We start from the raw sequence: 274435 nt of genomic DNA on the forward strand, positions 1-274435 counted from the left end.
ACTCAGTGGATTTGTAACTGGCTGACTGACCGAACCCAAAGGGTTCTCATCAATGGTTCCTCTTCATCCTGGAGAAGAGTGACTAGTGGGGTGCCACAGGGTTCTGTCTTGGGCCCGGTCTTATTCAACATCTTTATCAACGACTTGGATGATGGACTCAAGGGCATCCTGATCAAATTTGCAGATGACACCAAACTGGGAGGGGTGGCTAACACCCCAGAGGACAGGATCACACTTCAAAACGACCTTGACAAATTAGAGAACTGGGCAAAAACAAACAAGATGAACTTTAACAGGGAGAAATGTAAAGTATTGCACTTGGGCAAAAAAAATGAGAGGCACAAATACAAGATGGGTGACACCTGGCTTGAGAGCAGTACATGTGAAAAGGATCTAGGAGTCTTGGTTGACCACAAACTTGACATGAGCCAACAGTGTGACGCGGCAGCTAAAAAAGCCAATGAAATTCTGGGCTGCATCAATAGGAGTATAGCATCTAGATCAAGGGAAGTAATAGTGCCACTGTATTCTGCTCTGGTCAGACCTCACCTGGAGTACTGTGTCCAGTTCTGGGCACCACAGTTCAAGAAGGACACTGACAAACTGGAACGTGTCCAGAGGAGGGCAACCAAAATGGTCAAAGGCCTGGAAACGATGCCTTATGAGGAACGGCTAAGGGAGCTGGGCATGTTTAGCCTGGAGAAGAGGAGGTTAAGGGGTGATATGATAGCCATGTTCAAATATATAAAAGGATGTCACATAGAGGAGGGAGAAAGGTTGTTTTCTGCTGCTCCAGAGAAGCGGACACGGAGCAATGGATCCAAACTACAAGAAAGAAGATTCCACCTAAACATTAGGAAGAACTTCCTGACAGTAAGAGCTGTTTGACAGTGGAATTTGCTGCCAAGGAGTGTGGTGGAGTCTCCTACTTTGGAGGTCTTTAAGCAGAGGCTTGACAACCATATGTCAGGAGTGCTCTGATGGTGTTTCCTGCTTGGCAGGGGGTTGGACTCGATGGCCCTTGTGGTCTCTTCGAACTCTATGATTCTATGATTCTATGAAGTGGGGCCTGACCTGTGACTGCAAACTGTGGAGATCAGCTCTTGAAGGAGTCAGCGTGCCGAGGCAGCGAGGGAGAAGCCAGGGTGATTGTCATGTGACAGTGTTTTTGGTGTGGCTCGATGCAGCACCTCAGGTACTGGCTGGAGATGCTGGCCATAAAAAACATCCCCATTCAAAATAGAAGCAAATAATTTGTCTCATCTGTGGTGAAAGGGACAGTTCCTGAAACCAGAGCTGCTGTGTATACAGAAATTTTTTAACAACCAAATTATTAATCAATATATTCATTTACATGCCCCCTTTTTATCCCGTCCCCTCCCTCCCCCCAGGACATCCCTCAGCTCTTTCCGGTTTCTTTGCACATATTATCCTCTGCATATTGTACACTTGTACGTATCATTGCCTTATTTATCATATATTCAACAAATAAATTTGTGGATATTTATTCAAAACCTGCCAAGGAGTCCAAATCATTTTGTTGTCTTTTTAAATAATTTGTGAAAAGTTCCCAGTCTTCCTTGAAGTCACGATTGTCACACAATCTATATGTCAGCTTGGCCAGTTCCGCATAGCTCATCAGTTTTTCTTGCCACTGTTCTTTCGTTGGAATTTCCTCGTTCTTCCATCTTTGTGCTAACAAGACTCTTGCCGCTGTTGTAGCATACATAAATAAGGTTTTTATTTTTCTTGGCAGGTCTTGTCCCACAATCCCTAACAAAAATGCTTCTGGGTTTTTTTACAAATGTTATTTTGAACATTTTTTTCAATTCATTTTATATCATTTCCCCAAATTTTTTAACTTCTCTACATTCCCACCACATATGATAGAAAGTATCTTCTTTTTCTTTACATTTCCAACATATGTTTGACCCAGTTTTATACATTTTTGCTATTTGTACTGGTGTGATATACCATCTATACATCATTTTTGTATAGTTTTCTTTCAGCAGGGAACAGTCAGCAAATTTCAGATCTACTTTCCACAGCTTTTTCCAGTCCTCAGACTATATTGTGTCCTATATCTTGTGCGATGGTTCATGTGTTTTAATCCAAGGGCAAGTGCCAGGGTATGTGCCTTGTCTGAGGACACATTTAGAGAATGTTTTGCTAGTGGAAAATTTCCAGTATTGTCTGCTAAGTGTAGCATGCTTGACAAAAGATAATTACATTGTAATCTTTTCTAGCACAACTTGCTGGATTGAGAAGGATGGCATGGTATGTGCACAAGGTTATCGTGAGAACAACTTGTATATCATGCAGGATACAGCTGAGGTCAGTTCCACTTTAAAAATGCAAGTATCTGCTCAAACAATACTAGCCAATAGGCCTCTCCACGACAGCTGCACCCATCTCCTACATCAGAGAATGGGGCATTCAAACTTTAGAAGTTTAGCAAAAAATGCCACAGCTTGGCACTGATTTTAATTTTTTAATTTTTTTCTGGGGTTGCAGCACTCATCTCGCTTTACAGGCTGTGGGAGCCAGTGTTTGTCCGCAGACAGTTTTTCCGGGTCATGTGGCAGAGTCTAGGGGCAGAGGAGTTAATGGTTTACTGTGACTCAGACTATGGAAATAATGTATAGACAAGAAGGTCCCCTACTGGAATAGTAGTACAATTTGGATGGTCTCTGGTGGGTTGTGTGATGGGACGATGAGCTGTGTGTGCATAAAATCCAAGTCCCTCAGAGTTTGGTCAAGTTTGCAAACCTCTGGACTTCCGGGGGCGGCGCGAAACTGTAATGGCGGTCCTCTTCGAGCTCTGAAGAGGGGCTCCGCGGAAAAGGGTCGTTCGCTGCGGCATAGCGACGACCCATCAAGATAAACCACGGGTAGAGTGAGCCCGTGGCCGTGGGACTCGGCGGGCACCAGAAGCTGCTCCGAAAACACAGAAGGGACCCCGTAAGGAGACCCGGAGTGAAGGAGGGGTAGCGGTGCTGTGAGTTCATCGCTCTTTCCGCGGAAGTGAAGCCGCGCGGCCGTTGCAGATGAGCGCTGATCCTTCTTCCTAAAACCAACATCAAACTGCAAGTAACATACCCGTGAGTAAAGGGTTTAAAATTGGCAAAGAATTTGTTAAATTTGGCTGAAAACGGGAGACGAGAAAAGGGAAGTCCGTCTTCCGACATTGCTGACAAGATCAAAGCAAAGCTTTAAAAAGCGGAAAGCGCTTGAAACGGGACTGTGGGAAGTTTTAACTCTCTCGTGCTATTAAACCTGCTCTTTTTCCTGCTGAATTGAAGGTGGAAAGGGACATTGATTAAAAGAAGGGGTGACGGGGACTTCTCTCCTACCTCCTTTTTTCTTTGGGTCGTATTTTTAAAGAGCCAGATCGTCGGGCTGCCGGTGAGGGAGACTGTGTCAAACTGCGGAAACAGTTGCAAAAACTTTGTAAGCGTAACTGATACATTTGAGCAGAAAAGACTGGACGTGATACTGTTGCAAGCACCTCTTGTGAAACTTTGCTGAACTTTAAAAGGTGCTTTGGGGAATTTTGAGTCTTTGAAGGGACTGTTGGATTATCGAATTTACTGAGTTGAAATAATTTGGAACTTTAATGGCGGACTACTTCCTTCTTTGTCTTTGAAACCTGGTGGCACTCCCCCTACAGGGCTTTCGGATTATAAAATCCTGGGAATTGACTTTTGTTTTGAATTCCACTTCACTGGTTGTTTATAACTGAATTTGTCTCTCCCATGGAACAATAGACAATCTGACCTTGAACACTGACAGATGTGTAATGAGTGGTGCAGGGAGAACAAGAGCATCTAAAGCTAAGGAATCTAAAGAGGCCAAGGAAAAAGAAAAGGAAAGAAAACCAGCACAATTTGTACAAACAACACTGACCCAAGGACGCCGATCGTCGGTTCCAGCTGTACTGGTGACTCAAAGGGAACAAGGGGAAATAACTGAGAAGGCCACTGAGGAAGATATGGCAGCAGGTGGGTCAGATACACTATTAAAACAAATATTGGAGCAATTATCAAGTTTAAACCAGAAGGTGGACGACCAGTCTCTGAAGATAGATAAAGCGACTTCCTCGATTCAAAAATTGACTGATCAAGTTTCCCAGCACACGCAAGCTATAGAGAATTTGCAAGGAGCAACAGCGGAAAATCGGGAATTAGCTGGAGAAGCAATCCAGAAAGTGGGAGCTTTACAAAAAGAAGTTGAAGAAATAAAGGGAGAAGTTAAGCCCCTGCACAAACAGGTGGGTGAACAACAAGTTTATCTGTCAATGGTGGAACTGAAAAATCGCGAGAGTAACATCAAATTGAGAGGCATCCCGGAACTTGAACAAGGAGACTTGATTGGATACTTGACACAGGAATTCTCGAAGTTCTGGGGTTTAAAGGAAGATACAGACTTCAAGATTGTCTCGGCATATAGACTGGGAAGATTGGTAAGGAAAGACAGATCCAGAGACTGTTTGATAATTTTAAGATCAAAGGAAGAGAGAGACAAGATCCTAGGTCTTCACTTCAAAAAAGCAATTGAAATACAAGACAAAAGGGTGGAAATTTATAGAGATATTCCAAGACAGTTGCTGGACCTCAGAGCCACTTATACAGAACTAGCAAAATTGCTGAGACACAACGCAATTCCCTATAGGTGGGAGTTCCCACAAGGATTATCCTTCACTTACAAAGAAAGGAAGGTTAAAATTAGAACACCTGAAGATAACCAAAAGTTCCTTCACGACCACGGAGAAGATCTCCAAAAAGGAGTGGATTGGCTTCCAGTCTTACCAGCACCAATACTGCCTGGAAGCGGGCCAACGCCTGCACCCTCGGGATCTGAGCAAAAGGAAGACACCTCATCCTAAGAACATCTTAATTAGAACAGGATGTCTCTGCAGCTACTTAGTTGGAACATAAATGGCGGGAATTCTCCGGAAAAAAGAAGGAGGATATTTCATATCCTAAAAAAAGAACAATTGGATGTAATATGCCTTCAAGAAACACATGTGTCTAGGCTCCATAGGAAAGTATTAATCAATAAAAGACTTGGCCAAGAATTTATCTCATCAGACAAAGTTAAAAAAAGAGGCGTTGTAATTTATGCAAAGGAGAACCTGTCACCAAAATTTCTATTCAAAGACGATCATGGAAGAATTCTCGCAATTGAAATACAAATACAAGGGGAAAAGATTTTGATATTAGGAGTTTATGCGCCAAATGATGGAAAATCAGAATTTTATAAGAAGCTGCATGAGACAATGATGGACTATTTGGACTATTCTAACATTATTGTGATGGGAGACATGAATGGGGTGGTGTCTACAAATATGGACAAATCCCAAAATCAAAACTTAACAACAGACGGCAGACTCCCTAAAACCTTTTTTGAAATGACAGACAATATGGACTTGATTGATATTTGGAGGACAAGGAACCCCTTGGGTAAAGAAGGAACCTTCTTCTCTGAGGCCCACTTGTCATGGACACGAATTGACCAAATTTGGATATCTAGAGGGCTGGCCCCGAAAACAAGAAAAGTGGAAATCTGCCCAAAAACCTGCTCCGACCATAATGCCTTAAAAATGGAATTGAGACTTTTCCCAACTGGATCCTTCAGATGGAGAATGAATGACACCTTGCTAAGAGATCAAGAGATTGTTAAGAAGGCCCAAAAAACGCTAAAGGACTACTTTGAAATAAATTTGAACACCACGGTGGAGAAAAGAACAATCTGGGATGCAAGTAAAGCTGTAATGAGAGGGTTTCTGATACAACAGAATACAATAAAGAGAAAATTTTGGAATGGAAAAAAGGAAAAAATTTTAGAGAAAATAAGTGAAGGAGAGAAAAAGTTGAGAACTAAACCGAAGTCAAAAGAGGTGCTAAGAGAGATCAAATTCCATCAAGCACAATATTCGAAACTGATCAATCAAGAGATTGAGTGGAAAATTAAACAAATGAAGCAGAGATCGTTTGAATCAGCAAATAAATGTGGAAAGTTGCTAGCTTGGCAGTTGAAAAAAAGACAAAAGTTAAATACGGTTACAAACTTGGAGATTCAAGGAAAAATAGTTCAGAAACCAGAAGAAATAAGAAAGTGCTTCCACAGATACTTCAAAGAGCTTTACGCACAGGGGCCTCAGAAAGAACTGGAAATAGATCAATTTTTGAGGATAAATGGACTACCTAAAATAAGCCAAGATAAAAGATCAATTCTTAACAGCAAAATAACTCAACAGGAAATTGAAGGTGCCATCCAGAACATGCAGCTGGGCAAATCTCCAGGCCCGGATGGACTTACCTCCAAATATTATAAGACTTTGAAGGACTTCTTGATACAACCGTTGTTGGAGGTTTGTAACCAGATCATGGAGGGGAGAAAGGCACCGGAAACGTGGAAAGAAGCATTCATCACATTGATTCCCAAGTCAGAAAGGGAAAAGACTCAGCTTAAGAACTACCGTCCCATCTCACTCCTGAATGTGGATTACAAAATATTTGCAGACATTTTAGCAAATAGACTTAAAAATGTACTAAATGAAGTAATTCACAAGGACCAAGCAGGCTTTCTCCCTGGTAGACATATGTCTGACAACACCAGGAACATTATTGATATATTGGAGTTGTTGCGAATTAGAAACACAAGGGCTGCTTTAATTTTTATTGATGCGGAGAAAGCATTTGACAACATTTCTTGGATGTTTATGAAGAAAAACTTGAAAGGGATGGGAGTGGGACGGGGGTTTGAAAATGGATTAGAAGCAATCTATTCAGAACAAAAAGCTAAACTGATAGTGAACAATGTGGTATCGGAGGAACTTCAAATTGAAAAAGGGACACGACAGGGGTGCCCTTTATCCCCTCTGTTATTTATCTCAGTTCTGGAGGTATTGCTGAATATGATCAGGGAGGACCAGTTGGTGCAGGGTATAGTGGTCGGAGCGAAACAATACAAACTGAAAGCTTTTGCAGATGACCTAGTCATTACAGTACAGGAGCCAGAATCTAGCACAAAAAGAGTTCTTGAACTTATTTTGGAGTTTGGTCGGGTGGCGGGATTCAAGCTAAACAAACAAAAAACTAAGGTTTTGGCCAAAAATTTGACGCCTACAGAGATAGAGGGGTACCAGAAAGAGACAGAGCTAAGTGTGGTTAAAAAAGTGAAATACCTGGGGGTATCTTTGTCCACCAAAAACTTAAATCTATTCAAAGATAATTATGAAAAATGTTGGTCGGAGATTAAAAAAGACTTGGATATTTGGTCAAGATTGAAACTTACCTTGTCAGGCCGAATCGCAGCTATAAAGATGTGTGTTTTGCCAAAAATGTTATTTTTATTTCAAACCCTCCAGGTCGTGGACAGAATGGAATGTTTTGGAAAATGGCAGAAGGATATCTCTAAGTTTGTCTGGCAGGGCAAAAAGCCCCGAATTAAATTCAAAATACTAACTGACTCAAAAGAAAGAGGGGGGTTTGCCCTGCCGGATTTAAGGTTGTACTATGAGGCTGCAGCCTTCTGCTGGCTGAAGGATTGGTTTCTGTTGGAAAACACCGATGTCCTAGATCTGGAAGGGTTTGACAATGTTTATGGTTGGCATGCATACTTGTGGTATGACAAGGCGAAGGTTCATAAATTGTTTAAAAACCATATTGTCAGAAAATCAATTTTTGCCGTCTGGATGAAGTATAAGGACTTATTAGAAAGCAAGACCCCGAGGTGGTTATCACCAGTGGAAGCCAAGATTTCTAAAAAAAGGCCCAATATGGAGGCCTACTGGCCAAAATATTGGGAATTGATTGAAAGAGTTGGAGATAATTGGAAGCTCCAAAGCCAGGACAAACTAAAAAACAAGGTGCGAGATTGGTTACATTACGCTCAAATTCAAGAGGTATTTAAAATGGATAAAAAAGTGGGTTTCCAGTTGGAGAAATCGAAACTGGAGACGGAGTTACTAGAACCAAAGACTAAGGTACTTTCGAGGATGTATGACTTGCTGCTTAAATGGAACACACAGGATGAGACAGTTAAATCTGCTATGATAAAATGGGCACAGGATGTAGGACACAACATTATGTCTGAGGACTGGGAAAGGTTATGGAACACCGGTATGAAATTCACGGCATGTAGTGCCTTGAAAGAGAACATTATGAAAATGGTATACCGGTGGTACATGACCCCAGTCAAGTTGGCTAAAATATATCATCTTTCTGATAATAAGTGTTGGAAATGCAAGGAGGCAGAAGGGACATTCTTTCACCTCTGGTGGACCTGCCCGAAAGTAAAGGCCTTTTGGGAAATGATACATAATGAGCTGAAAAAGGTATTCAGATATACCTTTTCTAAGAAACCAGAGGCCTTTCTTCTGGGCATGGTGGACCGGAAGGTGCCAAAGAAGGACAGAACCTTGTTTATGTATGCAACCACAGCAGCTAGGATTCTTATCGCAAAGTTCTGGAAGACACCAGATTTACCCACATTGGAGGACTGGCAGACGCAGCTGATGGACTACATGGAGTTGGCAGAAATGACTGGCAGAATTCGAGATCTGAGCGAAGAAACAATGGAGGAGGACTGGAAAAAATTTAAGGACTATTTGCAAAAATATTATAAGTTGTTTGAATGTTAAGATTGCGCACGATTAAGAAACGTTATGCTTCTGCAATTTATTTTAAGTAAATGATAAAGTAAGTATTGATGGAAAAAAACGAGACAAATTAGAAACAAAATATTATGTTTATTAAGAGTGTTAAAACTAAATTACAAATTTTCGAAATTGGTAACATAATAAATTTAAAGGTATAATAAGATGGGAAACAAGATAACAAATTGCTGAACTGGCTAGAATAATGAATGCAATGCTGAGAGGATGCGAGGAGGTCCAAAAATGAGCTGTCGAAGGACGTTTTGAAAGTTTCTTAACTTTTTCTTCTTTTTCTTTACTTTTCTTCATATATAGAAAAAAAAATGTTTCTTGCATGTTGCTGTGTAAACAAATCTGTTAACCTATGGAAAGAAACGCAATAAAAAATTTAAAAAAAAAAAAAAGTTTGCAAACCTCTGTCTGTAACAGAGCCCCTTAAACATGGCTCCGTCAGTCGCTAGCAGATTCCGACAGTGGTTGCTTTCGGAATCGCTTCCAACATAAAAGCTCCTTAACGGAAACACGTCTTCTGGACTCTCTGCATGACAGTTTCCGGCGAGGAGTGGGTCTCCCTACAGGAGGTCCTGAAACCTCCCCACTGTTTTCACTGGAAGTGTCTCTGAGCCATCCCTCCTGCTCACTTTCCCTCAACTCACCTCCTCTCCCCCTACTGGTTCCCTCTTCAGCTGATGAGTCTCTCCCAACCTGTGTGAGCCCTTTCACCTCCCTTCCTTCCGATGGCAGTTCCCTGACATCCACCTCCCCTCCAGGGCACCCTTCACCCCCTCCTGCCCCCTCCTCTATGGGCGGTGAGGAGGCAAAACCCCGGAAGGAACTTCCTTCATCTTCCGATGTCTCGAACACTTCTCTCCACCTGTTGCGGTTCCTGGTCTCGAAGTACTCCTCCTCCTCAGAGTCCATCTCCCCTTCCCCTTCCGAGTCCGGGAATCATTCCAACTCCTCCTCCTCCTCATCGGTGGTCCCAAAGTATTCCCTCTGGAACCTCTCCACCAGCTGAGGTTTCCTTGGGAACCTTTGATGGAACGTTTCTATCAATACCTCGTCATTGATATCTTCTGCCCTTACCCAAGTGTTTTCTGACTCCGGTTCTCCTTCCCACGCTACCAAATACTCCACCTGATCCCCCTTCCACCTGGCGTCGAGGATTTCTGCCACATGGCTGCTGCATTCCCTTTCTTCTATGACCGGTCCCCGAGTGGACCTCCCTTCTCGTCCCCCCCTATACGGTGACAGTAACGACCTGTGAAATACTGGGTGCAGTTTCTGTTCAGTTTCTGTTAATTGGTTCTCGTGGGAAACTTGCAGATTCTAGCTTCACCAATTAACTCAAGCTGGTGTCAATTTACTCTTGGCAGAAAGCCCAGGTCTGCTTGACCTAGAAACTACTCACTCTGATTGGTTAACGAGCAGCACTCAACTCTGTTATCTAGGGATTGCTAGCACAGTTTGATGTGAGGTGTGTTAGGAGTTAGAAGTGCTGTGTATGGTTTTGAGAGAGAGAAAGATAGGATTTATTTGCTTTTATTTGTATGCAGAAAACTCTGCTGGTTTTATTTTTCCTTTTAATAAATCCTGTAAATAGTTATTCTGAGTCTAGCTGACTAGTCATTACTGCCGCAACTAGCTTCTTCGCTGTGCAGGAAAACTCTGCTACGTTTGGGCTAAAGCCAGTAGGGCTATGCCTGACACTTCAAAGTTCCATGAGGTTATGGGCATTGTGCTGCCAGCCTGAGTTGCGGTGGTGTCAGCATCAACGGCGTTGGTTCCAGTAGTTCCAGAAGTTGTTGTTCTCTGGCTGGTTCCTGACCGTGGTGAGCTGGTGACGCAGCGGACACAAGGACAACAGCTGCAGCGTGTGAGTGCTGGGTGCTGTGGTTCCTGTTTTCTCTCTCGGTGGTCGTGAGTAGCTGGTTCCGGGTTCCAGGGACATCGCTCTCAAGATGGCCTCACAACCAGGTCAGATGGCTTTTGAGCGTCTGAATGACTCCAATTACTTGCTGTGGTCGGAACGCATGCAGGCAGTGCTGCAGAGGGATCGTCTCTGGCAAGTGGTGAGTAAGTTTCCTACGAAGCCTGATGATGAAGACCTCGATAAAGACCAAAGAGCAAGGGCCACAATTGTCTTGGGGCTGGAAGATTCCCAGTTGCCGTATGTGAGGGGAATCAAGACAGCTAGAGGTGTGTGGCAAGCACTTAAAGAACTCCATGTGCGTGAGACAGCGGTTTCCAAGCTGTTCATTCGCAAGGCATTGTACAAGGCAATGTTACAGCCTGGGGTTACAATGCAGGAACACCTACACAGTTTACAGTTAAAGTTTGCTGCGCTACAGGAAAGAGACTGTGCGTTAGACCAGCAGGAGAAGGTGGCTATTATTTTGAGTTCTCTCCCGGAAAGCTGGGATAATTTAGTTTTGTCTCTAGAAGGCATGCAGGAGCATGATTTATCAGTCAGTTACGTTACTGGGCGTTTGATTGAAGAATGGCAGAAGAGGCAAGAAAGGTCGTTGGCTGCAGAGGCTTCTACAGGCGGGCGGTTTGGAAGGAGTTCTCATGCCGTGCCAGAGGTGAAGCAAGAGCAGCGTACTGGTGAGGAGTCAGCGTTTGCTGTTAGGCGTTGTTTCCGATGTGGGTCTTCAGCGCATCTAAAACGACAATGTCCGGAGTTGGTCAAGTCTCAGTTGCCGGTGCAGGAGCAGAGACGAGATCAGCAGCAGCAGCAGCGTAAAAAGAAATTCTTCAAACAAAAACAGTCGGCTCAGCTGGTGACCGGCGAGGTCAAGATTGCTGATGAGAAACAAGCGGTCTGGGTGGTCGATTCGGGAGCGTCTCGCCACATCGTGAATTCAGATGAATTATTTGTTTCCAAAAACTCAGCACAGCGCAGCCAGGTGGCTCTAGCAGACGGAAGTACTTCCGAAGTGATTTCGGGGGGTGCAGTTTTTGTTCCTTGTCTGCGTGAATGCCTGCAAAATGTACTTTGTGTGCCTTCATTAAGGAGCAATCTAATGTCTGTAGATTGTTTGCTGAAAGCTGGGTTTAAAGTGTATTTTGAAGGAGACAGTTGCATTATTAAGAAGGCTGGTGAGATTTTAGGCACTGCTAAGTCAGAGGGAGGCTTGTTTTGGCTTAAAGCAGGATCTCAAGTTGCAGCAGTAGTCAGTAAATCTCAGCCTGCAGTGAATAACAAAGCTATACATGACAACTGTGTGCACTTATTGCATAGGAAAATGGGGCATGCTTGCTGGAAAAGTGTACTAAAAATGTCTGAATTGGCTGATGGGGGTAATTTAAAGAGTTGTAACAAGTACCTTGATTGTAATGTCTGTAAAAAGGTTAAAACCCACAGAGTCTCTTACCCCAGAAACGACAGAGTTAGTGAGGCACCGCTACAGCTGGTTCACATGGACGTAATTGGTCCATTTGCTGTAAGCAGGGGTGGATCGCGTTTTTCACTAACAATTGTGGATGACGCCACGCGTTATTCTTGGGTTTTTCCCATGAAGAATAAGGGTGACGTGTTCACTAAGTTTAAAGGCTGGGTGGCATCTGTGGAAAGATTTCTGTCCATTAAACTCAAAAGGATACAGACGGACAGAGGTGGCGAATTTATGTCAAATGCCTTTAAAGATTGGTTACAAAAGCGTGGCATTGGGCATAGAAAAACGAACGCTTTTTCCCCAGAGGAGAATGGCGTTGCAGAGCGAAAAAATAGGTCTTTACAAGATATGATGTTTGCCATGCTTGATGATGCTGATTTGCCCATGTCTTATTGGGGGGAGAGCATGCTCACCGCATGTTATCTCCAAAATAGGCTCTTTCATCAAACAATAGGTACAACCCCATACTTTAAATTGTTTCAGAAAAAACCTAAAATTGACCATTTGCATGTGTTTGGATCAAAAGCCTGGGTATTAATTCCGAAACAAATGAGGAAAAAGGGAGATCCTAAGACCAAACAGCTAGTGTTTGTGGGTTACCAGGAGCTGGGAAAAGGTTTCCGCTTTGCTGAAGGAACAAATGGCATTGTGATCTCCAGGAATGCCAGTTTTTGTGAACATAGTGGCTGGGAGAGACTACATGCCAATACTGAGGTTTGGTTTGAACCTTCCCAGGAGCTTCATGACTCTAAAGGTAGACACAGGGAGTCAGAGTCTGAGGGGGAGGAAAGTTCAGATAAGAGCTCTCAAGAAAGTGGAATTAGCCAGAGACCAGTTGCTAAGCAACAAAAGAGAGGTCATAGTTCTGAGGAGGAAAGTGGGTCAGAAGAAAAATTTTCTCCCAGAAGATCTAAAAGACAAAACAAAGGAGTGCCTCCGGTGCGTTTTTCTCCTGATACTGCAAATGTGTTTAGTGTAATTGCAGAGCCCAAGAGTTTTCAGGAGGTGTTAAAGTTACCAAAAGAGGAGGCAGAGCGCTGGAAACAGGCAATGGAGGAAGAGATGTCCTCTCTGAATGAGCACAAGGTCTTTACACCAGTAGCAGCGCCTGAGGGGGCAAAGATTGTAGGCTGCAGGTGGGTGTACAAAAGACTTAGGCCCGGTTAGGACATATCTAGGGTTGGAAGTGTGCTGGGCCCAAGATGGCAGCTGCCTAATTAGTCAGCAGAACAAAGTTAAACAACTACTGACTACATACAGGATGCAGGATTGCAAAGGGGCAGCGGTGCCTATGGATCCAGGTTTCATAAAAACACTTCATATAGATGAGAGTCCTGAATTTGAACATCCTGATGTATATCACTCTGTAATTGGAAGTTTATTGTATATAGCACAGTGGTCCAGACCTGATATTAGCTATGCAGTAGGCATATTAAGTAGATTGGTCTCAAAACCCACACTAAATGCCTGGAAAGGGGTAAAACAAGTTCTGAGGTATCTCAAGCAGACAATTGGCTATATGTTACAATTAAATTCTTCAGAGGATGAAATGTTGAGTTGCTACTGTGATAGTGATTGGGGAAATTTGCCGGATAGAAAATCTGTCACAGGACTAGTCATAATGGTCGGTGGAGCTTTAATCAGCTGGCGGTCACGCAAGCAAGACGTTGTAAGTGTGTCATCAACGGAATCAGAGTATGCCGCATTGAGTGAATTGTGCAACGAGGTGATTTATTTCAAGCATTTGTTAGCAGATTTAAATGTAAATTGTGGAGAACCAGTACAAGTTTACATTGATAATCAAGCTTGTATAACCTTAAGTAAAACAGAGGGTTTCAAATCGCGTTCCAAACATATCTCTGTAAAATACCAAAATGTACGTTGCTGTGTACAAGACAATGTAATCACCTGTACTTATGTATCAAGTGAAGAAAATGTAGCAGATGTATTAACTAAACCATTGGCAAAGATAAAGAACAAGCGAATGTGCAAGGGTTTAGGTTTGCTGGAAAAATAATCTCCTACATAGGTGTATTTGGAGTTAATTGTTCAGCAGAATCTGTGAGGGGGTGTTCAGTTTCTGTTAATTGGTTCTCGTGGGAAACTTGCAGATTCTAGCTTCACCAATTAACTCAAGCTGGTGTCAATTTACTCTTGGCAGAAAGCCCAGGTCTGCTTGACCTAGAAACTACTCACTCTGATTGGTTAACGAGCAGCACTCAACTCTGTTATCTAGGGATTGCTAGCACAGTTTGATGTGAGGTGTGTTAGGAGTTAGAAGTGCTGTGTATGGTTTTGAGAGAGAGAAAGATAGGATTTATTTGCTTTTATTTGTATGCAGAAAACTCTGCTGGTTTTATTTTTCCTTTTAATAAATCCTGTAAATAGTTATTCTGAGTCTAGCTGACTAGTCATTACTGCCGCAACTAGCTTCTTCGCTGTGCAGGAAAACTCTGCTACGTTTGGGCTAAAGCCAGTAGGGCTATGCCTGACACTTCAAAGTTCCATGAGTTTCATGTGGTTGGGTAACCGGAGCCTGAAAGCCACTGGGTTGACTTGTTGAATGACCTCAAAGGGACCCAATCTCCTGGGTCTTAATTTCTTACAACCTCCTTTGAACGGCAACCCTTGGGTTGACAGCCACACCCGATCTCCCACCCTTATGGTTTCACCTTCCCTTCGGTTCTTGTCTGCCTGCCTCTTGTATTCTTCCTTCGCCCTTTCTAAGTTGAGTTGGAGCTGACGATGGATTGCTTCCATTTCTTCTACAAAATGCTCAGCTGCCGGGACGCTCCATCTCTCCCCTCCTCCCCCTGGGAATGCCCTGGGATGACACCCATAATTGGCCAAGAAGGGGCTCATCCCTGTGGACACATTCTCTGCATTGTTGTAGGCAAATTCCGCCAGCGCCAACTTTTCTACCCAGTCATTCTCTCTGTCATTGACATAACACCTCAGGTATTGCTGGAGGACACCGTTTGCTCTTTCCGCCTGCCCGTTGGTTTCAGGGTGCCAGGCAGTCGAAAAGTTGACCTCCACCTGCAGTAAGCTCATGAGCTTCCTCCAGAACCTGGAAGTAAATTGTTTTCCTCTGTCTGAGACCACCCTCAATGGCACCCCGTGCAACCTAAAAATGTGTTCTACAAATAACTTCGCTGTCTCTTCCGCCGTGACTGCATGCGAGCAGGCTACAAAGTGGCACATCTTTGTTAGTAGGTCTACCACCACCATGATGGGTGTTTTCCCCTTGGACTTCGGCAGATCGGTCATAAAATCTATCAACACTGCCTCCCAAGGTCGTTCTGGGGTTGGTAAGGGTTCTAATAGCCCCGCCGGCGCCCGCCTCTCCCCTTTGGCTCGCTGGCATTGCTCACACCCTCTTACATACTCCCGTACATCTTCCCTCACCTTAGGCCACCAAAATTCCCTGGTGACCAACCACATGGTTTTGTGTTGTCCAAAATGCCCCGCCGTGGGGCTGTCGTGCAACTGCTTGAGTACCCTCCCCCTTAAGTCTCCTTCGGGGATATACAGTGCCCCTTTGTAATACAAAGCTCCATTTCTTTCCTCGAAACCCCCTGGTTTCGAGGAAAGAAACGTGTCCAGAGGAGGGCAACCAAAATGGTCAAAGGCCTGGAAACGATGCCTTATGAGGAACGGCTAAGGGAGCTGGGCATGTTTAGCCTGGAGAAGAGGAGGTTAAGGGGTGATATGATAGCCATGTTCAAATATATAAAAGGATGTCACATAGAGGAGGGAGAAAGGTTGTTTTCTGCTGCTCCAGAGAAGCGGACACGGAGCAATGGATCCAAACTACAAGAAAGAAGATTCCACCTAAACATTAGGAAGAACTTCCTGACAGTAAGAGCTGTTTGACAGTGGAATTTGCTGCCAAGGAGTGTGGTGGAGTCTCCTACTTTGGAGGTCTTTAAGCAGAGGCTTGACAACCATATGTCAGGAGTGCTCTGATGGTGTTTCCTGCTTGGCAGGGGGTTGGACTCGATGGCCCTTGTGGTCTCTTCCAACTCTATGATTCTATGATTCTATGATTCTATGGTTCCTCTCCCTCACCCCTAAGACCTCTGAGCTTATTCTGGGCGTATTCATCGTTCTCTGTTTCCTCTACCAGTTCTCTTTGCCCCACCAATGCCGCCCCACACACCCAGCGGTCCTCTGGGATGACATGTCTCTCTTCGGGTGCCCCCTCCCTTTCCAAATATTCAGGTTTGCGTGAGAGAGCGTCCGCCCTAACATTTTCTGGACCTGGCACGTAACAAATTTCAAAGTGGAATTTGGAGAACTCCTGGGCCCATCTCACTTGCCGTTGGTTGAGCACTCGTGCCGTTCTCCAATACTCTAAGTTCTTGTGGTCCGTGCACACTTGCACCTTATGTTGTGCCCCAATTAATAAATGCCTCCATCTCCTGAATGCTTCATGAATGGCTAGTAGTTCTCGGTCATACACCGTGTAGTTCCTCTCAGATTTGTTCAGCTTTCGCGAAAGAAAGGCACACGGTCTCCACTCCGACTTCTCCTTCCCAGGCTGCAGAAGCACCGCCCCCACAGCCCGGTCTGATGCGTCCGTTTCCACTCACATCGGTTTTTGTAAATCCACATGTAGGAGCTGTTCTTCCAAAGTGAACGCCCTTTTCAGTTCCTCAAAAGCTCGCTCCACCTCCGCCGTCCAAACGAATTTCCTCTTACTGCTGAGACAGTCCGTAATGGGAGCCGTCAAGTGGGCAAAATTTCTGATGAACTTCCGATAGAAGTTTCCAAATCCAAGGAATCTTTGCACATCCTTCCTTGTTTTCGGTGTTTTCCATTCCAGTACCGCTTGGACCTTGCCAGGATCCATGGCCAATCCCTTGTCCGACAAGCGGTACCCCAGGAATTCCACCTCCTTGGCATGAAACTGACACTTCTGTAGCTTCACCCACAGCTGATTGGCTTGCAGTCTGCCCAACACGTCCCTGACGTCTTTTACATGCTGCTCCTCATTCTCTGAATATACTAACACGTCATCTAAGAAGGCCACACAATTCTTGTAAAGCAAAGGCCCCGGGACGTGGTTCATAAACGATTGAAAACACGCGGAGCCTGCTTGTAGGCCGAAGGGCATAACTAAATATTCAAATGCCCCCAAAGGGGTGAACATGGTGGTTTTCCATTCATCCCCCTTCCTTATTCGTATCAGGTTGTACGCCCCCCTCAGGTCCAGTTTAGTAAAAATCTTTCCCTTCCTGACCCTTGTCAAAATGTCATCAATTCTGGGCATCGGGAAAGTCACTGGTTCTGACACTGCATTTAAGGCCCTGAAGTCCACTACAAGTCTAGGTTTGTCCGTGGTTTTTTTGTCCACAAAGAACACTGGGCTGCCCCCCACCGCCCTGGACTCTCTGATGAACCCTCTCTTCAGGTTCTTGTCAATGAACTCCCTTAGCTCCTGCATCTCTCTGTCTGACATGGCGTACAGCTTGCTTACAGGGAGCTGTGCCCCAGGGAGTAAGTTGATTTGACAGTCAAAGGGTCTATGTGGGGGTAGTTTGTCTGCTTCCCTTTCGCTGAAGACGTTGCTCAGGTCGGCGTATTGTCGGGGCACCTTCCCCTTCTCCGTTACTTCCGTCCCTGCTAGAGTGGCTCTGGCCCCTCCTTGAGCCTCCCGCTCTTTGCAGTGTTCTAGACAATGCACTGACCCAAAGGAGACCACTCTCTGATGCCAGCCCACTAGCGGATCATGTAACGCTAGCCAGCTCATCCCCAGAATAATGGGAGCTCCTCCCAAGGTGGCCACATTAAACGCTATTAGCTCAGTGTGTCTTGCTACCCTCATTATCATTGGGACGGTCTGCTGGCTGACTTCTCCTCCCAGCAGCTCCCTTCCATCGATCGTGGTCACCTGCAAAAGGTTACTTAAAGGGATTGTCTGTATCTGGTGCTCAGCAGCAAACTCCTTACTCATGAAATTGCAGGAGCTGCCTGAGTCCAATAGCGCCTTTATCTTTAGTGGGTGTCCGTTAGGCAGCTCTAGTAACACCTCTATCACTAGGGCGGGCTTAGGTGGTTCTGGCGTGGGCACTTTCACTGCTCTTTGGCCTGGCTGCTGTGCCCCGACGGTGGCAGCCAGGCGTTGGCTTTTACTTGCTCCGGTACCTTTTCCTCCCTCTCCCCAACAGCTCCCGCCATTCCTTGCCATTCCTTTCTTTGGGGGCAGACTCTGGCAAAATGACCTGGCTGTTGGCAGAGATAACATTTCTTGGCGCCCTTCCCCTCCTTCTTCTGCTCTTCACTGGGCTTTGAAACTGCGTGCGCGCGCAGGATGAACTTTCCCGGGCGCCCAGGGCGGAGTCTATGGACCAGCTGACCAAATCAGCGCTGACCATTAGGAGCGCGCCAAGAGGCGAGAGCCTTGGAGAGGCGGGAAGGGAAGGGGGAACGTTCCCCCTTCCCTTCCCTTCCCGCCTCTCCAAGGCTCTCGCCTCTTGGCACGCTCCTATGGTCAGCGCTGATTTGGTCAGCTGGTCCATAGACTCCGCCCTGGGTGCCCGGGAAAGTTCATCCTTTACCGCCGAAGAAAGCCCTTCTTCAAAGAGCATTTGAATGGGTGCCGCCGATAGATCCCACCCCAATTTATGGATCAACATGGTAAACTCAGTCCAGTACTCACGAACAGATCGGCTCCCCTGTTTGCACGCCATTAACTGTCTGCGTACCACTCCCTGCTCAATATCGCTGGCAAACATAAGATCCATGGCACGAAAAAACTTCCTCGTGTCCTTCAGGATGTCATTATTCGTTGCCATCAGGGGCCTCACCCAGTCTTTCGCCCCCTTTTCGAGATGCCCAATCACAAAAGCCACCCGCGATTCCTCGCCGGGAAAGTCATCAAACTGCAGATTAAGGGCATAGTGCATCTCGGTCCTAAAGGCATGATAGTCCTTGGGCTCCCCCCCAAACTTCTGCACCAATCCTGGCAACTTTCTGGCGAGCGGGGTGGTTTTCCCCTTCTCTGCATCTTGAGCCCTCCTCTCCTCGAGCCTCGCCGTCTGCAGCGCTAGCTGGACCTCCAACACCCGGTACCTTTCTTCCAGGCTTGGACCCGCTCCAGCTCCTGCTTCTCCGGTTCCGGCTGGATTGCTCATGATGCCTTCTCCTGCACAAGCTGCTCACGGAGACTGTCGGAATGCTGTGATGGGACGATGAGCTGCGTGTGCGTAAAATCCAAGTCCCTCAGAGTTTGGTCAAGTTTGCAAACCTCTGTCTGTAACAGAGCCCCTTAAACATGGCTACGTCAGTCGCTAGCAGATTCCGACAGTGGTTGCTTTCGGAATCGCTTCCAACATAAAAGCTCCTTAACGGAAACACGTCTTCTGGACTCTCTGCGTGACAGTTTCCGGCGAGGAGTGGGTGTCCCTACAGGAGGTCCTGAAACCTCCCCACTGTTTTCGCTGGAAGTGTCTCTGAGCCATCCCTCCTGCTCACTTTCCCTCAACTCACCTCCTCTCCCCCTACTGGTTCCCTCTTCAGCTGATGAGTCTCTCCCAACCTGTGTGAGCCCTTTCACCTCCCTTCCTTCCGATGGCAGTTCCCTGACAGGTTGGAAATCCCGAAAACAGGGGTTGGTATCTGCATCTACATCCAAGGCAGAATATGCTGCTCTGCCTGAATTGAGCAATGAGCTTCCCTATTTTGTGCAGATTCTTACTAATATGAATGTAGAAGCCAAGCTACCTGTGACAGTTTATGAGGACAATCAGGCCTGTATATCCATGGCAGAGTCTGAACAATTTAAGTCTAGGACAAAACATGTGGACATAAAATATAGACATGTTAGGGACAAGTGGCACAAGGATTAATGAAACTTGTCAAGCCAGAACATTGCTGACATAATGACAAAACCCATCAGCTTCAAAAGACACAAAGAAATAGTTGAAAAGTTGGGATTAGTGAAGCTAACTGTATAAACACTTTGCACATGCTCTGGTACAAGTTTTTTCCTAAACAGAATTAAGAAGGGGTGTTAGGTTCCTTTAATTGCTATTAAGGAAAATCTCTTGCACCTGCTTCTCTTCTCTTGCACCTGCAGGTCTTGTGATTACTGTTCAAAGGTCACTGACCTGGCAACTGTGTTCATTCTTGGGTCTATTAAGAGGGGCTGTACACTGCCGCTTTGCATTGCTGCAAGGAAGCTCTGCCAGTTTGATACTGAACTCTGGGCTGTATGTATGCTGTGAGTTGTGCTTCCTTTGCATTTGAAGCCTGCACCTTCTGCTAGGGATCTAGGGGAAGCCTGCATATAGTGTGTGAAATGAAACTGCCTTAATACTTTGGACCTGTCAGTAAAGGACTGAACTGACTGAAAAGTTGGACTCTGACTGAATTTCTTCCAGCTCAAAACTGCACGGTCACGAACCTACACGCTTGGAGGGCTGCACATGTTTGGCACATGCCATATGCCAGCACTGGGATGGTACCCAGTGGCTCCCCCTCCCAAACTCCATGCGTTCTTCTGCATAGGCTCAGTTCAGAAGGGACAGAAGACCCTGATCTGCAAGGGATGGCCATCCACACAAGGTCAGCACGCGGTCAGGGCGTAGGTGGTCTGTTTAAATTTTTATGCCATTGGCCAACCAACACTAATTAGACCCGGGAACAATTATTCTCAAATACATCAAGTGGGAGTCAATTCTGGATGTGCTTAATTCGAAGCCAGTACACAATTGCCCAAACAGCTGGAGATGAGTTCACTGGTCATTTTATTAATTTTCAGGACGGCAATATGAACGAGGAGTTAACATGATGAGGTTCAGATTCAGATCGAGTGTGAGTGCTTCATTATTTTCAGTATTGTTAGGGTGTGCCTCCAAGTAGACTGCCTCTTGGGAACGAAATTCATGCACGAAGACTTCCTTCACCTTTGTATTCTCCTCACTGCAATTTACCTCCAGCAGGGGCTCTTGGGGCTGACAGTAGACCCTGAGGATCAGTTCGTGCGGAGCCCTGGGCAGGGTGATGGTTCCCTCCAAAGAGAACAGGTAGAGGCCATCACAGTGGATTGGGATGGAGCGGTTTAGAACATTTATTTCCATTGTGCCATCCCTCTTTTTAATACCAATCGCTTTCTTATAGGCAATGGAGTCATCTGAAATGCAAGAAAACACAGGAAAAGCCACAAATGTGTTAGTCCCTAACCTACTAGTTTCTCTTACGAGAAAAGAAAATTGGAGGTGGATTGTAAAAGCAAGAGAACAGAAAATCTATAAAAGAAGGTAAAGAAGCAAGGGTCTTTGCCGAAGCTTTTGCATGAAATAGGGCTTGTCCCTAAGCATACTGGGTGGGGCTGGCTCAAGACATTTGGGCATCTGAAGCCAACCACAAAATGGTACCTCTCACCCACTTTCGATAGGTGGCGGGGGGGTGTCTGTTTCCAAGGTGCTCAATCTCACTGTCCCTTAAGACCCTTGTTCTGCTGGTGGCTGTACAAAGCACAAGGATCTGGCAACACAACAGAGAAAGCGAACTTCTAGGAGCTGCCCTCATTGAAAGGACAAAACTAGAATCATTGAAAGGAGTTGAACTCGCTCTCATCTTCAAAAAAGTATGCAAGTTCCCGACTCTGCGCCTAATCTGTTTCTCATCTCTTTGGGGCCACAGGTCTTAACCAACAAGCATTTTCCCTACTGGTTGTTACCTGCCGTTGCTGTTTGCATTTCCAGACTCCTCAATTTTACACACAAACTCTGTCAGCACTTGAAATTTCAGATCTGTCAAGAAAATGGTTGCCTTGATGGACTTCCGGGGAGGTGCCTCCGGATAATGGGGGAATTCCTCTGATCGGGAGGAATTTGCCCCGTGGGAATTGGGTCTGGCCGCCACGGCGAAGGCGGAGACGTGCAAAAAATCACAGACGGGAGAGGCCTGTAAGTGTGGGATTCGGCGGGCACCTTTTGCGCCTCCCCTACTCGCGGGGAAACCCGGTTTCAGGGATCCGGAGCGAAGTGGGGTGAGCGGCGCGGTGCTTCGAAAAGTCTGCTTCTTCCACGGAGCGAAGCCGCATAGCTGTTGCCGGAGAGCACTGACTTTTTCCTGTGGACAATTTGACTTCAAAGAACTATCCTTGAGTAGAGCAGAAGAGGGAGAATTGGATTTTAAAAGTTTAATTTGGCATCGAAATGGGGGAGGTTCAACACAGGAAGTCCGCCTTCCCCATTTGTAAATAGACAGAAGCAATAAGACTGCAAGCTAAAGTCTTGGAAAGCCTTCTGTAAAAGACTAAATTTCCATCGGAAAAGAGCACACACACCCCCTTGGTGGCAGGAGAAGGGGGGGAGTTGAGGACAGGGTATACCTGCAAGAGAGAGCGACGAGAGTAAAAATACTGCCGCTCTGACCCTGGAAACGGGCTGCTAGCAGGACCGACGTTTTGGAATGTTCATTGACAGCGCTTAGAACGTTCTTTGACAGCTAGCAAAATAAGAGAAATACACTGTTTCTATCGTCTCTGGCTGTTACTAAAAAGGAGTAAAAGTAACTGAAAAATTGAAACTAACTTTGGACTTGTGTTTGAAAGAGGATACTAATTGACTATTACAAATAGAAACTGTTTCCCCCTAGTGGAAGTCTTTAAAATTGGTTGCTTTATAAGAGCTGGGCTAGGGGAATTTCCAGTCACAAGATAAGAAACCGTGAGACTTTGGGACTGACCATGAATTTGCTAAGTGTTATTGCAAATGAAAAGGGAACAACAGAACAGCCAGCAGCTGGGGGAACATTGAGACTTGGCAGCAACCCAGGAGAGCTTCAACATCAGGCCCCTCTGCCTCTTCTGCGGCTGCTGTTTCTGCATCAGTACATTTAAAATCCAAAGGAATGTCAACAGAAGAGGCTCTAGCAGTTGCATTAAGTAAGATAAATGATTCACTGGAACAGCTTAATAAGAAAGTGGATACTGCAACTAATAAAATTGTTTTAAATACAGAAAGTATAAATAACTTGGGACAAAAGGTGAACACCAATACAGAATCCATTCATAAACTGATACAGGAATCCACTTTGACACGGCAGACTGCGGAGGAAGCTAGGGAGAAGGCAGCTGCAGCTGATTGTAAAGTAACTCAATTGGAGAAAGAGGTAGTTCCAACCCTACAGAGGCAACTTGACGAACACAAGGTGACGCTTGCTATGATTGAACTTAAAGAAAAACAGACAAATTTGAGGATTAGAGCCATTGGAGAAGGAAAGCTTGATAGATTTTCTTACACAGGAATTTGCTGATTTTTGGGAATTGGACTTGGGTCAAGAAGAGTTTAGAATTGTGAGGGCATTTAGACTTGGAAGAGGAGGGAAGAAAGAGAAGAATAGAATAAGAGACTGTTTGATTTCCCTCCGGACCAAAGAAGAGAGAGACAAAATTTTGGGTTGGCACTACCAGAAGAATCTAGAAATACATCAGTCAAGAGTGGAAATTTTTGAAGACGTTCCAAAATACCTTTTGGATCTTAGATCCAACTACGGAGATATTGTTGCTCTGCTGAGAAGGAATAAAATCATCTTTAGGTGGGAGTTCCCCCAAGGCCTATCTTTCAGCTTCAAAGGAAGGAAAATAAAAATAAGATCAGTAGAAGATAAAGTAAAGTTTTTGATTAAATACGAGGAAGATCTGCAGAAGGGAATTGGAAAAGAGCCAACAGCATTGGATAGAAGATCACCAGATAGAGGACCAGAGCAAAGAGCATCGGACAGAAGATCACCAAACAGGGGAACATTGGATATATCGACATTATCCTTTGGATTGGACCTCCCAGTGAACATGCCATCATCACTACCAACAGAAGAGGAGCAAGCATTGGGTGCAGTTGGGGGGGGGGTACCAGAGTAACTACATGATGGCACTGCAGGTCCTGAGCTGGAATGTGAATGGACTGAACTCCCCTGAAAAAAGGCGGAGAGTATTTCATTTATTGAAAAAAGAGCATTTGGACTTGATTTGCTTACAAGAAACACATGTGATAAGGCTACATAGGAAGATATTGAGCAATAAAAGATTAGGCCAAGAATTTATTTCATCGGATAAAGTTAAAAAAAGAGGAGTGGTCCTTTATGCAAAGGAGAGCCTATCACCAAAATTCATATTTAAAGATGATCAAGGAAGATTTGTTGCAATTGAAATTCAATTAGAAGGAGAGAAATTTCTGATTGTAGGTATTTATGCACCAAATGAAGGAAAATCGGAGTTCTTTAAGAAGCTACATGAGACTTTGATGGACTATATGGACTACAATATGATTTTGATGGGAGATATGAATGGAGTGGTGTCCACAAATATGGACAAGGCACAGAGACAGGTAGTCACCAAAGATGGTAGACTACCAAAAACCTTTTTTGACATGACTGAAAGTATGGACTTAGTTGACATTTGGAGAATGAAGAACCCTCTGGGAAGAGAGGGAACTTTTTTCTCTGAGGCTAAAATGACTTGGACAAGAATCGATCAAATTTGGGTAACCAGGGGACTGGTCCTGAAGATCTGCAAAACGGAGATTTGCCCTAAAACTTGCTCTGACCATAATGCTGTGAAGATGGAAATGAAATTGACGTCAATTGGCTCCTTTAGATGGAGGATGAATGATACTCTGTTTAGGAATGAAGAGGTGACTAAGAAGGCCCAAAAAACTCTAAGAGATTATTTTGAGATAAATATGAATACTACAGTGGAAAAAAGAGTAATTTGGGATGCAAGCAAAGCGGTTATGAGAGGATTCCTAATACAACAGAACACAATTAAGAAGAGAATTCAGAATGAAAAAAAGGATAAAATCCTGGGGAAAATAAAGGAAGGAGAGAAAAAACTGAGAGCAAAACCAAAGTCACAGGAGATCCTGAAAGAGATAAAGCTATACCAAACACAATATATGAAGCTGATGAATCAGGAAATAGAATGGAAAATCAAACAGATGAGGCAAAAGACATTTGAATCGGCAAATAAGTGTGGAAAATTGTTGGCCTGGCAGATGAAAAAAAGACAAAAACTCAATATTATTACAAACTTGGAAGTGGAAGGAAAGAATATACAGAACCCAGTGGAGATCAGGAAGTGTTTTCAGAGATACTTCAAACAACTTTATACACAGGAGAAGCAAAAAGAAATGGATATTGATCGATTTTTAAAAATGAATGGACTACGTAAAATCTCTCAGGAAAAACAGCTAATGTTGAATTATAAGATAACGGATCAGGAGGTGGAAGGGGCCATCCAAAACATGCAATTAGGCAAATCTCCAGGACCAGATGGTTTGACTTCAAGATATTACAGATCTTTGAAAGAATGGTTAATACAACCATTGAAGGAAGTCTGCAATGAAATATTGGAAGGAAGACAGGCACCAGAGTCGTGGAAGGAAGCTTACATTACACTTATACCTAAAACAGAGACTGAAAAGACACAGCTCAAGAACTACCGCCCTCTATCGCTGCTTAATGTGGATTACAATTTTTTTGCAGATACTTTGGCTAAAAGATTAAAAAAGGTGTTAGCAGAAGAAATTCATACAGACCAAGCGGGCTTTCTCCCAGGCAGACATTTGTCTGACAATACGAGGAATATAATTAATATTCTAGAAAAACTACAAGTGAATATTAATACTAAGGCAGTCTTGATATTTGTGGATGCAGAGAAAGCCTTTGACAATATTTCTTGGAGTTTTATGAAGAAGAACCTACAGGGGATGGGGGTTGGACAAGGTTTTGAAAATGGTATAGGTGCAATTTATTCAGAACAAAAGGCAAAATTAATTGTGAATAATGTGATGACAGAAGAGTTTAAGATTGAAAAAGGGACACGTCAAGGTTGCCCAATTTCTCCATTGCTTTTTATATCGGTCCTCGAGGTTTTGCTAAATATGATTAGAAAGGACCAAGAGGTTAAAGGTATACAGGTGGGAGCTAAACAGTATAAACTGAAAGCATTTGCTGATGATTTAGTATTGACTTTACAGGAGCCAGAACCTAGTACTAAAAGGGTATTGGAACTGATTCAAGAATTTGGACAGGTTGCAGGTTTTAAGTTGAATAAGATGAAAACCAAGGTTCTAGAGAAAAATTTAACTATGAATGAGAGAGAGAAGTTTCAGGAGGAGACAGGACTAACATTGGTTTAAAAAGTGAAATACTTAGGGGTTAACATGACTGCTAAAAATGTGAACTTATTCAAGGATAATTATGAAAAATGTTGGACTGAAGTGAAAAAGGATTTAGAAGTATGGACAAATTTGAAGTTATCATTGTTAGGCCGAATTGCTGTGATAAAAATGAATGTGCTGCCAAGGATGTTATTTTTGTTCCAAACATTGCAAATTTTGGATAAGATGGATTGTTTCAAGAAGTGGCAGAAGGATATTTCTAGATTTGTTTGGCAGGGCAAGAAGCCTCGAATAAAATTTAAGATATTAACGGATGCTAAAGAAAGAGGTGGATTTGCCCTGCCAAACCTTAAACTTTATTATGAATCAGCTGCTTTTTGCTGGCTGAGAGAATGGCTGATTCTTGAAAATACTGAAGTGTTGGATTTAGAAGGTTTTAACAATGTATTTGGTTGGCATGCATATTTGTGGTATGATAAGGTAAAAGCACATAAAGCATTTAAAAATCATATTGTTAGAAAAGCATTGTTTAATGTTTGGATAAGATATAAGGATTTGTTAGAAAAAAAACCCCAAGATGGTTGTCACCAATAGAAGCGAAGGCACAGAAAAAACTCAATATGGAGGCCAAATGGCCGAAATATTGGGAAATTCTGGAACAAGATGGAGAGAGAATAAAATTGCAGAGCTTTGAAAAATTGAAAAACAAAGTGTGAGATTGGCTCCATTACTATCAAATAATGGAGGCATACAAATTGGACAAAAAAGTTGGTTTCCAGGTGGAAAAATCAAAATTGGAAACAGAATTGTTAGATCCAAAAACTAAGAATTTGTCAAGAATGTATAACTTGCTGTTGAAATGGAACACTCAGGATGAAACGGTGAAATCAGAAACCCAGGATTAAATGGGTACAAGATGTTGGACATAACATAATGATGGCTGACTGGGAACAGTTATGGACCACAGGTATGAAATTTACGGCATGTAATGCCTTAAGAGAAAATTTAATGAAAATGATTTATAGGTGGTACATGACACCAGTTAAGCTTGGAAAAATCTGCCATTTGCCCGATAATAAATGTTGGAAATGTAATGAGACTGAAGGTACATTCCTTCACCTTTGGTGGACGTGCCCAAGGATTAAGGCATTCTGGGAGATGATTTATAATGAAATGAAAAAGGTATTTAAATATACCTTCCTGAAGAAACCAGAGGCCTTTCTCCTGGGCATGGTCGGCCAATTGGTGTCAAAGAAGGATAGAACTTTCTTTATGTATGCAACAACAGCAGCAAGAATACTCATCGCGAAATATTGGAAGACACAAGATTTACCCACCAGGGAAGAATGGCAGATGAAGTTGATGGACTACATGGAATTGGTGGAAATGACTGGCAGAATCCGAGACCAGGGAGAAGTGTTGGTGGAAGAAGACTGGAAAAAGTTTAAAGACTATTTACAGAAATACTGTAAAATTAATGAATGTTAGAAAAATGTTGGAATGAAGTTATATGGCTTTAGTAGAAATGTTATAAGGAATTAAGTATAAATAGATTATTAGAGCATTAAAGGGAAAAAATAAGGTTAGAATGTGTTAAGACAATTATAGGATAGAAAACAGAGGAAGATGGAAAGGAATTGCTGAAACAATTAATAGAAGTGGAATACAAAAAGGAAGGTGTGAAGAGGTCGTGGAAATTAGTGAAAGAAAGATAAGATATTGAAATTGGACTGTCTTTTAAATGGTTTTTGTTTTGTTTTGTTAGTTGTGTGTTAGTGTTTTGCAGTGTTGTTGTTTTTTTAGTATTGTATGGTATTGTTGTATGTTTCTTTTTTTTCTTCTTTTTTTTGGTTTTTTGTAGTGTTGTGTTCAATTTGTTGGAAAACTAATAAATATTATTATAAAAAAAAGGAAATGGTTGCCTCACTTAGGCCTCTGGGTAAAAACTGGCCAGTGTGGTGTAGTGGTTAAGACCGGTAGTCTCGCAATCTGGGGAACCGGGTTCGCATCTCCGCTCCTCCACCTGCAGCTGCTGGGTGACCTTGGGCCAGTCACACTTCTTTGAAGTCTCTCAGCCCCACTCATCTCACAGAGTGTTTGTTGTGGGGGAGGAAGGGAAAAGGAGAATGTGAGCCACTTTGAGACTTCTTAGGATAGTGATAAAGTGGGATATCAAATCCAAACTCTTCTGTCAGAAGTTACCATATGTCTCAGCTCCAATCCCAGCTGGCATTTCCCTCCTGCCTCCTCCAACCTGTCCCCTGACCTCTTTCTCCATGCTTGTCGTTTTCTCAGGGTGATCTAAAGGGGACAGGAGTCATTTCTCCGCTCTGCCCCATTTTGGAAGGATTCTAAAGTTCCTCGGCTGTGCTGGAATCTCACACAAGGCCGGGCTCAGGGCAGCCTAAGAAAGCAGGCCTACCTTTGTGGATAAAACACAGTCTGCTAACATTCAAAATTTGAGAGCTTGGCTCTTCAAGCCCTAACCCCAGATTCTTGAGTCACAGGCAACTTCAGGGAGCTCAGCTGCCCCTTCCCTGCACTTAGCCCCCCTTCCTTGAATCCTTGAGTTTCTCTCTGTCCCACCATTTTCCAAATCTTGCTGTTCTTTCTACCTTTCTGTCCTAAACACAGCATTTGCATTCCATTTCTCCCTGTTGCTCCGGAGCCTCCACTGCGCCTGCTGAACCCCTTGCACACACACACCCAATCCTGATAGAACAACAGTAATTGTAAACAGTAAACAGTAATTTTTCACTTCCATCTATCTCTACCTCTGACTTAGAAACAAGAGAGTTTAAGCTGTTGGTCCAGGCAGATTATTATTTTTGAACTACCTGCACCAAATATATTCAAACTAACCATTTTTGTTCTCTGTAGCCTTTTTGTGTGTTTGTTACCCACCATTTGCTTAAATGCTTTTTATTCTTCTGTATCTTTTGGAAACACTTTGTATACATCTTTTGCTGCTACAATTCTGTCTAAATCTGGGGGCTGACATTTGCATATCTTTTTTGTGCTTTGTAACTTTGCAGTGGCAGCTGAAGGGCAAAGTCTCCTCTCACGCCCACTTCCAGCTGGTGCAGCCGTCCTGCCCTGGAACCCAAACAGGCGCCCAGCTAGGCATGGAGAAATCCATCTGTTTGGCTTCACCTCAGTTTCTCATCTTATGTTCAGTTCTCCACATTTCTGCATCAGTTTGTATTATTTTTTAAAGTCCTCATGAAAGTTCATCAGCATTCAAATGCACGTTTCTTCTAGGCTGCACATGGCTGTATGCAGTTTTGCCCAATGCACATTTTTTGCAAGCCATTTCCCTTGACATAATATATTTTATATTTCCTAAATGTGCATTTTTAATTCACACATTCATCTAATATACAATTTTTTGTACATATTATTTGGTCAGAGAGCCAGTTTAGAAGACAGTGGTACCTTGGGTTAAGAACTTAATTTGTTCTGGAGGGCTGTTCTTAACCTGAAACTGTTCTTAACCTGAAGCACCACTTTAGCTAGTGGGGCCTCCTGCTGCCACTGTGCCGCCACCGCACAATTTCTGTTCTCATCCTGAAGCAAAATTCTTAACCCAAGGTAATATTTCTGGGTTAGTGGCGTCTGTAACCTGAAGCGTATGTAACCCAAGGTACCACTGTATCTGTTTTTTGGTCCACATATTGTTGGAGAAAGTGCAAATTTGGTAGGCTTGTGTTAAATGTCTTACTGATCTCCCCCCCCCCCCCCGTGCACCCTTGGCTCCACCCAGAACACCTGCCGTTAGCTGAACCAAAAGCTTTCCACCTCCTGAAGGCTGCCAAGCGCAGCTTCAGCGTGACCTTCATTCTACCTCTTATCTCTGCCCTGCTCAGGTATCAGGCTGTTTGCAGTAAAAGGGAATAGAGAAGAAACCAGTAGGAATTATTCTCCAACTGTTTCAACCTAAATTCATTCTCCTGCCTCTTTCACTGGAGCAAGGTGGGAGGGAAGGAACAGGCAAACCCGAGGAGGAGAGGGTGAAGATGGTTCTTCTCTTTCTGGTAAAGCCCATCTAGATCATTTTCCTGCCTGGATGTTCACTAGAGGGGCAAATGCAGAGCCCGGGAGAGAGTGTTCTTCCCCTCATGCAGCCTGGTCAGAGAATATTCATTGCTGCTTCAGTTCCCTCTGGGCAAACTGGGTTGGAGGGAAGTCAAGATTGGAAGCATCAACTGGTCATGGGGGAGGAGAGAACAGTGCAACCCACCTCAAGCCTTTGGAATAGGGCGAAGGAGAAGGAGAAGGAGAAGGAGAACTCACACTTGATGTAGATCCATTGTGCCTGTGGGTCTGGACTCTGAAACACAACAAAACATGAGGTTATGAAAGGTGCCTACAAGCTCCAGATGGAAATGCAGACATGATGGGACACCAGGGAACCAACATTATGGGGCCTTTTGCATGGGAAGTTTTAAGAGGTCTCAACTGCAGTCCTTTAGTACAACTATTTCCCGCAAGCTACAGAACTCCAGAGCACTGCCTGTGCAGATCCACTGCAGGTGCAACTCCTAGGGGCTAAGGTCCCTTCACCCCCCCAAAAAAAAACTATGTGAGGATGCTGGGGCCCCCTAAAGTTGATGAACGTTGCCATTCAAATGGTGTGCATGCACTGCAGTGCATGTGAGCAGGGTGGAGCTTATCTGTCCCCCCCCCCTGTAATATTTTATCCAAGTTGGCACCCCGATTCACTGCCCCCCCCCATGAGAGATGCTGGGAACATTGGCCTCTTCAGAGGCAGTGCACAGCACTGGGAGAGTGGAGTGCTACTAGAGAGTAAAACCTCTGTGGGCTGCAAGGTATCTACTTCTGTGTGTTTGTGTTCAGAGGCAGAACGGGGAAAGCTGAGCTCTTAGTAAACACCAGAGGGGTGGCCGCAGGATAGTTAATATTTTGCAGGCTTGGGGATTAGAGCAGTTGGTGGCATCTCATGCATAGCACCCCCCCCCCAGCACAAGCCTGTACAGTAACTTCACTTTGAAGACATCACATATACAGTAGCTCCAAAATAGCCATGTTGCTATCCAGTATTATTTCCTGCCTTTGTTTTAGTTATATAACTGGATTCACATGCCCATAACATAGACTGCGGTATTATTAAAATTTTCTCTCTCCCTGTGTGTGTGTATGTATGTGTATCTAATAGATATCTGCCATGTGTCTGATGAAATGAGTTTTAGACTGAAACAGTTTATACTACAATAGGTCTGTTAGGGTTGTGTCTAAGGAACTCATATTTGGAGTAGAACCATTGAAATCACTTGACTAGTCATTTAGTTGAGTAGAATCTATTGGAGCTGTATCTTACTGGCAGCACACGACAGAACCATGAGACAGGTGTAAAATATACTCAAGCAAGAGTTTTATTTACAACCTAACAAACACAAAGCATGTGGGTGTTCTCTTTTGCAGGCAAATTCAAACTGCAACTTCTCCTCCTTTTGTAATCAGCCTAGAAAACCACACCCAGAACTCACAGAAACAGTTCTTAAAGTTACAATCATCTTTCCTGTTTCTTTGCAGAATGACTCCTAACAGAATCCTTACAGCACAATCCTAACCATGTCTACTCAGAACTGAATCCTTTTGAATTCAGCGGGGCTTCCTCCCAAGTAAGGAGGGTTAGGATTTTAGTCCTTAAGTTAAAGTTAAAGGTAAAGGTAAAGGTAAAGGGACCCCTGACCATTAGGTCCAGTCGTGGCCGACTCTGGGGTTGCGGCGCTCATCTCGCTTTATTGGCTGAGGGAGCCGGCGTACAGCTTCCGGGTCATGTGGCCAGCATGACTAAGCCGCTTCTGGCAAACCAGAGCAGTGCACGGAAACGCTGCTTACCTTCCTGCCAGAGCGGTACCTACTTGCACTTCAACGTGCTTTCGAACTGCTAGGTTGGCAGCAGCTGGGACCGAGCAACAGGAGCTCACCCCGTCGCGGGGATTCGAACCACCGACCTTCTAATCGACAAGTCCTAGGCTCTGTGGTTTAAACCACAGCGCCACCCGCATCCCTTAAGTGAGCATAAGGCTATTATTTAGACTGCAGCAGACTGGCACAGTCCCCCAAGTACAGTTTTCCAACTGTACTTCCAAGCATAAAGAGCAGCAACATCTTCCCTGGTTCTTTCTGTTAGAAGACACCTTATTTTTTCTTTCTTTTTTTGCTTATTTTTGTAATATGTTGAAACTTTAATAAATATCTTTAAAAACACACACAAAGATGATTACAATTTCACAGCTTAAAAAAAAGAGCAAAGGACCAGGGTTTTCCCCTAAACAGCCCCCAAACGGCCAGTGCACTTTGGCATCTGCCTAGAGAGCTCTTGACATTTGTAAATGGGCCTCTTACTAGGGAAGAGGTGGGAGCAAGCGCTGGTCTCCCTTAGTCTGTAGGTGGTGCATGCAGCTGCTTGAGAGTTCTTGTGATCGTGATGCCTGGGGGTTTGGTTACCACTCTGTGTCCTCCTGCTCAACCTCATATGGTGGTGGCAGATGCTCTTTGTGTTCTGCAAGCAACCAAACATACAGGTAGGTTGGAATATTGTGGAAGTATCTAGAGGCAGAGAAAACCAGCCTTTATTTTGAATCCAAATGAAGGCAGAATTATGTTGGGAGGAAGGATTTTAGGCATCATTTTCAAGCTTGCTTTCATTTGCAGGGTCCTGGTTTCAGATGTCATACACAGTGGGACTAATTAGGCTTAGTATATGTACAGAAAGCAAACCAACTATGGATGGTGGTTACAGTATTCAAAAGGCAAAGCAGACACCTTCACAGCAACCTTGCAACCTTCTCAAGGACATTCCCACTTGGTATAGCTAGCATGCAACAACAGAGTGTCTCCAATCCCCGTTTCATCTTTTCTTCTTAGAACTATTGATAAATCCATGATGCCGGTTTGTTTGCTCATTCCAACGATCTATATACTGTTTGCCACAATAATCTCTAAACCATGCACAGTAAGCTTACAAAAAACATCCACCAGACATACAATGTTTTATCTTGAATTTTCATTCACTGGATACTCAAATGAAAAAGAATTTTAATAGATGGACAAGAATGAGAACTCGGTTATCAACTTTAAGACAGATTGTTGAGTTGCAAATGAAAATTATTCCAACCTGTTTGTACTTATTTCAGGTTCTCCCTATCCCCCTTCCTCTGATCACTGTGGCAAAAGCCAATAAAAGATTTGTTTTTCCAAGGTCCTTGAAGTTGTATTATAGAAAATATGGGCCTGAGAGGCCTGGCCACGGGTGGCTGCACTTTCATCAGGTAACATGTCTTCTGTTGGATCCCCACACCTGAGCACAGGCTACTAGAACTAGACCTCTTACGAAAACTGAGGTTCTGTTCCTTGGTATGGGGTGTGGTAAAGGTTTGGTTGCAGCTTTGTGTAAGGAACTAATAAGCGACACACAGGTTTGATATTGGGCATCAACGTTGTTTAGGAGGGAGATAGAGGAGAGAATATAGGTGATATAGATAGAGGAGAGAATATAGGTGATGATGGAATATGGCATGATTGATCAGTCAGTGAAACCAATCTTGACCCATACAAGAGAAACCATGCTTTAATTGTATCATGGGTGGTACAAGACCCCAATGCAAACTATGGGCTATATCTGCCTCATATAACCAACATGCTTAGCTCTAGTTAATGCGTGGAGGGGTTAAGGCCATAGCGTAAGCTTAGCTAGGTCACACACCCTCACCTTGGGAAGAAGGGTTACCAAAGCCTTTGTTCTTTTTCCTTTCCTTCATGTGAACCAACTAGTAAGGATGTCTAAGCTGGATGCTCCAAGCATAGACCATGTGGCTTTAGCAACATTTTTCTAAATGTTTAGAAACATTTTTTAAATGTTTAAATGTTGCTGCTGTACAGAAAAGCACATGCATTTGACCTTTGAAGAGTTTGCAAGTAAACCATTTTTACTTGCTATGCTAAGGGGATGTGGGCAACTTTGGAAGAAAACTAGGAGGAGGGATTTTAAAAGTCTAACAGCCTATATTTCCATGCTCTACTTCAATGCATATTTTGTGATTTTAAATCTCTGCTAGGGCTCTCTTGCCAGAGTACCAGGCACCCAGATATTCTCTTTTTATACCTATTATTTTCCTTGCCAACCAGCACAAATGTTACAGATAGCATCTAACATGCTCCCCAACTGCTGGTGAGGCTGCTGGGGGAGCATACTTCCAAGTCTGGTGGGAGTACCTGCAGGTCCATACATTTTGGTCTCTGGTTTTTAATGAAATTGCAGCAATTAACAGTGCATGTTCCCTGGGATACTCAAGAGTATGCAGCACCAGCACTGTTTTTTTCAAATGTTTACTGTAACAACTTCATGGTGAGTTCGGGCACCTTTTTTAAAAAAAAAGCACTGGCAATTCCTAAGGAGTTGATTCAATTCTCCCCTCTGCCTGCCTCCACTGGAGAGGCAGGGAGGGGCTGTAGTTTCCAGGTTCCAGCGAGACCTTGTGGAGCTTTTGTGAGATCTCGCCGGAAGCCACAGCCACACAACCCTGGCAAGTGACCCTTGGGCAGCAGCGCTGGGGAGTGCGGGGGCACCTTCCCATTTCACCTCAGGTGCCAAAATGGGCCACCCCTGCATGCGGGGCCACATACAGTAACTGGCTGAAGACCTCTGTCCTTAAAAGTATATTGAAGCCAAGTTCTTAAGGGTCTTGTAAAATAATACAAGACCCTTGAACTTGACCCACAAGCATTTGGGCAGCACGGGCAAGCTTCCAGGGACTTAGCTGCTGTCTGTCTGTCTGTCTGTCTCCACCACCCGTCCAGCCTCCACATTCTGCGCCAGTGGGAGCTTCCAGATCAGGCACAAAGGCAGCCCCACATCAAGGGGATGGAGCAATTCCTCTGAGAGGAAAGGCTGGAGGCATCTGGGACTTTTTAGTTTAGAGAAAAGGCAAGTAAGAGGCGACAAGACAGAAGTTTATAAAATTAAACACGGTAAGGAGAGTGGATAGAGAAAAGCTTTTCTTCCTCTCATACACATCCAGGGAAGCTGAATGTTGGACTATTTTGGACTCTGCTGGTCGTGTGCTCATGTCCCAGGAGGATATGGGTCACATCAACGTGACGGGAGACCGGAGTGATGAATCTCGGGCGACGCTGCATTGGGGGAAGGCACAAGGCCTCAGGGTTATCTCCCAACAGGTTCCCCATCTAATTAGAACTCCAGAATGTTGGTTTGGCGAGTTTATTCCTGATGAGTTTACTCTAAAAAGCACTTTTGGTTAAGGAACTTTCTTAGCACATCAAAAGGCTAGTATTCATGAATTAGCAACAAAGTTTCCCACAATAAATCTAGAGCAGTGGTTCCCAATCTTTTTGGGCCATTCCCCACCTAAGCTTCTCTAAAAACCTGACACCCCCCCCCCGGTGACATATAATTTTTATTATTCAAAACCCCCTACTCACGTGGAGGAAGCCTAAAAGGCCATTAACTTGGTCTAACTCATTCTTGAATTGCCAACATTTTAAATAAAATTTAAATAACCACATGCTTAGTTTAAAACTAAATATTAAGGCATGATTTTACCTGTTTGATAAAAGCAAAATATAGTACAGTTTACTGGTTCCAAATGGACAGCTGTATTCCTCTACCAGAGGAGTTTATCATAGGAGGGAACTAATTAGGCAGTAGTTCAACCCTACTTCTGTTGACAAAACCCACACACTAGAATTAAAAAGAACAAAAACTGCAAAACTAAGACAGATGATCTTATTTCTTGGACCAGCCCATCATCTTGCATCAGATTGTCACCTTTCTCTTGTGGACCTTTATTTTCTTCCATGTATGGTTGCAGGTCTATCCATCAGGGTAGATCAGATATATTTTCCTCTCCAATCTGACCATTACATCAATTACAGGTTGATGAAGAAGTAGTGAAACGTTTGAGTGGATACAGTGTTAAACACTAGGCTGATTTAGAATGTGTCTCAATATGTATAAAATTTTTAGCTACATTTTAAAAAATTAAGTCACAGTTTGAAAGGTTGCTATTCCAAGACCAATTAAAATGGCTGAAATGAAACTTCCTGAGCCAAACACAGACAGGACTACTCTTAAATAACTTCACTGAGAGGAAAATAATTAGTGTGGTGTAATGCTGCTGTGACAGCAGAAACCACTATTGTAAATTCATTGTACTAGCATTTTGTGAAAAATTTTCCCCAGCACAGAAATAGTATCCTAAGCACATTTCAACTGGCATGGAGTTCACAAACAGGGCAAACTGGACTCTCAAAGGATGTCAACATGCTAAGGTCCAACTGCCCCCTCATTGCAACTGTCTTTATTTTAGTATTTCCTGTTCTCCACAAACACTAATAAATAACAGTGATAAAGCCCCCTTTGCCCCAGCCTCTGTGTTCAGAACTAGAAATTGGTTGTCCCCCCCCCCAAGGTGCTTAGCAGTCCCTGGATGATCAGGACTATCACTTATTCGGGTCTCACTCCCACCCGTCTCCACCTCTCTTCACTTTTATTCCCTGTGGTCTTCTAATCTGTGTGTGGCAAACCCAGCCCCACTTCCACAGGCAAGTACCGTATTTTTCGCCCCATAGGATGCACTTTTTCCCCTCCAAAAATGAAGGGGAAATGTGTGTGCGTCCTATGGGGCGAATGCAGGCTTTCGCTGAAGCCTGGAGAGCGAGAGGCATCGGTGCGCACCGACCCCTCTCGCTCTCCAGGCTTCAGGAAGCTATCCGCAAGCCTTGCAAGCCCGGCGGGAGTTCCCGCAGGCTCACAAGGCTTGCAGGCAGTAGCCTGCAACCCCGGCGAGTGTCCGCAAGCCTCGCGCGCCCGGCAGGAGGTCCCGCCGAGCACACGAGGCTTGGGGCGGCAGCCTGTCGCCCGAAGCACGGGGAGCCCTCCGGAGGGTGCCCCATGCTTCAGGCGGGTGTGCGCAAGGCTTGGGGCGGCAACCGCGGCGGGGGGGGGGAATAATTTTTTTTTTATTCATTTCCCCCCCAGGAAAAACGAGGTGCGTCCTATGGGCCGGTGCGCCCTATAGGATGAAAAATACGGTACATTTCCAAATCTGGACCTCCCTTGTTGAATCTGGCCAAAATAAAAATGTGAGGTTTACTTGTGTTATTTTCCAGTGTTGGTATTTATCACTAAATTTTGGGAATGAGGGTGGCATTGCACTTTTTATTTAATGAACTTGGTAAGGTTTTTAAAAATAATTTACTGGCAAATTGCAGGGGATTGGACTAGAAGACCCATGGGGTCCCTGCCAACTCTACAATTCTATGGTTCTATTTTTTTATATATATTTATTAACTTTTCAAGGTTTATACAAAAAAAGACAAAAAACAAAAATACAAAAATTAAAAACACATATAATTTCATTCACTTATTTTCTTTTAACTTATTTCTCGGACCTCCTCATACCTCCCCTTTTTGTATTCCAATTCAAATTATTCATTCAGCAAATCCTCACCCTTAATTTTCACTTACCTTTACACCTTTTTTTCTTCTCCCCCCCCCCAATTATCTTGATCATTACAGCTGATAACCCCTTATTCAGTCCAACATCAATCTAACATTCACTAATTTTATAATATTTCCCAAGATAGTCTTTAAATTTCTTCCAATCTTCTTCCGCCGTCTCTCTTCCCTGGTTTCGGATTCTGCTAGTCATTTCTGCCAGTCCCATGTAGTCTATCACCTTCATCTGCCATTCTTCCAAGGTGGGTAGATCTTGTGTCTTCCAGTACTTTGCAATAAGTATTCTTGCTGCCGTTGTTGCGTACATAAAAAATGTTCTGTCTTTCTTTGGCACCAATTGGCCGACCATGCCCAGGAGAAAGGCCTCTGGTTTCTTCAGGAAGGTATATTTAAATACCTTTTTCAGTTCATTATATATCATTTCCCAGGAAGCCTTAATCTTTGGGCACGTCCACCAAAGGTGAAAGAATGTACCTTCCGTTTCTTTACATTTCCAACGTTTGTTATCGGGCAAATGATAGATTTTTGCAAGCTTGACTGGGGTCATGTACCACCTATATATCATTTTCACATAAATTTCATACAACTGTTCCCAGTCAGTGAACATAATATTATGTCCAACATCTTGTGCCCATTTAATCATAGCAGATTTTACCGTTTCATCCTGAGTATTCCATTTCAACAACAAGTTATACATTCTTGACAAATTCTTAGTTTTGGGTTCTAACAGTTCTGTTTCTAATTTTGACTTTTCCACCTGGAAGCCAATTTTCTTATCCAATTTATAAGCCTCCATTATCTGATAATAATGAAGCCAATCTCTCACTTGGTTTTTTAATTTCTCAAAACTCTGTAATTTCAATTTGTCTCCTTCTTGTTTACAATTCTATGGTTCTAAGACTTATTGACTTATTTTCCAATTGTTTCAGTGTGCCTTGATAAAGCCTAGCATTTTCTCACAAAATATAAACATGGGAATGGAATTTTAAAATTGTCCTTAAGATTGCCAAGCCTTGAGATTATCAGCCAATTTCAAAAATAAGTGGTATGAGATTTTTTACATTTACTAGTTACAAATTCTGAGATTTACCAACAAATGATGAAAACTAGGACAAAGTTTATCATTAGCCAAAGGCACTTGGCGATTTTTGAGGTATACTAATAACTGTTGAACACCAAGTGGAAATGATCATTACGTGCTCCTAGTATTTAAAACCACCCGTTTCTAACAACAGTTGATGTGAGAAATGGCTATAATATTTCTCTCTTAAGGAAGCAAAGCAATAAACCTGTCCTACATTGTTGGAGAATCTTGTGATTAAGGAGGGAAACAGTGTGGCTAAATCTTTGAGTCAGAGGAAGAGCTCAAATAACCTGCCATTTACATTGTAACTTCTGCAAAGATAGATTTGCACAAACCCTAACTCCACAGAAGCCCACAGCTTTTTGTATGTGTTCCTTAGCATACATGCAGATGAACAGACCAAGGGACCATTTTAATAGCAGGCTTTCCAATACCAATCATGTGGTTTTAAAAGAGCCCTATTATATGAAAGCAACCCTATTATATGAAAAGTGTGTGCCTTTTTCTGATTCAGGAGAGCCTAAACATAAACAGAACTGTGGACTTCAGGATGGGAAAGCCTCGTCTGTGTGAATCTGTCAGGAGAGTCATACCTGTAAGGTTCTTTTGCAGACTTACCCTAAGGTAGCACAAGCCAATGCAGATCAGGCAGGCAAGCAAGACCACCAGCTGTACAGCCATGGTCCCAAGCTGCATCCAGATTTGTCTGCTTCTTTTCCTGTCCTCCTCACACTTCTCAGCAGGTGCTTCTTCCAGTTTTCTGGCCTCCATCTCCACTTGTTCCTCCATGTGCAAAGCACAAAGGAAGAAAATCAACACTGAAGCCAGAGAGCTGTGAATTCCCAGGGACAGCTATTAAACAGCATTAAGAGATCATTTTAAGCCTTATATGCAAACAGAGGCGGGGAACTTCTTTATGACTAATATGAAATTTCCCTTGAATCTCACTCTCTCTCCTTCTGTGGGTGATTGTGGTGGTTGATATTTAAGATATCCCAATTCATTTTTAATAGACATTTAAGCTGATCCCCAGAGATTTATAGATCTCTGTTTTCCTGGCTGTGCCTCCCAAACGTGGAGCAAATATGTTGCTCAAAGGCCTGTCTGACCCCCTTTCTGAGTGTCTGGGTCAGAAGACGCACAAGGCAAATGTCACTCAGTGAACACAGTGCAACACAGTAAGCTAGAAATAGATGGGTTACAAATAAAATAAATAAAAGCAAAGTTTAGCTGGCATAGCTCAGTTGGTCTTAATCTCAGGGTTGTGAATTTGAGCCCATTAGGCAAAAGATCCCTACACTGCAGGGGGTTGGACTAGATGACCCTCATGGTCCTTTCCAACTCTACTATTCTATGCTTCTAAATAAAAGATGCTAGGCCAGCCCCTGGTATTAACCGGGTCTCTTTAGTACTGCCTCTTACTCCTGAAACCACACCCTTTATCTTTGGCTTCTCCCTTTCCTCCTCTAATCATGTATGCTCCCTCTAACCTTTACCCCTTAAATTCAAACAAGTTCTATAGCTGTGTACACACCATACACTTACAGTGTATACCCCCCAAAAGAATGGGAATTGTAGTTTGCTAACAGTGCTGGGAACTGTAGCTCTGTGGGGTATAAACTACAATTCCCATATTCTCATGGGAGCATAAACCTCCAGCAAGGCCAAATTCTTCAAGTAGAGGAGGTTATTTTTCATTTTTAAATGCCTTCAACAGTTTGAATTTTTTTTCAGTCAGAACAAGGTACCATTTTCATGTGGTTGTTTTATTTTAAAAAGTAATCTGTCCTAGTCCCATGAACACAGGGCAAATAACATAACATTGTTGTTGTTTAGTCGTGTCTGACTCTTCGTGACCCCATGGACCAGAGCACGCCGGGCCCTCCTGTCTTCTACTGCCTCCCGCAGTTTGGTCAAACTCATGCTGGTAGCTTCGAGAACACTGTCCCACCATCTCGTCCTCTGTCGTCCCCTTCTCCTTGTGCCCTCAATATTTCCCAACATCAGGGTCTTTTCCAGGAGGTCTTCTCTTCTCAGGAGGTGGCAAAAGTCTTGGAGCCTCAGCTTCTGGATCTGTCCTTCCAGTGAGCACTCAGGGCTGATTTCCTTCACAATGGAGAGGTTTGATCTTCTTGCCGTCCATGGGACTCTCAAGAGTCTCCTCCAGCACCATAATTCAAAAGCATCAATTCTTCGGCAATCAGCCTTCTTTATGGTCCAGCAAGCCACTCCAGTATCCCTCATGGTAAAAACAACAGGCATATAAAACATAACATTACCTTTGATATAATCTAATAAGCAAGAAAGCATTTTGCTCACTTCTGAAGTCAAATGAAAAGTTCTTATTTCTAGGAGAGTTCCCAAGATGCCCCCTTGTGGCTCAGATCTTTTTATTGACGGGTAGAGCTTCAAGCCTGCCTTTTGCAGAAGGACTGTGCAATTAAAGCGGGTGAAAGTACTTGGCCATCATGGCACATCAAATCCTTTTTAATGGCCCTTTTGTGGTTGGGAAAGGGCAGGAAAATGCACTGCAAAGTATAGGGCAAGCAAATGATTAACAAGAAGATATATAAACACTGGGCAAGCAAATCAGGATAAATGCTCATTTTTGTATATCATCCCTACAAAAAACCCCTGAAACACTCAATAAAAACTAGACACGGTCTAACTTCTGTATAAGTTTTATGCAAGCAAATCAGGATGAAAGCTCATTAAATGAGGGGTAATGAGGGGACTGTTTATACAACAGAGTTCATTTAAAGGGAAATTGAAAGAAAAAAAGAAACAAGAGATTTTAGATGAAATTATGGAAAAGGAGAAACAATTGTCAAAAAAAGCAAATAAAGAGCTAAGCAGGCAACTAGAATATTACAAACCCAATGATAGTTAATGATAGTTAATGAAAAAATAAGCTAAAAGATAAAAAGAATGAAACAGAAGTACTTTGAACATGCCAATAAATCAGGAAAACTGCTAGCGTGGCAATTGAACAGAGAAACTCCATAAATAAAATTAATATAAATAGAAAGACTACTGACAAGATGAAGGAAATAAGAGCAGCATTTGTAAAATATTTCTTAGAACTGTATAAAGAAAGGGAAAAAACCTGTAAAATAGATGCTGAAAAAGCCTTTCACAATGTGTCTTGGGAGTTCATGGAAAAAATTGCTTGAAGAAATTAATTTTGGACCTAAATTTTTAAATCAAAGCTACAAACATGAGTCTGACCAAACTGCGGGAGGCAGTGGAAGACAGGAGTGCCTGGCGTGCTCTGGTCCATGGGGTCACCAAGAGTCGGAAGAAGAAGAAGAAGAGTTTGGATTTGATATCCCGCCTTTCACTCCCTTTAAGGAGTCTCAAAGCGGCTAACATTCTCCTTTCCCTTCCTCCCCCACAACAAACACTCTGTGAGGTGAGTGGGGCTGAGAGACTTCAGAGAAGTGTGACTGGCCCAAGGTCACCCAGCAGCTGCATGTGGAGGAGCGGAGACGCGAACCCCGTTACCCAGATTACGAGACTACCGCTCTTAACCACTACACCACACTGGCTCTCGGACACGACTAAACGACTAAACAACAACAACAAAATTTTTAAAAGGAATACAAGCAATATATTCATAACAAAATGCCAAGTTAATTGTAAATCAGGTGATAATGGATGAATGTAAGATACAAAAAGGAACTAAACAAGGATGTCTGCTATCACCGCTGTTGTTTATTCTGGTCCTGGAAGTACTTGCAAGAAATATAAGAGCAGATAAGGAGATCATAGGGTAAAAACTGGGAAAAGTGAATTTAAATTGAAAGCATATGCTGATGATTTAGTAATTACGGTGGAGGATCCAAAAAAATCTAATCCTAGAGTGATAGAAAAGATTCAAGAATTTGAGGAAGTGGCAGGATTTAAATTAAACAGAAATAAAACTAAGCTATTAGTAAAAAAATTGAAGAAAAGAAAAAAGAGTTGATACAAAGTATTGAGATGGAAGTTCATAAAAAAATAAAATACTTACTGTCAGAGCTGCTTGAAGACCCTAGCTCACAGAGGATCACGCTAGCCAGCGATCATTAAGTAAAAGTCTTTATTGAATTGCAGTTTCCATTCTCACGCTGCTGCGCGCAACTCTACGTCTAGTAGCTAGATCGGCGAAGCTCCGTCTGAGTCTCCGCCCCTTGTGCACCAACTTAATATCCTAGCCCTGCTCCACCTTTTCCGCCTGACTGTCCTCCTCTGGGTCCCTCTACCCCCCGGGGTTTCTTCCTTCCTGGATTCTTCTGACGCTGACCCAGACCCTCCTGCCTCCTTGCGCCGGGCTTTAGGACCTGGTTCCCTTTCCGGGCTGCTTACTGCGCCGCCTTCCTCTGCATTTGAACTTGGCGCGCGCGCCCAACCTTCCACTTTCCTCTTAACCGTTTCTTCGCTCCCCGATGGAGGTGTGGCCACTCCTGACTCATGCCCTCCCTCCTGTGGTGAGCTGCCAGCGCTTGCCCCCTGGCTCCCTTCTTCTTCCCTGCTCCCTGGCGGTGACGCTGGTCCCGATTTCCAACTGCTCCCCCCTGAGTCCCCTCTGGCTCTATCTTCCTGGGGTGCCCCCCTAGACTCCCCCCTTGCCCTGGCCACTGGTGCTCCTTTCTGTGAATCCTCTGATTCACTGGAAAGACTAGGAGATCTCGGGTCGTCGTCATCACTCATCTTTTCTTCTGCCTCCTCCCCTTCGCTCTCTGTTTCCTCCCTTGGCCTTGCCTCTGCTCCTAAACCCCTGACACTTACAGATATGGTTAACAGCAAAAAATATAAATATCTACAAAGACAATTATGAAAAAGTGTGGTCTGAGATAAAAAGGAATTTAGAAATATGGAGCAGAATGAACCTTTCCCTACTAGGAAAAATAACAGTGATAAAAATGAATGTATTGCCAGAAATGTTCTTTCTGTTCCAGACAGTCCCAGTAATGGTGAAAGATGATTGACTCAAAAAATGGCAGAAGGATATTTCAAAGTTTGTTGGGGGGGGGAGGCAAAAGGCCAAGGATTAAACATAAGATACAGATATAAAAGAAAGAGGTGGGTTTGCCCTCCCAGACCTCAAATTGTATTACGAGGCCGCATGTTTGGTATGGATTAGGGACTGGATAAAACTGGAAAAGGAAGAAGCATTAGATTTGGAAGGTCATAACAGATTTGGATGGCATGCATACTTATGGTATGGGAAAGGGAAAGGGAAAATCCACAAAGGATTCTACAATCATATAATTAGGAGATCACTAATGAGGGTGTGGGAGAGATATAAAGACTTAGTAGAACAAAAAACACCCTGGTGGTTATCGCCAATTGAAGCTTTGTTACTCAAACCGCTTGGCAAAAAAGGGAATTGGCTACATATAGAGAATTGCTGAAGGATCAAGAAGGGAAATGGAAGCTAAAAGATTACGAGGAAATTAAAGACCATTTTCAGAGTTGGTTACACTGCAGACAACTACATGAGATGTACAAGGAAGATAATAAGAAAGGGTTTATGTAATGTGTATGGGTTGCTCGTGCGTAAGTTGCCGCCTCTCCAAGCTTTGTTGCCTTGCTAAACCTTTCAGTCTGGAGAGCCCTTCACTTCGTGGCTGCCTCAGTCGCTAGCAGAATCCGTCAGTGGGCGTTTCTTAAATCTTTTCCAACATAAAAGTTGTTTGACACCCAGTCTCCTCCTACTCTCTCTGCGCGGAAGTCTTCTGCGCAGGGTGGGCGTGGGTAGCGGAGGACCCGTGCTCTCCCCGCTGGTGTCCGGTGAAGAGTCCTGGAGCCCTCTCGCCGATTCCCCCATCAGCCCCTCTATATCCCTGGTGTTGCGCTGATTTGCTTCCCCATCTGCGGAGCTGCCTCTCTCCCTGCTGGGCCCTTCTCCAGCATCATTTGAGAGCCTTCCCTCCGCCTCTAGCTCCGATGTCAGTTCCCTGACAGTTTAGTTATACAACTTCTAGATTTCAAAAGAAGAAGGGAAGCTGCTGAAGAAAGCATATAGTATTTTGCTAGAATGGGAAACAAAAGATGAGGAGGTCAAACCGGTTATGATCAATGGGCACAGGATATAGGACATAATATACAATTTGAGGACTGGGAAAAACTGTGGAAAGTAAAGTTGAAATTTAGATTGTTCTCTCGAAAGAAAATTATATGAAAATGATATATAGATGGTATACTACACCAGTACAGATCACAAAAATGTATAAAACCAGGTCAAATATATGTTGGAAATGTAAAGAAAAAGATGGGACTTTTTATCATATGTGATGGGAATGTAGAGAAATCAATTTTTTTTTGGGAAATGATATACAATGTATTGGAAAAAATGTTTAAAATGACATTTGTAAAAAAAACCAGAAGCATTTTTGTTAGGGATTGTAGGACAAGAGCTGCCAAGAATTTTTTTAAAAAAACTTATTTATGTATGCTACAACAGCAGCAAGTCTTGTTAGCACAAAGATGGAAGAACAAGGAAATCCCAATGAAAGAACAGTGGCAAAAAAACTGATAAACTATGCAGAACTGGGACAAGGACAACTGTGGCTTTAAGGAAGAATGGGAACTTTTTACAAATTACAGTGGTACCTCTGGATGCGAACGGGATCCGTTCTGGAGCCTCGTTCACATCCTGAAGCGAACGCAATCCACGCCTGCGCATTTTGATTTGCCGCTTCCGCGCATGACGTCATTTTGAGCGTCTGCGCATGTGTGAGCGGTGAAACCTGGGAGTAATGCGCTCCATTACTTACGGGTCGCTGCGGAGCACAACCCGAAAATACTTAACCTGAAGCTACTTCAACCTGAGGTATGACTATCTAAAAAGACAACAAAATGAAATGGACTCCTTGGCAAGTTTTGAATAAACATACACAAATTTATTAGTTGATAACATGTTAGATAGATAATGTAAGGATATGTAAAATTTTATAACACAGAGAGAATAATATGTGCTGAGAAATCAGAGAGGAGCTGAGGGAAGTCTTTGGTGGGGGAGGAGAGGGAGGGATGGGAGGGAGGGGGAAAGGGGGGAATAATGTATGCGATTATATGGCTTGATAATTGGTTATGTTGAAATTGATAATAAAAATATTTTTTAAAAAAGAAAGCTCATTAAATGGATCATTTGAAGGAGCCCTAAGCTGAGAGGTGCTCATTTCTGACATAGGATTGCAATTTGGAAAGTATCTGCATGGAAATTTCCTTTCCCCCAGAAGGTATTTTGGACAGGCCCTTTAGAAATAACTAGGCTTCCAGCAATTTAAGTACAGTGGTACCTTAGGTTAAGAACTTGATTTGCTGGAGGTCCGTTCTTAACCTGAAACTGTTCTTAACCTGAAGCACCACTTTAGCTAATGGGGCCTCCTGCTGCCTCCGTGCCGCCAGAGCCCAATTTCTTTTCTCATCCTGAAGCAAAGTTCTTAACCCGAGGTACTATTTCTGGGTTAGCGGAGTCTGTAACCTGAAGCGTCTGTAACCTGAAGCGTATGTAACCTGAGGTACCACTGTAGAACACAGCATTGCAGGACCTCCTAGTATGACCACCACAGGACCTAGCACAAGCTAGAAAGAGTAGGGCCGCAGTATTTGTGCAGCCACAGCCCCCTTGGACCCCTGGCCAGGGAGGGAGGAACAACTGGGCAGCAGTTCTTCAAGCCTCGGGTCCAGGGAGGGCCTCTCCCCAGGCCGAAGCCAGGAAGGAGGCCAAGGGTCTAGGAGACACCTGCAGGGCGAGTCTTTCAAGAGAGGCTGCAGTAAGTGAAACGGATCCTGCACCACAGGGCCGCCCCTCGCTCCTGGCGGGGGGAGGGAGGGAGAACCCCCCCCCCGCTCTACTTCTGCCATGTCTGCCTCGTCCAGACCGGAGAGCGGGTCCTGGCCGGGGGGCGCCCCAGGAATCTGCCCCCCCCCCCTTCTGAGACTGAGCGGGAGCACCGAGGGCTCAGGCGAGGGCAGCCCGGGGGGGGGCGCTGCTTCCGCGCCGCCGAGGCTCCTCGGCTGCTGCCTGGCTCGTCGGGCGGCCTCCGGCCCCTTGAGCGCGCGCGCGGGGCTGCTTCCTCCCGGCTTCCCCGCCGCCCGGAGCGCGGGAGGAGGACGCGGCGCGGGGCTTTTGCGCAGGGGCCGCGCGTGCGCGACTCGCCTCCCCGCCTCCGACCAACTTCGCTTCCCAGAGTTCTTCGCGGCAGGGCCGGGCGCCGGGGCGCGGCGACGCTCCCAGCATGCCTTTCGCGCCGGCTGGCGGGGCGATGTCTGGCCCGGGCGCGGAGGCGGCGACGGCGGCGGCGGGGCTGGCGAAGGCGGGGGCCGGAGCGCCTCGCCCCCGGAGGAAGCTCCTCACGGCGGAAGAGGCAGAACTGTTCGAGCTGGCGCAGGCGGCGGGGAGCGGCCTCGACCCGGAAGTGTTCAAGTGAGCGGGGGGGGGGCGGGGCGGTGTAACGTGACGCGCCTTTGTAATCCGCCCCGCGACCCTCGCGCGAAAGGCGGCACACAAAAGCCGGAGGGGGAATCAAAGGCTCCGCATTGCTAAGCCAGGCTATGATTACTGTAATCGCCACTTGTTCTTTACTCCCTGCCTTTTGCCCTGATGGGACTCCAGGCAGATTGCAGATAAATAAGGACAGGTGAAAAGCTGGAGGGGTGTGTGTAAACCCATTATTAAATAAAACAAGCATTCATAAGGACTGCGTGCTGCTTGCGGCCTGCTGCCCAGGAAGACTCCCTGAGTGAGTGCCTGAGGGCCCTGCTTTTGCCACTTACCATCTGGCTTGGGGCAGGGCCTGGGGCCTCATAAGGACTGCCTGCTGCTTGCGGCCTGCTGCCCAGGAAGACTCCCTGAGTGAGTGCTTGTGGGCCCTGCTTTTGCCACTTACCATCTGGCCTGGGGCGGGGCCTGAAGCCTCACAAGGACTGCGTGCTGCTTGCGGCCTGCTGCCCAGGAAGACTCCCTGAGTGAGTGCTTGTGGGCCCTGCTTTTGCCACTTACCATCTGGCTTGGGGCAGGGCCTGGGGCCTCACAAGGACTGCGTGCTGCTTGCGGCCTGCTGCCCAGGAAGACTCCCTGAGTGAGTGCTTGTGGGCCCTGCTTTTGCCACTTACCATCTGGCCTGGGGCGGGGCCTGAAGCCTCACAAGGACTGCGTGCTGCTTGCTGCCTGCTGCCCAGGAGGAGTCCCCTGAGTGAGTGCCTGAGGGCCCTGCTCCTCCCTGCCACTTACCACCTGGCCCGGGGCGGGGCCTGACAGGCCTCACTAGGACAGTTGTTACTGCCGGAGAGGCACAGAGTGTTTTTAAAATGTTTTTAAAAATTTTCTTTGGATTTTTTGTATGTGGGGGGTGGGGGTGGGATGGATGTTTGGTTGGGCTTGGGGAATTATTATTTTTTTTATTTTGATGTTTTTGTAATTTTTACATTTTTTTTGTTTGTATTGTTTTATTGGTTTTGTTTGTTTGTTTAAGGTGTTATTTTGTTTTTAGGGGGAGGGTTCAGGGCTGCCGGGGAGTGGGCCCCAGCCCACAAAATGGCTGGGGCATGTTCCACAGGGGGGGATGCACTGGGACAACCGATCTCAGTGATCACGGGTAGGAGGAGGAGTTACGCTAAGACCAGACCATGTCATTACAGAGGAGGCAGGTTTAGTCGTTGTCTGAGGACTATCCCTGCCTCCGGGTCTGGTCCTGTCCGGATGGATACTAGAATCAGCAAGGGATACCCACGTGACCTGAAGGTGCTGCTGTGCAATGCCAGGTCAATGATTCGTAAGACCACTGCCATCCATGACTTGATCATGGATGGAGGATTTGACCTGGCATGTGTAACAGAGACTTGGTTGGATGAAGCAGATGGGCCTGTCCTTGCCGCTGCTTGTCCACCAGGTTTCTCTTACGCACAGCAACCCAGGTCACGTGGGCGGGGAGGGGGGGTTGCAGTGATTTTTAGGAAGTCATTAGTTTGCACCGGGCGTCCTATTGGGAAGACCCAGTTTTCTGAGTGCATGTTCTGGAAGTTGGGCAATAGGGGCAGTACAGGATTCCTTTTGGTGTACCGACCTCCCCGCTGCACCAAGGATTCCCTGCCCGAGCTGCTTCAGGTCGTGGCGGATGTTCTCCTGGAGACACCCAGCCTGGTCGTCCTAGGGGATTTTAACATCCATGCCGACACGACCTTACAAGGGGCCGCTCGGGACTTCGTGGAAAGCATGGCCTCCATGGGGCTGTCCCTGAATAAGTCTGGCCCAACCCATAGCCGTGGACATGCCTTGGACCTGGTGTTTACCTCTATGGATGTTGGTGATCTGACACTAAGTAAAAGCGAAATGAAAGAAGTGCCATGGTCAGATCACTTCCTGGTGCAACTGGACTTCTCTGCGACCCATCCCCTCTGCAGGGAGGTGGGACCAATTCGGATGGTCCGCCCCCGCCACTTAATGGATCCAAATGGTTTCCAGAGAGTGGTAGGGGATGCTTTATCCCATGTTGATGGCCTTTCAGCCGATTCCCTGGTGGCCCGCTGGAATGTGGAGTTAACCAGGGCTATTGACTGTTTGGCTCCGAAGCGCCCTCTCCGATTGCATGGAGCCCGGACAGCCCCGTGGTTTTCCACGGATCTGAGGGCAATGAAACAATCGTTGAGACGGCTAGAGCGCCGGTGGCGGATAACTCATTCCGAATCTGACCGGACACAGGTTAGAGCTCAACGTCGAGCCTACCAAGTGGCGATAGCGACGGCGAAGAAGAATTTCTTCACCGCCTCTATTGCATCTGCAGAAAACAGCAGCAGGAGACTTTTTCAGGTGGTTCACAATTTAGCGGAACCACCTGCAACATCGGGGCCCAGTACGGGCCACATGTTCTCCTGCAATGATTTTGCAAAGTTTTTTGCAGATAAAATCGCCCAGATTCGGGAAGAAGTAGACTCCACCGTGGGAGCAGGGCCGGGGCGGGAGAGTGCTAGAGTTCTGTCTAGTCAAGTTGAGTGGGATCAATTTCAACCTGTTACCTCCGAGGATGTGGACAGGCTGCTTGGACGAGTGAAACCAACCACCTGTCTCCTGGATCCTTGCCCATCCTGGCTTATAAAAGCTAGCCGGGAAGGACTGGGCGATGGGCTTCGTGGGGTGGTGAATGCTTCCCTCCGTGAGGGAGCCTTCCCAGACCCGCTGAAAGAGGCGGTTATTAAACCGCTTCTTAAAAAACCATCTTTAGATGCGGCCACGATGGCCAACTATCGCCCAGTCTCAAATCTTCCATTCCTGGGCAAGGTGATTGAGCGAGTGGTTGCTGAACAACTCCAGGCACGCCTGGAAGAAGCGGACCATTTGGATCCCTTCCAGTCGGGATTCAGGCCTCATCATGGGACTGAAACTGCCTTGGTCGCACTGGTTGATGATCTCCGGCGGGCTAGGGACAAAGGTGAGAGCTGTTTCCTAGTTCTGCTGGATCTCTCAGCGGCGTTTGATACCATCGACCATAGCATCCTTCTGGACCGTCTTGAGGGGCTGGGAGCTGGGGGCACTGTTATACAGTGGTTCCGCTCCTTCCTCCTGGGCCGTGTTCAGAAAGTGGTGGTGGGGGATGAGTGTTCAGACCCTTGGGCCCTCACTTGTGGGGTGCCTCAGGGTTCTGTCCTCTCCCCCATGCTTTTTAACATCTATATGAAGCCGCTGGGAGAGATCATCAGGAGGTTTGGGCTGGGTGTTCATCAGTATGCGGATGACACCCAGCTCTACCTCTCTTTTAAATCAGAACCAGTGAAGGCGGTGAAGGTCCTGTGTGAGTGTCTGGAGGCGGTTGGAGGATGGATGGCGGCTAACAGATTGAGGTTGAATCCTGACAAGACAGAAGTACTGTTTTTGGGGGACAGGAGGCGGGCAGGTGTGGAGGATTCCCTGGTCCTGAATGGGGTAACTGTGCCCCTGAAGGACCAGGTGCGCAGCCTGGGAGTCATTTTGGACTCACAGCTGTCCATGGAGGCACAGGTCAAATCTGTGTCCAGGGCAGCTGTTTACCAACTCCATCTGGTACGTAGGCTGAGACCCTATCTGCCTGCGGACTGTCTCGCCAGAGTGGTGCATGCTCTGGTTATCTCCCGCTTGGACTACTGCAATGCGCTCTACGTGGGGCTACCTTTGAAGGTGACGCGGAAACTACAACTAATCCAGAATGCGGCAGCTAGACTGGTGACTGGGAGCGGCCGCCGAGACCATATAACACCGGTCTTGAAAGACCTGCATTGGCTCCCAGTACGTTTCCGAGCACAATTCAAAGTGTTGGTGCTGACCTTTAAAGCCCTAAATGGCCTCGGTCCAGTATACCTGAAGGAGCGTCTCCACCCCCATCAGTCTGCCCGGACGCTGAGGTCCAGCGCCGAGGGCCTTCTGGCGGTTCCCTCACTGCGAGAAGCAAAGCTACAGGGAACCAGGCAGAGGGCCTTCTCGGTAGTGGCGCCCTCCCTGTGGAACGCCCTTCCAGCAGATGTCAAAGCGATAAACAACTACCTGACATTCAGGAGACATCTTAAGGCAGCCCTGTTCAGGGAAGTTTTTAACGTGTGATATTTTATTGTATTTTGGGTTTTTATGGAAGCCGCCCAGAGTGGCTGGGGAGGCCCAGCCAGATGGGCGGGGTATAAATAATAAATTATTATTATTATTATTATTATTCATGGAATAACACCCACCCACATGTCAGGAGCTCGTCCTACACTCGAGTAGGACCCTGGCAGAGGCGCATGCCCGACTGGCATGTTCTCTCCCTCCTGGTCTTTCATTCGGGAGTGTCAAAAGCTTTCTTCTGCCCGAACATCACAGCAACCGATGCCAACAGACACAGGCACAGTTAGGGGTCCACAGAGTGTTCGCAGTTTGCATAACAGACCTCAGCAACACAGCATTTTGGCTAATCTACTTTATTTACATATAAACACACACAGAGCACTGCAACATGGCTCCCTCTCTAGCATCAGACAGCAAAGAGAAAAAGGACAAAGGTCAATAGTCCCACTTCACGGAACACAGGAACACAAACATCCTGTCTCCGTCACTTCCCACTGTGTGGAGTCAAAACATACACTCTCATGTGAAGGACAACAATCCCATGACAGCAATCATGGAGCAGGAATTCTAACACCACCCACAGAAGATCTCTTGAAACCGCACAGACAGTCATAGCAAGGACAGAACAGCACCAGCTTCACGAAAAGCAACCAGTTCCCTGTGGGAGCAAGGAAGCCTTCGCCTGCCAGCTGTTCGGAGGCCCCTGTCCCTTGATGGTGACTCCCTCCAATGCCACTACATAACATTGCAGAGGAAGTGAAATAGTGCCACTTGGCACTCCTCTTAAGTGCTCCCACAACCACAGGAGTCAGAGGCACTACATGTGACATGTTTGAATTCCACCCGCCCCCCCCAACTATATTATGTAGCAGGAAAGAGTATCTTATGGGGCCAGGGAGCCCAGAGTAGTCTATAAGTGGCATCTGCTCTAAGCTACCACTCTTAGAGGAATCAGCATTAGCTGGCAGCAGAGAGGTACTCCTGCCTGTGTTACTCAGAGCTCCCAGGACCTTCGTTTTTTACCTCTTATGCTCAAAGTTTTTCTGTAAGCCACTCCCTCCGTCAGTCTCAGTTGCAGTATGAATGATAGTTCCCGGCAGGGCTGTGGAACTGGATTCAGGCAGCCATAGGATCATAGAATTGTAGAGTTGGAAGGGACACTCAGGATCATCTAGTCCAACCCCCTGCAAAGCAGGAATACGCATTTGTCCCGTATGGGGATCAAACATTGGTGTTCTCGGCACCATGCTCTAACCAACTGAGCTATCTCCCCCTGCCCCATGTAAACATCTCTCTGGCTTTTAGAAGGCATTTGAAGGCAGCCCTGTACAGGGAAGTTTTGAATGTTTGAGTTTTTTTGTGTTTTAATATTTTGCTGGAAGCCACCCAGAGTGGATGGGCCAATCCAGATGGGCAGCATATAACAACAACAATAAAAATAAAAGTGGGTAGGGCTGCCCACCTGACAGCCAATGGACATAACGGAGTCGGGTGGTGCGTTTTTGCCCATGCATGCAAAGGCATAGCCAACAAAATGCGGACAACCAGCTGATTGTCAAGCTTAGTGCTCAGTACTTTCCAAGACCCAACAATCAGCTGGTTGTGTGGGGTTTCAAAGCTACAGCATTACCTGCCTCACACCTGGCATCATATATGGCATCTGGTGTAGGGCGGGTGGACATGGCTTAAAGGTCATCTTAGGCCCACAGACCAGAAAGCTCACGCACCTTGTGGGGATAAATGGTATGTTGTAAGCCACATTGTCTCCAGTCCAGTCCACAATATGGGGATAATACCTATGCACTGAATTTGAATTTGCAGGACATTTTTTTGTAACTGTTTCAAGACTAATTGACTGTAGGATAGCTCAGTCGGTAGAGCATGTGACTCTTAATCTTAGGGTTGTGGGTTGGAGCTGCACGTTGGACGGCAAAATACTCCTGCATTGCGGGGGGTTGTACTAGATGACCCTCGTGATCCTTTCCAATTCTACAATTCTATGATTCTATGACACTTTCACATAAAACAGGGCCTAAGTTAAAGAGAATGTGAACTGCAGTCTGCGTTTTTGGGGAAAAAACCAAAAAACAACAACCCAGCAACAAGAAACAAATCAGGAAATCTAATTTCCAGACAATGAATTGTTAGTATAGTACTTTTAATGTCTACCTATGTTCCCTTCTAGGATTCTGCTGGACCTTTTGCGCATGAATGTGGCACCTTTGGCTGTTTTCCAGATGCTGCGCTCCATGTGTGCTGGGCAGAGGCTTGTCAGTGCTGAGGCTGCTCCTGAGCCAGCGCGAGGTTAGTGGTGCCCCACCCCTTAAGGAAAGAGGTGCTTGTTAAAGGCTGCTGCTCATCAGGGCTTAATTTGTGCCAGGGAAACTAGTAGCAACGATAAGAGTATCTTTAAGCATCTGAGTACCTCTCCTACATTTTGATTATTTTCCACAGTCAGTTCTCAATTTGAAGAAGATGTTAAGCTGCTAGGATGGGCCTATAGTATCATTTTCTTTCCATATCTTAATAGCTTTCAAGTTGCAAACAGAGAATTGTATAAATCACACAAATCTGACTGAAGTTATACATCTTTGAAAGTATAAAGCCATTTTAAAAACTACTTTCTTTGCTATGCAGTTGAAATTAGAATTTGTGAAATGTCCATTTACTGACCTCTGATATTTTCTATATCACTCAAGCCTGATCCTCTTTTGCACACAATCCATTAAAACCAAAGATTTAAAAAAATAAGTGCCACTCTCTGCATGAATTTATTTTACTGATTTTTAACATCCACTTTCTAAGCTGTAGATAACATCCTGTTCCTGGGACTATAGGAAACCCTCTTGTTATGAGTCAGCCATTTGTTTAGCTTAGTGTTGTCAACACTGACCGGCAGCTGTTCTCCTGGGTTTCACGTGTGTCTTTTCCCCTGGAGATGTCAGGGAAAGCTCTGCCGCTGAGCTATTGCTGAGTCAGCAAGTTTTCAATAAAATGCAACTGTACATTCTTGTGTTGCGTTCAGTCTAATCCTAACTAGGCTTCTTGGGAAGTAAATTCTTTTGAGTTTCAATTACACTTGTCAAAGTGCATTGAGCTTTGCAGTCCCAATATGATATACATTCCAGATCACCCTTTATGTCTGTTTCTCAGGCAGCATTTGAAAGATCAGTAAATATTAACAATATTAGAGCAGATACAATTTTGTTCACCTTGTTTACTGTTCTTCTACAGTTCAGGAATGAACATTTTGCCTGTCATAGTTCAGAATTATTGCTTCTAATTAGCATATCTATGTTGACCAGAAGCAGTAGTTCTTTGGTGGCCTTATTTTATGTCATAGCACCGTCTGTTCTTAGCCAAGGCCCCTTCACAGCAATTCTGACCATGTTTGTGCTTAGCACTGGATATAATCTGGTTTCTGGGTTACAGTCTCATTCAAGAGAAGGGCAAAAACAAGGCTTTATAAAGCGGGAGGCAGAGGACCAGGGAGATGAGGCCTAAGTACTAGAAGGCAGCACAGAAAAGGTGAGTTTGCGGTAGAAACTGTGAAGACTATGGGGAAGCTGTTCAGCCACTAGGAAGACATGGCAGTTGAGATGAAGGCACACGTGTGAGAAGGAAAGAAAGTGGGTCAACAGGAGACAAGCTTGCAGGAGGTGGGGAGCTGAGCACAACAGGCTGCCCTCTGGTTTCTTTCAGGGCCCTTCTCGGTTGCATGTTGGTGAGCATTCATTCATGCATTCACATACCTAATGATCTGTTAATTCTTCTGGTCCGTACTGGAGTCTGCAGCGCTAGACCACTTAACTGGATGGCTTCCTACTGATCAAAGGCCGAGGTCCCACATACAACCCCCTGGATTTATTCTGCTTTTGGGCATTGCTTGTTAATTTCTCCCATCTCTGATATTGTATCTACCACCCTGAGCTGTGCTAAAAGTTGCCCAGATCTTGCCTTCCTGTTCACCTACTCCCCACTTTCATTGTAGCACTCTTGTCACGTCAGGACTATAGATCTTGCTTTTTAAGGCTGAGAGGGGGCATTGAAATAAGCAAAGAGCCCTCATTCCCCCCCCCCCATCTTTCTGATTGAGGAGAAGAGTGCTGCTGTGTGGAGAGGAGCAACTGCTGCAGCCTGACATTTGTGGCTCCTCTGAATTAAGCATCAAATTACATAGTGCACACAAAATAGTCCTCTTTTTTTGTTTTGTTATTGGAAAAGCAGCTTTTGGAAGGCAAAGCTTGGAACAGAGAAGTGGCTGCTGACTTCACTTTCTTTCCAACAACACCAGAACTGGCGTATGAATATAAACAACAATTTTACTAGAATAAGTATATAACCTCATAAATCAACTAGACAATGAGCAAACTAAAGTGCAGTGTGCATAACCAAGCCTGGAGCTACTCATAAACATAGAATGTACCAGTGTCTCTGTCATTGCTGTACTGGTTACGTATGCAATAAGTATGTCAACATAGCTGGAACAAATAGTCGTTGGAAGCACAAAGCCACAAACGTAGGAGTGGTTGCTAAAAAGCATTCTTCAAGTAGTCGTTACCTGGAAGCGCAAAGTCAAATGATCAATTGAAGCCAAATGGATGAGACCTGTTCTCCGGATATTATCCAGGTTTTGCAGCAAACTTCATCAGTCCATAATGCTAAATAATATGGAATAATACAGAATGGCATTCCAGTTACAGTAAATGAACGACCACAAAATACACACAATACCCATCTCATGTTGTATCTTAATCGCTCAACACATTTCACTCAAGAAAAAAGGTACTCACAGGCACAGCAAATGTAGAAACTGGTGATACCAAACATTTAAATACATTACAGGTGCTTGGAATCAATAATCACATTCATACATGGTTAAAGGTACAGTAACACTTCCCTGTTATTGCTAAACAAAGAAAGACACAAAAATAGATTTATATATAACAACCAGGGTCAAATTCAGTATTCAAACCTTTTGGAAACAAGGTTCCTAGTTGAAATATTAATTTGTACTCTTTTTGTATCAAGGCTCTTCATACACCAACAGATCTAAAAGGTAGTTTTTTTAAAGTCCACAGGATGAAAAAACTCAGGTCATTTTCAGTATGGGCCTCTTGCTGGAAATGCTGGGCTAACGGGGCGTGTAGGCAAGCATTGCATATTTTGGACCTTTGCTCATAAGTTCCAGTCCTGATTGCACAGGACCTACATAAAGAAGCCCGCAAGCACAACAGATACAGTACACACAATTTTTTGTAGAACAATTTGTAAACTGTTGCAAGACAATCTTTCGCCCATTTATTGTGTTGGTAAATGATTTCACGGGCAAAGCAAATCTTCAACATGTGCAATGACTGCATCTATAATGCCCTTTTCAGCGTAGTGTGTGGGTCGTCATTATGGTATTCAAGTAGATCAGTGTGGGAAAGAATGTCCCTAAAGCGATCTAGTACGCCTTTTGCCTAAAATGGGCACATTTTCACAGCCTGGAATATGGGGAATGATGTGCCAATGTCTCGTAACCACTCTTTCAATAGAAGAAGATAAATAGTTGTACTCTATAGAACCAAAAATCCTGTCCTGATTGTTTTTGGGTTTCGGTACCAACAATTCCTGCCTAGAAGTTCTTTTAGCCCTCTCAAAGGCCATTTGAATTATTTCCTCCAGATAGCCTCTATCTCTTAATGAAGAGGAAAGGTGTCAGGGAACTGCCATCGGAAGGAAGGGAGGTGAAAGGGCTCACACAGGTTGGGAGAGACTCAGCAGCTGAAGAGGGAACCAGTAGGGGGAGAGGAGGTGAGCTGGAGGGATGGCTCAGAGACACCTCCAGCGAAAACAGTGGGGAGGTTTCAGGACCTCCTGTAGGGACACCCACTCCTCGCCGGAAACTGTCACGCAGAGAGTCCAGAAGACGTGTTTCCGTTAAGGAGCTTTTATGTTGGAAACGATTCCGAAAGCAACCACTGTCGGAATCTGCTAGCGACTGACGGAGCCATGTTTAAGGGGCTCCGTTACAGACAGAGGTTTGCAAACTTGACCAAACTCTGAGGGACTTGGATTTTACGCACAAGCAGCTCATCGTCCCATCACAAAAGGGATGCAGCATTTTTTTTAAAAAAAATCAGTATCAAGGGAAGAACTTTTAAGTCTAATATTTTTTTAAAAAAAATAATATTTATTAGTAGTTTTCAGAATTATAAGGAGAAAAAACATTTAAAAACAACACTATAATAGACAAAGAAAAAAAAGGAAAAAACACAAAAACCAATACAACAATACAACAAAAAGATAAAAAGAAAACAACACAAATCCCAGATTACATATCTAAAACTTCCATTTGCTTGTTTCATTGACTTCCTCACACCTCCCTTTTTGTATTCTAGTTTAATTAGTTATTTCAGCAAATTCTTTCCATCTTTCTCAATTTTTGTTAAAAAATTTATCCTAACCTAATTTAATCTAATAATTAACTCAACCAATCCTTTCCATCTTTCCCCATATTCTATCATTCACATTACCTTAATTAATTTAACCTTATCTTACCCTAAAACACCTTAAAGCTTGAATCTTAGTTATCAAATATACATTACTCCTGATATCATTTCTGCTAAAGTCATATAGGTTCATTCCAACATTTTCCCTAACATTCATTAATTTTTAGCCAATTCCCCAAATAGAAAATTTTCTTTATAAATTTTCTTCCAATCTTCATCCAACGTCCCTTCTTCCTGGTCTCGGATCGTGTCAGTTCTTACTGTCCATTCCATCTAGTCCATCAACCTGGAAGCCTTATGTCTGAGGCCCTTAAGTCTCTTCCATGTCCCTTCTGCAATTCTTCTTCTTGTTGTTTATACTTGCCCTTTTCCTTGTCTTTTGTTGGTCTCTTTCTTAGTTTCTTTCCTTTCTCATTGAGGGGTAGGCCTCTGGGGGATTCCAAGCCAAAATTGTCTCCATCTCCCTTCATCAAACCCGCCCATTCCCCACAGTCCCACTCCCCACAATCCTCAATATAGTCCAAAAAGTATTTAAAAGCATATTCCACGGTCTCTCCAGCGTTGGGAACCTCCTCAACTCCAGACGCCCCCTGGCCCACTCCAACTTCAATCTTCAATGACAACGGCTCATACTCCTGTAGGGCCTCGGGACTATCCATTTGTATTATTTGGGGTGCAACCGCATCCTCCTCCATTATCTTCTGCACTTGCCCAGTCAGTACAGATTCATGAGTTGGTCCCTGGATAATTTCTGTATCAATATTCCCTATTTGCCCACAGTTATTAACTGCAACAGTCAAATCCATTTTCTCATTCATCAAGTCCATCTTCTCATGCATCTGTTCCAGCAGGGCACTTGTCTTGCATAAGGCAAGCACCCATTCTTCTTTCCAACTCATCTTTAGTCAAGGTCAGAAAAGCCTGTTCCCACGGTCTTAATCTCACATCTGTTGAGCCCTCAAATGTACTGCAGCAACAATTTGACAAGCTCCCTCTAGAGGAGGCAATTTCTATTTGTATCCATTTTTTTTTAGGCAAGTCCAACAAAGGAAAATTACTTTCATTTTTCAGATATTTTTCAGATATTTTGTTTCTTTAAAATGCAAAAGGCAACATTGGAATCAGCTTGTTTCTCTTCTTTAGCTATCTGTCAAAATATTCCATTGACAGTCAATGAACCTCTCCAACAATTTCTGTCTCTGACACCCCGTTCCCAGGTTAGAGACGGTGGAAACTTGTCCTTCTTCACTCCTCTCCTGCTAGGGTTGAACAAAGTTCCCCCCTTTTCTCCTGCTTCCAAGGGGGTTTCAGTAATTCTAAATGAAGGAAATTTAGACTTTTTTGACAGCTTTCCAGGCTTTAGCTTACAAAGTTTTTGCTTTAGTCTATATACAAAAAGTGGAAGGCAGACTTCCTGTTTTGAACCTTCCCGCTTCGTTACCAAATTAAGAAATTTCTTGATCCAATTTTCCATTTCTACTCACAGGTACTTGTTTTAAATCCAATTGTCCACAGGAAAAAGTCAGCGCTCTCCGGCAATGGCTGTGCGGCTTCACTCCGTGAAAGTAGAAGTCAGTTTGCAGCACCGCGCTTCTCACCCCACTTTGCTCTGGAGCCCCTAAATGGGATTCCCTGCGAGTAGGGGGGCGCTCCTGGTGCCCTGCCGAACCCCACGTTCCCAGGCTTCCTCCGCCTGGGATTTCTAGCGGGTCCCCACCTTCGCCGCGGCGGGAAGACCCAGTTTCTACGGAGCCCGTTCCTCCGAACGGTGGAACTCTGCCATTCACCGATGGCGCTGACCCGGAAGTCCTTCTTTTAAGTCTAATAAATTGGCTGAGCGGGAGACTATTTTTTAATTGGACTGGATGGTTAGAATGATAATGAAGTAAATAATTCCTATCAGTAGGTTTGCAAAAAATAGCAAGGAGAGACAAGAAGGCGTTCTTAAACAAGCAATGCAAAGAAATAGAGGAAAACAACAGAATGGGAAGAACCAGAGATCTTTTCAAGAAAATTGGAGATATGAAAGGAACACTTTGTACAAAGATTACCATAATAAAGGACAAAAGTGGAAAGGACCTAACAGAAGCAGAAGAAGAGGTGGCAAGAATACACAGAGGAATTATACCAGAAGGATATCATAGAATCATAGAGTTGGAATAGACCACAAGGGCCATCGAGTCCAACCCCCTGCCAAGCAGGAAACACCATCAGAGCACTCCTGACATATGGTTGTCAAGCCTCTGCTTAAAGACCTCCAAAGGAGGAGACTCCACCACACTCCTTGGCAGCAAATTCCACTGTCAAACAGCTCTTACTGTCAGGAAGTTCTTCCTAATGTTTAGGTGGAATCTTCTTTCTTGTAGTTTGGATCCATTGCTCCGTGTCCGCTTCTCTGGAGCAGCAGAAAACAACCTTTCTCCCTCCTCTATGTGACATCCTTTTATATATTTGAACATGGCTATCATATCACCCCTTAACCTCCTCTTCTCCAGGCTAAACATGCCCAGCTCCCTTAGCCGTTCCTCATAAGGCATCGTTTCCAGGCCTTTGACCATTTTGGTTGCCCTCCTCTGGACACGTTCCAGTTTGTCAGTGTCCTTCTTGAATTGTGGTGCCCAGAACTGGACACAGTACTCCAGGTGAGGTCTGACCAGAGCAGAATACAGTGGCACTATTACTTCCCTTGATCTAGATGCTATACTCCTATTGATGCAGCCCAGAATTGCATTGGCTTTTTTAGCTGCCGCGTCACACTGTTGGCTCATGTCAAGTTTGTGGTCAACCAAGACTCCTAGATCCTTTTCACATGTACTGCTCTCAAGCCAGGTGTCACCCATCTTGTATTTGTGCCTCTCATTTTTTTTGCCCAAGTGCAATACTTTACATTTCTCCCTGTTAAAATTCATCTTGTTTGTTTTTGCCCAGTTCTCTAATCTGTCAAGGTCGTTTTGAAGTGTGATCCTGTCCTCTGGGGTGTTAGCCACCCCTCCCAGTTTGGTGTCATCTGCAAATTTGATCAGGATGCCCTTGAGTCCATCATCCAAGTCGTTGATAAAGATGTTGAATAAGACCGGGCCCAAGACAGAACCCTGTGGAACCCCACTAGTCACTCTTCTCCAGGATGAAGAGGAACCATTGATGAGACCCTTTGGGTTCGGTCAGTCAGCCAGTTACAAATCCACTGAGTGGTAGCATAGTCAAGACCGCATTTTACCAGCTTCTTTACAAGAATATCATGGGGCACCTTGTCAAATGCCTTGCTGAAATCAAGGTAGGCTACATCCACTGCGTTCCCTTCATCAACCAGGCTTGTAATTCTGTCAAAAAACAAGATCAGGTTAGTCTGACATGACTTATTTTTCAGAAATCCATGCTGACTATTGGTGATCACAGCATTCCTTTCTAGGTGTTCACAGACTGTTTTCTTAATGATCTCCAGAATCTTCCCTGGTATTGATGTCAGACTGACTGGGCGGTAATTATTTGGGTCCTCTCTTTTCCCCTTTTTGAAAATAGGGACAACATTTGCCGTCCTCCAGTCTGCCGGGACTTCACCTGTTCTCCAGGAATTCTCAAAGATGACTGCCAGTAGTTCTGAGATCACATCTGCCAGTTCTTTTAATACTCTTGGATGCAGTTCATCTGGCCCTGGAGACTTGAATACATCTAAACTAGCCAAGTATTCTTGTACTATCTCCTTAGTTATTCTGGGCTGTGTTTCCTTTGCTGAATCATTTGCTCCAAATTCTTCAGGTCGGGCATTGTTTTCTTTATCGGAGAAGACTGAGGCAAAGAAGGCATTGAGGAGTTCAGCCCTTTCTGTGTCCCCTGTTTGCATTTCACCATCTTCTCCTCGGAGAAATTTGCTAATACCATACAAATTTCCTTATCAACAATCTCTATCATGTGTACATTGTTCCAAGCACCTGTAATATATTTAAATGCATACAAATTTCCTTATCAACAATCTCTATCATGTGTACATTGTTCCAAGCACCTGTAATGTATTTAAATGTTTGGTATCACCAGTTTCTACATTTGCTGTGCCTGTGAGTACTGTATGTTCTGGTGTATAAGACAACTTTTGAACCCCGGAAAATCTTCTCCAAAGTCAGGGGTCGTCTTATACGCCGGATATGGTGGTGGCAGGTGGTGGCAGCGGCAGCTAGCTTGGAACGGCGACGGGCAGAAGGATGGCAAGAGCTGCCCCCCACCCCCATCCCTGGCCGCCTCCCGAAGCAGCAGCAACCGCAGCAGCCTCCCCTTCCCACGGCAAGGTGGTGCGCGGCTTCAGCCGGGGCTCCAAGGAGCTGAGCATCCCCACAACTGCCAGAACTACCAGCCGGTGAGCGCATCCCGTCGCTTTGCTGGACGGCCGATCGGGGCTCACTCGCTTCACCTCGGGCTGCTGCTGCTGCGACGACAGAGGCAGCGGAGGGGTGCATGCTCTGCCCCGGCGGCGCTTGGCGGGCTTTAGGTTTGGGGGGGCTGCCTCTAGTTTGCTGCAGGCGGGGGTAGTCTTATACGGCGAGTATATCCCAAACTCTATATTTTAACAGGATTCCAAGCTCCTGTAATGTATTTAAATGTTTGGTATCACCAGTTTCTACATTCTATAGTTTCTACATTTGCTGTGCCTGTGAGTACCTTTTGTCTTGAATGAACCGTGTTGAGTGATTAAAATACAACATGAGATGGGTACAGTGGTACCTCGGGTTACGTACTTAATTTGTTCTGGAGGTCCATTCTTAACCTGAAACTGTTCTTAACCTGAAGCACCACTTTACCTAATGGGGCTTCCCGCTGCTGCCGCACCATCGGAGCACAATTTCTGTTCTCAGCCTGAAGCAACCTGAACCCGAGATAATATTTCTGGGTTAGCGGAGTCTGTAACCTAAAGTGTATGTAACCTGAAGCATGCGTAACCCGGGGTACCACTGTATTGCATGTATTTTGTGGGCATTCGTTTATTGTAACTGGAATGCCATTCTGTATTCTATATTATTTAGCATTATGGACTGATGAAGCTTGCTGCAAAACCTGGATAATATCCGGAGAACAGGTCTCATCCATTTGGCTTCAGATGATCATTTGGCTTTGTGCTTCCAGCTAACGATTACTTGAAGAACGCTTTTTAGGAACCGCTCCTACGTTTCATTTTTAATTAACTTCCACACAGTTTCATTGTACGGCTCTGGTTCTAATATTAAAAGAAAATTCTTTCTATCCATTTTCTCCACAACATGCATAATTTTTATAAACTTTTATCATGCTTTCCCACCCCAATAATTTCCTTTCTTTTCTAAACCAAAAAGTTCCAAGTACATTAGTTTTCCCAGTGGGAATCATGTTCCGACTCCCTTGGCCATGGTGGTGGTCCTCTTCTGCATCTTTCCCAGCTTCACGGTATCCTTTTGAGATGGGTCAACCAGGAATGTATTCTCAGCTACGACCACACAATTGATTATGGAAGGCATTACAGACTCAAACTGGTACCCAGATGAAACAGTCTAGCAAGCTGAAGGCTTCATATTACATGTATAGGGTAGGAAGGCAGAGGCCCAAATTGGCACCCATGTTTTCACCATATACGTTACGATCACCAGACAAGCATTTTGGGCTGCTTTCAAGGAGGGGCGGTGGACACATTAAATAAATAAATAAATAAATAAATAACCCCAAGCCTGGAATTTGTCTTTTTCACAGCAGTTGCATCAACATCTTCTTTGAGAGGTGCAGCACGGCCTCCCAATTTCTTTCCTGGTTAATCACTACCAGTTCAGGCCTCATCAGTGTACAGAAGTTGAAATTATTTTCTCCCACTTACTCCTATTGAACTGCTGTACACCTGACTCAAATTACTTAAATACTTTCAATCAGTCATTTACTGTATTTGGCTAAAAGCCATTACAAATCCAGTTACAAAACCAGCAAATCCAATAAAACCTATTAAAAAGCTCCAAAAATAAGCAATAATTTACAATAAATCGAATACAGATTAGCTGGGAAGATGGTGGCACAGCGGGGATCTATATAAAGAGGCTCGGCGTTGCTCCTGCAAAAAGGTTTTATCTGCTATTTTTAAATGTTTTTTAAAAACACTCTAACTTTTTAAGCTTCTCAACTTGCAATTTGGATGCCTTTCTGGGTTTCGGCACCCTATTTTAATTGTTTGAACTGTTTATTTTATCTTCTTACCGTCCCCTGGTCTGGAGGAAATTTCTTTCTCAGGAGCCTTTTCATTATTACCTCCCCTTACCTGCTTGCTCACAGATTAGCTTTCTGCTTCATTGGGTTATTTGCTTGGCATCATTAAATACTATCATAAATTATCTATATGATTGTATTATGACTGCATTATATGCTACCAGTCACTCCAGATCCTTGCGGACTCTGCAGCTTATATCCTGCATCTATCCTCTTTCCTGTTCTTTGACCAGTTACTGATTCATATGAGGAGAACTTTTGCCACTATGGTGGGGGGATATTTGTGAGTTCAAAGTACCGTATTTTTCGCCCTATAGGACGCACTTTCCCCCCTCCAAAAATGAAGGGGAAATGTGTGTGCGTCCTATGGGGCGAATGCAGGCTTTCGCTGAAGCCTGGAGAGCGAGAGGGGTCGGTGCGCACCGACCCCTCTCGCTTTCCAGGCTTCGCACAGCTCTCCGCAAGGCGCGGGAGCCCGGCGCTGGGCTCCCGCGGCTTGCAGAGAGTTGCCTGCTCTGGAGGCTGGGGTCGGGGGAAGCTCGGGCTTCCCCAGCCCCACGCCTGGGGAAAAAATCCCCCCCTTTATTTCCCCCCAAAAAAACTAGGTGCGCCTATAGGGCGAAAAATACGGTATATAATATCTTCCTCTATTAACATGCTTGTTAACACTCAGAGGATTGCTGATGCAGTACTTGCCTTTGCAAAAGTCATGCTAACACTTCTTGAACAAAGCTTGTGCTTCTTTCTTTAGTAATGTCTCCACGAATATAGGTGGATCAAGCATTAGATGAAATAGCTCATAATTTGCTGCCTCCATCTCCCAGATGTTTTATTGCTCACTTCCCAATCCTTTGGGAGCAAGGCCTCTTTTTCACATTGGGTATTTTTGACATGAAATCACTAGTTTCAGATTTTAGTTCCTAAGTTTATGGTATCTGGTCCCATGTTGTTCCACACTTTTTCAGCAATGTTGGATAGGAATATATGACCTGCTATTTTATGTGATCATAAAAGACCTTCAGTATTTTTTTCTGGTAATGTTGTGACAATACATGTTGATGAAGGTCTTTTATGATCACATAAAATAGCAGGTCATTTATTCCTATCCAACATTGCTGAATGGTTTTACACAGAGGTAGAACTGGTGTGAAGCATCAGGCGTTAACATCTGTCAGCCACTCTTGCTCAGGGGAAGGACAGCCAATTGGGCACCTTCCAGATGATGTGGACTACAACTCCCATCAGCCCCAGCCAGCATGATCAGGGGTGATGGGAGCGACTCCAGAACAACTGGAGTGTTTCACACTGGCTTCTTTGCGAGCAGCATAAAACAAGTTGAAGCAAGTCGTTGAATAATAATGACATCGTGATTATTATATTATAATTCTTTAAAGAGATCTTATGTGTCAGTTTTACCACACTACATTGAGTTAGAACAAAGGCAGTATAAGTTCATTCTCCAGAAACACAAAATCCTAACCACACGTAAGTGAGTTATCTTGTGCAGTGGTTGGGATGAACATATTTAGGTGATTTAGGACTGTTGAGAGAAGGAAATGATTTTGAGACTGAGGAAAGTGGGAGAAACACGAATGCCTCTTGTGTGGAATCTCTTCTCACCCTGTTGCACAAAGGAATCCCCCCAAGCTGTGCCTGCCCCTCATTCTGCATTGTGGGTCAGTGGGGTCACGGCCACAATGAAGGTTGCTACAACAGAACCAGGTTCCTTCTTACCTTGCCCTGTGAGCCTTGTTTTCTCTTCTCTCCATGCATGTGCCTCTTTGTAAATAGAATGGAGCAAAATTGATCCAATGCATTGCTTATGCTTCTGTCATTTAGTATCTTATCAGGAACATTTCACAGAAATCCATATGCATATTTACAAAATCAAGATCCTTTGGTGCATCACATAATGGCTTAGAATTGCAAGAAGACAACTGAAGAGATTGAAATAGAGGTGATATAGCCCCTGTTTCCTCCTAAATCCTTCAACCTGGCTAAAAGATCATAATACAAGTATCTATGCAGAATTATTCCACTAATTGTGAATTGTATAGGGGGAGTAAAAATAGCCATGATTACATAACCCTGTGTAACAAAGCATTCAAGTCATACACCTTTGAACATTTGTTGGGATATTTGAGCATTTACAAGTTTGTTTCTGTGTCTATCGCCATGTGGTGTTTCTAATTTGTTTCTGTGTCTCTCTTTGAATTAGAGCCCCCATTTGTCTCTGCCAAGACCAGTAAAATCCCTGCACCACTTTCACTTTCCTCTGCCCTTCGACCTCCGAGAATAAGAGTTTCTAAGGCTGTGGTCTACAGTCCTGCTGCAGCTCGCTCACCTCTCTCTCAAGGTCCCCCTGGCTCTTTCCAGTTTTCTTGCTGCCTGTTCTCTCCTTTTGCAGGTTGTGTGTGTTCGTTACCTACTGGGTTTTAATTCAGCCTTCTGTGACCAAAAGAGAATCCCCTTCAAAAAGTTATTCTCTTTTTTCCAGATCCTAAACACATTTACTTGATAGTAAGTACTATTGATTTCAGCAGAACCTGTTTCCAAGTAAATGTGGTTAGTACTTTAACTTATACAAAATTAACACTGTGTAGTGTTCATTGCAGTTTTAACGAGATGGCATTTGGGGGGAGGAAACATAGGAAGCTTTTAATACTACTACCACTTTATTAAGAGAATGTGGAAGACGGTATATTTTCTTTTGGGCGTATCCTAAATGCACCTTCTTGGCAGGAGAGGGGACTTACATTTCTGGTGATTTCTGAGGGGGCTGCATGTCAAGACCAAAAAGGCAGAGTGGGTTGCGTCCACAGAGGAAGGCCTTCCCGTGACATGCCGAGATTTAGCTATTTTGGATTGTGCCACCCATGTGCCTTTTGCTACTTGGGATCACGATAGCCTGGTCCAGACACACCTGAACATTGCAATGCGTGCAGAGGCCCCTTTGTCAAATGCATTAGCCTGTCATGTGCTGCCATGTGCTCTGGAAAGCTCTGGCTGAGTTACTTTTCTGAGATGCTCTGGCTGAGCTTGGAGTGTTTGTACAGCTTCCTTTTCTGTTCATCCTAAGATACAGCGTTGGAATCTTCAGCTTTCGGAATTCAGACTTCTGGGCTAAAATGTTCTGTCCATTCTTTTTGATACCTGAATTCAGTGTTCTTGAAAACATTGGGCAAATCCTTCAAGAGCAGTTTTGTATGCGTGTGGCAATATAAAGTTGAGTGTTGTGTGTGTGCCATTGCATATACACAGGAGAGAGACTCCTTCCTCTGCCCTGTCCCTCTTTGTCCCTTCCTTGCTGCCCAGCAGTTTTATCTGCAGCTGGCACTGGCTGCTCTTTGCCCTTCAGTGCTCTGTGTGCACCAGGAAGCATGAGGCTCTCAGGCTGGAATTGCAGAAGGAAGCTGCAGACACTTAGGAGCAGTAATGCCCTCTGGGGAAGTCGAGGGATCCACCCTGCAGCTGAATTGGTAAAGGCCATTGGTAAGCCACCTGCCCCATCAGGATTAATCATGTTTGAGGTAGAAAGGGTTTACCTCTCTGTACAAATGAAAAGCCTCCTGCAGCTTCCACTTCACCCTCTGGGGGAAAGTATCTGGCAATTCTCTGTGTGTGCAGGAGAGCCTAGTGAGAAACTGGATTCCCTGAATGGCTGACTGGTTCCTATGGTTGAGGGTCATGTAGAGAGACTGGGTTCTGGAGGAGGAGGAAGGCTTGGAGAGGAATAGAAACAGATTTCCATATAGACAGTAACATCGGAGGAGGATTGATTCCTGCTTTAAGATTTTGATTGGAGTTCTTGGTATATAACATAAAGGATGGACTTTAACAAATTTCTCAAATAGCACAAGGGTTTGGATAGATACATTCACAATAAAAATTCCAAGTCTACATAATGATGGACTCTTATGAAAGGGGAAAATACAGTGGTACCTCTGGTTACGAGCTTAATTTGTTCTGGAGGTCCGTTCTTAACCTGAGGTACTACTTTAGCTAATGGGGCCTCCCGCTGCCACCGCTCCACCGCCGCGTGATTTCTGTTCTCATCCTGAGGTAAACCCTAACCTGAGGTACTACTTCCGGGTTGGTGGAGTCTGTAACCCGAAGTACCACCGTACTGGGCAAAAAAATTCTTGTATTGCAGGGGGTTGGACTAGATGACCCTCGTGGTCACATTCAGCTCCACAGTTCTGTGAAGTGACAAAGAAATGTATAGCTTTCCTTGGGAGATGGCGCCAGAGATGATCAACTTCCCCCCCCACCCTTTTCCTCCAGCCCTGCAAACCAGAGTCCCAGGGAATCCTAAGGCTCGGGATTTGCTTTTACCTTGTTCTCTCCACTTTGTGGTGATGGTGACACAATGTGCTATTATATGCATTGTTATATTAGTGTTACATTATATTATATTAGCGTAGCAGTAACTTCTGTGGATGCTGTTTGGAAATACAGCAAGGCAGCAACTTACATGCATGATTTAACTTGTGCACATTCAGCTTTATGTGCTTGGCAAAAAATAAAAATAAAAAATGGGGGCAGAAAGGGGGCTGGCATATGGGGAGAAAAGTCTTTGGCACTCCCACCTGCCATTGCATCCAGTCTGCTTTGGCTATATGTGATTTTGGCATTATCCCCTGCAACTTACCCCCGCGTAAGTTGCAGGCTTACAGTATTACTTTTTTAGATAGGCCTGAATATGTCTTCATTCAGTATTATAGTGCCAAGTGCATAGAATACCATCTTTTAATAGTTGCTAGATCTTAATTTGGGAATCTGAAATATACCCTTCTGAAGCATTGTGATAAATTATTATGTACTAGAAGAACTATGTTTTCACCCTGAAATGCCACATAGTTGCTCACTTTGATGCAAATGGTAAGGGGGAAAAAGGCCTTGTCATAAAATTGGACCCAGTGAGGAGAAGCTGGGACATCTAGACAAAAGGTGTCCTTGAATCTCAGCCCCACCAGTCAGTTGGGAGGGATGCGAGTTGCTGAAGTGTTTGAGGAAGTGCAAGCTTTTCTGCTTTTAACGGAAATTCAATGTGTGTTGCGCAGTTGTTGCTTTCAATAGTCCTGCTATTTTGGAGGAGGCCCAGGATTCCTAAATGCAGAGCAGTTCTCTCTTATGCCAAGAATCGAAGATGATGTCAGCAGGGAGAATATTTTTTTTTGTATGGTGAGGAAAGAGGGAGGAATACACAGAGAGAAGCTCTGCTGGCTTTAGGTCCCTTGCCAGTTGCAGGGAGTATTGACAGTCAGAGGCAATGGATGGTGGACTTGGTTATGCTACCTGGATAGTTATTGTTTGTAAAAGTAAAGTTTAGGATAAGAATTCTGAATAAGTGTTGATGGATGAAGCAAGCCTTTGCTGATGTTGAGCTGAGCTCCTCTTTCAGTCTGGCTTAGTGTGCTGCTTTCCTTAAATATTTGGTCAGACTGTAGCTCACAACTACTATTCAGATGGTATTTAACACTAGTAAGACAAAGTGAGAGATCAGTGCTAGCATTTTCAAGCCTCTAGAGTAAACATATTTCACATTCTGCAACCTTTCCACAAATACTGGAACTCTAATGGCAGAAATAATACTATTGACAGTATTGTTGGTCATGATTTACCAAAAGATCCTTTAGTAATAATATTTGGTTACCTTAAATAATACTATTGGCAGTATTGTTGGTCATGATTTACCAAAAGATCCTTTAGTAATAATATTTGGTTACCTTAAATGAGCAGCACCCAGTGAGAATTTCATAATGACCACAGTTTGTATGACCACTTGCCCATAATTGGGTGGGGAAACTGATCCACCTTCTTAGGTACTAAGAACATGTTATCTGGCATATAGGACCAAATTAATAAATACAATGGTACCTCGCAAGACGAATGCCTCGCAAGACGAAAAACGCGCAAGACGAAAGAGTTTTCCGTTTTTTGAGTCGTTCCGCAAGACGAATTTCCCTATGGGCTTGCTTCGCAAGACGAAACGTCTTGTGAGTTCTTGCGAGTTTGTTTCTTTGTTTTCTTAAAGCCACTAAGCCGTTAATAGCCGCTAATAGCCGCTAAGCCGCTAATAGCCGTGCTTCGCAAGACGAAAAAACCGCAAGACGAAGAGACTCGTGGAACGGATTAATTTCGTCTTGCGAGGCACCACTGTATATGGGTCAAAGAAGGCTGACATCACAAGTCCACAAAGAAATTGGCTTTTAAAATTTCTTATTCAAACAACAAAGTTCTTGATGCCATAATCCTGTAGGATGATATCCGACATTGGTAATACTCAGAATAGTCCATTGATTTCATTGGGTCTACTCTATGACTGATATTGAATATTACCCACATACTTTACTAGGTGAAGTATAGTTTTGTTCATGATCCTCAGTAAGACAGAGTGAAAGACAAGAGACAATTACTCATATTATGTTAAGTAGTAAGAGTGATATCTATGGACTGCTATGTTAACTACTGATCTGACAGCTTGTGTTTATTTACATGTGTTAACTTGCTTTTTAATGTTTGACTTGCTATTTAAATTTAAATAATAAAAGCAAAAAGGAGCAAACTTAAGAGTATATCGTGTTATAGATAAACTTTGGGCAAATTTTATGTATTTGAGCAATGCTAGCAATTGATAGTTGGTCACAATACAGCTCTGCAGTTAGCATCCCGTTGTTTTCCTGCAGGGAGAACCAGAACCAGCTCTGCAGCAACTGGGAACCAAGCTCTGCTAGATCCCAGCAACCGTGAAGGCTCTGTTCAGCGAGTCCCTCGGCAGCCAAGTGGCAGCAGGCTGCAGAAGGCTGGATGTCCCGTGAAGAGTACATAAATGCTTGGAAGATTGGTGGTTCCAGTATTATGGCGAAATTATGGCAATGTAGTGAATGCACCTAGTCAAGATGGATTTGTAATGTTCCAAAACGTCACATATAGCTCCTATCAAGAAAACAAGTATGAGATGAAGGTTGGTTTCATCACGGTTGGGCTGGTTTTCAAATTCCAAATGTGGTCATAGCTGATGATATAGGATATACTGTTGCAACTCCCTGTTACAGGTGTGTGTCCTTCCTTCATAAAGACATTGTTGGTGCATCTCTCTCTCATTTATTTGTTTTCCTTTTGGGGAATTTAGCAATTAAAGAAAAGCACACCAACTTTTTATAGTATGGAACTGAATCCTCTTACTGTTTACTGAATCCCACTATGCTGCCATTGTTGTTGCATGCCAAAATCTCTTCTAAGTAGTTATAAATGATAAAATCCATAAATAATTAAAATGCACAATGAAACAATTCCAGCAAAGCATCCATAATTAAAATAGACAATGAAACAAGACAGTTAAAAAGCAGAGCAATTAAAACAGTTAAACAAAACAGATCAGGAAGGTCAAGCTCAGGGGAATGCTTGCCTCAGCAGGTTTTGTCTTCAGGAGCCAGCAGAATGGAGCTGCTGATCTTGTAGGTGAGCCCAGAGGGCATTCCACAACCCTGGTGCCAGCGGGGAAAAGCTGTCCTCTGCATCACGGAAAGCTGATAAGCATCAGGCTGTGGCAAAACTAAATAAACTTTAAAAAAAATACTTACAATTTTACAAGGTAGTCCAAGGGCTCTTCTCCCCACCCTGTCCCTTTCCTTTCTAAGCAGCTTCAAAGCTGCAAAGGAGAAGATGAAGAGCAGTCCTTAGATCAGTTGGACAGAAGAGCACATTCCAGAGCATTCCATTTTCTGAGCCACACATTGCTTTGGGAGCTATGGGGAGCTTGGGTTCTTCCTGGAGCAAATCCTCCATGTCCCTCTTAGCCAGAAATGGCCTTGTAGAGGAGGGGCTGTTACATGGGTGGCAGCAGCAGTCAAAAGGGAAGGGGGGTTAGCTGCTTTCCTTCCCCCAAGGGGCCAAGTGGGAGTGAGTTGATGATACAAACACTTAAATGGATATATTAATACCAGAGGCTTAAATCCTTTTTGCTAAAATAAGAAAAAGATGACTGGCATATTATTAAGAGCTGTATATAAATTACCACCACAAATTCTCTTAGAATGTACAGCTTGCTTTTTAGCAACTCTTGAATTTATCAAAGCATGTACATCTTAAGCTGTATATCTTAAATATTGTTACATCCCCCTCTCTAGCCCATGAAACATGAGGTATTTGCTTGGTTTAGAGGTTGCGCTGGGGAAGAGCAGGCCTCTTGCAACTTTGAACAGCTGTGCAGCATGGAGAAATTCAACAGGCTGAGCCTTTTCTAGTATGGAAATACAATTATGGCTAACAGCTCATCTGCTGACACTCTCTCTGCCATAGTTCTTATTACTTGTGGGTGGCTCCTGACTTTCACACCCCAGTAAGTCAGTGGCCCTATAGTCTTTCTAAAGGAGCCCAGGGCAACATAGAAAAAGCTTTCCCACTTCTCTTATACTTGCCAAAGCAAAGTCGACCAGATGGGGGTAGGAATCTGGCCATGGTTTTCTCCACTATGGTGAGATATATTTTATTATTCATTTGCATCTACAATGGTACCTTGGAAGTCGAACGGAATCTGTTCCGGAAGTCCGTTCGACTTCCAAAACATTCGGAAACCAAAGCACAGCTTCTGGTTGGCTGCAGGAGCTTCCTGCGCTCAGTCAGAAGCTGCAGAAGTCGCGTTGGACATTCGGGTTTCAAGGAATGTTTGCAAACTCACTTCCAGTGAGTTTCCAGTGAGTGTTCGGGAGCCAAAATGTTCGACTCACAAGGCATTCGGGATCCAGGGTACGAATGTATACTTATAAATAGGCATATAAATATTTATGCAAATAAGTGAAAGCTTATAATATTTGGGACTTTTAAGTTTGGGGCAGACATGATACAGATTTATAGAATTATTCATGGAAGGGAGAAAGTGGGTCAAGGGAAGAGTTGCTCCCTCTTGCATAATACTTGGCAGGGAGTGTGTGTCATCAAATGAACCTGAGAGGTGGGAGATTCAGGAGAGACCAAAGGAGGCACTTCTTCACACGGGATGGGATGGGACAGCTGGCAATGTGTAGAAGGACATCAGCCAAACTCATAAGGTAATGGGTGGCTACCAGTCACGATGGCCACAGTATTGGAGCTCGGGTGCCTCTGAAGGCTAGTTGCTGGGCAACCAGAGGGAGCCCATCTTGAACTCTTGTCCAGTTTCCAGCCTTCGCAGGGTGTCTGGATGGGCCACTGTGGGAGACGGGATGCCGGGCGAGATTAACTTTGGATCTGCTCCAGGAAGGCTTCTCGTAGAGTCCTCCTGGGACTGAGTCTAAAGTCCCTGCCAGGAGAGCCAAATCAGAAGGATCTGAAAGCAGCTGCTCTCTTGAGCAAGATCAGCCTGCGACTCTGCCCTGAGAAAGGCAGCCGACCCATCCTGCAGGGGTGGCGTGTGGCCACCTGACCTCTGCCCTGCAGTGTTTCCTCACCCTTCTTGCTCTGATTGGCAGCCAGCGGGTGAGAGCCCTCGTCCTGATCCTTAGCAACTTCCTCTCGTTTCTGATCCCTCAGACTCACATGCTACTTGGCAGTTTCAACAGAATTTATCTGCTGCCTTGACCTCTCACCTGCATTCCTGTGTGGCCTTTGCCCTGAATTGCCAGGGCCTCCTCTGAAGCAGAGCAGCTCCTTGTTCTCCTCCTCCCCCCCCCAAGCTGGGCCGCTGCTTTGAAATCTGCATTCAACTGGACCCTGTTCCTCAAGTGTGTGTTAAAAGAAAACAGAGCCACCTCAGGGTGCCATCCTTGCGCCACCTCCTTTCTTGGTGCCTTCATCCTCTCAATGAAACCATCCATGGACAACCCAGTGTCCTGCTGCTTTTGAACTCCTAGACACAGGACTTGCTGGTGGAGTTGGACTTGGGTGTCTTTGGAGCCTGCGGCCGGGGGGGGGAACTTATGCCTCCCCAGCTTCCGCCCTCTCTGCCCTCTGGCCGTGCTGCTTGAGGCTCCTGGGAGCTAGAGTCCAGCCACATCCCAAGGCGCAGCTGTGCAGAGTAGCCTCTTCTGCCCCCTCCCTTGGTTTGAGGGGCTCTGGGCCCTAGCCAAGCCAGCAGCCTTTTAGCCGTCCACAGGCAACCATTGTCAGAGGGCGCCTATATTTTTAAAGCTAGAGACAACAGTTGAATGAAAAGCATTTTTATTTTGCAAACATAGGCATGGCTGAAACCCCAGCATAAGCACTGCTATTGCAGAAACAGATAAAAGAAAGGACTCCATGCAGCACATAGTTAAACGATGGAACACGTTCCCACAGGAGGCAGTGATGATCCCCAGCCACAATGGCTTTAGAAGAGGATGGGGCGCCGTCTTGGAGGAGCAGGAGAGGGCTGTCAATGTCTGTCGATGGCTAGCAGTCACAGCTAGCAGCCAGGCTTCTGAATCCCAGTTGCTGGAAACCTTTGGTTGATTAATCAACCTTTGGCCTTTTAAACTGGTGGGGGGTGGGGCTATTGTTTTTATTTTATTATTTATTATTTTATAATAATAATAAATTTTATTATTTTATTATTTATTATTTTATTTATTTTCATGGTTCTCTATTGAAAACTGCCCTGGGACCCTCGGATGAAGGGCAGTATAGTAATTTAAGAAATAAAAGCCACGGGTGGGAAAGAGCTCTTGCTTGCGGGATTCCTATGTGCATTGGTTCAGCCACGGTGAGAACGAGTGGGCCATTGGCCTGATCTCTCTGCCAGGCTTTTCTTCGGTTCTTGCACTATGTGAGGGGCTAGCAGAGGAGACTTTTGTGAACCCTTTCCTCCCTGGCATTTTCTTGATCTAAATACCTCCGTCTTAGTGCTATTTGCCTAGCTGGCGAAAACACCGTATAGAAAGTGAGCATTTTGTCTCTTGCAGAGGGTGGAGAGGGAGAGGAAGAAGCAGAAGGGCTCTTCCTTGGGATGGGAACCCCTGAGGGTAGCAAGGCTCAGGGCTTAGAGATGACTGGTGTCTTCAAAGTAAGGAATCCCCAGGACTAATGCTGCAAAAAAGGTGTTCAAGCCTGTTAGATCCGTCAGTGTGCTATGACCTTTAGTTGGGAAATAGTGAAGTACATCCCACTGGCTTCTTTGATAAGGGTGGGGAGGGACTTAGTTGGGCTTTGCTGTGGGGGCTCAGGGAATCGCTTTAAAAGCCAGTGGGGTTTGCGAGGAATTCACTCCCCAGCTTAGCTTGACTCTCCAGCCAGCCTGTGAAAATGTTCCGGCTTTTCAGCAATGCAAAGCGCTGCTGGCCGATGAAACAGACATTGCAAAGGCCCCCTGGGCGAGTCCATTTGCCAGCAATGGTGCAGCAAAACAGGTAAGGAGGCAGGAGGGGGAAGGGGGCAGCCTTGACAGCCTCAGCCTGTGTAAACAGGACATTTCGCACAAGTTTTGAAATATATAAATGATCTGCCTAGAAGGCTTTGACAAAATGATGATGCTCTAAGGAATGCAGGAGTTAACAAAGGGCAGCAGGTTTACATTTTCTCTAGACTCACCTGCATCCTACTTGAAAATGGAAAACAGGCCATTATTGAAAAGTCTTTTTCCGTACAACAACCACACCAGTTTTTTGTGTGTTTTTTTAATGTCACACCTTCCAAAACAATTACCACCAGTTCCTTTCCAACTTTTGGGAGAGTATTTGTGGATTTTCATACCTGGAGGCTGCCAGTACAAAGGAACCAATAGCTCAAGGGGTGCCTCATGAAAGCACTCATGAAAATCTTTCTACATGACAAAAAGAGGAATATTGATATCTGGCTGCATTTCCCACATTTTAGCTGCACCAATAGCCTGTATCCAGCAAACATTTTCACAGAAGTGTTTTGCAGGCAGAATCCACAAGTAGGAGACAAAGTTCCTACTGCTCCTGCTCAGAGATCCTGACTGCAGAATCCATAGATGGACTTGGGCTTCCGTCACAACATTGTGATCCTGTATTCCTTCCTGCACACAAATCCCTTAAGGGAGAAAACGTTCTGCATCCAAACTGACCTTAGACCAGGCACTGAGTGATGGGGGAAAGTGGATTGACAAAGTGGAGCCACTAGCAGAGGAACTGGAGAACATGTTTGCTTTTTTGTTTGACTGATCATTAAATTTATTATGCCCCCCTTTTCTTTATAAAATAAACTCAAATTAGCTACCAAAAAAGTTCAAAAAATTAATAAAACACATTAAAACCTGGACAAATTTCTTAGATCAGTTTCCTATGATAAAACCAAGAGCAGGATAAACCAATATGGCACAAAAACAGGGGGGTGGATCTTTCAAAAAATGAATTGAGAGTGCGTTTTGTTAAAGGGCAAGAATACAAATCTAGTTTGAAAAAATACATTTGCCCTTTGGACCTGAACTCGAGCTGTGTCCAGAAATGTTGACCTTGCATCAGCTTAATCAAAGACCTTTCAATTAAACATTAACCTCCTGATAAGAGTCAGTGTGCAGGGTGAGATTATAACGCAGGAATCTTAGGGTCAGGATATGGGATGGTAAGGAGGTCCATGAGGAGGCAAAGGAACCACGAATGTTGTATCAGACGGCACCCGGGTCCAAGTTGCAGCAGAGGTGACAATGTTAAGGGGCATCACAGCTCAAAGCCATTCCTCAAAGTGGGGGTGGGGCAGAAGGTCACATCTCATTTTTTAAATCTTAAAATATTTCTGGGGGGAAACCCAGTAGTTTATAAAGTAAAAACAACAGCAATAAAAACTGCACAATGCACTCGTCACAGAAAGAAGAAGGAAAGCCAGTGTGGTGCAGTGGTTAGATCGTTGGACTAGGGCCTGGGAGATCAGGGTTCAAATCCCAACCACTGGGCGACCTTAGGCCAGTCACTCTCAACCCGCCACCTCACAAGGTGGTTGTGCTAATAAAATGGGCGGGGGAAGAACCATCCGCATCACCTTGAGCTCCTTGGAGGAAAGTGGGATGCACATAATAAAAACAATAGCAGCAACAACAAAGCAGGAAATAATACAGAAGCAAAAAACAGAGACGCTGCTTCTCAGAACTTCTCAAAGGTTTTTACCTGCCTTTGGAAAGACAGAGAATCCTACAAGAGCCTTTCTCAGAAGAACGGTACAATAAAACATAAAAATAGAAATGCAGGAAGTTTTGAAGAATGATGAACACATTTAACCAAAATGTTTTGAGCTGGTGTCTAAATTTCACAGCAGAAAGAGTTCCAGAGCTGGCTGGCCAGGGAGAAGGCCTTCTGATACGTCACCTAGGAGCAGGATGTTAGAGGCTCTCCCTAGCATTGGTTTTCAGAGGGTGTGGCAGGGGAGGAGGGCAAGGGTGACCAGAAGATTGAAGAACAATCCATTTTGGGAATGATCCACATTCTTATGTAGCTGCATTGTTTGATGCTTTCTGGCTGCCCCATGATCATATGATAAAATAGTTGTGTTCTGTGTTATAAATCAAGCACTGCTAGGAGTTGTTTCTTTTTGTTTTCCAATGCTTTTCTTTCTTATCAATTAAAAAAAATGGTGTGGCATGAGCAAATTTTTATTCTGAAAGTGTGGCCCAGAGAAAAAAGTTTGAGAAGCACTGCTCACTAGGATGCAATTGTAAGCAGAGCTGGGGAGGGAGCTCAGTCGGAAGGAGATGCACTGTTCGGGGCCCAGGGCTTAAATCCGACCCCTGGCCAAGTATCCCTTTTGAACCTCTGTGGAGAGGTCAGTGCAGCTGCTTTGTGGTGATCCACCATGGAGACAGTTCTGAGGAAAGCAACGCCATGGGGAAATCTGTTTGGTTACATGCATCTTGTCTGAGCAGCCAGAGATCCTCTTCCTTTGTAGACTGTAAGGAAACTCTCCTCTCTGCTTGCCTTGCAGTTTCTCCAAAGGCTCTGTGCACCACCAGGCAAATCCCTCCTCCTCCTCCTCCTCCTGGCCCAGTGATGTGGGCATCCTTGCTCTGGAGGTGTACTTCCCTTCCCAGTATGTGGATCAGGTTGAGCTGGAGAAGTATGATGGGGTGGAGGCTGGAAAATACACTGTGGGCCTGGGGCAGAAGCAGATGGGCTTCTGTGCGGCCCATGAGGACATCAACTCCTTGTGCCTGACAGTCGTGCAGCGTCTGGTAGAGCGAAGCCGCCTGCCCTGGGAGTCCATCGGCCGACTAGAGGTTGGCACAGAGACCATCATTGACAAATCCAAAGCTGTCAAGACAGTTCTGATGCAGCTCTTTGAAGATTCAGGAAACACAGATGTTGAAGGCATCGACACCACCAATGCCTGCTATGGAGGAACAGCCTCCCTCTTCAACGCAGCTGACTGGATTGAGTCCAGCTCCTGGGATGGTAAGTGATGGTGGTCTCAGTGGCACCCCCTCAGACTCCCACCTGGAAGGTGTCCTCTCCAAAAACAAGCATCCAGGCACGTCCACAGGGCCGACTTGGCCCAGTCATATATCCTTCCATGCCTGCCTACACCCCATCTCTAAGGCATGGATGGGGTCAGCCGGTCTCAGAATAACAGGTGGTGTAACTTGAAGCCTCGGGGCCACAAACACTTGCCTGAGGTCTCACACCAGGAGACAGTTTGGAAATGTTTAGGAGGCTGGACTGTGTGGGAATCACCCTCAAATTTCCCTCCTTTGGAATTTTCAGAAGTTGCTGTGAGTAAAACATTTTGTGACATTTCTTGGCTCCACTCAGCAAATGATACTTCCTATTCCTGGAGCTTTTTGTAGAGAAGGCATGCTGCTTAAGTGACTCTCCCAGGCAGGTTTTGTCCCATTTTTTGCTATCGGGTAGCATTTTGCAGTATTATACTTCTGCCATCAGGAGACATTGGGGCTGCCCATTCTCCTCACGTTAAAGAAAGCTTGTGGCGGTTCACTTTTGTGCTCCTGGAGGAGAAGGAATTTGGTGGGTGCCATGTAGACTCTATAGATTCTCTTGCGGCACCACAGTTCCCAGAGTCTCTCTGAGGGACACAAGGAGCGAAGCGGACCAGGGGAGAGCTAGCCGGGGGGGGGGGGAGAGAAAAAGAGCTAGAGAATGTACAGCCAGGATGGGGGGCTTCCAGCCCATCAGGCTAATTAGTCCACCATTTGGCCTGCAAGGCTATTTTGGCCAAGCCACGCCCACCCTACACCTGATGACAGGTATGCCCTCCCATCAGGTGGCCCACCTGCTAGATCCTCACCCCTGTATTATGGGAGTAAAGAGGTTAAAACTGCTCCCTGTCTAAAAAAAAAATATTTGCTAGACAAACCTCAAGGAGACACAAGGCCATTGTTTCTAGCAGTACAGAAGAATCTAGTTGCTAAGTTCTGTCACAAGCATACGGGAAAGGAACAAAGCAAGAAGTGTTTGCCTCTGAATGCCAACTGTGCAGAGATGCAGCCCTTCTCTTCCATATTGCAGAGTCTTCCCAGAGACAGCTGAGTGAGAGTTGCAGATTGTTCAAGCCGAGTGGTTCGTTCTCACATAGGAGTCATCTTCTAACAAAGATACATCTCCTGACCAGAGATTTGGAAGGAAAACCATTTAAAGAGAGCTAGAGAGCCAAGAGAGCCAGGCAATTATCTGGATAAACTTTGCAAGCATATAGTAGGATTATTATTATGGTTTCTGCAAAGAGAAGTCCTGCCTTTCAGGTTGTAAGGAAAGAATTATACTTTGAGAGTGTATGTATCTACAATAAGTTAGCTTAATCATAGTTACAATGGACCAAATTTTCTCAGCCCTTGCAGATATGGGAGGAGATGTGTCCTCGCGCTCCCATGCTCAGCTTTTGACGAAGTTTCTCCTGAAAGGTTTCTGAGTAAACTTAGAGGAAATGGAACAGGTCCCTTTATGGACTGATAACTGATTTAATGCAGCAGAGTTGGGCAATGTTAACACAATAGAGATCCTTAGACAGGATGTGAACTGATAGGGACCATGGTGAGAAGCTCAGTTTTCCATAGCGATGGAAAAGACCAGTTTTAGGGATTTTATTAGAAAATAAAGCAGCCACTGCTGTAAACCTATGATCAAAGGAGGCTCCTTTGTTGGGTCAAGTGAGGCAGGCCCCCACCCAAGAAAGACCTCCAAGGCCATAGTCTGGTCTCCCTTCCTTAGTCATACATTTCCACTGATTGAGGCTCTTCCTGCATGATTCTGCCCATCTGCCGGTCCATTGACTGGCAGAAGATGCAGGAAGGCAAAAGGACAGGCAAAAGTGAAGACACAAGGCATCGTGAAGATGTGGAACGGGCTGCCATCTGTGCCTTCAGCCCTCTTTACTGTGCATTTATGATCATGTGTTTATTAAAATTTATATACCGCTTGGTAGTAAAAGCAAACCAACCTCAAAGTAGTTTACAAAAAGGAAACAGCAATGTTCTCATATTGTTTATGCTTGAGGTGGTCTTGGGGCAGTTATACGCAATCCTACTCCTGATACTGTTTGCACCTGCAAAATATTTGTTGGGTGGTCTTCCTGCTTTGTCTCCAACTGGTACAAGTCCCATAATGATGAAGCCCTCAAACTTTTCATGCCACAAATGTTCTAGGCTTTGTTTGTTTCTTTTGTCTGTCCTTTGTGGCTCTGTTGTGCCAGAGTGCCCCCTCCAGGTGGCAATGAGGCAGCAATGTTTTGGGAAGCATCCCAGAGCGACAAATAAAGCAGAACGATGGGTGGTCCAGTATAAATCCACCACAAATTCACTGTCATCGCTGACATGTTGTTGGAGACCCTGGGAGGGAGAGGGCTGCTCCCTGGTTTCCCACAGGTATCGGGGCGGCCCCTGTGAGAAGAGGAGGCTGGGCAAGGTGGCCAGAGGTGGATCTCGGGGGATGCAACCAGTTTGGTCCCACTGGGCACGGAACCTCAGCTTTGCGGGGGATGCTGCAACTATGGCTTAGAGGAATAGAGCATGAGAGGCAGGCACTGAAGTTTAGGAGAGCCCAACGTCCGCCACTGCAGCAGGTCTTTCTTATGTTCAGAGGTGCCTCTGAATGCCAGATTCTGGGGACAAGCAAGAGGGGAAGTCCATTGTCTTTGTGCTCCACTCAGAAGATGCTTGGAAGCCTCTGGCTGTTGAGAAGACAGCTGTGCTTTCCTCAAGTCCAGAACAATTCTTTTCTGGGGGTTGTTCCATGCCTAACAGGCCTAAGGAGAGAGATGGTGGGTTCACCATTTCATCATTGCTACTTGCAAAACTCTTATACCTAGAAACCTGTGTGTTTTTGGCTTAGCAGAAAACAAGAATACCTGTTTTGCTGTGCATTTTATTGGAAAAACAGTTAAAGCATTTTGGGAGAGTATGAGTAGGTTAATAAGGACTGAAGGCTCTCCTTTTTCATATCGTACCTTTGCTTTGTAGTATCAGGCATGGTCTCTGCCAGCCATTTATTTTTTCAGTCCTCAGGGCCAAACTAGATGTGTGAGATCTTTACATGGAATTGCCTATGAACAGTGTGTGTGTGCTTGTTATTTCAGTTGTAAGGTGCTGCCATTCTTTTGCTTCTTTTTAAGTACTTCTCTTCACTCACTATTGTCATAGTTATACTGTAAGCTGGTGGGGGGAGGGATTTGTCTTTCCCCCCTGGTCTGACTGTGTGAAGTGCCAGACAGACAGACAGACAGACAGACAGACAGAGATTCAGAAGTAGCTGTTATTATATTGCAGCTCACACCTGCAAGTGAAACACTGATACGTTTTTATGATGACCCAGACCAGGAAGAGCTTTTCCTGCCTTCCTCGTCATCAGCCCTGACACTTTGGTGATGCTCTTCCCATGCCAGGACGCTATGCCTTGGTGGTTTGTGGTGATATTGCTGTTTATGCCACCGGGAATGCGCGGCCAACTGGTGGTGCTGGAGCCGTAGCTATGCTGGTTGGACCAGATGCTCCCCTGGCCTTAGAGAGAGGTGAGTACCCAAACGCGGCCATGTCTAAAAAGCTTGCTTTGCATAGCGAGGGATTTTATCCATAAACCGACCAGCCATCCATTAGATTTTTCTGCATTGGCTGAAGCGGGTGCTATGGTCACAGTTGAAACCATGCCATTAAAATAAAAATAAAAAGGGAGGACGGGATGGGGGGGGAGCATGCAACATCCCCCCTCCTGCTGCAAGAGGGCAGACTGGGTGGCTGACACATTCACACTGCCTGTGTCCCAACAGGCCCACTGGACGTGGGCATAGCCAGAGGGGTGCAAGGGGGGCAGCTGCCGCCCCAACCAAGAAAATAAATAAAAATGCTTAACTAACTGACCAATTGCATCACAGATAACTGGGTTCTTCCCTCCTAACATAAAGCCTGCCCCCTCGAAGAAAATTCTGACTACATCCATGCAGCACAGAACAAGTGGGACATGACGTCTGATCTGTGGATTTGCTTGAGTGCAAATGTAGAAGAGAACCAGGGCAGTCAAAGATGAACTTCTGCCAGGCTTCATAAGCCCCTCTATGCAAACAGATTAAGCCTGCATGAATGAGTCCATTGTGGTGTGCTGGGCTGGAGATTCATGGAGCTCTTGCTGGTGGGAAAGCAGCACATCTCTGCCAAAATAGTCAAATGCATCCTCTCTCACACAGTTTTCAGGAATTCATATGGAAAGCTGCAAATGCGGGGGGGGGGCTGCTCCTCCTTTTCTGCACCCAGAGGGGCAGGCAAGCTTTTCAGGGAGGAGAATAGGCCCTTATGCCTAGTAGCTCTTAGAGTAGCTGCCAGAGATTCGGAGCTCCCTGAGTTAAAAAAGAAAAGAGAGGGAGAGAGCTAGCCAGGTTCTTTTATTTTGGACATAGGCATCAGTGTCTGGGCAACACTAGTGTTGGCTCAGGGTGGAATTTTGCTTTAGCATCTTTTGCCCCCCCCCCCCCAGTAGATTCTCTCTCTCCTTTTGCACCTTTGCTCCTAGACAAGGTGATGCCACTGAAATGGAACCTGGGAGAAAGATGCATAGCTTGGAAGCATAAACCAAGCGTGTCAAGCAGAAAATGCACCAGTCAGACTAAGAAAAAGTTATTAGGGGTATCTGTGGGTTTTACCTCAAGTGCAATGGTTAATAACTGGAGGATTATTCCCTTTGTTGCCATTGCTAATACTGGGATGTCATAGAATAGTTGAGTTGGAAGGTACACCCAAGGGTCATCTAGTCCAACCCCCTGCAATGCAGGAATCTCACCATGTGGTCTCCCATCCAATCTGGAGCCAGGCCAGACCCTGCTTAGCTTTCAAATGTGCTAGCAGAATTACTGCTGCACCACGCAAGCTCACCTGTGACTTTTTCCTGCCAAGGTCTTCGTGGGACCCACATGGAACATGTCTATGACTTCTATAAGCCAGACTTGGCTTCAGAGTATCCTGTGGTGGATGGGCAGCTCTCCATCCAGTGCTACTTTCGAGCCTTGGATCGGTGCTATGCCACATATCGCAAGAAGATCGAGAGCCAGTGGCAGAAAGGTCAGTGTGGCTGGGAGAACGGTCAGCCGTGCCTTCCTTCCTGGCTGTGGGCACACAAGGGCATGAATGTGCACATGGACCACGCCAATCTCAATTGTCCATGCGTGCTTCTTCGCACGTTCATTTGCACCCGACTGCTTTTGGTTGAACCTTGTCCAGAAGGGCTTTGCTGGCTGGGGAGGAGCTGCTCTGCTTAGGTTGCTGTTGCTTACCGGAAGCGGGAGGGGGCCAGGTGGCAAGGAGGTCAGTGTGCCTCAAATGCACTGGTAAAGCCCTCACGCTGGTCCTGCCAGGGTGCTTGCACCATGCCAACCTCCCAGCCTCCCTCTCAGTGAGCCAGCAGCCAGGGTGCTGAGGGAGAAACCCCGCCCCACCTGGTGGGGGGGCCCTTTTGGCTCCATCTTTCCTATCTACACAAGTGGGAAGCTCTGTTCACATTGAGGTTGGGTGTCCCCCACCCTCCCTGAGCTCCAGAAACCTAAGGTCCGTTGTGAGTTTTCCAATACACATGAACATGCACAAAAGAGTGGATTGGGGGGAGAGCTGTGTGTCACACCTAGTGTTCCCCCACAGCCACTGAGGAGTACTTTGCCCACAGAAGTAGGGGGTGAGGGAAAAGGTGGTTGTGGCCCCCAGGAAAACATCCCCTCCCTTTAAAAAAAACAACCCCAAAGCAAAAGGTCCCCAGAACATCCAGAAATGCTTCTTTACCTCCACAGTTGGGTAATTTGCAATTTGATTATGGTGATAATTTATTAAATGTGTATTCTGCCCTTCATCCAAAGATGAATAATCTCAGGGTGGTTAACATAACCCCACCACCACCACCAATTTTACCCCCCACCCACCACATTATCAGCAGATCAGGAGAATCCTAACTGAAGTTGGGGGTGGGAATGTGTGGGTTGGCACTGGGAGGATCATGTGAACACTATGAAAAGCAGGCACCTGTGCTAGCTATTTTTTTTTGGGGGGGGGTAACATCTTGCATGCTAGGGCTGAGCAGGTGGTGTGTCTCCACTGCACGTCTCGTTTCCTGGGTGCAGTTGCGGGGGGGGGGGGCTCCATCTCTCTGATGCTTTCTTCTACCCCCGAGGCAGCTGGGATCTCCAAGCAGTGCACCCTCGAAGACTTCCAGTTCATGATCTTCCACACACCTTTCTGCAAGCTGGTGCAGAAGTCTCTGGCGCGGGTGTTGCTGAACGACTTCCTGGCCTCCCGCAACCCTGATGTCGAGTGTGGGGTCTACAAGGGGCTGAAGGACTTCAGGTCAGTGGAGTGTAGCTTCCTTTATTAGTGGCTTTGTTTGTGACGCGGGTGGCGCTGTGGTCTAAACCACAGAGCCTAGGACTTGCCGATCAAAAGGTCGGCGGTTCAAATTCCAGTGATGGGGTGAGCTCCCGTTGCTCGGTCCCTGCTCCTGCCAACCTAGCAGTTCGAAAGCACGTCAAAGTGCAAGTAGATAAATAGGTACTGCTCCGGTAGGAAGGTAAATGACATTTCCGTGCACTGCTCTGGTTCGCCAGAAGCGGCTTAGTCATGCTGGCCACATGACCCAGAAAAACTGTGTCGGCTCCCTTGGCCAGTAAAGCAAGATGAGCGCCGCAACCCCAGATTCGTTCGCGACTGGACTTAACTGTCAGGGGTCCTTTAACTTTACCTTTTTTAAAGACATCACCCAAGAACTGGAGAAGATAGTGGGACAGGGGGCAAGCTTGTTCTTAGAAGTTCTTCAGGACAGGGATGGGCAGAAGATGGATCTAGATCTAGATCCTTGCATGATCTACAGTGGACTAGCTCCAATGTAAAAATGAAAGCCCCTCTTCCCATTAAAATGATTAGGCTTTCTTATCTGAAGTAATTCAGATGTACAGGACTTGCGTATGCAGGTTGTCCTAGGATCCAGCTCATGCCGCATGGTAGATCAATGGCTCTGTCCTCTGAGAGAGGGTGTGGTGTCTGGATCTGGTCTCCCCTGCCCCCCCTCCCTCCGTCTTTTGCACCTGCCTCTGGTTGGCTGACCTTGCACTTCCAGGAAAACAAAGGAGACCTTGCAAGTCATCTGCTCACACCTGCCTTGGGACTTAGACGGGGCTGGCATTCTTTTCTTCTAGAGATGATAACCCTTAGCTCTCATCCCTGACTTGAAATTCACCTGAAGTTCCTTTATCTCCATTAGCTTCTATTCACCCATTGTCAAACTCACCTGCCGGCTGCTGAGGCAGAGTCTTGTCTTTTGCTGATCTTCCCATGCGAAGCCACCCATTGGCCAGCAGCAAAGCCTTCAGTGCACCTATTACATCCTCAACTTCCTTCATATTTGCCAATAGAAAAAAAATTATATTCTTTGGGAAAGCTTATTTATCTGTTTTATTTGTTTAGATATTTATAAATTACTTTTCTCAAAGATTGAAAACGGATCAAAAAGCAAAACCCAGTATTAATAATTAATCCTGTAAAACTAACAATTAACCTGAGCAAACCTCTGAAGCAACTGAAAGTCAAGTGATTTTTTAAAAATGCTTTATGTCTTTTATGCAGTGGGGTCTTTCTCAGCAAAGTACTTTGAGCCTGATCGGAGCGGGGGGAGCAAGAAAGGCTTCCGCCTCCAGCAAGGCTAGGAGGACAACTCCAGAAAATGTTTATTTCTCTGCCAGCTTTGAATTTAACTGAACTTGCCACCTCTACCTCTATGGAGAAAGTTTTAGGCTCTTTTAAAATGTTAATTTATTAAAATGTGCTTATGGAAATTAAGCCAAGCAGAGAAAGTTCAGTGCACCCCCATGCCTCTGTGTATGAGAGCACATTCCCTGGCCTCACTCCCCCCCCCCCCCCCGGGGCCAGGACTGACTGCCCACCTTCCCTTTTAGCAACGTGAAGTTGGAAGAAACCTACTCCAGCAAGGAGGTGGACAGAGCTTTCCAGGAGGCCAGCCAGGAGTTGTTCCGCCAGAAGACACAGCCCTCTCTCTTCCTCTCTGCTCGCAATGGAAACATGTACACTCCCTCAGTGTACGGCTGCCTCGCATCTCTCCTGGCCCAGTAAGTCACCCCTGCTCTTTCCTTCCACGCCTCCCCTGCTCTTTCCAATAATGGATTCTTCCCACTCCAAATCCAGGGCAGGTGAAGAGGACACAGAAATGGCAAAAAAATCGTGTTTCATAAGGCTTGGTCAGAAAGCAAGGGCTGCAAACACACCATGCATTTAAAGACTCTTTGGGAGCTGTATTTCATGCCTTGTAAAGTACAATTCCCAGGATTCTTGGTATGGGTGAAGCCATGATTCTCTGATGATTAAAAATCCTCTTAGTCAAGGTGATTAATTCTGCTAAATAAGGGCTGAAGTTGTGGCCCCCATTCCCTTGCAGCCCTACTTTTATATTCACATACCCATGAAAACATTTCCTGTTTCTGCTCATTATATTTTGGGGGTTTTGCATAGTACCGCATTTGTTGGTTTTAACCTGTGACAGTTGCTAGCTGCCTTTTGAGCTTTCAAGCAGAAGGTGGCATTTTAAAACTTTAAACCTGGGGTGGCTCATCAGCAGCTGGATCTGGCCTCCCAGCCTCTCTCCAGCTCGTCCCCTTCGCCAGCCTTGCTCTGGGCTGCTTTTGGCCTGGCAGGGAGAGGAGGCTGTGGCTGTGTAGACATCTCTGACATTAGCGCCAAGGAGCAACGGAAGTTGCTGACCCCCTGCCACCGGCTGGACATCTTGCCCGTCTGCTGTACACTGCAGCACAACCTTCCAAAACATGTTTCCGTCACGTCCTCTGTCACACTACCCCTGCCATTCCCCACAAACCAGGATGAGCCAGGGAGGTTGCCTCAAGGCAGCCTGTTTATTTGAACATTCATCCTGATTCGTTTGCAGGGTTATACAATGTTGCACTTCCCTGTGCATTTCTCATCACTTGCCTTATCACAAATAGGCCAGTTTGGGTGTGGGTGGGTGTGGAATGGGCTTGTTGTGGAAGAACACAAAATCAGCTTGAATTGTGGCAGCTGAATTTGAAAGTATGTGATTGCACCTCACCCCAAAACTGCAACCATCTGGAAAAATCTTTGCAAGGTAATGATTTTTGCAGGGGCGTCAATGTTTGCCCTTGCCTGGTGTGATTTCTGGGGAAGAAAGGAAACTTTCCCTTTCTTTTCCTTTCTGACATTTCTGGTCTCAATCCCGGCAGGTTCTCTGCCCAGCAGCTGGCTGGCTCTAGAATTGGGGTCTTCTCCTATGGCTCAGGACTGGCAGCCAGCATGTTCTCCCTGAAGGTGACCCAGAATTCTGCTCCAGGTGAGTCCCTTCTTGATGTAGAGCTCCCTTTCCTCTTCTCAAACTTTTTGAACTCCTAGAGGATCCTGAGTTTGTGCTGCCTGCAAAAGTTACTTGCGCTCTACATTGCTGGGGCCCTGGAGGAAGGAAAATGCTGGTGTCCAGTGCTCCTTTGAACCCTGGAGAAGGGAAAATATAAAAGGAACCAGGACCCCAGAACAGTCTCGTGTCTGCATTGGTGGGTCCTGCTGGGGTCCTGGGGTTTGCCCTATGGTGCCCAGTGCTGACGCTGCATGGGGCCATTCCTCTTACACCCAGAAGCTCTTCTTGCAGCCTCCCAAATGCACATTTCACAGTTTTTTGGCTCATTTCAGCACAGTAACTAACCAGGCCAGTTAATTCATCGTTTGCCCCCAAATCATTGCCTTGTTGGGGAAATGTTACTGCACCCATGACATCTGGGGTTGCTGGGGTCCCTGGAAGCAGCAGGATTTCTCATGGGAAACTGTGTGCCCTCTCTCTTCCAGGCTCTCCTCTGGAAAAACTGGTATCCAGTCTTTCAGATCTGGAGACTCGGTTGGACTCCCGGAAATGTGTTCCCCCAGAGAAGTTTTCTGAGATCATGAAACTCAGAGAGGACACTCATCACTTGGGTGAGCATGTGAGCAGCTTTAGCTGTGCACCTGGGTGCAATAAGCTTTACCTTAGGACCTGGAAAGACATTGTCACAAGGTAAACTGGCTTTGGCAGGAAAGATCTGAAGGGAGAATGCTAAACTCCAGTTGCTTGCTTAGTAATGTCTCCTGCAAAAACCACTTGAGCTCTGCATTTCTGGTGAGAGCATTTTCAATGATGTTCATTAAGTTATGTTTCTTTATGGGGAGTGGGAAATATAAAATCAGGTTCAGCTCTTGGAAATGCAGCCCCAAGGCACCCTCTGGAGCAAAAGGACTTTCTTCTTTCTGTGGAGTTTCTAAAGGCACTTCAGCACAGCACACAGATTTGCCATTGCTCTGGGGAATAAATGGGTCTCTCTCTAGGAGGCTTGAAAGGGAGCAATAGTTTTCTAAAGTAGCCTTCCCCAACATCTTATCTCCTGAAGACCTAAGCCACCTCCGATCACCAAGTGCACACGGTAGAAGGAAGAGCCAGTGTTCACAGCCTGTCTTGTGGGTGACACCCCCCCCATCATATTGTCCTGCTCCCTCCCTCTGCCTTCCTACCCCCCCTTCTTGCTTTGTCCTTCTGCAGTGGGCCACACCCCACATGGGTCCAAGGATGACCTCTTCCCAGGAACCTGGTACATAGAGCAAGTGGATGACAAGAACCGCAGGAAGTATGTCCGGAGACCAGTCTAGGGGAGAGCAGAACGGCCAGGAGCAGGGATTTTCCTGGTAAGCCAAAATCCTGGGCTCTAAAAGCAGTCCCTGAAGGGAAGCCGCTTGATGTGGGCTGAGTTGTCATGTGGGAAAGTCCAGAGAAGGCAGCTCAGCTTTTGGCGAGGGAAGCAAATGGCCTTCTGGCCGCAGAGTCTTTCCTTCAGATTAGCCTTCGCCAACCCATCTCCACCTAGGACTTCTCTCAGGGCTGAGAAAGCACAGGCAGAAATATCAAGAAGCAGCTTGGCCAGCTCTTGCTCAAATTGTTTGGCACTTCCGCTTTTATAGTCCTGCTCCCTCCCTGACACATAGCAGCTTCCATGAACCAGCAGACTCACGGAAACTGAACAATATGGTTGTGTGAGAAAAAGAGAAAGGGAAAAGAAGTTTCAAGATGTTTTCTGGCAGAAGTGGGAGGGAAATGTTGCAGCACAAGAAAGGCTAAGAGGTTTTCCCCAAACCTTTCACCATTTCCCAGAGCCCCGTTTTGAGCTGCGCTGAAAATGTGTTATTTAAGGTTTTACACCAACATGCTTCATGAGATGAAGAGGGGCCTGGTGGTCTCAGGCTCCATGCACCTTCTTGGTCTCTTCTGTGACTCAGAATACCACACTGGGCATAGCTAATGTCTTCCAAGGCAAGTAGCCAAAGTAGGTGGCAGGTACTTTATGACCTGGTTGTCCCCTTAGTGGACCTGAAAGGGGACTTCAGCAGCCCCCCTTTCCCATCTGGAAGAGCCAGCTAGTTTGACCAGACCTCCCTTCTCTTTGCCCCTACAGTCTCAGCCTTACGGAAGGAGGCCAGGCGAATGGTTCCACCATCCGAAAGAATAGCAAGTCGACCTATGCCTGCACTTCTCAAGATGACTGCTCTGGCGGGGGGGGGCGGGGGGGCAGCGTCCCTCTTGCACAGCACTGTGTCCTCTCCATGCTTGCTAAGGGAGAAGGGCCTCCCCTCTGCCTCTGCTCTCCCCCCCCCCCAACTTCCTGCTCTGCCTTCACTGCTGAGCTCCGGGTTCCCTTTGCTTGGAGCCATCTGCTTCTCCCTGTTGGCACTTTTTTGGACAATAGGCCTTGTTAGTGTAAGAAAGATTTGTTGAAGTATATAAAATATTTTAACACAGAAGGCGAGGGATATTTTTATTTGGGAAAGGGGCTGGTTTTTGTGACTTCCATCAAAAGAGATCCTGGCACATGCAGAAATCTTACATCTATGGTAATTTCTTTGTAGTCTCAAAGGCAGTTTTCACTTCATCCTGTTCTAAATAAGATTTGACTTTTTGCACTCTTCTGGAGCATTTGCAGAGGCTGATGAAGAATAATTCCCAACTTTGGAAACGTGATTGGATAGCTCAGTTGGTTAGTGTGTGGTGCTGACGGCGCCAAGGTTGCAGGTTTGATCCCCGTCTGGGACAGCTGCCTATTCCTGCCTTGCAGGGGGTTGGACTGGATGACCCTCAGAGTCGCTTCCAACTCTATGATTCTATGATAAATCCCTGTGATAAAAAATATGCCAGCCACAGGAGGTAGCTCTTCTGCAGCCTGCCTCAGTGCTCTGCTTTCCTTTGGACCCCCTCAGCGAGGCCGAAAGAGGGGTCTTCTCACCTGGGTAGTCCACACACATTGCCCAGGCCTGTGCTCTGGAGAAGTCACTTCAGGGCTGCTAATGCAGCGGTTTGACTTCACCCCTGGAGGTGCACTCCATTGTCTCTCAAGACAGACCGATATCAACAAAAATGTTACCCCTCGGCTCTTGTAGCTCAAGGATGCACCGGACAGCAGTTTTTGCAAATTCTTTTTATTGGAATGTGCAACATTTAATTAAGGAAACTTGCTGGCCCTGCCAGGTTTTGAACCACAGCTTAAATGGCAACCTGAACAGCTTCCGTCACGTGTCGCTTCAGCTCCTGGAGGTTTTGTAGGGCAGAAGACACACTCAGGACGTTCCATGCCTGCCCAGCCACGGTGCCGGAACGGTGGTATGACAACAGCTCTGCCTTCCCCAGCAGCCCTGCAAACAAAACAACATTGAGTCCATGCATCCTAGGAGACAAATATAGTGAGATCAGACTGCTCTGTTTGGCTAAAATGGCTTCTATTGGGGGAGGAATAAGATCTAACAAAACATTGGGGCTGCAGATAATGGGACACAGTCATGGCCGTATGCTGGGTAAGAGAACTTTTGCGCCCCTTAAGGAGTGCCCAGGTGTGGCCATCTTCCCGAGGAAGCCTGAGGGCGGCACAAACCTCTCCCTGGCAAAGAGAGACCACTTCTTCCCTTACCTGTCTACAGCTGCTCTCTGCACCTGCCCTTCCCTGCATCTGTTCCCCACCCTTGAGGTTTTCCTTGCTGGTGTCTTCACCCAACCATCCCCAGAGGTTTCCCATTTCCTGTTCATCCCACCCAGGATCCCTGCCTCCTCCTCTTCACCCCAATCCTTCCTCATCCGCGGGGCGTTAGAGCCCTCAGGCATGGGCACATGTCCTTCCAGGGTTGGAGCAGAAGCCCCTGGGCAGGGTGGCTGGCAGGAGAGGGGCAATCCCAGGCCTGACAAGCTCCGTCCCAGCAAAGCACTCTTCTGTCACACGGCCCCGGAGAGTGAGAGACAAGGGTTTCCCCGTGCCAATTGTTAGATTAGGGAGCTCTGACAGGGAAGAGGAGGCCTCTCCTTACCAAGGACGGTTGGCAACAGGCTGGCATCAGAGGTCTTGGCTCTGTAGAACAGCAGAGTGCCGGAGAGGGGAACATGCTGTTTGAAGACGGCTCCGCTGAGTTCATGCAGGACAGGAGTGCTGCCTTCCACAGACCCAACTAAGACATAGGGTGACTCTTGTGCAGAAAGTTGCAGCAGGGCCTCGTCACTACCCAGGGCTCTGCCACTGTGGGTTGTGGTGATCTGCAGGGGGAAATGGCAAAAGAGATGCAGAGCCTGTTCATTGCAGAGGAGATCTGCTTCCAGATTCCCTCTTTGGGGAACTCGAGGCGAGCTCAGCTCTTGCCCATCATGGAGCAAGAGAGAGAGGCAGGGGACAGCAAGGCCCCTGCTGAGAGGGCAAGTGTAAAATCTGCTCAATGGGCAGAAATTCAATATGTGAAACTGAGCCACATATCTGTGCTGAGGAAGCTGCACCAGTAGAGTTTCTGACTGTTTTGCAGCTGCAAAGATAAAAACCATGTCGGGGGGGGGGGGGACACCACCCTCTCCTGAGCAGACCAAAGGAAAGGCTCAAAGACCCCACTGCTACGTCGAGGCTCCCCAAGGAGCCGCCCTAGGGACCTGTCAGCGGAGGGCAACAGACGTACCTTCAGCCCAGATTCCTGTGCCAGGAGAAGCCCATTGACAAGGTTCGCGCCCTTCTGCACAGTTTCCTTAAGGAGGCCGATGGCCACAGCAGGGCTCAGGTAGCTGCCCGCCTTCTGCAAGGTTGCGCCTAGTGAGTGTGACAGGCATGGTCAGTTAATTTTAAAAGTGTCCTGCGTGTTTCCTGTCCTGTCCTCACCCTGCAACCAGAAGACGAGTCAATGAAGAGACCGGACCATCTGATCAAGGGCTGTGCCAGAACCAGACACCCCAATCAGCAGGACCCTGGGGCCTGACTTGCTTCTTGGCAGTATCTGTGAAAAGCAACACTGGGGCTGCTGCCTCCTCGTGTGCAAGCCTCTCACTAGCTCCCCTCCAGTGGGAATCGCGAGACAAAAGCCACCGGGTGGGCTAACAGCCCCCCAACCCCTTTACCTTTGCACAGGCCCCATACGGGCACCTTAAATAGCAGCGGAAAGGTTCCCTTGCTCAGCCCTCAGGCTGCTGTTAAAGGGTCAGCATCAGGGCCGGTAAACAAGCCCACAAGCCTCACTGCAGCAGCTGCAGCAGCAGCACATCAAGATCCCATTGCTTCTCCCCAACTGCAACACTGCAGCAACGGAGCACATGCTCATCGCTTCTGTGTGTTCATTAGTGCCACCCATGACAGACTGCTACCGGTTAGCGGCTCATGTTTCCTTAGCAGCAAGAGCAGAGGGGGCCGCAGGCAGTTAGGGGCAGGCCTCTCTCCACCAAGACCTTGTGGACTTGGCAGAAGAGCAGGGAGGCGGGAGAAGAGCAAGCGCACGCCCAAGGCAGCAGGGCCTGCGAGAGGCAAGTTGCAGGAGGACGAAGCAGCATGGCGAGGAGGCAGAAAGGCCAGAGGAGGAGACAAAGGAGCAGCTTTCAAGAGGGCTGCAGAACAACTGATATAGAGCATGGGGGGGGGGATCTGAGCCCCCCCCCCGAGGCTGGGCCTACAGCTCCCAGGACCCGTGCCGGCCGTGGGCCGCGTTGGCGTGGAGTTGGGAGTCTAACCAGAGGAAGGTTTCCCCAGCCTTGTGGTAGCTAAATAAGCAGGGCTCTGTGTCTTCTGCACCAGCACGTAAAGGAGGACCCGATACAGGATTCAGCTCCCTGAGAACCTTGGATGTTCCTACATATAGAAAAACAAGTTTGCACTCATCATGGTTGCAGCAATTGCCTTAAAAGTAAATGGTTCATGAGTGGCAAAACTCATTGATATGGGTTGCAAAATTCAACTGTTTTTCACACAGAATGAAGAAGGGGTTTTAAAGCACAAGAACACAGAACTCTGCACTAAGGAGAGGTGAGAGAGCAAAAGCAGAGGGGTAAATCGACTTAGGCATTTAAAAAATAAAACCCGACAGGATCTCCAGCCCAGTGCTGCTCCTGGATCTCTCCTCTCACCGTGAGTGACAACCTGAACGCCTCCATTCACTGGGTGGCTCAGTGCCTGCAGCACAGTCCCCAGGGCCCTGGCCAGGGCAATCCATGGTTTGGTATGAGGTGCGTATGCACTGTGGAGAGCTTGGCCATTGACCTGAGGGAAAGAAAAAACCTCTGCTCCATTTCTCCTGCTTGTACTGCTTGGGATCCAAGCCCCAATGACAACACTTTTAATGAAGGGCAGTGGTTCTCCTTCTGCCTTCCTGCAAACCTACCCAGGCATCCATCCAAAGACCTTGCCTGGGCTCAGTTCGACTGTTGCTATCATTTGCTAAGCAGTGATATTGGCAGTTGAAGAGTGCAAATGCTGAGCTTGCTGGGTCAAAGCGGGACACTTGCTTTGCAAAGAAGTTGAGCCAGACTGCCACGTGACACTTTGCAAGTCTGCCGAGTTGCACTGCAGAATATTTTGCTTCATCTAACAAGCTGGTCTTTAAACAAGCGTTGAGAAAACCAACATGCTCATGCTTTGCAGAACAGCTATTTTGCATCTTAAATTGCTAAAAAGCTCAAATTTTAGAAAACAAAAAAGAACAAAAACCCCCCAAAATAAACCACAGATTTAAACTAAAAACCATTTTTAAGATTAATTTTATAAATTGAAAAACAAGAAGAACAACTGAAGAGAAGGACTCACGGCGCCAACCAGTGCCCTGCCCTGGGCCCAGTCCACTATTTGCACTGCAATCTCCCTGCCACAGCGACTCTGAGCTTCTCTGGTGCTGGCACCCAAGTGGGGGCAGCAGATGACATTGGGGTGGTTTACCAAGGCCTTGTTCGTGGGTGGCTCCTGGAGGGGGAAGAAGAGCCGAGTTGGTTACTAAGACCTGCCTTGTAGCCACAAAGCATTTCGTACGGCTCCCTTGTCCAAGCTGATCTCTCGCGGACGGCCAGTGAAGGGGAACGTTGGGAGATTCAGGACAGACAAAAAGAAGTCCTTAACACAGCGCAGAGTTAAACTACGGCAATCGCTCCCACAGGAGACAGTGGTGGCCACCAATATGGAGGACTTTGGAAGAGGACGAGGCAAATTCCTGGAGGAGAGTAGCTATCAAGGGCTACCAGCCACGAGGCAGCCATGCTACTGAAGGCCAACGGCTGGCAACCACGGGAGCGGAGGGGGCTCTTGCGCTCCTCTTCTGCTGGCTGGCTTCCCACAGTCATATGGTTGGCCCCTGTGAGAACAGGATGCTGGGCAAGATGAGCCCCAGGCCGGATCCAGCAGCCACACTCTTCTGTTCTCACACCCTCAAGCCCAAGGCTGCAGAGATAGCCATCTTCTCTGGGAACCAAGGGAGGAGTCCTGGAGCCCTTTCATGCTTCCACATTCAGCAAAGTCCTAGCAAGGCTCAGGCGCTCACTCCAAAGGCTTCCCTCACCAGCAGCATTTCCTCCGCGAGCCTCTTTGGTGCGGCTGATCTGTGCCAGGGGAGCAGAAGGGCTGTCTGCTCTAAGGCAAGGCACTGGATGAGACCCTCTTGCCACAGGCTGGCATTCCAACAACCACACAAAAGCAAGACGGGCTCGTGTGCAGCCTGAGGCATTGAAAGAGATCCTGGTGGCAACCCAAGGAAAGCCAGGGAATGAAATCCAATGCCCAAGCACCTCACCTCTGTGAAGACATCTAGGGCTGCTCCCCCACACTGGCCAGACTGCAGGGCCCGCAAAAGGGCACCCTCATCCACAATGCCTCCTCGGGCGCAATTGATCACCTGGACCCCACGCCGGCACTGAGCAAAGGTGGCGTCATTCAGGAGCCCTGGAAAGGAGGCAGCCATCAAAACACAGGTGGCAACAGCTCCCACGCCACTCCAGCCGCAGCCAGCTTTCCTGAGGAGGGGGAGGGCAAAGCGAGCCCACCATCCCCTGGGCTGCTTTTGGGCTGCGCGTCTATGATTACCACACCCCCAAATGTAGATGGGTGCCATCCTGGAAATCAAGCTTTCAGTTTCATAAAGAAGGAAGCAGTTTTCTAATCCTAAAGTTGAAAAATTTGAAAAATGCATAGAGTGCCAGGAGACGTTTCTGACGCTTTCCTGCATATTAACTCTTTGCTCCTCTGCATGAGTAACAGGAACAGAATTATGAAAAACAAGCCATCAGGCAAACATCATTATTATTATGGCAGCAACAATATAGCTTTTCCCCTGCTGCCTTTCTGCACCAGCTGTATGTCTCCCACTTGAGGCGTTCCACTGACTTTTCTTTCTGGCAGCACCCTTCCTCCCTCACATCCATGATCCACCTTCTGCACTCCCATGCGAAGGCTGGGCTGCCTCTGCTGCTTCAGCCAACTTCCCACGCCCAAGCAAGTTGTGGGGGCTCCTCAGTCCCCCCCCCCCAGTCCTGCTGCCCCATTCGTGGTGGAACCAGGCAGCTTCCCAGTGAAGCACTCTGCAGGCACACAAGCAGCCCAGGACCCTGCAGGATCACCTCTGGCAGTCCCCAGGGGCACCCCTTACCTGTGGTGGAAGGCAGCAGAGGGGTGTGGACGGTGATGAAATCACACAGCGGCCAGACTTGTTCCAAAGGCAGCTGCTCAACTCCAAAAGCAGCAGATTCCTTGGGAGTGATGATGGGGTCGTAGCCTATGGTCTGAAGGCCAAGGCGGAGAGAGACCGAGAGCTCTTTAAGGTCGCTGAGATTCCCCACCCCATCTCAACACCCCCAGCATGGAAGAGAGGCACAGGGCCTCTTGAGAAGGCAATGGATCAGGGCCGCAGGATGTGCCTCCTCCAGACTACAAGTGGTCCCCCTCTGTAAGGGCATTCTTACCTTCATGCCAAAGGACTGCATCCGGACAGCCACTTCTCGTCCAATCCTGCCTAGGCCAAGAATGCCCAGTGTCTTCCCCTGAAGCTCCATCCCCATGAACTAAGGCAAAAAGCACACCTCCATGTGAGAAGATGGCAGGCCTTGCCTGCGCAGCGTCCTTCCTGCGCCCCAGCAGCGCAGCGGGAGATGGAGACCCCAACCCAGCCTCCTACCTTCTTTCGATCCCATTTCCCTTCCTTCATTGAAGCTGCAGCTTGTGGGATTTGCCTGAAATGAAAGACTCCAGTTTAGCAGGTTCCAACAAGGGCCCAAGCCACAGCAGAGGAGTCATCTGCATGTCTTCTTCTCTTGGACATGTTGGTGCGGAAGATTTAAGATTGTTTTGGTTGTGGGGGAAGCTCATTTTCCCAAAGGTAGGAATGGCCTGTGTCCAAAAGAGACACAGCTATGGAAATTTTCACAAGTGTGTTTGTGTTTTGTTTGTGTAACAAAACCTAACAGCTACTTCTTATGAGGCAAAGGAACTGCAGGAAGAGGACATTTGGAGTAGAACAGTGGCAGGGAATGGCTTCACCCTTTCCCTATTCTTCTAGAATCCACCTCCCAAAAACATCCCCTTTCCCAAACAGGGTTTCAGATGTATATGCGAGGGCCCGTTTCTGCATGGGAACGTGTAGCTTGAAGAGATGGGTTTCAGCAGAAAAATAACAGGAGGGAAGGGTGAGGCACCCCTCCAAAGCTGCTTTTCTGTGACAAGAAGGGGGATGCCCTAGTTCTATGGAGTATGTCTGCACAGATAGTGTGCAGCTCCATGTGAAACATGTCGTTGGGGGGAGCTACAGGTTCTTCTCAAACCCAAAGAGATGAGTGTGGTGCAGCTGGTGCTTCTGGAAGGCCTTGTTCTCTTCCCAGAGCCCCATCACCTACCTTGCCAGGCTCATGACCATGCCACACGTCAGCTCAGCCGCACTGAGGCTGTTGCCAGTCGGTGTGCTGAGGAGCAAAACAAAAGCAGAGGAAGTTGGGTGGAGCCCCTGGCAAAAAGCTTCAAGGCCCCCCAACTCTTTCACAATGAGAGCTGTGAACTCTGTGCCTGTTATTCTTCAGAGACAGCAAATACTCCCTGGCATCCCTCTTGTGTAGACCTTTAGGGCTCACCCACACCTGCCCACCAAGGCACAGGTCAGTACTCAAAAGCTCCGGGTCTGAGCACACACCCCCCACTCCCTGTGGACACATGAGACAACTTTCCTCCCAAGTTCTGCTTGTACAAATTTGGGCAAAGCTAGCAATGCATCTAAATCCCTCTAATGAGCATGATGTGTTATCACCTGAAATATTCCTCACAGGCAGAATAATACTTTGCTCCCTCTCCTCCTGTGGTGCAGTTAGGAGGAAGAAGCTGTTGCTTTAATTTTCAGTAAATTGCAATTACCCAATATAGCTGAACTGAGAAATATGATTAGTGTTAACTGTGGTTAAGGGAGACAAGTACAGCTCGCCCTCCCCCCTTGCCATGCCAAGGATCATTCAAAGTTACATGGCACTAGGGAGCACAGCTCAACCACAGGGGGAAATCCCTGTCCCTGGGACTGAATGTTCTGGCAGAGAGCCCAGCTCCAAACAAGCTGGAATGTTTGCAGAAGAGGGCAACCAAGATGATCAAGGGACTGGAAACCAAGCCATATGAGGAACGCTTGAGGGAGGTGGGTCTGTTTAGCCTGGAGGAGACTAAGAGGACACAGGATAGCCATCTCCAAATATCTAAAGGGCTGTCACATGAAAGATTAAACAAGCTTGTTTTCTGGTACTCCTTGGCAGTGGTGCCTGCTCTGTGGAGCACCCTTCTATCAGATGTCAGAGATTAACAATTATATGACTTTCCGAAGACATCTGAAGGCAGCCCTGTATTGGAAAGTTTTTAATGTTTGATGTTTCACTGTGTTTTTTATGAGATGATGGAAGCTATCTAGACTAGCTGGGGCAACCCAGTCATAGGGGTGAGGTATAAGTATTATTATTATTATTATTATTAGTTCAACAGTGGAACAGACACCCTCAGGAGGCGGTGGACTCCCCTTCCTTGGAGCGTCACAGGCTGCTTCATGAGATTCCCGCATTGCAGAGAGTTGGACTAATGACCCTTCGAACCCTACAAATTTACGATTCTATGAACTACGTTGTGCGTGTGTGACTATGTGGGGGTCTTGAACTAATAGGTTGTTGGCCTCCACCTTCTTTGGACACCCTTCCTGCCAGGCTTCCTCTGATCTTGTGACACCCCTGCGCCCATGTGAGAAGCGGCTTACTTCATGACCAGGATTCCTTTCCTCGTAGCGGCATCAACATCCACATTGTCCACGCCAGTCCCGGCTCTACCAATGACCTGCAGCTTCTCAGCAGCATTGATGACCTCTGCAGTCACTTTGGTGGCAGATCGCACAATGAGCCCATCGCAGTCCTAAAGAAATCACAGCAGGAGTGAGCAAAGGGCTGCCTGGAGAACCGGAAGCCAGCAGGGAGGCTGGCGGAGGAACAGAGCTTAAAAAATTGAAACCATTGGCCAAGGCAACAAATATTTTGCACCAATAGCCAAATTCTCTAAGGTGCATGAATGACGTATTACGGTATGCAAATTCAGAAATTTGAATGCCATGCTTTAATTTATGCAAACGTAGCTACTAGGGTAGGACTATTATCTGGGGGTTTGACTCTGAAATGTCTGAAGGCCAAGGGAGGCAGGATTAGACCACGCTAGGTGCAGAACTGAGGTAAATAATGGCTCTTGATAGGTACATCTGTGGATATAATATGCCAGCAGTTCCTCAGCTCAGTCTCCAGCCATACAGCCCCTTGTGAGAGAGAGAATGGGAAGAGACGCACAGAAGTGTTACCAGGGTTGCGCTATGAGCAATGAGTCAGCAAAAGTCAAGTTGGGCACTATGGCACCACGGGCACAAAATCTCCCAAAGAAGTCCCACCTTTAGGTAACAGTAGCAGGTCATCTGGGATCTCTCTCCTGCAGTAGACCTGGGGGAAGAAGCTGTTCTACCATGATCAGGTGAGGCCTGGCTTTGAGGGCTCCATGCCAAGCGGGTACCCCAGCATCTGTCCCCAAATGCAGCCGAGCTAAGGCAGAAAGTCAAAAGTGCAGCCAAAATATGGCCAGAGAAACCCAAAATGCAAATTCCAGGTGCTCTGCAATGACTGTCACGCAGGCTGCATGGGATGGCTGGCCTCTGATGGCTGCCCAGATACTTCAGCAACTGGCTGCCTATCCACAGGGCTCAGCCAAGAGTCCATTGAACCAGGGTCTGTGCCCTCAGCCTGGCTCAATTCAGGGTGCTGGCTTTGATTTTGAGAGGCTTTAACCCTCTGAACCCAAGGGAAAAGCCTCCTCCCTTGGGCCCCTTGACAGATCGTCAAGTTCACTCACAAGACCATCTGGGAGCTACTTTCAGCCACAAAGGATGGGCACAATAGTGCCACATAAGGCTGCCCATTCCACAAGGGCAGAATCTCGCCATTCAGCTGGGATGGCTTTCAGTGGCATGGAGTATAGACAGTGTGCACAGACACACACATGTACAAATGCACTGTTGTTTGGCTTTTGCAATTTATGTTGCAAAGAAGAACATTGTCACCCTCCTCACCAGAAAATGCTGGAATAGGGATGAGGAAGGTGTTTTCAGCCAATGTGGCTCAAGGCAGAAAGTGCTGAACGCTGACACATCAAGAGGAAAGTTAATCAAATTCTCTGCTATTAGTCTTTCAAATTCAGAGGTGTGCTGTAAAATCAGACAGGTGGAGGCAAGTTTCATTCCCGTTCCACAAGAACTGAGGCTAAACCAAGCAGATATTCTGCACCTTCGGCTGTTATAAACAAGCACAAAAAACTGGGAGAGGCAGCATTTCTTTAGCGCCAGCCAGCCACATTTTAACAAAACAGCAGTTTTCCATGGTGGAATATTTTCCAGTGGTTCTCCCACAAAGCCCCTCCCTGTGAGAAATGGGAATGGGAGATTGTCTATAAATAAAGCTAAGGACCATGAAAGAGGAAAAGGCAGAGAAGCGATCAACCTGAAAACACTTTTGCCCTTCCCTAACATCTGTGGTAGGGCAACAGTGAAATATAAGGAACAAGGGGTGCAACCCTATGTGATATGTTCTCCTCCAGTCCCACGGAAATGAAGGTGAGCTCCCCAAGGAAGGGGGCTTCCTGAATGAGTCCCCCCTGCATACTTTCACTTGCTCTAAATTGGTTGAGATCTGGTATATGTAGGCATCAAAACTTATAAATATCTCAAAATAGGAAAAGAAAATGAAGGCAATGAAAAATGCAAGCATCCTAATTTCAGCATGTCTGAGGAGTTGTGTGCTTGGATAAACTACCCGAACAATTACAATTTTTGCTTTAGAGTTGTTTGGTATTTTATCCATGATGTCAAAAACTTCACACACCAAGTTTTAACTGTTCGATATCAAAATGTCTCTGCTTTTTCTTTTCTTTTTTTGAAATCATTTTTATTGATTTTACAAAATAAACTCACATTTACCACATTTAAATTTTAAAATAAAACAAGAGTCTTCCAAATCTTAGGACTCCCCTCCTCCCCTCTGTGGATCCTTGTGCTATGGATGGGATCCGTTCTGGAGGCCTGCCCATAACATGGAACTGACGCAAGCCGAAGCGCCACCATCTGCGCACACGCACGGCACCATTTAGCACTTCTGTGCATGCGCGAGCAGCAAAACCCAGAAGTAGCCCATTTCTGTACTTCCGGGTTGTCGTGGGATGCAACACGAAAACACGTAACCTGGACGCAACATGAGGTATGACTGTAAAGTGGTACCTCGCGTTAAGAACTTAATTCGTTCTGGAGGTCCGTTCTTAACCTGAAACTGTTCTCAACCTGAAGCACCACTTTAGCTAATGGGGCCTCCTGCTGCTGCCACGCTGCCAGAGCACGATTTCTGTTCTCATCCTGAAGCAAGGTTCTTAACCTGAAGCACTATTTCTGGGTTAACGGAGTGTGTAACCTGAAGCGCATGTAACCCGAGGTACCACTGTATATCTAAATCAACTGCACATTATACTTTTTCCACATTATGGTCCTCCAAAATATCCAAAGTCTTTGTAATGTTGCAAGAGTGACTAAAAGCTTGCCAAAGAGCTCTTTTAAGTGTAGTCTGTATTTGTCCCGTTCCCTATGGAAGTTTTCTCCTCTGTCCATCGCTTTCCCCATTCTAAAGGTCTCTTCTCCCCTGTTTGAGGGAGCTGGTGCTCTGAGCTACACTGGACTGGAGAGTTGTAGCCAGGAGGAAAGCGGGCCCACACCAGGAATGTTGAAGAAGAGATGGGTCAATGCCAACTCTTCCATTTCCTGGGGTTGCCAGCGCTTGTTCTGCCTTGCCCAGCTAATGAGGGAGCAAGGCATTCTTAGCGCCTGGTGCTCCCTGTCTCAGGCTTGGAAGAGGATCTGAAAAGCCCAACCGTTTCCAGAGTTATCAAAGTGCCTTGACGGCATGTGGGTCACTGCAGAACCTTGCTTCCTTCCAATACAGGTTTGCCATATTTTGAAGACATTTGCCGACTTCTGCTTTTAACTATGGATCACTAGGAGGATTCTCATTTTACATACCCATGAAAAGGAGGACGTGTCCTGCAAAAGGAGGGGCAACCCTGAGATGCTAACGTGATAAACTTCTTTCCAAACCCCTGGTCGCCCTTCTTTCCTCCGAGCAGGCGCCCTGCCTTGCCCCTTCCAGCTCTGGAGATGCGCCGGGCAGCTCGGGGACTGGGGGCTCCGCTTCCCGGGGCTGCCCTCGGACCTCCCCCCGCCGCGCGCTCTGCAGGAGCGGGGCCAAGGCGCCCCTACCCCGGGGCTCACCCGGATCTCGGCCAGCAGCTCCTCGGGGCTGAGCCCGGCCTTCTCCGCCACGCCGACGCCGGCCTCGCGCAACAGCCGCGGGCACGACGGGTCCAGGCTGTCGCTGAGCAGCACCTTCCGCAGCGCGCCGCCCGACGCCATGGTCCGCTCGCCGCCGGAGAAGGCGAGGCTCCGCCGCGCGCCCTAAAGACGCCTCTCGCCGCCGCCGCCGCCGCCGCCGCCCCATTGGAGCAGGCCGGCCCCGCCCCGCCGCGCCCCTCCGGCCAGGGGCTCGGCCTCCCTCGGCCGCCTTGGGTCGCTCCGGCTACTGACTGTCTGATAAATGGGGGGATCCATCAGATCGCGCCGCAGGAGCCGCGGGGTTTGCACAAAGCGCAGCTTCCTGCAGCGGACACGCCGGGCTCCCTGCAATCCGCGCGCCACGCCGGGACTCCCCGCAGGCTTTGACCCCCGAGGGGTCTCTCCGGATGTTCCCATCAGCTCCGGGCAGCTTGGCCAACGGTCGGGAATGATGGGAGTTGGAGTCCTGCAACACCTGGAGGGCTCGTGCCATAACTGGTTGCCCCTTCCTTGGTGTTCTGCTTAGAAATGCTGAACTCCTATCTGATGTGAAACCAACTTGGCCACTTGGGCTGCAAGACGGGCAGAGAATTCCTGCTTAAATATATGGTACAAACTGAGCTTGGTAAGGTGCACTCAATTTAAAATGCCTGATTGATAAGTCCCTTATCCAAGCAAACTATACTTTGCCTTCATCTGGGACCCAGGAAAAGTTGTCGGATTCTCTTCGCAACTCATAGAATCATAGAGTTGGAAGAGACCACAAGGGCCATCGAGTCCAACCCCCTGCCAAGCAGGAAACACCATCAGAGCACTCCTGACATATGGTTGTCAAGCCCCTGCTTAAAGACCTCCAAAGAAGGGGAGACTCCACCACACTCCTTGGCAGCAACTTCCACTGTCGAACAGCTCTTACTGTCAGGAAGTTCTTCCTAATGTTTAGGTGGAATCTTCTTTCTTGTAGCTTGGATCCATTGCTCCGTGTCCGCTTCTCTGGAGCAGCAGAAAACAACCTTTCTCCCTCCTCTATGTGACATCCTTTTATATATTTGAACATGGCTATCATATCACCCATTAACCTCCTCTTCTCCAGGCTAAACATGCCCACCTCCCTTAGCCGTTCCTCATAAGGCATCGTTTCCAGGCCTTTGACCATTTTGGTTGCCCTCCTCTGGACACGTTCCAGTTTGTCAGTGTCCTTCTTGAACTGTGGTGCCCAGAACTGGACACAGTACTCCAGGTGAGGTCTGACCAGAGCAGAATACAGTGGCACTATTACTTCCCTTGATCTAGATGCTATACTCCTATTGATGCAGCCCAGAATTGCATTGGCTTTTTTAGCTGCCGCGTCACACTGTTGGCTCATGTCAAGTTTGTGGTCAACCAAGACTCCTAGATCCTTTTCACATGTACTGCTCTCAAGCCAGGTGTCACCCATCTTGTATTTGTGCCTCTCATTTTTTTTGCCCAAGTGCAATACTTTACATTTCTCCCTGTTAAAATTCATCTTGTTTGTTTTTGCCCAGTTCTCTAATCTGTCAAGGTCGTTTTGAAGTGTGATCCTGTCCTCTGGGGTGTTAGCCACCCCTCCCAGTTTGGTGTCATCTGCAAATTTGATCAGGATGATCAAACTCATGGCAGAAGCTAATACTGCAGCCGCTTCTGCTCTGTCCTGCCTGCAGGCTAGATGTCTCATTTTTGGTGCTTGTCACCGTCGCTCCAGGGCTTGGGGGAAAGCAGGCAGTCTCCCCCTCCCGCAGTTCCCGGACCCCCGTTTCCCACTCCCACCCCAGCACCCCATTTTCCAGCTGCTTGTGCACATAGTGGTCATCCTTCAAAGCCCTCTTTGTCACCCCGACCCCCGTCCTTTCCACACCCATTCTTATTTTTTACTGTTGTGATTTGCAAAATTGCAACAAGATGTCATGGTTACTCCTGCCTCCTCAGCGCAGGCTTCCACAGCATGCTCAATTTCTTGCTGCTCCAATATAAGCCAGAAGGGTTGATGCCTTGCACAATTACCCTTTAGATTAGAAGATTTTAGGCCGTGCTATTTAGGGAGTGGTAGAAGAAGCAAGAGAAATCAGGACTTGCCTCCTCCTTGCAGCCTTGACTTGCCCTTACTCTGCCCATGTGGTCCAGTTGCCCCAAAATTATTATTAATAATAATAATAATAATAATAATAATAATAATAATATACCCCATCCACTCTGGGCAGCTTCCAACAAAATATTAAAATACAATAATTCATCAAATATTAAAAGCTTCCCTATAAATTTATAGCTGCCTCACACAGTATAGGGTAGAAGCAGGCAAATGCTGGAATATTAAATGTGTGCTTCTACAATAACATGCAAAAGCCATCTTTGATATGAGCTCATATCTGGTTTATGCTCAGTAGAAATAAAAAGGGAGCCAAGCTTCGTTGGAGGGCCATCTCATTGCATAAAGCCAATCGTTTAGCCTTTGATAAGAAATGTTGCATAACCTTTCAGTCACAGCGGTTAATCACCTCATCATGATCAATCCCTAAGATCAAGGTCAGTTTCAATATCTCCAAGCTTGAGTTTCTGCTCTGGAAGTTAATCCTATAGAGAGACACGAATAATTCTCCTGAGGCCATTTTAGTCTTGCCCAAAAGCTGGCAGGGAGAGACTGCTTAAAACAGAGAAAGTCCCACGCTGCCCTGCATAGCCAGGGAAGGGAACCTCCGGCGTGAGGGCCAAATGTGGCCCATCAGGTCTCTCTGTGTGGCCCTTGGACCTCTTCTCAGGCCACACCCCTGGAGTGTTTTGGGGGGTGGGGTAGAAGGGGTCCTGGTACCCTGACATGGCCTCTTGCTTCCTGCAGGGAGGAAAGAAAGTAATGTGTGTGGAGCAACTGGCCGCCTGTATCAAAGGAAACCTTTCTAGTCCTTGCTGGAGCCAGTTTTGTCTCTGCCCAGCCCTGCACACCGTGGGAAGTTTGCCCAGATGGGAACAGAGCCCTTGGACTGAAAAAGCCTCCCCATCCCAACCCCAAAAATGATTAAGGAAGGCAGTAATGAGCAATGGATTCCTGCTGTCCATCACACACGGTCGCCCCTTTCTCACGTCTCATGGGTTGGCCCCAGACAAGCCTCCCAGGCTAGAGAGTCCCTGGTAGTCCGTGTTGCCTGTCCAGAAGCCCAGGTCCCTAAGGCAGAAGTGCCTGGGAAGAAACGGTTGGTGCTGAGCCTGAAAAGCTAGCTGCCCCCACGCTAAGTGGGTGAACTGGTGGACTTTAGTGGAGAAGGAAACTTACTGTTGTGGCTCCCACTTGATGGAGAACTCAAACTCAGGTCCGGGTTTCTACCCAAATCATTAATGCTCAGATGGCTGCAAGACATGCGCAAGACGCAGCTCAAAGGCTGCACAAGGAAAAGCATTGCTGCTCATTTGACCAAAGCTGGTAGGTGTTGATAGTTAGCAGACCGGGCAGCAGGCAGCCTTATCTTTCTAGCTTACAGGATGGCAGCTTATCTATTATAAGTAATACACAGGTATTTACTATAAGTTTTGAGAAAGCCATGTTGATTCATGCAGTCTTCTATAAAAGGAATTTTAAAAATCTTTTTGTACAATTGTGCAAGATCTGTAATAAAAACAAATGGTGACTGTGTAATGCTGTGAGTCGAGCATATATGTTTGCCCAGCTTCCATCAAGAGAATTCATCTCTCCTTGTCTCTCCAGCTGATACTTCAGCTTCAGCATAAAGCGCCCAGGGGTCTCATCATGTTCCTGAGGGGCAGAGAAAGGGATTCAAATCAGTCCTGAGCCTCTTCCTGTTTTTTCTTTTTCCAAGGCTCCAAGTCTGTGTACACATTGCTGACTTAAACACAGCCAGCTCATTCTTTTTCTCAGTTCAGATTGCAGTTGGTTTGCGGGAAACACATCAAAATGCAGTATTTCATAAGAAATGACAGTATAGATGGGGATTTCAGCCCAAGAGTCTCCTGCAATATTGGAGAGGTTGGGGGGACAGCAAGAGTCAGTAAGTCCTGCTGCAGGGAAGCTCTTGGCTTGTCTCTTTTTGCTGCTGTTTCACCAAAGCTCAATGCTGCAGGGCTTCCTCTTGATCTCAGACTTGGACCCATTTATTCTTTCCCATAGAGACTCCTGTTCTATTTTCTGTGATAGATTTGCTGGCGGACAACAGCATGTACCATGTTGGGAGCTGAACCGAAGAATGAATTCCTGTGAAAGTGTCGCCTGAGTGGTTATGGGGGCACGTCAGTTGAATACAATAAGTGTAGGCACATCTAACTTGTGCACATTCAGTTTTACATGCCTGGCAAAAGAATTAAACAGAGGACAAGCATCCAGGGAAAAAAGACTTTGGCCTGCCTATGTGCCCTTGAGCCCAGTGTGTGTTTTGACTACTGTATATGCAGTTTTGACTTTAGGTGTGATTCCCTAGAACGTGACACACCCCCCCCCATCAGTTGTGGGCTCATTGTGCTGCAGCTGCAGAGCCCGAGTTCTGCCAGATTCTCAGAGGAAGGGAGATGAAAGACTGGTACAATAAGACCCAGAGGCATTGAGAGCATTGCAGCAGATGCAAAGCATATAAACAAGGAACGACATTTTGCATGGGCAGGAGTAGCAGTGCTGCTCACTGAGTTTCAAAGCATTCAGCCTAAAGAGAGGTAACTGCCAGTGCAGGCCCTGGGAAAGTGAGGCCTCTCCGCCTTTTTAGAAATGCTGTGTAAGGGCAATCTGGCATGTTCTGTTCCTCGGGGGAAGGATCACTGCTGCTCTGCAAACATTGGCAGCTGCTCCAGATGAACGTGATGACGACAGAGTCAGGAGAAAGTCCAAGGTAACTGCAAACAGACAGTGGGACAAAGCTCAGCCTCAAACAAGCATGTTTTCATCTGGCTTCAGTTCTTCACACACACACAGGCCAGAGGGTCCAGTTTCCTGCCTATTTACCCAGTGGGTTATTCTGCCACAGGCAGGTTCCCATGCCGTCTCCCCAATGAAATCAATGGAGGCTGTAGTATAGGTGAGGGAGTACAGGGCTGTTGAAGAACATCTGTCACTCACTCTCTTGTCATAGAGAAGCCATTAATGTTAACTAAGTAGGTTATGCAGTAGCTTGGCTGGTTTTCTCATAAAAACGTTCTCTTCTGAACTCTAGCAGACTCCTCATGGGGTGATCAGGCAGAACATCGAGTAGCTTCTGAAATCTTTGAGCTTCTCACCACTTCTGAGGCCCATGGCACCCCTGAAAATATCCATGGTTTCCACCTCCCATTTGGGTTTTTTCAGTGCCCCAGTGCTGCACTAGGATGGGGGGGGGGGAGAGATTGTTTTTCTGTACAACTGCTGCAGGTTAAAGAAAATCTCAAACTATATTGATCCTTGTCTTAAAAATATTTTTTAAAAGTTTCCGGGCCAAAAAGGAGTGCTGGAGAAAGGGTGCTAGGGGAGGTGTTTTGGATGCCCACCCCTGGAGCGCTGGCCCACCCTTACCCACAAAGGAGGAGAGTCGGGGGGCTCTCTGCTGAAGGCTCCCTCCCAGTCCAGAGCCTACCCTCTCACCCCCAGGATTTTTATCCCCCCTCCTGATTTCAATTGTTGGGAAAACTTTGCTAGCCTGTGTCATTCTGCACTAGCAGAAGACTCAAAGGCAGCCCCATAGAGTCCATCCATAATCATTCCTTCTGATTGTTTTTTAATGCTTTACTGTGTTTGTATCTTATATGTTGTAAGCCTCATTGATTGTACTCTATACATAAAGTTGAGATATCAATTAATAAATTAAACCTTGACATGAATAGGAATATTTGAAACAGGGTAGTAACTCAACCCAAAGGGACAGAGACAGACAGACAGACAGACAGAAGGAGAGAAAGTTGGAAAATGGTCTCCTTTGCCTCTAACATCTAACTGAGTTGTGCATGTCCTTCAGTAGATGTCGTCTGAATCTAAAATGTTTATTAATCTTATTACAAAGTTTTTAATGATAAAATAATAGCCCAATTCTGAACATGTCTGCTTACATAACAGAGTCAGCCGCTAGGTGGCAGTAAAGGTTTAGTAGGAGAAGCAGTTCATCATCCGAGATGAAGAGGGATTTGCTGTCCTCCTTCGAGAGACAACGGGGACAAGGGAGCCGTCCCGGGGTGTGGCTGCTGTGGCTGCAGACGCTTCTAGGAGCTGCGTGCAGAATGGGGATCCAAGGTGGGCAAACTGTTGCAGAAGGAGCACAAGGTGTCCCCACCACAGGCCCTAGCCCTCCGCTAACTCCCCATATACACCCCAGATACGGCTTTAACGTCTCCACCCGAACAGATCCATGGACGAAAGTAGGGTGCAGAATACCTAGTACAGGGGTAGGCAACCTAAGGCCCGTGGGCCGGATGCGGCTGAATCACCTTCTCAATCTGGCCCAGGGACGGGACGGGAATAAGCGTGTTTTTACTTGAGTAGAATGTGTCCTTTTATTTAAAATGCATCTCTGGGTTATTTGTGGGGCATAGGAATTCGTTCATTCCCCCCCCCCAAAAAAAATATATAGTCTGGCCCTCCACAAGGTCTGAGGGACAGTGGACCGGCCCAGGGCTGAAAAATGTTGCTGACCCCTGACCTAGTGGTTGGGACTGAAGGCATCAAAGCTACCTCTTCACTGTCCATGCCTTCCAGGAGGATCTCCCCATTTTGTCTGCAGACGGTGGAATTCCCAGTTCCAGTCCCCAGCATCACCTACTAAATAATCCCAGGCTATACTGGGAAAGGTTTAGAATGCTCAGAAAAGTCACATGTAGGAACGTGGCCTGAGAATCCAAGACACTGCAATGCGAAGAAAAGGAGCACAATCTACTGAGCCACATCTCCCAGGCTCCTCTGTCTCCTCCCATGCCTCCAGGGCCTGCCCACTCCACTTTGCCACCTGAAGTGAAACAGGAATGTGCCCCCTGCCCCCCCTTGTTGAAACTTGGCAAAAGGAGAGCAAGCCATGGTCACTTCTCACAATAATGCCATGCGGGGGGCGGGGGGTCTAGTGGGGCAGCCAGGGGACACCTGGCTGACTAGCAGTATATGTGAAAAGGACCTTGGGGTCTTGGTGGACTACAAGCTGAACATGAGTCCACAGTGTGATACAGCAGCAAAAGAAGCAAATGCTATTCTAGGCTGCATCAACAGAAATGAAGTGTCCAGCTCAAGGGAAGTAATAGTACCACTCGATTCTGCCTTGGTCAGACCACACCTGGAATACTGTGTTCAGTTCTGGACACCACAATTTAAGAAGGCTGCTACATGGGTGTAGCCAGGATTTATGTTGGGAGGGGGCAGAACCGAGTTATCTGTGACACAATTGTTCAGTTAATTCAGTATTTTTATTTATTTACTTGATGAGGGGCAGCTGCCCCTCCCCCCCTTACACCCATGGATGTTGACAAGCTGGAACGTATGTAGAGAAGGGCGACCAAGATGATCAAGCCTGATGAGGAACGGTTGAAGGAGCTGGACATGCTCAGCCTGGAGGAGACTGAGAGGAGATAGGAGAGCCACCTTCCAATACTGTATCTGAAGGGCTGTCACATGGAAGAGGGAACATGCTTGTTTTCTCCTTCTCTAGGACTTGAACCCATGGCTTCAAGTTACAAGAAATGAGATTCCGACTCAACATCAGGAAGAACTTTTTGTCTGTAAGGGTTGTTTAACAGTGGGATGGAAGGTGGTGGACTCCCCTTCCTGGAAGCAGAGGCTGGATGGCCCTCCGTCAGGGTCGCTTGAGCTGAGATTGAGCTGGAGGCATCGCAGGGGGTTGGACTAGATGACCCGCAGGGTCCCTTCCAATTCTACCATTCTCTGATGCCATGATTCTCCCACAGACAAATGTGCTGGCAAGCTTCTATACCAGCAGTGGCTGCAGATGTAAAATGGTTATTTTTTACTTCTCAGGTGGGAAATCGTATTAAATGTACCAAAAACCAAAACCATAAATGTGTTTTGTTTGTTTTTTGTATTTTCATGCCCTCACGTGGCTGCTGGCCCAGGAAACTTCTTTCTGGAGGCGCCCCGGGACGGAGGCAGCGCAAGGCGCTTCGCATCCCGCCGACCTGGCAAAGGCCCGGCTCCTTTTCTGCGGCTGCTCCGAAGGTTTCCTCTGTCTCTCGCAAGAGATGCGCTCCTTTCGCGGTCCTCCTTGCGGCAGCCCCTTCCTTCCGCCGAGACGGCGCCGCGGCTGCGCGCGGGTCAGCTGGAGGCGGCTCCGGGAGCGCGCGGCTCGGCGACGGCATCCCGGAGGGAGCAGGTACGCGCCGTCGCGGGGAGGCGGCTCGGGGTCGCGGCGCGCCGGAGGGTGCCCGGCCGCGGAGGGAAGGCGGCGGCGGCGGCCTGGGGCGGCGCAGCTCCAGCGCGCAGCGGGCCAGACAGCGCTGCCCCGGGGGCCTGGGGCCTTGCTCAAGGGCAGAGGGCGCCCCGGGGAGGAAGCGGGCGGCCTTGGGCAGCCTCGGCCTGGCGCCGCCCGGAGGGTCGTGTGGTACAATGGTCATTGCCAGCGGCACTTCCCCTCCCCCGCCCGCCTCTTCTTCTCGGGCTGCTGCGCGCTCCCTTTCCGCGGAGGCTCTTTGCTGCGCCCGCGCGCGAGGGGGATCCCGAGAGGGGCGCGCGGGGATGGTGGCCTCTTACCCCGCTCGGCCTCTTCCCGGGGCTTCTGCTCCTGAACCTGAAAGAAAATCCCAGGAAGCGCCCAAGCTGGTACCCGGCTTCATGCCCACGTTTCACAGGCACAGCCAGATGGTTGCTGGTTTGGGGTGGAATTCACCCACATCCCGGCACAGTGGAAGTTGACTGCAGGCAACAACAACAAACAACAACAAACCCCCTTCCCCTCAAAATCAGGCTTTTTGCAGTAAGGAGATGGAGGAGAAAATGCCCTGGAAAGTGCGGGGTAATAGTTGCTCAAGGCAGGATCTGACCTCCCTGCAAACCAATCAGAATGTTGTTGGCATCCATCTGTCTGGAGAGACAAGGGAGTGCGACCTCCCTGGGGTGCAAGCATGGGGACAGTGTCTGGAGGTCCTGGGCTGCCCGGATGGCAAACCCCCTCTCTCAGCCTCGCTGATGGGGCCCAAAGGAAAGCGGAGCAAGATGTTTGGCACCAGGTGGACTGCAGGGGTTGCTGGAAGGAGGCGTACAGGGAGCCATCTAACCATCTTAGGGCCTCCGCTCCAGTTTTGTGTAGGGTTGACCCCTGAGCGTTTCTTCTCCTGGAGATGTCCTGCAAGGCAGCAAAGGTTTAAGGTCAGAGTGTTCTTTCTCCTAGATGGGCTCCCTTCCCAGGTTGACAAGCCCCATCTGCTCCTCACTTCCTTCTACAGCATGTGCAGAAACCACCTTCTTGACTGTTGGGTCCTCTCTTGGCCTTCATGGAAATCCCTAACTCACCAAGGGTTTCAGACCCCTCAACTCCCCTCAACTGCTTCAGCTGGCCAGTCAATGCCGTTTCCCGGGGTGTGTCCGCTGTCTCGTGCCGACAGCTTCTAGGAACCACAGGTGAGAGTTGAGTGCTGGGTGGGCACCAAAGGTGGACAAACTCTCTGCAGACTTTGTGCAAACAAATCAGACCAGTGCTTGGAGGCATTGATGTCCTGGATGTGGGCAATATGTTGAAGCTGAATCCTGAAAAGATGGAGGTCTTTAGTGTCCCAGGAAGTGGAGAGACATCCGGTCATGGATGGAACAGATTCGCAGCTTGGGGATGTTGCTGGATTCAGCTGGTGGCCTTGGTGACTAGGAGGGCCTTTTTCGAGCTCTGACTGCTTCACCATCTCTCACCCCTTTTAGAAAGACATGGCTGTGGTGACGCCATGCTCTGGTAACTTCCAGAATAGATTGTTGCAATGCTCTATACAAGAAAGGAGAGTCCAACTGAACATCCGGAAGAGTTTTCTGGTGGTACTGTTTAGAGGTTGTGGGCTCTCCTGTAGTTGAGATGCCTGCATCACAGAGGGTTGGACCAGCTGAGCTGCTTGGGATCCCCTCCCACGTTACAATTCTATGATTCTATGACTCCTTTCTCCTTATAGCCCACCTTTCCTCCAAAGTGCTCAAGGTGGCCCTCCTGGTTTCCCATTTCCCATGTTATCCTCACAATGACCCTGTGTGGTAGGTGAGGCTGAGAGACAATGACTGGCCAAAGGCCTCACTTGAGGGCCAAGCCGTGGCTTTTACCCTGTTCTCCCAGATCCAATAAATGTCCCACAATGTTACTCCTTATTCTGGAAAGTAGGTCTAGAAGTGAAGAAGCAGGAGGACCTTTTCTCATAGCTCTGGGCATTTATGGTGACCCTTGTTAACAGTTCTGGGTGGCAACTTTCCCCTTTCCACCACCCATGCCTATATGACCTCCTAGTTGCCCTACCAGGTCCAGCATCCACCAGCTGCCGCTGTTATTTCCCCTTTTAAGCCAGAAGGCTGCTCTTTTCAGGATGGAAAGGGTTAAGCAACCCCGCCCTCATGGTCCCTCCACCCCGAATTTCAGCCTGTGCTGCTAATTTTCAGGGAGACTGATTCACTTATCTTCTCCCATGGAGCAGCTATTTTCTGCCCCCCAGTCACTTTCTGAGGATGCAACTTCACTAATGGTCTTCTGCCCTTTGAAATCTCACTTAGCCTGTAATGCTTCTGAGGTTCAGGGCGGGCCCACAGGAGCCATAAATGCAGCTGAGACTGAGAAGAGCCCAGAGGAGCAGCTGTCTCTCTGCAGAGGACAAGAGGGCAGGGAAAGAGCAGTGGCAGGCTTCATCCAATCTTTTCTAAAAGGATCCTCTCCACACTGGGGCTCTTGGCAGCAGTCTTTAAAGCTGAGTCTACCAGGAGCCGAATAATTCAGCCTGCTCACCCAGGGCTTTCTGTGATGTTAAAGTGGTCCAAAGCCCCTTGGCCAGTCAGTGCCCAGCCGTTTGGGCTTAGATAAAGCAGGAAGAGCCTTTTTCTTATTTTCCTCCACCTGACCCAAGGAGGTGCCTGCTGCTTTTTCCACCTCCGCCTGCCTGGGCTCCCCCTCCCTGGGGCTGCTGACTTCACGGTGCCAGGCAGTCACTGGGGATTCTGCAGGCAGCTCTTCCTTCCCTTCCAGGCTGCATCCCTGTGTGTGTTGCTTCAGGCTCCCCCCCCCCCTGTTTAGTTTCTTGCAAGAAGAAAGCCCTGTGCAAAGGGAGGGCCTCACGGTGAGCCAGGCAGGTCTGGCGGGAAGCCCTTTCTTCATGTCTTCTTCCTGGCTCATCACCAGTCCATGACCTGAGCCAAAGGGGGCTGGCAGAAGGGGTAAGTAGGGCTTCCCCCATTTGTGATAATAGACATTGGTGTGCTTTGTGGGCTTCTTCCTGCTTGTGCCTTTAAGGGTTCCCTGCAGTGAGTGGGCATCTCTTACTGGGTTGCACAACTCTCTTCCCTTGTGGCCTGAGCTGCTGGTGCTGTGACTCTTAATGCCCGACAGTCACAGAAGAGCATCTGCAGAAGAGGCTGCCTTGGGACAGCTGGCTTGTACTCTTCTTTGCCCTGGCGCAGCCCATCCCTCGGAAAGGCTGCATTTCAAGCCCCCTGGAACGGCGGCAGGGATCATCCAGGGAGGGCTTGCACCCCAGAGAGGAGGCGTTGGGCTGGGCTCTGCTGGAGAAGGGCCCCATTTGCTGGGGGATGAGGAGGCGTCAGAGGCGTCCTTTGAACCAAGTGAAGGAACCCAGCTGGAGGCAAGGCTTTTCTTCCAGGGGTGCTTTTCCCATTTCTTCAGGGAGAAAGATTCACCAGCCCCACCCAGGGTGAAACTCCCTCCTCACAGTGAAGGCACAGAATGAAAAAGCTTATTTGTGACCCCCCCAAAAAACCTTCACCTGTGAAGCAGGGGCCCATTCAGTGACCCCCAAGGGCAGGAAGGCGGCTTGGATGCTGCTTAGCACTCTCAGCTGCTCTAAATTTTGTTTTCTGTGCTTACCCATTGTTTTTAGTGTATATATTGTTGTGAGCTGTCTTGTAGACATTTAAGTGGAAAGTAGTTGGAAATGCTAAAATAATAATTAAATACTGCTCAAATGGCAGGCAGGATTTTATCAAGTAAACTGTAAAGGATGTTCATTTTATTATGTGCCATAAGCTTTAAATCCTTCTTGGCAACTTTTTTTGCTGAACTGTTTAGCCTCCATGCTATATTTATGTATTTGATTCTCATCTATAAGTAATAAATCAGTCCTGTTCTTTTTCAGTTTAATTTAATCTTATCTTATTGCCATTCCAATTCTTCATTCTATGATAAATATGGTTTTTTTGCCTGTCAACTCCATCCCCATGCTTATTTTATATTTTATAATAACTTATAATAATGTCTTGGCTCCTCCTTTATTAAAGTGATTCATTCATGAAAACATGGAATGGCATCAAAATTGGGACTGACCCAGTAAAGTCTGATGGGGTTATATTTGGGGCCGGGGGGAGGGGGCATTGGTTACAGTTCTCATGTGCAAAGGAGAAGGAAATCTGGGCCTTCTGCTTAGAACAGTTATATGAAAGAGGGGTTTGGGACAGGTGTATGACAAGCCACACCACCCCAAATTCCCTCTTCTACAACTGGTAAGAACCTCTTTATTGTTTATGTCTGGTTATCCTGTAGGTTATTTGTATTTCTTCTGTGTGGTTTTTCAAAAGTGTCACATTTTCTCCAGGATGCTTGCAGGTTTTTCAAAACAATGATAAAAGAAACTTAGCTGCAGTATATATCAAAGATGTCAGTGTAGTCAAGGAAGCTGTTTGCAGCCCCTGTAAAAGGTCTTTCAGAAAATGGAAGTATTGTCCAAATAAAGAGAACAAAAAGGAGTACAAACTTTGCTCCCCCCAAAGTTGAAAATAAGGGGTGCATTTTAAAATATATATATATTAAGTATATAGAACAAACCTTTGCTGAAGAAGAATCAGCATGGCTTCTGCAAAAGTAGCTTCTGCCTCAGTACTCCGATTACGGTATATTAATAAGAGTTCTTTGATTATATTAACAAGCACATGATTAAGGATGGCCTGGTAGACATTACACACTTGAGATTCCAAAGAAGCTGGGAGCAAGATCCCTCACTGATGGCTCCTGAGTCAACTTGGCAGCTGCAGGATAAGTGTTCAAGTCCTCCTGTGGTCCTAGAGCAGGTTAAATAGAGGAAGTAGAAGGTAGGAATAAACAGGCAATTTTCCCAAAGAAGGGAAGTGGCCAGAGGGTCATGGGAGGCCTCTGATGTGGGAGGTCCTGTTGCCCATTCCTGGGAATGTGCTTGCGCCTTATATGTAAGAAGGGAATACAGGATGTGAGCTGGGAAGGGTGATGTCATTCTGGCATTGTGCCATTGCCACATGTCCGTTGGTGTCTTCCATAGAAGGCTAATGGAGGCTTGCTTGGTATGCAGGGACCTCGTCGTCAGGAAGGGACTCTCTGTTGTCTTTGCTACACTTGCTTTGGTTTCTGCAGCGACTGAGGTGATGGCTCTGCCACTAGTTGGCCATAGGACGGCACCTGTGTGGTGCTGATGTTAGTCCTGACATAATGGCTTGTAGCAGAAGGATAGGATTGGTCTTCCTGATACGTGGAAAAGAGGGCAGCTCTGCACAAGAATTTCAGAGGATGTGAGAAAGATACAAAATAAAGCCCTCAACGATTCTTCATTTTCCTATTACCTCTGTGCTTTCCTGTAACATCTAATATTTTTAAAGTATTGTAATACAAAATACACATACTTCCAGATTCTGCAGCATAACAAAATAAAATTAGTTACAGGTAGGTAGCTGTGTTGGTTTGTCATAGTCAAAACAAAGTAAAAAAAAATCCTTCCAGTAGCACCTTAAAGGTAAAGGTAAAGGGACCCCTGACCGTTAGGTCCAGTTGTGGACGACTCTGGGGTTGCGGTGCTCATCTCGCTTTATTGGCCGAGGGAGCCGGCGTACAGCTTCCGGGTCATGTGGCCAGCATGACTAAGCCGCTTCTGGCGAACCAGAGCAGCACACGGAAATGCCATTTATCTTTCCGTTGGAGTGGTACCTATTTATCTACTTGCACTTTGACGTGCTTTCGAATTGCTAGGTTGGCAGGTATCTGAAGAAGTGTGCATGCACACGGAAGCTCATACCAATAACAAACTTAGTTGGTCTCTAAGGTGCTACTGGAAGGAATTTTTTAATTTTGTTTCAAAATAAAATTGTGAAACTGCATAAATCAACACTTCCCTATTTGTGTAATGTATCACAGTTGCAGTGGGTGTGTTTTATGGAGCTATCCCATAACAGTCAGCCTTCCTGACTTCTTTGCTCATGCCAACTCCGTAGTTTAATTTCCTCTGCAAGAAGGAGTCCTTCTGCCCTCCGTCACCTTACGATAAGGGAAGCCTGGCCATTGGGTTGCACAGAGTCATCTAGAAAAGGGTGAAGTATTCAGATCATGGTTTAAGGGCTTCTCCCTGCCCTGCTTCACAAGATATGTCCCTATTGATTGCAACCCGACCTCATTGGAGCATCTCTCCCCAGGGATGACTGCAGTTCTCCTGCTTCCCTGGCAGCTCACTGCTCTTCTGTGAAAAGCAGGGAAATTGAGCATCTAATGGAGCTAAATTGATTCTGCAGAAGGTGCCATCCTGACTTTCTCATCTGGCTGCTGACCTTTTGGCAGCTGAAATATACTCGGAGACAAGAGTGGATTTCATGCTCAGCTCATAGTGGTGAGGAGGAATGCAGTTTCCCCCAGAATGTCTGCTTTATATACAATATTTACACAATGGGCCCCACGTGATTGGCTAATTCCGGGATTCTCCTGTAGGCCAATCAGGTTGCAGATTAACTTCCACCTGGAGCTGGATTGGGTGGCTCATGTGGACCAATCAGACTGCTGCATTCTGGATCCTATTGTTCTAGGACCAGTCAGACTGCTGCATTTTGGATCCTATTGAACTCCTCCCCTCTAAGTTCCAGTCCTGCCCAGGAGGTTGCATTCATAGTCCTCAAGGTACGCCGGCTGCCTATGTGTGTGTTGCGGCCTGGGGTGTTCCCTGGTCAGGGGTTCGGGTTCTGGCTCGTTTTCCAAGGATGCTGGCTGCAGTGGGGCCGTTTGGTCTGGCGCAACCGGCTCGCTCAGTCGTGGCTCTGGTTCCGGTGTCCTTTCGGCCTCGCGGGTCCTCTCTGTATTTACTGATTCTGCCTCCCCTGCTGGCCCTTCCTGTTCTACGGGCCTCACTGCCCCACTGTTCCCTTGGGACTCCTCTGACCTGTCCTCCTCCTGGTTTTCTCCCTGGAATCGTTGCTGTAGCTGGTGGCAGTGGCAGTGGCAGCATAGCCCCTCTCTCCGTTAGCACCTCGTACGACACGGGGCCAGTGACCCCGGTGACTGTGGCAAGTACCCATTCCAGGCCTGCCCCAAAATTCTTTGTTTACGCTGGGTCCTGGGCCACGAAAGTCCGGGGGTTCCTGCCTTCCCCAACCACCACCTCATCCTGAGCTCTGTTGGGGTGAAGACGGTTCAGTCTGATTGCAAGGCGCCAGCTCATTAATAGTTCAGCGGGGCTCTGGCCAGTCGTTGAGCTGGGGGTGCTGTCGTGTTCTAGAAGGAATGTGGCAATGTGGTATTCCCAATCCCCTTGCGTCATGCGGCGGAGGGTGTCCTTGGTGGTCCACACCATGCACTCTGCTTGGCCATTGGTGGCAGGGTGGAATGGCACCGAGTGGATGTGGCGGATGGCGTTCTGCGCTGTGAAGGTCTGCAATTCTCCTGACATAAATGCGGTTCTGTTGTCTGAGACGAGAGTGTCAGGGAGCCCATGGGTTGCAAACAGCCTGCGTAGTACCCGGATGGCTGCGGACATAAAAGTGGACGGTACCAGTGCGACTTCCAGCCATTTGGTGTAGGAGTCCACCACTATGAAGACTGTTTTCCCCTGAAAGGGGCCAGCGAAGTCCACGTGCAGGCGTGCAGGCGTGCAGGCGTGACCATGGTGCTCAGGCAGACACCCAGGACTGGACTGGGGCCCTTGGGGGATCTGGGTGGGATTCTTGGCAGGCCTGGCAGTGTTTGACCCCGTCCTCTATCTCTCTGTCAATCCCTGGCCACCACACATAACTCCTGGAGAGGGCCTTCATTCTCACTACCCCTGGGTGTGTCTCATGTAGGGCTGTGAGGACCCTTTTGTGGAGGGGATGGGGAACGACAATGCTGTTTCCCCATAACAGGCACCTCTTGTGGGCTGACAGTTCATGTTTGCGGGTTGTGTAGCTGGCGAATTCTGGCCCGGGGCTGCTGCTGGGCCATCCCCTCCACACCCAGTCCAGGACCCGGGAGATGACCTTATCTTTCTTGGAATGGTGCGCAACTTTTTGTGCCTGAATGGGGCGGTCGGGAAGCAGATCCAGGCTCATAACCTCTTGCGCGGGTGCTGGGTTGGGGCCTGTTTCCGGTAGTGGTAGCCTGCTGAGGGCGTCCGTGTGGCCTATCGCCTTCCCAGGGCGGTGAATCAGTGTATACTGGTAGCCGGCAAGGAAAATTGACCACCTGAGGACGCGAGGAGACTTGGCACTTGGGGGGTCTGCTTTTCGGGGGCAAACAAACCAAGCAACAGCTTGTGGTCAGTCACCATGGTAAGGGGCTGCCCATACAAGAAATCATGGATTTTTTTTACTCCCTTCACGATTGCCAGACCCTCATTGTCAATTTGCGAGTAGTTCCGCTTGGCTGCGGCGAGTGTCTGGGAAAAGTATGCTACCGTCACCTCTCTTCCATCCGGGAGCTGGTGTCCCAGGACAGCGCCGATTCCGTAGGGTAAGGCTAGCACCACCGGCAGCCTCTCATCGAAGTGTGCCAAGACCCGGAAGTCCCGGAGGGTGAATGGGGCCGGCCTGAGTTTGGGACCCCCAGTAGGGCACAGTTTTCTTAAGCTCCTTGCCAAGATTGTGGATAGAGTTGATCCCGTGTCAAGCTCCATGCGGCACGGGGCCCCCTCTATCTGTACCTCTACATAAATTTTCTCTACATTGGGGTGGGGCAACTGGTATACCTGGCAGTCCGTGATCTCTGTGAGTTGCCTTGGTGCGTTGGGCCCTGGGACCTGGGCTCTTGGATCGGTCATCCGATGCCTGGCGTCGGGTGGGCCAAGCCCAACACACCCAGGCAATGTGTCCCAATTTTCTGCACTGTCTGCACTCTGAGTTGCGGAAACGGCAGGTCCTCCTCTCATGACTCTCCCCGCAGCTTGCACAGTTCCCTCCTTCTTGTCGAGGCAGCTGTGGTCTGTGCGCTTGCTTGAGTGCGCCCCAGAACTTGGTGCACCTCCTCCCTGTCAGATCCTGAGTCGTCGGCGAAGTTTTTGTGGTGGACCCTCGATTGGGGTGGCAGGCTCGGCTGTGCCTCTTGCGATGTCCTCTCGGCAGCTTCAGTTGCCAGGGCCTCCTCCAGAGCAACCTGGAACGTTAGGTCCTTCTTGGCGTAGAGGCGTCATTGCAGCTTCTCATCCTTCAGGCCACCGACGAGGCAGTCATGAAGCATGTTCTCCAACTCTGTGAAGTTGCAGAACTGGGCGGCTTGGCGGAGCGAGGTCACAAACCCAGTTATGGTTTCCCAGGGGCTTGCCGCTTTGCATAGAAGGCATTTCAACAAGCCACCACCGAGGGCTGCGGCGAGAAGTGCCCCTTCAGCCGTTCCATTATTGTTTTGTAAGGAACAGTAGCGACGTCTTCAGGCGCAAGGAGAGCCCAGGCGATTTTGAATGTCTCCTCTCCTCAGACGCTTAAGAATATGACCCTCTTTTTGGTTACAGGTAGGTAGCCGTGTTGGTCTGCCATAGTCAAAATAAAAAAATTCCTGACTTCCGGGTTGACGCGATCTGGAAATGGCGGATTCCCTCCGAGCTGCGGAGGGAATCGGCTCTACCGAGGACGGGTCTTTGCCGCGCCGGCGACGCGGGGACCCTTAAAAACCGCAGGCGCGGATGCCTGCGGACTGAAGACTCGGCGGGTGCCTTAAGCGCCCCCCCTGATTCACAAAGAGCCTTTTTAAAGGCTGCGGAGAGGATACGGGGGTGGCGTGGCACTGAGAGTCGATCGCTACCTCGGTGGAGCGAAGCCGCGAGCCATGACCAGAGAGCGCTGACTTCCTTCCTTGAAAATTTGGACTGAAAGAATCACCCGTGAGTAAGACGGATTGGGACTTTAAAAAATTTACCCTGAATTGGAGACGACCGGGGGGTGTGCTAAAAGGAAGTCCGCACCCCCCCCTGCAGACGATCTAAGCAACGACATAAGAGCTAAGCTGGAGAGCCTACCCTTGGTGGGGTGAGTTAAAAAGGACACTAACTTTCAAGATTTAGCTAAAGGAAATTTTGTGCTGGAGAGTGGAGTTTTGGAGACCATCTTTTTGTTTTAAACAACCCCCCCTCCCGGGCTCGGGAACGTCCTGCCTTTGTGCCTGTGTAAGAGCTGCGGAGTTTGACAGCTGTCAAAGCTGTCAAACGGGCGGTTTAAAGTGGAAAAATCGCTATCTAAGATCCCTCTGGACTAAGACGAGTTACAATTGAGCTAAAATTGCTGGAAACAAAGTAATAATAATTAGTTAAAGGACTGTTGGAGAAAAGACTAATAAGTAACCAGATTCCCCCTAGGGGGAATTCTGTGAAACTACAATGGATACAATGGCTGTGGAAGGAAAGTTACTAGTGGAAATCGAAAGGATGTTTCAATTGGTGGGAATCTTACAAGAGCAGAGCTTGGTCATGAATAAACAACTTGTGACTATGACCTTGGGAACAGGCAACTCTGCTCTCTGTATTGAGGACCTGAATGAGAAAGAATCCACAGCTGAATGGGAAACAATATCTACAGAGGTGAAAGAGACTAAACAACAAGAAAAAGAAGAAGTAACCTTGGGAAGTAACGACCAAAAGCTGACATCTGTGGAACACAAGCAAGGAGATGCTGGGAACATATCTACCACAAGTCTGCGAAAGACACAGAAGAAGAAGGAGGAGGTCCTGGGACAATATGGAATACAGGAACTTAAAATAAAGAAATATGATTGGGGCCTCCGTTTGGACTTTGATTCTGAAGATATAGGCTTTGTGGAAATTTTTCAGCAGTTACTTTCAAATCTCCTTGTGGGAAGAGAATACACTTTGATGGTGAAAGAACTTTTTCCAGACTCGACGACTGACATAAAGGACTACCAACAAGACCGGCGGAGAGGGACTGAAAGAGACTTGAAAGCCTCGGACGTGAGGAACCCAGGCTGAGAATCTTGACTTTGGATTTTTATTGGGAAGGGACAAAAACCGGGGATGGGAGGGAGGGAAGAGGAGATTCTTAAAAACTCTTAAGACTTTTAGGTTTGGTTAATATGACTCTTAATTAAGACAAAATGAAAATCGATGGAAGAGAACTTAAGTCCAACTTAGGAAAATCAATTTTTATTATAAAAGAGATAATAAGATGAATAAGATGGTTAAGAGGAGAAACACCAACTTGCTGATATAATCTTGGGAACTGGGATGCACGAGGGGGGGGTGGGGGGAAGTCAGGGAACAAGGTTATGAAATGGGGATTTGCTGATTTTATACATGTTTTTGTCTTGTGTCTTTTCTTTGTGTGTGTCTTGTTTATATAAAAGCAGAAAACCAAATAAAAATTTTTATAAAAAAAAAAAACAAAATAAAAAAATTCCTTCCAGTAGCACCTTAAAGACTAACTAAGTTAGTTCTTGGTATGAGCTTTCGTGTGCATGCACACTTCTTCAGATACACTGAAACAGAAGTTGCCAGATCCTTCTATATAGTGAGAAGGTGGGGAGGGGTATTACTCAGAACCAGTAGGAGAACACTTCAATCTCCCAGGACATTCTATACAAGATCTCAAAGTAGCTGTTTTACTACAAAGGAATTTCAGAAATAGACTGGAAAGAGAAGCTGCTGAATTGCAACTCATTACCAAACTCAAAACCATGGAGAGACCTGGTTTGAACAAAGACATTGGATTCTTATCTCATTATACATGACTAAGCCATTTCTCACCTTCTCACCCCTTGCCTTCTCCTGGAAGACCTATTGCAGTCGTTAAGAGTCGTCAACAGGCTCATCTCAGCTATCTGCCAATCTCTCATTCCCACCACCCTTCTGAGTAACACCCCTCCCCACCTTCTCACTATATAGAAGGATCTGGCAACTTCTGTTTCAGTGTATCTGAAGAAGTGTGCATGCACACGAAAGCTCATACCAAGAACTAACTTAGTTGGTCTTTAAGGTGCTACTGGAATGAATTTTTTTATTTTGACTCTCTTTTTGGCGTCTTCTTCAGTGGTGACCCCTTTGGCTTCTAGGAGGAGGGTGAAACGGGAGGCATACGCTTCCCAGTCTCCGGATGCTGGGTTGAACAGCGAGAAGCTGCTGTTGGTTGCCATGCTGAATTCCTTGGGGCCCAGAACTGAAGCCTGGATACACGGTGCAAGGCAGGGACGCAGCAGGTGGCGGTGCTGCAGTGCTGTGTGTGGCGGTCAGCTCAGCGGGATCCCACTTTCATTGCCAGTGAAATATACTTGGAGTCAAGAGTGGATTTCATGCTCTTTATTCAGCTCATAGTGGTGAGGAGGAATGGAGTTTCCCCCAGAATGTCTGCTTTATATACATTATTTACATAATGGGCCCCACGTGATTGGCTAATTCCAGGATTCTCCTGGCATCACGCTGTGCCGGCCCTGCCCACGGAGGATCTCCGCAGGAGTGATCCAGCCCATGCCCAGTAAGCCTTGCCAACCCCTGGTCTATGGTAATCACTAACGAACTTAATTTGAAAATGAGAAGTTATGCTTGTCCAAGGTAGTGCTATTTAGGCTGCAATCGGATACCCACTTACTTGTGAGTAAGTCCCACTGAGCTCGATGGGGCTTACTTCTAGGTAGACATGTAAAGTTTGGCAGTAGTAGAAATTGCATTAGCAAAATTTAGATAAAGATGAATTTCCAAAGATGCCTCTGTTCCAGTTCTCAAATAGTTCCAGAAAGTGATAATTGGATAGTTTTGCCTTGAAACATGAACTCTCAACAGTAAGTCCTGTTTCTGGTGCGACTCCAGGGGCAGAGGGTTCTGGACACACTTTCCTTGACATGAGGGCGTTTGTGGGTCAGCCCTGAATGCAGGTGAGAGGCAGACAACACCCACTCCATGAACGTTTCTGGCAATCCGAATGCTTTCTGTCTCTCTTAGCTGCTGGTTTGGAATCTCTGGCGAAAGAGGCTGTTTTTCTTCATGTGCCATTTTCCAGAAGTTTCCCCCAAGCAGGACTGCTCCCCATCACCATCCCAGGGGCAAAATTAGTCTTCAAATGCAGCCTATTAGCCCAAAGGGAAGGAACTGGAGCAACAAAATAGCATGTGAACTATCATGGCCGTAATGTTTGAACACTTAGGATAAAATGGGAGGGGATTTCTTGAATTAATGTGATTTGTGAGCAAACTTTGCAAGAAGGGAAATTTTGCTCTGTTGGTGCTTCCATGAGCTTGAACACTGTCCATTTACATTTGCCAATGCGTTTTCTGTGCAGGGAGGAGTCCAAGGGCAAGATGGTTCCTAGAACTGGACACGTGATGATGGGTAAGGTTGGGCTATGCTTTGATCTGCTGGTTCTTGCTCTGTGGGGTTAAGCATATAGCCAGACTTGCCAGTGCCGTTTACTGGTACTCACACCCTTTCTGGCCTGGTGAGACCTGTGGAAGCCTGTCATCTTTTTTTAAAAAAAATAATATTTATTAGAGTTTCAAAGAAGTTACACAAAAAAAAGAAAAAGGAAAGGAAAAAAAAGGAGAGCAGAAAATACAAAATACAAGAAAATATAAACAATTAAAAACAATTCCATCTTTCCATGTCTTATCTTTCATTTACTTGTTTCCCTGACCTCCTCACACCTCCCTTTTTTGTATTCTAGTTCAATTAAGTATTTCAGCAAATCCTTTCCGCTTGGTTTTTATCCTAATAATTTATCTTAGTGTACTATAATTTTACATTCTCGTTTCACCACTTAAAAAATCAATTTTTACCTAATCTTTTATATCATTTCTGCTAAAACCACATTGTTTCACTCCAACATCCTTCTAGCATTCCTGGATCTTGCAGTGTTTCTGTAAATAATTTTTTTCCAATCTTCTTCCACCAACTCTTCACCTCGGTCTCGGATTCTGCCAGTTATCTCCGCCAGTTCCATATAGTCCATTACTTTCATCTGCCATTCTTCCCGAGTGGGTAAATCTTGTGTCTTCCAGTATTTTGCGATGAGTATTCTTGCTGCTGTTGTTGCATACATAAAAAAAGTTCTATCCTTCTTTGGCACCAATTGGCCGACCATGCCCAGGAGAAAGGCCTCTGGTTTCTTCTGGAAGGTATATTTAAATACCTTTTTCATTTCATTATAGATCATCTCCCAGAAAGCCTTAATCCTTGGGCACGTCCACCAAAGGTGAAAGAATGTACCTTCAGTCTCTTTACATTTCCAACATTTATTATCGGGCAAATGATAGATTTTTGCAAGCTTGACTGGTGTTATGTACCACCTGTATATCATTTTCATTATATTCTCTCTTAAGGCATTACATGCCGTAAACCTAATACCTGTGGTCCATAACTGTTCCCAGTCAGCCATCATGATGTTATGTCCAACATCTTGAGCCCATTTAATCATAACTGATTTCACCGTTTCATCCTGAGTATTCCATTTCAACAGCAAGTTATACATTCTCGACAAATTCTTAGTTTTTGGATCTAACAATTCTGTTTCCAATTTTGATTTCTCCACCTGAAACCCAATTTTCTTATCCAAATTATAAACCTCCATTATTTGATAATAATGAAGCCAATCCCGTACTTTGTTTTTTAGTTTTTCTCTGCAGCTTTAATCTGTCTCCTTCTTGTTCCAATATCTCCCAATATTTCGGCCAATTGGCCTCCATATTGAGCTTTTTCAGAGCCTTAGCTTCCAATGGTGACAACCACCTAGGAGTTTTGTTTTCAAGCAGATCCTTGTATCTTATCCAAACATTAAACAAAGCTTTCCTGACAATATGGTTTTTAAATGCTTTATGCGCTTTGACCTTATCATACCACAGATATGCATGCCACCCAAATACGTTATTAAAACCTTCTAAATCCAAAATGTCTGTGTTCTCAAGAAGTAGCCATTCTTTCAGCCAGCAAAAAGCGGCTGATTCATAGTAAAGTTTGAGGTCTGGCAGGCCAAATCCACCTCTTTCTTTTGCATCAGTTAATATTTTGAATTTTATTCTGGGCTTCTTGCCCTGCCAGACAAATCTAGAAATATCTCTCTGCCACTTCTTGAAACAGTCCATTTTATCCAAAATTTGCAATGATTGAAACAAGAACAACATTCTTGGCAATACATTCATTTTTATCGCTGCGATTTGGCCTAGCAATGAAAGCTTCAAATTTGACCATATTTCTAGATCTTTTTTCACTTCCATCCAACATTTTTCATAATTATCTTTAAAAAGGTTCACATTCTTAGCAGTCATATTAACCCCAAGGTATTTCACTTTCTTAACCAATGTTAATCATGTCTCTTTCTGAAACCTCTCTCTCTCTCTCTCTCTCAATCCGTGTTAGATTTTTCTCTAAAACCTTAGTTTTCAGCTTATTCAACTTGAAACCTGCTAGTTGACCAAATTCTTGAATCAATTCCAATACTCTTTTAGTACTAGATTCTGGCTCCTGTAATGTCAATACCAAATCATCCGCAAATGCTTTCAATTTGTACTGTTTAGCTCCGACTTGTATGCCTTTAACCAATTGGTCCTTTCTAATCATATTTAGCAAAACCTCCAGGACCGATATAAAGAGCAATGGAGAGATTGGGCACCCCTGTCGTGTTCCTTTCTCAATCTTAAACTCTTCTGTAACTACGTTATTCACAATCAATTTAGCTTTTTGTTCTGAATAAATTGCACCTATACCGTTTTCAAAACCTTGGCCTACCCCCATTCCCTGTAAATTTTTCTTCATAAAACTCCAAGAAATATTGTCAAAGGCTTTCTCCGCGTCCACAAAAATCAAAACTGCTTTTGTATTGATCTTCACTTGTAATTTTTCTAAAATGTTAATTATATTCCTCGTATTGTCAGACAAGTGTCTCCCCGGGAGAAAGCCCGCTTGATCTTTATGGATTTCTTCTACCAGTATCTTTCTTAACCTTTTAGCCATAATATCAGCAAAAAATTTGTAATCCACATTGAGCAATGATATAGGGCGGTAGTTCTTAAGCTGTGTCTTCTCAGACTCTGTTTTCGGTATAAGTGTGATATATGCTTCCTTCCACGACTCTGGTGCCTTTTTCCCTTCCAATATTTCATTACAAACATCTTTTAAAGGCCGTACTAACCATTCTTTTAAAGATCTGTAATATCTTGCGGTCAAACCGTCTGGCCCTGGGGATTTGCCCAATTGCATGTTCTGAATGGCTCCTTCAACCTCCTGGTCTGTTATTTTATAATTCAGCATTAGCTTATTTTCTTGAGAGATTTTTTGTAATCCATTTGTTTTCAAAAATCAGTCAATGTCCATTTCTTTCTGGGTCTCCTGCGTATATAGATGTTTAAAATACCTCTGAAAGCACTTCCTAATCTCCACTGGATTCTGTATAATCTTTCCATCCACTTCCAAATTGGTGATAGTATTAAGCTTTTGTCTTTTTTTCATTTGCCAAGCCAGCAATTTCCCACATTTATTTGCCGATTCAAATGTCTTTTGTCTCATCTGTTTGATCTTCCATTCAATTTCCTGATTGATCAATTTCGTGTATTGTACTTGATATAACTTTATCTCTTTCAGGATCTCCTGTGATTTCGGTTTTGCTTTCAGTCTCTTTTCTCCTTCCTTTATTTTCTCCAGAATTTTATCCTTTTTTCATTTTGAATTTTTTTCTTAATTGCATTCTGCATTCTCCCTCTCATGACTGCTTTACTTGCGTCCCAGATTACTCTTTTTTCAACTGTGGTGTTCAAATTTATCTCAAAATAGTCTCTCAAGTTCTTTTGAGCCTTTTTAGTCACTTCTTCATTCCTAAACAAAGTGTCATTCATCCTCCATCTAAAGGAACCAATTGGTATTAGTTTCATTTCCATCTTCACCGCATTGTGGTCGGAGCAGGTTTTAGGACAAATTTCCACTTTTCTAGTCTTCGGAGCCAGCCCCCTAGTTACCCAAATTTGTTTGATTCTTGTCCATGTCATTTTGGCCTCAGAATGGAAAGTTCCTTCTCTTCCCATGGGGTTCTTAGTTCTCCAAATATCAACTAAGTCCATATTGTCAGTCATATCAAAGAAAGTCTTTGGTAGTCTACCATCTTTTGTTACTACCTGTCTCTGTGCCTTGTCCATATTAGTAGACACTACTCCATTCATGTCTCCCATCAAAATCATTTTATAGTCCAAATAGTCCATCAGAATCTCGTGTAGCTTCTTAAAAAATTCCGATTTCCCCTCATTTGGTGCATAAATACAGTGGTGCCTCACAAGACGAAATTAATTCGTTCCGCAAGTTTTTTCTTCTTGCGAGTTTTTCGTCTTGCGAAGCACGGTTTCCCATAGGAATGCATTGAAAATCAATTAATGCGTTCCTAGGGAAACCGCTTGCCAGGCTGGCGGTGCGGAGAAGGGCTTTTCTCCCCACCGCAAGCCTTCAGGACAGGTACGGGAACAGAGGGGAAGGAGCGCAGCGCTTTCCCTCTGTTCCCGGGGCTTGCGTGGGAGGAGGGTTTTTCCTCCCCACCGCCAACATTCAGAACAGCATTCTGAATGTTGGCGGTGGGAAGGAAAACCCTCCTCCCACCCCAAGTCTTCAGGAAAGCCATCCGAAGCTGGGCGGCGGGAGAAGGTGTCCCCGCCCCCCTGCCCGGCATCGGAGCTTCGTTCCGATGCCGGGCGGCGGGAGGAGGTGTTCCCCCCCGCCGCCCGGCATCAGAGATTCGTTCCGATGCCGGGCGGCGGGAGGAGGCGTTCCCCCCCCCCGCCCGGCATCGGAGATTCGTTCCGATGCCGGGCGGCGGGAGGAGGCGTCCCCCCCGCCCGGCATCGGAGATTCGTTCCGATGCCGGGCGGCGGGAGGAGGCGTCCCCCCCCGCCTGGCATCGGAGATTCGTTCCGATGCCGGGCGGCGGGAGGAGGCGTCCCCCCCCGCCCGGCATCGGAGATTCGTTCCGAAGCCGGGCGGCGGGAGGAGGTCCGAGGACAGTGGGGAAGACGCGCTGCGCTTCCCCGCTGTCCTGGAGATTTCCCTATGGGCTGTCGTCTTGCGAAGCAAGCCCATAGGGAAATTCGTTTTGCGAAGCGCCTCCAAAATGGAAAACCCTTTCATCTAGCGGGTTTTCCGTCTTGCGAGGCGTTCGTCTTGCGGGGTACCACTGTACCTAATATCAAAAATTTCTCTCCTTGTGATTGAATTTCAATTGCAACAAATCTTCCTTGATCATCTTTAAATAAGAATTTCCGTGATAGGCTCTCCTTTGCATAAAGTACTACTCCTCTTTTCTTTACTTTATCTGATGAGATAAATTCATGTCCTAATCTTTTATTACTTAGAATCTTCCTATGTAGCCTTATCACATGTGTTTCTTGTAAACAAATCAAGTCCAATTGTTCTTTTTTTAATATATGAAAGACTCTCCGTCTCTTTTCCGGGGAGTTGAGTCCATTCACATTCCAGCTTAATACTTGCAGTGCCATGATGTAGTTACTCGGCTACTCCTCCTTCGGCACCCAGTACTTGTTTTAATTCTGTCAATGGTGTCGGTTACCCTCTTTTTGGTGAACTTCTGTCCAAAGCTCCTGGCTCTTTTCCAAGTTCTTTCTGCAGATCTTCTCCGTGGTCTCTCAAAAACTTGTCTTTTTCCTCCACTGATCTTATTTTTATCTTCCTTCCTTGAGGGAATTCCCACCTGAAGATAATTTTGTTCCTTCTCAGAAGGGCAACCAAATCTCCAAAGTTGGACCTAAGATCCAAAAGATGTTTCGGTACATCTTTAAAGATTTCCACTCTTGACTGCAGAATTATCAAAGGAGTCTGAAAGTGCAATCCCAAAATTTTTATCTCTCTCTTCCTTAGATAGGAGAGTAATCAGACAATCTCTTATTTTGAACTTCTTTCCTCCTCTTCCCAGTCTGAAGGCCCTCACGATTTTAAAATCTTCTTGTTTCAAATCCGACTTCCAAAACTCTGCAAATTCCTGTGTCAAAAAGTCTATCAAACTGCCCTTCTCCAATTCGGGTACAGTGGTGCCCCGCAAGACAAAAGCCTCGCGAAATGAAAAACTCGCAAGATGAAAGCTTTTTTCGTTTTCGAGTTGCTTCGCAAGACGAATTTCCCTTTGGGCTTGCTTCGCAAAACGAAGCTTGCCCCCGCACCCCGGACCTCTTTTGAAGCAAGGGGCGGCGGGGAGAAGATCGCTTCTCCCCGTTGCCAGCCCCGCAATCTCCGGGGACAGAGGGGAAGGCGCGCGCGCGCCTTCCCCTCTGTCCCCGGACCCCTTTTGAACCAAGGGGCGGCAACGGGGAGAAGCGATCTTCTCCCCTCCGCCCCTTGCTTCAAAAGAGGGGACAGAGGGGAAGGCGCGCGTGCGCCTTCCCCTCTCTCCCTGGACCCCTTTTGAACCAAGGGGCGGCAACGGGGAGAAGCGATTCTCCCCGCTGCCCCTTCCCTTGCTTTAAAACAGGTCCCCTCTGTCCCCGGACGGTCTCCATAGGAACACATTGATTGATTTTCAATGCATTCCTATGGGAAACCGTGCTTCGCAAGACGAAAAACTCGCAAGAAGAAAAAACTTGTGGAACGAATTAATTTCGTCTTGTGAGGCACCACTGTACTGCTCTAATCCTTAAATTTGTCTGTTTTTCTTTTAATTCAGTCATAGAAAGTGTTTCTGTTCCTTAATTTGCCTCTCCAAATCTGGGACTTTCTCTGTTTCCAATTGGGTTGTCTTGAATTCCACGGCATCAGCTTTCTTCTTGGCTTCCTCTGCTGTCTGTCGGGTCAAAGTTGATTCCTGCAGCTGTTTCTGAATAGATTCCGTGTTGGTGTTCACCTTTTGTCCCAAACTGTTTAAACTTTCTGTATTTAGGTCAATTTTAGTAGTTGCTGCATTTACCTTCGATTTTGTCTCATCGACTATCACCTTTGTCTCTTCGACCCTTTTATTTGTCTCTTCAGCCCTTTTATTTTCTCCAAAGATTCATTAGTCTTGGCCAAAGCAGCCGCCAGAGTATCTTCTGATGACATTCCACTAGGTTTAGGTTGTGATGGTACAGTCACTGATGAAGTAGGAAGGCCAGATCTTCCCAGACCTTGCTGTTTTGTCTGGGAATTGTGAATCTACTTTTTCTCTCCCATCTGCCATAACACTTAAACAATAGAGAAGCCAAGGTCAGTCCCAGCTACGCAGTTTGTCTTCACAAGTGGAAAATTCCCCTGGTAACAATTTAGCAGTATCAAAATCTCCCTCTAGGGGGCAACAGTTGCAATAGTCCAGAAAAAACTCTTTTAAACTCAGTCAATAAACAATTCCAATTTTTGTTACTTTACAGTAACTTTCCCTCTTGGCAACAGCAGAGGAAGCTGGCCACAATGTATCTCTCTTACTGAACTAACTGTCAGCAAGTCTCCTGTTCGCAATTGTCAGGGGTTCAGAAGCAGAGACGCAGAGAAGGGAGGAGACAGAGAGCGAGGGGGAGGAATACGAAGGAAAGATGAGTGGGGATGACGAACCGAGATCGCCGAGCTTATCCAGTGAGTCCGAGGATTCCCAGAAGGGAGCGCCAGCAGTCAGAGCAAGGGGGGAAAGCAGGGGGACATCCCAGGAAGAAGGGTCCAGAGAGGAATCAGAGAGCAGCAGTTGGAGATCGGGACCCACGTACCCAGACGGGAACAGCGGGGAGAAAGGGGACCAGATATCGGGTTCCGGAGGCTTTCAGAAGGAGGGAGGGCATGAGTCAGGAGTAGTCACGCCCACCTCGGGGAGCGACGAAACGATCAAGAGGAAGGTTGAGAGTTGGGCGCGCGCGCCAAGTTCAAATGTAGCGGAAGCTGGCGCAGTAAGCAGCCCAGAGAGTGAACCAGGTCCCAAAGCCCGCCGCAAGGAGGCGGAAGGGTCAGGGGGGTCCGCGTCAGAAGAGAGTAGGAAAAAGGAGACCCCGGGGGGCAGAAGGACCCAGAGACGGAGGGAAAGGCGCAGGAGGTGGAGCAAGGCTAGGGTATTAAGCTGGTGTGCTAGAGGCGGAGACTCAGACGGGTCTTCGCCGGTCTGACCTAGAAGAAGTAGGGCTGCACATTGCAGTTTGGAAATGGAACCTGTAATCCAATAAAGACTCTTTTAACCTGAACGCTGGCTAGCGTGGTCCTATGTGAGCTGGGACTGAGTGGCAGCCCTGACAGTAAGACCCGTCTCTTTAAAGCTTCGGACACCTGATACCTCGCAGCGGAGGCAGAAGCAGCGAGAGGAGGAAATTGGTGTTTGGGAGCGAGCTCACAACGGTTGGCAGAGATGACGGAAGCAGAGAAAATTTCAGCGCTGCAACAGGCAGTGACCCAATTGAACGCGGAGGTACAGGCATCCAAGAAAAGGGAGGAGGATGCGGCAGCCGCCTACAGAGATCTCCACGCCAGGTTTGAAGCATTGGTTAAGCATGGGCAGCCAGGACCCAGACCAGAGGGGGTTGGGTTGGCACGGAGAGCAGGAGGGCTTGTGGCTCACTTCGATGGGAATTTACAACAGTACCCCAATTTTCGAGCAGACGTAATGTGCGCACTGCAACTGCTGGCGAAAGACTTTAGGGATGAGGAAGAGAAAGTGGGGTTTATACTATCCCATTTGCATGGGGATGCGAAAGCGTGGCTACGCAATTTGTGGAGGGATAAAGATCCGGCGCTTCAGAATGCAGATGCCTTTATCAAAGCGATGGATGCGTGCTTTTTATCTACCATTGACGTGGATCTTGCCCGACGGGAGATTCATGGACTGAAACAAGGGAGGGCGAGCGTACGCCAGTATCACGCCCGCTTTTTTGCGCTGGTCAGTGCCTTAGAATGGGACCGGGATTCGCCCCCAGTCAGAGACCTCTTCTGGGAAGGTTTGAGCAGTGCTGTTAAAGACGAAATTGCGAGGGGGGAGAGGCCCCGGAGCACGCAGGAGGTGGTCCAAAGGGCGCTGACTGTGGGGGTGAGGCTGGAAGAACGTCCATGGTGCAGAGACGAAGGACGTGGAGGGCGCGAAGCAGCGAGAAGTTTCTCTTTCGTTCCCAGGGAAGCTGCGCGTGTGCAATCCACACCTCCGCCAGGAGGGGGAGTGGAACCTATGGAGGTGGGAGGCGCCAGGGCTCAGTCAGCTACCAGAAACCCTGCACCGGCGGCAGTCAAGACTAAACCTCCTAGAGGGACCAGGAAGTGTTATATATGCGACAGCTCTCAACACTTGGCGAAAGAGTGTCCCCAGAGGAGCTCCAAGCACACTGCAGCCTCCGCAATGGTGAAAGCGGCCACGCAACACAGCGAACAACAGCAGGGAAACGACGATGTCTGGCTGGAGACAGAGGCACTGGGGCCCAGCCAGACGCATCACTGAAGCAGTCCCCAGCAATCTTGCAACCCACGGACCCCCTCCCACCCAAACCAGTAGTGCAACTCACAGCATCTCTCCAGCTGCCCGATGGCGTCACTATCGAAGTGCCGCTTTCTGTGGATTCTGGAAGCAACGCAGACTTTATAGCACAGGATTTTGTGGAGCAGCACGCTATACAGCTATTACCGGCCACTCTGCCCCTGCAAGTCGTCACAGTGGATGGTAGAGAGTTGCTGGGGGGGCAGGTGGTGAAGCAAACGCCGCCAATGGTGATGCGCCTTGGCAACCACAGGGAAGTCATCAGTTTTAACGTCACCCGCCTGTCGGACACACCCATTGTGTTGGGCATGAGTTGGCTGGACAGGCACAGTCCGACACTGGCTTGGTACCAGCGACAGCTGATCTTCGGCTCCTCTTACTGCGCAGAACACTGCATCCTGCCCGAACAGGAGGGAGAGGAGGAGGAATCACAACTGCAGTTGGGAACGTTGCAAGCAGTCCCCCACAAATATGCAGACTTTCTGGAGGTCTTCTGCGAGAAGGAGGCAGACAAGTTACCACCGCACAGGCAATATGACTGCAAGATTGACCTCCTACCAGGGGCGACGCTACCGAAGGGGAGGCTGTATTCCATGTCGGAGGATGAACTACAGGAACTCAAACAGTTCATAGATCACAATTTGGAGCGCGGTTTCATCCGGGAGTCCAGGGCAGTAGGGGGCAGTCCTGTTTTCTTTGTGAAGAAGAAGGACACGCCCCAAAAAAGGCTGGTGGTGGATTTTCGCCTCTTGAACAAGATGACCAAGCCCTCTGATTTCCCCATGCCCAGGATTGACGACCTACTGGCGACGGTGCGCAAGGGACGCGTGTTTACCAAGTTGGACCTGCGAGGGGCGTACAATCTCATCCGCATGAGGGAGGGCGATGAGTGGAAGACAGCCATGTTCACGCCTCTGGGAACCTACGAGTACAGAGTGATGCCGTTTGGATTGCAAAATGGCTCCCACGTTTTTCAAGCTTTCATGCATCATGTGTTGGCGGGACTCCTCTACAAGAAGTGCGTCTGCTTTCTGGATGACATCCTGATATTCTCCGAGTCGCAGCAAGCGCATGACCAGGATGTTCGGGAGGTGCTGGAGAGGTTGCAGCAGCATAGACTGTATGCCAAACTGGAGAAGTGCCAGTTCGACACGACGGAGGTGGATTTCTTGGGTTACAAGTTGTCAGACAAGGGGCTAGCCATGGACAGCGCCAAGGTGCGAGCGGTGTTGGATTGGAAGAGCCCGCGCAACCGGAAGGAGGTCCAGCGGTTTGTCGGCTTCGCCAACTTCTATCGCAAGTTTATCAAAGGGTTCGCGATGCAGACGGCGGCTATTACGGACACGCTAAGCTCCAAGAAAAAGAAATTCATCTGGACGGAGCAGGCAGAGCAGTCCTTTCAGGCACTCAAGCGTCTCTTCGCGTCGGAAGAGCAACTGCTGCATATCGACCCCAGCAGACCGATGCGGGTAGAGACAGACGCGTCCGATAGAGCAGTGGGAGCTGTCCTGCTGCAGAGGGACCCACAGGGGGTCTGGAGACCGGGAGCGTTCTACTCCAGAAAGCTCAGCAAGTCGGAGCAGAACTACACCATCTGGGACAGGGAGTTGCTTGCCATTCATGCAGCATTCAAAGCATGGAGGCACTTCCTGATCGGCGCCAAGCACACGGTGCAGGTCTGCACGGACCACAAGAATCTGGAGCACTGGCGCACGGCGAAGTTCCTGAACCAGAGGCAGATACGTTGGGCGGAGTTCTTTGCTGACTTCGATTTCCGAATAGAGTACGTCCCAGGCGACACCAACATCATGGCGGATGCACTGTCCCGAAAACCGCAATACCTCGAAGAGGCGACGCCAGCGGCAGCCATGCACATCTTCGCGCCAACAGCGTGGGCGTGCGCTTCAGCCACAGTAGACCTGGATGCGGTGCGGCGGGCGTTGCAGGACGACTCATTCGCGCAGGCGAAGATGGCCGAGGTGCACAAGGGCACGGCGAAGAGCGACGAGTTCCAGATACGGGACGGCTTGCTCTTACGTAAAGGGGCCATCTACGTGCCGGGAGATGAACTTCGCGCCAAGGTACTGCAGCAGTTGCACGACGCACCCACGGCCGGGCACTTTGGCACGGAAAAAACGGTGGAATTAGTCGCAAGGGACTTTTGGTGGCCCAGACTGAGAGGGGAAGTCGCGGACTACGTCGCGAGGTGCGACACCTGCCAGAGGGCCAAGCCGGTGCACAAACCACCGGCGGGACTGCTCGAACCGCTGCAAACGCCGTTTGAACCGTGGGAGAGGGTGGCCCTGGACTTTGTCACGGATCTACCCAGCTCGAGAGGCAAGACGGCTGTACTAGTGGTGGTGGACTTGTTCACCAAGATGGCACACTTCATACCGTGTGCGAAGGTGGCCACGGCAGAACAAACAGCCAAACTGTTCATAGATCACGTGTTCAAAGTGCACGGGCTGCCGCGGTCTATACTGTCCGACCGCGGTCGCCAGTTCATCTCGAATTTCTGGCAGAAGCTGATGGGCTTCCTGAACGTCAAAATCAACCTGACATCAGCGAGACACCCGCAGACCAACGGGCAAGCGGAGAGGGTCAATGCCATCATGCAGCAGTACCTGAGATGCTATGCCAATCAACAGCCTGCGACGTGGGTGGATTACCTGCCGCTCGCCGAGTTCGCCTACAACAACACGAAGCACGTGTCCACGGGGGTGACGCCGTTCTTCGCCAACAATGGGAGGAATCCCAGAACCTTCCCGGGACTGGACAGAGTGGGGGAAGGGGAACCGCAGACGGCGGACGCTTTCGCGTCTGAGTTGCAGGAGGTCCACGATCAACTCCGACGGCAGCTGGAGCTAGCGAAGCACGCATACAAGGTGCAAGCGGACAAGCACAGGCGGGTTGGCGAAGAGATCCGAGTGGGAGGCTGGGTCTGGTTGGCAGCCCACGCAGTGCCGACCAGATCGTTAGCCAAAAAGAAGTTGGGGCACAAGCAACTCGGTCCATACCAAGTCGAAGCGCAGATCAACCCAGTAGCTTTCAGGCTGGTGCTCCCGGAGGGTTCCAGGATGCATCCGGTGTTCCACAGGTCGGTGCTCACTCCCTACAGGACACCTCACAGGTTCCAGGAACCAGGAACAGCACCGAGTCCGTCTCAGGAGCGGTCGGAGGCGGGAAGATTGCCACAGCAGGACCCCATCAACGAAGTCACGGAGATTTTGGACTCCAGATGGGGGGAAGACGGAGTGGAATACCTCCTAGCCAGAGAGGGCACCCGGGCTAGTGCTAATAGCTGGGTGCCAGACTACGCTTTGGAGGAACCCCTGCTCAAGGACGAGTTTCATGCCCTTTTCCCACACAGACCCATGCCAGCAGGCTTCTTCGACGACTGGTTGTTCACGCCCACACTTTCCTCCAGCACGTTCCATGGCTTCGACTCGGACGGGGAGCCCGCACAGCGCACACATTCCCCAGAGGGGTCACCGGAGGGTTCGGCGTCCGACACCTCGTATTGGTGGGACGATCGGCCAGAGGAGCAGTGGCGCCGGAGGTGGCTGGAGATGCCAGGTCAAGCGACCGACGCAGAGACTGACATGGACGTGTGCGGGGAGGATCTCGGTTTCGAGCACGGCGGCACTGAAATGGAGGCGGAGCAGCTCACCGTTGACGAACGCGAGGAGGAAGACTCGGAGGTCTTCAGTTGGCGGCCAGCAACGAGGAGCGAACTGTATCCGGCATTCACTCCTGTGATGATGGAGCACCCTGCAACCACCCTTGAAAGTGGGGAGGGGGGAAGGGGGGGCTTCGAGGGGGGGATGGATGTCAGGGGTTCAGAAGCAGAGACGCAGAGAAGGGAGGAGACAGAGAGCGAGGGGGAGGAATACGAAGGAAAGATGAGTGGGGATGACGAACCGAGATCGCCGAGCTTATCCAGTGAGTCCGAGGATTCCCAGAAGGGAGCGCCAGCAGTCAGAGCAAGGGGGGAAAGCAGGGGGACATCCCAGGAAGAAGGGTCCAGAGAGGAATCAGAGAGCAGCAGTTGGAGATCGGGACCCACGTACCCAGACGGGAACAGCGGGGAGAAAGGGGACCAGATATCGGGTTCCGGAGGCTTTCAGAAGGAGGGAGGGCATGAGTCAGGAGTAGTCACGCCCACCTCGGGGAGCGACGAAACGATCAAGAGGAAGGTTGAGAGTTGGGCGCGCGTGCCAAGTTCAAATGTAGCGGAAGCTGGCGCAGTAAGCAGCCCAGAGAGTGAACCAGGTCCCAAAGCCCGCCGCAAGGAGGCGGAAGGGTCAGGGGGGTCCGCGTCAGAAGAGAGTAGGAAAAAGGAGACCCCGGGGGGCAGAAGGACCCAGAGACGGAGGGAAAGGCGCAGGAGGTGGAGCAAGGCTAGGGTATTAAGCTGGTGTGCTAGAGGCGGAGACTCAGACGGGTCTTCGCCGGTCTGACCTAGAAGAAGTAGGGCTGCACATTGCAGTTTGGAAATGGAACCTGTAATCCAATAAAGACTCTTTTAACCTGAACGCTGGCTAGCGTGGTCCTATGTGAGCTGGGACTGAGTGGCAGCCCTGACAGCAATCAAAGCTCAGTTCAAAGCACGGCAGTCTTTGTTTGTTGGCAGCCGTTCCCAAGTTTAGAGCGGTGGATTTTAAAGTTTTTCCCCTCTCTCTTGCAGATATATACAGTCCACAACTTCCCCCCTCCTGCCCCTACTTCCTTGGGGGGGGGGGTTACGATATTTTGGTGTTAGAAATTTAGTCCTTCCCAATCAATTTCTCCAGGCTTTAGCTTGCTTTCTCTTTGCTTTGATCTGTTTACAGAACCGGGAGGTGGACTTCCTGTTTAAACCTTCCCCGCTTCGGTATCAAATTAAGTCTCTTTTGTATTTCCAAATTTCCCCTACTCACGGGTAATTACTTTAGTAGTCAAATTTTCACAAGAAGAAGTCAGCGCTCTCCGGTAACGGCTGTGCGGCTTCACTCTGGGGGAGAAGCAGTCATTCACAGCACCGCTCACCCGCTTCGCTCCGGAACCCATAGATAAGATTCCCCGCGAATTTGGGGGGCGCAAAATGTGCCTGCCGAATCCCACGCTCACAGGCTTCACTAGCCTGTGATTTTTGGAGGGTCTCCACTTTCGCCGTAGCGGCAAGACCCGATTCCCCCAAGGCAAATCCCTCCTAGTCAGAAGGATTCCTCCATTACCAATGGCACTAAACCCGGAAGCCTGCCATCTATGGCTTCCTATAAGACAGCACACCCCAGCCGACGAGGAGAATAAACTGCTCCTCAAAGGGAGCTTTTACTTCATTATAGGAATGAGGGTTTTGAAGAACATGCAACATATTGTAGGAAAAGCATTCCAGGCCAGTGGACCACTCTGTGGAACAGGCCATCCCTAAAAAGGCCCTGTAGCTCCTTTCCTGCCTCCCTGTCTCTATAGGAGTATAAGGAGAACATGCTTGCAGGATGAATCAAGTGATCTAAGATCCTTTTCCAGCAGTGGCCAACCAAATGATTTTGGGAATAGGACCAGGATGGCATGATGACAGCAGTCCTCCCCCCCCCAGCTGGAATTCCCTGGTACATGGACACCAAACTTGGTGGCTTTAGCCAGGATCACAATTGACCTCTGTGCATTTGTCAGCCTCAGTGTCTAGTAAATTTTAAAGCCATTTTGTGGCAGCAGATCCCATAAATTACTAATGCATTATGTAAAAAAGAAACAAATGACTTTGTTTTGTCAGCCCTTAATCTGATTCTATTTCTTTGGGAAACTCAAGAGTTCTACAGATACTTTTTTCACCTTATCAACAGACATACTTTTCATGAATCTCTATCATGTTCCCCATTAGTTATATTTCTCCCCTGATGACCCTCACCACCACCACTTAAAGGGAAGGTGCTGTGTGGCTTGGATCATATCTACTGCCATTTTTCATACCTTGTTCAGTGCTGTGCTAGCTCCATCCTCCATTCCTATGAGTTCTTTCTTTGTTTTCCTGTCTTTGTAATGCAAGTGTGAAACAAATGTTGGCTCCCCCTCATGGCAGCAGGTTCAGGGGACTCTTCGTTGGCAGGTGCCCAGCCATGCCAACCCTTGACCCTACTCCTGTGTAACCCCTGCCTTGGCCAGAAAGTACCTTCCGTTTTAAGTAGACTGCGTGAGAGAGGAACTTGCAGGAGAATGCGCTTCTGATCTCCTGGCTTTCTAGTGCCAGTGCTCTAGGGTTTTGTCTGGTGTTGTGATGAAGTTTTGCTGTGACGCAGATCCCCATGGTCTGAATGCACCCCTCTCCTTGCTGCTCCCCAGCCTTTGTTGATACCATGCAGCAGAGATGCCAGATCCAGCCACAGATCTTGAGCTTCTTCAACACGGGTCCTTTGCTGCAGACGCCCAGCACCGAGGACTTGGATGTGACTTGCTCCATGGTGCAGGTGCAGCCCAAAGTTCTGAGTGGCTTGGAGACAGCCCTTGTCGAGAGCCGCCTCCCAGGAGCCTTTGACGAGAGCACCACAGCACAGACCCAAACGCTGCGGGATTTTGAAAAGGTAAGCAGTCTGGAAGCATGGCCCCCAAACAGTCAAACCACATATTGTCCCTGAGTCTGTTGGAAATTCCCTGTACTGGGACTGAAACAGCAAGACTAAAAATCCCTCTCCCCTCCAGGTAGAAGTGCTTTTGTTTTGAAGATATTGCATTTTTCCAGCACTGATTAATGGGACGATGGGATTCTTATGCAACAAGCAGAATCTATTGTGATTTGAGCTATCCTGTGAAATACATCACAGTCCTTTCCCAAATGTACAATCCTCCTGCAAATTTCTAATAGAATGTCTGCCAAGTTTGCAGAGAGGTCAGCATGGTTTGACTGCCAGGTGGGGAGAAGCATAGCAGCAGCCTAGAGGAAGCTTTAATAATTTCTGCCCCCCACCCCATACCTTGTGGAATGAATCTTAACCTGGAAGGGTGGAACAATATTGGTGTATCTGAGTGGGAACCAAGGAAACTGCAGATTTTCTGGCTCTTCAGGCCTCACTACTGCTCACCTGACAGTTTATATTAGTTGCTGGGCCACTGAAATACTGGCAAGGTTTGCAACCCTAGTCACAGGCCTTGTTTGGAGGTCCACCTGAGCCTTGGAAATTTTAGGGCTCACTAGGCCCATGAAGGGAAGGGAGCGAAGAGTTCTTTCCTTTCCTCAGATGCAGGATTATGTGATGGAACCAGATCTCCAGTGGCATTTGAGGGGGTTCTCCTCTCCTTCCCCGCCGTGCTGTGCCTTGATCATGTTACTCATCCCACACCTGGCCCAGGCACAATCTCTCTGTCTCCCTCTGCAGCGAGTGGGGCTGCCCTAGTCACCCTGTTTCCCTCGGAGCTGCTAATCTCCTGCAGTTGGCGAGGGACGGTTGCAGATCCCTCCACAGCCTGTCTCAGATTACACCACTTGCGAAGGGGTTCATGCAGGATGAGCGCCTGCCAAGGATTCCTCAAATACCTCCTGGAGGTAAAAAAAGAAATGGAACTGCACTCTGCCCCAGAGTTGAGCAGCAGCCCCAGAGCTGAAAGGCAGCTGACGCCCAGAGCTTTGAGCTCATCCCAATGTCTCCATAGGCATCCCAGGCCTTGTGGCTGTAGCCCATTTCTCTGGGCTTCCCCTCTTTTCTCGGCTTCACAATGTTACTGCAGTAAAAGGGGTGAGAGGAGATTTCCACCCCATGGATCGCCCACCATGTCTAATGGCTACCGTACTCTGTCTCAGCACCTCAATGACTTGAAGAAGGAGAACTTCAGCCTCAAGCTGCGCATCTACTTCTTGGAGGAGCGCATGCAGCAGAAGTATGAGGCCAGCGGGGAGGACGTCCACAGACGGGTGAGCAAACAGCCCTGCAGGGCCTGGGGACTGCAGAGTCTGAGCTTGTTTGGCCCTGTAGGCAGAGCTGGGCAAGAGTTTTCTATACTACTTAACTGAAGAAAAGTCACTTCATGGAGCTGACAATGCTTCAGTGCATTGGGCTGCTGCCTAGGCTGGCAGTTCTGCCATGGTGTCACTTAGAAGTTGGGCTCTGGCTGGAGTCTGTCCTTCGGACAGGAGTCGTCTGGGGTTCACTGCTAGTTATCACTGCCTGGAGGAGGTTTTTGAAATATGGGGGGTGTGGGGAGCCTCGTGGAAAACACGAGAAGAGGTGAGAAATTTGCACGTACCCTCCAGAGATAGCTGTTTAACCTGCAGAGTTTGTGTTTTTTCACTTTGGGAACAAACTGCAGCACTAAGTATAATAGTTTTTTATGTTCTTCTTGGTAATTCAATCAGACAACTTTGTTAATGTGCACCAAACTTAGAATTCTGAAAACATGAGCATTGGAGAATAAAACACTGTGTGACAACAGAACAGAATGTATAGCATCGAAATATAAAAATGCAGAATCTGGGCAATTGAAACTCGTCTTGTGAGGATAATACTTGCAAGCAAATGGGTTTCTCTAAAAGATTTGTTTCTGGAAGGTGCTTGATTTATGGATTTGATTTTTGGGGGTTCCTGGCTAATGGGTCAATTCCGTCTGCATGAGCGGATGCTGAAAGAAAGTTTGGACATTGGAATGTATCCAAAGGAGAGGAAAGTGTGACTTTTGGTTGTTGGTCAGAAATATCAGAGGAGGAAGGATTTGAAGGGTCTGCTGCTGCTTTGGGGAATGGGATGCTGCCGTACAGAGAAGTACTGCTACTTGTCATCCATATATTTGTAAATCAGCAAGTGTTTCAAAAATTATATCTGTTTCCTTTTTTTAAAAAAAAATTATTGCATTTTCAATTTTTGTAATCACAATATCCATACATACATCAATAAACTCAAACCTCGTTCTTACCAGAGCATCGACCTCCTCCCACCCCTCTTCTGGACTTCCATATATATTTACTTTAATCTTAGCATTTCTATAACCACTTTTTTACCTTCTCTAATTTTTATATTTCCCCTTGTTAAATGTAAATCAGTTCCTTATATTGTCATTACAAAACATTTCAACTCAAAGCTACAAACGTTTTCAGATGTTTACAATATTCTTTCATATATAATATAATATAAATTTGCTCCAATCCTTTTGAAACAGTTCGTCGTGCTGATTCCGGATCTTCCCTGTCAGCTTTGCTAACTCAACGTATTCCACCATCTTACTCCGCCATTCTTCCAATGTTGGAATCTCCTGTGATTTCCATTTCTGAGCCAAAAGTATCCTTGCGGCCGTTGTGGCATACATAAAAGTATTCACATCTTTAAAAAAAAAATTCATCTCCAATTAGACCTAGCAAAAATAACTCTGTTTTTTTACTGAAATTATATTTAAAGATATAATTCATTGTAAATTATGTCCCAATAAGTTTTCACCTCAGTACACGTCCACCACATATGGAGGAAATTCCTCTCCTTCTCCTTACATTTCCAACATTTTTTATCTTGATTTCTATACATTTTTGCAAGTTTGGCTGGTGTCATGTACCATCGATACATCATCTTCAATAAGTTTTTTTTGAGTGACATACATGCTGTAAATTTAATTGTTTTGGTCCATAATTTTCCCCATTTTTCAAAATCAATATTATGTCCCAGATCCTGGGCCCATTTAATCATAACACTTTTTACCTCCTCATCCTTTGTGTGCCACTCCAGTAATAGCTTATACATTTTTGACAATATTTTCCTTTTACTACTCAGCATTTCAGTCTCTATTTTTTATTTTGTGCTACCAAACCCAGTTCTTTTGCTATCTTCTCTGAATACATCCTGCAATTGGTGATACTGCAACCAATCAGTTAGTTTTTCTCTCAGTTCTTCAAATGGCTTTACCTTTAGTTTATTATCCACTTCGATTAACAGGCCTTCGTATGTTGCCCATTCACTTCCCATGTTTTTCTTTTTTACTGCAAAGGCTTCCAATGGAGAAAGCCATCACGGAGTTTTGCATTCTAACAATGTTTTGTATCTACTCCAAACCTCATATAATGATTTCCTAATAGGTAAAGGTAAAGGGACCCCTGGCTATTAGGTCCAGTCATGGCCGACTCTGGGGTTGCAGCGCTCATCTCGCTTTATTGGCCGAGGGAGCCGGCGTACAGCTTCCGGGTCATGTGGCCAGGAGGACTCTGGTGAACCAGAGCAGCGCACGGAAACGCCGTTTACCTTCCCGCCAGAGCGGTACCTATTTATCTACTTGCACTTTGACATGCTTTCGTACTGCTAGGTTGGCAGCAGCTGGGACCGAGCAACGGGAGCTCACCCCGTCGCGGGGATTCGAACTGCCGACCTTCTGATTGGCAAGTCCTAGGCTCTGTGGTTTAACCCACAGCGCCAATAGTGTGATTTAAAAAAACCTCTATGTATTTTAACCTTAGGTAAATGTAAAGGTACCCCTGCCCGTACGGGCCAGTCTTGACAGACTCTAGGGTTGTGCGCTCATCTCACTCTAGAGGCCAGGAGCCAGCGCTGTCCGCAGACACTTCCAGGTCACGTGGCCAGCGTGACAAAGCTGCATCTGGTGAGCCAGCGCAGCACACGGAAACGCCGTTTACCTTCCCGCCAGTAAGCAGTCCCTATTTATCTACTTGCACCCGGGGGTGCTTTCGAACTGCTAGGTTGGCAGGCGCTGGGACCGAGCAACGGGAGCGCACCCCGCCGCGGGGATTCGAACCACCGACCATGCAATCGGCAAGTCTTAGGCGCTGAGGTTTTACCCACAGCGCCACCCGCGTCCCTTATCGTACCACAAATACGCGTCAAATCCCTCTAAATCCAATACATCTGTATTATCCAATGTTATCCAATCTCTCAACCAGCAAAAACAAGATGCCTCATAATAAACTTTTAGGTCCATTTCCAGTACTTTCCCCCAACCCTGTAAACTTCTCTACTACTCAGAGAAGAGGGGAATATGCAACAATATTTTTAAACGGTGGTTTTCAAACTGTGTTTGAAGGAAGACTTGGTGGTTCTCTGACGTTTGCCAGGGTTTTCTCAGAGTGAGTGTCAGAAATGGTGGGAAGCTTATCTGAAAAGCAGCTTGCTGACCACTATCAACCTTCTTTTGCAATGTGCAGCTGCAGGAGAATGTGATGACTTTCTAGTGCACACGCTCCATTTGTTTGTGTGGCGGCAAGGGCCAGGGAGCCTTGCCAGTGCTCCGAGTTAACCAAGGGTGTACCCTAGCCTACAACATACCCCCAATCTTCTGCCATGTGCTGTGATTCCTCAGCAGAAGAGTCAACAGGAAAAAATTCCTTGGAGGTGGAAAACTTTAAAAACCAGCATTTAGAGCAACTTAGTCAGGCATGTCACCAGACTCTAAGGGAGTGGTGTTTGACTTACTCACTACCCACAAAAGGGTGTTCACTCAAAGCAAGTGTACATATCTGTTTAGTTTGCCAGAGAACTTGATAGAAATGGATGTGGAAAGTTGTAATGGAATGAAGGCAGTGCATGAGAGAAGCCTGTGTGGACGTGTCAGATGTTGTGGGGGATTCACACTCTTCAGACGGAGATGGAGCCTGGTTGGAGGCAGCTTGAAAGTGCCATATATTATTCCATCTCAGAAACTTTGCAGGCAGTAAATTGGAGAATAGGTTGGGACCCTCTGCCCATTTAAACCTAAGATTGAAACCTACGACACTTAAACCTAAGATTGCATTCACGGTGCTCTACTAGTTCTAGTCCCAACAGGGGTACAATGAGGACCAGAGCTTGGGGCCAAAATCTGCCTGGCACCTGGCCTCTGGACCACCACAAGGAGGACAAGTATCACCAGGGCGGAGGAGGCTGGTTTTCACAGCATCCTTTCTTTCATTTCAGTTTTTTAAGTATCTTACAGCAAGGAGGCAGTTAGCTAGGCACATACATGGTGACAGATACGCAGGGACTTTGGAAAACAAAGCCAGCTATGGAGGTCAAATTCCAATGTCAAAATGGAGCTAACATTTTGAAAATATGCTTAATGGCACTCTTTAAGAGGCCCAGGTAGCACCTGTTGTGATTCATGAAGCAGTAAATAGAAATACAAGTAGAATGTCTTATTAAGAGCAGGGCTGTAGCTAGGGGGTGGTGAGGTGGGCCCCTGCCAGGGGTGCAGGCGAGGGCCCCCCCCAAAAAAAAACAACTTAAAAATATGTCCATAAATATACCTAAAAATAAAAATATCAATTATTGCCTCATAAGAAAAGGTTTTAAATAGAGGGTGAATTGAATGGGTGGGGGTGGGGGTTAGAGGAGAGGCAGAAAGAAGAGTTAATTTGTCAGTGACTGGGGAGGGGCGCAATCTGTGCGGTTCTGCCAGGGGCACAAGATCACCCAGCTACGACTCTGACTAAGAGACTTACCAAGGCAAAGTGGAAGGGGAGACAGGATATTGCCTGGTTTTTTCCTATATTGACGCAGATTGATAGGTGCCAGTTATGGTCCCTTCGTGTATGACAATTAATTCAAGTGAAATGTTGACAGCTGGCTGCTGGACTTATAGTATAATTCCCCATCTTTAAGAAAAGTGGCTGGGATAGCTGCCCTCATGCTGACCCAGTAAGTTTTTTTGATGTCCCCTCAGCACAATGTTGTTCAGCATGGATTGAAGAGAAACAGGTTCTATCCCCATGAAAGCTGACTTTCACAAGGGACATAGCACAATTGACCCCTCTTTTGTTTTTTAATTATCTTATTTATAAAAACCTGCATGTCACATGTGTTGGTCTTTCATCTGCCTTTGACTCCATTGACTGACCGCATCTCTGGGGGGAAAACTATCAGTTACTTCATTTGACTGCTGCTTCTTATACAACAACTGTATTTTAAAGTTGATATTAAAATTGGAAGTGGCCTTGTCTTTCAGACTCAATATTTACATCGAGAGATGCAAAAAAAGGTTGGACCAACTGATGATGATGATCCACTTATTTCTCCAGTAATATCATGCCAGGATATTTCTGCTGAATATGAAAATGAACTTAGGATTCCTCATATTTTCAAGTACTCAGATATTTGGACTTCATATATTAAAATTAAATCCAACCATTAAAGGGCGGCTTGTCTATTAGAAGCAACTCTTTGGTCCTGCTAGCAGTTCCATCAACAGCCAAAGTTTACTGTGCAACAGGGCAGGGTAGGGCCTTCTCTGTTATCACACCGCATATGTCAGTTCATTTGAATGAACATGCTGGGAGTCTGGACAGCAAGTCTTGTTCCCCTGATTCTTTAAGATATTGCAGCCCTGGCCCAGGACTGGGATTCCACGATACAGTTAGGCAATTTAAGACCCTGGACTTAAAGATTTTGCAGGGCCCCCAGGGCCAGCCCAGTCATAAGGATGGCTGAAGGGGCCACCTCAGGTGTCAGAATCCACAGGGTGGTGTCCCCGCAGGTGCCCCAGCCAGGGTCCTGCAGTGGCTTCTTCCGGTGAGATCTCATGGCCATGGGCAGCACCTCCCTGTTTCGCCTCAAGCAGCAAAATGGGGCTGGACGGACTGCCCCTGAGGGCTCTCCCTTTAGACAGTCATGTGAATTCCTTTGGTTCCCAAGCACACAATTAGCATTCCTCTTCTTCCCCAGTTCACTGTAATTTCATGCTTCAGAACGACTTCTACATAGCTAAAAATAAAAAATAGTATCATTATCTTAACCAGAAGGTTCCCAGGGTGGCACACAATGAATTAAAATACAATACAGCAATATTACATAAAAATAATTAACATAACAGCAGTCCAGCTTCAAAAGAAGCCAGTTTTTAAACCAACCAGCTCCATGGCCTGGTGGAAGAAAGGCATCTTTGCCTGACATCTAAAAACAGTGAACACGTTCAGTAGTCTCATCTCCAGTGGGAGGGAGTTCCAGTGAGCAAACCAAGAAGAATCCCAACAGGTGAGGAAGAGCCAGCCCACGGCAGAGCTCCTCCCCTCCTCAGCTGGAGCATTTGCGCAATCGACGGCCTGGGTTATGGAGGTGGGCGAGGCTCATGCCACTGCCCAGGATTGAAGGCCCCCTCAAGGATAGTACCACATACAATACAGAACCCAATTTGACCAGCAGTGCATGCGAGTGGAGGGCTGTGGGACCTGTGCCATGGCTTCTTGTACTCCTCGGGTTCCCAGGAGTGTGTTTACTTGGGGCTTTTGTTCATTGCCAGGACCAGCAAGACTAGCAGGCTCAGGCTGCCCACCCTGCCCAGGAAGAATCAGCCCGGACTCTGCAGGAGAAGGAGCTCTGCCTCACTATCCTTTTAAAGTGTTTGGAGACTCTTAGAGATAAGGAGATGCCCAGATTATATATCTGGACTTGAAAAAGGCTTTTGACAAAGTCTCTCATCAAAGGCTCCTGAGAAAACCAGCAGTCATGAAATAAAAGGACATGAATGTGGATATGGTGAGGAGTTATGAGTGCCATTTTTTTGGCTCTGAAAGGTTGCTAAAGTCCATCCCTCCTGATCAGGAACAAAATAGAGAGGTAAAAGTGGTCAGTAAATAATTTGTGCTGAGTTGAGTAGCATCTTTCAGCTCCCATGAGCACAAATGTGGGTGCACACATGCTGCCTCCCATAAGTAGCAGAATATGCCACAAATGTGCTTTACCCACAGGGTCACATAGATGTGCATTGTGGGGATGGGTGGTATAAACATCTGTCCACCACCTGGCTGTGTATCCATAGCCCTGTATGAAAGGAGGGGAGGGGCTGGCCAGAGCTCCCTGGCAGAAGGCCTGTTCTGCTTGCAATGTCCTCGGGTCCACCAGGCTTCCATCATCTCTGGTTAGAACAATCTCAGGGGGAGAGTCTGGAAGAGACCCGAGGTGCTCGTGAGCTACCACCAACCAGAGCAGAAAATACTAGGCTTGATGGACCCATCTTCTGACTTTGTACAAACACATTCATACTAAGAACTTGGAGCTAAGAGGTTTACAGTCAGTGCACTGCAAGAGAAATGTCACCCTGGTGTTGACAGGTGCCCTCAAAATTGTGAAAAGCAAGTGCAGGCAGCTGACATGTCACAGAACTGCCAGCCAATAGCTTCTTCTCAGAGAGGGAAGTTATAAATAGCCTGGTTACTGGGGGAAATGATTGCGAGGTTTGTTCTGCTTCTTGCTGTGGGAGGGAGAACAAGTGAGGCAGCAGAACTGGCAGGGCCTGATCAGACAGGGTGGCTTTGCAGCAGGAAAAGAGAGGGCCAATTGGCCTGATGTGCCAATTTTAGTTTGTCAAACATTTGCCAACTGCTCCCTTGCTGTACCAGACCCGTCACAAACTCACATCACAAACTGGGAAACAGTTCAGTCAGTAAGGAGTGGCACATCTAGCAAACTAGAGAGGTGCCCTAAATATTGGACAAATATTGGACGCAGCATTCTGCTCGGTTTAGATCTCCTGGCTTTCGAGAGCTGATGCCAAGCCCCAGGCAGCTGTTTATGCCAGCCAGGGAACATTGCTGGAGAAAGTAAATTGCAGTTGCTTGAAAAGCACTCCCAACTTTCTCTCTGACTGGAAAAATGGAGGCTGTGGCACTAGGAGAGTAGAGCACACCATACAGGGAAACTAGCAATGGCTGGAAAGGTGACATTTGAGCCATCAGCTTCCTAACCCAGGTGCCATCCACACAGAAGTCCCCTTTATTTGTGGTGCATCGCTGGACTGGCATTTGTTGCCAACGCAACTGCTGCTCATAGGACACATGCAGCGGAACATGCCTGGGCTTCCTTTTGTGCCATGTTTCTAGGAACAGGTCCAGGCTGTAAAGCTCTGTGTCCAAGCACCTGCCCCCCCCCCCCGCCAGTGCTTTCCCCACAAAAACCACTCTTTATTGCTGAATCAAATGGCAACCCATGGAAAAACTCCCATGGCTGTTTGCTCTGATTCAGCAGTAAAGAGCAGGTTTTCCTGGGGGAAACAGTGGAGGACAAAAAAAGCGCTTAGAAATGGACTGAGAAAGTGTGGGCCTTTGTCTAGAAAGCCCAGGACAAAAGATTTGTGTGGATGCACCCTGTGTCTCCCCTGTTTGTAACACTGTTGCATGCCACTGCAATATGCAATGAAAAGTGTCAGGGTCTTAAGTAATGCACACAAAATCAAGTGGGTGGTGCCTGAAAGGTCACTTTAAAAAAAAAATCATTTACCTGCATGTGCTCCTCCACGTCTGCGCAGACTAATCATGCAAGTTAATAAAGAGTGTGATCTCCCCATTGACTGGCTAATTCCCCAGAAATGACCTGTGGGAGAAATATTCTGTCTACCAAGGACCCTTTTACTCCGCCTTGCCATTTTGGGGGAACCAGGCTCTTGATCTCAATTTAAGTTGATGGAAAAGAAAGACTTGGTTAGATCCCCAGCGGTTGGGGTGGGGGGAGAAGCCCCACCAAGATTTATTGGGGCAAAAGGCTCCTTGGCATGTGCTGGGATTAATACACCACCACAATCATGTTCCTACCACAGCCGCAAATTTAATTCCTCCACCAAAAAAATGAAATGCGAAGGTTTGGGAGGAAGGCACAAGTGCAAGTGAACACAACAAGAAGCAGCGTCCACAAAACATGCAAAATATGACCATCAGGAAAGTAAAATGGAGGATAAAACTTCATTCCTATAGATTCCAGCTCTTTGAAGTTAAAAGTCAAGGAAGGTGGGGGTAAAAAGGCACCAAATTGATTCTGCAAGATTGGAACTATTCCTGTGGTAATAGTAACAATTGCACACCACTGGTTCACATGAAAATCCACAGAGAGAGAGAAATGCAGACAGTAAAAAGAATATGGCACAAAAGAAGTACAAAGAACAATGGAATAAATGAGCAAAAGTGGCCGTACAGTGGTACCTCAGGTTACATACGCTTCAGGTTACACACTCCACTAACCCAGAAATAGTGCTTCAGGTTAAGAACTTTGCTTCAGGATAAGAACAGAAACCAGGCTCCAGCAGCGCGGCGGCAGCAGGAGGCCCCATTAGCTAAAGTGGTGCTTCAGGTTAAGAACAGTTTCAGGTTAAGAACGGACCTCGGGAACAAATTAAGTACTTAACCTGAGGTACCACTGTATTATTATTGTTTGGGCTGTCGGTCATCAAGTGCTTCATGAGCAGGCAGGAAACAATAGTACCAGGGAAAGTGTGGGTTGAACCTGAGGGCACCAGACAAGTCAGAAGATGGCTGTTGAGCATGTGGGCGAGGGATCCAGTTGTGGATGGGCAGCTCAGATTCTCTGTCCGAAGCAGATGATCTGTGTCCTCTAAAGCAGGCAACTGAAGTCGGGACATTCTGTTCCAGGAGAGGCAAGCATCACATGGGTCTGCTGGCTTCTGGCCATGCTATTCACAGGCTACTGAATAATACAACTTCTGCTCCTTGGCTTAAATTGGCACAAGGGGAATACAAAAGTGGCAAGTGACGCGGAGTTTCATGGAGCAGCTTGTGTGGGGATTTGTGGGCAGTTGTGCTGGTGCTTTACCTGCTTGACAGCTGGAACCCCCAGTGGAGCCGCCTGTCTTCATGCCATATTTGCACAAAGAGCAATTTTATGTGACCACAGTGACATGGTGAATGGAGAGGTGGCAGGGACCCATGTTGGGTTGAGCATGGGATGAAGCAGTCAGGTGCTCTTTGTCAGGATGTACAAACCCCTCCCTGGATTCAGAAAATCTCACTACTGGCCAGCTGCCAATCTCCTCTTCTTGGGCACTGGTTCTTGGTGGATTTTTTCTTGGTTAGGGATTTTATAAGCAGAGGCTGCATGGCCAACTCTCAGGGATGTTTTGAGGGGTGACTTTCCTGTCTTGGCAATAGGCTGGGCTCCACGACCTTGTTGGTATGCAGTGTGTGTGTGTGTGTGTGTGTGTGTGTGTGTGTGTTCAGTGCCAGATTTATGTATAAACTAAACAAGCTCTAGCTTAGGGCCCCACTCTCTTGGGGCCCACCAAAAAATTTAAAGGAAAAAAACCCTGGATGTACATTTCCAAAATATAAGATAAAAAATAAAACCTACATACAGCAACAGTGTTTTGTGTTGTGTAGGCTCCTATATGTTATGTGCAAATGGCTTTAGATACCTATTAGGTCCATAAATGACCATATAGCATATATTCAACACAAAAAACAGTGACAATTTGTTGTTGACAAAGGACAGCTGGACATATAAAGGGCCCCGTGACCTTCAGGAGCTGAGGGCCTCATCAAATCTAAATCCGGCCCTGGCGTGTGTGTGTCTATCTGTACTTTATAATCTCTTTCATATTCTTGCAAACTAAGAGTGGGCTCAAGTCCATGATCATTTCTGCCATCATAAATTTCTTAGTCTTCAACATGCAGATGCAGTGGTGCCCCGCAAGACGGAAAACTCGCTAGACGAAAGAGTTTTCCGTTTTGGAGGTGCTTCACAAGACAAATTTCCCTATGGGCTTGCTTTGCAAGACGACAATGTCTTGCGAGTTCCTGCTGGTTTTTCCCCTTCCCCCCCTTTTTTCTAAGCCGCTAAGCCGCTTATCAGCTGATTCGATCAGCAGATAAGCCACTAAAAGCAGCTAAAAGCCGCTAATAGCGCTAATAGCACTAATCCGCTAATCCTTCAATGGGCTTGCTTCGCAAGACGAAAAAACCGCTAGACGAAGAGAATCACAGAACGGATTCTTTTCGTCTTGCGAGGCACCACTGTATATAGGACTCTTTATGTTTTTACTTGGAAACTCAGGAATTAATTTTGAGTACTGGGACTTAATGGAGCACAATAATCCACTCCTGCTTAGCCAAAGCTTTCTTTATTGGACCAGAGGCGGAGGCATGTTGTTGATTCTGTTGACAGTAAAAATAAAAATAAAAGGGGTAGTCCTTTTAATTCAAATGGGAATCTAGATTCCGCCCCCCGCCCCCAAGCCAGATAGTTAGGTCATGCAGCTTCTCTTCTTAAAAACAGTTTGGGGCAATTTTTGATGGCATTCTTTCCTTCCCATTTTGAGAGCGGAAAGTGCAACCAGGCTGGCACATGCCACTCCAGTCTCCACAAGCGGTGCAAGATACCAGGGATTCTGGGCAGGGTTGTGTTTCAAGGCACAGCAGAGATGAGTGTCTTTAAGAAGTATGGTTTAATTGACACAACTTTACACCTAGAGCCTTCAGTGTTGCCCCTCTCATAGCTTCATCCAGCTTGGGTCTAAAGCAGCCTCCAGCCATGGTCCCTGGTCTCTGGGCGCAGCCTCCCCCAGCCAGTGCTGCATATGAGTTCTTCTTACCCCTGTTCCCCCCACCAACCCATAACAATACAAATAGACAGCAAAGCAATTGTGCAAGTTTCAACTTTACTAAGATGATTTCTAAAAGCTTCAAAAAGTGGGTTAAGGTAGATAACCTAAGGAGGGGTTTTAGAAACCACTGCACTGTCTCTTCCTGCTTGCTTTTTTTCTTTCTCTCCCCACCCCTCTCCCCACTCCTTTTGACACCATCTCATAGTTGCTTGTTCTCCTCAAGTTCAACTTCACCAGAAGCTGATGGAACTGCCTGAAGAGGTAGAATTTTAAAGATAAAAAATAGTTTGTTGTGACAGCAATTTGATCAGTCTGGAGCTGCTGCTGCTGCTTCTTGTCTTCAGACCTCTCCACATGCAATGCCCTGACCAAAGCTGCATGTTGGCTAATCTTAAGGTGGGGAGGAGTTGCTGCACAAAAGAGCTGAATGGCTTCAAAATGCCCAAGTCAAGGCAGAGGAGGAGGTCACAGTGGCCATGGTTAAGTGGACACAAGACTTTGGATATTCAATAACCATGCCACAGTGGGAAAATTTGTGGGGGAAATCATTGGAAATTGGAAATTTACAAATTGTTATGTCTTAAGAGAGAATTTTCTAAAAATGCAACACCTATGGTATCTAACACCTTGGAAACTGTCGAAGATGTACAAAAGTGTCCCAAGCAACTGCTGGAGGTGTGGAAACACTTTCTATCACATGTGGTGGCTGTGTAAGAAAATCCAGGCATTTTGGGAGAGTATCCACTTAGAACTACAAAAAATGATAAATATTTCCTTTATGAGAAAACCAGAAGCTTATCTTCTGGGGATTACAGATTTGGATATTCCACAAAAAATGAAAGGTATTTTTTTATATGCCACAGTGGCAGCAAGAGTTCTTATCGCTACAAAATGGAAGAGTGATGAAATCCCCTCTATTCATGAATGGATCCAAAAGCTAACAGAATATGCAGAATCATAGAATCATAGAGTTGGAAGAGACCACAAGGGCCATCGAGTCCAACCCCCTGCCAAGCAGGAAACACCATCAGAGCACTCCTGACATATGGTTGTCAAGCCTCTGCTTAAAGACCTCCAAAGAAGGAGACTCCACCACACTCCTTGGCAGCAAATTCCACTGTCGAACAGCCCTTACTGTCAGGAAGTTCTTCCTAATGTTTAGGTGGAATCTTCTTTCTTGTAGTTTGGATCCATTGCTCCGTGTCCGCTTCTCTGGAGCAGCAGAAAACAACCTTTCTCCCTCCTCTATGTGACATCCTTTTATATATTTGAACATGGCTATCATATCACCCCTTAACCTCCTCTTCTCCAGGCTAAACATGCCCAGCTCCCTTAGCCGTTCCTCATAAGGCATCGTTTCCAGGCCTTTGACCATTTTGGTTGCCCTCCTCTGGATACGTCCCAGTTTGTCAGTGTCCTTCTTGAACTGTGGTGCCCAGAACTGGACACAGTACTCCAGGTGAGGTCTGACCAGAGCAGAATACAGTGGCACTATTACTTCCCTTGATCTAGATGCTATACTCCTATTGATGCAGCCCAGAATTGCATTGGCTTTTTTAGCTGCCGCGTCACACTGTTGGCTCATGTCAAGTTTGTGGTCAACCTAGACTCCTAGATCCTTTTCACATGTACTGCTCTCAAGCCAGGTGTCACCCATCTTGTATTTGTGCCTCTCATTTTTTTTGCCCAAGTGCAATACTTTACATTTCTCCCTGTTAAAATTCATCTTGTTTGTTTTGGCCCAGTTCTCTAATCTGTCAAGGTCGTTTTGAAGTGTGATCCTGTCCTCTGGGGTGTTAGCCACCCCTCCCAGTTTGGTGTCATCTGCAAATTTGATCAGGATGCCCTTGAGTCCATCATCCAAGTCGTTGATAAAGATGTTGAATAAGACTGGGCCCAAGACAGAACCCTTGTGCAGAGTTAGACAGTCTATCAGAAAAAATAAAGAACAACCCAAAACAGGAATTTGTCTCAAAATGGGAAGTCTTCAAAGCAACTATAACAGTTTAAACTCTGTCGCAGCATTTGAATAACTTCGGTAGTAGCTTTAAGAAAGATATGAGACCTAAGATAAACCAATAATTAGTTAATCTATGATAAAAGTGTGTATTGGCAACAAATAATATATAACTGAAATAAGGAATAGACGGAAGGTCAGGTCTGTAGTTCAAGGACCACTTTTTGCTTTATTGATTTGTAATTAATATTGTCTTTATCACTGTTTTTATTTGCATTTTTGTTTTGTTTTTTCCTTTTTTGGTGTATCAACAACAACATGCCCACCCAGTTAGGCTCCTGATAGAGCACCAGAGTATTGCAACTGCAATAGTTTGTGGAGATTTCTCTATGTTTATATTTCACCATGTATTCAAAAAAGGGAAGCTCTTTGTGTGCTGCTACCAGGTACCTCAGTATTTGAAGTCAAAAGGAGACAGACCTGCTTCAAGACTGGAATACTGGTGCAGCAGGAGAGATCCACAGCTGAGCAGATTATGATCCTTCATGCCTGTTTGTACCTTTCAGAACATCGAGCTGAAGGTGGAAGTGGAAAGCCTGAAGCAAGAGCTCCAGGAGAAGCAACAAAGCTTGGACCAAGCCCGGTAAGAGGTGGTACAGATGGATCTGCAGAGCCCGGTTCACACACATCCCGCCCTTAGGAATGCACACGTGTGTGTGTTTGTGTGTGTGTGTGTATTTGTGCATGTACACAAAGAGAGTTTACTGGGCCCTTCTGTTTATCTCCTGCACTACACCAAGGTCACAATCCTGTTTTCACATTTGAGTTCCCATTGAAAAGAAAATCCAGATCTGGATTTTATTTAATTTAGCATGCAAACCAAGTTTCTTGCTTTGTCCCTAAGGGTGGATCTAAACATGGGGGTGAAAATGCTATTTATAGAATCATAGAATCATAGAGTTGGAAGAGACCACAAGGGCCATCGAGTCCAACCCCCTGCCAAGCAGGAAACACCATCAGAGCACTCCTGACATATGGTTGTCAAGACTCTGCTTAAAGACCTCCAAAGAAGGAGACTCCACCACGCTCCTTGGCAGCAAATTCCACTGTCAAACAGCTCTTACTGTCAGGAAGTTCTTCCTAATGTTTAGGTGGAATCTTCTTTCTTGTAGTTTGGATCCAGTGCTCCGTGTCCGCTTCTCTGGAGCAGCAGAAAACAACCTTTCTGCCTCCTCTATGTGACATCCTTTTATATATTTGAACATGGCTATCATATCACCCCTTAACCTCCTCTTCTCCAGGCTAAACATGCCCAGCTCCCTTAGCCGTTCCTCATAAGGCATCGTTTCCAGGCCTTTGACCATTTTGGTTGCCCTCCTCTGGACACGTTCCAGTTTGTCAGTGTCCTTCTTGAACTGTGGTGCCCAGAACTGGACACAGTACTCCAGGTGAGGTCTGACCAGAGCAGAATAAAGTGGCACTATTACTTCCCTTGATCTAGATGCTATACTCCTATTGATGCAGCCCAGAATTGCATTGGCTTTTTTAGTTGCCGCGTCACACTGTTGGCTCATGTCAAGTTTGTGGTCAACCTAGACTCCTAGATCCTTTTCACATGTACTGCTCTCAAGCCAGGTGTCACCCATCTTGTATTTGTGCCTCTCATTTTTTTTGCCCAAGTGCAATACTTTACATTTCTCCCTGTTAAAATTCATCTTGTTTGTTTTTGCCCAGTTCTCTAATCTGTTAAGGTCATTTTGAAGTGTGATCCTGTCCTCTGGGGTGTTAGCCACCCCTCCCATTTTGGTGTCATCTGCAAATTTGATCAGGATGCCCTTGAGTCCATCATCCAAGTCGTTGATAAAGATGTTGAATAAGACCGGGCCCAAGACAGAACCCTGTTAAAAAGTCAGAAATCAGATAGTTTCAACAAAAGAAAAAAATCTCTATGGAAAATTGTGTTTTAAAATTTCCTGCTCTCTGGTGCCATCTGGTGTTGCATGTTTATAGCACATTCAAATGGCTGTTTCTTTACTAATGTAGCTGAGTCCCAAGATGCCTGTTATTGCTCATGTAGAGCTAAACAGTCAGAGTCAGATGCCTCAGGTATTCAGAATGTTGCCATTTCTATTGAATCCCAAGGCAACTGGGAGAAGGTTTCTTTGGACTGGGTTCAACTAAATAGTTGTGTTAGCATGGCAGGGCTTCCCTGCTCTGCTCCCCCTGGCCCCCTCCCCCCAAATCAGCTTTGCGGGGAGAAGAGGGTAAATCTTTCCCCCTCCTGGTAAGCAGCCTTAGTGCAACATTGAATTCCACCCTTTGTTTTTAAAGAGGTCAATAAGACATAAGCTCTGGGGACAATTTTCATTTTAAATGCATTTCTTACTATCGTTGACATATACACAACAGACAAGCATAGTCAACAACTTACATTGTGGTTTATTCCTAGAGGGGGATCCATAGGAAAAATGTATATTCATTTCTTAAGTTCTCTCGTCCAGTCTCTGGGGACAGTTTGCAGTCACTAGGATGAAAGCCTTTGATTATGTCACTGGGTGAAACAAGCAGGCTCAGGGACTCCATTGCTTCTCTTCGCAAGGCTGGGGAGCAGAGGGAGCAACTGAACCCTAAAAACATGCTTTCTGGGGGTTGCTCTGTTCTGTTTGAGTTGGCATTGGTGCCCTGGAGTTTGACTAAATAGGTCTAAGATAAATGCACTTTCTGTTCAAAAGCACATTTTCTTTTACCAAGCTGCAGAAGAACTTTGGGTTGGATCCAGATTTAGTCATACTTTAAAGTGGACTCATGTTTGATTTCTTCCAAGCATTAATGTACGAGGAACGCTTGTGTTCCAAACTATGCTGCCACAACTTTTGGTGACATTGCTGCATTGAGCTTGGTGGATGGATCCTACTCTGAGTAAGCTTGTGTTAGGTTTGCATGGAAGTAGTAAAACTCAGTGAAATAAATGTAATTTTCTTCTGTGTATCTGTGGTTAGGATTGGGCTATAACCCCAAATTGACAGGTTCCTCAACCCTGGCCTAAGGAGTTTTAAGTATGTGCAAGAACGTTTGTCCCTCGTCACTTTGATCTCTCGCTTTGAGCGCACCAAGTTCCCTTGGGCTGGGCTTGTCCATCAAGCCTCGTGTTGTCTCTGCTCTGCCTGCTAGTTGCTCTCTAGGTTCTCAGACAGAGGCCACTTCCAGCCCTGCTGCTTGGCACCCATTTCACGGAAGGTGCCAGTGAGGATCTGAACCTGGCTCTTTCTGCAGGCAAAGCCGTCAGTCTCCACAGAGCCATGGCTCCTCCTTTTCTTGTTAATATTCCTTCTGCCATGTACCAGGGGTGTTTTTTTCTATCTTGCCAACTAGTACTATGACTTTCAGGGCAGCAGCTGGGAACCTGGGTGGTCAGAATGAGGCTAAGATCTCTCGCCAGCAGCAGAATGAACATGCCTATGAGATCCTGGAGAAGAAAATCCACCTTCTGCAGGAGGTGAGGAAATTCCCTTACAGGGATTTATGTGTGTGTGTTTTGCTGACCATTTTAGTAGGGCACAATCATGAGATCCTGCAAACACAAAAAGTATAATAGAAATAGATTCACCCCAGAAGGGTCAGTATTCAGGCAAAGAAATGACATTCTGGAATGACTGTTACAGTTATGCTATATTATACTTATGTTTTTTACGTTTTGTTTGCGTTTGTTTTGTTTTTCTTTTCGTTCTTTGTGTATTCAGTAGAAATGTTTGTATTCTTTGTTTCATTTGTATTTGCATAATAATTCAATAAAAAAATTCCAAAAGCTTAAATCTTATAATGAGCTCTGTTTAGATTAGCCACTCAAGTCTGTTTAAAGATAATTAGCATGTAGAGCAAGCTAAGCTCTTGGACAGCATTTTACAAAGCCTCACTGAGGGTATCTATCCTGGAAAAAGACAGTTGGGAAATGAGGAAGTTCAGTTCTAGTGTTGGGTATCAGTTTATTCAGGTGTGAGATTTGGGAGTTCCGTGGCTCTCACTTGTGGATTCTGTTCACCCTTGCTCCAAGAAGTGCTCCCATCAAAGGGAGTTTATATGCCCCCTCCATGTTTAAATAGCACATGAGGGGCTGCATGCGTAAGTGCCAAGTGCATCAAAAAGGTGCAATGAACGCAACAAGAGATGTGTGTAGAATCCTCCACATGCTGGAAGAGCCTGATCTCATCAGGATCCCCTCTCAAACGGAAGAGCTATGTAACCTTAGGAGTGGTCCTGCATTGACATGGAACTTGCTATCTAACCCTAATTCAGTTAAATGATGAGGAATATTTGTTTTCTGGAGTAAATATGCTTGCAGCCTAGGAGCTTAATGAAAACCATTACTTCAATGTACTTACGGCTAGAGAATGGTGTACATGTGAACTCTGACCGCTCCTGGTCTCCATTTGTGATGGATGCAGACTCTCTATCAGAGTTAGAATCTGTAGGTGCAAAACAGAGGAAGCGATGTATATCCAAGTTGATTTAGGTGGGGTGAAGGGGTCTCATTCTATGATGTGGTTTTGACAGACTAACTGTACTGACATTCCATATTGAATGTTGACTGTAGATTTCACGAATGCGTTCATTCTCAATGTCAAGTGAGAGAATGACTTTAGTGAGGTGTTACAAGCAGTCCAAGCCCCTCTCAGAGCCATCCATCCTGCCTGTGAGCCTTCCCAAGACATTTGTGGCCTGCCAAGTAGGATGAAAATACCAGGTGCCTCCTCTAGAGCAGTTTTCAGGTGACACTTGGGAAAACTTTTACAGGGCTCATGTAAATATCCATCACAGTCTTCTGCTGGCCTCCTCCTGATTTCTTCTGAAGAGAAAGACTGAGGTCTCTTTGGTTTGGACACAACAGGAGACATCCAAACTGGAGGCACCTACTCTTTCAGGATTCCTTTGGCTGATTTCATCTCTGATTCTTCCTTTAGGAAGCCCAGTCGGCAAAGACCAAAGCAGAGAGGATGACAACTATGGCAGAGGTTGAAAAGGATCGCTGTCTGAAACTCACCAAGGAGCTGATGAAGTTCACCAAGCTGCAGGATGAGACCAGGAAAAGCCAGGCTGTTTTGGAAACCTACAGTGCTATGTTGGCTGAGAAAAATAAGTATGTTTCTATGGGTTTAGTTCCACTGATTCGATTTGTGTCTGCCACCCATAATGTTAAATCTTCTGAGAAATTTGGGGAATAGGGTTTTTTTATTTTCCCCAAAATCGTGTCAGTTTGCATTTCTTAGTGCAGAAGGTAGAGATCTTTCCTATTTTAATTAATTCAAGAGGGTTCTGGAAGCTTCTTTGTATGAAAGAAACAAGCAGAAGGTTCATTATATTTAGTTATCACTTCAGAGAAGCTGAGTACAGCTGGCTTAAAAGTGGTCCTGTTATCTCTTTCTCTCAAGGTCATGCTGACTGTCATAATAGGCCAGAAGGAGCCTGAATTTGCTCTCTTTTCTTCCTTCCTTCCTTCCTTTCTTTCTTTCTTTCTTTCTGGTGTTCTGTACACAGTATGCTTAGTGTTAAGGTTTAGTCTTATTATTTGTAACTTAGTTAAGTCTGCTGCCAATCCTAAATGTAAAGATTAGACCATTATGCTCATTTGCCTTCAGTAGCAGTAAAGCTCTGCTGGATGAAATAAAATTGCCTCTGGTCTATTTTTGGGGGAATCCTGCAATGTGTTTAATTTTTTATTCTAACTGTATGCTGGAATCTGCTCAGGATCAATACTGAGTAGAATTCATGGCAAGTTGAAGAGGTCTGCGCAAACTTTGCATCTCTCTTTTGGGGGCAGGGGCGAACTTGAGGCCTTGCTGCTGGAAGCCTCCTGGCTTGTTTGGTTTTGTGCTTCGTTGGTGGAGGAGGTGCTCCTCTGACTGACAGGCTGACAAAGCCATCCGTAGCTCATTGTATTCGCCTCCGTGATGTCCTGACCTGGTCTAACTGCCCACAGTCGTGCCAAATGGCCATCCTGCCCTGTATCTCGTAGTGTTCCTTGCTTCCAGCCATGGTGACCAGAATGTTTTTCCTCTGCAGGAAGATTGAGGAGCTGGCTTGGAATCTGAGGGACAAGGAGCAGCTCCTTGAGCAACTCTCCACAGAGAAGCAGAACCTGTTGCAGCGTTTGCAGGAGCATGAGGAAATGAAAGTGCAGGTAACAATGCATCTGAAGTTTCTCCAGTGCAAGCACTGTTTTTCTAATGGTTCTTTTGCATCCCGCCTGCCCAAACGGCCTGCTGTCAATCAATGTGGCACTGAATTAGTGGATTGGAAAGATTAACTTAGAAAGGAAGCTGGAGAAGAGCAGGAAATGTATACTGCTGTTGGGTATATATTCCTTGTGGTCCCTTCTCTAGCCACACAAGATGTTTCCCTCTGCCTGGGAAGTGTTTAAGCTGGTCTTCAGAGGCCATGAATCATTGTTTTCAGGAAGCTGCCTCCCTTTGCCACTTCTCTTCCCACCTGTGCAGATATTGGCAACGTGGCCTCCTTGCATGAACAAGAACCCCTTCAGTCCCAATCTAATCCTCAAGCATCATTGGACCCGTAACAGAATCCCCCCAAAGATCCCAGATATCTTCCTAATATTATTATTTTTGCTAATACAGAGTAAAGCAGACATGCTTTGAAAATGAAACAAGCCTCACAAATACCATGGGCCTTTTCACCTACACATTACACTTTGAGTACCCCCCCCCCCCCCGGCAGTCCAAATAGAAAGACCATTCTGTCCTCACATAGCAGATGAGCCAACAGCCCTTGTTACAGAGGCATTAATGTGCAGTGTCAATTGAAAGAGGCAAGCTTCTGCTTCAGCGAATGCAGGCAGAGGAGCAGCATGGTTCCACCTAAGCCACCAGTAGACAAAGAAAGAGATAAAAAGCCCCAAAGCTGCCAGGAGTGAGAAGATGCCTTTGCTGTTATGTGGCATTCCTCTCTCTCTCTCTCTCTTTGTACATGTGTGTATTCCTGGATGACTGTTAGCAGGACTGAGGCAATATCGCCCCCTGAAGCATGGAGCTGCAAATGTACTTAATAAAATGGTCCAGTGACATGGGAAGACCAGGGAGTTATGTTACTAATATAATATCAGGCAACAGCTAGTAGCTGCTCATCCTGCACTGAAATCACAGGAGGAAATAATGGGGGAGTGGGGAAACAACTGCATTTCTCTACATACAAAATACTGCATTTGAGCAATTTGTAGTCCCTACAAAATAAAACAGGGACGCGGGTGGCACTGTGGTTTAAACCACTTAGCCTCTTGGGCTTGCCGATCAGAAGGTTGGCAGTTCGAATCCCAGCGATGGGGTGAGCTCCCATTGCTCTGTCCCAGCTCCTCCCAACCTAGCAGTTCGAAAGCACGCCAAAAAGTGCAAGCAGATAAATCGGTACCGCTCCGGCAGGAAGGTAAATGGAGTTTCCATGTTCTGCTCTGGTTTCGGTATTCCGTTGCACCAGAAGCGGCTTGGTCAAGCTGGCCACATGACCTGGATGCCTGTCTGTGGACAAACTTCGGCTCCCTCAGCCTGTAAAGTGAAATGAACTCCACAACCCCAGGGTCATCTGTGACTGGACTTAACTGTCAGGGGTCCTTTAACTTTTTAACAAAACAACAACAACAACAGTCAACTGCAGTTATCTGACAATGTCCTCTGGATTCTCCATCAAGGTGAGTATTCAAAGGAAGGCGATTCCAGAGAAAATAGCTAGCGTGGAAGGAAACTGTGTTTGTTCTCCTTGTGGTGGAAGAAAGCCAATTATTTGTCTTAGGTTCCAGTCTAAGTCTCTTTTAAAAGTATAAAAAATGTTTTGGTCTTCAAATAACTTTCAAAAAAAACATGCGAGTCACAGAATTAAATGCAGCATTCCAGTAATAATTTCATGGCAGAATAATGGTCTTACTTCTCCTTTGTTATTTATATGTGTGTTTGAGCCAGTGTACTCCTCCTTTCTTTGTTCCTAAAGCTTAATGGCTTTTTATCCTGTGTCTTAAAGGCGGCTCATTTATTGGAAAGGCCATGACCCTCTTTCCATCGGCACTAATTTAATGTGGGATTTGTGTTCCTATGGTTTAGCGGAATCAAACATACATCGCCAATGGCTTAGTTCACATGTAATACTGAGCCAAACTATTGTTTAGTGGGGAAAACACAAGCAGGTACGTTCCTGGCAGCTGTACTCCTCCCCTGGGAACCAGGCAGAGGGCCTTTTCGGTGGTGGCACCCACCCTGTGGAATGCCCTGCCAGCAGATGTCAAACAGATAAGTGGCTATGTGATTTTTAAAAGACGCCTGAAGGGAAGTTTTTAGTGTGTGATGTGGTATTGTGCTTTTACAATTTTTTGGTGGGAGCTGCCCAGAGTGGCTGGGGCAACCTGGTCAGATGGGCGGCATAGAAATAATGAATTAATATTATTGGTCCTTCTGCTGCTGCACTGTGGTTTGGCTAAGTGTGCCATCCAAACCTGGGCATGTGGCTTGCCCCCAAAAACCAGGAGATCAGGTTCAGACAGCACCCTAAACTGAGTAATGGTTTAAGCATGGCAGCAGGAGAGCTGGGGGAGGAGTTCAGTGATGCCAGTCTATGAGGATTGTGAGTTCATACTATGCTTTGCCTTAGCTTTATCTGCACACTGAGTCGGTGTCATCATCACTGCTCTGTCAATTGTATTACTCACAGATACATAATTCTTCCCTTTCACATACATAATGCAAGCTCAAAGCATCTGAATTTGCATATCTGATGTGACTGTACGTTTAAGGTTTGCCCAGTGGCGTAGCGTGGGGGGTGCAGGGGGGGGGGCGGCCGCACCGGGCGCAACATCTGGGGGTTAGGCTTAGGGGGCACAAATCCACGGGTTAGGGGGTGCAAATCCACGGGTTAGGGGGCGCAAATTACTTGCCTTGCCCCGGATGCTGACAACCCACGCTACGCCACTGGGTTTGCCTAAAACTTTATTTTTCTGGTTTTTAGTAAGTCACTGTGTTCTATGTATTTAAATCCTGATTGCATGAAAGTTCATTTTAGATGGCGTAATCATAGAACTGTAGAGCTGGAAGGGACCCTCAGCGGTCATCTAGTCCAACCCCTGCAATGAAGCATCCGGGGCAGATGGCCATCCAAGCTCTCCTTAAAAACCTCCAAGAAAGGCCAGTCCACAATTTCTAGAGGCAGACCGTTCCCCGGCGGAACAGCTCTTCCCGTCAGAAAGTTCTTTCTAATACTGACCTGAGCCCATTGGTTCAAGTCCTGCCCTCCAGAGTGGGAGGAAAAAGCTCGCTCCCTCCTTCCCGGGAAGGTTTTGCCTGCCTCGCCGGGGGCTGGGGCCCCTTCCCCTCGGGGAGAGCGGGGGCTGCCGGGGCGGGGCGGGGGACTACGACTCCCAGAAGCCTCCGCGGGCCGGCTGCGGCCGCCATCTTGCCGGGGGACCGGGCGCGGCGCGGCCGGAGCATCTCTCGGCGGGCGGCGGGCGGCTGCTCGGGGCCGCGCTGGGGATGCGCTCGGAGTGGTGCCGCGTGTGCGGGCGGGCGCTGTGCGGCACCCACCGGCGCTGGCTCTTCCACGGGGCGTCGGGGGCGCCGCCGCCCCCCGCGCCGCCGCCCGGGTCCCGGCCCAGCCTGCAGGTGCTCCTGGCTCACGCGACGGGGCGCGAGGTGTCCCGCGACGGGCGCGCCGAGTTCGCCTGCGGCAAGTGCGCCTTCCTGCTCGAGCGCGTCTACCGCTTCGACACGGTCATCGCGCGCGTGGAGGCGCTGTCGCTGGAGCGCCTGCAGCGGCTGCTGCTGGAGAAGGAGCGCCTCAAGCTGTGCCTGGCCGCCCTCTACCGGAGGACCAACGGCGCCCCCGAGGCCCCGCCGGAGGGCCAGCCGGGCGGCGGGGGCGCCTGGGACGCCCGCTACCTGGCGCTGCTCCAGGAGGACTTCGCCTTCTCGGGCCTCGAGTGCTGGACGGAGGGCGAGGCGCGCGCCGACGAGCAGCCGCCCGGAGCCCCGCGACGGTGCCGGGGCTGCGCGGCGCTGCGCGTGGCCGACGCCGACTACGAGGCCGTGTGCCGGGTGCCGCGGAGGGCGGCGGCGAAGAGCGGCGGGCAGCCCCAGCGCCCCGGCGACGGAGAGAGCCTGGACGACGAGGCGGCGGAGGCGGACGGGCGGAGGCGCGCCGAGGAAGCCGGCTCGTCCTCGCTGGAGTCGCTGGCGTCGGGGCCCGCGGGCGGCGGCCTGGCGGCGGCGCTGAGCCTGCTGAAGACCTTCGGCTGCAAGCCCGTGCGCAGCCCCCGCGGGAGCCGGCTGCCGGTGCCGGCGCGGAGAAGCCCCGAGGGGGCGGCCGGGGCTCCGAGCGAGGCGCCCGAGCTGCGCGAGCTGTGGGAAGAGCTGTGCGTCGACTACGTCCCGCTGCGGCCGAAGGTAGCGCCCTCCCGGGCTGCTGTCGGGGGCCGGGAGGGAGCCGAGCGGGGAGGAGAAGCCTGTTTTCCGGCGAGGCCCTCGGCCAGGGGATGCCGCAGCCTCCGGATCCGCCGGATCCTTTTTAGGTTTCCGAAGGAGCGGCTGGCCGCGCGTGTAAATGGGCTACAAATCCTTGTTTTCGTTTTACCGTTAAGAATGCATTTTATTCAAAATGTATATTGGACTTTGTGCAACAAAGCAGTGCTTTTCCCCCAAGTGGATGTGTTGAGCATCAGGGCAGCAGAACAAAATCCCGCTTTCTGTGCTGTCATCTAATTAAGTACAAAATGTGGAACTGCAAAGTTGGCAAAATTACTTTTGAAGGAGGAGAAACCCTCAAAAGGCATGGATTGAGGAGGGGGTGGTCTTGTAAACGGAGTGTACACCTGGCAGCATTGTGACAATTTTCTCTCCTCTTAGTGACCTTGTACAGATGGGATCTAATATGGGGTTGTGCTGCCTATAGACAGACTTCTGCAGTTTAGATATTCTAAATAATTGGTGTGTCACCTTGAATTAATGGCAGCTCCCCTAGAACTGTGTCAGCTGCAGTCGCCAACATTCTAGGTACCATATGCAATGGAGTCTTGGATTCTCTTGGCTTTGCTAGAATTTGAAATCTCATTAAGTTCAACTTCTGGTTGTATTTAAGAAATTGTGCCTCTGTCATCTTTAATTTAGGAACATCCATGTCAGCCGAATTGGATTCATGTCAGTGATAAGTGCTGATTTCAGCTAGCAGCAGAAAATTTAAAAAATGCATACCAATGATTGGTGACAATGACATTTTCATCTAGTTATCATCCAGCTTTGACTAGGGGAAGCTCACTGCACTGCTTTTAAACACAGTAGTGGAAGCTTCGCATTAAGAGCTGAGCCTCCGAAGCCTTTTGCGGCTGAGGATTATATTCAGCTTGTAACACCTTGAGAAAATCTTGTTCTGTTAAACCTTGGGGTTATCACTATTGCAAAGAAGTAGGTCCTTTTCTAGAGCTTTGGCTTAAATTGAAGTCAGTAGGTATGACAAGACTGCAATTGTCGTAGCACTGAAAAGATCCCCAAATCTGTTGGCCTTCAGCTGGTTTGTGGCCTTTTTGACCCATAACTTGAGTGGCTACCTGGCAATCCCATGCATGTTTACTCAGAATTAAGTCCCATTAAGTACAATGGAATTTCCTCCCAGGTAAGTGTGCATCGGATTGTGCCCATGGGGTGGGTCTCACAAGCTAAAGAGAAAAGGTCAGACAGTTGTAGTAAAATCATATTTGAGAAAAATATTAAAAGTGCATGCTGAACATAAGAGCTGAGTGTGCAAGAGTTTGAAGGCCACTGTGCCAGAGAATAACCCGTGTTTAATTTTAAGAAGACAATGGATTTAATTTTCTGTTTTGATCATTTACAAACCCACTCTCTTATCTTTGAGGGCAACAAAATACTGTCACCAGCCAGGGTTGCTTTCATTGTCAAACTGCAACAGAGGAGGCCTTTTTAATCCAGATACGGCTTGCTTTAAAGCTGTACGTGGAAAATCAGAAACGGGCCAAGTTACATGTCTGCTAGAAAACTTGATATCTGGTACTTGAGCCAGATATTATAGTCTGTGCTTAACATCTGAAGTAAGACACTGATGCAGTTTTAGGATGCCAAGGTGATGATGCCTCCCAGCATGAAGGGCTAGAATGTCAGATTAACTCTGAGGAAACCTAGAATCAAATCTGTACTGAGCCTTGAGCTTCACTTTGGGTCAGCCTGCCTAAGCCGAACCTGCTTCACAGACTTGTTTGGTAATAAAACGGAGTTGGAGTGAGAACTAGGTGCGGTACATTATGACTGGTTTTTTGGAGACAGGATGGAATAAACTAGTTGGTAAAAACAGAGGAGCTAAGTGGCTTGGTTTTAAAATTCCACCATACATTGAACAATACATATATTTTTACTCCAAGGAGTGGCTGTAGATCTTTGAAACTCCTCTCAAAATAATCAGCAAGCTCCTCTTGGGTTCCCTTTAAATGAGCCCCAATGACTTGTCTCATGTAGCTTTTCTTTTAATGGTTTTATGTTGACCTGCTGTTTTTAGTGGCTGCTTAATTTTACTCAACCTACTGATTAAATCTGTTGCTTTTTAATTGTGATGGTAAGCCACCTTGTCATGCCATTGTCCTGAATGGTGGGGTACAAGTATTTGAAACTAACAAATAAAAGTAATCATCTTAAAAACACCAAGAAATGTCAAATAGGAAAAAGCACTACAAAATAATGAAAACAGTAATTTTAAGGGCAATAAAGTAACAAGCAATGATAGAAGAGCCGTATTATACCATCATCCCCTTGAAACACTAGCAAGGAAAAGCTCTTGGAATTCATTCTCTGTTCTTTGTTACTGTGACACAGAATAATTTCCAAGCAGCTTAATACAGTACACAACTTTTCTGCAAGTGTGTGCAGCTTTGGAGCATGTGGGACATTAGTAGCATTGTTGTTTTAGACATACTTTATTAGGAATACACAGTTTTTTTACCTGCAGAGGAGTGATCAGCAGCTTGCAGCAGAAAAAGATCCTGGTCTTCCCTATAAAACAACAACTCATTAATTTGGACGCAGCTTAGTAAGGCTGTGACAAGAAACGTCTGAGTAGAGCTGTCAGCAGTAGTGTATTGCCCTCACTCAGAAAAGGCTGTGCTCTGGGAAAGATGGAGCCATTCAGGTTTTCCCCAGGAAATGTTTGTTTGACCTCACTGTGGCAGATTCAGATATCAGAATCTAAATCTGTTCACTCTAGAGAGGATATTCCATACATCAGACCTTTAATGGCATTTGGGAGGGCACTCAGATGAAGCAAAAGGGTTATGAAATATTTTTACTCCACAACTCAGGGGCAGCACAGAGTGGGGCTATTTAAGGTACAGGTCCCTGGGCAGTGATTTCACGAGACACCTCTGGATCCTGAAGCTCAGCAGTGAGTCTGAGCCTGGTTGCAGTACAGACTTTCAAGGAACAGGACACAATTGTTGTTAATGCCAGACCTTGCTTTTGCCACCATGGGGAAAGTGAAAAAGACTACAGATTACCTCAGTAGGAAGTCATGGAGCTGAGGCAACTTTGTGCTGATGAACATGAATCACACTCCTTGCTTAGTGACTTAAAGGAGTATGAGGGGAAAATGTGCAACAGAGAACAAATATTTTGGAGCTGCCTTGAATGTCATTGTGTGTCAGAAAGGCAGCAGGAAATATTTTAATAATAAACTCACACAGACTTCTTGTACTAGACATATTAGCTCCAATACAGCTTTCAGAAACAAAGTAACTTGAGTTCTGGTTAGTTTTGTTAGAACAATGAGGAAGAATGAGGAATGAATAGCAAAAATAAAAAAATTCCTTCCAGTAGCACCTTAAAGACCAACTAAGTTAGTTCTTGGTATGAGCTTTCGTGTGCATGCACACTTCTTCAGATACACACATATCTGAATGAATAGCAAGAAATGGGATTGAGAAGAGCAGGGGAAGGGGATAATTAATGATACTTTAATTAGTAACTGATGGAAAATTAGATATTTGGGTAGAAAATGGAAATGTCAGGGAACTTGAAAGCTGTGGAATTGGAAGGGTTAAATTGTCCCAAGGCCAGCAAATCACTGTGAATCTCCTTCATTTACCAGCCCATTTCCCTGCTGAGCTATATAACAATGGAAGCAAACTGCAAAAGGAACCTTATCTGAGCAAATGTCACTTTTTTCTCACCCTTTTCAGTATTTGTTTGAAGACCAGCAGCAACTGATTCCAAACAACTTATCACAAGGCAAACAAGCATCTGAACTAAATAATGTAGAACTGCTGGAAAAAATCAGCTGCCTTGATGCTACCAACAAGGTATTTTTTAAATAATAAAAATCAAAATTGCTTTAAATAGATTTGGGGCTAGTGTGTGAGTAAACACAACACATGGTGAGACATCTATAGCCTTTTCCTGGCCTATGTCTAGTTGTATGGTGGTCATAACATCTACAGGTGCCTGTTCCCGTAGTCAAAAATGCATAGGTTCGGTCCTATTTTCAAAAGCTGGAAGGGTTTAGATTCCATACTTCAGGCGATGTGTGTTAGATGAAAAACACTTTGTCCAAGACATGGAAATGCGGAGCTGGAGACAAGCAGACACAGTCCTATTGCCTCAGCACTTTCGATGCTGTGCACTTCCTCCTAAGACTGGGGTAGGGACTCTTCCTTCCTTCTTGGTCTGTTCCTTTTGAACTGGTTATACCCCTCAATTCCTACATTCCAGTCACGAGTCTCATCCCATCAGGTTTCAGTAATACCTAGCAGGCCATATTTGCCATCTTGAATTAAAAGCTCCATTTCATCTTGTTTGTTTCCCATACTCTCTGCATTTGTGTCGAGACAACTGAATCCATGGGTTGGGGCATGTGGGCTTAAACTTTTGTGCTTAAGCCTAAAAAACTGTTCTGGGCCAGTTGGAGCCATCAGTGTGTTACACACACGCACACATTGTCATTTCTGCCTGTGGATGTGATCTGTCGCAGTCAGAAGCAGTCAGTTTGCTAGTATCACAAAATGCAACCTAACACTAGGGTGAGGCTAGGGGTTGTGTATTACACATTTACTTTAAAAATGAAAGCTGAAATCCTCAGGTTTCATCTAAAATTTCCCAAAATTATGGGGCAGTAAACTTTCCAATAATACAATATATGTTGGAGGCTTAGGAAATTGCAATTCATGTAAATATGTAGAAAGGTTGAGTAATTCAGCAGTAGGTTAAAGCTGTACAGGCATACCTCTTATTGCACTTTGCAGATACTTCTCCTTACGAGGATGTGGGCACAGCTGTAGGCAGCACAGCTGCTTCCAGGGAAAGGAAGCTGCCTCCCTCTCCACTCCACCCCTGCAGCCGGCAGGGCCTGGCTTAATAAACCACAGTAATAATAATAATAATAATAATAATAATAATAATAATAATAATAATAATAATAATAATAATAATAATAATAATATATTTATACCCCACCCATCTGGCTGGGCCTCCCCAGCCAGTCTGGGCGGCTTCCATAGAAACCAAAAATACACTAAAATATCACACGTTAAAAACTTCCCTGAACCGCAGTAGAGTGTAAACATAACTTACATGCACTGGGAAACAAAGAAAATTGTGGGGCTCACTTTATTGCAATATTCCCTTTATTTTGGTGGTCTGGAACCAAACCTGCATTGTCCCTGAGGTGTGCATGTACTGAGAATGGAAAAGAGTATCTTATATGGTCGAGTTCAAAGTGTGTGTTTGTTTACGACATTTAGCAGCTGCAAGAGAAACTGAATGAGATGGATTTTGAACTGAAGTCTGTTCATCATACATCCCAGAGACAGGATCACAAAATCCAGACCTTGAATGAGACCTTGAAGAGCAAAGAGAAAGAGGTTTGTAGTGTTGCCATCTCCTTGTCCAGTAAATGCTGATATAGAGCCAGTGATTCAAAATTACAACTAACTGTTATTTGTAGCATATGAAATCTTCCCAGTATGTGAAATTGGATAAGATAATTCTATAGAGAATGGGGTGAGCTGTCCTTTCTGGTACAGCATTTTAGGAAATTCTAACAGTCTTGTTGCACCTTGGGGCGGAATTTCCCGAATGTGCCCCACCAGCTGAAGGACTCTGTCTTGTGCAGCGGGGCCTCTGCTTTGTGCTCTATTTCAGTGTCCTGAAATAGGCTCTGGCGGGTATTCAGGGGACCCCCCCCCCAGAACACCACTCAGGGGAGGAGTTGGGAGATTGCTCCTTGTAGCAAGTGGCAGCGCTTGTGCAGAGAGAACATGTGAAATAATGCAATGTTGAAATCCACTATCTCAACTACCCCACTACAGATTATGTCTTGGGAGGGGGGGTAATAGGTGCCTTTCCTAATTTCTCACTGCTCAATTCTGTCCTGTAGTCTGAAGAACTGTACCGTGTAATTGAAGGGCAGAATGAGACAATAGCCAAACTGCAAGACACACTACATAAAACCCAACTTGGGCAATTGCAGGTATGTATCTTATTTTGATATTTCTTGTCTTATACCGAATCTGTCTTGTCTTATCCCAGACATTTGAACTAGAGGTTCAAAGTATATTGCCCTGATGTTTAGAGTACTGTATTTCAAGAAAATTAGCTGTAGATTGTAATATATGGTAAAGAAAGATAATATAATAAGTAAACAAAGATAATCCCCATTAGATTCCAAGGAGACTAAATACACAACCAAGCTATTCAGATTATGTAGTGTACATGCAGATGCCACTAGCTACTTCCTCGCTGTCTGAAAATGTTCCACCCTTAAAGAATTTTGCTTGCAGCATTGGCTACCCGCAAGAGCCTATGATATACCATGGAATGCACTATTAAAAGCTCCAGTATTTTTCTGGGCAGTGATTTCAGTCTTAAACCCCCCCCCCCTTTTCTGTTTTCACCTTTCTGCAGATCCCAGGGGGCTCTTCCATGTTGCAGCAGACACAGCCAGTAGCACTCCTGGAGGTGCAGAACACACTTTTCTTCACTCAGTTGGAAGTGCAGCAACTGAAGACGGCTCAGCAGAAAAAGGATCTCCAGTTGGCTGAGGCCAGGAAGACCTCCTGCCTTGTAGAAACATGGCTGCAAGAGGAGCAGCAGCAGAAAGAGGCTGCATGGAAACACAACCAGGTATGGCATGAATTCGTTCGTTGAGCCCTTTTCACCCATCAAAATATAATAATAATAATAATAATAATAATAATAATAATAATAATAATAATAATAATATATTTATTTATTTATTTATACATACATACATACATACATACATACCCCGCCCTCCCCGGCCAGGACCACGCTCAGGGCAGCTAACACCAAATATATAATACAATAAAAACACAAACGATTGATTAAAATAGAGTTCAAAATCACATCAAAATCAAAATGAAATTGAATGGCAACAACTATAGTGGTAAGGAATATTAAATATTCATCAGGCCCGGCCATCCGTGCTGGTCCCATATGGGCCCATGGAAAGAGCCAAGGAGGCCGCTTACATACAGGGAGGTCAGGCTGCACCCGGACCAAAGGCCTGGCAGAACAGCTCCGTCTTGCAGGCCCTGCAGAAAGATGTCACATCCCGCAGGGTCCTGGTCTCTTGCGGCAGAACGTTCCACCAGGCCGGGACCAGTCTAGCCTCCTTGAGGCCCAGGACCTCCAAAGTATTAGTGTTTGCAGACCGTAAGGTCCTCTGCGGGGCACACCGGGGGAGGCGGTCCTGTAAGTACGAGACTTCTAGGCCATGTAGGGCTTTAGAGATTAAAACCAGTGCCTTAAACCTGACCTTGTACTCCACCGGGAGCCAGTGCAGCTGGTATAGAACTGCTGAATGTGGTCCCAGGGTGAGGACCTTGTAAGGAGCCTCACTGTGGCGTTCTGCACCCGCTGGAGTTTCTGGGTCAGTTTCAAGGGCAGCTCTGCGTAGAGCGAGTTACAATAATCAAGCCTGGAGGTGACCGTCACATGGATTGCTGTGGCCAGAACAGGGTGAGAAAGGTAAGGGACCAGGCCTAAATGGAGCTTGAACAGCTGAATGTCTTGCATTGTCCTTTGCTGTGCTTCAAGGGCCAGAAAATGTTTTCATGTCACAAATAAAAAGCCTCACATTACTAACTGTAAAAGTAAGGTTCACACAACCGGTTTGTGGCAGTGTGGTGGAAATGGCCAGAGTTTGCCTTTTGGGGAGTGTGAGCAGTCCTGTCGCTTTCCCTGTTGCAGCTCAGTTCAACCTTTCTGCCCTTTTGAGAGCTCCAGAGATGCTTCCAGGCCTGATTGACTAATGACTACATTGTTGTGTTGGTTTCCAGGAGCTGCGTTGTGCTCTTCAACAAGTAAGAACAGAGCTGCAGAACAAAAACTGGCAATGTTGTACTTTGGAAAGAGAAAGATGGTCAGAGATGCAGAAACAAGAGCTGAAACTGAAGCATTTGAAACACAGGCTGGCTTGCAGAGAACAGCTTCTACAGGTGAGATACAGATGGGTTGTTAAATTCTGTTTGGGCAGAAACACACCTTATTTCACATGGTGTGTGTGTGTTTAACAGGTGAGAAGGTCCAAAGATAAAACCAAAACAGTTCCCAGAGTTGTTGGTGTTGGGTTGGGAAATACAGTTGCTAAAGGGAAGCTTCCACACTAGTCTGGAATTAACCAGCTTTGTTCATCTGCATGATGCTGTCATCCTGTATATTTTTTGCAGTAGTTCTGTCTTTTCTCACAAAGGCTATAACATTTTCAAAAGAACAGAGGAGTGGTGTAGAGCTGTTATACAGTGGTTCCGCTCCTTCCTCCTGGGCCGTGTTCAGAAAGTGGTGGTGGGGGATGAGTGTTCAGACCCCTGGGCTCTCACTTGTGGGGTGCCTCAGGGTTCTGTCCTCTCCCCCATGTTTTTCAGCATCTACATGCAGCCGCTGGGAGAGATCATCAGGGCATTTGGGCTGGGTGTTCATCAATATGCGGATGATACCCAGCTCTGCTTCTCTTTCATGTAACGATGCACGGGGAAATGAACCTCAGCACACATTTATTATAAGATTTGTGCGGAACTGCATTTTTGTTCACTTTTACTTGGCTAAAATATGTGAAAACTGTAGTAAAGAAAAGGAATGACACCCACCACAATGAGGCTCAAACACCCCAGCAGCCATTTCACACCAGTTGGTGCCAACAGAGCATATTGGGATGTACTCAAAGGAAAAGCTCAGTAATGGAAGGTTTATTTAATTCTGCTTTTGGCTTACCGTGCATTGCTAGGAATCTAACAACACATTAGAAACAGGCTAAAACAGGGGTCAGCAACCTGCGGCTCCGGAGCCGCACGTGGCTCTTTTACACCTTTGCCGCGGCTCCGGGGCGGATACTAGCGAGGGGAGGAGGCACATTGTTTGCCCCGACACTCCCCGCTGTTTTAAATGTCGCAATGGTTTTGCGGCTCCCAGTTCTTTTTTCTTCGGTCCAAGTGGCTCTTTTTGTCTTAAAGGTTGCAGACCCCTGGGCTAAAACATTATCCCATTGTTCAGTTAAGATGAGGCTTGTTAATTCCTTGTTCCATTCATTTCTCAAAGTCTGTGTGTCAGATTGACACTAAACTTCTGTAAAAAGTAATAGCTGGGGGTTTTTTTTTTAGCTTCTAAGGATTCAGTCAAGTGTTTGAGTATTTCCTGTGTCTTGGATGTGGATGCATCAAATATCAAAGGAAATCCTAATCTAGCCAGCACTTCCTGCATCTACTGTTTATAAATTTTATAATTTTATAATTTTATAATTTTACTGCTTTTTCAGAATCCTAAAAAAAAGATTACTTTCTTATTCTATTTAAATCTATTAGATCAGCCACTAGCCTGATATTGTCTGAAGCATGTTTAGTTTTAGTGAATCCTGCCTGGTCACTCATTATTATTGGCAATATCCCTTGTTGCACTCTATTTGCCAAAACGGTTGTTAAAATCTTTATATTTACAGTAGTTAATGATATTGTCTGGTTTTGGTATAACCGATATATGCTTGATTGAATGTCATTGAAAGAATTCCCCTCTTCATATAATAAACATAGTTTTGATGCTAGAAGATCCACACAGTTTTAAATCATTCAGATGGGAATCCATCTAATCCAGATCTTAAAATTAGAGATGCTAAAATTGTTTTTGTATACGGTTTAAATGTGGTATTTTTTTTTTAAAAAAGGACATATGTATCTTCCTTTTCTACTTTCATTGAGTTGCCCATTCTGCATGAAATTTAAAAAACCTGGGTATTAATATCACTTGGAGAATTTTATAATTCATTGGTTGCCCCTCTAATACTGGGAATCAATGCTCTGTCTTTCTTTTGTTTTAAACAATTAGCCAAGATCATGGCTGTTTTTTCACCATTTTCCTAGTATTTCTTCTTTGTACATGCAAACATGTCTGTTGAGAAAGAATATTATTTAATTCATACTTTTTTGTATTTTGTAGATGGATTTCTAATCATTTGTGCCCAAGATTCTTTCATTTATCAAGTTATTCTTTCCCTTGTTTTTAAGCTGATTTTTATTGGAGGCAGGTGCTATAATATGTCCACTGATACGTGCTTTGTACGCTTCCCATTCAGACTTTCACACAGAGGTTGTTGCTTAGTTCAGTTCAAAATATTGTATAGTCTCTTCCCACTTTGGTTGAACAAAATGTTAATCATTAAGTAAAGACATATCAATACACCAGATACCAGAAGCCTTCCCCAGGTTATGGCCCCCACATAACTGCGTTATGATCAGATACATAGTAGGGCTGGGTGATGTATCAAAACATTGCCCCAAAGCAGTTTGAGGTCTTAACCGCAGTTAAGGATTTCAGAATTTCCAACCCGGCAGTATATTGCGAATACAAGCCTCCTCCCTCCCTCCCTCCCCACTCTAGCCACTGCCTACCCTTTGCATGTGTTCATTGCCTTCTCCAATCACGGAAACAACCGCTGAGACGGTTAGGGTGCCAGTGGCAGAAAACTCATTCTGAATCTGACATGGGTTAGAGCTCAACGCTGAGCCTACCAAGTGTCGATAGAGACGGCAAAGAGGACTTTCTTCACTGCCTCTATTGCATCTGCAGAAAATAGCAGCAGGAGACTCTTTCAGGTGGTTCGTAATTTAACGGAACCACCTTTGCCATCAGGGCCTGGTATAGACCCCAAGATCTCCTGCAATGATTGTGCAAAGCTTTTTTTGCAGATAAATTCACTCAGATTCGGACTGCTTGTGGCTACCCCCATCCTGTGAGCAGGCATGCAATGGTTTTTCAGAAAGCTTTCAAGGTAAGCCCTATCTAGGCTGCTCTAGAGTACATTGCACTGGCCAGTCAAGGTTAAAGGAGTCGAAGGTGCTGGGCCAGTCCTTGCTGTCTCATGATAAAAGGCCATGCTTGGGTAAATGTGGGTCAGAAAAGTTGCCTCCTTTGTCCCTATTCACAACTGCTTCATTTGCCTTCCCAAGAACGCTTGGATCTGTCACCAGCATTGCTTCTCTCTTGGAGCTTTCTGAAGTTGCTCAGGTGTTATTGATGGTGTCAATATGTTCCATTTCTGCAGGAATCTAAGGAACTTATTCAGTATCACCAGAGCTTGGACAAGAGCCCCACATCAGCTGATAATATGGTGAAGAAATTGCAACAACGAATCAAAGACAGGGATGCCATCCTGGAGGTAATTACAGAGGTGTCCAACACAATCTCTTGTGTATTTTTTCTGTGTTCACACTGGTGCCATCCTTTGCTGTCCCAGGTCTCCTCAGCTGGTAGGTTTTGCAGAGCACAGAGCACCCTGCTGCTCTTAGGTGGCAGTCTGGGTGGCTTCTGTAGGGGGTGGGGCTGCATCTTGCCCTTTCCCTCAGGCAGCCAAATGTCTTGGACCGGCCCTTGCAGAGCCAAGAGCAGATGTCCTCTTTTCTCTCTTGTCTGGCGCATTGAAGAGGGGAAGGGGAGCTGAATCTCCCTCTTAACCATGAGTGGGGTGTGAGTTGTGAGCTCCACAATATTGTGGAACCCCTTTTCTATGTTTGGAAAGCATTTAAGTAGTTTATATGTATTTTATTAAATTATAATCTTGGTTGCTTGAGTTTGTGACGCTTGCTACTTCTTTGCCACTCGTGGCCTTTTTTGTTGCAGCGAGCGGTCGATGAGAAATTCTGTGTGCTTGAAGACAAGGAGCAGGAGCTGCAGCAGCTTCGCTTGGCTGTGAAAGAGCGAGAGCATGACTTGGAAGAGCTGCGCAGGGTCCTCTCCCATAATGAGGCTACCATTCAGGTGGGTTGCAGCAGGAAGGGCAATGCTTATGCCATTCCTTCCGTCTGCCATGGCTTCCTGCCCACTCTTGAGACTGACACTGTATTAATGCAGCACTCTTCAAGACGACTCTTGCAGCAATTCGTTTGCCATTGCTTTTAGGTTGACTTGAGCTATGTTAGGGTTAATCCAGAGTTTCAGAGTAGCACTCAGCACAACTTAATTATACCTAATGGTGCCAACAAGCCAGCCCAACATTTCTATCCTCACATAGAATCATAGAACCGTAGAGTAGGGTCCTCTAGTCCAGCCCCCTGCAATGCAGCAATCTCGGCTAAAGCATCCATGACAGGTGGCCATCCAAGCTCTGCTTTAAACCCTCCAAGGAAGGAGAGTAAGTCCACAGCCTCCTGTGGGAGACCGTTCCACTGTTGAGCAGCTCTTACTTGTAGCAGCTCTCCAAAGTCTCTGCAAAGGGCTTTTCTCTCCTGAATTGGGTTCTTCTGCAGCAGAGATCACAGGAGTTGAACTTGGACCTTAAAACCTTAAAATGTCCAAAGTATGCATACCACTGTAGAGCTGTGTCCCCCCTGCATAAAGGACCTGATGGAAATAGATGCTGCTTGTTTTGTACCATGAGAAATCTAGACGGAGGTCTGGCTTGGCCTTCTGTTGATCTCTTTGCTATCCACTCTCTCCCCCCTCTCCCGTAGGGAATGGAGAGCTTGCTGAAAGCAAAGGGCCTGGAACTTGAGCAGCTGTTGACAAGCTACCAGAATTTGCGCTGGCTGAAAGAGGAAGTTGAAGCAAAATCTCTCAAGTGGCAGGCAGAGCAAGAGGGAACAATCCGGCAGCTGCAGGCGGCGTTGCATGGCAGGAATAAGAAAGTGGAAGTAAGTGAGAAAGGCAGCTCTGTTGGGAGGCCCTGGGACTGTTGCCCCATCCTCTCAGCCAGTGATTGATCCAGGTTCACAGTCATTCTGCAGGTACGACATCGTTACTAAACCAGAAACCAGAAAGCAGTTGTTGGTTGTGTTGATCATTGTACATTGCCAGAAATAGTGCCCATAGTTGAATAACCTCTGAAATTTCCTCTTCTCCTTGATCTCAGCACCCTTTCTGAAATAGGAAGGCCTGCTTTCCTCCTCCCTCTTGATTGTCATTGCCATTTCCCTAGGCACTGTCAGCAAAACTGCTATGCAAGCTGGGGCCTGGGCAGAGGGAGCTTGTGGAAGAGCTGCATCTCTGCCTTCATCAGAAAGAGCAGATCATAGAGGAACTCCTCAGTGACAAGAGCCGGCAGACTGTGGAGCAAATGGCTGAGCTTCAGGAGTTGCTTCAAGCTGTCCACACCAGAGAGCAGCAGAGTTGTGTAAGTGGGCAGCTGTGCACTGGGGTTGGCACTCTTCTCTTGGGCTTTCTATGCCAATCTCTCCCAGATGCATCTGCAGGCGTCTCTGTCTCAGCAAGAGAGACTCAGTGGTTGGGGAGGTGGCACTCCTGCATGGCTACAATGGCTACATTCTCCCTCTGCTTCCGGAGGTAATATGTCTCTGGAAACCAGATGCTGGGACTCAGAAGTGGGGAGGATGCTGTTGCCCTCAGGCCGTTTCCAGGCCTCCCATGGGCATCAGGTGGGTCTCCGCGAGAGGAGGATGCTGAATGGCCCTTTGGCCTCATCCCTCGGGTTTTTTCTTATGCCCTCAGGTTCTTCTGTCTAGTATGTTTCCTTCTTTGTGTATTCTGTTTAGGAGTCTTTCCATATCAAATATTTCATAGAATCATAGAATCCTAGAGTTGGAAGAGACCACAAGGGCCATCGAGTCCAACCCCCTGCCAAGCAGGAAACACCATCAGAGCACTCCTGACATATGGTTGTCAAGCCTCTGCTTAAAGACCTCCAAAGTAGGAGACTCCACCACACTCCTTGGCAGCAAATTCCAGTGTCGAACAGCTCTTACTGTCAGGAAGTTCTTCCTAATGTTTAGGTGGAATCTTCTTTCTTGTAGTTTGGATCCATTGCTCCGTGTCCGCTTCTCTGGAGCAGCAGAAAACCTCACGCTTGGGCTCTCATTACAGGCTAGGGATTCTGTGAGCGCACTCCCCACCCTGCTGAGTTGCTGGATGTGGTCTCTGAGGGGATGTTGGAGGCTTGGCATCCACACCCAATCTGCCTTGTCTGGTGTGGCTCAGGCTCGCAGTTGCCCCAGAGCCCATGGAATCCTACCTCAGATTATATCTGGTTCAGTCCATGTGGCAGGGTGTGCTTTTGATCTGTGGTGTACTTTTGATCTGGGCAGGAGTACACTGATCTAGAGCAGTGTTTTTCAACCACTGTTCCGTGGCACACTGGTGTGCCGCGAGATGTTGCCTGGTGTGCCGTGGGAAAAATTCGAAAGATTTAAAAAAAATAAAAAAGTCAAATTTTCGCCCACTAGGCGGGCGCCGGACTGTGTCCACCCTATTTTCCATCCGTCCTGGGTGGGGGTCAGATCGGATGGGATCGGATGAGAGCGGACAGGCGGTCCGCTCTCATCCGATTCCCCATAGAGAGCAGCGGGGCTCTGACATCTCCCTCTCCGCACACAGTGCGGAGACGGAGCTGTCATCCGCCGGCTCAGCGGGGATCAGCGAATCGATCCCCGCTGAGCAGAGAACGGTCCGCAACGTTCGATTCCAGCCAGAATATCAGCTTTGTGTTCAGCCAAACAGGCCCAGGTTGCGCACTGAATAAAGTATTTTATAATTTTTCATATTTCTGTTTACTTACTATTTCATAATAAAGTAATTATAAAATACTTTCTTTGTGTTTATTTGATTCCTATTCAAGAGAATTACTTTATATATAGTCAATATAGGCACAGAGTTAAATTTTTTAACATTTTCTATTGGTGGTGTGCCTCGTGATTTTTTTTCATGAAACAAGTGTGCCTTTGCCCAAAAAAGGTTGAAAAACACTGATCTAGAGTCTACACTGCTGGGTGAAACTGCCACCTCTCCCGAGTCCCTCTGCCACCAGTGCCTGGCTGCAGCTTGTTTCTGCCTCAGTGGCAGAGGGACTCGGGAGCAGCAGTGGTTTCACTCGCAATATACCACCAGGAAGAGCCGCCTTCACGGTTGGCCCTCATACCAGTCCTGGGTGATGTATGAGTACTGCCCAGAGTGGCTGGGACAACCCAAGCAGATGGGCAGGGTACTACTACTACTACTATTATCATCATTATCATTATCATTGTCAGATATCTTCTGAGAAAATGGCACGGGCTTTAATAGAAAGAAGTTGTGAGCTGCAAGATTTACGTCAGCAACTGCAGGGCCAGCTTTCACAAGAGAAGATGGAAGCTTCCACTGCCCATCTCCTACAGAAGGATGACTCGGAAGTAAGAATGTGCTTCTGTGAGAGAACATTCCCTCCCAGAGGTTGGCCTGAGAGGGGGAGGGGAAGGCCTGCTTGGAAAGAAAAGGGGTGAGGAAATGGAGGTCCACGCTGCAATAATCTGTGCCCTCAGCAGACTCTTCCATCTTCAGCGGTGCTCAGCCTCAGCCTCCAGTGCCGCTTGTGCTCAGGGCTTAGGAATCAAGTGGGGAAATGGTTGCATGGTGGCCTGGCCTGCAAGCCCAGGACCATATGGAGAGAAATGGTTTCTAATCATGCATTTAGCACCACATCTAGCTTGGCCCTATGTGTGCAGTTTTAAAGCAAAGTGTTTTCAGAGCAGAGCCCTAAAGTCTTTCCTAAAGGAAAGAAATGAGAGCAATGTTGAAGTGAGTGAGCAGAATTGGTGCTTCTCAGAGGGAGAAAACAGACTGTGAGCAAACACTGTAGTTTCTCATTGTTCAACTTTGGAGTTGAAAACTTTATTCAAACTCTCAAGGCCTATGAAATATCAGTGAAATAATGTGTATATTCATGTTCTTAGGCACTGAGGCAAGGAAGCCCAAGCAAGAGCCCCGCTCCCACGACATCTGAGAAGGGAGGTGGCCATTTCAACGTGGAGAAAGGTTGGTCCATAAGCAGCTTCCATTCAGTTTAACCCTTGGCCACCCAGAACGTTTGCTGGCAGCAGTGGCGTAGCGTGGGGGGTGCTAGGGGGGCAGGACGCACCGGGCGCAACATCTGGGGGGGGCACACTCGCTGCCTCTGGAGTCGCCGAAGAGCCTCGCGCGCAGGCTGTAGCAGAGCCGCATGTCTCGCGGAACCGACGAGCTGTGCGCGCGTCCCGGCTGAAGGCGCCCGGCAGGCAGCGGCTCTCAGCGCTTGCCGCGGAGGACGCGCCAGGCAGCCCCTCCTCACAGCCCCGCCTCCGCCGCTGCTGCTGCAGCTGCTGGGCCGTTGCATTTTCCTCGCCTCTCTGCCCCCCTCCTCCTCCGGGCAAGCGGCGTCGTTTGGGTGGCAGCGCCAGCGGCAACTCGCAGGTTAGGGGTTGGGGGGGCGCAAATTACGTGCCTTGCCCCGGGTTAGGGGGCGCAAATTACTTGCGTTGCCCTGGGTGCTGACAACTCACGCTACGCCGCTGGCTGGCAGGAACAATTCAGCTGCTTCTGCTGCACATGACCTCTAAGCCCACGGCTGCTTGTCAGGGAGACGGAGCTCTGTGCTTTGCCTGCAGGGGCCCTTGGCTCCTCCAGGGAACTGCCCCTGCCTGAGCACCCTGGACAGGTGCTGCCTGTCATTGTAGTCCAGGGCTGGGGAGCCTTTTGCCCTCCAGGTGTTGCTGGGACTCGCAACTCCCATCAGCCCAGCCACCATGACCAGTGTTGGCAGCTGTAGTCCACTGCACTAGGTTTAATTTGGTGCACAGCACCCTCCTGTGTCCTGAAGGAAAGTCACCTGGCTTTGAGACTGCCTTTTTGGCACCGGGTGAAAGCTTTTTTACTAGTCCAGGGTTTCTTTGGGGAGAGGGGAGGGGAGCAGCTGACCTGTTAATCTCTGTTGCTAATAATGAATATGATTCTGTTCTCCCATTATTTATTTATTTTGCTTTGTTCTTATTAATTTTTATTAATTTACTTTGTCTCCTGTTCTCTGCTGATCTAGGAGTTTCTTTGGGAATGCCCTAAATAAATAAAGCTGAATCAGCATGTGATTATATAGTTGCATGCATCTTTCTCTCTGTGTGTATTCATTTAAAAAAAAACTTTTGGGAGGAAAGTGGGATCCTTAACTCTTTTTACTCTGGTTGTTTTTCAACTGAAATTTCCCCTTCACCTCCAGGTTTTTCTCTCCACAGGGATTGCACCGCTTTTGATTTTTAAAGTTGTGAGACGGGGTAAGAGGTATGTGATCCCAGCTTAACATTGTTCTGCCTTCTCTCCAGGAGCTTGGGAGGCAACTGCTGGACTTGAGGAAGAGCTTACTGGTGCCAAAGAACAGCTTGAGCTTTTGACACAAAAGGAGAAGGAAAGCAGAGTGAGTCTGAGTCAAGGTATTGAGGAACAGAGGCCCCTGGCAGCACAACCAGCATGCCCATGTGCTGCCTGCTGAGCGGGAAAGGAAGGGCTGTAGTTCTGGGCAGTTCTCCTAGGGAAGGATGCCATGTGCCAGCCGACAGACAGCATGAGAAACATTTGCCACATCCTCATGTGGCACTTCTCTCCCTTGCCTTCTCTTTGCTGTTACTGGCTCTCGTTTCTCTTCTCCACAGTTGGAACTTGCTGCTCTTCAGTCTGTCCTGGTCTCCCAAGAAGAGGAGCTACAGGTTCAAGCTTCTGATGTTGAATCTCTGACGAGAAGCATCCAGATAAAAGAAGAACTCATAAAGGTGGGACAAAAGGGCCCTGACTCTGGTTCTCTCTGGCTGCAGAGATCTGTGTGTATAGTTTAGTATATGATTTAACACTGGCAGCAGAAAACCTTTGGTTAAATGCAAAATTATAAGAAGCAGCAGAATCTTTTAATATGAAGCAGGTTTGGTTTGTTTAGTCACAGGCTGCCTTTGGGATGTTGCAAATGAAAGACCTGTGTTGGGTTTTTCATTCAGGGCTTCCCATTCCAGATGTACTCCACACTTTAATGATGTGGAAGATCTCTTGACTGGAAGCTGGTGGTAGACGCATGGCCAGGGCCATGACGGCACTTTTCCATTCTCCAAGTCACTCTCTCCTTGACTTCCAGGACTTGCAAATGCAGCTGGTTGACCCTGAAGAAATGCCAGTAGTTGAGCGACTTTCCCAGGAAGTGTTGATGCTTCAGGAAAAGGTAGCCAAGATGGAACAGCAAGGACAGGAAGTTGCTGAAAACAGAAGACTGCAGGTATGGCAGAAAAGTGTCGCAGCCATGTGGTGGACACAGGCTAGTTAGATTTATGTCTGTTTCCTGCTCCTCAAAGTTGCTCAGAGTTACCTATGTAGGCTTTTCTCACAACAGCACTGTGAGACTACAGTGAGAGGGTGACTGGCTGAAAAGGACTGTGAACTTCCTGAGCAGGCATTTAATCCCCAAACGGCAGTCTAAGGGCAGCCCTCTGTTGATTGCACTTCACAAACTCAGAGTAGACCCACTGAAATTAAGGGGTCTATTTCTCTGTCTGTGGGAAATTGGAGGCTTTCCTCCTTTGCAAAAAACTCTGATATCAGCACCATTAAAAGCAGGCTTGGTTGAAGTATGTGGAGTGGTACCCCTGCATCTGCCTTCGGTCAAGATCTTCCTCAGGAAATAAGAGAAGCAAGCGGCATAAATGCAGCTCAGGTCACAATCTGGCACAAGGTTGTTTTTGCTTGACTGTTAAATAGCATTAAAACACTCACGTAAGCACAAAGTGAAGGCAAATGTTTGCGCTTTCAGCTGCTGCAGGTGTTGGAGGGACTGGCAGCAGAGAAGAATCAGCTGAATGAAACCCTGAAAGCCGAAAAGCAGCTCTACAGCACTTGGGTGAAGTTTCGAGCTCATCCTGACAGGTGAGGAGATGCTCTGTTCCCCTGCCTCCAGTGCTGAGGCATTTGATGGGTAGAGGCTGGAGTTTTCTGTGTAGCTGCGACTAGAAACTCTTTCGCTTATGTTCTCTTGCTTTCCCACACCTCTTGCTGTTTGCTTGACACATCCACAAAGATTATAGGCTAGTTTAGTAAATCATAAACCCTCAAGGTGTTATTTGGAAGAACTGTTTGTATACCCAGCTTGTCAGAAGTGAGCACCTACCTTGCAGCACCACAGCTTTCCCCTGTTTTCTCTCTGTTGGCGAGAGCGTTGCTGAAAGGCAGCTGCAGGGAGTGAGGTGGTTGGTGCTTTTGAAGGAATGAGAGTAAGTGGTGAGCAGAGAGAGGGTGGTAGACCTTGGCAGAACAACTCCTAAACTGCTCCTAATCTGCTTCCCTTTCTGCATAGCCTTGCCAGCTCTCAGCATGAACAGACACTGCAGGTGGAGCTGGACCGGGTGCAGGCCATCCGTGGGCAACTGGAAGAGGCTCTTGGAAGAAGTCTGGCTCACCTGAGCAGGCTGGAATCGCTGGATGGCATTGGAGGTGGGGAACAGGAGCGTGTGACAGTCCTGCCCAAGCATGCCTTCTGAGCTCTGGCCGTCACACTGTCGCTAGCGCAGAGCAAGCCTGTCTTGATGCTGGGAGGCTGAGAAGGGCTTGCTGGAACCCATGTATGCGTCATTCATGTTCCTGGTACAATCTTGCCAGGGAGATTGTATAATAGATTTTGGCAGCCAATAATTCCTTTCTAGTGGCTCCCCGTCACCTCTTCCCCCATTTGGCTGAATAAAGATTCTCCCATCCCTGCTCCCTCAGAATCTGTGTTAATTGTTCTGTGCCATACCAAACATGCATTTGTCATAGAGGGTTTTGTTTTGTTTTGTTTTCAAAAGCCCCAGTTCCCTGTGTTTTCACCCACTAACTCCACAAAGCTATTTATTAATTAAATTATTTAAAAGCAGACTTCTCATAACAACTCACAGGGATAAGCATAACATCAATGGAGGCAGGCCAGTCTGGGTGGGGAGTTGCATGTTGCTTCATTGTGATGATTTATGTGAATTGTTCCCTGGCTAACCTTGGGGAGTCTCTTATTTGGACCTTGATTTTGCATCTCAATTCTGGCACAATTCCTGTACTGCCATGCTAAGTAATGCACAGTGGAATAATAATAATAATAATAATAATAATAATAATAATAATAATAATAATAATAATAGAATCATAGAGTTGGAATAGACCACAAGGGCCATCGAGTCCAACCCCCTGCCAAGCAGGAATAATAATAATAATAACAATAATAATAATAATAATAATAATAATAATAATAATAATAATAATAATAATTAATAAATAAATAGATTAGATAGATAGATAGTTGGATGGATGGATAGATAGATAGATAGATAGATAGATAGATAGATAGATAGATAGATATCCTGCCATTCCCAGCCGAGGCTAGGCTCAGAGTGGCTAACATCATAAAAACAACACAATAAGCATAAAAACAGACAACAATTAATTAAAATACATCTTAAAATTAATTTAGACAAGTTAAAATCCAGGCAATTGAGAGTGGTTAATAATTGCCAGGACCAACTGTTTCCACTGATCATACAAGGACCTTTGAGTGGGTTGGAGGCCTCCTTCGGGCTTGTTTTATACAAACGAAAGTACCGTATTTTTCGCCCCATAAGACGCACCGGCCCATAAGACGCACCTAGATTTTAGGGGGGGAAATAAAGGAAAAATTTTTTATTTCCCCCCCAGGTGCGCTGCGCTACACCAGGAGCTTGGGGCGTGCGGAGCTCAGCGCGCCCCAAGCTTCTGCGTGCCGGCAAGGTCTCCGCTAGCGTGGGAGAGCCGGGCGCCTCTCCCAGGGCTAGCGGACCCCTGCGCTAATCCAGAAGCTTGGGGCAAGCTGAGGTCAGCGCGCCCCAAGCTTCTGCGTGCCAGCAAGCAGTCCGCTGCCGCCCCAAGTCTCCCGCACCCGGCAGGAGGTCCCGCTGGGTGCGCGAGGCTTGGGGCGGCAGCGGACTGCTTGCGCGCACCTAGAAGCTTGGGGCTTGCTGAGCTCAGCGCGCGCCAAGCTTCTGCATGCCGGCAAGCAGTCCGCTGCTGCCCCCAGCCTCCCGCACCCGGCAGGAGGTCCCGCTGGGTGCGCGAGGCTTGGGGCGGCAGCGGACTGCTTGCGCGCACCTAGAAGCTTGGGGCTTGCTGAGCTCAGCGCGCGCCAAGCTTCTGCATGCCGGCAAGCAGTCCGCTGCCGCCCCCAGCCTCGCGCACCCGGCAGGAGGTCCCGCCGGGTGCGCAAGGCTTGGGGCGGCAGCGGACTGCTTGCGCGCCCCTAGAAGCTTGGGGCGTGCTGAGCTCAGCGCGCGCCAAGCTTCTGCATCCCGGCAAGCAGTCCGCTGCCGCCCCAAGTCTCCCGCACCCGGCAGGAGGTCCCGCTGGGTGCGCGAGGCTTGGGGCGGCAGCGGACTGCTTGCGCGCACCTAGAAGCTTGGGGCTTGCTGAGCTCAGCGCACGCCAAGCTTCTGCATGCCGGCAAGCAGTCCGCTGCTGCCCCCAGCCTCCCGCACCCGGCAGGAGGTCCCGCTGGGTGCGCGAGGCTTGGGGCGGCAGCGGACTGCTTGCGCGCACCTAGAAGCTTGGGGCTTGCTGAGCTCAGCGCGCGCCAAGCTTCTGCATGCCGGCAAGCAGTCCGCTGCCGCCCCCAGCCTCGCGCACCCGGCAGGAGGTCCCGCCGGGTGCGCAAGGCTTGGGGCGGCAGCGGACTGCTTGCGCGCCCCTAGAAGCTTGGGGCGTGCTGAGCTCAGCGCGCGCCAAGCTTCTGCATCCCGGCAAGCAGTCCGCTGCCGCCCCAAGCCTCCCGCACCCGGCAGGAGGTCCCGCCGGGTGCGCAAGGCTTGGGGCGGCAGCGGACTGCTTGCGCGCCCCTAGAAGCTTGGGGCGTGCTGAGCTCAGCGCGCGCCAAGCTTCTGCATCCCGGCAAGCAGTCCGCTGCCGCCCCAAGCCTCCCGCACCCGGCAGGAGGTCCCGCCGGGTGCGCAAGGCTTGGGGCGGCAGCGGACTGCTTGCGCGCACCTAGAAGCTTGGGGCGTGCTGAGCTCAGCGCGCGCCAAGCTTCTGCATCCCGGCAAGCAGTCCGCTGCCGCCCCAAGCCTCCCGCACCCGGCAGGAGGTCCCGCTGGGTGCGCAAGGCTTGGGGCGGCAGCGGACTGCTTGCGCGCCCCTAGAAGCTTGGGGCGTGCTGAGCTCAGCGCGCGCCAAGCTTCTGCATCCCGGCAAGCAGTCCGCTGCCGCCCCAAGCCTCCCGCACCCGGCAGGAGGTCCCGCCGGGTGCGCAAGGCTTGGGGCGGCAGCGGACTGCTTGCGCGCCCCTAGAAGCTTGGGGCGTGCTGAGCTCAGCGCGCGCCAAGCTTCTGCATCCCGGCAAGCAGTCCGCTGCCGCCCCAAGCCTCCCGCACCCGGCAGGAGGTCCCGCCGGGTGCGCGAGGCTTGGGGCGGCAGCGGACTGCTTGCGCGCACCTAGAAGCTTGGGGCGTGCTGAGCTCAGCGCGCCCCAAGCTTCTAGGTGCGGGCAAGCAGTCCGCTGCCGCCCCAAGCCTCGCGCACCCGGTGGGACCTCCTGCCGGGTGCGCGAGGCTTGCAGACACTCGCCGGAAGCAGGGGGAGCCCTCCAGAGGGCTCCCCGTGCTTCGGGCGACAGGCTGCCGCCCCAAGCCTCGCGCACCCGATGGGACCTCCTGCCGGGCGTGCGAGGCTTGCAGGCATTCGCCCCATAAGACGCACCCCGATTTCCCCTTCATTTTTGGAGGGGAAAAAGTGCGTCTTATGGGGCGAAAAATACGGTAAGTCAAACCACATCCTGCCCAAAGGCCTTGCAGAACAGCTCCATCTTGCAGGCCCTGTGGAAAGATGTCAAATCCTGCAGGGCCCTGGTCTCTTGTGGGAGAGCATTTCACCAGGCCGGGGCCACAGCCGAAAAGGCCCTGGCTCTAGTCAAGGCCAGTCTAATTTCCCTAGGGCCCGGGATATTCAAGGTGTTGTTATTTGCAGACTGTAAGGTCCTCCATGGGGCATACAAGAAGAGGCGGTCCCGTAGGTACAAGGGTCCTATGCCATATAGGGCTTTAAAGGTTAAAACCAGCACCTTTAATCTGATCCTGTACTCTACTGCAGTGTTTCCCCACCTTTTTTGGGCAACGGCACACCTGTTTAATCAAAAAAATCTCGCGGCACACCACCATTACTGCCCCGTGACGTCAGCGCGCAGCGTCACGCCGGGAGGGACGCACAAAAGTGAAAGTTTTCACTTTTTTCCCCTCCCCCTTGCCGGGGAACCTCCAAGCTTTGGGGGTGGGGGTGGGGAGGCAGCAGAGCGAGGGACTGAGGGACGGCGGCAGCTGAGGCGGCGGCGGCTGTTGTGGTGGTGGCGGCGATAGCGGGCGGAGGAGGGGGCGGCGGCGGGAGTTGCTGCTGCTGTTGTTGCTGCTGCTGCCCGGACATGCCGGCCTCCTCCTCCTCCGCTGTCTCGCGCTCCTCCATTTGCACGCGCTGCCCCGCCGCTCGGCACCACCACCGCGGAGCTGCCCCCAGCTCGACGCGGATCCTCGCCGCCGCCGCCTCTCACCGCCCGACTCGCCCGCCTCCCTCCCACGGCACACCAGCCGATGTCTCACGGCACACTAGTGTGCCGCGGAACACCGGTTGGGAAACACTGCTCTACTGGGAGCCAGTGCAGCTGGTATAGCACTGGGTGAATGTGATCCTGCAGCAAAGACCCCGTAAGGAGTCTTGCCGCGGCATTCTGCACCCGCTGGAGTTTCTGTGTCGGTTTCAAGGGCAGCCCCACATAGAGTGAGTTACAGTAATTAAGCCTGGAGGTGACTGTCGCATGGATCACAGCGGCTAGGTCAGGACGAGAGAGGTAAGGGACCAACTGCTTAGCTTGGCAGAGATGAAAAAATGCTGCCTTTGTTGTAGCTGCAACCTGCGCCTCCATGGAAAGGGAGGCATTGAAGATTACACCCAAACACTTGACGGAAGGCGCTGGCACTAGTTGCGCCCCTGCAAGGGATGGGAGTTGGCCAGCCAAAGGACCTCTGTCTTTGAAAGAAGACCTGTGAACAGGCGTCTCACCCAGGGCAGCTTCATAAAACATCAGCCTATGCACATTTAAAGTCCTGTCAGAACAGCTGTGAGGAGTTACCTTCACTTGCAGGATTCAGCCCAAATTTGGCTTTTGGTGGGTCCTAAGTTTAGCTAGATCCTGAGTGCATTCACAGAGACGGAAGGCAAGCCTTCAACCCTGGACTGACATGGCTGGTAAAGATTGCTGTGGATTCAGGTGGCTAAGGGGCTGTGAACCCCTGCCCAGTCAGTCAGCAAACATTATGTTCCATTTCCCCCAAAGAACCCATGGATCTAATGGAAATGGTAGGCCGGTATTGGCTTTGAAGTGGCATTCTATAAAGACAACATGTTACTTACCCTGAATTAACTCCCTTCATGCTTTGTAATGAGGTTGCTAATACCTCCAACTTGGAATAGTCAACTTCCAAGATGCTTTGCTTTTGCTGTTCCTTGGTGCAGTACTTTAATGTGTGGGCAATGAGCTAGAAGATTAAGCCTCTCTGCCTACTTTTTATGACAGCGAAAACTAGAAAATTCCCAGTATAGGGCCCGTGTTTACCAGTTACTGGAGACAACAGAGGAGAGCTGCTTTCCTTTATGCCCTACTTGTCAGCTGCTAGGAGCATCTGGCTGGCAAATGCTGGAAATGGACAGACTTTATTGCTCTGCTTCAGCACCAGAAAAAGCAAAAACTTCCTGGTACGTAAACACTAGATCAAATATTTCTCTTGGTATCAGTTCTCATTACTGAAGGCAGACCCAGAGGCCACAGAGGTGGACACTTCATCATTCCACTAGATTTGGAACTTTTCTTTGTCGCTCAACCATAATGCTGGCATTATTTATTATTGCTGCTGTTTTGTGTCTCACTTGAGAAGCAGATGCTGAAACTCTGATTGCAATCTTACATACCAAGAATAAGTGCCATTGGGTTCACTGGTGCTTGTGTCTGGGTGGATGTGTATCAGATTGTGCGGTGAATCGTACTTTTTCAGTGCTTAACTAGGAAAAGAGCCAGTGGCTCCTCATTGTCATTGTGAGTGTAACTGGGTAGCACACCACCTGTGGAATGCAAGCAGCCAGTCATTGTCCCGTGTTCAGCTAGGAGTTGGGAGAGTGCTCCTAAATCCTTGTGTATCATGGAGTGTTTACTTGCTTTTTGTATGTTCTATATTGAAGTAGGTTCCTAGCCCTCATACTTGCTGGAGTAGGACTAAAAATGAGAGTAAATCCTGCTAAAGATGCCAGGGAAACAAGCTCAGATCTTGTGCTTTGAAGTAGGAGTTTCTAAACCATTTTGGAAAGGGCTGTTCCGTTTTAGGTTAGTTGAGGAAGAAAAACAGGCTTGGATCCTGAGAGCAGTTACCGTATTTTTCGCTCCATAGGACGCTCCTGACCAAAAGACGCACCAAGTTTTTAGAGCAGGAAAACAAGAAAAAAAATCTGACTCAAATTTTGTACTAAACTATTTAAAACAGCAAAGTGTGTGGCTCCTGTCCACTTTGCTGCTTTAAAGCGAGCCATGGTATATAATGATGAGAATGGAAAAAGGACACATTCCATTATAATGTAGCTGTTTTCATTATCACTGGGAAGTTAGTATTGGCAGCAGTCACAAAAACTAAAATTTGAGCATTTTACTGTTATTAATCAAGAATATTAATAGTCAGGGAGAGAAACCAGGGCTGTGCAAATGAGAAGTGCTTGGAGTATGGAGGAACAGCAAAAAGATGATGATGATGATGATGATGATGATGATGATGATGATAATGATAATAATAATAATAATAATAATAATAATAATAATAATAATAATAATAATAATAATAATAATATATTATTTATACCCCGCCCATCTGGCTGGGCCTCCCCAGCCACTCTGGGCGGCTTCCAAAAGAATATTAAAATACTGTGAAGCTAAAGATCAAATGATTGTGCTCCAGTTCCTAAATCTCTGAAGTTTTCTCAAAACAGGCATGGTTGTTTTGAAAGGAAGATTCAAAATGGAGTGACTGAGCAAAGAACAGAGGAGGAAAAGAGGGCAGATAAATAGCTTCCATTCAATACCAAGAGAACACAATGTTTTTGGTTTAGTATAGGTGGACTGTACTTGTAAGAATTTGTATAATGAATTATAGAGTTGGAGTGGAATATCAGAGCCTCTTTTCAGCAGTAAAGATTAGCTACTAGGAACATGGTCCACACACACAGGATGTCTGGTTATAGCTGTGCAGTTTAAACTGTTCCTGAGCCAGATACCTGCTCTGTTTTAGCTGAAATTACTATTACTGGTTTGTGGAGATGCTTTGCATGTATTTATGACTATTTCCCCAAAACTGCTACTTGAAGAAATCCCCAAACTTACTATTTTTAAACTTCAAATGGAGCTCAGAATCCAGTTAGGCAATCCTTTGCAGCTGAATTAGGAGGCACTGAGAGACAGCAATTTGCTGCTCCCCACCCCACCCCAGGAGCACACAGCCTTCTCTCTGCTTGCAAACCTTGCAAACCTTGTCCGGACTTCAGGGGAAAGCAAAGTCTGTAGGCAGAGCAGTGTAGCTCCCCACCCCCAAAAAGCACCCCAGCAGCACACAATCTTCCCTCTGCTTGCAAACCTTGCAAACCTTGTCGGGACTTCAGGGGAAAGCAAAGGCTGTAGGCAGAGCAGTGTGGCTCCTCCCCCCACCCCCAAAAAGCACCCCAGCAGCACACAGCCTTCCCTCTGCTTGCAAACCTTGCAAACCTTGTCGGGACTTCAGGGGAAAGCAAAGGCTGTAGGCAGAGCAGTGTAGCTCCCCACCCCCACCCCCACAAAGCACCCCAGCAGCACACAATCTTCCCTCTGCTTGCAAACTTTGCAAACCTTGTCGGGACTTCAGGGGAAAGCAGAGGCTGCCGGTAGAGCCGCGTGGCTCCTCCCCCCACCCCCAAAGAGCAGCCTGGGAGCGCACAGCCTTCCCGCTGCTTGCAAACCTTGTCGGGACTTCGGGGAAAGCAGAGGCTGCGGGCAGAGCACCGTGGCTCCTCCCCCCACCCCCAAAGAGCAGCCCAGGAGCATAGGACAACAGCGATTTGGCTCCAGGGAACACACATTCGCTCCATAAGACGCACAGACTTTTTCCCTTACTTTTTAGGAGGGAAAAAGTGCGTCCTATGGAGCGAAAAATACGGTAACTTATGGAAATTCACAGAAGAGAAATTTCCTCTTCCTTCCCTTTGCCCCTTTCCTATATCATTCTGAACACTATAGGGTGGGGGGGGGGCTGCAGGGGGAGAAGCCCCAATAGGACTTGCATTCTAATGTAAGTTAAAGTCTATGGAAGGACTGTGTCCAACCCTCCAGAGCGGCGGCTTTGGCGTGGGGAGAAGTCGGCTACCAGGGCAGGGAGCTGGGCCTGGAAACTTCCTTTTTCTGAGCTTAAGTTCCCTTCGGATCCAAACCACAGGGTTCCTTCAGCTTAGGGCAAGAGCCTTGTTGTGAAGCAAGGGGCCCCTGGTCAGTCCAAGCCTTTTAATTAAAACGTGCCTAATATTGAAAGCCTGTTTTTCTCATTCATGGAATTATAGAAGAAACTGGGAGCCCTTCTGCTCTGCACAAGTAGATGTTACACTGGGAATCAGCCAGTGGTTAAAATAAAAATAAAAAGTAGGACATGGGAGGAAGGGTGAGACTTCCATGAGGGCCAGAGTCGGGGAGAAAAGAGTTAAACCTCTCCTCCCTTTACACAGCGGTTCTGGCAGTAATCACTTTCCCATACCTACTATTTTGTTTTTAAACCATGCTGGCACCTAGCTTTGTCCTAAGTTGTGGATTCATTTGCCATCCTAGGGCAATTCTATTGCTAACTTGTGAATATATGTATTTGCCAGGAGGTTTCTCTGTTTACAGTACAATCACAATTTACTTGGGTTTACCGTAATATGTGCAGTTTCAGCTTTATGTGTTTGAAGTGTGGCTGGTTGAAAGGCGGAGAGTTTAAAAGTGCTTTTTGTGCAGGTTTTCCAGGTGTGGAGAGGGCCTTTAAGCTCTCTGCCTTATTGGGGGGGGGGGTGCAGACCTGCTTGGTGTGCCAGCTCTGGAAGGCAAGATGGCTGGCGCGGGGGGCATTTCTAAGGGGGCGCTTTGACTTGGGTGTATTTTGTGTCTATGTGCCATCTCCAGAACTTAATTCCCATACAAGAGGTGATTGTACTGCATCTCACTCCTGGTTTTCTCCTGCCTGACCTTGATGTGTCACCCCTTCCTCAGAGCTATTTACAGGCTGGCAGGGCCTAAACTTGTTATGCCTCCCATTTGTTTACTGGGCTGCTTTTTATGAACAGGGGCTCACAAGGTTCCATCTAAGACTTCTTCTGCCCAGGAAGCTTGTTGTTTTTGACTAACAACACATGGAAGCAAACTTAAGTTTGCAGATATTTGTGTCATCCACACCCATTCGTTACGAGGCAGAATTAGCTGTGGCTTTCTGTTGCATGTACTGTGGCTGGCAAACCCAGATTTGTCCTCTCTGATACAGGCGAGAGGTGAGCTTTGGCTTGAATGATTTCCCACAAAGTGGCTCTCTTAATGTAGACACCTCCCCCCCCCCCGGCAATTGTCCCCCTGCCTCCTACGCCAGTCATCTAGTTACCTGTTACTTTCTTTGAACTTTGAACTTCTACAACTTTGCCTTTGGAGTGTCATCCTGGGGTCATTCCACGCCAAATCACCTGGTGCCACGACTCAGATTTTCTTCCAAAAAATAATTATGTGTAGATACCTATGATATCTACAAAAATTTTATTTTTAAAGATTTTTTGGTCCAAAATTGGGCGCAGGAGAATTTAATTTTTTTTCCCACGCGATTTAGGGTAGTGCAATTTCTGTGTCCGTTTAGAAAAAAAAATCCTGTTTTGCTTATTTTTCAACCAATTGGGCTTATTTTGGTATCAAAATAAAGCTAATTGTGGTCTCTTCAAAATAAGGTATAAAAATGGTATTAACTGCCACAAAAAGGGTCACTGACCATTCAAAGTGAATTTTTGTCATTTTATTCCCGGAAGGTTCAATAAGCCCTAGAGCACAAACGACAACTAACACATGTGTGATGGGATGATGAGCTGCTTGTGCGTAAAATCCCTGTCCCTCAGAGTTTGGTGAAGTCCGCAAACCTCTGTCTGGAACGGAGCCCCTTAATCATGGCTCCGTCAGTTGCTGGCAGATTCCGACAGTGGTTGCTTGCGGAATCTCTTCCAACATAAAAGCTCCTTAACGGAAACACGTCTTCTCATCCCGGTGGACACATTCTCCGCATTGTTGTAGGCAAATTCCGCCAGCGCTAACTTCTTTACCCAATCATTCTCTCTGTCATTGACATAACACCTCAGGTATTGCTGGAGGATACCGTTTGCTCTTTCCGCCTGCCCGTTGGTTTCAGGGTGCCGGGCAGTCGAAAAATTGACCTCTACGTGCAGTAAGCTCATGAGCTTCCTCCAGAACCTGGAGGTAAATTGTTTCCCTCTGTCTGAGACCACCCTCAAGGGGGCGCCATGCAACCTAAAAATGTGCTCTACAAACAATCTCGCTGTCTCTTCCGCCGTGACTGCATGCGAGCAGGCTACAAAGTGGCACATCTTTGTTAATAGGTCTACTACGACCATGATGGCTGTTTTCCCCTTGGACTTTGGCAGATCGGTCATAAAATCTATCGACACTGCCTCCCATGGTCGTTCTGGTGTGGGTAACGGTTCTAACAACCCCGCCGGCGCCCGCCTCTCCCCTTTGGCTCGCTGGCATTGGTCACACCCTCGTACATACTCCCGTACATCTTCCCTCACCTTGGGCCACCAAAATTCCCTGGTGACCAACCACATGGTTTTGTGTTGCCCAAAATGCCCCGCTGTGGGGCTGTCGTGCAACTGCTTGAGTACTCTCCCCCTCAATTCTCCTTCGGGTATATACAGTGCCCCTTTGTAATACAATGCCCCGTTTCTTTCCTCAAAACCTCCGGGTTTCTCTCCCTCCCTCCTGAGACCTCTGAGCTTATCCTGGGTGTATTCACCATTCTCCGTTCCCTCTACCAGTTCTCTTTGCCCCACCAATGCCGCCCCACACACCCAGCAGTCCTCTGGGATGACATGTCTCTCTTCGGGTGCTCCCTCCCCCTCCAAATATTCAGGTTTACGTGAGAGAGCGTCCGCCCTAACGTTTTCTGGGCCTGGCACGTAACAAATTTCAAAGTGGAATTTGGAGAACTCCTGGGCCCATCTCACTTGCCGTTGGTTGAGTACTCGTGCCGTTCTCCAATACTCTAGGTTCTTGTGGTCAGTGCACACTTGCACCTTATGTTGTGCGCCAATTAACAGGTGCCTCCATCTTCGGAACGCTTCGTGAATGGCGAGTAGTTCTCGGTCATACACCGTGTAGTTCCTCTCGGATTTGTTCAGCTTTCGCGAGAAAAAGGCACACGGTCTCCACTCCGGCTTCTCCTTCCCAGGCTGCAGAAGCACCGCCCCTACCGCCCGGTCCGATGCGTCTGTCTCTACTCTCATCGGTTTTTGTAAATCCACATGCAGGAGCTGTTCTTCAGAAGCGAACGCCCTTTTCAGTTCCTCGAATGCTCGCTCCGCCTCCGCCGTCCAAACATATTTCCTCTTACTGCTGAGACAGTCAGTAATGGGAGCCGTCAAGTGGGCAAAGTTTCTGATGAACTTCCGATAGAAGTTTCCAAACCCTAGGAATCTCTGCACATCCTTCTTCGTTTTCGGTGTCTTCCATTCCAGCACCGCCTGGACCTTGCCTGGATCCATGGCCAATCCCTTGTCTGACAAGTGGTACCCCAGGAATTCCACCTCCTTGGTATGAAACTGACACTTCTCCAGTTTCACCCACAGCTGATTCGCTTGCAGTTTGCCCAACACTTCCCTGACGTCCCTTACATGCTGCTCCTCATTCCCTGAATATACCAACACGTCATCTAAGAATGCCACGCAATTCTTGTAAAGCAAAGGTCCCAGGACGTGGTTCATAAACGATTGAAAACACGCTAAGCCTGCTTGTAGACCGAAAGGCATAACAAGGTATTCGAATGCCCCCAAAGGGGTGAACATGGTGGTTTTCCATTCATCCCCTTTCCTCATTCGTATCAGGTTGTACGCCCCCCTCAGGTCCAGTTTAGTAAAAATCTTTCCCTTCCTGACCTTTGTCAAAATGTCATCAATTCTAGGCATAGGGAAAGCCACTGGTTCTGACACTGCATTTAAGGCCCGAAAGTCCACCACAAGCCTCGGTTTGTCTGTGTTTTTTTTTATCCACAAAAAACACTGGGCTGCCACCCACTGCTCTGGACTCTCTGATAAAACCCCTCTTCAGATTTTTGTCAATGAACTCCCATAACTCCTGCATTTCCCTGTCTGACATGGCGTACAGCTTGCCTACTGGGAGCTGGGCCCCAGGGAGTAAATTGATTTGACAGTCAAAGGGTCTATGCGGAAGTAGTTTGTCTGCTTCCCTTTCGCTGAAGACGTTGCTCAGGTTGGCGTATTGTCGGGGCACCTTCCCCTTGTCCGTTACTTCCATCCCTGCTAGAGTGGCTTTGGCCCCTTCTGGAGCTTTCCCCTCTTTGCAGTGCTCTAGACAATGTGCTGACCCAAAGGAGACCACTCTCTGATGCCAGCCCACTAGCGGATCATGTAACGCTAGCCAGCTCATCCCCAAAATAATGGGAGCTCCTCCCAAGGTGGCCACATTAAACGCTATTAGCTCGGTGTGCCTTGCCACTCTCATTATCATTGGGACGGTCTGTAGGCTGACTTCTCCTCCCAACAGCTCCCTCCCATCGATCGTGGTCACCTGCAAAGGGTTGCTTAACGGGATGGTCTGTATCTGGTGTTCAGCTGCAAACTCCTTGCTCATGAAATTACAGGAGCTCCCTGAGTCCAATAGCGCCTTTATCTTTAGTGGGTGTCCGTTTGGCAGCTCTAGCAACACCTCTATCACTAGGGCGGGTTTAGGAGGTTCCGGCGTGGGCACTTTCACTGCTCTTTGGCCTGGCTGCTGTGCCCCGACGGTGGCAGCCAGGCGTTGGCTTTTACTTGCTCCTGGAGCTCTTCCTCCCTCTCCCCAACAGCTCCCGCCATCCCTTGCCATTCCTTTCTTTGGGGGCAGACTCTGGCAAAGTGACCTGGCTGTTGGCAGAGATAACATTTCCTGGCTTCTTTCCCCTCCTTCTTCCGCCCTTCACTGGGCTTTGAAACTGCGCGCACGCACGCTGTTCCAATTTCCATCGGCTCTCCTGGCGGGAAAGGTGGCTCTGGAATCTCTGGAATGCGAAACTCCCTCCAACGTTCCCCCTTCCCTTCCCGCCTCTCCAAGGCTCTCGCCTCCTGGCGTGCTCCTATGGTCAGCGCGGATTTGGTCAGCTGGTCCATAGACTCCGCCCTGGGCGCCCGGGAAAGTTCGTCTTTCACAGCCGAAGAAAGCCCTTCTTCAAAAAGCATTTGTATGGGTTCCGCCGATAGATCCCACCCCAATTTATGGATCAACATGGTAAACTCAGTCCAGTACTCACGGACGGATCGGCTCCCCTGTTTACAAGCCATTAACTGTCTGCGTACCACTCCCTGCTCAATATCGCTGGAAAACATCAAGTCCATGGCACGAAAAAACTTCCTTGTGTCCTTTAGGATGTCATTATTCGCTGCCATCAGGGGCCTAACCCAGTCTTTCGCCCCCCCCCTTCAAGATGTCCAATCACAAACGCCACTCGCGATTCCTCGTCGGGAAATTCATCAAACTGCAGATTGAGGGCGTATTGCATCTCTGTCCTAAAGGCATGATAGTTCCTGGGCTCCCCCCCAAACTTCTGCACCAATCCTGGCCCCTTTCTGGCGAGCGGGGTGGTTTTTCTCTTTTCTGCATCTTGAGCCCTCCTCTCCTCGAGCCTTGCCGTCTGCAGCGCTAGCTGGACCTCCAACACCCTGTACCTTTCTTCCAGGCTTGGACCCGCTCCAGCTCCTCCTGCTTCTCCAGTTCCGGCTGGGTTGCTCATGATGCCTTCCCCTGCACAAGCTGCTTTCAGGGACTGTCGGAATGCTGTGATGGGATGATGAGCTGCTTGTGCGTAAAATCCCTGACCCTCAGAGTTTGGTGAAGTCCGCAAACCTCTGTCTGCAACGGAGCCCCTTAATCATGGCTCCGTCAGTCGCTGGCAGATTCCGACAGTGGTTGCTTGCGGAATCTCTTCCAACATAAAAGCTCCTTAACGGAAACGCGTCTTCTGGACTCTCAGCGTGACAGTTTCCGGCAAGGAGTGGGTGTCCCTATAGGAGGTCCTGAAACCTCCCCACTGTTTTCGCTGGAAGTGTCTCTGAGCCATCCCTCCTGCTCACTTTCCCTCGGAGCTCCTCCTCTCCCCCTGCTGGTTCCCTCTTCAGCTGCTGAGTCTCTCCCAACCTCTGTGAGCCCTTCCACCTCCTGTCCTTCCGATGGCAGTTCCCTGACAACATGTATCATACTTTTTTTGTAGAATGGGTTAACCATGTACTTGTTATGTTTTAAAAATAAGGAGGGTGTTTTTTGTCATTATAAAATAAATTGATTTTGAAGTAAATTGTTTACAAAAAAAAAAAATTTGGGTACAGGTTTAAGGTCTCTCTGAGCTTGAAATAACTCACACATTTGTGAGAATAGTTAAAATAGTACCCTCCTATGTTATAATGTCATCTGATATATTTTTAAAATTAAGTTTTATTGATTAATAAAAACAAAATTCGTCTTAGAGCCCTTGTTCATTTTATTGTGCAATGATATGGTCAAAGCTATTTTGTTTCCCATACATGTAATATGGTCAATGATGCTGTTGTTGTTTTTTATAAATTTTATTGGATTTTACAATTTAATATTCAACCAAATACAGTCATACCTCGGGTTGAATGTGCTTCGGGATGAGCGAGTGCGAGTTGCGCTCCGCGGCAACCCGGAAGTAACGGAGCGCGTTACTTCCGGGTTTCGCCGCTTGCGCATGTGCAGACGCTCAAAATGACGTCACGTGCAAGCGCAGAAGCGGCGAAAAGTGACGCCTGCGTACGCAGACGTGCCGTTGCTTCTAGATGCGAATGGGGCTCCAGCACGGATCCCGTTGGCATCTAGAGGTACCACTGTAACACAATGTAACATTTGTCATATAAACAAAAAAAGGGGGGAACTCTCCCCATGACTTCCCTCAACTTCCCCTTCTGGCTTTTTAAAGATTTATTACTTCTGCTTAATTTTTGTCTTATTTAAATTCCTATCGTTTGGCTTATTGAACCTACCGTGAGAGCACGGTCGAGTATTAAAATCAGGTGATCTGGCGTGGAATGACCCCCCTACATAAAAGCTCCCAGTGTTAGTTTGCCATTGGTGGCTGCAGCCTTCATTCAGTCTCATTGCCAGCTAATGCAACATTGTGAAGCTGGAAGGACAGGGCTCTCCTGCTTTTTAGTGTAAGAGGAGGGAGAACTTTGGCAGGAAGAGACTTCCTGATACTGCAAGGAAATGGAAGTTTGTGTTGCGTGTGCCCAAATTCTCCTGTCTGTACAGTCTCTAAATCAGAGTTGCCAGTTATTCAGCTATAGTGAGGGGGGAAAGTATTTGAACCCCTGCTAAATTTTCCCGTTTGCCCTCTGACGAAGAAATGACCAGTCCATAATTTTAATGGTAGGTTTATTGTAGCTGTGAGAGACAGAATAACAACAGGGAAACCCCCAGAAACCCAGAAGACAAAAGTCAGAGATTGATGTGCATTATAATGAGTGAAATAAGTATTTGATCCCTTTGCATAAGATGACTTAGTACTTGGTGGCAAAACCCTTGTTGGCAATTACACAGGTCAGATGTTTCTTGTAGGTGGCCACCAGGTTTGCACACATCTCAGGAGATATTTTGTCCCACTCCTCTTTGCAGATCCTCTCCAAGTCAGTAAGATTTCAAGGCTGATGTGTAGCTACTCAAACCTTCAGCTCCCTCCACAGATTTTCGATGGGATTAAGGTCTGGAGACTGGCTAGGCCACTCCGGGATCTTAATGGGCTTCTTATTGAGCCACTCCTTTGTTGATCAAATACTTCCCCCCCCCCCCTGCCATCCAGTGTCTCTCGCATCAACTTGTCTTTTCCCCAGACTTGACTGGAGGTGGTGTGGTGTGGAATAGAGCAGAATGCAGGCTAGCAGCTCTGCTGAAGGCTGAAAAATGTTGGTGATTTGGCTTTGCTTGGAGTGCAAATCCCTCAATAAAACCTGAGAATGTGGCAGTCCTCTGTTGAATGAAGTATAGAGCTTTGTCCAGTGCATGTGTGCACATGCATGATTGTCACACTGGTTGTGAATGTGTTATTTGGGCAAGAATTTATATTTTCCCAGATCAGGGTTAGAAAGATGTCGCAGGCAGAGCTGCTAGGGAGGTCTGCTTGGAAATCAAGCTGCTGCTCCTTTGTGCATGGGCACCGATAATGAAACAGGGCAGTGTATTTCTAGCTCCTAAGCAGAGAACTCTTCTTCCGGTCTCTAGCCGCTCTGGAATAAGAACATTATAATGCTGCAGGAGCCAGGGAGGGGGTGTCCAAAAAGGACCGGGGAAGGGGATTCTCCAGCACTTCCGAAGCTTTTTGGCATTGTGCTATATAGTGATAAAGGGCTCACGTTCAGGGTTGGCTTCCAATGGGAACGTGAGACATCTCTTGCTATGTAGAGGAATGGGGAGAGGGGTCTAGAGAGGAAGGAAGGGCAAGGCTGTCCTCTTTCCATCTCTACCCTCACAAAACATCCAGTGAAGGAAGGGAAGGTTTTCCCTCTTCTTCCTGGGCATCTTCCTGACCTTAATCCTCATCTCCAGATTACTATAAACTGTTAAGGGGGCATTCCCACCCCCCCCATTCAGTTTCTAAAAATTATTTGATGTTTTGGGTTACTTTCTGATCTACAAACCAAGATACTTCTGCATACCTGGGGGACCCCATGGAAGCACCCCCTTTCAATACAATCATATATACAAAGACATCTAGCTTTCCTAAATTAAATCAAACATAAATAACACATTGTTTCTTTCTTCTGCCTCTTCATTACAAAGCAGTCCTTCTCAGGAGGGGCAGTGTCCAGAAATCTGGGGAATACGGGGGTAATAACTGTATTTTATTGCATTAAAAAAGTACTCCTGCTGATAAATTTCCAATGATACAGTAGACTTCTCAAGATACCAGCAATCTCATTTCAGATTTATGCATAAAGTAGCAATAAAGAAGAATTCTTTTGATGGGTTTCTCATGGCCTATTATTATTATTATTATTATTATTATTATTATTATTATTATTATTATTATTATTAATTATTAGTTTGTTAGAATAGTCTACAGTACAATTCCGTGCATGTTTACTTGAAACAAAACAGTGGCTTCAGTGGGATTTACTTGTAAATGCTCAGAGAATTATTACAGCAGTGATGCCTGATCCTACAAAAGTTTGCTCAGAGAAAAATCCTGCCAAGCTCCCTAGTTGCTCCCAGTCAGGGGTGCCAACTTGAATAAAATATTGGAGGGGGGTCAGGTAAGCCCTGCCCCACATCATCACAAGACCATTTGAATGGCAATGCCCCTCAGCTTTGGGAGGCCCTGACCACCTCAGATATTTTATTGGGGGGGGGGTAAAGGGACCTTGGCCCCCAGTAGTTGGCTCCTCTGTTCCCAGTCAAGGGTGCATAGTTCTTCAAGAGATACTGGCACACTTCTGGCTCTTGTGGAAAGAATGGGGCCAAGACTCTTCAGGGAGGTGGGAGCAGCTCCTATTGGGTAAGTGGAAGGCCAAGCCCAAATCCCCCACAAGGTTTTCCAAACCATGTGAAGCAAAGTAAAGCTCGAGAGTCAGCCAAATATTAAATGACAAGTTATGGTGCCATCAATGCACACAAGGGGAGGTGGAAGGCCTAAAGGCATCTGTAACCCTAACGGGTGTTTGTTCAAAAACAGCTCAGTGGGACCAGAATGCCGACCTTTTTTTGGTTGGGAGTGGGATGGAAAATGGGAGGAGGGGGAATGCAATGGAGTCTCCAAGAAAAGATTGGCTGGGTGGAATGTGGAACTCTGAACATTAGCACTCCTGTGGCAGGTCCCGCTTGATAAGGGAAAGGAAATGGAAATCTGCTTGAATCTGAGAAATCTGTGAAGCCTTGACGGGCATGCGGGAAGTATGTGTCTCCAGGCTGAACAAAACCAAGAAATCAATTGGGAAAGAGACCTTTACCACTCCCTCTCGAACAGCCCTTTCAATCCCATACTTTATAGAGAAATGCATCAGCCATGTAAATAAAATTTAATGTTGTGCAGGGACAAATATGATTAGCAAAAAACATTCTGCTATGGGAATAATGAAACCCAAGAGTAAACTGCTTTATATACAGAAAACATATACTGTATGATGGAACCAAACACCACTAAGAAAACCGCACAACTGTAAAACAGAATATGAGTTAAATCATTCCCCTTCAGAGTGTGTCACCTCCCTTAGAAGTCAGAATCTGCACAGCACTCTTAACATCACCTGGGTTGGAAGTTTCTTTAAAAATTAAAACTATTTATATCCAAGACAACATTAAAATTCATTATGAAAGAAAACCCTTAAATATAAGTAACATGAAAAGTCATTAGGTTTTTTCCTGTACTATAGTTTGCAATACATGAGATTTTACTCTTATCTTGGGATCAATAAAATCCCACTGAGACAAGAAGGGTTTTCCCAGGCAGAAATGAAGCCCTGTTCACTCAGAGCGACAGGCTGCTTCCATCAGAGCTCTTCCACAGACCTTTTGCCAAAGCTCTCGAGTTTAGAACAGGGAAGTTGTGGTCCTCTAGATGTTATTTGACTACAGCTCCCATCACCCATGACAATTGGCCAATGGGGGCCGAAATACATTATCATCTTAAGATCCCTGCTCTAGAACATTAAGATGATAATTCAAAAGTGGGCTGCAGAATAAAGGAAATCGACCCAAACTGTTTCCTCACTAAACCTATTGAGGCATCCCCAACTCCCCAATTATTATTTTTGCTACCATGGCAGCCGGAGTGGTCATATTCAAGGGTAAGAGACCAACTAAGTCAGTAAACACACTGCCTTGTCTTCCTCTTTTATAGACTGCTTTTGGGTCCCCCAGGGAGATGCATTTGCAGCAATCTTGACACCCTCTTTTTTTGCCCTAGCGGGTGAAGGATAGGAGCTTCCAGGATCACAGGACTCGGGCAACACTTGAGTAGTGGAGCCAAGTAGCAGTTTGAGCTTCCGACACTAATCTGCTGTTCAATTGTTCTAAATGACCATTTCTTGATAGTTGAATACAGTATTCTGAGGCCATCAAGGATTGCATAAGGATAATTTCCTCCAGAGCTCCTGTGGTATCAAAAGTGCAGCAGATGAATACAGTCTGCGTGGGAGCACATCCCATGTTCTTTAGTATACAAGACTGGTGTTCCTACAGTAACCTCACCAGAAGGATTTCTGTATGTATTTAGCCTGATTTCTCTTTGGGCATGTGTGCTGCAATTGATTTGAGATCAGCTAGGTACTCTTGGGGGCGTCTTCTTTTTGCGAAGGAGACCCTGCTTTTCTCAGAGCAGATTTCCTATCACAAAATTTCTATAATATATCTACACCCGAATTTGTTGTAACTAGCAACCTATAGGGTGAGTGCCAAGCTCTGTAAGCCACTGTTAGCATGTTCAGATTACTCTTCTTCCTACCAGGCCCGTCCTCCTTTTATAATGCAAGGCCACCATGAGCTAGTGTGGCAGAAGAGATATTATACATTTGATAAGGCTGATTCGAAGCCTGACTTGGACTTTTTGCAGGGTGCTCTGCAGAAAGTTCTAACAGGATATCAACATAGCAGAGAAAGAGGTGCCAGTGCCATGAGAGGCGCTTCACTGCAGGGGCAAGAAGAGCCTGCATCCAATCTGAGATGGATGCTCTCTTTTCTAAAAAAAACCAGAGTGGAAGGGATCCTTCAAGGCCACCCATCCAGCTGCTTAATGCACACAACTGGGTTTTGCTGGAACTTATTCATAGGCAGGCATGAGAGGAATGAATGGGGCCCAACAAGAATGACTTGTGCGCCACAATGTATACTTTTGTCCTTTAGCTTTGGCCCTCAGACCCCTCAAGTTTGTTTTTCAGTTGCTACCAATAAGCCAGCAGGGTGAGAGTCTGCTCTGAAGGGTTGGAGCTCCACCCTCTGGTAAAATCAGAAAATAAATCTGCTTTCTGACCAGGAGGTGGCGTCACCACAGATGTGAAAACTGCTGTGGACACCAAGGCTGAATGCACACTGTATAGCTGAAACACATAGGAAGCACATTCTCTCTCTCTCTCTCTCTCTCTCTCTCTCTCTCTCTCTCTCTCTCTCTCTGTGTGTGTGTGTGTGAACACACACAGAGTTCAGAAGCACACCAGAAATAGTTTGTCTGCAGCCCTGAGTGAAGCTGTTTAGAGCCTAATTTCCCCCCGTTTAACATGAATGTATAGGGGGAAAGCAGTGAGATTGGTATTGTCGGAAGCTAATACCATGTGGACTACACAAACTAATGGGGACACAAAAAGCTGCAGACCCACAGTAAACTCCACTGAGGGCAAACCCTAAGTTGTACAGACTTGCTTTTTTACACAAGACTAAATACCCAGCTCCTAAGAATAAGATAAGCTAAATTAAATCTGAATTGCTGCTGCTTGCAAAAAAGAAAAAGGTTGTTGTGTTGGCTGAAGAACCCCAGTTTTGAGGAGGTGGGAGGGTCTCCTCAATTCATGTAATCTGTTTCCCCCAATTTTCCTACTTTCTCTGCTTCTCAGTCTCTTCTTCTTGGCCATAGGGGTGTTCACACTACACTTATGTTGGCACCTGTCTGTCCTGAGTGAAGACAAACTGCTGCTTTAGCAACACCAAAGTGACCTCCCTGGGGCACAAGGCTGGGCAAGTGTGTCTGGGAGTCCTGGGCTGCCCAGGCAAGACCATCTTGGCCTTGCTGATGTGGCCTAAAGGAAAGCAGAGCAACACATTTGGCACCAGCTTGGCTGTGGAGTTGCCAGGAAGAGGCATGCAAGGCACCATCCAGCTGCCTTAGGGACTCCACTCTGGATGTGTGTAGGAGGGTTGCTCCTTTGCCTTTCTTCTCCCAAAGGCATCCTGCAAGGCAGTAGAGGTTTAGGATCAGAGATTTCCTTCTCCCAGATGGGCTCTCTTCTCAGGCAGGTGAGCCCCATCTGGCCCTCACTTCCCTCTACAGAAACCGCCTTCTTGACCATTGAACCCACTTTTGGTCATGTCTGCTCAGTCTACCAGAGCCTGTCTTCACATGTAGGGGAAGTCCCTCACTCATGGAGGATTTGAGACCCATTGGCTCCCCTCAGCTGCTTAAGCCGGCCAATCAAAGCCATTCCTAGGATTGTGGCCGCTGTCGCCTGCTGACAGCTGCTAGGAGCCACAGGTGAGAGCTGAGTGCAGAGTGGGGACCAAACTACCCTAGAAGGAGCATGACGTGCCCCCCACCAGAGGTACTACTCTTCCCCTAACGCCTCACATGGCATTCAACAAATGTACAATCAGTATACCTGCGTACACAAATAGTTGAGCCGTACACTCAGTTATTCACTTGTAAAAGTCAACAAGTGTACAGTTTGTGGACACGATACTTGAACTGTGCAAATGTGCACACTTCCACACAAGCACTTTTACCTGGGTAGAGAGAGATTGCACCTGGTTAATGAATGAATAAGCCTCTTGTGTCTGCTTGCTCCCTTACATCTTTGTTTCTCTTTCCCCTTTCTTAATCTGTTAGCATTGCATGGCTTTACCTTCTTCTATCTTCTTCTATCTCTCTTTCTCGGCACAAAATCTTTGGGGAAGGGAGCTTTTGTACCTTGCTTCCGTTACAAAGAGAGGAAATCTGGTGCAATTTTAACTGATAGTTTCGTTAAGAAACACTTCCTCATTCTTTCCTTGTGCCTGCCGCCTTCTCGGTCCCCATTAACTGCTCCCCCTTTACCACCGGCTCCTCTTCAGGACAAACTTTCAGATTACTGCATGGACCAGCGAGATCTAGCATAGAATCATAGAATCATAGAATCATAGAATCATAGAATCATAGAATCATAGAGTTGGAAGAGACCACAAGGGCCATCGAGTCCAACCCCCTGCCAAGCAGGAAACACCATCAGAGCACTCCCGACATATGGTTGTCAAGCCTCTGCTTAAAGACCTCCAAAGCAGGAGACTCCACCACACTCCTTGGCAGCAAATTCCACTGTCAAACAGCTCTTACTGTCAGGAAGTTCTTCCTAATGTTTAGGTGGAATCTTCTTTCTTGTAGTTTGGATCCATTGCTCCGTGTCCGCTTCTCTGGAGCAGCAGAAAACAACCTTTCTGCCTCCTCTATGTGACATCCTTTTATATATTTGAACATGGCTATCATATCACCCCTTAACCTCCTCTTCTCCAGGCTAAACATGCCCAGCTTCCTTAGCCGTTCCTCATAAGGCATCGTTTCCAGGCCTTTGACCATTTTGTTTGCCCTCCTCTGGACACGTTCCAGTTTGTCAGTGTCCTTCTTGAACTGTGGTGCCCAGAACTGGACACAGTACTCCAGGTGAGGTCTGACCAGAGCAGAATACAGTGGCACAATTACTTCCCTTGATCTAGATGCTATACTCCTATTGATGCAGCCCAGAATTGCATTGGCTTTTTTAGCTGCCGCGTCACACTGTTGGTTCATGTCAAGTTTGTGGTCAACCAACACTCCTAGATCCTTTTCACATGTACTGTTCTCAAGCCAGGTGTCACCCATCTTGTATTTGTGCCTCTCATTTTTTTTGAATGTAGCAATGTAGTCCTTAATTCTGGTGCTCTATACATTTTGGTAGGGACGCGGGTGGCACTGTGGGTTAAACCACTGAGCCTAGGGCTTGCCGATCAGAAGGTCGGCGGTTTGAATCCCCGCAACGGGGTGAACTCCCGTTGCTCAGTCCCTACTCCTGCCAACCTAGCAGTTTGAAAGCACGTCAAAGTGCAAGTAGATAAATAGGTACTGCTCCAGCAGGAAGGTAAACGGCGTTTCCGTGCGCTGCTCTGGTTCGCCAGAAGCGGCTTAGTCATACTGGCCACATAACCCGGAAGCTGTACGCCGGCTCCCTCGGTCAATAAAGCGAAATGAGCGACGCAACCCCAGAGTCAGTCATGACTGGACCTAATGGTCAGGGGTCCCTTTAGCTTTACCTTTATACATTTTGGTGGTTACTTGAGGCCGGTTCATTCCAAAACACCCACACCGGAGGAATCCAAGCTCAGGCACTGTGGGGCATTTGCTTGGGCCTGGAGGGCACATGCAGCAGGACATGCACTGTGTCAGTAGCCAAACTTTCTGGCTGTATCTGTATCTGCTGAATAGGGAAAGGCTGCTCCTGCAGTAAAGGGAAGAGTTGCAAGTACTGAAGTATTTTCCTTCTTGGAATCTGCAGTCAATTTGGCATCAAGTTGCTGCAGAGTCTGTGCTGGCAGTTATGCATGGAAATTTATACAGGCCAGGGAGAACTCTCAAGGGTCTACTTTGTGGTGTCATTCCCAGGTCCAGTGGCAGAGGAGGATGCTGAGGATGCCAGCACAGAGTTCACAGACAGTATTGAAGAAGAGGCACAGAGAACCACTCGCCAACAGGTGAATCAGAGAGCAAAGCATCATGCTCAAAGGGGCAGGTGCTTCTTCCTGGGAGCAGTGTGGTCCTGTGTAACAGTGGAGACATTGCTCCTTTGGCTTGGCTTGAGGAGGCTGAGTGAGGCAGCCAAATTCCACCCATCCCTGCAATCACCACCAGAGAAGCAAGGAGAATTGGCGGAGACTTCTGGTGAGATCTTGCAGAAGTCTAGAGATCTCGAGGAGCTCTCACCACTGCTGCTCCTCACTTCTCTCATGGTGTGTGGGGGGGGTGCCCCACCTGCCCCCTGTCTCTGTCAGAGAAGCATCTGCAGCTTCCAGGTTCTGGAAAGATGCTCTCATCAGATCCTGCCAGAACCCACAACCACATAACCCCGGTAAGCAAGGCTTTGGTGTGTGCGAACTGCTGCGTGCAAATTGTTGTCATTATGTTGGAAGTCCCAGTATCGGTCTTCTCCTTGCTGAAGCCGTGCACTTCTGCTTGTTTAGCAACTCATTCTCTGGCACATCTTCCATAGACTGGGTGTTCCGGACTTTTAGGAGTTATCTCCTCTTGTTTCAATTACATGTTTTAGCACGCCAAGGAAGGAGCTGATGGCACCTTCGTGGGCCAAAGCAGTTTCCCCGCTCCGTCTCTGGAGAGAGAAAAGAGCCTGCAGGCCGAGCTGCTTTCTGCAAAATCTGAGACTCAGCAGCTTCGAGAGCAGAAGAAGAAGCTGGAAGTGGAGTTGCAGCATCTCAAGGGGCAGATTGAAGAAGCTGGGTTCTCCTCAATATCACAGCTCAGGTAAGCTAGGGTGGCTCCCGAAAATGTCCTCCTGGAGTGCAGCAACCTCAGTTCTAATGTATTTGTTTGTTTGTTTTTAATTAAATTTAATTTCTATACTGCCCTTCCAAGAATCACAGTGTAGTTTACAATACAGTGCTACCTCAGGTTAAGTACTTAATTCGTTCCGGAGGTCCGTACTTAACCTGAAACTGTTCTTAACCTGAAGCACCACTTTAGCTAATGGGGCCTCCTGCTGCTGCCATGCCGCCGGAGCACGATTTCTGTTCTCATCCTGAAGCAAAGTTCTTAACCTGAAGCACTATTTCTGGGTTAGCGGAGTCTGTAACCTGAAGCATATGTAACCTGACGCGTATGTAACCTGAAGCGTATGTAAGCTGAGGTACCACTGTATAAAAACACAAAAATACATAACATAGTAAGAAACAATAACCCCTTTCCACAGTTTAAAAGGCCATACATTGTTTAATTAGTCAAACACCTGGAAGAAGAGGAATGTTTTCTCCTGGCGCCTAAAGATATGTAATGAAGGTGCCAGGAGAAACTCCCTAGGGGAGCCACACAAAGAATGGCCTCAGAGGGTAATTGCGGGGTCTGAGTCAGTTCATATGGAGAGAAGTGTAGTTCTTTTTTAATAATAACAATTTTATTATTTATACCCCGCGCATCTGGCTGGGTTTCCCCAGCCACTCTGGGCGGCTTTCAGGATATGTAAAAACATAATAAAACATCAAACATTAAAAACTGCCCGATAAAGAGCTGCCTTCAGAGGCCTTCTAAAAGTTGGTGGGTGCTCTTACAATGAAGACTGATAGTCCTCCTCTTTCCTTGCGTTTGTGATATGAGCCAGTGAAACTGAAATCAAAATAAAAGGTGGCCAGGCAAATGAGAAGTCCTGAACCCTTGTGATGATTTTCTTTGGGGCAAGAACCACAGAAGTTAAATGTCCGATAAGGTTCAAATATAGATGTTTGGAGCATGTTCCAGGTTGCGGGTTAGGAATAGGCCTTTTGGCAGGTCCCAGTTGCACAATGGCTAGTGATGGGCCGGGGGAAGAGCTTGTAGTTGCCGGTTGGATCTCTAGCAGAACGCGCAGAGGCCTTCCAGCCAGCTCCCAAGACATGCTTCTAGTGCAAAACTGTGCAAGGACGAATGCCTCGTCCCCTGAGGTCCTCTGAGGTCAAAACTCCTTTACGCAGGCCGTGAGAAAGACTCTTCATTCTTTCAGCCTGAGGTGTAAGCAGTGAGGATGACAAATGCTTCCTCTGCTACCGTACTTTTAAAATGTTGTTTTCCAACCACCTTTCCCCGCCTCTGGATTATGCTAAACAAAGGGAATGATCCTAATGCTGGTGGAGTCTCAAACACTTCCTGGGCCAGTGCTGGGAGGAAAGGTTCAATACCCAGCTAGTCCAGGAGCAATGCCTGGTGCAAGCGGGATAATCCGGGATGGCCCAGGTAGTGCTCTGCAGGTGTTGCTGGGCCACATCTCCTGCAACCCCCAGCCACGGACCATGCTGTGTGGGGCTGATGTAGAACAGCAGTGGACCAACAACACCTGGAGGGACACCATGTTGGCTGCCCCAGACTTGCCAGTTACCAAGAGTGCTTAATCTCTGGGCACTGGTTCCTATGTCTCTACAGGAAGGCCCTGCTGAGTCTGTGTCTCGAAAATGCAGAGCTCAAGGAGCAAGTTGGAGAAGCAATGTTATCCGAGGGTTGGGAGAATGAGGATGAAAAGGAAGAGCAAGAGGACCTGAAGTTGGAAGTCAGGAAGCTGCAGGAGAAGCTGCACTCTTCGGAGATGGTGATTGGCCTCCTGAAAGAACAGCTGACTCTGAGCAGCCAAGCATGTGGAAGCATCTTCCAGCAGCAGGTCGCTGCTGGTATGACCCAGGAGTCCGAGCAGCTGCAAGTGGCCTCGCAAGGCAGCCTCAAGGGGGCTCCCCATGACAGTGCCCCACAGCAGCACTGCCCACGTCCCCAGAGTGTGGACACCAGCCTAAAAGAGACTCAGGTAACTCTGGATTACCTCAGAACTGGGGAAGATTTGCCTAGGCTAGCAGCAGCTGCCATTTCTACTCAAGAGTTCTTCCTGTTCGATGGCTCTCTGGTCTCCTGCGCAGAACAGATTTTAAAAGGATATTAACTTCCATAATGATGTTGGGCAACGGCAGGATTTACTGTTCCAAACTGTTAACCTAATGCGCTTTGTAGTAAGCTTTAGCATCTGTTTAAGTGGGTAATACATGTAGTCCTTTTGCGAAATGTGTCTCACCAGGTTGGTGCAAGTCAAGTGCAGATCAGGGTAGAATAAAAGACTGGGTGTGGGCAGTGTAACCTACGAGGGATATTTCATGGGTCAGTTTAAAGTCTGCCCTGAAGACTCACATGTCTTTTCTGCTGTGGACTGATACAACCCCTCATTTCTTCTCCAAAGGTGTGTGAAGTCAGACTGGGAAGCAACTCCTGGCAGCAGCTCAGGCAGCCAGTCCATCTTCTCCCCTCAGAGCTGCCTCAGTGCAAAAAACAATGTCACAGGCTGCGGGGCAAACTCCTGGTTTCAGAGGCCACTGTCCTGGCTCAGGTGGCACAGCTGGAGCAGTACCGGGCCCTGCTCAGTGAGTACGGTTGCACCAGATGTGTGGACACGGATGAGGGACACTTAAATCCTAAGGAACAAAAAAAGATGCTGGTTGATTGTCTGCAGAGAGTTCATTGTGACCTTTTGCTGTCTTATTTCCTGTCCTAATACAACACAAACTGTGGAGGAAGAGCTGAAATGCCCAAAGAAGGATTCCCCATTGAGCATTGACCCGGGAGCTGAAGTAGCCTTACAGGGGCGGGGGGAGGAATGGGCATGCCAACATTAAAAAGGAGGAAATGTAAGCAGCTCCAGCTCCCCCCATTTTGGGTGTTGGTTCCATTGGTTTTTAAAGCAAAATTACATCATTCTTACACAATAAATATATTTTAGCTTGAACAATCAACAGTTCACTTCAGTTAATTTCAGCTTGTATGTAGGCTTCAGTGGCCGAGTTATCTTCCTTTTTGGAAGTGGAGATTTTGGTCATGGGAGCACAGTGCTTCCTCTCACGGGATGCAGCCATTTAACCCAGAATCGCACCATTATTGATAATAATCCAAAAATGCTACAGGAAAGTGTTGTGGATGGCGTGCAAAGGCTGCAGGGAAGAAAGGGACTCCCTGTTTCCTGTGGGCTCTGCAACTGCTGTTCTCTTCCTCAGTCTTTCCCTCAGGATTATGTTCCCATGGAGGGGAGGGCAGAGAGGTTGTGTCCTGGAATTTGCAGAGGTGCCCAAGGCTCTCTAGTGGCCTTTGCCCTTCAGCCAAAGGCAAGAGGCTAGTATTTTTGGCTTTCTTTGTAACAGGTGAACCCACGGTGCAGCAGGACACCAAGCAGATACAAGTGGATCTCCAGGACCTGGGCTATGAGACCTGCGGGAAAAGTGAAAACGAGGCTGACCGAGAAGAGGCAACCAGTCCTGGTAACATGGAAGCCCCCCACCCCTTACCGGCTGTTGCTGCCCCCAAGGCCTTTTTGGAATTCCAGCTGAGCTCTTGCACCGCAAGTGACCGGGGGGGGGGGGGTAAAGCAAAGGCCTCCCAATGCCAGAGTGATTCTAAAAGTGGGATATATCTAGGGCAGAGGTTTTCAACCTTTCTGAGTCCCCGGCTCCCTTGAGCAATTACATTCTTTCTGCAGCACCCCTGTGGGGCTCAGGAGCCCACTTATGTCCTCCCTTGCCTGCCGAGCTGGCAGCCTCTCACCCTTTTTCGAACACACACTCTTGTGGAGGGTTCCCCCAGCCTCCTCCCCTCTCCCCTCTCCTTGGGTGTCCTCTGAGCAGCCTCTGCCGCTGCCCCGGTCTCTGAGCTGCCCCCCGCCAAAAAGAGAGGTGCTTCCTCACACTGCCTGGGAAGACGGTGGCCCCTTGCTCACCCTGGGAGGCAGCAGAGGCAGCAGCAGGCGCTGCTGGGCCTGCATGCTGGAAAGGCTCCCCTTCGGCACCAGGCACTCATCTCCCAGGCAAGCCTTGCACACAGCAAGCTCCAGGAAGGCCAGGGCAGCACCTGCCCGCCCTCTCACTGGTCTGCCCATTCCCAACAGCAAGGACTGGCAGACTGGCTGGCTGGGCTCCCTCACCCCCTTTGGATGGATGTTTGGTTGGGCTTGGGGAATTATTATTTTTTTATTTTGATGTTTTTGTAATTTTTACATTTTTTTGTTTGTATTGTTTTATTGGTTTTGTTTGTTTGTTTAAGGTGTTATTTTGTTTTTTAGGGGGAGGGTTCAGGGCTGCCGGGGAGTGGGCCCCAGCCCACAAAATGGCTGGGGCATGTTCCACAGGGGGGGATGCACTGGGACAACCGATCTCAGTGATCACGGGTAGGAGGAGGAGTTACGCTAAGACCAGACCATGTCATTACAGAGGAGGCAGGTTTAGTCGTTGTCTGAGGACTATCCCTGCCTCCGGGTCTGGTCCTGTCCGGATGGATACTAGAATCAGCAAGGGATACCCACGTGACCTGAAGGTGCTGCTGTGCAATGCCAGGTCAATGATTCGTAAGACCACTGCCATCCATGACTTGATCATGGATGGAGGATTTGACCTGGCATGTGTAACAGAGACTTGGTTGGATGAAGCAGATGGGCCTGTCCTTGCCGCTGCTTGTCCACCAGGTTTCTCTTACGCACAGCAACCCAGGTCACGTGGGCGGGGAGGGGGGGTTGCAGTGATTTTTAGGAAGTCATTAGTTTGCACCAGGCGTCCTATTGGGAAGACCCAGTTTTCTGAGTGCATGTTCTGGAAGTTGGGCAATAGGGGCAGTACAGGATTCCTTTTGGTGTACCGACCTCCCCGCTGCACCAAGGATTCCCTGCCCGAGCTGCTTCAGGTCGTGGCGGATGTTCTCCTGGAGACACCTAGCCTGGTCGTCCTAGGGGATTTTAACATCCATGCCGACACGACCTTACAAGGGGCCGCTCGGGACTTCGTGGAAAGCATGGCCTCCATGGGGCTGTCCCTGAATAAGTCTGGCCCAACCCATAGCCGTGGACATGCCTTGGACCTGGTGTTTACCTCTATGGATGTTGGTGATCTGACACTAAGTAAAAGCGAAATGAAAGAAGTGCCATGGTCAGATCACTTCCTGGTGCAACTGGACTTCTCTGCGACCCATCCCCTCTGCAGGGAGGTGGGACCAATTCGGATGGTCCGCCCCCGCCACTTAATGGATCCAAATGGTTTCCAGAGAGTGGTAGGGGATGCTTTATCCCATGTTGATGGCCTTTCAGCCGATTCCCTGGTGGCCCGCTGGAATGTGGAGTTAACCAGGGCTATTGACTGTTTGGCTCCGAAGCGCCCTCTCCGATTGCATGGAGCCCGGACAGCCCCGTGGTTTTCCACGGATCTGAGGGCAATGAAACAATCGTTGAGACGGCTAGAGCGCCGGTGGCGGATAACTCATTCCGAATCTGACCGGACACAGGTTAGAGCTCAACGTCGAGCCTACCAAGTGGCGATAGCGACGGCGAAGAAGAATTTCTTCACCGCCTCTATTGCATCTGCAGAAAACAGCAGCAGGAGACTTTTTCAGGTGGTTCACAATTTAGCGGAACCACCTGCAACATCGGGGCCCAGTACGGGCCACATGTTCTCCTGCAATGATTTTGCAAAGTTTTTTGCAGATAAAATCGCCCAGATTCGGGAAGAAGTAGACTCCACCGTGGGAGCAGGGCCGGGGCGGGAGAGTGCTAGAGTTCTGTCTAGTCAAGTTGAGTGGGATCAATTTCAATCTGTTACCTCCGAGGATGTGGACAGGCTGCTTGGACGAGTGAAACCAACCACCTGTCTCCTGGATCCTTGCCCATCCTGGCTTATAAAAGCTAGCCGGGAAGGACTGGGCGATGGGCTTCGTGGGGTGGTGAATGCTTCCCTCCGTGAGGGAGCCTTCCCAGACCCGCTGAAAGAGGCGGTTATTAAACCGCTTCTTAAAAAACCATCTTTAGATGCGGCCACGATGGCCAACTATCGCCCAGTCTCAAATCTTCCATTCCTGGGCAAGGTGATTGAGCGAGTGGTTGCTGAACAACTCCAGGCACGCCTGGAAGAAGCGGACCATTTGGATCCCTTCCAGTCGGGATTCAGGCCTCATCATGGGACTGAAACTGCCTTGGTCGCACTGGTTGATGATCTCCGGCGGGCTAGGGACAAAGGTGAGAGCTGTTTCCTAGTTCTGCTGGATCTCTCAGCGGCGTTTGATACCATCGACCATAGCATCCTTCTGGACCGTCTTGAGGGGCTGGGAGCTGGGGGCACTGTTATACAGTGGTTCCGCTCCTTCCTCCTGGGCCGTGTTCAGAAAGTGGTGGTGGGGGATGAGTGTTCAGACCCTTGGGCCCTCACTTGTGGGGTGCCTCAGGGTTCTGTCCTCTCCCCCATGCTTTTTAACATCTATATGAAGCCGCTGGGAGAGATCATCAGGAGGTTTGGGCTGGGTGTTCATCAGTATGCGGATGACACCCAGCTCTACCTCTCTTTTAAATCAGAACCAGTGAAGGCGGTGAAGGTCCTGTATGAGTGTCTGGAGGCGGTTGGAGGATGGATGGCGGCTAACAGATTGAGGTTGAATCCTGACAAGACAGAAGTACTGTTTTTGGGGGACAGGAGGCGGGCAGGTGTGGAGGATTCCCTGGTCCTGAATGGGGTAACTGTGCCCCTGAAGGACCAGGTGCGCAGCCTGGGAGTCATTTTGGACTCACAGCTGTCCATGGAGGCACAGGTCAAATCTGTGTCCAGGGCAGCTGTTTACCAGCTCCATCTGGTACGTAGGCTGAGACCCTATCTGCCTGCGGACTGTCTCGCCAGAGTGGTGCATGCTCTGGTTATCTCCCGCTTGGACTACTGCAATGCGCTCTACGTGGGGCTACCTTTGAAGGTGACGCGGAAACTACAACTAATCCAGAATGCGGCAGCTAGACTGGTGACTGGGAGCGGCCGCCGAGACCATATAACACCGGTCTTGAAAGACCTGCATTGGCTCCCAGTACGTTTCCGAGCACAATTCAAAGTGTTGGTGCTGACCTTTAAAGCCCTAAACGGCCTCGGTCCAGTATACCTGAAGGAGCGTCTCCACCCCCATCAGTCTGCCCGGACGCTGAGGTCCAGCGCCGAGGGCCTTCTGGCGGTTCCCTCACTGCGAGAAGCAAAGCTACAGGGAACCAGGCAGAGGGCCTTCTCGGTAGTGGCGCCCGCCCTGTGGAACGCCCTTCCAGCAGATGTCAAAGCGATAAACAACTATCTGACATTCAGGAGACATCTTAAGGCAGCCCTGTTCAGGGAAGTTTTTAACGTGTGACATTTTACTGTATTTTTGGTTTTTATGGAAGCCGCCCAGAGTGGCTGGGGAGGCCCAGCCAGATGGGCGGGGTATAAATAATAAATTATTATTATTATTATTATTGCTGGCGTACTCCAAGGCTGCCTCAGCTCCTGGCAACCAGCACCCCCGGCCAGCCCCAGAGGCACCATTCACCTACGGAGCTTGCAACCAGGGCTGCTGCCACAAACAGCTGTGCCAGCCTTTGGGAGGCAGAGACACAAGAGAGCCTCAGAGGAGGGAGGGAAGGAAAGAGGGACAGAGGCCAGGGTGCCATAGCAAACTGCCTGAGAACCACTGGTCTAGGGACTATTTCATATGTTCATTGTGTTATTTTTAGCCGTACATCTAAAAAATTGTAAATGCAGCCCATGAGCTCTCAGTCCACAGTGTGGTCCAGGAACAGCTACCAGGAAGTTGGGATTTGCAGCAGCTCCATATTGAGTGAATGTTTGGTGGAAAGGACCCTAATGCACAGGTGGAAACCCTTTTTGGACTGGTGGACCAGATCCTCATCTCCCTCCACCCTGTGCGCTAATCTTGACTACCTGTGAATCATCTGACATTATGATAATGTCAGGTGACTGATAGGTGAGCTCCTAGGGGTGCAAGAAGGGGGTCTGCTTCACCAGCAGGACTGAACCCCATCAGCTGATGTAACACGTATCATGCCATACAAAAAAAAGAGAGAAATATATTTTGAAGCTGCCAAGAAAAGGGATTTGCAGCCCCAAATACCTTTGTCAGGGGCTCATTTCCTGGTTTCTTAATGAACCAATCTCAAAGTCTGTTGGAACAAAATCTTTAAATCCCAATTATGTCAGCTGGTGGGCATGGCTTGGGGGAAATGGCCTTGTGGGCTAACTTGCACCCCCTGGCAGGGCAATATTGGTCGTGTCCCCCCCCCCCGCCCTAATATCTCACCTTTCAGTTGTTTCCCCAGAATGTGAAGAACATGATATGTTCCATGAGGAGTTGAGGCCTAGGAAGAACATGCTGGGCTCCCCTCCCAGCCCATGTGACGATGCTGCCACTCTCCGCCAGCAAGTGCGGGACCTCCAGCTGCAGCTGCAGAGCTCGCACAGAGTCATCCAGAACCTGCAAAGTCATGTGCGCTCCATATCTGCCACGAGCGACTATGGCTCTGGGGGCGAGCGCCCACTCCAGCAGAAACCAGGCTATGCCCTGGGCAGCTCCCCCTTGCACAGCATGACGGAGGAAGATGAAGGCTGGTACTCAGACAGCCTGGGCTCCTTCTGCCCCACCAGCCTCCAGCCCAGCCGAGACCTGGCCAGGCTCATCCAGAGGGTGTCCCTGCTGGAGGCTCATCTGGGAGAGAGCAAGCCCAAGTGGCTGCTGGCCGAGGAGCTGAAGCCTGCAGCATCCATGGGGTAGGACTGAGGCAGAGTTCCAGGGGGCAGGGGGAACTGATCTGCTGGGCCTGGGAGAGACAGACCAGTGCCTTCTTGCTCCTCCTTTGCCAGGGGGTGGAGCCCATTAAAAGCCTCTGTAGATACACTTGGTCTTCTGGATATCCTCTGGTATATTCAATATACGAGCCGTTTCCGCATGGCAGAATATTCAAACAACATTTTATTATTATAATTACTAGTGCTATTATTATTATTATTATTATTATTATTATTATTATTATTGTTGTTGTTGTTGTTGTTGTTGTTGTTGTTATTATCATCATCATCAATATTAATCAAATTTTTATACACCACTTAATTTGCAGATCCCAGGGCCATTCACAAGATAAAATTACAAGATAAAAGCACAAAATACATAATATAAACAGGAACAAAAAACCCCATAAAACGTTAACGCATTCTTCCCCTCCCACAAGACATGGAAACAGGTGTCACATGTTAATCAGCCCAAGGCCTGGTTGGAGAGGAGCGTTCTTGCCTGGCACCTAAAGGTGTATAACCTCCCTGAGGAGAGCATTGACCTTGTGAAATTAATTTGGCAAAGTCAAGCAAGAGTTGTGGATCCGTTCCAAGGTGTCTTTTTCCCCACGGCATCCCCCGAAAGTCCAGTGCCTTTCTTCCTCACTGGGGGCTGAGTGTTCCTCCATCACTTGGTGAGGGGGGAGCCTTGCCTCTCACGGTCCTCTCTTCTCCTGCAGGAAATACAATTCGTTGGTCCAGGCTCAGGCTCGGGAGCTCTCCCATTTGCGCCAGGTGATTCGGGAGGGACGAGGGGTGTGTCACCTGCTGAAGCAGCACTTCCAGGACACCATCAAGTCCTTTGAGGAGCTCCTGAGAGGCACTGACTTTGATTACTTCTTGGGCCAAAGCTTCCGTGAACAGCTGGCACAAGGGAGTCAGTGGGCAGAGCGGCTGGCCAGCAAACTGAACAGAAGTGAGTTTCCTCGGCTCTCACAGTCTTTGAGTTTGAGGTCTTGTAGGGGTGCAGATAGGGACCCTGGCACCCACCTGAGAGCTGCTGGAACTGAGTTCCGGCAAGTTCCAGCTGCAAAAAAAGCCTTGCCAGTGGGTAAGTACAAGCTCAGCTTCCTTCCAAGCCAAGGCCTCACCTGGGATAGAGGTGTTAACATGACAAAAGGGCTTGAAGGCCCATGGGGATGGGGGGGGGTGTTTGAGGTGTCATGAAAAGAGCAGGGTGTACTGAGAAGAAGAAGAAGGGGAGAATAGAGATCCATCTTTGGGAGGCTGGATGCAGAGCTGGCTGGAAGACATGCCTTGAACTCCAGTGCTGCTCTGCTGTGGGGATCAAGTCCCTCTTAAAATGACCAAGCCATGACAGTCTCCGCTGTGTCTTCAATCCTCCAAAGGAACACAAACCCTGGGTGAGCACCTGGAACTCCTGGGAATCTTGCAACCACTCAGCAGAGAGTGGGAGTGGTGCCCAACTTCTGTAACACTACTTAACTATCTGCTGTGGGCATTCCTTTGACTGGGAGCATTTGCAGCTTGAGTGAGTTAGAGTGGAATGTTCACTTACAGTTTCTGGGGTTCAAAGGCTTTATTCATGCAGAAACTATTTACAGGACAAGTGGAGAAAGAGAACATAGCAGATGTTTTGTCTCAACAAGTTGGGAGAGAGAACAGACTAAAGTGGTTCAGCTTTTGCAGGTGGAGTTAACTTAGACCCATGAGTGTTGGCTTGATCACTAGACAAACAGTTCCCTCATGTGGTTTAAAGTAATATGTTCATTAGCGACAAGCTCAAGAGAAGGAAATGTTTTTGCTTCTCTCCAACAAGCAGTTATTCCCACCATACAGCTTGAGTGCTAAGGCCTAGAGACAGTGTGTTCATGCTTTATTGACTCTTTGACTGAGACAGGTTTTACAATTAGGCTTTCCTAACATTGTCTGCGAAAAAGTCTGAAAACCATATAGGCAAGGTTTTTAAGAAGCTTTTTTTTTTTAAGGGCAGGGTCTTGTTGGAGACTTTGGCGTGACATCAATTTTTCTCAGTATGGAACCCACATTTTCCTCATGACTTCCTGTTTTGTCCCCTATTAGAGAGAGGGAGAGGGAGAAAAAGTAGGGGGACTGCAAAATCATGGACTAACCCTGTTCCTCTGAATTCTGTTTCAGGGAATGACCTAAAAATGGAGGACAAATCTAGTCATGAACTGCTTACTCTGAGGTAACTGTAGTAGATTCCTAGCTGCAGGCTTATTTTGACATTACTTACTTCAAATTTGGTACGTCTACGCCTCCGTTTTACTGCACATCTTATGTATGGTAAATTTTTGCCACTTGGCAGAGTGATACAGCTCTTCACTTAGTCAATGGACTTCTGTATCCAGTTTCTGTCCTCCCTATGGGCATAACTACCCCTCTGCTTCCTTTTTACTTGAAAAGTGTGTGTCACTCCCTCACTTGGGTCATGCCACATCACAATGCTTTTAATAAAGACATCCTGCTTTACTAGCCTCTGGAGACTCCAGGCTGAACCCCAGTATTGAACCCCAGTATTTCCATAACAATCTGGTGTTAGACGTGGGATGCCTGGTCCTCTAGCTCAAGGCTGGGACACCTCATACAACAACCGGTGGCCCTTAGCAGTGTGGGGTCCTTTGTAGCCAACACATGTCCTGTCCTGTAGTAAGTTATCTCCAAGGGAGAATTTGTGCCACAAGTAGACTTTGTGAGTTTGCTGGTTGGCACAGAGGACAAGAAACATCATCGGCATGATGTTAAAGTGACAAGAAGACACCTTTAACATTTGCGTGAAACAATTTCACCTGCTCAGATTCCTTGTTCTGCACAGCCATTAAAAGGCCAGAGAGCCCTGCCCCCCCCCCGGTGATGTGTCTTCTTTGGGGAGGTGGGAAGTCTCTCTGTGGAAATACTTTGTCCCTCCCCAGACTGAGCAAGGAGCTCCAGGAAAAGGAGCAAACCATCCAGAGCCTCCAGGCGAAGCTCCACCTGCGCTCAGTGACCCCTTCCAGCAGCCGCACCATCTCTGAATCGCCCCGTTCTGGCAGCAGCACTTCCTTTCTCTCAGACGGCCTGGACGGCTGCTCTGACATGGATGAGGGCAGCGAGCGTGTTTTCTGCCAGGAGGACCCTAGTGAAAACCAGCCCCACAGCCTCCGAAACAAAGGTATAGTCTGAAAGACCTGCCGAAGGAATGTTCTCTCTCCAGGACTGCTGAGTAGCATAAATTGTGCCAGGCGCAGAGACCTCCAAGGACAACGCAGCAGGGAACCTGGAACGGAGACTGGATCTTAGTTGCTCCAGTTCTACACAAAGGTGCAAGGGGGAGAGAACAGAACAGACCAGGCCTATCCAGTAGTCCCTTCTCTCCCAAGCCAGCCTCTCTAAGGCTCTTGCTCACACTTGGAAAAGCTCCATTGCAGACTTTCTCCACAGGGTGGGAGCTGCTCCTAGGGGGCTTCCATGCACAGAGATATGTACAGTCTTGCTAAAATCTTTGCATGGAAAGTCAAAACTAAACCCACAGTGGGGTTCATGTGTCAGAGATTGCAAAAGGTTGCCAAACCATTTGGAATGAAGGGCTTGTGAGAGGTGAACAAGTAGATATCCACACAATGGGATTGCTTGCTTTTATAAAGGAATAACACCCGAATTACAGGTATGGTGGGGTGCAGGATGGAGAGCATTGTAGAAAAGGACTGAATACATGCCTCCTGTTAGTAATAGGAGAAGAGAAAGCATATTCAGAACTGGGCACAAGATTTAGGTTGAACCACAGACGATCCATGTTACATAATGCTAAGTCTGGTGAATGTTGTTTTGTTCAGACATTTCCAAGTTCCCAAGGAATTCACAAAACCAAAGAGACACACACACACCGCACGAGTCTAAAAGCAATTTAGATTTGCAAGTGAGATATTCTGAATGTGTGTATCCACTCGTCCGCCAGATATTCAGCTGGTGTAAGGTTAGAAGAAGGCTCAGATCACCAAACTACCTGGTCCTCACGGGGCACTCAAGGGCTTGGGAGGTCTGCACCATTGCTGTGTATATGGGAACATGCCTTGGTTGCATTTGAATCCCATTTCTGAAGGTGGGAGGCAGATCATACCTGCAGTTCAGATGCTTGCTATACTTTTAATGAAATGGTTGTACGACGGCTTTTATTTTGTCTCTTCTCACTTAATATGAGCCACTTTGAGAGCACCATGTTTTCTTAATGTGTAGGGTATAAATTTAGCCAACAAACAAACAAATTATTATCACTGTCCACATTTCCTCTCACTCTTGTCTCGTCCATTGTCATATGATCAGGGCTCCTTTGCCCCCAGAGTTTAGCCATGATACTCTCCACATGCAAAAGCATTTCCCATCCTCTCTTTGTGTCTTCTTTTAGACTGTTATTCCAGCAAATCTTCTGTGCAACCATCTCCCCCACCTGCTGCAGCCACATCTCCTGCTGCTCCAGCGGAGCCCATCCCAAGGAACCTTCTTCTATCTCTTTCACAAGCCACCCAGCAGCCTTGCAGAGGTATGGTGGACCACATAAAGCAGAGTGGAATGGTGGGCAAATTGTTGGCATGTGTGGACCTTTAGTTATAACTTAATTGATGTTATGAAGATCAGCATGCAACATAGACGTGTTAGGAGCAAAGGAGGATACAGTAAAGAATATTCAGGGATCTTAATTGTCAAGGGGCTAAAGCATCTCATTCACCCACCTCCTCCCCCTGGGGCTATGACCCAGGCGTTTCCAGCTCAAGCCTCACTGCCTTTAGATGTGTCATAATATTGAAGACAAAATGTAACCACAACCTTTTCCCTGCATCTTCAACTTGTGGGGGAAACTCCCATGGAAGAGAATGATTTCCAGATGGCTTGAATTCCTATACTGCTTGTTTTTAGAACGTAACACTCATCATCGTCATCAACAGCTTTCCCTCAGCTGGGCTGCCTGCCATCCTGCACCTTTTTTCTGAATCAGTCCTTTGGTGAGGAGGGAGAATATTTCCAATTTCACCACATCTTTGTAAATGTTTATTTTTCTTCCCAACGAATATTATTTTATAAAGGTGTTTCATTGGGGGTGTAGGCCCAGTCAAAATTTCCTGGGAACCAGCAGAGAGCCAATGCCATGACTTCAGAACAGGCACAATATGGCTGCATCTAGGAAAACCGCTCAGAATCCTAATAGCAGAATTCTGCACTAGTTGCCATTTTCAAACTGTCTTCAAGGGCAGCCCCATGCATAACACATAACATACAGAGGGTAAAGGTAAAGGCCCCCTGACAGTTAAGTCCAGTCGCAAATGACTCTGGGGTTGTGGTGCTCATCTCGCTTGACTGGCCAAGGTAGCCAACATTTGTCCGCAGACAGTTTTTCCGGGTCATGTGGCCAGCATGAGTAAGCCACTTCTAGCGAAACCAGAGCAGCACACAGAAAAGCCATTTACCTTCCCGCTGGAGCGGTACCTATTTATCTACTTGCACTTCATGCTTTCAAACTGCTAGGTTGGCAGGAGCTGGGACCAAGCAACGAGAGCTCACCCCGTTGCAGGATTCGAACTGCCGACCTTCCAATCGGCAATCAGTGGTTTAGACCACAGCACCTGCACCTGCGTCCCTGACCCAGAGGTTATCAGAGCATAAATAATCACAATCATGCTGTGTCTCTCCTGGAAAGCCCACAGCTGACCAACCAGATGGAGCTGGTAAGAAGGACCCTTAGCCACCAAAGCCACAAGGTCAAGTGGGGATGGATAGATCAGCGTATGTCCATCCTGTGCACAAAAACTACTCTGCCTCATCCCATTTATGGACAGATCATTTTAGGGAAAGTTCTAAACTATCCACATAGCTGGGGGGGGGAGATGCTCTTTTGTGGAATCAGTCATTCTTGCTGAGCAGACTTCTTGAGCACTCGCTGAAGAGGCGATATTGTGTCCTCCAAGCTGCAGCCAGCATCTTTGGAGAAGAGCCCACTTGGTTCATATGTTTGTCTGTCACCTCACCCTCTTAACCTTCTCTCTCTCTCTCTCTCTCTCTCTCATTCTGTGCCTAGGGTTCCATCCAGACTCTTTGTCCAAGCCAGCTGGTTTGGTTTCATTTGCCTCCAGGCCCTGCTCCTTCCCGCCTTTGGGGCCTTCTCCTCCAGCCCCGGCTCCACTCCTTGGCTGCTGCAGGGCGCCAGTTTTCTCCCTGGCTGAGGCACAGCAGGAGCTGCAGATGCTGCAGAATCAGCTGGGAGAAAGTGAGCGCTTTGCCTCCCTCTCCAACGTCCCACATGGCTTGCATGCCTTGGTGAACAACCATCTTTGCATGGCCTGGCTTCACCTCTTAGAGCAGGGAAACTAACCACCTCCTAGGATAGCAGAGGCCATTGCAGACCAACTTTTGTATGTTCATTTGGGGCTGGTATTTTGAGGGTTCCAGAAAAGCAATGGACGCTGACACTGCAGGATGGACTGTGCTCCCTGCCGAGAGCAGGGTTGAGGGGGAAATTAGATTCAGTTTGCATTTAAAGGTGAAGCCACTGAATTCACACTTCTCAAACAATATGAGAACCAAATACAGTCATCCTTCAACATCTTTGCTTCCCTCAGCCAACCTTTATTTCTGGGCCACAGTGAGGAACAGAGATGCCACATCATCACACAATAGATCCCCAATTAGGATCTTCTCCCTCTGTGTGTATTTTAAATGAATCTTTAATCTCAGAGGATCCAGATCAGACCGGGAATTTTAACAGGTAATCCTCCCCACCCCACCCCCCGCACCATATTCCAAATTAGAACAATTTCTCCCCATCCCTCCCCAACTTCTGGAAGGATTTTAATCAGGAGAACATAGAGGAGAAAGGGGTCAGCCCCCTTCCCTGATCCCCAGTGTGAGTTGAGCACCCATAGCTCCCTCCCTTTCTATCTCTCTCTCTGTGTATCTATATCTCCCACAGGGGATTCTGATTACAGATCTCCCATGTTACATCTAGTGTGGTTTGAGTTGCCTTGCTTTCTGAGTCTTTCTTATTGTTGGCAACTTGACAGCTGAAAGGACTTGCGGGCGATATCAAGAAACAATGTGTTGTTGTTATTTATTGCACTTACTAGCTGTCATGTTGTTTTATTTCACTCTGAATTGCATCTGCTTTTCTTTGCCCTTAAACACTGTCGTAGCCTAGAAAACCCAGACTGGTTTCATAGACAGCAGGATTTTTCCTGAATACTAACAAATCTTCCACCAGCAAGAAGCAGGTGCCTAATTTTTCCCTCTAGAATTGCACCCAATATAGAGTTGTGTTCTGGTTTTCAGATGCCAAATACCTGGCCACGTGCTGTAGGCAGAAAGTGGGGAAGTTGGCTGAATGGAGTAGACAGCCGCAGCAGTCCCCACTCCCATGGAAAGCTTGCAGTGTCACATAAAAGTGAGCATGGTGTCCTGCCCTCCTCTTTCTGACTTTCTGCTGTCCCCTCTGCCTAGGTGTGCAGCTGCCAGCTCTACCTCCTGTGACGTCAGGGTCACCGGCTGGCTGCCTTTCTACGGGCTTCCCTGCTGTCTCTTCCAAGCCCTGCCTCCAGGCCTGCCCTCATGTGGACCAGTGGCTTCCCATGCAAAACTCTGCTGAATGGAACAGGAAATCTGAGGGGTGGGTGGGGGAGAGCAACCCCCCCTGTTGTATGCACCTGAACTTCAGAGAGCCACAGGAGAGATGTGTCTCTGGAATCCTGCCATCATGTTCTTTAGCAACACTTTCTAGCCAGAAGCTCTCAGGTAAACCCTGCGGTCCTGTCCTCTTCATTGCATGAGTCATGAGAACCATCCTTACCAGCCTTCTTTGATTGCATGGTTCCAGTGTAAGAAACCACTGAGTATTCCTTGGATACTTGGATGAGTGACATCCTGCTCTGGATCAATGGGCTATTCCGGGCTAGGTCTGGTGAGATTCACCAGCATTTACTATTACTGGTATTACGCAGGTGGCGCTGTGGTCTAAACCACTGAGCCTCTTGGGCTTGCAAATCAGAAGGTCAGCGGTTCGAATCTCCATGACAGGGTGAGCTCCTGTTGCTCTGTCCCAGCTCCTGCCAACCTAGCAATTCAAAAGCATGCCAGTGCAAGTAGATAAATAGGTACTGCTGCGGCAGGAAGGTAAACAGCATTTCTGTGCACTCTGGCTTCTGTCATGGTGTCCCGTTGTGATGGAAGCGGTTTAGTCATGCTGGCCACATGACCCAGAAAGCTGTCTGTGGACAAACACCGGCTCCCTTGGCCTGAAAGCGAGATGAGCGCTGAACCCCATAGTCACCTTTGCCTGGACTTAACCATCCAGGGGTCATTTACCTTTTACCTTTGCCTTAATATTGCTCTTGTAGAACCGGATGTGTGGTTCCACCTTTTCATGCCAGGTTATAAATTTGAGGATGATAGTAGCTTGCACAGGTCAGGTCTCCTTCCTATGCCAGGAAATTCCCAGAGCTTCAGAATTACTTTCGGCACATCCTACCTTGGCTCTCATCTCTCTTGCATCTGTGCCCTTCCTTGCTGCTTGAGCACAGCTGGTGGTCTGCTGGAGGAACACCTTTCTGAGATCCAGATTCTCCGCCAGCGCCTAGAAGAGTCCATCTCTGCCAATGATCACCTGCGGGAGCAACTGGAAAAACGCCTGTCCCTGGTGCCAAAAAGTCATGGTAAGAGGAAAGGCATCCTCACCCTCTCCTCAGGGAAAGATCTGCCACAGATGGCACTCAACCCCAAAGTGCTCTGTTGGTGTCTAGATATCACACCCGTCACCCCCCCCCCCAGCTGGGATCCAGAGGAAGCAATAAAATTGACCGAAGGCATTATGCAGGAAGACTTTAATTTAGAAGGGACCTTTCCTGAATGGGACCATGAGTGACTAGACATTACAGAATAATCTTGGAAATGCAGAAGAGTGTTATTGGGTAAAATATCAGTATGTTAAAGTTCTGTTTAATTCCGCTCCAAGTTGAAAAGCTCTAAGGGGCTCTCTGTATATTTCATACTTTCAGATCATACTCAAGTACAAAATGCTCGTAGGAAATGCCCCTCACTTTTCCTTCCTTGCATCCAGCCATTCAGAGTGCAAGGGATCTCTCCCCTCCCGTCTTCTGGTGTACCTGGATGGCGAATGGAAAGAACTGAAGTCCAGCTTGCCTCCCAGAAAGCAGACCCTTCAAAGTCATTTCCCTTTCTGCCAGTCTGTGTGCCATATGGGGAGGGAGAAGCTCTGAGGCTGGCAGGAGATGGAGATCAAAGCTCAGCTTGGACAGCTGGCCTTTCCATGTCAAGGCCACCCCCCCTTCTACAGCAGCTGGAGATTCTGATGGTCACATGTGAAAAGGCACTAACATTTTTATTTTAATCAAAGAAATAATGGCAGTGTAGTTGCATTCTGTTTGAGGACTCTTTAGTAAGATAAAAGCACCCCTGACTCTCTCCCATCCCCAGAGCTGGGGCGGCTGCAGGAAGCTCTGCTGGCATCCCACTCCAAACGGCATGACGGCAAGATGGAGCTGCACCAGCAGCGAGCTGAGCAGCAGCGGTTACAGGAAGAAATCCGAGGCAAGCAGCAAGACTTTGTGCACCTCCAGGAGGAGTTTCTGGCTCTGCAGAAGAACAATTCCAGGTAGGCCAAACAGAATGGCAGAAGTCAAGGAGATGGAGCATCTCCTTGCCCTCAAAGTCTTATGGAGATGGGAGCTGTCGGGTGTGGAGGCTGGATGACTAGGAATTGGGGTGGAGGGACGGGCTTTCTCGGAGTCATTCGCAAGGTTCCCTACATAGAATCATAGAATCATAGAATCATAGAATCATAGAGTTGGAAGAGACCACAAGGGCCATCGAGTCCAACCCCCTGCCAAGCAGGAAACACCATCAGAGCACTCCTGACATATGGTTGTCAAGCCTCTGCTTAAAGACCTCCAAAGTAGGAGACTCCACCACACTCCTTGGCAGCAAATTCCACTGTCGAACAGCTCTTACTGTCAGGAAGTTCTTCCTAATGTTTAGGTGGAATCTTCTTTCTTGTAGTTTGGATCCATTGCTCCGTGTCCGCTTCTCTGGAGCAGCAGAAAACAACCTTTCTCCCTCCTCTATGTGACATCCTTTTATATATTTGAACATGGCTATCATATCACCCCTTAACCTCCTCTTCTCCAGGCTAAACATGCCCAGCTCCCTTAGCCGTTCCTCATAAGGCATCGTTTCCAGGCCTTTGACCATTTTGGTTGCCCTCCTCTGGACACGTTCCAGTTTGTCAGTGTCCTTCTTGAATTGTGGTGCCCAGAACTGGACACAGTACTCCAGGTGTGGTCTGACCAGAGCAGAATACAGTGGCACTATTACTTCCCTTGATCTAGATGCTATACTCCTATTGATGCAGCCCAGAATTGCATTGGCTTTTTTAGCTGCCGCGTCACACTGTTGGCTCATGTCAAGTTTGTGGTCAACCAAGACTCCTAGATCCTTTTCACATGTACTGCTCTCAAGCCAGGTGTCACCCATCTTGTATTTGTGCCTCTCATTTTTTTTGCCCAAGTGCAATACTTTACATTTCTCCCTGTTAAAATTCATTTTGTTTGTTTTTGCCCAGTTCTCTAATCTGTCAAGGTCGTTTTGAAGTGTGATCCTGTCCTCTGGGGTGTTAGCCACCCCTCCCAGTTTGGTGTCATCTGCAAATTTGATCAGGATGCCCTTGAGTCCATCATCCAAGTTGTTGATAAAGATGTTAAATAAGACCGGGCCCAAGACAGAACCCTGTGGCACCCCACTAGTCACTCTTCTCCAGGATGAAGAGGAACCATTGATGAGCACCCTTTGGGTTCGGTCAGTCAGCCAGTTACAAATCCACTGAGTGGTAGCAGAGTCAAGACCGCATTTTACCAGCTTCTTTACAAGAATATCATGGGGCACCTTGTCAAATGCCTTACTGAAATCAAGGTAGGCTATATCCACTGAGTTCCCTTCATCTACCAGGCTTGTAATTCTGTCAAAAAATGAGATCAGGTTAGTCTGACATGACTTATTTTTCAGAAATCCATGCTGACTATTGGTGATCACAGCATTCCTTTCTAGGTGCTCACAGACTGTTTGCTTAATGATCTGCTCCAGAATCTTCCCTGCTATTGATGTCAGACTGACTGGGCGGTAATTATTTGGGTCCTCTCTTTTCCCCTTTTTGAAAATAGGGACAACATTTGCCCTCCTCCAGTCTGCCGGGACTTCGCCTGTTCTCCAGGATTTCTCGAAGATGACTGCCAGTGGTTCTGAGATCACATCTGCCAGTTCTTTTAATACTCTTGGATGCAGTTCATCTGGCCCTGGAGACTTGAATACATCTAAACTAGCCAAATATTCTTGTACTGTCTCCTTAGTTATTCTGGGCTGTGTTTCCTTTGCTGAATCATTTGCTCCAAATTCTTCAGGTCGGGCATTGTTTTCTTTATCGGAGAAGACTGAGGCAAAGAAGGCATTGAGGAGTTCAGCCCTTTCTGTGTCCCCTGTTTGCATTTCACCATCTTCTCCTCTGAGTGACCCCACTGTTTCTTTGTTCTTCCTTTTGCTACGAACATACCCATAAAAGCCTTTTTTGTTGCTTTTAACCTCTCTAGCAAGCCTGAGTTCATTCTGTGCTTTAGCTTTTCTGACTTTGTGTCTACACGTGCTGGCTATTTGTTTGAATTCCTCTTTGGTGGTTTCCCCCCTTTTCCATTTTTTGTACACATCCTTTTTTAATCTTAATTCAGTTAAAAGTTCTTTAGATAGCCACCCTGGCTTCTTTAGGCACCTTCCATGTTTCCGTCTCATTGGTATTGCCTGACGTTGTGCTTTTACTATCTCCCTCTTAACAAACTCCCAGCCATCATGAACTCCCTTTCCTTTTAGTATTGCTGTCCATGGGATCTCACCCAGCACTTCCCTAAGTTTTATGAAGTCGGCTTTCTTAAAGTCAAGAAATTGAGTCCTAGTATGCTTGGCTGCTCCTTTCCGCTGTATAGTAAACTTCAGAAGAGCATGATCACTCGCGCCTAATGATCCTTCCACTTCTACCCCACTAACCAGGTCATCAACATTGGTTAGGACCAGATCTAAAATGGCTGTTCCTCTTGTTGCTTCTCCCACTTTCTGGACAATGAAGTTGTCTGCAAGGCCAGTGAGGAATCTGTTTGACCTTATGCTCTTGGCTGAGTTTGACGTCCAACAAATATCCGGGTAATTGAAGTCCCCCATTACTACTATCTCCCTTCCTTTTGCATGCTTGGCCATCTGTTCCAGGAAGGCATCATCTATGTCCTCCGTTTGGCTTGGGGATCTATAGTAAACTCCCACAATGAGGTCTCTGTTATTCTTCTCTCCCTTAATTTTGACCCAAATGCTCTCACATTGGCTTTGAGGTTCTAAATCTTGGATCTCTTCACAGGTATACACATCCCTGACATATAACGCCACTCCTCCTCCTTTCTTGTCTGGTCTGTTTCTCTGAAATAGATTGTATCCCCCCATTATTACATTCCAATCGTGGGACTTATCCCACCAGGTTTCAGTGATGCCTATTATGTCATATTTAGTTTGCTGTACCAAGAGCTCAAGCTCATCTTGTTTATTTCCCATGCTTTGTGCATTAGTGTACAGACATTGAAGTCCATTAATCATTCCCCCGTGTCTCTTATTTAAGGATTTTTTCCTCCCACCACTAGGTCCGCGTGCTGTTTGCTCCATTTGGTCTATGACATTTGGATGATCATCTTCATTAATTGATAGACTCCTACCTTCAGGAGCACTGTCTCCCTCCCCCACATTAGTCAGTTTAAAGCCCTCCTGATGAGGTTTCTGAGATTTTTGGCAAAAACATTCCTCCCAACCGTTGTGAGGTGCAGCCCATCACTTGCCAGAAGTCCATCTTCAAGAAACTGCAGTCCGTGATCTAAGAATCCAAACCGTTCCTGTTTACACCATTTGCGAAGCCAGCTGTTCACTTCCACTATTTTCCCCTCTCTCCCTGGGCCACGTCGTTCAACTGGGAGGACAGATGAGATGACAATTTGTGCATTTAATTGCTTCAATTTCCTGCCCAGAGCCTCGTAGTCTCTTTTGATCTTCTGGAGGCTATTGCTTGCAGTGTCATTGGTTCCCACATGAACCAAGAGGAAGGGGTATTTGTCAGTGGGTTTTATGATTCCTTGCAGTCGTTCAGTTACATCTTGGATCTTAGCCCCGGGGAGACAGCACACTTCCCGAGACATCTTGTCAGGCCCACAGATCACTGCTTCTGTTCCCCTCAGTAGGGAATCCCCTATCACCACTACACGCCTCCTCTTGGGTTTGGTCGGGGTTCTTCCGTGAGCTGTCCGTTCCAAGGTCGCCTGCACATTCCCTGAGGACTGACTTTGCTGCTCGTCTTCATATACCTGATCGACTGTAATGAGGGAGAGATCCTCAAATGGAGTCTGCTCTTCGTCTTCCATGCTAGGGGAGAGGACCTCAAAGCGATTGTGTATTTCTAAACAATCAGAGTGAACCCTGGGCCTCCTACTTCTTTGAGTCACGTTTCTCCATATATCTGGCTCCTGTGTTGATGAACTAGCCTCCTTCTCAGGGGAGTCCCCTGTCTCCTCTTTGGTGGGGACGGTGTGCTCTGTTGCTTCCAAGAAGAGCTCCAGCTCTCTAATTCTTTGGAGCGTAGCTACACGTTCCTCCAGTTGCTGGACAACGGCAGGCATCTCCACAGCAAAGACTAACAGGTTTAGTGTGGCGTAGGCTGTCCTGGACTGCAATCCATTTCATCTGAACATTTCATCACTCCAGTCCACAAAAGTTTATGGCCAGAATAAATTAGTTTTTAACTTGGTGAAATCTGCTTCATTAGTTTTACTGTAAGATTAATAAGACTAGCCTTCCAGAAAGCATCAGACATTGTTTGAAAAATAATATCCCAAAACACTACAGTTGGAGGAAGGAAAGAACTTTTGCAGGAAGAGAACCCAAAAGGAGGGTGAATGGCCTTTGATCCCCCCCCCCCGAGCTGGGAAAGTGAAGAAGAAGAAGGAACTCTGATGAAGCTGCCTTTAGGCTTTCTGCTTCTGCTGGTCCCTTCAGGATGGGCCTTGCAGAGACATCTGACTTCCCAGCCAGAGATGGCAAACTTCCATTCATTTCTTGGGGTTCTCCTTGCAGGCTTCAACATAGAGTGGCTCTGCTTCAGCAGCAGTGCGAGCAAAACCAGCTGCACTTCCAGACCCTGCAGGCTGAATTACAGGTCTATAAGTTGCTGTGTGGCCCACAGTTGAAGGTGGCCTCAGGTGGGTACTAAGCTGCTTCCTGGGACACCCCTGGAATGCTCCTGGGGGTGCTGGCTGGTTGGTCCTGGGCACTGGAGAAGCAGGTGGAGGCCGAGAGGGCAGGACATTGGATCTGCCTCTGGGAAGTCCGGAGTGGAACAGATCTGCCCCGGAGCTCCTAGGAAGTCTTCACAGGGGCCATAGGGTTCCCCACTTACTTTGTTCACCACCACCATCATTAATACTTGTATACCCCTTAATATGCAGAATCTGTAAGCATTTTACATAAAACACAGTGAGATAATTAAAAAAGAATGCATATGCAACATTTAAGCAAAAAATACAAATATATCTGTAAAAACAGAGAAGCTATCAACAAAACATTCAGTTCAACATCATTAAGTAATGAAAAAGAACAACATGATGAATCTCATGAGCCCAGGAATGCCTGCTGAATGGGGGAGGGGGTTAAAGCTGGCCGCTGCTTCTGCCTCACATTCTGCAGTACATGGAAGACCCTTTGACCGCTGGTCAGGTGGATCAGGGTGGAGGAGAGTCCAGCAATAGCAGGAGAGCCACAGGTTCCCCATCCTTGGTTTATCTTTTAGATAAACTCAGCAACAGTTATTGGGGGCTCTCAGAGAAGGCATGTCATTCTCTTCCACTTTATTATTTTATTAGTGTTGTTTGGTACTAATTTTTTTGCTTGTATCTGTAAAAACATAATAATGAACTAGCAATTCCCTTCACTCCTAGATGCTGACAGAATGCTGGCTTGAGTAATTTGCCTTATGACTCTTGTATCATTCCTCTTCCTCCTCAAGATTCGTGTGACTCTTTGATCCTGTTCCCATCATGACCAGACTGAAATTAATTAAGCATGTATTTATTCCCTAATCTTTTGGGAAGTTGCAATGCATTATGAACAGTATTGCTTGATGGGTTGTGCAGTATCAGAGCAGGTATTGGATGAGAATATTGTGTAATATTGGGTGAGAAGTCTAGCATAGTCAGAAGATTACAATAATAATGATCATAAAGTATTGCAACTTCCCAAAAGATTAGGAAATGGACATCAAAGGGCGACTTTTCAAAAGATTAGCTGCAGACCAATGGAACCTGTAGATAAATATGCTAGATAAATCAACTAAGTCTTTCCTCATATACCTTTTGAGTTGGCAACTCAAAAGCTGACAACTAATATACCTAAACAGAGCAGCCGACACCATCAGTGGATTATTTTAGGGTGGATGTCTTCCTTGATCCTCCCTGGAATTTTCACTAAGCCTAATTCTCTCCACACATGCAAGGAAAGTCACACCTGACCTGTGTGGATGCAGGTCAAGGCAATAGCCAGAAATTGCAGATCTTCATATTTCACCCAACTCTCACAAAGTTTTAGCAAGATCTCCTGCACTCTTGCCAGAAGTCGGCGCTGCTTCTCCACTGGTGGTGGTGGGTGGGGCAGTATGACCACGAGGGCAACAGCTCTTGGGCTTTTGCTGCCTGAAGTGGCTGCCTCCCCCCACCTCATAGGTGAGCCAGTCCTGCATCTGGTTGTAGCTGAAGAGAGCAAAGCCTGTGTGATCTGAACTCCAAAGAGGTGCTGACCCAATTAGGTTCCAGTCTGGTGCTTTGCTTTCAGGGACACAGAAGCAGGAGAAGCCGGTGCTGTTAGACAATATCAGCAGCCAGGGGTCCCATGTGATCAGCCACCTCAAGGACTACAGCACCCTTAAGAAACAGATTCTGGAAGCCAAGACTCTGATCCACAAAATGGCCTCTCTCCTGCATCCTGGCCAAGAACTACAGCAATCCAAGGTAAAGTGGGAAGATGCAGAAAATATAAACTCCTCCGGAGCCACGTGATCTTTCTCAGCCACACCATCACGAGACTGCGAGGCCCAGGAATGGCCACAGGTCGTTGGGACTGCAGCAGTTATCACAGGGTATCTTTCCAGCCCACCTGGGCCATGGGGAGAAGAAAGGCTACTCCCTCATGTTAGGACAGAGGTGCTCCTGGGAGGACTTACTGAGACAGCTTGAGGACCACCAAATGCATACTCTCCAGAATTACAGTCCCAGAATTAAAAAACCATCCCAGCTTCTGATTTGATCCCAGAATATCCCCATTTTGCCCGCCAGTGCTATTGCCCCCACGCTCAGGGAGGAGGGTGAGCTGGTGCTTGTCCCGAGTGGCGGCTGCCTCTTCATGGCCTTTCAATGGCTGCCACTGCTGGCCTCCTCCCTTGGGCAGCTTGTAGTGGCTGCTGAAGGGCAGCCAGGGAGGAGGAGAGGCTTGGGCTGCTGAGGCCCAGCGCCCCATGGTGCACCGGCTCCCAGGGGCAGGGAGAGGGCAGGAAGAAAGTGGGAGCAGAGCACAAGGAGTCTTGATTTTTAATGCTTTATGTGTCTGTGTTTAATCCTGCTGCTTTCTAAAATTTATTGATTGGCGTGTGCTTTTCTTTTTGTAAGTCTACCAATAAAATAAAATCTGGATTGAGGGGTTTTCTCAGGACGGTGGGGGGGGGGGGCATGCCCCGTTGGGGTGGTGCTGGTGGCCCTCACCATTCTTCTGACAGGAAATGCTCTGCAGGGCGGGGGATGCAAAAAATGGGGGGGCGGGTCAAGGAGGGCCAGTTGTCAGGTAGTGAGAAGTGTCCCCTATTTTCATCTGAGGAATGTTTGAGAGTATGCAAAAGTTAAACAGGGGCGTCAAAGTGGCTGAGGTTGTGCAAGAGACTCTCTTGATAAAAGTTTCTTCTCTCTGCTGCTGTAGATCTTCTGCCAAGAAAGGATCAGGCAACTGCTTGCCAACATGAGTTCTTTGCACCAGATCCTGGAGAAGTCCGCTTCGCTCCTGGCAACGTTCTGGAGAGCAACCCTTCCCGGCCCTCACATCTCTGCGCAAGTATGACAGGCAGCAGGGAGACGCTTCCTCTTCCCATGCAAAGCATCCTCCTCCTTTCCTTTAGGAGCAAAATTCCTTGAATGCACAGGCACTGCCAACTTCAAAAGAAGAGCTAAGAATACGTACCATGTGACAGAGATCTTCCTTGTGCGCTGTCTGCCTCATGCAGCCGGGTGTTTTTGTTTTGCATGTTGGAAAGGGGACGATGGAGACATAAGAAAGGGCGGTGTATTCTATGTGGTGCAGGGAGAGAGAGAGAGAGAGAGAGAGAGAGAGAGAGAGAGAGAGAGAGAGAGAGAGAGAGAGAGAGACTGCTCTTAGGAAGTGGCATCTCAAGTAGTTTTGTGTCATGCTGCAGGCATTCCTAACTTAATCTCTTAGGACTGATTTATATGTGCAACAGAATGAGTGCTAGAATGGACTAGACTATTCAATTCGGCAAAGAAAATTGCGTTTATATACCACTGTATCATAAAAATATATCACAGAGGTTTGTTTACAAGAATATAAAAACATAAAACCAGACAATAAAATAATAGAATGTTAAAAACAAGTTAAAAGCAAAAAATAAAATAAAAAATTAAGCAAACATCATCAGACCATTTGGGGGAAAGTACTCTAAATTGCCCGCATAGACCTAATGAAACAGAAATGGTTTCAGCAGGCATTTAAAGGTTGGCACAGGAGATGCCTGCTGAATCTCTATTGGCAGGGAGTTCCTCAGGACTGGGCAGATGATCCTAAAGGCTCAACTTTTCATTGTTTCCAAATGAGCCTCACCAACTCAGGAAATGACAAGAGACACTCCTGCAGATGATCTCAGTGATCGAGCTGGACTATAAGGCTTCTGGTGTCCCCTGAGGTACGCTGGACCTAAGTTGTTCAGGGCTTTGTAAATCAATACAAGGATATTGAACCTGGCTCGGTAGCAGGTGGGCAGCCAGAGCAGCAGTTTTAACAATGGTGTGACCTGTCCTCAGTCAGAAGCTTCCGCCAACCGTCTGGCTCCCACATTCTGCCCCAGCTGGAGCTTCCGGACCAGACCCAAGGGCAGCCCCACAGAGAGCGCATTGCAGTAGTCTTTCCTAGAGGTTACCAAAGCATGAACTATAATGCTGTTTTACTTTTGGAAAGTGAAGAATTATAAAATGTCTTTTACTCATATGTTGCTTGAAGAGGTGCAGCGCATTCTTTTACCTGCAGGAGTCCATAGCCTCGTTCTGTTTCATGGCTGGACTGCGTCACTCTTGGAGATGCCATGGAAAATAACCACCAGCTTCTTTCTCAGGAGCCATTTCGGAAGGAGGAGATCCAGGAGCTCAGAGCCAGACTCGCTGAGCCAGAGAGTCGCCTGCAGACTGCCGGCCGTGGGAAGGAGAGCATGGAGAGCGCCCTCCTTAGCCACTGTGAGCTGCCTCCCAGCTGTGAGGTGGTTGGTTGGGCAGGGGTGGGTGGGTGGCTTGGCTGTGCAGCCCTCAAGGCACTCATCCAGCCTACAGATCCAGAGCGGGTGAGACTTGGGGTCCTCCTGCCCTCTTTGCAGCTGAATCCACAGCAACCAGAAAACAATGCTGGGTCTTGTTTTGGGGCAGGAAGGGAGTGGAGAGGAAGAAAACTACAAGTTTACACTACAAGTTTACATCCTTGTAATTAAAAATAGGAATGGGTGATTGCCCTCCTTTTTGCCTCAGAAGTACTTGGGGGGTTTCGGGAAATTACAACCAAAGACTCGAGAAGTCTGGAGGGCCTTTTCCTCCACGGCCTCCCACATCTGGGTGCTTGTCATGGGGCAGAGGGAGCAGAGGGGCCTGCTCCTGGGCTGGGTGCCGGCCTCTATTCTCTCCCCAGTAATCGGAGCAGAGGTGCTCAGGGAGTGCCTGGACTCAAATGCCTGCCTAGTTCCAATGGTATGTTTGATAAAGTCTTCCCAGCCCCACTGCATAAGCTATTGTTATTACATGTCACAGACATTGTTTTCTTTGACTTGGGGCTGTATCCTAGCAGTGGGCTGGCTACTGTCCTGTGCATTCTCACATGCACACGCATGCAGAGCACATACAGGTGCATGCATCCCCATCAGTGCACTGGGTTCTTTGACTTACAGCACTGCTGCCAAAAGCAGTGAGGCACATTGGGCCTCTGCGTAGCTGGCCGGCCCCCCACTGCCCTCTACTGCACGAAGGGAAATCTCACAAGGTGCCTGGGCAATGAAGGAAAAGCGATGAAGGGGTCAGGGAGGAAATGTTCAGAGACAAGCCTGATTGTTACTTTGCTTACAGTGACAAGGACATACGATGTGCTAAGGAAAGCAAGGATGAACCTGGAGGTAAGTCCAAGCCCACTTACCTGCACAATGATACAGGTGAGCCAGGAGGCCACAGAGGAGTGCAGGCCTGGCTAGGCCAGAGTTCACTTGGCCTACAAGTCGTGGCGGCGTTGCTGTTGAGCACCACAGGGCTTGCTCCGAAGGCCTTACTCCACTGCTGTCCCTCTTTCTTGTGCAAGGCTACAAACCCTTTCACACTTCTTAACTACCCACACAGGTGTTGGCCCCTGGATCACAGGGTCACCACCCCCAGGCTCATGTTCTTGAAAAAAGGCATCCCCATAATGGGGAGAGAAACACTCAGACTTTTTCCTACTTTCAAGGGCTTTTGTTCAGTTTACCACCCTCCCTGCCTGCTCCAGGCCAGCAAATTCTCCAAGATAATCATAGAAGCTGGGAAAGAACTGTGAGGAACAGCAGCTGAGAAAGTCCTAAGACCAGGTTGTCACTCGTGTGCTGCTTCTTTTTCTGCTACTCCAAGGAAGAGAAACGCTGCCTCTTCTCCAGACTGTTGGGGAGCACCTTTAGCCTCCAACCTGCTGCACAAATGCCTTATTGCCTTTCAAATCCAGACTATCCCCAGCTTAGAGAGGGAGGCGGTCCTGTTCCGCTCTCCACACCCACTGAGATAGTGCTGGTCCCTGGCTTTCATGTGGGCTAAGCAGCCTTGTACCCAGAATATAGGGGGCCCCAAGCCAGTTTTGTAGTCAGCAGTGGGTTGTGTTTACTCCCCACCATTTGCAGCCATGGGTTTCAATTCAAAGTTGGTGTTGCAAAAGATATTGTCCCATGGCACCAGTGTACCACCCCTGCCCTTTAGAGCCCTCAGAGCTCCTTGTCCCCACGGCATGGTAGGGTAGGGTTAAGCAGAAGGATGAGAGGGAGGGAGTTAACCCCGTTCTTAGACCTCTGCTTTGTGCACTATCCTCTCTAGGGGATCTCCCCCCAGCCTCTTCCATCCTGTGAGCAAGTTCTTGCCTGAGCGAAGAAGGAAACCTAGCAGCTCAAGTGCCCAGAAGCAGGTGGAAGAAAACGAAATTCAATTACAGTTCATCACCCAAACCCAGGCATCAGAAAATGACCCTGCCCCAGACCGGCAGCTCTTCGTGGTCCAGCAAGCCCTGACTTTTAGGATTTGTCCTGGAACCCAACCACTGCCTGACTTGCCAACTCCATCTCCTTCAGGGTGCGGCACCAAGCTGCTCCCGACCACTGTTTGTGTGCGCTCTGGAGTGACTGCTGCTAGGGATCAGGCTGCAATTTGCCTGGAAATGATCCAGCCAAAAGTGCAATACTATACTAAAAATAGACTACTGCTATAAATGCTGCTGTCTGGGTGGGGGGGGGGAAGGAGTGCTCTAAATGTGGTTTCATCCGAAGCTGCGCTCGTCTGACTCTGTGAGGCTGGCTGGCTGAGGCTCAGCCGCTTCTAGCATTCTCCTGTGTATCTTGCTGTAAATCAGGGTGTAGAATGTAGGGCAATGCTTTCCTTGCTCCAGAGAAGTACGGCCTTGAGATATATTATTTGAAAATGTAATTATGCTGAGTTACTGGGAAAAGGGGAGAGAGAGCAAGGCTCCCTTAGCCCCGGCAACATTTGACTCTTCAGCTACTAATTTTCATCTTCTGAAGTTACTTCTGAACTCAAAGCCAGCCCCATCAGCCCACAGGCTGTTTTCTGATGTGTATCTCAAGTCACCTTCTGCAAGACTTCTTGTGACTGTTGCTTACCTGGAACAGGTAACACCAGTTTACATATAATGCACACAACAACTAATTGTGAAAGGATTAAAGAGTCCTTACTATAGTCTGTATGCTGTTAAGAAGGGCTCTAAGGGATGGGGAGAAATGAAAGTTGGCTTTGCTTAAATTTATTGAAAGACATGAACCATGTTTTCTTTGTATTATTTGAATTCCCAATAAAACTTTTTTAAAAAGTGAATGGAGTTTGTCTATGATGGAAACGGACAAGTTGCATCTTTGCTCGCAGTGCGAGACGGGCCTGGGCCAGTCCCTGAACCTTTTCTAGGAGCCGCTAAATGAAAGAGTTACCTCAGTTCTATTTCCTGCAGGAGCTAATGGATTTAACACAGCTCCAGATAGCTACTGAGCTGGATGTCAATTGGGCATCACAGGACCAGAGCTGTCACAAGACTTGGTGAGGCAGCCGCTGCAGTGGGAGAAGATAGAGGGGTGGCTCTAGCCGCTCTGAGTCCCGGCACAACCGCCTGCCTGTTCCACAGCCCTTCTCTCTCCCTGCTGCTTGCCAGCACCCTCTTGCACCCAGGATTGCAGCCTTCTTTCCTGATGACTCGGCCACCAGCTCCATGCACTGGGCTGCTGCTACAGGTCTTTTTATGAGTGCAACTGCAGAGTTTTACCTGGCAGCTCTCAGCTGACATTGAGGAGGACTATTACACATGTTCACAACCACTCTTTAGTTCAGGCAGATGCAGATGTTGGGAGGTCTGGGCTGCAATCCTAACAGCCTTACCCAGGAGAGAGAGAGAAATTTCAGATAAAACCTTGGTCACTTATCACTTGGTCCTAGTCAGGTTGCATGGCAGTGGGACAGAAGGGTCGTTTTTGTTGGCTTTTTGCAGTATGGTAGCGCTGCAGAGAGCTTGCTGGGAAGACCATGCATTAAAAAGAAAGGACTCAAAAATAACTTAAAGAAGGTTTTAATAAGAAAAACAAAAACTCCATTTACACTAAATACATCAACAAACCAGACCCAACCACCAACCCATCCCCCAGGGTAATGGGAGAGCTAGGTGCTGCTCCTTATATACTCTACCCAATTCCTGACACAGTTTAATCAGTACAACTCAGCAGCACCTGCTATGTTTCACAGCTGTAAAGCTGGGTCTCGTTAGTTTGCTCTGGCCCTTGCTCCGGCCCCTTAAAGACACACACATCGAGTGGAACAATGATGAACCTTTACATTTAAAGAAACCATTCAACATTTCCCCTGCGGTTCATCATTGTGGAACAAAAACATAAAGCATACTTTGTACATGTTTTTCATGTGTAACCTTTGGAAGTGCTTTAGTAAAAATGTCCGCAATTTGATTGTCACCTGGAACATATTTAAATACAACCATTTCATCAGCAATTAGCTTCTTTACAAATTCTAAACGTAATCTTAAGACTCTAGTGCGCTGCGTATTGGTCTCTGAACACAGGATAGCAAGTCCACTCTGGGAATCAAGGTAAACTTTTACTGGTAGTGTTACTTGCATCTGTAGGTCTGCAAATACTTGCAGATACCATTCTACATCACGAGTGGCCTGAACGCATGCACATAATTCACTCTCTGTTGTGGAGAGACAAATAATGGTTTGTGTCTGGGACTTCCATTCAAATGGACAACCATTATAACAAAACACCATACCAGACACACCCCTGCAATTATTTTGTTCTACTGCATGAGATGCATCGCAAAAAATTTCAAAACCTTTGTCAATACTTGTTGTAAACTGCAACCTATAATGTTTGGTATGTTTAAGGTACATTACCACTCTCTTAAGAGCAGAGAAACATTGCATAGTGGGCTTTTCCACATTGTGATGCATCTTTTAACAAAAGCTTAACTGTTTCATATTTTACACTTGGTGAATAACACAAATCATAATCTTCGCCTGGGATTTGTTGAAAGCCCCTAGCAACTAGTCTTGCCTTGTACCTTACAACTTCATTTTTGTCATTCATTTTAACTCTATAAACCCATTTTGAATCAATAAGTCTCATATCTGGGGTTTGTGGTACAAGAGACCAAGTGTTATGCTCTTTTAAAGAAGCTATTTCGGAGTTCATAGCTTTATACCAATTTACAGTTTGGTGCTTAGGTAAATTCTGAACATCATTGTAGCTTTTTGGCTCAAAAACCACCTTATTGGCATACACAGTATTAAAATGTTCATCTGCGAAACGTTGTGGCTTCTGTCTCTTTCTATCTGAACGTCTCAGTCCGGAAGGAGAGTCAGACTCCTCAGACTTAATGGGACTCAGTGAACTACTAGTTTCAGGTTGTAAATCATCATTGTCAGACTGAAGAGGTGCCTGTAGGCTAAGCTCATGGTCAGAAAACTCAAGAGAATCTAACCTCCCCTCGGGTGCCTGTGACTTTAAATCCTCAAACAAATTATCAGGTCCAACAGGCTTTTTGTCTTCTTCCATTAATTCAGAAGCACCATTTCCTCCTGCTGCTGCTTCTTCTACCTCTTCTTCCTCAGTATCATCTATACCGTTAGCATCTTGGAAAACAGCAACCCCATTCCAAATTACAGTTTGTATCATGCTTCTGGTAATATGAAATTTGCCAATTGCTGGTATGTAAATTCTGTACGCTCCCTGCTGGTAGCCCATTAATTTTCCCTGAACACTACTGTCAGAGCTGCTTCCAGATCCTAGCTCACAGAGGATCACGCTAGCCAGCGTTCACTTTATAAAAGTCTTTATTGAGTTACAGTTTCCATTCTCAAGCTGCCGCGTGCAGCTCTACGTCTTATGGGTTAGACCGGCGAAGCTCCGTCTGAGTCTCCGCCCCCTGTACACCAGCTTAATACCCTAGCCTTACTCCACCTTTTCCGCCTGACCGTTCTTCTCTGGGTCCCTCTGCCCCCCGCGGTCTCTTCCTTCCTGGACTCTTCTGACGCTGACCCCCCGGACCCTTCTGTCTCCTTGCGTCGGGCTTTAGGACCTGGCTCCCTTTCCGGGCTGCTTACTGCGCCACCTTCCTGTGCATTTGAACTTGGCGCGCGCGCCCAACCTTCCACTTTCCGCTTAACCGTTTCTTCGCTCCCCGATGGAGGTGTGGCCACTCCTGACTCATGCCCTCCCCCCTGCTGCGAGCTGCCAGAGCTCGATACCTGGCGCCCTTCCTCTCCACTGTGCTCTGTTGGTGACGCTGGCCCCGATCTCCAACTGCTGCCCTCTGAGCCCCCTCTGGACCCTTCTTCCTGGGGTGTCCCCCAGGCTCCCCCCTTGCTCTGGCCACTGGCGCTCCTTTCTGTGAATCTTCTGATTCACTGGAAAGACTCGGAGATCTCGGGTCGTCATCATCACTCATCTTTTCTTCGGCCTCCTCCCCCTCGCTCTCTGTTTCCTCCCTTGCCCTCGCCTCTGCTCCTGAACCCCTGACATCCATCCCCCCTCGAAGCCCCCCCTTCCCCCCTCCCCTCCTTCCGGTGCGGGAGCTGGGTGCTGCAGTGTCATGGAGACGAATGCCGGATACAGTTCGCTTCCCGTGGCGGGCCTCCAACTGAAGACTTCCGGTGCTTCCTCCCTGCGCTCGTCGCCGACGGTCGCCTCCTCTTCCATCTCTGTGCCGCCGTGCTCGAACCCAAGGTCTTCCCCGAACACGTCCATGTCCGTCTCTTCATCGGTCCCTCCTGGGGGCGTTGCTCGCCCGGGACCCTCCAGCCACTTCCTGCGCCACTGTTCCTCTGGTCTATCGTCCCACCAATACGAGGGTTCTGAGGCAGATCCCGAGGGTGACCCCTCCGGGGAACGTGTGTCCATTGTCGGTTCCTCGTCCGAGTCGAACCCCTGGAACGTGCTGGCTGAAAGCGTCGGTGTGAAAAGCCAATCGTCGAAAAAGTCTGCTGGCATGGGCCTGTGTGGGAAGAGGGCATGAAACTCGTCTTTGAGCAGAGGTTCCTCCAAAGCGTAGCCCGGCACCCAACTGTTGGCACTGGCCGGGGTGCCCTCTCTGGCGAGAAGGTATTCTACTCCCTCTTCTCCCCATCTCGAGTCCAAAATCTCTGTGACCTCGTTGATGGGCTCCTCCTGTGGCGCTCCCCCTTGCTCGGTTCCCTCTCGGAGCGGACTCGGCGCCGTTCCTGGTTCCTGAAATCTGTGAGGTGTCTTGTAGGGAGTGAGCACCGATCTGTGGAACACCGGATGCATCCTGGAGCCCTCCGGCAGCGTCAGCCTGAAGGCTACCGGGTTAACCTGCTCTTCGACTTGGTAGGGTCCCAGTTGTTTATGCCCTAGTTTCTTCTTCGCTAACGACCTGGCCGGTACTGCGTGGGCTGCCAACCAGACCCAGTCTCCCACATGGATCTCTTCGCCAACCCTCCTGTGTTTGTCTGCTTGTACCTTGTATGCGTGCTTGGCCAGCTCCAGGTGCCGCCGAAGCTGATCGTGGACCTCCTGCAACTCCGACGCGAACGCGTCTGCTGTCTGCGGCTCCCCCTCCCCCATTCTTTCCAGTCACGGGAAGGTTCTGGGGTGCCTTCCGTTGTTGGCGAAGAACGGCGTCACCCCCGTGGACACGTGCTTCGTGTTGTTGTAGGCGAACTCGGCGAGAGGCAGGTAATCCACCCACGTCGCGGGCTGTTGATTCGCATAACATCTCAGGTACTGCTGCATGGTGGCATTGACCCGCTCCGCTTGTCCGTTGGTCTGCGGGTGCCTAGCCGAAGCCAGGTTGATCTTGACGTTCAGGAAGCCCATCAGCTTCTGCCAGAAGTTCGAGATGAACTGCCGCCCCCGGTCGGACAGTATAGACCGCGGCAGACCGTGAACCTTGAACACGTGATCTATGAACAGTTTGGCAGTCTGTTCCGCCGTGGCCACCTTCGCACACGGAATGAAATGTGCCATCTTGGAGAACAAGTCCACCACCACTAGCACTGCCGTCTTGCCTCTCGAGCTGGGCAGATCCGTGACAAAGTCCAGGGCCACTCTCTCCCATGGTTCGAACGGGGTTTGCAGCGGTTCCAGCAGTCCCGCCGGCGGTCTGTGTACTGGTTTGGCCCTCTGGCAGGTGTCGCACCTCGCCACGTAGTCCGCGACTTCCCCTCTCATTCTGGGCCACCAGAAGTCTCTGGCTACTAATTCTATCGTCTTCTCTGTGCCAAAGTGCCCAGCGGTGGGCACGTCGTGCAACTGCTGCAGTACCTTGGCGCGAAGATCGTCCCCTGGCACGTAGATGGCCCCTTTACGGAGGAGTAATCCATCTCGAACCTGGAACTCGCCGGTCGTGGTCGTGCCCCTGCGTGCCTCTGCCATCTTCGCTCGCGCGAAGGAGTCGTCCTGCAACGCACGTCGAACCGCCTCCAGGTCAACAGTCGCGGAAGCGCACGCCCACGCTGTCGGTGCGAAGATGTGCATGGCCGCCGCTGGCGTCGCCTCCTCGAGGTATTGCGGTTTACGGGAGAGGGCGTCCGCCATGATGTTGGTGTCCCCCGGGACATACTCTATGCGGAAGTCGAAGTCCGCAAAGAACTCTGCCCAACGTATCTGCCTCTGGTTCAGGAACCGCGCCGTGCGCCAGTGCTCCAGGTTCTTGTGGTCCGTGCGGACCTGCACCGTGTGCTTGGCTCCGATCAGGAAGTGCCTCCACGCCTTAAAGGCTGCATGAATGGCCAACAACTCCCTGTCCCAGATGGTGTAGTTCTGTTCTGACTTGGTGAGCTTCCTGGAGTAGAACGCTCTCGGTCTCCACGCCCCCTGCGGGTCTTGCTGCAACAGCACTGCTCCCACGGCTCTGTCCGAGGCGTCCGTCTCCACCCTCATCGGTCTGCTGGGGTCGACGTGTAGTAGCTGCTCTTCCGACGCGAAGAGGCGCTTGAGTGCCTGAAAGGACTGCTCCGCCTGCTCCGTCCAGATGAACTTCTTCTTCTTGGAGCTGAGCGTGTCTGTGATGGCCGCCGTCTGCATCGCAAACCCCTTGATAAACTTGCGATAGAAGTTCGCAAAGCCGACAAACCGCTGGACCTCCTTCCTGTTGCGCGGACTTTTCCAATCCAAAACCGTGCGAACCTTGGCGCTGTCCATGGCGAGCCCCTTATCGGACAACCTGTAGCCCAGGAAGTCCACCTCCGACACGTCGAACTGGCATTTTTCCAGCTTGGCGTAGAGCCTATGCTGCTGCAGTCTGCTCAGCACTTCCTTGACGTCTCTGTCGTGATCCTGCTGCGAGTCAGAAAAGATGAATATGTCATCCAGGAAACAGACACACTTCTTGTAGAGGAGCCCCGCCAGCACGTGATGCATGAAAGCTTGAAAACAGTGGGAGCCATTTTGCAATCCAAAAGGCATAACTCTGTATTCGTAGGTGCCCAGGGGCGTGAACATGGCTGTCTTCCACTCATCGCCTTCCCGCATGCGAATGAGGTTGTATGCCCCTCGCAGGTCCAACTTGGTGAAGAAGCGTCCCTTGCGCACCGTCGCGAGGAGGTCGTCTATCCTGGGCATGGGGAAGTCCGATGGCGCAGTCACCGCGTTCAAGGTCCGGTAGTCCACTACGAGCCTTTTTTGGGGCGTGTCTTTCTTCTTGACAAAGAATACAGGACTGCCCCCCACTGCCTTGGACTCTCGGATGAAACCGCACTCCAAATTGTGATCTATGAACTCTTTGAGTTCCTGTAATTCGTCCTCAGACATGGAATACAGCTTCCCTTTTGGCAACACCGCCCCTGGTAGGAGGTCAATCTTGCAGTCGTACGGTCTGTGGGGGGGTAGCTTGTCCGCCTCCTTCTCGCAGAAAACCTCCAAAAATTCTGCGTACTTGTGGGGAACCGCTTGCAGCGTCCCTAGCTGCAGCTGTGACTCCTCTTCCTCTCCTTCCTGCCGGGGCAGGATGCAGTGTTCAGCACAATAGGAAGAGCCGAAGGTCAGGTGCCTCTGGTACCACGCCAGCGTCGGGCTGTGCCTGTCCAGCCAACTCATGCCCAATACAATAGGCGTGTCCGATAGTTGAGTGACATTGAAGCTGATGACTTCCTTGTGATTCCCAATTCGCATCACCATTGGTGGCGTTTGCTTCACCACTTGCCCCCCGAGCAGCTCCCTGCCATCCACCGTGACGACCTGCAGGGGCAGTGTGGCAGGCAGTAACTGTATAGCGTGCCGGTCGACAAAGTCTTGTCCTATAAAGTCCGCATTGCTTCCTGAGTCAATGGTGATCGGCACGTCCATGGTGAGGCCATTGGGTAGCTGGAGCGATGCGGTGAGCCGCACTACTGGTTTGGGCGGGAGGGGGTCTGTGGGCTGCAAAATCTCTGGGGACTGCTTCACTGACACGTCTGGCTGGGCCCCAGTGCCTCTGTCTCCAGCCAGACTCCGTCGTTTCCCTGCTGTGGTTCTCCTTGCTGCGTTGCTGCAGTTACCATTGCTGAGGCTGCAGTGTGCTTGTGGAACCTCTGGGGACACTCTTTCGCCATATGCTGGGGATTGTCGCAGATGTAACACTTCCTGTTCCCTCTAGGAGGCTTCGCTTTCACTGCTCCCGGTGCTAGGGCTCTGGTTGCTGACTGAGCCCTTGCAGCTCCAACCTCCATAGGTTCCGCTCCTCCTCCTGGCGGAGGCGTGGATTGCGCACGCGCTGCTTCTCTGGGAAGGAAGGAGTAGCCCCTGGCTGGTTCGCGCCCTCCACGCCCTTCGTCCCTGCTCCATGGACGTTCTTCCAGACGCACCCCAACCGCCAGCGCCCTCTGAACGATCTCCTGCGTGCTCCGGGGTCTCTCCCCCTTTGCAATTTCGTCTTTAACCGCACTGTTCAATCCTTCCCAAAACAGGTCTCTGACTGGAGCCGAATCTCTGTCCCATTCCAGGGCACTGACCAATGCAAAAAAGCGGGCATGATACTGCCTTACACTGGCCCTCCCCTGCTTCAGTCCATGTACCTCCTTCCGGGCAAGATCCACGTCTATGCTTGACAAAAAGCACCCATCCATCGCTTTAATAAAGGCATCCGCATTTTGGAGCGCCGGATCCTTATCTCTCCACAAATTGCGCAGCCATGCTTTAGCATCTCCATGCAAATGGGACATGATAAATCCCACCTTCTCTTGCTCATCTCTAAAGTCTTTGTCCAGCAGTTGCAGTGCACACATTACATCTGCTCTAAAGTTGGGGTACTGTTGTAAATTCCCATCGAAGTGAGAGACTAGACCGCCTGTTCGTCTCCCCAACCCAATCCCCTCCGGTCTGGGTGTCAGTTGCCCTTGCTTCGTAAGCATTTCCAACCTGACCTGGAGATCTCTGTAGGCGGCAGCTGCGTCCTCCTCTCTCTTCCTGGATGCAAGTATCTCGGCATTCAGTCGCGTCACTGCTTCTCTGAGATCCGCTATCTGCTGTTCGGCCGTCATATTGTCTGCCGTTCGTGAGCTCGCTAGTAGGCACCCGCCTTCTCTCCTCTCCGCGAGGCTGCAGATGCCCACAACTGGAGACGGAGCTTACTGTCAGAGCTGCTTCCAGATCCTAGCTCACAGAGGATCACGCTAGCCAGCGTTCACTTTATAAAAGTCTTTATTGAGTTACAGTTTCCATTCTCAAGCTGCCGCGTGCAGCTCTACGTCTTATGGGTTAGACCGGCGAAGCTCCGTCTGAGTCTCCGCCCCCTGTACACCAGCTTAATACCCTAGCCTTACTCCACCTTTTCCGCCTGACCGTTCTTCTCTGGGTCCCTCTGCCCCCCGCGGTCTCTTCCTTCCTGGACTCTTCTGACGCTGACCCCCCGGACCCTTCTGTCTCCTTGCGTCGGGCTTTAGGACCTGGCTCCCTTTCCGGGCTGCTTACTGCGCCACCTTCCTGTGCATTTGAACTTGGCGCGCGCGCCCAACCTTCCACTTTCCGCTTAACCGTTTCTTCGCTCCCCGATGGAGGTGTGGCCACTCCTGACTCATGCCCTCCCCCCTGCTGCGAGCTGCCAGAGCTCGATACCTGGCGCCCTTCCTCTCCACTGCGCTCTGTTGGTGACGCTGGCCCCGATCTCCAACTGCTGCCCTCTGAGCCCCCTCTGGACCCTTCTTCCTGGGGTGTCCCCCTAGGCTCCCCCCTTGCTCTGGCCACTGGCGCTCCTTTCTGTGAATCTTCTGATTCACTGGAAAGACTCGGAGATCTCGGGTCGTCGTCATCACTCATCTTTTCTTCGGCCTCCTCCCCCTCGCTCTCTGTTTCCTCCCTTGCCCTCGCCTCTGCTCCTGAACCCCTGACAACTACGTTCACCCAATTTCTGCTTAGCGTGATAATTCATAATTTCATCTGAACCCCAAATACGTAGGTATTTCAGATTAGGGCGTTTTTTAAACAGCTTCTCATAGGGGGTGGCATCTAAACCAGAATGATAACTGCGATTTCTAACATAACAAAAGGCATTGAGTGCTTCAGCCCAAAACGCTTTGGGCAGATTAGCATTGTGCAGATAAGTTTTAACCCCTGCCTGCAGGTCACGCTGCACAACTTCAACAAGCCCATTTTGCCAGGGACTTCGGGGGCAAGATAACTCATGAGTAGTCCCCTGCGCTTCCAGGAATTTCTCAAAATCCTCAGAAACAAATTCTCCGCCCCGGTCAGAAAACAGGTTCTTAATAGGTTTGTTAAAGTGCGTTTTTACCCAGTTGCAAAAAACCTTGTACTTCTCAAATGCTTGGGACTTCTCAGCTATTGCATAAGTCCAACAATATCTACTATACTGGTCTATCAGGGTAAGCCAGTACTTTGAACCTCCTAATGATGGTGGGAGTGGCCCAACTAAATCACAATGTACACGCTCAAATGGCTCAGTTACTTTCCTATCTGAGCACCTACCCTTGCGTGCAACCTTAATCTTATTCTTGCAACAGGATAGACACTGCATAAAGAATTTACATGGTTTTAAGTTGAGGCCATTGACAATATTCTTTGTCTTAATTACATCAGCAAAATTCAGGTGTCCCAGAATTCTGTGCACCTCGTGGACACACCCAGAATGTGGTCTTACATTCCTCAACCCCTGGCTTGACTGTGCTGCTCTGCAATTTATAGATGATTGTGAGTAGGTGCGAAAATACAGTCTATATAAACCATCAGATTCCCGGGCATACAATAGACGTTTGTTCCCATCGAAAAACTCACACATTGACTTTAAGAAACGCAGAGTTATGCCTTGACGAGCAAAACACCTTACTGACAATAAATTGTCCATTGACGGGCAGTAAATGCAGTTCGCTATTGTAATGTTTAAAGAGTCAAGTTTAACAGTACCCCTGCCAAGCGACTGCAGGACTTGTGAATTGGCTAAATGTACATTACCAATTTCCTCTTCGAAAGAAATAAACAAGCTTCGATTGTTGCAGACATGCTGCGATGCTCCTGAGTCAACAATAAAATAATTCCACTTGGCACCTTTAATTCTTTTACGATCTGTAGTCCGAGCGTGAAAAGCTCGCGGCTCGTTTCTGTCTCTACTATACGATGCCGGCTGCTGGGCTGACGACCGTGATTGACGAACAGAAACAGGCTTGGGAGTACTTTGCTTTCTTTTGGCTCTGCAGTCCTTTGCAAAATGTCCTTGCTTATTGCAGAACCAAGAACGCTTTGCAGCTTTAAATGCAGATGTATCACCACAGGTTTGCATATGGTGTTCCTCATTCTTTCTGGAAACAGGAGTGCTTATGGCACAAGCCTCCCTTCTATCCAACTCGCCCATTAACCTTGCCGTTACCCCTTCCACAGTTAATTGTGCTGGTGGAACGGCAGATATCTGGCTAGCTATACCATCAAAGTCCTCATTAAGGGAACATAGAATGATAAAAATATACTGAATATCAGGTATCTCCATGTCCCTTCGAATTAATTCGCCGCGTATTGCCTCCAGACGTCTCAAGTGTGCTGCTAAATCACCACCAGGCTGCAACTTCGTCTGGTACAACTGCTTGAAAAACGTCAATACAGACGCTGACTCTTTTCTAACATGCACTGCTGCAAGACTGTCCCACATTTCTTTGGCAGTTTTCTTATTTCTTATATAGACTACTTGCTGGTCGCTGACTGCCAAATTAATTATCGCCCTGGCTTTCGCATCTCCTTTCGACCAAGCATTAGTCACAGGGTCAGGAGGGTCATCAGTTACATAGGTCCATACTTCTCTAGAGGTCAAAAGCGCCTCCACCCGAAAAGACCATAAACTATAGTTCTCATCTGTCAGCTGTGGGAAGACCAGAGCCTTCTCAGCTTCAGGAACCCGGTCAACCATTCTGGAACTCTTCCAGACCCACAAAAACTACGCTAACAGGAGAAGGAGTTTTCAAACCTTTCTCAGAGTCCAAAAATATGCAGTCATCCACTCAGCAGCTGGGCCCATAACCAAAGATGTTGGCTTTTTGCAGTATGGTAGCGCTGCAGAGAGCTTGCTGGGGAGATCATGCATTAAAAAGAAAGGACTCAAAAATAACTTAAAGAAGGTTTTAATAAGAAAAACAAAAACTCCATTTACACTAAATACATCAACAAACCAGACCCAACCACGAACCCATCCCCCAGGGTAATGGGAGAGCTAGGTGCTGCTCCTTATATACTCTACCCAATTCTTGACACAGTTTAATCAGTACAACTCAGCAGCACCTGATATGTTTCACAGCTGTAAAGCTGGGTCTCGTTAGTTTGCTCTGGCCCTTGCTCCGGCCCCTTAAAGACACACACATCGAGTGGAACAATGATCATAGAATGATAGAATCATAGAATCATAGAGTTGGAAGAGACCACAAGGGCCATCGAGTCCAACCCCCTGCCAAGCAGGAAACACCATCAGAGCACTCCTGACATATGGTTGTCAAGCCTCTGCTTAAAGACCTCCAAAGTAGGAGACTCCACCACACTCCTTGGCAGCAAATTCCACTGTCGAACAGCTCTTACTGTCAGGAAGTTCTTCCTAATGTTTAGGTGGAATCTTCTTTCTTGTAGTTTGGATCCATTGCTCCGTGTCCGCTTCTCTGGAGCAGCAGAAAACAACCTTTCTCCCTCCTCTATGTGACATCCTTTTATATATTTGAACATGGCTATCATATCACCCCTTAACCTCCTCTTCCCTAGGCTAAACATGCCCAGCTCCCTTAGCCGTTCCTCATAAGGCATCGTTTCCAGGCCTTTGACCATTTTGGTTGCCCTCCTCTGGACACGTTCCAGTTTGTCAGTGTCCTTCTTGAATTGTGGTGCCCAGAACTGGACACAGTACTCCAGGTGAGGTCTGACCAGAGCAGAATACAGTGGCACTATTACTTCCCTTGATCTAGATGCTATACTCCTATTGATGAGGCCTAGAATTGCATTGGCTTTTTTAGCTGCCGCGTCACACTGTTGGCTCATGTCAAGTTTGTGGTCAACCAAGACTCCTAGATCCTTTTCACATGTACTGCTCTCAAGCCAGGTGTCACCCATCTTGTATTTGTGCCTCTCATTTTTTTTGCCCAAGTGCAATACTTTACATTTCTCCCTGTTAAAATTCATCTTGTTTGTTTTGGCCCAGTTTTCTAATCTGTCAAGGTCGTTTTGAAGTGTGATCCTGTCCTCTGGGGTGTTAGCCACCCCTCCCAGTTTGGTGTCATCTGCAAATTTGATCAGGATGCCCTTGAGTCCATCATCCAAGTCGTTGATAAAGATGTTGAATAAGACCGGGCCCAAGACAGAACCCTGTGGCACCCCACTAGTCACTCTTCTCCAGGATGAAGAGGAACCATTGATGAGCACCCTTTGGGTTCGGTCAGTCAGCCAGTTACAAATCCACTGAGTGGTAGCATAGTCAAGACCGCATTTTACCAGCTTCTTTACAAGAATATCATGGGGCACCTTGTCAAATGCCTTACTGAAATCAAGGTAGGCTATATCCACTGAGTTCCCTTCATCTACCAGGCTTGTAATTCTGTCAAAAAATGAGATCAGGTTAGTCTGACATGACTTATTTTTCAGAAATCCATGCTGACTATTGGTGATCACAGCATTCCTTTCTAGGTGCTCACAGACTGTTTTCTTAATGATCTGCTCCAGAATCTTCCCTGGTATTGATGTCAGACTGACTGGGCGGTAATTATTTGGGTCCTCTCTTTTCCCCTTTTTGAAAATAGGGACAATGTTTGCCCTCCTCCAGTCTGCCGGGACTTCACCTGTTCTCCAGGAATTCTCAAAGATGACTGCCAGTGGTTCTGAGATCACATCTGCCAGTTCTTTTAATAGTCTTGGATGCAGTTCATCTGGCCCTGGAGACTTGAATACATCTAAACTAGCCAAATATTCTTGTACTATCTCCTTAGTTATTCTGGGCTGTGTTTCCTTTGCTGAATCATTTGCTCCAAATTCTTCAGGTCGGGCATTGTTTTCTTTATCAGAGAAGACTGAGGCAAAGAAGGCATTGAGGAGTTCAGCCCTTTCTGTGTCCCCTGTTTGCATTTCACCATCTTCTCCTCTGAGTGACCCCACTGTTTCTTTGTTCTTCCTTTTGCTACGAACATACCCATAAAAGCCTTTTTTGTTGCTTTTAACCTCTCTAGCAAGCCTGAGTTCATTCTGTGCTTTAGCTTTTCTGACTTTGTGTCTACACGTGCTGGCTATTTGTTTGAATTCCTCTTTGGTGGTTTCCCCCCTTTTCCATTTTTTGTACACATCCTTTTTTAATCTTAACTCAGTTAAAAGTTCTTTAGATAGCCACCCTGGCTTCTTTAGGCCCCTTCCATGTTTCCGTCTCATTGATATTGCCTGACGTTGTGCTTTTACTATCTCCCTCTTAACAAACTCCCAGCCATCATGAACTCCCTTTCCTTTTAGTATTACTGTTCATGGGATCTCACCCAGCACTTCCCTAAGTTTTATGAAGTCGGCTTTCTTAAAGTCAAGAAATTGAGTCCTAGTATGCTTGGCTGCTCCTTTCCGCTGTATAGTAAACTTCAGAAGAGCATGATCACTCGCGCCTAATGATCCTTCCACTTCTACCCCACTAACCAGCTCATCAACATTGGTTAGGACCAGATCTAAAATGGCTGTTCCTCTTGTTGCTTCTCCCACTTTCTGGACAATGAAGTTGTCTGCAAGGCCAGTGAGGAATCTGTTTGACCTTATGCTCTTGGCTGAGTTTGACATCCAACAAATATCCGGGTAATTGAAGTCCCCCATTACTACTATCTCCCTTCCTTTTGCATGCTTGGCCATCTGTTCCAGGAAGGCATCATCTATGTCCTCCGTTTGGCTAGGGGATCTATAGTAAACTCCCACGAGGTCTCTGTTATTCTTCTCTCCCTTAATTTTGACCCAAATGCTCTCACTTTGGCTTTGAGGTTCTAAATCTTGGATCTCTTCACAGGTATACACATCCCTGACATATAACGCCACTCCTCCTCCTTTCTTGTCTGGTCTGTTTCTCCGAAATAGATTGTATCCCCCCATTATTACATTCCAATCGTGGGACTTATCCCACCAGGTTTCAGTGATGCCTATTATGTCATATTTAGTTTGCTGTACCAAGAGCTCAAGCTCATCTTGTTTATTTCCCATGCTTTGCGCATTAGTGTACAGACATTGAAGTCCATTAATCATTCCCCCATGTCTCTTATTTAAGGTTTTTTTCCTCCCACCACTAGGTCTGCGTGCTGTTTGCTCCATTTGGTCTATGACATTTGGATGATCATCATCATCAATTGATACGACTCCTACCTTCAGGAGCACTGTCTCCCTCCCCCACATTAGTCAGTTTAAAGCCCTCCTGATGAGGTTTCTGAGATTTTTGGCAAAAACATTTCTCCCAACCGTTGTGAGGTGCAGCCCATCGCTTGCCAGAAGTCCATCTTCAAGAAACTGCAGTCCGTGATCTAAGAATCCAAACCGTTCCTGTTTACACCATTTGCGAAGCCAGCTGTTCACTTCCACTATTTTTCCCTCTCTCTCTGGGCCACGTCGTTCAACTGGGAGGACAGATGAGATGACAATTTGTGCATTTAATTGCTTCAATTTCCTGCCCAGAGCCTCGTAGTCTCTTTTGATCTTCTGGAGGCTATTGCTTGCAGTGTCATTGGTTCCCACATGAACCAAGAGGAAGGGGTATTTGTCAGTGGGTTTTATGATTCCTTGCAGTCGTTCAGTTACATCTTGGATCTTAGCCCCGGGGAGACAGCACACTTCCCGAGACATCTTGTCAGGCCCACAGATCACTGCTTCTGTTCCCCTCAGTAGGGAATCCCCTATCACCACTACACGCCTCCTCTTAGGTTTGGTCGGGGTTCTTCCATGAGCTGTCCGTTCCAAGGTCGCCTGCACATTCCCTGAGGACTGACTTTGCTGCTCGTCTTCATATACCTGATCGACTGAAATGAGGGAGAGATCCTCAAATGGAGTCTGCTCTTCGTCTTCCATGCTAGGGGAGAGGACCTCAAAGCGATTGTGTATTTCTAAACAATCAGAACGAACCCTGGGCCTCCTACTTCTTTGAGTCACCACAGCTAATCACCTTCCTCAACAGAAACCCTGCCCCCTCTGACCTTTGCACAGGGAGAACAGCTAATCAGCCACAAAGAAACACACACACACAAGAAAACCCTTTTTGCTCCTTCTTCAACTGCTGCCCTGCTACCTCTGATAAGCTCCTCCCACAGCTAATCACCTTCCTCAACAGAAACCCTGCCCCCTCTGACCTTTGCACAGGGAGAACAGCTAATCAGCCACAAAGAAACACACACACACAAGAAAACCCTTTTTGCTCCTTCTTCAACTGCTGCCCTGCTACCTCTGATAAGCTCCTCCCACAGCTAATCACCTTCCTCAACAGAAACCCTGCCCCCTCTGACCTTTGCACAGGGAGAACAGCTAATCAGCCACAAAGAAACACACACACACAAGAAAAACCTTTAAAGAAACATTTAAAGAAACATTTAAAACATTTAAAGAAACCATTCAACAGTTTTCTGGTTCACCTCATGCAGCAAAAATGTCTTAAGCAGCCCTGGTGCTTTTGGTCTGGTTTTGCCACAAAGTGCCACAAAGTGCCTTGGCTACCTGGATGGATGATATCTGCTGGCAGTACAGGAGAAAGGAAATTTATTGATTTACCTGGACCTTAGGAGCTTTCGATGAGTTTCCTTCTGGATGTGCTGTCCAGCAGTGGTGGACCTTGTGGTCAAATTTCAGCAGCATCTTGTGCGATGCCAAAATTCAGCACCTCCCTCCCTTCCATTCAGCATCATACTTGTGCCACCCCCTGTGCTTCCAATCACACTCCCCTAAACATGTCCATGTCCAGACTGGGAGCTGTAAGCGCCATAAGGAAGTGGTTCTGTTCATTCTTGGCTAGCTGATACTTGGAGAGGGTGCTGGGAGACTACAGCCTACCCCCCCCATGGTATGAGCTCCTGTGGGGTCTCTCCACTTTAGCACCCACCCACAACTACTTGAGTCATCTTAGAATCTGGAATAATGTATCAGTACAGTGCTGATGCAGGACGCAGGTGGCGCTGTGGGTAAAACCTCAGCGCCTAGGACTTGCCGATCGTCAGGTCGGCGGTTCGAATCCCCGTGGCGGGGTGCGCTCCCGTTGCTCGGTCCCAGCGCCTGGCAACCTAGCAGTTCGAAAGCACCCCCAGGTGCAAGTAGATAAATAGGGACCGCTTACTGGCGGGAAGGTAAACGGCGTTTTCGTGTGCTGCGCTGGCTCACCAGATGCAGCTTGTCACGCTGGCCACGTGGCCCGGAAGTGTCTTCGGACAGCGCTGGCCCCCGGCCTCTTAAGTGAGATGGGCGCACAACCCTAGAGTCTGTCAAGACTAGACTTCCGGTCGGCGCCAGCGTTAATGGCGGTCCTCTTTCCGAAGCTCCGGAGGAGGACTGCCCTGCGAGTTCGGGTCTGACCCGCTACGGCAAGCGGGGGACCCCTAAAATCACAGGCGCTGAAGCCTGTGAACACGGAGACTCGGTGGGCACCAGAAGCGCCCCCCCTTTACCACAGAAAGAGCCTTTTTAAAGGCTACGGAACGGCATCGGGAGAGCGCGGTGCTGAGAGTCGCTACCCAGCCCGCAGGGTGAAGCCGCGTCGCCATTGACGGAGAGCGCCGATTCCTTCCTGTAAATTTGGACTGGAAAAAACCTGTGAGTAAGATTGAACGCTATTTGGAACTTTTTAAAAGAAAATTTGGCTGAAAATGGGGAAGGTAAAAAATTAAGGAAGTCTGCCTTCCCGACTGCATGACAGCTAAAGCAACGGAACTTTAAAGCTGCATCCGCAAGAGACCTTTTTTTTTCCTTTGACTATTTAAACCTGACATTGAACCTAGACCTCCCCTCTAGCAAGCAGGGCAGAGGGGGGGGGGAAAGGATATTAAGAACTGCATGATCTATTTAATAAAGAAAAAACCCTTCTGCTGCCTCACTGCCCTGAAGCAGACTGCCAAACAAGATAGTGAAGCACTGAACTGTCTTTAACTCCGGGGAAAGTTACATAGTTGAAGTTTCTGTTGATACAAAGTTTTTGGACTCTGTTGTTACAGTTTACTGGAGTATGTTGAAACTGTATCTACTGGAAAAAGTGTTCTAAAAGACTTTTACAAGCCTCCTGATATACTTGTTTATACTTGTTTTTAAACTTCTTCGTCTCTTTACTTATTTTTTGGTCTGCTCCCCCTAGAGGGCTAAAGTAACAGTTGTAAAGCCTAGGACTGTGGAATTTTCCATTAGGGGATTGCTTCCCTGGGAACGACCTTGGGACATGAGTGGCTCAGCGGAAGAGATAACCACAAGAGCTAAGGCTAAGCAACAACAATATCAGCAACAACAACAAAAAAAAGAGGCTCAATTACTGGTGCAACTCCTACAGGAACAACAGGACATGAAAAAGTGACAGCTGCATCCATGGAGTCAGTGACACAAGCGCTTCTCAAGATAAATCAGTCTTTGGAGAACTTGACGAAGCAGAGTACAGAAAATACACAGAAATTAACAGAGCTAACAGCAAGATTAGACTTAAATACAGAATCTATAAACAAGCTCGTTCAAGAAAATTCCGCAACACGTAAGATTGCAGAGGAAGCCAGAACCATTGCTGGAGAGACTCAACAGAATTTGCAACCGATTGCTAAAAAAGTTTATGAACATGATACAACTCTGGCTTTGTGGGACTTACAGAGAAAGGAAAGAAATCTGAAATTAAGACTGATTCCCGAGAGCGAAGGAGAAAATCTAGTGGAGTTTTTAACACAAGAGTTTGCTGATTTCTGGGAAGACTTGGAGGACGAAGAAATTAAAATAATAACAGCATTCAGACTGGGCAGAAGACAGAACAGAAAGACCCCGAGGGACTGCTTGATCACCCTTAGATCGAGGGAAGAAAGAGACAAAATACTAAAATTACACTACGGAAGGGCCTTGCAAATTGAAAACTCATCTATAGATATTAAACTCATCTATAGATATTAAAGATATCCCTAAACACATCTTGGAGCTGAGAACCTTCTACAAGGATTTGGTCTACCTGCTGAAGAAGAACACCATCCCTTTCAGGTGGGAGTTCCCACAAGGGCTGTCTTTTGACTATAAGGGAAAGAAGGTGAAAATAAAGACCATACAAGACAAAGAAAGATTCCTGGAAAGAAATCAAGAGGATTTACAGAAGGGAACGGTGGACCCAATTGCAGAACAAAGGAGAACAATAGATATTCTTAATTTATTGTATGGACTTGACTCAGCACCATCAGAGGAAGAGCAAAAACTTGGAGCGGTTGGAGGAGTAACAGAAAAATAACAAGATGGCCCTGCAATTCCTTAGTTGGAATTGTAATGGGCTGAACATGCCTTTGAGGAGACGCCAAGTATTTCATATTTTGAAAAGAGAACAACTGGATTTGATTTGCTTACAAGAAACCCATATAACCAGAGCACACAGGAAACTACTTACAAATAAAAGATTAGTACAAGAATTCATTTCATCGGATAAAGTTAAGAAAAGAGGAGTCGTGATCTACGTAAAGGAGAAATGGGCCCCAAAAATGATGTTTAAAGACGAACAAGGAAGATATCTCGCAGTGGAAATACAAGTACAAGGAGAAAAATACCTAATAGTTGGAATTTATGCACCAAATGAGGGCAAAGCGGAATTCTTCAAGAAACTCCATGAAACTTTGACGGACTATCTGGACTACAATATGATAATCATGGGACAAAGACTGACAATCTCCAATGAAGGGAGACTTCCGAAGACTTTTTTTGAGATGACGGAAAATATGGACCTAATAGACATATGGAGAACAAGGAACCCTCTGGAGAGAGAGGGAACCTTCTTCTCCCAAGCAATGATGACCTGGACCAGAATCGACCAAATTTGGATCACTAGTGGGATGGCTCCAAAGATCAAGAAAATAGAGATCTGCCCAAAAACTTGCTCCGACCATAACGCCTTGAAGATGGAAATGAAACTTACAACAACTGGTCAATTCAGATGGAGGATGAATGACACCCTGTTTCGAGATAAAGAGATCCACATGAAGGCCCAAAAAACTCTAAAGGACTACTTTGAAATAAACCTAAAGGCCGATGTGGAAAAAAGAGTGATCTGGGACGCAAGTAAAGCTGTGATGCGAGGATTTTTGATTCAACAAAACTCAATTAAAAAGAGAAAGCAGAATGAGAAGAAGGAAAAGATTTTGGAAAAGATAAAAGAAGGAGAGAAAAAGCTAAGATCAAAACCGAAGTCCCAGGAGATCTTGAGAGAGATTAAGTTATATCAATCACAATATATGGAATTGATGAATCAAGAGATTGAATGGAAGATAAAGCAAATGAAACAAAAGACATTCGAATCGGCAGATAAATGTGGCAAACTTCTGGCATGGCAATTGAAGAAAAGGCAGAAACGAAATACAGTTACAAGCCTAGAAGTGGACGGAAAGAACATATCTAAACCCAACGAGATCAGAAACTGTTTTTTGAGTTATTTTAAAAAACTTTATTCTCAAGGACCACAAAATGAAGAGGACATAGATAAATTCCTTAATAAATATGGATTACAAAAAATCTCTCATCAAAGTAAGGTGGATCTAAATCAGAGAATAACAGAACAAGAGATAGAGGGTGCCATTCAAGACATGCAATTGGGCAAATCTCCAGGGCCAGATGGATTGACTTCCAGATACTACAAATCTTTGAAGGAGTGGTTGGTTTATCCGTTAAAGGAAGTCTGCAATGAGATCTTAGAGGGGAAAAGGGCACCAGAATCGTGGAAAGAAGCGTATATTTCACTCATACCAAAGACAGAGACTGAAAAGACTCAACTTAAGAACTACCGCCCAATATCATTACTTAATGTGGATTACAAAATTTTTGCAGACATTTTGGCAAAAAGATTTAAAAGAGTGTTGATGGAGAAGATTCATAAGGACCAAGTAGGCTTTCTCCCAAAAAGACACCTATCAGACAATGTAAGGAATATAATAGATATTTTGGAATTGCTAGAGGTGAAAATTAACACTAAAGCAGTGCTGATTTTTGTGGACGCGGAGAAAGCCTTTGACAATATTTCTTGGAGTTTTATGAAAAAGAATCTTCACGGGATGGGGGTAGGCCAAGGATTTGAGAATGGTTTGGGTGCGATATACTCTGAACAAAAAGCTAAGCTAATTGTAAATAATGTGGTAACTGAGGAACTCAGGATAGAAAAAGGAACACGACAGGGATGCCCAATCTCCCCATTGCTTTTTATCTCGGTTCTGGAGGTGTTGCTGAATATGATTAGAAATGACCAGCAGGTTAAAGGTGTACAGGTCGGAGACAAACATTATAAGTTAAGGGCATTTGCAGATGACTTAGTATTGACCCTACAAGAGCCTGACACTAGTACGAAAAGGGTGTTGGAGATAATCCAACAATTTGGCCAGGTAGCTGGATTTAAATTGAACAAACAAAAAACTAAAGTCTTAGAAAAAAATTTAACAGCCACGGAGAAGGAGAAATTTCAAGAAGAGACAGGATTGACACTGGTTAAGAAGGTGAAATACCTAGGGGTTTATTTGACATCAAAAAATTTGAATTTGTATAAGGACAACTATGAAAAATGCTGGTCAGAAATTTAAAAAGATCTAGAAATATGGTCAAATTTGAAATTGTCAATGTTTTTTTTTTTTATAAAGATTTTTATTTGGTTTTCTGCTTTTATATAAACAAGACACACACAAAGAAAAGACACAAGACAAAAACATGTATAAAATCAGCAAATCCCCATTTCATAACCTTGTTCCCTGACTTCCCCCCACCCCCCCTCGTGCATCCCAGTTCCCAAGATTATATCAGCAAGTTGGTGTTTCTCCTCTTAACCATCTTATTCATCTTATTATCTCTTTTATAATAAAAATTGATTTTCCTAAGTTGGACTTAAGTTCTCTTCCATCGATTTTCATTTTGTCTTAATTAAGAGTCATATTAACCAAACCTAAAAGTCTTAAGAGTTTTTAAGAATCTCCTCTTCCCTCCCTCCCATCCCCGGTTTTTGTCCCTTCCCAATAGAAATCCAAATTCGAGATTCTCAGCCTGGGTTCCTCACGTCCGAGGCTTTCAAGTCTCTTTCAGTCCCTCTCCGCCTGTCTTGTTGGTAGTCCTTTATGTCAGTCGTCGAGTCTGGAAAAAGTTCTTTCACCATCAAAGTGTATTCTCTTCCCACAAGGAGATTTGAAAGTAACTGCTGAAAAATTTCCACAAAGCCTATATCTTCAGAATCAAAGTCCAAACGGAGGCCCCAATCATATTTCTTTATTTTAAGTTCCTGTATTCCATATTGTCCCGGGACCTCCTCCTTCTTCTTCTGTGTCTTTCGCAGACTTGTGGTAAATATGTTCCCAGCATCTCCTTGCTTGTGTTCCACAGATGTCAGCTTTTGGTCGTTACTTCCCAAGGTTACTTCTTCTTTTTCTTGTTGTTTAGTCTCTTTCACCTCTGTAGATATTGTTTCCCATTCAGCTGTGGATTCTTTCTCATTCAGGTCCTCAATACAGAGAGCAGAGTTGCCTGTTCCCAAGGTCATAGTCCCAAGTTGTTTATTCATGGCCAAGCTCTGCTCTTGTAAGGTTCCCACCAATTGAAACATCCTTTCGATTTCCACTAGTAACTTTCCTTCCACAGCCATTGTATCCATTGTAGTTTCACAGAATTCCCCCTAGGGGGAATCTGGTTACTTGTTAGTCTTTTCTCCAACAGTCCTTTAACTAATTATTATTACTTTGTTTCCAACAATTTTAGCTCAATTGTAACTCGTCTTAGTCCAGAGGGATCTTAGATAGCGATTTTTCCACTTTAAACCGCCCGTTTGACAGCTTTGACAGCTGTCAAACTCCGCAGCTCTTACACAGGCACAAAGGCAGGACGTTCCCGAGCCCGGGAGGGGGGGTTGTTTAAAACAAAAAGAGGGTCTCCAAAACTCCACTCTCCAGCACAAAATTTCCTTTAGCTAAATCTTGAAAGTTAGTGTCCTTTTTAACTCACCCCACCAAGGGTAGGCTCTCCAGCTTAGCTCTTATGTCGTTGCTTAGATCGTCTGCAGGGGGGGGGGTGCGGACTTCCTTTTAGCACACCCCCCCGATCGTCTCCAATTCAGGGTAAATTTTTTAAAGTCCCAATCCGTCTTACTCACGGGTGATTCTTTCAGTCCAAATTTTCAAGGAAGGAAGTCAGCGCTCTCTGGTCATGGCTCGCGGCTTCGCTCCACCGAGGTAGCGATCGACTCTCAGTGCCACGCCACCCCCGTATCCTCTCCGCAGCCTTTAAAAAGGCTCTTCGTGAATCAGGGGGGGCGCTTAAGGCACCCGCCGAGTCTTCAGTCCGCAGGCATCCGCGCCTGCGGTTTTTAAGGGTCCCCGCGTCGCCGGCGCGGCAAAGACCCGTCCTCGGTAGAGCCGATTCCCTCCGCAGCTCGGAGGGAATCCGCCATTTCCAGATCGCGTCAACCCGGAAGTCCTGAAATTGTCAATGTTAGGCCGAATTGCAGTGATTAAGATGAATGTATTGCCTAGAATGTTATTTTTGTTTCAAACCTTGCAGATTCTTGACAAGATGGATTGTTTCAAGAGGTGGCAGAAAGATATTTCGAAATTTGTCTGGCAGGGCAAAAAGCCCAGAATTAAATTTAAAATACTGACAGATGCTAAAGAAAGAGGGGGATTTGCCCTGCCGGACTTAAAATTGTACTATGAAGCAGCAGCGTTTTGCTGGCTGAAAGAGTGGATGCTCCTCGAGAACACAGACATTTTGGATTTGGAAGGTTTTAATAATGCATTTGGTTGGCATGCATATCTATGGTATGATAAAATCAAGGTGCATAGGGCCTTTAAAAACCATATTGTCAGAAAAGCATTGTTTAATGTCTGGATAAGATATAAAGATCTGTTGGAAAACAAAACCCCTAGATGGGTGTCACCTGTGGAGGCTAAGGCATTGAAGAAACTCAATATGGAGGTCGGATGGCAGAAGTATTGGGAAATCTTGGAACAGGAGGGAGATAAACTGAAATTACAAAGTCATGAGAAAATGAAATCTAAAGTACAAGATTGGCTTCAATATTACCAAATAATGGAGACCTTTAAACAGGACAGGAAAATTGGCTTTCAGGTGGAAAAATCAAAATTAGAGACTGAACTGTTAGAACCCAATACTAAAAACTTGTCAAGAATGTATAATTTGCTGCTGAAATGGAATACACAAGATGAAACAGTCAAATTGGCTATGATTAAGTGGGCACAGGACATTGGTCATAACATTATGTTTGCTGACTGGGAATGGTTGTGGAACACCGGTATCAAATTCACGGCATGTAATGCCTTAAAGGAAAACATTATGAAAATGATTACATGACCCCAGTCAAGCTAGCAAAAATCTATCATTTGCCTGATAATAAGTGTTGGAAATGTAAAGAAACTGAAGGCACTTTCTATCACCTTTGGTGGACATGCCCGAAGATTAAGGCTTTCTGGGAAATGATATACAATGAAATGAAAAAGATACTTAAATGTACTTTCCCTAAAAAACCAGAGGCCTTTCTCTTGGGCATTGTCGGCCAATTGGTGTCAAAGAAGGACAGAACTTTCTTTATGTATGCTACAACAGCAGCAAGAATACTCATCGCAAAGTATTGGAAGACACAAGATTTACCCACCCTGGAAGAATGGCAGATGAAAGTGATGGACTATATGACATTAGCTGAGATGACTGGCAGAATCCGCGATCAGGGAAAGGAGACGGCGGAAGAAGAATGGAAGAAATTTAAAATCTACCTTAAGGACTATTATAAACTTGATGAATGTTAGAATGTCGAGGTTTGAGTAAGAAAGGGTTACAGCGATACAAGATTAGATTGAAGGAAAGATTGAGAGGACAGAGGATTGACAGATATATTTAGAGTTGCTAAAAACTTTTGGACATTGGGATGCAGAAAGGGGAGGTATGGGGAAGTCTGAGAAACACGGTTTATGAAAAAAAGGTTATGAAATTATACGTGTTTGTATGTCTTTTTATATGTTTGTATTGTCTTAAAAAATTTTGTAAAACCAATAAAAAAAATTTATTAAAAAAAAAAATAGAGTCTGTCAAGACTGGCCCGTACGGGCAGGGGTACCTTTACATTTACCTAAGGTTAAAATACATAGAGGTTTTTTAAATCACACTATTGGCGCTGTGGGTTAAACCACAGAGCCTAGGACTTGCCAATCAGAAGGTCAGCAGTTTGAATCCCTGCGACGGGGTGAGCTCCCGCTGCTCGGTCCCAGCGCCTGGCAACCTAGCAGTTCGAAAGCACCCCCGGGTGCAAGTAGATAAATAGGGACCACTTACTAGCGGGAAGGTAAATGGCGTTCCGTGTGCTGCGCTGGCTCACCAGATGCAGCTTGTCACGCTGGCCACGTGACCCAGAAGTGTCTTCGGACAGTGCTGGCCCCCGGCCTCTTAAGTGAGATGGGCGCACAACCCTAGAGTCGGACACGACTGGCCTGTACGGGCAGGGGTACCTTTACCTTTTACAGTGCTGATGACACTCAGTTCCATTTCTTATTTTCATCAGATTCAGGAGAGGTTGTGGAAATGAACAACAACAACAAAAAATTTCTACCCTGCCCATCTGGGCGGCTTCCAGCAAATGATTAGAAATACATCAAGACATCAGTCATTTAAAACTTCCCTAAACAAGGCTGCCTTCAGTTGTCTTCTAAATGTCACATAGTTGTTTATTTCTTTGACATTTGATGGGAAGGCGTTCCACAGGGCAAGCGCCACTACTGAGAAGGCCCTCTGCCTGGCTCCCTGTAACTTCGCTTCTCGCAGTGAGGGAACCGCCAGAAGGCCCTTGGAGCTGGACCTGTGTCTGGGGCAGAACGATGGGGGTGGAGATGCTCCTTCAGGTATACTGGGCCGGGGCCGTTTAGGGCTTTAAAGGTCAGCACCAACACTTTGAATTGTGCTCAGAAACGTAATGGGAGACAATGTAGGTCTTTCAAGACCGGTGTTGTGTTGTCTCGGTGGCCACTCCCAGTCACCAGTCTAGCTGCCACATAATGGATTAGTTGTAGTTTCCAGGTCACCTTCAAAGGTAGCCCCACATGGAGTGCATTGCAGTAATCCAAGCGGGAGATAACTAGAGCATGCACCATTCTGGCGAGACAGTCCGCAGGTAGGGAGGGTCTCAGCCTGCATATCAGATGGTGCTGGTAGACAGCTGACCTGGATACAGAATTGACCTGCGCCTCCATGGACAGCTGTGAGTCCAAAATGACTCAGGCTGCGCACCTGGTCCTTCAGGGACACAGTTACCCCATTCAGGACCAAGGAGTCTTCCACACCTGACCACCCCATCCCCCCAAAACAGTACTTCTGTCTTGTCAGGATTCAACCTCAATCTGTTGGCCGCCATCCATCCTCCAACTGCCCCCAGACGCTCACACAGGACCTTCACCACCTTCACTGGTTCCAATTTGAAAGAGAGGTAGAGCTGGGTATCATCCCCAACCCCACTGATGATCTCTCCCAGCGGCTGCATGTAGATGTTGAAAAGCATGGGGGAGAGGACAGAACTCTGAGGCACCCCACAAGTGAGAGCCGAGGGGTCCGAACACTCATCCCCCACACCACTTTCTGGACACGGCCCAGAAGGGAGGAGCGGAACCACTGTATAACAGTGCCCCCAGCTTCTCTAGACAGTCTAGAAGGATGTCATGGTTGATGGTATCAAAGGCCGCTGAGAGATCCAGCAGAACTAGGAAACAGCTTTCACCTTTGTCCGCAGCCCGCCGGAGATCATCGACCAGAATGACCAAGGCAGTTTCAGCCCCATGGTGAGGCCTGAATCCTGACTGGAAGGGATCCAAATGGTCTGCATCCTTCAGACATGCCTGGAGTTGTTCAGCAACCACCAGCTCAATCACCTTACACAAGTATGGAAGATTGTGAGACCGGGCAATAGTTGGCCATATTGGCCAGGTCTAAAGATGTTGAAGAATTTAAGGTTTAATGACTGCCTCTTTCAGCAGGTCTGGGAAGGCTCCCTCACAGAGGGAAGCATTCACCACCCCACAGAGCCCATCGCCCAGCCCTTCCCGGCTCGCTTTTATCAGCCAGGATGGGCAAGGATTAAGGAGACAGGTGGTCAGTTTCACTTGTCCAAGCAGCCTGTCCACATCCTCGGAGGTAACAGATTGGAATTGATCCCATGCAACTCGACTAGACAGGACTCTTAGCAGTCTCCCACCCCTGCCCTGCTCCCACGGTGGATTCCACCGCTTTCCGAATCTGAGAGACTTTATCTGCAAAAAACTTTGCAAAATCGTTGCAGGAGATCTTGGGGTCTTTACCAGGCCCCAATGTCAAAGGTGATTCTGTTAAATTGTGAACCACCTGAAAGAGTCTCCTGCTGCTATTTTCTGCAGATGCCATAGAGGCGGTGAAGAAAGTCCTCTTTGCCGTCGCTATCACCACTTGGTAGGCTCGACGTTGAGCTCTAATCCATGTCTGATCTGATTCAGAATGAGTTTTCCACCACCGGGGCTCTAGCCTTCCCAAAAATTGTTTCATTGCCCTCAGCTCCTGGGAAAACCACAGGGTTGTCCAGGCACCATACAATCAGAGAGGGTGCTTCGGAGCCAGACAGTCAGCAGGCCACCAGGTAATCAGTTGAAAGGCCATCAAAATGGGATAAAGCATCCACTACCACTCTCTGGAAACCATTTGAATCAATTAAGTGGCAGGGGCAGACCATCCAAATTGGTCCCACCTCCCTGCAGAGGGGAAGGGTCGTGGAGAAGTCCAGTTGCACCTGGAAGTGATCTGACCATGGCACTTTTGTTTCGCTTTTACTTAGTGTCAGATCACCAACATTCATAGAGGTGAACACCAGGTCTAAGGCATGTCCGCGACTATGAGTTGGACCAAACTCATTCAGGGACAGCCCCATGGAGGCCATGCTTTCCACCAAGTCCCAAGCAGCCCCTTGTAAGGTCGTGTTGGCATGGATTTTAAAATCCCCTAGGACAACCAAACTAGGTGTCTCCAGGAGAACATCTGCCACGACCTGAAGCAGCTTGGGCAGGGAATCCTTGGTGCAGTGGGGAGGTTGGTACTGTCAGGAGCTCGTCCTACACTCAAGTAGGACCCTGGCAGAGACACATGCCCAACTGGCAAGTTCTCACCCTCCTGGTCTTTCGTTCGGGAGTGTCAAAAGCTTTCTTCTGCCCGAACATCACAGCGACTGATGCCAACAGACATCGGCACACTTAGGGATCTGCAGAGTGTTTGCAGTTTGTGTAACAGAGCTCAGCAACTCAGAATTTTGGCTAATCTACTTTATTTGCATATAAACACATACAGAGAACTGCAACATGGCTCCCTCTCTCTCTAGCATCAGACAGCAAAGAGAAAAAGGACAAAGGACAATAGTCCCACTTCACGGAACACAGTAACACAAATATCTTGTCTCCGTCACTTTCTACTCTGTGGAGTCAAAACATACACCGTCATGTATGTTAGATTAGAGAACTGGGCCAAAACAAACAAGATGAACTTTAACAGGGAGAAATGTAAAGTATTGCACTTGGGCAAAAAAAAATGAGAGGCACAAATACAAGATGGGTGACACCTGGCTTGAGAGCACTACATGTGAAAAGGATCTAGGAGTCTTGGTTGACCGCAAACTTGACATGAGCCAACAGTGTGACGCGGCAGCTAAAAAAGCCAATGCTTTAAAGGAAGGAAAATAAAAATAAGATCAGTAGAAGACAAAGTAAAGTTTTTGAACAACTACGAGGAAGATCTGCAGAAGGAACTTGGAAAAGAGTCAAAAGTGTCTGACAGAGGATCGCCAGGCAGAGGATTAGAGCAAAGAGCATTGGACAGAAGATCACCAAAAAGAGGAATAGTGGACATAGCAACATTACCTTTTGGACTGGACCGCCTAGTGAACGTGACACCGGCACTACCAATGGAAGAAGAGCAGGCATTGGGTGCAGTTGGAGGAAAATCAGAGTAACTACATCATGGCACTGCAAGTATTAAGCTGGAATATTAATGGTCTGAACTCCCCGGAAAAAAGGCGGAGAGTCTTTCATTTACTCAAAAAAGAACAATTGGACTTGATTTGTCTGCAAGAAACACATGTGATAAGGCTACATAGGAAGATATCGAGTAATAAAAGATTGGGCCAAGAATTTATTTCATCAGACAAAGTAAAAAAAAGAGGAGTAGTCCTTTATGCAAAAGAGAGCCTATCACCGAAATTTATATTTAAAGATGACCAATGAAGATTTGTTGCAATTGAAATTCAATCACAAGGAGAGAAATTTTTGATAGTAGGTATTTATGCACCAAATGAAGGAAAATCGGAATTTTTCAAGAAGTTACATGAGATCCTGATGGACTATATGGATTACAATATGATTCTGATGGGAGATATGAATGGAGTGGTGTCTACAAATATGGACAAGGCACAGAGACAGGTAGTCACCAAGGATGGTAGACTACCCAAAACTTTTTTCAACATGACTGAAAATATGGACTTAGTTGATATCTGGAGAACGAAGAACCCCCTGGGAAGAGAGGGAACTTTCTTCTCTGAGGCTAAAATGACATGGACAAGAATTGACCAAATTTGGGTAACAAGAGGACTGGCTCCGAAGACTAGTAAAGTGGAAATCTGCCCCAAAACTTGCTCCGACCATAATGCTGTGAAGATGGAAATGAAACTGACGCCAATTGGTTCCTTTAGATGGAGGATGAATGATACTTTGTTTAGGAATGAAGAAGTGACTAAGAAGGCCCAAAAAACTTTGAGAGACTATTTTGAGATAAATATGAACACTACTGTGGAAAAAAGAGTAATCTGGGACGCAAGCAAAGCGGTTATGAGAGGATTTCTGATACAACAGAATGCAATTAAGAAGAGAATTCAAAATGAGAAAAAAGATAAAATCCTGGGGAAAATAAAGGAAGGAGAGAAGAAATTGAGGGTGAAACCAAAGTCGCAGGAGATTCTGAAAGAGATAAAGTTATATCAAGTACAATATATGAAAATGACGAATCAGGAAATAGAATGGAAGATTAAACATATGAGACAAAAGACATTTGAATCGGCAAATAAGTGCGGAAAACTGTTGGCTTGGCAAATGAAAAAAAGACAAAAACTTAATACCATTACGAATTTGGAAGTGGAAGGAAAGAATATACAGAATCCAGTTGAAATTAGAAGGTGCTTCCAGAGGTATTTTAAACAACTATATACACAGGAGACGCAGAAAGAAATGGACATTGATAGATTTTTGAAAATTAATGAAATATTTTATTCAGTTTTCAGATACAAAGATTATAAACATGGACCGGAGCCCGAAACAGAGAGATAAGAAACAGAAGAAGTAAAAAAAGAAAAACCAACCGTCCAACACATTTTTCAGATAACCAACTGGACTTCCTCACATCTTCCCTACCCTGCATTCTTTATAATAAAATTATCAGCAAATTATTACCTTGTTTCGTGTCTTATTTTGTACTTTTCAAATACTATACCTCAAATTTTTCATACTTTCCATCAATTACTTATATCCTAAATTAAACATAGTATTACCTTAAAATTTAACCTTTTCTTACTTAAAATATAGTTTCCTAGTCCCTAATTTTAGTTGCTGAAGCTATAGTTTCCGAATCGTGAAATTTTTTTTTAACATTCATATAACTTATATTGTTTTTGTAAATAGTCCTTAAATTTTTTCCAGTCCTCTTCCATTGTTTCTTCTCCCAGGTCTCGGATTCTGCCGGTCATTTCAGCCAGTTCCATGTAGTCCATCAATTGCGTCTGCCATTCTTCCAGTGTGGGCAAATCTTGTGTCTTCCAATATTTTACAATGAGTATTCTTGCTGCTGTGGTCGCATACATGAAAAAGGTTCTGTCCTTCTTTAACACTCTCTGGCCGACAATGCCCAAGAGAAAGGCCTCCGGTTTCTTGGTAAAGGTATATTTAGATACCTTTTTTAACTCATTATAGATCATTTCCCAGAAGGCCTTCACCTTTGGACATGTCCACCAGAGGTGAAATAATGTCCCTTCAGTCTCCCTACACTTCCAACATTTATTATCAGACAGGTGATATATTTTTGCAAGCTTGACTGGGGTCATGTACCACCTATATATCATTTTCATAATATTTTCCTTCAGGGCATTGCATGCCGTGAATTTCATTCCGGTGGTCCATAACCTTTCCCAGTCCTCAAACATGATGTTATACCCAATATCCTGAGCCCATTTTATCATGGCTGATTTGACTGTCTCATCCTGAGTATTCCATTTAAGCAACAAGCTGTACATTCTTGAAAGTATCTTAGTCTTTGGTTCAAGCAGTTCTAGATTTTTGAAAATTAATGGACTACAAAAAATCTCTCAAGAAAATAAGTTAATGCTGAATTACAAAATAACGGAGAAGGAAGTAGAAGGGGCCATTCAGAACATGCAATTAGGTAAATCCCCAGGACCGGATGGATTGACTTCAAGATACTACAGATCTCTGAAAGAATGGTTAATACAACCTTTAAAGGAAGTCTGTAATGAAATACTGGAAGGGAAAAGGGCACCAGAGTCGTGGAAGGAAGCTTACATCAAACTTATACCGAAAACAGAGACTGAAAAGACACAGCTCAAGAACTACCGCCCCATATCACTGCTTAATGTGGATTATAAAATTTTTGCAGATATCTTGGCTAAAAAATTAAAAAAGGTGTTAGCAGAAGAAATCCATAAAGATCAAGCGGGCTTTCTCCCAGGCAGACACTTGTCTGACAATACGAGGAACATTATTAATATCTTAGAAAAACTACAAGTGAAGATTAATACTAAAGCACTTTTGATATTTGTGGACGCGGAGAAAGCCTTTGACAATATTTCTTGGAGTTTTATGAAGAAGAATTTACAGGGGATGGGGGTTGGTCAAGGTTTTGGAAATGGTATAGGTGCAATTTATTCAGAACAGAAGGCTAAATTAATTGTGAATAACGTAGTGACGGAAGAATTTAAGATTGAGAAAGGAACACGACAAGGTTGCCCAATCTCTCCATTGCTTTTTGTATCGGTCCTGGAGGTTTTGCTAAACATGATTAGAAGGGACCAATTGGTTAAAGGTATACAAGTGGGAGCTAAACAGTACAAATTGAAAGCATTTGCTGATGATTTGGTATTGACTTTACAGGAGCCAGAATCTAGTACTAAAAGAGTATTGGAATTGATTCAAGATTTTGGTCAGGTAGCAGGCTTTAAGTTGAACAAGATGAAAACTAAGGTTTTAGAGAAAAATCTAAATGTGATGGAGAGAGATAAGTTTCAGAAGGAGACAGGATTAACATTGGTTAAGAAAGTGAAATATTTAGGGGTTAACATGACTGCTAAAAACGTGAATTTATTTAAGGATAACTATGAAAAATGTTGGACTGAAGTGAAAAAGGACTTAGAAATATGGTCAAACTTGGAAGTTATCACTGTTAGGCCGAATTGCTGTGATAAAAATGAACGTATTGCTAAGGTTGCTGTTTCTGTTTCAAACATTGCAAATTTTGGACAAAATGGACTGTTTCAAGAAGTGGCAGAGACATCTCTAGATTTGTCTGGCAGGGCAAGAAGCCTCGAATAAAATTTAAGATATTAACAGATGCTAAAGAAAGAGGTGGATTTGCCCTGCCAGACCTTAAACTTTATTATGAATCAGCCGCTTTTTGTTGGCTGAGAGAATGGATGCTTCTTGAAAATACGGATGTGTTGGATTTGGAAGGTTTCAACAATGTATTTGGTTGGCATGCATATCTGTGGTATGATAAGGTTAAAGCACACAAAGCGTTTAAAAACCATATTGTCAGGAAAGCTTTGTTTAATGTTTGGATAAGATGCAAGGATCTGCTTGAAAACAAAACTCCTAGGTGGTTGTCACCATTGGAAGCTAAGGCTCTGAAAAAGCTAAATATGGAGGCCAATTGGCTGAAATATTGGGAGATATTGGAACAAGAGGGAGACAGATTAAAACTGCAGAGTTTTGAAAAATTAAAAAACAGAGTGCGAGATTGGCTCCATTATTATCAAATAATGGAGGCATATAATTTGGACAAAAAACTAGACTTCCAGGTGGAAAAATCAAAATTGGAAACAGAATTGTTAGACCCCAAAGTTAAGAATTTGTCAAGAATGTATAACTTGCTGTTGAAATGGAATACTCAGGATGAAACGGTAAAATGTGCTATGATTAAATGGGCACAAGATGTTGGACATAACATTATGATGGCTGACTGGGAACAGTTATGGACCACAGGTATGAAGTTTACGGCATGTAATGCCTTAAAAGAGAATTTAATGAAAATGATTTACAAGTGGTACATAACACCAGTCAAGCTTGCAAAAATCTACCATTTGCCCGATAATAAATGCTGGAAATGTAATGAGACTGAAGGTACATTCTTTCACCTTTGGTGGACATGCCCAAGGATTAAGAATTTCTGGGAGATGATTTATAATGAAATGAAAAAGGTATTTAAATATACCTTCCTGAAGCAACCAGAGCCCTTTCTCCTGAGCATGGTCGGCCAATTGGTGCCAAAGAAGGATAGAACTTTCTTTATGTATGCCACAACAGCAGCAAGAATACTTATCGCAAAGCATTGGAAGACACAAGATCTACCCACCCGGGAAGAATGGCAGATGAAGCTGATGGACTACATGGAATTGGCGGAAATGACTGGTAGAATCTGAGACCAGGGAGAAGAGTCGGTGGAAGAAGATTGGAAAAAATTCAAAGTATACTTACAGAAATATTGCAAAATTAATGAATTTTAGAAGGATGCTGGAATGAAGTTATATGGCTTTAGCAGAAATGTTATAAAGAATTAAGCAAAAACTGATTGTTAATGGGCCAAAGAGGAAAATTTAAGGTTAGATTGTGTTAAGATAAATTATAGAACAAAAAATTGAGAAAGATGGAAAGGATTTGCTGAAATAGCTAATTGAACTAGAATACAAAAAAGGGAATTGTGAGGAGGTCGATGAAACAAGTAAATGAAAGGTAAAGATATGGAAATATTGGATGTGTTTTTCAATGTTTTTGTTTTTCTTGTTGTTCTGCTGTATTGTTTTTTGTTTTTCTTTTTATTTTTGAAGAAGAAGAAGAAGAAGAAGAGTTTGGATTTGATATCCCGCCTTTCACTCCCCTTCAGGAGTCTCAAAGCGGCTAACATTCTCCTTTCCCTTCCTCCCCCACAACAAACACTCTGTGAGGTGAGTGGGGCTGAGAGACTTCAGAGAAGTGTGACTGGCCCAAGGTCACCCAGCAGCTGCATGTGGAGGAGCGGAGACGCGAACCCGGTTCCCCAGATTATGTGACTACCGCTCTTAACCACTACACCACACTGGCTCTTTGATGTATTGTAAGGTATTGTTTTGTTCTGTTAAACTTTTTATGTTTCTTTCTTCTTTTTTCTGTAACTATTAAACCTCTAATAAATATTATTTTTTTTTAAAAAAGGCCAATGCAATTCTGGGCTGCATCAATAGGAGTATAGCATCTAGATCAAGGGAAGTAATAGTGCCACTGTATTCTGCTCTGGTCAGACCTCACCTGGAGTACTGTGTCCAGTTCTGGGCACCACAGTTCAAGAAGGACACTGACAAACTGGAACGTGTCCAGAGGAGGGCAACCAAAATGGTCAAAGGCCTGGAAATGATGCCTTATGAGGAACGGCTAAGGGAGCTGGGCATGTTTAGCCTGGAGAAGAGGAGGTTAAGGGGTGATATGATAGCCATGTTCAAATATATAAAAGGATGTCACATAGAGGAGGGAGAAAGGTTGTTTTCTGCTGCTCCAGAGAAGCGGACACGGAGCAATGGATCCAAACTACAAGAAAGAAGATTCCACCTAAACATTAGGAAGAACTTCCTGACAGTAAGAGCTGTTCGACAGTGGGATTTGCTGCCAAGGAGTGTGGTGGAGTCTCCTACTTTGGAGGTCTTTAAGCAGAGGCTTGACAACCATATGTCAGGAGTGCTCTGATGGTGTTTCCTGCGTGGCAGGGGGTTGGACACAATGGCCCTTGTGGTCTATTCCAACTCTATGATTCTATGTGAAACAACAATCCCATGACTGCAATCATGGAGCAGGTACACCAAAAGGAATCCTGTATTGCCCCTATTGCCCAACTTCCAGAACATGCACTCAGAGAACTGGGTCTTCCCAATATGATGCCCGGTGTAAGCCAGTGACTTCTTAAACATCACTGCAAACCCCCCCCCCCGCCCACATGACCTGGGTTGCTGTGCGTAAGAGAAACCTGGTGGACAAGCAGCAGCAAGGACAGGCCCATCTGCTTCATCCAACCAAGTCTCTGTCACACATGCCAGGTCAAGTCCTCCATCCACGATCAAGTCATGGATGGCAGTGGTTTTATGAGTCACGGACCTGGCATTGCACAGCAGCACCTTCAGGTCATTTGGGTTGATCCGTCCGGTCAAGCCCAGACCCGGAGGCAGGGATAGTCCTCAAACAACGACTAAACCTGCCTCCTCGGTAATGACATGGTCTGGTCTTAGCATAACTCCTCCTCCTACCCTTGATCACTGAGATCAGGTGTCCCAGCGCATCCCCCCCGTGGAACCTGCCCCAGACATTCTGTTGGCTGGGGCCCACTCCCTGGCAGGCCTGACCAGCAGCCCTTGTGAAGCCTGTCAGGCCCCGCCCAAAGCCAGGTAGAAAGAGTTGTGCTCCCTCTAAAGGAGCAAATTTTGAGCCACATCCTTGGAGGGGTAATTTTAGCCTTTGGAGCCACTTACACTGATGCACATACCGTATTTTTCGCCCTATAGGACGCACCGGCCCATAGGACGCACCTAGATTGGGGGGGATTTATTCCCCCCCCCTCAGGCGCGGGGGAAGCCCAAGCTTCCCCGACCCCAGCCCCCAGAACGGGAGCCAGAGCGATGCCGAAGCTGCGCGCACTCATCTCTAGCTGGTGGAATAAGGCGGCTGAGGACCCAGAGAGCACTGGCTCCCTCTCTGAACTCCAAAGTCCACAGCCGGGCAATACAGTACCTTGCGGCCAACTGAAGCCTGCATGTGTCATGCCATTTGACTGGGACAAGCAAGACTACTAAGAGAGCAAGATCGAAGAAGAAGAGAGAACAGTGTTTGATCCCTACAGGCGCGGCTGCTCCATACTTGTGCTCTTAACCGGATAGAGCACAATCGGGATCCCCCGGGCCCTTGCACGAGCAGCCAGGGTTACTCTCTTTTTCCAAGTATCTCTGCTGGGCCCAATCCTCCATGCTGCGTCTCTGAGACGAGGCATGGGAGGCAGCTCTTTCCGGGAAGCGTCCCTGCCCGCCCGCCACCTTTCTGGGGGTGGCGCGACAGGAAGGATCCGCCTGGGCGGCCGGTGGGGCCCTGTGAGAGGAAGCGGCTGCTGTTACTTGTGCGGGGACCTGCCGCCTTTGCACCCTCTTCTGTAGCCCTCTGGGAGCTGGAGGGCGTGCAAGGCACAGCTCGCTTCCCCTTGCCTCGGCGGGTGGGAGAGAGAGA

At 47.2% G+C, this 274435-nt stretch overlaps 5 protein-coding genes and 2 long non-coding RNA genes across 14 annotated transcripts; 5 read left to right on the forward strand and 2 right to left on the reverse strand.

Moving 5' to 3' along the window:
• Positions 1–20796: 20796 nt before the first annotated feature.
• On the reverse strand, positions 20797–72718 carry TNFSF4 (TNF superfamily member 4). 3 transcript variants are annotated; one of them, XM_081193353.1, is made up of 4 exons: positions 71638–72718; positions 39404–39568; positions 30489–30525; positions 20797–21199 (listed from the first exon to the last, which is right to left on the reverse strand). In XM_081193353.1, exons 2-4 carry the CDS (start codon positions 39554–39556, stop codon positions 20817–20819), a joined length of 573 nt encoding a protein of 190 aa, XP_081049479.1. In that variant the 5' UTR covers positions 39557–39568; positions 71638–72718; the 3' UTR covers positions 20797–20816. The 3 variants fall into 3 exon arrangements, with proteins under 3 accessions (XP_081049479.1, XP_081049480.1, XP_081049478.1); XM_081193354.1 differs by lacking the exon at positions 71638–72718 and adding an exon at positions 32568–32724 and having other exon boundaries at positions 39404–42078; XM_081193352.1 differs by lacking the exon at positions 71638–72718 and having other exon boundaries at positions 39404–42078.
• LOC308587617 lies at positions 43569–45084 on the forward strand. The gene is made up of 2 exons (XR_014008491.1): positions 43569–44302; positions 44740–45084. It is a non-coding gene; the product is annotated as an uncharacterized lncRNA (long non-coding RNA).
• Positions 47026–71146, forward strand: LOC308586610 (mitotic-spindle organizing protein 2A-like). The gene is made up of 4 exons (XM_081193355.1): positions 47026–47201; positions 53530–53648; positions 66270–66407; positions 70741–71146. Exons 1-4 carry the CDS (start codon positions 47041–47043, stop codon positions 70881–70883), a joined length of 561 nt encoding a protein of 186 aa, XP_081049481.1. The 5' UTR covers positions 47026–47040; the 3' UTR covers positions 70884–71146.
• A 2467-nt stretch (positions 72719–75185) lies between the features above and the next one.
• Positions 75186–90224, forward strand: HMGCS2 (3-hydroxy-3-methylglutaryl-CoA synthase 2). The gene is made up of 10 exons (XM_081195782.1): positions 75186–75354; positions 77882–78348; positions 81788–81913; positions 83286–83450; positions 84551–84719; positions 86321–86491; positions 87635–87741; positions 88248–88373; positions 88972–89114; positions 89879–90224. The coding sequence occupies exons 1-9, from the start codon at positions 75251–75253 to the stop codon at positions 89076–89078; spliced, it is 1542 nt and encodes a 513-aa protein (XP_081051908.1). The 5' UTR covers positions 75186–75250; the 3' UTR covers positions 89079–89114; positions 89879–90224.
• A 656-nt stretch (positions 90225–90880) lies between these two features.
• Positions 90881–102685, reverse strand: PHGDH (phosphoglycerate dehydrogenase). Its single transcript, XM_081195781.1, has 12 exons — positions 102537–102685; positions 98955–99106; positions 97573–97638; positions 96858–96912; positions 96646–96744; positions 96333–96465; positions 95481–95629; positions 94508–94660; positions 93832–93964; positions 92403–92530; positions 91773–91995; positions 90881–91109 (listed from the first exon to the last, which is right to left on the reverse strand). The coding sequence occupies exons 1-12, from the start codon at positions 102675–102677 to the stop codon at positions 90961–90963; spliced, it is 1581 nt and encodes a 526-aa protein (XP_081051907.1). The 5' UTR covers positions 102678–102685; the 3' UTR covers positions 90881–90960.
• An 8177-nt stretch (positions 102686–110862) lies between these two features.
• Positions 110863–238596, forward strand: PDE4DIP (phosphodiesterase 4D interacting protein). Of its 6 annotated transcripts, XM_081193269.1 has the most exons (44): positions 110865–110881; positions 124165–124214; positions 139594–139832; positions 141047–141157; positions 155050–155126; positions 157871–157979; positions 159442–159617; positions 160541–160658; positions 168699–168818; positions 170256–170375; positions 170891–170983; positions 171418–171636; positions 172815–172973; positions 176066–176179; positions 176641–176778; positions 177471–177650; positions 177935–178129; positions 179997–180137; positions 180678–180759; positions 182076–182167; positions 182403–182519; positions 182873–183010; positions 183542–183654; positions 184082–184218; positions 207429–207517; positions 208090–208301; positions 209946–210318; positions 210742–210922; positions 211694–211810; positions 216649–217096; positions 217837–218072; positions 219275–219326; positions 220051–220289; positions 221520–221654; positions 223185–223373; positions 224600–224890; positions 225676–225807; positions 226589–226766; positions 231314–231438; positions 233063–233238; positions 234197–234328; positions 235617–235734; positions 236608–236654; positions 237589–238596. In XM_081193269.1, the coding sequence occupies exons 2-44, from the start codon at positions 124184–124186 to the stop codon at positions 237634–237636; spliced, it is 6537 nt and encodes a 2178-aa protein (XP_081049395.1). In that variant the 5' UTR covers positions 110865–110881; positions 124165–124183; the 3' UTR covers positions 237637–238596. The 6 variants fall into 6 exon arrangements, with proteins under 6 accessions (XP_081049397.1, XP_081049398.1, XP_081049395.1 ...); XM_081193271.1 differs by lacking the exon at positions 177471–177650 and having other exon boundaries at positions 110863–110881; XM_081193272.1 differs by lacking the exon at positions 223185–223373 and having other exon boundaries at positions 110864–110881.
• On the forward strand, positions 185063–190179 carry LOC308586620. The gene is made up of 3 exons (XR_014007966.1): positions 185063–185353; positions 187535–187861; positions 188414–190179. It is a non-coding gene; the product is annotated as an uncharacterized lncRNA (long non-coding RNA).
• Positions 238597–274435: the final 35839 nt, after the last annotated feature.

This window comes from Podarcis bocagei (genome assembly GCF_964188305.1).
Source record: "Podarcis bocagei genome assembly, chromosome: 5".
Taxonomy (NCBI): domain Eukaryota; kingdom Metazoa; phylum Chordata; class Lepidosauria; order Squamata; family Lacertidae; genus Podarcis; species Podarcis bocagei.

What these genes read in the sequence shown, in the direction of transcription:
- HMGCS2 (XM_081195782.1), top strand. Translation starts at nt 75,251, where the DNA reads ATGTTCCGGCTTTTCAGCAATGCAAAGCGCTGCTGGCCGATGAAACAG. An exon ending in TGAGTCCAGCTCCTGGGATG is followed by an intron (nt 78,349 to 81,787) that starts GTAAGTGATGGT and finishes TTCCCATGCCAG; the next exon opens with GACGCTATGCCTTGGTGGTT. An exon ending in CGAGAGCCAGTGGCAGAAAG is followed by an intron (nt 83,451 to 84,550) that starts GTCAGTGTGGCT and finishes CCCCCGAGGCAG; the next exon opens with CTGGGATCTCCAAGCAGTGC.
- PHGDH (XM_081195781.1), bottom strand. Translation starts at nt 102,677, where the DNA reads ATGGCGTCGGGCGGCGCGCTGCGGAAGGTGCTGCTCAGCGACAGCCTG. An exon ending in ATGGTCATGAGCCTGGCAAG is followed by an intron (nt 96,913 to 97,572) that starts GTAGGTGATGGG and finishes CTTTCATTTCAG; the next exon opens with GCAAATCCCACAAGCTGCAG. An exon ending in TGCAGTCCTTTGGCATGAAG is followed by an intron (nt 96,466 to 96,645) that starts GTAAGAATGCCC and finishes CTTGGCCTTCAG; the next exon opens with ACCATAGGCTACGACCCCAT.
- TNFSF4 (XM_081193352.1), bottom strand. Translation starts at nt 39,574, where the DNA reads ATGGAGGAACAAGTGGAGATGGAGGCCAGAAAACTGGAAGAAGCACCT. An exon ending in TTGGCTTGTGCTACCTTAGG is followed by an intron (nt 30,526 to 39,403) that starts GTAAGTCTGCAA and finishes GTTGTGTTTCAG; the next exon opens with AGTCCAGACCCACAGGCACA. An exon ending in ACAATGGATCTACATCAAGT is followed by an intron (nt 21,200 to 30,488) that starts GTGAGTTCTCCT and finishes CTTGCATTTCAG; the next exon opens with ATGACTCCATTGCCTATAAG.
- PDE4DIP (XM_081193270.1), top strand. Translation starts at nt 164,002, where the DNA reads ATGCGCTCGGAGTGGTGCCGCGTGTGCGGGCGGGCGCTGTGCGGCACC. An exon ending in AGAGAACCACTCGCCAACAG is followed by an intron (nt 207,518 to 208,089) that starts GTGAATCAGAGA and finishes TACATGTTTTAG; the next exon opens with CACGCCAAGGAAGGAGCTGA. An exon ending in GCAGTACCGGGCCCTGCTCA is followed by an intron (nt 210,923 to 211,693) that starts GTGAGTACGGTT and finishes TCTTTGTAACAG; the next exon opens with GTGAACCCACGGTGCAGCAG.
- LOC308586610 (XM_081193355.1), top strand. Translation starts at nt 47,041, where the DNA reads ATGTCTGGCCCGGGCGCGGAGGCGGCGACGGCGGCGGCGGGGCTGGCG. An exon ending in CTCGACCCGGAAGTGTTCAA is followed by an intron (nt 47,202 to 53,529) that starts GTGAGCGGGGGG and finishes GTTCCCTTCTAG; the next exon opens with GATTCTGCTGGACCTTTTGC. An exon ending in TGCTCCTGAGCCAGCGCGAG is followed by an intron (nt 53,649 to 66,269) that starts GTTAGTGGTGCC and finishes TCTTTGAATTAG; the next exon opens with AGCCCCCATTTGTCTCTGCC.